At 41.6% G+C, this 288,358-nt stretch overlaps 5 protein-coding genes across 5 annotated transcripts; 2 read left to right on the top strand and 3 right to left on the bottom strand.

The window, feature by feature from the left end:
- The first annotated feature begins 41,769 nt into the window (after window positions 1-41,769).
- On the top strand, window positions 41,770-45,390 carry SFRP2 (secreted frizzled related protein 2). The gene is made up of 3 exons (XM_065405433.1): window positions 41,770-42,268; window positions 43,590-43,670; window positions 45,086-45,390. The coding sequence occupies exons 1-3, from the start codon at window positions 41,770-41,772 to the stop codon at window positions 45,388-45,390; spliced, it is 885 nt and encodes a 294-aa protein (XP_065261505.1).
- Window positions 45,391-61,204: 15,814 nt separating this feature from the next.
- Window positions 61,205-115,307, top strand: RNF175 (ring finger protein 175). The gene is given in 9 exon segments (XM_065405713.1): window positions 61,205-61,291; window positions 72,608-72,651; window positions 77,340-77,478; window positions 100,148-100,302; window positions 101,484-101,591; window positions 106,806-106,926; window positions 107,665-107,798; window positions 114,204-114,305; window positions 115,187-115,307. Coding segments are annotated over 9 exon segments (1,011 nt in total).
- A 5,935-nt stretch (window positions 115,308-121,242) lies between these two features.
- LOC135879203 (toll-like receptor 2 type-2) lies at window positions 121,243-123,594 on the bottom strand. Its single transcript, XM_065405110.1, has one exon. It carries the CDS (start codon window positions 123,592-123,594, stop codon window positions 121,243-121,245), a length of 2,352 nt encoding a protein of 783 aa, XP_065261182.1.
- Window positions 123,595-134,978: 11,384 nt separating this feature from the next.
- Window positions 134,979-137,366, bottom strand: LOC135879253 (toll-like receptor 2 type-2). Its single transcript, XM_065405171.1, has one exon. It carries the CDS (start codon window positions 137,364-137,366, stop codon window positions 134,979-134,981), a length of 2,388 nt encoding a protein of 795 aa, XP_065261243.1.
- A 28,814-nt stretch (window positions 137,367-166,180) lies between these two features.
- TMEM131L (transmembrane 131 like) lies at window positions 166,181-287,966 on the bottom strand. Its single transcript, XM_065404730.1, has 35 exons — window positions 287,820-287,966; window positions 286,926-286,996; window positions 278,635-278,678; window positions 229,837-229,905; window positions 228,262-228,385; window positions 226,999-227,115; window positions 224,380-224,490; window positions 216,119-216,196; window positions 214,510-214,663; window positions 211,761-211,819; window positions 211,301-211,409; window positions 208,934-209,039; window positions 207,814-207,967; window positions 206,796-206,966; window positions 206,154-206,220; window positions 205,345-205,462; window positions 204,419-204,560; window positions 203,043-203,152; window positions 201,044-201,116; window positions 199,075-199,220; window positions 198,016-198,158; window positions 197,114-197,300; window positions 196,068-196,253; window positions 193,614-193,763; window positions 192,074-192,693; window positions 185,823-185,977; window positions 184,278-184,402; window positions 178,306-178,439; window positions 176,936-177,121; window positions 174,114-174,192; window positions 172,391-172,476; window positions 170,781-170,901; window positions 169,810-169,898; window positions 168,128-168,270; window positions 166,181-166,584 (listed from the first exon to the last, which is right to left on the bottom strand). The coding sequence occupies exons 1-35, from the start codon at window positions 287,941-287,943 to the stop codon at window positions 166,306-166,308; spliced, it is 4,830 nt and encodes a 1,609-aa protein (XP_065260802.1). The 5' UTR covers window positions 287,944-287,966; the 3' UTR covers window positions 166,181-166,305.
- Window positions 287,967-288,358: the final 392 nt, after the last annotated feature.

Raw genomic sequence — 288,358 nt, 5'->3', positions numbered from 1 at the left:
ATAATTAGCACAGAGACCATCATGAGATACTTAAGATTTACAGTAATATCAATCAATGCAGCAAAAGTGTTGTGACAAAGTTCCTCCTCTATCTTGGTGGGTCCTGCGCTTATTGGAGGATTTTCTTGCCTCAGAGATTCACCATGTGGGTTGGGGAACAGCCCCGAGACCTTCCCCTCTGGAAGAACCCACAGTCCAGGTCAATTGGGAGGTTTGGGGTGAACCCGGGCCCGCCCTCTACTCCGGGTTCCAGCCCAGGACCCGGTGGACTGCAGCTGTCTATAGTGCCTCCTGTAACAGCTGCATGACAGCTACAACTCCCTGGGCTACTTCCCCATGGCCTCCTCCAAACACCTTCCTTATTCTCACCACAGGACCTTCCTCCTGGTGTCTGATAACGCTTGTGCTCCTCAGTCCTCCAGCAGCACACCCTCTCCCTCTCCCTCTCTCTCTCCCTCTCACTCTCAGCTCCTTGCGCCTCTTGCTCCCAGCTCCTCATACTCGCACCACAAACTGAAGTGAGCTCCTTTTTAAAACCCAGGTGCCCTGATTAGTCTGCCTTAATTGATTCTAGCAGCTTCTTCTTAATTGGCTCCAGGTGTCCTAATTAGCCTGCCTGCCTTAACTGGTTCTAGCAGGTTCCTGATTACTCTAGTGCAGCCCCTGCTCTGGTCACTCAGGGAACAGAAAACTACTCATCCAGTGACCAGTATATTTGCCCTCTACCAGATTCCTGTACCCCACTGGTCTGGGTCTGTCACAGTGTGTTATCACAAGATATTGTGAAATTTGCTATAAATCACAGTACATATCACATGGTGACTGTGCAGTTATTGTGTGTTGCGACTGTATCTCTCCAGCTCTTCTAGGGCTGATCCAAACCCAATTATATCAATAGAAGGACTTCCATTTACTTCAGTGAGATTTGCGTCAAGTCCTTAGTATTTAATTTTCAAGCTAGATGTTGACTTCCCCACTGACATTTCTTTGCTACAGTCTATAAGTTCTTTAAGGAGAAATAAACAAGTTATGTTATCACGGAAATCATTTGCACTCATTGCTTTTTCTGCTTCTCAGTGGTTATGAGCTTCACATTTGTATCCTTTGTAAGGCATCTCTGGGAATAAGACAAATAAGAATTCTGATTGTATTAGTTACAAAGGATTACTGTGACCAGGAATACTTTATGAACAGCATATGACTGAGCAAAATGTATGTCCAAGGTAATTCAATAAGAGAATACTCTTCCACCAGCTAACTATGGATTATAGAACTCATATCAGTAATAATGTCCATAAAAGCTGTCTTACATAAAATGTGCAAATAGAAGGTGCCTCCTAAAATTTAAGATATATGAATCCTGTGACTTGTTTTTTGGATGTGGTAAGGTTCAAATATGCCTTTGGATGCAGCTGGCACAGCATCAGAAGTCTTCTCATCTGGGCCCTCCTTTTCTTTCACCTTGCCTAGTCCTTACTGCATTGCCAATTTCCACATAAACCTGCCACTATCTTCCTTGATCGATGGAGAATGTTCCACTAAGTAGCCTGCATTTTTAACACTTGTTCTTCATTGTTAGTTTCCATCTGGTACTTGTAGAGTCAGTCAGCTTATTTGATATCTTGCTTTCCAGACTATCTTTGTCTGATGATGTATGTGAGTCAGTGATGGCTTCCCAGATCATTTCACTACTCAAGGACTCGCTATTGTAAAGTGTCTAACATTAACTCCATATTTCCTAGACCTGCAGAAATGTACCCAAATGTACTCAATTTCCCCTTCTCGGGAGCTCTATGCAATTTTATGCATTGTTTGGTGTGAAAATGTTTTGCTAAACCTGACAAGCTGTTCTTCGTTTAAATAAGTGAGAGTGTGTGCACTCTCTTGTTCTTGTGAGGAGAGCTCTCAGGAAGAGAAAGGGGAAGTGAGACAAAATGTTAAGAAAGGGATGAAAGCCCCCAGGGAGAAAGGATGGGGTGAACCCTCTGGGAAGAAGGAACTATAAGAAAAAAGGGATATCAATCTCCATCAGAAGAAGAGAACAGAGCGGACAAGCCCCTGCAGAAGAAATGGATTGGCATTGCTTGAACCTATTCCTCTCCACACAGAAACCCAGACAAACAAAAAGTAAAACCCTCCCTCAGGGAAAGCCAAATAAAAGTGATGTTTCTTGCACTGCACCCAAGAGATGGCCAGACACAGGCTCAGTGAGGCTCCCAGAGAATGTGAGTTCCAGCGTCCAGGATTTTCCACTGAAAACATCCTGCTACCAACCCTCATAGATTTAGTCTTGAGGAGTGACAGACCTTCCAAGCCAATTCTAACTGCTGTAACTTTTGCAATAAGGTCTCCCATTACAATGACATATTTGACACCTTTGCCAGGAGCACTTAACAATATGCCAAAGAAAGAGTTAGTGCATGGTATTGAAAAAGCAGACCTGCTAAGGAGCCTCACTAGAAATTCAATTCTTAGCAAACCTGAACTGGTAGGTTCCCAGTCCAACATAGATTTGGATTGTTGTCTCATGGGAGAAGGTAAGATCTGCTCCTTTGTTGTGCTTGTCATCACTGCTTTCTAAGAAGATCACATGGTTTTCCATCATTAAATCTGGACTCAGCAGCATCTGGGCACCTGCTGTCAGTAATGTTCAAGACATCTGTGTTGTAAATGGTCATTTCTTTTGGCACTTGGACCACTTTGAAGACAGTTTCTTCCCCTGACTATTATATAAATGAGTATTCTATTTTTGTCTTGTCTCAATTAGCAGCATGCCAGAAAGTCAGCTCACAACATGGGGCTTTTACCAGGTCTTATCATTACTAAAATGAAGGGCCAAATTCTGCTTCTGTGGTGAGGAGCCCAAAAGAGAGGTGCAGTCTCTCTGGGCTCTACAGCCATGGAACTTCGCAGACCACAAATAGAAACACACACCTTCCATCATCAGACAAATGCATAACCCCTTCCCAGGGGAGGAAAGATGTGGCATTTGGTCACTGTGGAATGACATCAAGGAAAGTATTCAGATTTCTCCCTAGCTAAACAACAGTCCCCTTTATGGAAACCATAAAGGCTCTGTATGAGTCCAAATCAGCAGTCAGCTAGGGATAGTAGAAGCACCGATAGTGCGAAAGAAGAGTAACAGGATACGGGAAAGAGGCCTCCCCTTGCAAAATAATCATGTATTTTTATGTATAAAGAAAGAGAGACACGCCCCAGTCCTATCTAGCTTCCCTGGCTGGTGGAGAGACCCTCCAGGAGAGTTAATGAAACTATAGAACTGGAGCAACTCACACAGCCACAAGAGGAAAGTGTATCTTCCAGAAAGAAGTCAAGACTGGATGCCCTTGAGGAAGATATGCTTTAGCCAGCCACAAGTTTCGGGGCTCAGTACAGAAGGTAACTGAATGAAATTCTTTGGTCTGAGTTATACAGCAAGACTAGATGGTTCCTTCTGGGCTTAAACTCTATGAATGGGAAGAGAAGGGACCAGGATTTGCATAAATGTATTTAGGGCTCAGAGAGCTCATTTAGATGAGCTCTGCAACTTCTGCTCATAGGGAAGATGCTATTCCAGTTGGCACCTCCCTAACCATCAGGCCAGCCACTCCCAGGACAGGGCAGTCCTGTCACAGGCAGTTTACATGGCAATCACTGGGTATGGCATCCTACACAGCCACTTAATCTGGGCCCAGGATTTGGTGCTAACATACTGCATGTTCTTTTAACATGAACTCATTTCTACAATTAGATTTGTGCTTTTCATGTTGAGGAAACTTACCATTGCGAAGGGATTGTTTTGTCCCTTAAAAGTTATACTTCATTTAATTGTTTTTCTTGTTGGTTTTACCTCCCAATTTGGGGTTAGCATTTACATAATCTGAGTTTGAGGCTGAGGTTCTTGTTGCTGTTGGACAGTCAAAATATTTTGTTATGTAGGAGCAGTTTTCTTTTGTTGCCATCATCCTGAGAATCTATTTTCAGTATTGTATCCTTTATCCAAATCACCTTTTTCTGGCTAAAGGAGCTTCTGATGAACATACTGAATTGATCTAATATATCATCTAACTTCCAAGTCTATATCTTGCAAGATACTTTTGATTAATAGCTTGAAATAATCTTGGACTTGTATTGCCCACTCTTCTGAGCCAACTGAATGACTTGTGTCTGGCTAAAACTTCTCCCTTTGATATTTCACAGAGACCAGCATGCTGAAGAGCTATTCTTCCCTGACTTTTATATCCATACTCCTTCCTTTAAACACATTGTGTTTTTGTTTAATGCAGGGCTCCATGTCCAGAGCTTTGCAGATGGAATGCATAATTGAACTTTACATTCAACTCTTGAGAAACACACCATAAAATTAATATTTAAGCCATATTCCTATACAAATGTACAAAGAAAGGAAGCAAAATAACACAAAGAACATTTTTTCCAAAGCAATGTCTGGCCTATCTATATAATACTCTCCAGCCATTACAGCAGGAAGATGGAAGACTTAATATTAGTAAAAAGTGACTTTTAATTCACAGACAACACTGTCCTGCACTGATCTGCCTGGGTCAGTCTTGTAGACTAGAGACCAGACAGGATGGGGGCAGAGGGAGAGACAGAAAGAGAAACAGTGTGCAATAACACCAGAAATCCTGTAATGCCTCCTGCCCCTGGTATGTACAACTGCAATAATGGGTAATATTCCCTTTCTAAGCAGAACAAATGACTGTTAGATATGAAACCACATTGCAAGTGGGACCACGGGGGGGCCATAGGTTCCCCACATGGTAGTAGCCATAGGGTCCTGCATGCATGTGAAATGCCCAGGATGGAAGATTGAGGGTAACACCTGGAGCGGCGCTATCCTGCACTGAACTCGCAGATGCTAAAACAAAAGAATGGTTGCAAGTCATATTCAAGAGAGACTCAATCAAAGGGAAAAGAACAAGGAGTTTAGCAACTAACAATCAACAGCTTTGGTCAGGTATACCCGTTGGTCAACATGGATATATGTTGGTCAATCAACAGCTTTGGTCAGGTATACATGGTCCTTCCCCTATGTGAAGGGGTGAACTAGAATGACCTCTCAAGGTCCCTTTTAGTCCTATATTTCTATGATTCTTTGGATTTTATAGCCATGATATTGAGAATTGAATTTGAATCTAAACCTTATTTGTCTTAAGAAGTTTGAGCCTTAAAGTTTCGAGCTGGGCCCAAATCCATATTTTCCCAAGTTTTTCAGTTTTTTAGATCTGGGGGTTTCCATTTGTACCCATATCTACTCATCTATGCATGTTAGATCTTTAGAAACATTTCATCAAATGACATCTGGTGGCTCATCTTGATACCTAACACTGTCCAAAAATGTCTCGAACTGTATTGCACAAATCATGTCCTGGGGGCTGCATGTGACCAGATTCTGCAAAATTTAAGCTTTCATTTTTTAAAAATTAGGCTTCTAGTATTTATGATTGCAAAGAAACAAAGGAACAAACCCAAACCTGATATTCATCATATGAACAGATGCAGTGCTGTCTTCCTGATTCTACAGATGTACAGCCTGAAATGACAGATTTGAGAGAAATTTCCATTGCCTCCATTCATCTAAATGTGATGTTAGCGCTGATGTCCAACGATGGTGATTTAAATAACATGGTAAATTATTTTACCGCTAATAATTTTAGCATAAATGTCCAACTAATGTGCACACACATCATCTCTAGGTATCATAGTGGTTAGCAATGGGAAAGACCTTGGCAATAGATAAATCTATGATATTGCATCCAAAGCTCATACGCTTATTTTTCATGATTTGATATGTATAAAGAGCTCATGAAGGGCAGTGATTTAGCCCACATGACCCCAGGAAGGTTGTAGAAGTAAGAACAACAGCCACAACATCACTGAGACATAAATCTTTCCCACATATGTATTAGTGTATTACTCAATGGTACTCACTTCGTTTTGCATTATCACCAAGTGAGGCAATCATTAAGACACCTTACCATTCTTAACTTTGACCACTGTAGAAGCACCATCTGTTGTGATGTCAGTAAGTTTACACAAACACAAATCCATAAAGCCACATGTGCCAGTAGACTCTTTTGTTTAACCTTGAATTGAAGACACCCTCCCAAGATGTACTACTCACTACCCTCCTATTTAAATCCCTTCTAAAGAACCTCAGTGCCAAAAATAAGAGAGTCTGCTATTTTATCACTATTTTGATTTTATTTGGTACTGAAAAAACATACCACGATGCACTCGTATCTTTAACTAAGGACTGGTTTACACTGAAGCTGTAAGTCGACCTAAGTTATGCTACTTCAGTCATGTAAATTCGACTTACAGCACTGTCAATTTACAGTGCTGTCTACACTGCACTGTGTTGACCATAGATGCTCTCCCATCGACTTACCTTATGCTTCTCAGGGAGCTGGAGTACAGAGCGCTCTCCCATCAACTTAGCGGGTCTTCACCAGACCCACTAAATCAATACCGCTGCATCAATTGCCACAGTGCTGATTTAGGCATAAGTATAGACAAGCCCTAAGTAAAAGCAAAAGCATATTGCTGTTACCCTTGTTTTATTTATTTATTGTTGTTCTCCTAGTCCCTGCTGGCCACCACTACTTGTAAACTTGGGGCCTTATCCTGCTAGCCAATCCTTACGGTTGGATCCCTGCACTCATACAGAATCTCACTGACGTCAAGGGAGCGTCTCCCCACAAACACAAAAACCTGTACAGATCCACCTGGAGGATTAGGGATGCAGACTGTAATCTCTTTAGGCCAAAGCGTGTGTCTTTTCTATGTCTCTGATGAAGTTCCTGGCATGCATTTTGGCATTATTAAACAAACAATAAATAATTTTCTAACATAATTGAGGAGTGGGCAATTGTATTGTGGAATTACCTACATCTGTGTTTCAAAATTTGGCTTCACCACCAGCACATGAGTGAAAACAGTGAGTTAAGAAGTGATATATATTTGCCAAGGTTGAGAAAGGAAAAGAAGACCCAAACCAATGGTAACCTGATCCTGTCCCCACTGAGGTAATGGCAAAACTACTACTGACTTTGGTGGAAGCGGAATTGGGACCCAAATGAGCTACCGATGATTAATGAGAGGAGATCTTAGCTATTATTTCTAAAGGCCCAGGCTCTTACAGCTATGTAAAATTTATTTCAAGAAATGGAAGATAGGCAAGGGGAGGGGCACCAAATTTTATACCACCCATAGTGATCACCAAACTGCCCTCAGATGCAGGGTTGCTTCACTCAAGCCTGTTGAGACTTTATTTAAGGAATTTCATTTGCTTTTAGGGAAGAGGTACATAAGAATTGGACTTCACCCTGAAATCAGATTTTACTCCTGTATTGGCAGATATTGGTGTCGGGAGCATATATGTGCAGTAGCCAGGCTCTACTTCAGCTTGTAAAATCTTTTTGTGTGGGGTAGTGAATTGCCCAGTATTTTTCATGTTAGAATAAATTAACTTAAGTATGCATGGAAGGTAGGGGTACATATGACTCAAATGAAAAGTAAGGCTAAAAATAGCACTACACCAATTGCTTTGTTCATACTCAGGAAAAGGAAACCTGGTTGGGGGGGCTGGAAGGGAAGAAATATATTTAACAGCTGTCTCAACATAATGTCAGATTTATTCAAGATTTCTAAAATAGTCTTTGACAAGCCTTGACTTAGTGTGTAGGGCTGGAAATGGTATGAGAGTGAACTATTTCTCATGATTTATAAGAGACCACTGTGACTAGTTTGAAAAACCTGCATACAAGTGCAATAAATTAAAACAGAAGCCTACATAAGACATTCGACTTGTAGACAAAAGGTTTACTGCATTCTTCTGTCTGAACCCCCAGTGTGATTTGCAAAGGGAAATCAGATTCAAGATATTTTGTTAGCAAAATACGAATGGCCTAATATTGTAGTAGCTGAAGTAAATTTTAAAGGGTTTAGCACATTTTTTTTTAATTAAAAACTACATACATGGAGCCATGTCATAATGTTTCCAATGGCATTTTATTTGGATTCTGTGTCAAAAGTTGTAGTACGTGTTTTCATTGATTCATCAAAAATAGGTGATTTCTTTATTTTATTTATTGAAAAACTTGGGCCCCTAAAGCAAGATCTAAGCCATTACAACTTTGAAAGCACAGAGCATGCATGTGCAGAAGAGTGGAAAATGAGACCATGTGTATTTGATCAAAAGTGGTGGACGGGCTGGCCTTTCTTTTAGCTTTAGAAGATAATTACACAAATTTTCATGTAAAATTTTCACATTACCTAATTCATCAACAGACCAGAATTCATCAACCATAATGTACCACAAAGAAAACATTCCAGCCATCATCAGTGAAAGCAACTGGAAAGTGAAAATCCTGCAGCAAAAGATATATTTATTTTGCAGGGTATTACTTATATAGATAGCAGAGAAGTCAGATACTGATCTTCCTTCATCTATAATTTTCCATTTCCTTTCATAAGGTTATTTTCTCACATTCCATTGTAGAATCCGACAAATGACTGAATCTAGATTAACTCACAATCCCTCAGAGATTCACAGACTGGAGAGGAAGTTGAGCGACTCCAGCTTCTGAAACCACCTTCCGTGGATTTAAGACAAATTTGCATGGATAATCCACACCAAGAAGACTGCTTCTAGGCCATTGAGTGTAAAATGAATGTTTACATTATTGCATAAGTTGATTACTCATAAAGTTATTAATGCTGGTGTATATTCTCCAGAGTGCACACATTCTAAACCTCCTCACCCAAACACACCCATATTAAATCTTATGGAGAGGAAGATTCCTGTTCAGAACCTACATTAATTCTGTCCTGCTGTTTTAGTTTACTTAATTAATTTTTTATAGTTTGGTAACAAATTATCCATAACTTCTACCTTACCCCACATAAACTAAACAAAATATCAGACCAGTGTTCGAGAACACGTAATTCTTTAGGTACTGCACCTTTCCCCCATATTTGCCATTAACTAACATTAAACAGCCTCTATCTGAACCCACTTACAAATCCATTGAAATCAGTGGCATTTCACCAGTGTAAAATTGCTATATCGATTACAATCAGAGCCAACGTCTTTTTAGTCTGCTGAAATTGCTAAATATTACTCTGAAATGATGGACCAATTATCTCAGTTATGCATTCTTCCTGGTTTGGATGAGGATAATAAGTCTTGATCTCATAAATTATTCCAACACATATGGTACTTGCAGTGAGAATTTTATATTATAGCAGCAGAATGGTGAAACTCAGATTTACAGTAACTGAACAGATGGATTACAGAAGTCTGGGATGGCCTTGCAATGGAAAAGCTGATGAATTACAGGAGAAACACATGCCAGTTATTTAACCTACTGGTTGCCTTTCATTAATTACTAGAACAACGAACAAAAAGTTAAAAGAAAAGAAAACCCAAACAAACAGAAATGTGGTCATCTTTTATATACCATACTAACTGTAGAACTTCCTTTAGCAATTTTATGACATGTGGTTCACCAGTATTCAAAATGATATTTCATTATTTGTGATTATACAGTAACTTCTCACTTAAAGTCGTCCCGGTTAACATTGTTTCGTTATTACGTTGCTGCTCAATTAGGGAACATGCTCGTTTAAAGTTGTGAAATGCTCCCTTCTAACGTCCACTGCTTGCAGGAAGAGCAGCCTGTTGCAGCTAGCTGGTGGGGGGCTTGTAACCAGGGTGGACCGTCAGCCCCCCTATCAGCTCCCCACTCCCCTAAGTTCCCTGTGCTGCAGCCGGCCAGGAGGCTATCAATTGCTGGCAGTTCAGCTGTCCCTCCCCCCACTGCCATGTGCTGCTCCTGCCCTCTGCCTTGGAGCTGCTCCCAGAGACTCCTGCTTGCTGGGCAGGGAAGGGGGGGGGAGCTAATGTCAGGGTGTCCCCCTGCTCCTGCACCCCACTTACCCCTTCTCCATATAGACCAGGGAGGGACACGGACAGAGAGACAGAGTGAGCTTGGGGCAGCAGCTGCTGTCTCAACTTCCTGATCCACTTAAAAAGACAATGCACTTAAGAGTGGGTCAGCTTACTTAAAGGGGCAGTGGGGATCTCTCTCTCCCACACACAAGGTGTGTGTCTGTCTCTGTCTGCTATGCTATCTCCCCTCCCTCCTGTTCGTGCTGCCTTGATGAGAGGCTACATTAACAACATGTTAACCCTTGAGGGCTCAGCTGAGTGCTAGTTCATCATTTAGCAGCAAGGCATTCAGTGGGAAATATCCCTCCCTCTTCCACCCTCTAACTTCACCACCTCAACCAAGCTTCACAATCATCATAACTGTGAACAGTATTAAATTGTTTGTTTAAAATGTATACTGTGTGTATATCTATATAATATATAGTTTTTTGTCTGGTGAAAAAAATTTCCCTGGAACCTAACCCCCCCTATTTTCATTAATTCTTATGGGGAAATTGGATTTGCTTAACATTGTTTCGCTTAAAGTCGCATTTTTCAGGAACATAACTACAACGTTAAGCGAGGAGTTACTGTATTGTCAAAATGGCTTTTATGTTTTGTGTCCCAGATGTCCACTGTCCTCTGGTCTTTCTGATCTTATATTTGTCTGCATGCCTTTGCATTCAGAATTAAAACAAATATAATTAAAAAATAAAACAGTCACACTGAGACGAGATCTCCCTACTGTGATAAGCAGTGTATTTTTTTCTGTAGCTGTCTAAACCCAGGGCAAAAAATAAGGCCTTCATAAATTCCTATATTTAACCTTTCCTCTTTATACATCTGCCCGCACACACACACTTTGCCATGAATTTCAAGGAAAATTCCAGTGATTCATTGTAGCGACTCAGGCTTATCTTTAAACCAATGGCAGCATATCTCCAAAAGGCACCATGCTCTGAAAGAGGGGAGGGAGTGGGCTGGGGATCATGCATATGAATAGGCACACCACATGTTTGGCCCAAGATCTCCAAGGTTGGGGACTGGATTCAACACAGCTGGAAGGTTTCATCTCCGCTGAAACCCGATATACCTCATCCCTCAAGTGGGTGAAACTGCAGGATTTTTTCTATGGTTTAAAAGCCATATTTTTATTAGAGGAATCAAATTTCTGAAAACTGTGGTATCCTCCCAGTATTTTCAGGGTCAAATTCTGCTCTAATGTATACTGGTATAAATCTAGAATAACACCATTCATTTCATTTCATTTTTATTACCCTGTACTCCTATGTAACAACAGTGGATAAACATAATCAGAGGCATCTACAGTTTGTGCATCTTAGAACTGTAATCGGTATAAAAGATGAGTCTGATATTGGTTACCCTCCTTGCATTTCTTCTCTGTTTCCTTTGAAGTATTTGTAACTCAATTAATTCTGAAGGAAATATCTCATAATATTTATAGCATATTTTCTATTTTGAGGGTTCAGAATTCCTCCTCTGTGTTTATACATCACTTTTGTATCAAATCCTGACCTCTCTCTATTTGCAGACCCTTTCTGATTACAGAATGGCAAAGTGACTCATAGAAAATTGGAATTCCAATGAAAAGACCATTTCATATTTCATCATGTTATTGTTTTGAGACAGGCAGTTTTTAAATGTGGATTGCTTTATTGTTACCAGAGGATGCTCAGTGCTCCATTCTGTGTGCCCTCTGAGTCAGACTCCATGTAACTCATTATATTCAAAAACCTCAAAAACCACAGTACATGATGTTACTCAAGAATGGTGACACTAGATTTTTCTGATACCCAGTTTCTCCTGAGATACTGTTGGCTCTATCTGTGTCATGAACCCATCTTCCACAAAGATCTCTGTGGCCTTAAAAGCTTAAGCCTAGAACATTTTTATTTACTTCATCCCCCTTTATTCGTTGTAATATTTCAGTTAACATTTCTGGGCTGACAGCTTTTGACAATAATATGAGAGAGAGGTATTCTAGGAAATACATTACACTCTGCCCATATATGCATATACCCAAGCTTGATTCCTTTTATCCAGGTACTTTCATATTTGGAACTAACAGCTCCAAGAGGATCAAATGATGGTTTAACACCAGCAATTAAGAATGTATAATGCTGAAGCCATTCTCTAAAGCATCATATTTGAGGATGCCCAGACATACATTTTCAAGAGTGGCAACTGATTAAGAGTGCCCAACTTGAGATGCCTTGAGCTTGATTTGCAGAGCGCTTGATTTTAAGAGATATCTGCAACTCCCATTGACTGCAGTGGAGCTGTGGGTTCTGAGCTCTTCTGAGAAATCAGGTCCATGGTAGTTGCCCATACAAAACACTGAAGCACCCAAAATCATTGGCCACTTTGGAAAATTTAGCTATTTGGGTTCCCTTGAAATCAGTTCTGCATAGGCTTGCAGGAGGGGTTCCCTCAAGCAAGCAGAAGGACCGCACTAGCTCTCCCAGATGGGAGAAGCAATTTAAATTATTTACTTTTTTAAACTAAAATACCACAAAAACAAAACATAATTGTGATTTTTTCTAACTCCATCAGAAAGGTTTCACCTTTGTGGTGAACTCAAGAGTGAGCAGAATGGTAATATTCATAGGCTGCAAAGGAAATAATGGATACATTACTTTTCTCACCGTCTACAGTACTAATGTTATCAGTGTTACCAATGGCTCCCAAGGGTCTCAACATGAAGTATATCAAATTCTCAGTCTGATTCAAACATACATCATTACTCCTAAAGTGTCAACTGCTATGGGGGCTTTTGTTAGGGCCTCAGGATCCATCCATTGCTTGTGAACTATCAAAAGAAAGGAAAGACAAAAACAAATTTAGAAGGAAAGAACCGTATATAATCAGGATTTAAACTGCACTCCTGTGTTGATGCCACTGGGTATTTAAATTGCATGCTCTGGGGTTTCCTGCTAGTTCCCTGAATTTTGAGAAGGTTCCTTATGTTTCATATTCACCCATCAGAAGCCCATGAAACCCACCTTCTATTTTGTAGCAAAAGGAGCAAACATAATCAGAAGAGGTGCCAAACATGCTCGGACGTTCTATCCCTTCCTGCTTATATTCACATCACCAAAACAATCTGATCTGGCTCAGGCTGACAGCAGGGTTTGAAATCCAGGCTTTCAGTACTAAAAGCATAAGTGTCACAGCTTGTGCTAAATAACTAAGGGGCTGTTACATGTTGGGGTTATGTGCACTACGGGGTTGCGATTTCTTAAGAGCATGAACGTGTTGCACATGAATTGGTCCATGCAGACCCTGCTGGAGTGCATGAAATCATACCTAATACACTTCAATGTAGTGCTCTTTGAAACTAGGGAACCTTTAGGGTACGTCTACATAGGGATAAAAGACTCATGGCACAGCCGCGGCTGGCCTGGGCCAGCTGACTTGGACTCGTGGGCCCAGGCTGCGGAGCTAAAAATTGTTGTGCTGGAATCTGAGCTCTGGGACTCTCCACCCTCACAGAATCCCAGAACTCGGGCTCCAGCCCAAGCCTGAACGTCTACACAGCAAATTTTCAGTCCTGGAGCCCAAACCAACTGACTTGGGCCAGCTGTGGGTTTTTTTTATCCCTGTGTAAACATATCCTTAGTGAGCACTGGTAGGGTCTACGTGGACAAATTAATGTGCAACACATTAGTCCCACATTCATAGTGTGCATTACTCCACTGTGTAGACAAGTCCCAAGACCCTCAGCTGAAAACTTTAGCAAATTCATAAATCTTTTATGTGGATCAACTACTAAATGGAGACAAAGATCAATTCTCTCCTAGTATGGATTACATGAACAAGACTGAAGATCTCACATGATCAACCACCTGGGGAGGAGCAACTGAACTCACAGATTTTGCACAAAGAAGTTTATGGGCCAGATCCTCAACCAATGGTGAACTGGTATCACTCCATTGATTCCAGTGGAGCTACAACAGTTTTATACTAGTTGAGGATCCAGTCTATGTATTAATAATAATGCATTACACTTAGATAGTGTTTCCATCCAAACATCTCAAAGTGCTTTACAAATATTAGTGAATTTAGCCTAATAACATCCCACTGAGATAAGCATGTAATGGTATCTTATTTTAATAAATAAGGAAACTGGTATACAGAGAGAGAAAGAGATTTGTTCAGAGTCACACAAGAAGCCTATAGCAGAGATGGGAATAGAAGCCAGATTTCTTGACTCCCAGTCCTGTGTCTTAAATCACAAAGCCATCCTTCCCCTTTCCCAGAACAAAGCAAGAGAAAGGAATTCTACACAAGCATTAAACCACCAAGGAAAAATAACTGGCTTTCTATAGAATCAAGTCAGTGAGGTCTTTTTGCTTAAAGCACAGTAGGACCGTGCTAGAAAGGAAACTTGAGAAATTGGTCAATACAGTTCCTTCTTCTTGATCAGGTAGTCAAGGAGGATTGTCCTAATAAAGAGCATTACTATGCATGTTCATATTGTAAGTTAAATATTATCTACAAATAGGTCAAAGGTGCTTATCTGGTTTCACATCTCCTTAGAGGAGCAGAGTTCCAGAAAAAAAAATCTCATACAAGCACCCCAAAATTAAACAGACAGATTTTGAAAATATGGGTATAGGAACAGTCAAATACTGCACAGCATCGTGGAATTAAAACTGGTACCTGGTGCATATATTCTAAATGCACAACCAGCATGTAATGACGTAGGCCATCTAGGAAGGATTAAGGATTAGTTATCATTTCAATCCAATGAAAGAATATCTATATTTTTCTTTTAGACATGTAATTCTCAGGAGAATAGTGCTTGCCAACATTCTGAAAAAATAATCTTTCAGAATTCCTGCAAGCTCACTGTGTTATGATTTCATCTCATGAAATATGACACCTTAACATTAAACCTCATAAAACTAAATCCTACTGGATCTCTTCCAGGTTCAGAGAATAAGCAGATATATTGGTGATGCTTAGAACAGTAAAACTTGGCCCACCGTTACATGCCATCTTCCCATTTACAAGGGGCCACAGGTCTGCAGGCAGCTAATTCACTTTATTACAAAATATTTACATATAATGAATTTCTCACATAACTGATCTAACAAATACTTCAAGAAATAAGAACACTTCACAAGGCTGTAGTGGAGATCTATTTCTATTGATATTCCTTCCCCCACCCCCAAAAAAATTAAATATGTGCAGAGCTGTCCTGCTTCTTAGTTTGCGGGAATTAATTTGGTTGTGCCTGGATTTCAGGTAATCGGGAAAGACGATACAAAAGGTTATTAATCTAACCATTTAGAACTACTGCTAGCTACATTCAGTGAGACCATACATCTTTTTTTAAATCTGATTACTTCTGCTATACAGACTGAAAAGTAAGACAGATTACATTCAGTCTTGTCATTTCTGTCCAGGGTGAATGATGAGGGTATCATGGTACACAGTATAGGCACAAGCACATTGTGCAACACAAACATGATACAAAAGCTATCTTCAAGTCATTCCAATCGGAGATTATTAGTAGTGTTCACTGCATGCAGCACATAGTCTAAATGTAAATAATATTCTATTAGAAATACCCCCCCACACGCACACACACACACATATATATATAATTGTATTGTAGCCCTAGAATCTGGACCGGCTCTGGCACATCTTAGTGTGAGATACGCAGCTATAGATACAGAAGTGCACACATCGCACATTCCTGAATTCTTTCAGATCAGTTAGTGAGCTAATTCCATCTCAGACAAACCACAAGATAACTGAGAGACAAAGTGGGTGAGATAATATCTTTTAGTGGCCCAGCTTCTGTTGGTGAGAGAGACAGGCTTTCAAACTTACACAGAGCTCTTCTTCAGTTCCGTGTAAGCTCAAAAGCTTGTCTCTCTCACCAACAGAAGTTGGGCCATTAAAAGACATTACCTCACCCACCTTATCTCTCTAATATCCTGGGACCAACATGGCTACAACAACACTGTATACACAAGATAATCTTCAATTTTGAGGCACAATCTGTTCAAGCACGAGGCAACACTAATGTTAACAGATACTGCGCTTCATCATATTCAGAAGTCTCTTAAGGTTCCTTTCCAATGTTTCTACTTTGATCAGAGCAGAACATGGAAGAATGCAAAAGTCTTGAATTTTGCTTCTTATTACCTGGTGGGGGCAATAATTTTGTAAAATGTACACTGCTCTTGGCAGAACACACACAAAAAGATCCTAAAGAGCAGACATGTACGATATAAGAGGCAACAGATAAGGCACACAGTGGGTGATCAATGCAAAAAGGGAAAGGGGGTTCCTGGGACCCATGAATAAGGGCAACTTCACTGGAATAGATATAAAGGGAAAACTCCCTAGTAGTGAGATCAGTTAGATAATGGGACTGCAGGGCCAAGAGAAACAAAACAGCCAAACAAACAGATCTTCAGCCCACCTTCTGAGCTCAGTCCTCAGACCCTTCCGGGCTATCTTTAAGGCCTTCCCTGCTCTATCAGAGCACTGACTCCCAGGCTGCTTCCCTAGAGTCCCTCTGGCAGTCTACCTCTCGCTGAACTCTCCTGCTCTGCACCCCTACTCCCAGGCTCTGCAGAGTTCTCTCTTTTTTTCTTTTAGGTAAGCACTGCCTCCCAGGGCTTTCTCCTTGGAGGCCCTTCTTCCTAGCAGGTTCCCACTGTTTCTGCTCCCTGGGGACTGTGGCAGCTTCTCCCAGAGACTGCTCTGCTTCTCGCAGACCCTATCTCATGGGCCTCACACAGGGGCCTAACCTGCTTCTTGAAGTTCTTCCCATAACTGGTAGTTAATTATGGTACACTGGGGCTCCATGAATAGGACTGGCTGGCCCAAGACTCCTGGCTGCTAAAGGGGCAGGCTGCCCTGTTATACTTATGTTTCAGTGTTGTCTATCTTTTCAGCCTGAGCACCTTCATTTCATGTAAGTGTATAATTTATTAGTCAGTAAACACTACACATGTGTGTGTAAACCAAGGTACCAATGTTTTCCAATCTGTTTATATCACAAAGCTAAACAATGTAATTTCCCAATTCACTTGTTAAAGTAAATATTAATCCTAACCCAACAATAACACTAGTTAATACAACTTTATTCAGTGGGAAGACAATGATTTACAATCCTATGTAAACCTCATGTGCCCTTAAGCTGTGGTTTGCAAAGTGTTCTGCATCTGAGGAATGTGAGCAAAGTGGAGAATTATATAGCCACCATCTTTTACACATAAATACATTTCATTTTTCATACGGCGAGAGCCCATCAAGACTGCACCGTGCATTGACTGGGGATGTGGGTTATTGAAAAGCAATGCACCACACTTCCTGCCCTAGGAACTAATATACCGCCAACCAGCCCAGGAAAGCAAGTGTAATTTAGACCTTAACATGATGGTACAAATCACTTTCACATTTCATCCTGAAGCATTTTCATATGACAAACAACTGTATTTAAACCTCAGAATAAAGGATAACAACACACTCTTAACTCTAGCCGTGTGCTGCCATTCCAGCTTATTGCAAGTTGATCTTGCAAGAAATAAGCTAAAGTGGAGACAGGAGAAAAACATATGATGCTTGCACTTTTTATAGATTACATCTGGGAAATACATAGGTCATCAAAGAAAGTCTTAGGTCAGCTCCCCAGCTGTGAATGTCTGTGGATATGTGCTCACACTCCCAGAGCAAGGGCTTCCAACGTAATCGTTCTGCTCTCTGAAATTTGTACATGCTGGCTTGACATGTCAGAAGTACAAGGGAAACACTTAAAATAAAATAGAGAAAGTCACATTGGAAAGTTCATGACAACTACCTTAGAAACTAAAGAGTTTCTGGAAGCACAAGTTTATCCTTTCACAGTACATCTGTCGGGATCACCTTCTGAAAACCTTGTCAAGGTTTATTGATCTTATTAGCTTCTGCAATTCTTTCCCCCTTTCCTAGGCCTTGATACTACATGCATTTATGTATTTGAATAAAGTTAGACACATGAGCTAACACACTCTCCATTAGTAGAAAGCTCATTAGTGAAATCCTGGCCCTACTTAGGTCAATGGGAGTCTTTCCTATTGACTTTAATGGGGCCAGGATTTCACCCAGTTTTTCTAGCAGGGCTGTGACATATAGGATGTTACAGCTGTGTCACTTTTATGAAGAGAAAAGCTGACACTGCTTCAGGATTAAGAATTGCACACATCCTATTATTTTGTTACACTATTTTATCCATCCCACACCCCAACCTGCTTGTTTGTTTTAACCATTGTATCTTATCTTTTAGACTGTAAGCTCTGCAGCACAAGGTTGTCATTTTCAATGTTAGTAGAGTGCCTAGCACAACAGGGCCACAATCTGATTGGCCTTTAGGCACTACCAAAATATAATTGTTTAAAAAAAAATTATGGTAACTGTCCATCTTGAAAGACGATGGTGTAAGTACCAAAGCAGTTCTGTTACTGTGTGTCACCCTCCAGCAATTCTCAAGTGACAGTCCTTGCCACAGATGGGCATAAGGCGCAGGGCCAGAAGATGAAGCCAGGGCACTACTAGTGTTTGATGCCTACTTGTCTTCTTTAGACTGATAGCTTGTGATGAATTCAGATTAACTAACACAAAGCTGCTATGAGCACTGCACCACGGGCAAAAATAAGTTATCTTTGCAGGTGTTTGACTTTGCTTTTTGCTCTTAGACATGCATCTGATCTTGTATGGGACATGTACATCCTCGGTGCTAGCTGAGAAAGCATGATGAAACAGCAGAGAAAAGAACATACCAGAGTGTTGGTGCCAAAATATTTCCTTGTTTGACACCACTGTGGGTTTCAAAGCGGTCAGATTCATCACCATCACACTGGACTGTAGCCTTCATGCCATCATGGAAGGATCAAATCAGACTGAGGAGGATTGGTGGGCAATCAATTCTCTCTTTTGCAACTGTAAAAGACCCTTTCTGCTGAGCAGGTCAAAAGCCTTTGTAAGCTTTATGAAAGCCATGTAGAGAGGTTTCCTTTTCTTTTCTTGAATTGCTTTAATGCAAAGATCATCTCAATAGTTTACCTACCAGCATGGAAGCCACATTGACTCTGGATATACATGTTCAGTAAGGACTTGCAGTCTGTTGAGAAAGACCCGTGCAAATGTCTTGCCAGCAACACTAAGAAGAGAGATTCACCTGTAGTTGTTGCAATCACTTCAATCGCCTTTATTTTTATGCAATGTTATGATGATGGCATCCTTCATGTCTTGCAGTATCCCTCCTTCCCTCCACCAGGCAAGCAAAACGTTGTGCAGATGTTTAAGCACAACCTGTGCTCCTTGTCCCATCTTTTCCTGTGCCTTTCCTTGTTGTATGGAGGGGACTGCCTTTTCAAACTCATTTTTAGATGGTTCTATAAATAAGGGAGGTTGTGAAATCTCCGTCATTGGGGGGTTTTAAAATCAGGTTAGAGAAACACCTGTCAGGAATAGTGTAGTTAGGTATTATATTGTCCTGTGTTGAGTACAGGGGACTGGACTAGATGACCTACTGAGGTCCCTTGTATCAAGCTCTTTAGTATTCAGGAGCCTGGGAATTATATTTAGGGCTGCTTCAGAAAGAGTGGCTTTGCATGAACAGAGTTTGTGGCAGTGTTCCACCCAGCATTGTATCTGTTTGCTTCTGTCAGTGATGATATCTCCATTAAGAGATTTGACTGGGGCAGTCTTTACTGAAGGGTCAATTGTTTTCTTGAGTCCATGATACATACCTCTTAGATATCCATGTCCAAAGGACATTTATATCATCTCTTACAGATTGAGCTACTATGATTGAGTACATTGCCTTGCTGTTTGTTGCAACATGTTCTTGGCTTCTCTGAGGTTAGCACACCCAGGAAAGGAGTTCATATTGTACTGGAGGTGTTGTCACTTCAGTAACTGAAAGCATTTCCTCAGAGTATGATCTAAACCAGTCTTTATCTCATACAGTCTTTTACTAAAAACTAAGGTTGATGCTATATGGATATTCATTCTGAGTGTGTTCCATGCTGCATCAGCATTCAAGGGAAGTTGCAATCGATGACATATGGGGGGGGGGGCTATTTATAGTGAATTGGAGACATCTTCCTTGGTCTTTTGTGCTGTTGATGTCAATGTGTGGACAAGAGCTTTGTTTGGTACGATGGAATTTATGTGGTAAAAGCTTTATTTTGCATCATACAAGCATGTAGTCTGTGTCACAGTCTGCGCTGTTGAAAACTGGAAGTATGGAGAATCTCTTTTAGGTGCTTTTTATCCAGTTGGTGCCACTGTCCAGACATGGGATGTTTCCATGAGCACCTTAGAAGCAGTTGTTGGTAATCCACAGTCCTTGTTGGGTGCAGAGCTCTATTAGTCTTTGCCCATTGTCATTCATTTTTCTCACTTTATGGTGGCTAATGCTTAGCAGCCACATCTCGTGATCTTGGCTGACTCTAGCATTGGAGTCCCCCAGTAGACAGATTTCAGAGTAGCAGCCGTGTTAGTCTGTATCCGCAAAAATAACAGGAGTACTTGTGGCACCTTAGAGACTAACAAATTTATTAGAGCATAAGCTTTCGTGGGCTACAACCCAGAGTAACTGTCCAAATGTTAGTTTACATATGAGACTGTCAGGTTGCTGATAGAACAAGTCCTTCTCTTCAGAGAAGGAGGAAAGTGTTGGGGTACATGTACTGATGATGTTGGCAAAACTACCTGTGATAGATATTCTTAGTAATATAGAATCATAGAAATGTAGGACTGGAAGGGACCTCAGCTGCCTGCACTGAGGCAGGACTAAGTATTATCTAGACCATCCCTGACAGGTGTTCCTCTAACTTGTTCTTAAAAACCTCCAGTGATGGAGATTTCACAACCTCCCTAGGTAATTTGTTCCAGTGCTTAACTACCCTGGCAGTTACAAAGCGTTTCCTAACATCTAACCTAAATCTCCCTTTGGGCAATTTAAGCCCATTACGTCTTATCCTAGCCTCAGTGAATAAGGAGAACAATTTATCACCCTCCTCCTTATAACAATCTTTTGCATACTTGAATACTATTATCATGTCCCCCCCTCATTCTTCTCTTCTCGAGACTAAACAAACTTAATTTTTTCAATCTTTCTTCATAGGTAATGTTTTATAGACTTTGAATCAGTTTTGTTGCTCTCCTCTGGACTTTCTCCAATTTGTCCACATCTTTCCTGGTGTAGTGCCCAGAACTGGACACAGTATTCCAGTTAAGACCTTATCAGTGCTGAGTAGTGTAGAAGAATTACTTCTTGTGTCTTGATTACAACACTCCTGATAATACATCCCAGATTTATGTTCACTTTTTTGCAAAAATATTATATTGTTGACTCATATTTAGTTTGTGATTTACTATAACACCCAGATTCTTTCTGCAGTACTCCTTCTCAGGCAGTCATTTCCCATTTTGTATTTGTGTAACTGATTATTCCTTTTTAAGTGGAGTACTTTGTATTTGTCCTTCTTGAACATTATCCTATTTATTTCAGACCATTTCTCTAGTTTGTCAAGATCATTTTGAATTCTAATTCTGTCCTCCAAACCACTTGCAACCCTCCCAGCTTGATATTGTTCACAAACTTTATCAGTGTACTTTCTATGCCATTATCCAAATCATTTATGAAGATATTGAATAGAACTGGACCCAGGACAGATTCCTGCAGGACGTAATTTGACGCGCCCTTCCAGCTTCACAGTGAGCCATTAATAACTACTGTTTTCCAATCAGTTGTGCACCCACCTTATACTTTATACATACATTCTGATGTTACAGTGGGACATTTGACCTTGGATGCTAATGAGTTTTTGACTGCATAACCCACTCTGTTTTCATGGCAGTCTTGTTTTCTTCTTCCATGCCAGAAAAACATATAATGCTTCTTGTATAGAGAGTCTGTGTCATCAGTCTGTTTCAGAGAGAGCAGCTACATTGATTTCAGAGTTCTCCAGCTCTCTGTCAATGATGGCAGCTTTCTAGGATCACTGACTTTCTGTAGATCATGACACAGCAGTGCACATTGTCCTCACATTCCAACAAGAAAGTTTGAAAAGGGTGACCATTATACCCAAATCCTTGACCTATACACCTAGGCAGAAAAAATAAGGAGGGATAGGCTTGCCTTAAGACCCAATTCCCCCTCTAGGTGGTACTGACTTGGCCCAAAGGGTTGAATATCAAGACATTTGGAAGCCAGCACAGTTGCAGGACATGCCAATTGCTTGACATTATGTCCGCAGCAGATTTGGTTCAACCAAACCTTTGTTCAGCCAAGAACTAGCTGCCAGGCAGCTGTGCCAGATGGAGTAACTCATTGTGGATATTGTTTTTTATTCCAGTGAATATCTGGCAGGTTGTACTGGGTTATGTGGTACCAGTAGCAGGCCTTACATGCCTGACCTGACTTGAATGTTAAATAATAAATAATCATAATAAAGACTGAATTTTCCCAGAACTAGGCTTTAGGTTGGGGAAATGTTGAGAGAAATTCTCCATTTGGGGTGGGAAGAGGAAATTTTCTGTGTGACTGATGTACAGAAGCACTTTGAAGCTGCTTAGGATTTGAGAATGTTAAAATGAATCCCAGGAGAGGAGATTAGCAGGCAAAGGTAAGTGAGGCAATCAAAGTTGCATGATAAATAAATGTATCACGACACTAAAATTAACCACATGGCTATGACTTCCATATGTTGCACATGGGCACACACACACACACACACACATATGCACATGTTGTGAGAATATCTTATATGGGAATACATTATATTTCAAAGCAGTTTCATCTTGAGATGCTGTAAAGTAGCTCTTCTCTATCAAGATGAAGATTCTAGAATGTTATCTTCATGACAGACATGGAGAAGTTAGGTAAAAAATAGCTAATATTTTTGCTGGAAGGTTACTGTTATTCTTAGAATTCATAATAACACACAATAATCAAAAACAGAGAGAGAGAGAGAGAGAGAGAATATGCAGGTTGCTCTCAAAGTCAGAGAGGCACAACTCACCCCAAGCTGTTCTAGGCTGATGGCTGCTACATCGCACACTTTACTACTGAGGCCACTAGCCTACAAACAGACCCAGGAAATCGTCTGACTCTTAAAGTGATACCATGAAATTCCAAAACAGACCTCAATATACCACATAGAAGAGAAGCTTATAACTTAGTTCCAGAACAGGAAGGAATAAGAAAATGGAGATAATGAAACTGCTCAGACATTTGAACTTATTCTTCGTTCTGCTGATGAATGAATGTTGAGTGACTAGCTTTGTTGCCAGGCTTATTTTTTTCAGTGATTTTTTTTATTGAACTTTCCATAGGCTGGTGATATAATGTCATCCTAAAACCTTTCACCCAGATAAGGCCATGCCAGCTTCCTCAAAAGTGGTCGCATTCTCTGGATTGTTTATCTACATGGGGGGGGGGGGGTGTCACAGATTTACAGTCTCTGTGGTATGCAAAACACAAAATATTTTTAATTGCTGATTTAAGCACAGTTTTTCCAAACTGATGCTTGCTAAAGGTGACCTAATTCAAACGTGACTGGACCAAGTTGCCTGTCTCCATTGTAGGCCTTGCACCTGATTTGTCTGAAGACCTTGGAGGGAAGTGCTACCAAGTGGAGTAAGTGAAGTTCACAAACCATAAGAATCAAAGGTAAGGTTGAGAAGCCTCACCTTTTATCAGCAATCCACCTAAGGGAAGACTGATGTTCCAGAATCTCCAAGATCTTGCCACCTTGAGGAGAGGAAGCCTTTGACCAGTCCCCCTGCACCAGATAAAGGTCTGCTAGTGAGAAGTGGTTTGCCAGCAGAACATCGCCATCTGTCTCCTTGTCCGCGGTTCCACTCCTACTCTGTGAAACCCCAGAGAATGAGAGAGCTGAAGAGTCTGTGAGCCCCTGTTATCTTAAGTATCTTATTTTTCCTTTTTCCATTTTTATTAGCTGGAAGATGTCCCAGTCCTTTTTATATTCTTTAATTTTGGGTATGAAAGGTAAAGCATGGTTGCGAGCAAATGTGTGTGTGTGTATGAGCACCCATAAAGTCCACACAGGGAAGGCACCAGAAAGATAGTTCCCCAAGTTTTACAGCCCCAAATATTGTCTATTCAGTACAGTGTGTCCTGTGTTCTAAAAGTCCTGAGAGATTTGAGATTGTCATCTGAAGTTTCTGGTAAATAAGAGTTGTCAAACTTCTGCTTATCAAGACTGTTCTGTAGAAGTCTGTATTTTAATATCTCTGTTTGAGAAAAGTAGAAGGAGTGGTCAACCACCGCAGAGAAACTGAAATCTAAGAAGGAAAGATTTATAAGTGTCTCTGAGGCTCTGGTTCAGACATTAGATAATAGTTTGGTTTTAGTATTAAGATCCTTAACAATTCAATTCAAGTTATAGATATGATTGACTTTAGTAAGATTCAAACATTGGGATTTATATTTAAATGGACAGCCATCTTTTTGGACTTCTTGGAATTTATAAGGAATGATTCTTTTTGGCATAAATTTGATGATTTAATTCTAATCCAATATTGAGACTGATTTGTTTATTTGACCTCGATGTGATATTAATTTTATAGTTGCTTTATTTTGAGTTTAGTTTAGTAACTTAGCTTTGGTGGTATGTTTTCTTGGTTTTGTTTGTTTATGTGTTTTAATGAAATTTATAAAATGATACTGGGTTGCATTTCTTTCAACAAGCCACCTGGGTCCAGAACCATTAAGGACCTAAGAGGATAACAGTCAACCTGAAAGCCTGATCAGCTCCCTCTAATTAGTCTTTGGTTCTCAGAATATATTTCTAGATCTCACATACACACAGTGTGTATACTAGACAATTCAAGGGCAGAGTAACTTTAAAATTCAGTGCTCTTGAAATGTGCAGACTGACACCTTTGGAAATTAAAGTCCTCTGTTTATCCACAGAATAGGTACAACACTAGGCCACCTCTACAGATGAGAGAGAAGCATAATCATCCTGGCCACTTAATCTTTGCCCTCTCTGTAAGACTGCTAACCATGGTGGTGCCAGCTAGCGGCAATCATATTGATATTTTTTGTGATGTGATGGCATCCATCCATTAATTTGGAACACCAGTTCATTTGAGACAGGATACCAAAAGCAAGAAATAATATCATCTGTATGTAATTTCAATGGCTTCAGATTTAGAACTACTGAAATTCTCTTTTCTTGAAGATTTGGGATCAAGTCCTGATCCTATTGAAGTCAATGGAAGTATTGTCATTATTGACATGAATGGGAGCAAGATTGGGCCATAAAGTGGGGAATCATAGAACTGGAAGGGACCTTGAGAGGTCATCTAGTCCAGTCCCCTGCACTCAAGTCAGGACTAAGTATTATCTAGACCATCCCTGACAGATGTTTGTCCAACCTGCTTTTAAAAATCCCCAATGATGGAGATTCCACAATATAGAAAACAATATAGCTTAGAGCGCTGGATGCATAAAGGTCTTTTTTTTTTTTTTGTGGCAATTTTAAAAAAAATCTTCAAACTTTGAGATTAGGAATAAAGCCAGAACAATCAGAAAGTCAGATTAAAAAACACAGAAGCAAATGGAAAGAAAGAAAACATGATCTACCAAGACAGTGGGATACCGCATCTAGCCTGGCCCAGGATTAAGACTCCTCAGAAGAGGAGGCAAATCATTGTTTGTATGATGCCCTCTGCTACAGAACACCTTGCCATAGTAAATTACAGTGAGCATGTTCAGGTTGAATGTAAAGTCTTCCCCTATAGCTGGAGTGGCAGCAGCCCACAGGACCAACCCATAATCATGAACAAGTAAAAGGCAAGAAGAGAAGAAAGATGATCTTGTGGTTAGGGCACTAGACTGGGCCTCAGGAGATCTGGGATCTGTTTCCAGCTCTGCCATAGTCTTTTCATATGACTTTGGGCAAGACGTTTAATTTCTTGGAATCAAATTTTGTTTGCAAATTAAATCAATGGCAAAACTCCCCTGAAGTTCAATGGGCCAGGATTTCACCCTTTGTGCATCCATTCCCCAGCCACAAAATGGGGACCACAATATTTCTTTCTCCCACTCTTTGTCAATCTTGTCTATTTAGATTACAAACTCTTCAGGACAGGGACTACTGTGACGGGTTGGATCACAGAAACCCCCTTGGGAGCTGCCACCTAATGTACCATGACTACTTCTATTCCTGTTTTCCCTGCCAGCTCAGGGCTCCAGCATCCTATCTTGCTGAGCCAGACACTCCCGTCTGCTCCAACACAGACCCAGGGTCTGAATTACTTGCCCCAAAGCTGCAAGTTTACCTGAAAACAGCTCACAGAAGTGTGTTTGTCTTTAGCACTCAGATGCCCAACTCCCAATGGGGTCTAAACCCAAATAAAACCGTTTTACCCTGTATAAGCTTTATACAGGGTAAACTCATGAATTGTTCGCCCTCTATAACCCTGATAAAGAGATATGCACAGTTGTTTGCTCCCCCAGGTATTAATACATACTCTGAGTTAATTAATAGATAAAAAGTGATTTTATTAAATACAGAAAATAGGATTTAAGTGGTTCCAAGTAGTAACAGACAGAACAAAGTAAGTCACCAAACAAAATAAAATAAAATGTGCAAATCTATGTCTAATCAAACTGAATACAGATAATCTCACCCTCAGAGATGCTTCAGTAAGCTTTTTCTCAGACTGGACACCTTCCAGGCCTGGGCACAATTCTTTCCCCTGGTACAGCTCTTGTTGCAACTCAGGTGATAGCTAGGGGATTCTTCATGATGGCTCCTCCACCGCCTTGTTCTCTTCCACCCCTTTATATATCTTTTGCATAAGGCGGGAACCCTTTGTCCCTCTGGGTTTCCACCCCTCCCCCCCACTGGAAAAGCACCAGGTTAAAGATGGATTCCAGGTCAGGTGACATGATCACATGTCACTGCAAGACTTCATTACCCACTTGCCAGCACACACATATACAGGAAGACTAACAGGTAAACACAGCCATCTGCAGACAATGGTCCTGGTTAATGGGAGTCATCAAGATTCCAAACCACTATTAATGGCCCACACTTTGCATAATTACAATAGGCCCTCAGAGTTATATTTCATATTTCTAGTTTTAGATACAAGAGTGGTACGTTTATACAAATAGGATGATCACACTCAGTAGATTATAAGCTTTGTAATGATACCTTACAAGAGACCTTTTGCATGAAGCATATTCCAGTTACATTATATTCACTTCTTATGTTTTTATAAAACCATATAGACTGCACAACGTCACAACTACCTCTTACTATGTGTTTGTACAGCACCCATTATAATGGGGCCTCAATCTAGGCTCTGGCCTCTAGCTGCAGACATCATAAAAAGAAGAAATAATAAGGAAAAATAAACACTATACGGAGGAGGGAGAAAGGAAGGTACATTAAATCATTAATATACTAGGAACTGGATGGGAGGTGGGAATGTAAGATGATAGCCCTTTCAAGCATGCGCTCTGCTAACTTTAATTGTTGTCCAGCACTTAGATTAGACAGCTATAATGGGAGTACTAATCACAAACAGGAATACTGCATTAGGCAGAAATCCACACCATGGCAGGAACTGCAGCCAAATATAGATATACCACAGATAAATGAAAAAGATCACAACTGACAAAAACATTGAAGTGCAAATAAATGTAGATTTTATAAAAATCTATGTCCAACTGTTTTCATGTATCATTAAACATAGACTGTGGAAAAATCATAAAGTGTAATGTGACATTAAATATAAATTACTTGAAATAAAACAATGATAGTCCTGACAGTAATAAACGAAACTAGTACAATTTGTTTAAAGGTAGCAAATAAAGGGAAATTGTTGTCTCCGGTGTGGTCTTTCACATCACAATAAAAATCTTATTTTGTGCCATTTGAAAATGATCAAAGTTCTTCTGAGCCTATGCAGCACAAAATGTTCCTGAGCACAGAAATGCTTCTGTTATGTTGAAAACCAATCAAACTAGTCCTAAGGATTCAATCCCAAAAGCTTGTCTTCCTAGAGAAGATAAGGAATGCCAAAGTAATCTGAACAGCAGTAAAGTACACTGAAAATCAATAGCTGATCTCACTGGCTGTAGCAAAAAATTACATTATGTGCACAAGCGCCACCAAGAGGTTCTTCCTTTATATTTCATTCATCGCTTTTTTCCATTTCCAAAGCACATTGGTACTAACTGGGGGCACTGTTTAGCACTCCACACCCAAATATCACTACAGTATTCAATTAACAGCACTGTAAATATACAATAAAAACTAGAAATTAGAATATTTTCATTTAAAGCAAAAAAATATTTCAATGTGATTTTTAATTTTGCACAACTGGACTATAAAATATTGTGATCACACACACACACCTCATTGTCCAGCTTTAACCTTGGTTAAATTCCCCTCTTATCAGCCACCAAAGCCCAGCCAGCAATAATCTTACAATTAGAAAACAAAATTCTGCCTTCAGTTAGAAATTGTGCAATCCCCTTTTCTTCAACGGGCTAGAGATTTTTTTCAGAAGCTATACTATAAACAAAGCATGAGTGTGAGTTTCACATTTTAATACATGCAACACACTTCCATTGATGTTCCTGTCAGTGCTAGATGTAATTTTTAATGGTAAAGAAGCATTTTCTGTCACCAGGAGAGGGCCATTTTTGAGGCCTATCAGCCTCAACATAGCCACGTTATAGGTTGTATTCAATGAACTTGTTAAATGTGCTTTAACATCTGGAAAGTTACCACTTTTTTAACCTTGTGCAATGGCAGCTGACCAACCTGTATTTTTCTTTCTATTCGGGTTGCTAATCTGGAGACATAGGTGGTTCTTGAAAAGCCTACCTCACTTTTCCCAGATTCTATCAGCCCAACCACATTTACCAGAGGGTTAGGAACATTGGACCTAATTTTCATCTCATTTATGAGAGTAGAAATCATTCCACTGTAGTCAATGGAGTTACAGTGTTTAAGGGATCTCAGAATCAGTCCCATTATGTTTTTCTTTTGACTAGCACAACTTTCCATTTCTGTGGTTTTCTTATTATTTGGTGGGATTCGCATTTATTAGGTATGGCTGCGTTTCGACGGGTGCTATTGTTCATGCAGATTGATCTGTCTTCTGCAGTATTTTTCTCTTGACGGAAGGATACTTTCCCTCTTCAAGCACTATGGCTCTCTCAAGCCTTAAGAAAAAACACATTGAATAAGCCAATAAAATAGTTTAAAAGATGTATGCCTTCCTTTGCATACATTACATATTCCAGAGTTTGGCAGGATTAAAGAAAAAAAAACATGTGCATAATTTAAATACATTTCTTTCAGAATTTAAAATTAAAATTTTAATCAGAATTCAAACTAAGGTAATGAATTTGAAGCAAACTACATTTCAGACCCCATAATTACATTTTAGTGAGATGACTCAATTCTGCAGATGAGTAGAGCAAAGTATGATTTATTTTTCCCCACTGCAACATAACATTAAAATCCAGCAAACTATCCAAAAGGGTCCATTGCCTTTATGGCCATTAAATCAAAAAGACGACAATCAAGTAAGCATAATTTTCACAGAAGCAGAGCTTAGTGCCCATAAGATTCATCAAGGCATTGCTGCTTACCTACACACAGTATCTCTTGTAGACATTGGTATTGCAGTTTTGACTAGCTTTTGTTTAGATTTGAGACTATATCATTTATTTATTTTTAAGTGAACCATCAAATTTAAATCTATTTGGTTTTAAAATGATTTAGCCGGAGTTTGAAGAACTACACCTGCCAATAGGCGGATTTCCTAATTTTACAAAGGCTTTTCTCTTGCCTGTTGCTGTTTGAAAGAGCCACACAAACAAAAAGGCAAACTGACTGATTGACTATATGAGGGAATATATTATTTGGCTGGTCCTGCTTGAGCAGGGGGTTGGACTAGATGACCTCCTGAGATCCCTTCCAACCCTAATATTCTATGATTCTGTGAATAATGGAACAGCCTATACTACAAGCACAGTAAAATGAACAAAGTAGGCTTGGCAAGATGGTTGATTGGTTGGTCAAATAATCTCAATTGATCCTATTACTTGACCATGTATTGACAAATATTCCAGCAAGAACGTCCTGACGTAGGTGGTGGGCTGTCTTTCTGATTGCATTATGCAGACCCAGATTAAAGAACTATGGGGCCCTGTGCACTAAGGAAATTGGGGCTCCCCACCTTCCTTAAAGCGCCTCCACCCCATACATACCCCACTCCAGAATGCCTCTCTATCCCCACCCTATACACAGACACCGGAATGCCCCGCCCGTCCATATATATCCCTACAACTCTCTACCAGACCCATTTATCCTGACAGCTCCCACACATGTCCCAGCGGCCCTGACATCCATCCTGCTCCCCACAGCACCAACACATCAACCCCACTGGCCAAACCCCCCAGCAACCCTCACTTACATGCAATTCCTCACCCCACAGCAACTCAAACTCTCAGTACCTTGCCCATTGCCCCTGGAGCCTTCCTGGCCACTTACTGGCACTCTCCTGCCCCCCCGGTTCAGTGCTCCACTCCCATCCTGGGCTAGGGCAGTTCCTCCCAATCCCGGTCATCCAGATCTGGTCTCTCCCATTGCCTGTCCCACACTCACCCGGCCCTGCACCGCTCAGATTTGGCCTGGCCACCCCTCCGTCAGGACGGGGAGGTGACCAGGACTAATTTGAGTGAGTGGTGTTGTGATCTGACAAACAGGGTCACAGTGCCACTCGGTTTTGGTTTTCTTTTGTTTTCCAAAGGTCAACCCTCCTATCCCCGTGATAGGAGCCATGTGCAAGTGCACCGTTGCATATTGGTTAATCTGGGCATGGCATTATTCTTTCAATATTTAGAAATTCATTTAATTGTTTCACATTTTTGAGTTAAAATAACTCAGTTAAGTAACTGGCTTTTTGTAATTAGGCATAAGTATCTATCTAAAGCTAACCCTACTGGAGACCATAAAGCAGTGGCTCCCAAACTATGGGTTGCGACCCCAAGTGGGGTCATGCCATCAGCAGATGGGGTCACAGCAATCCCTAGTGTGAAGGATGCCATTTTTGTTCTACACAGCGTAACCTCGTAACCTTGCTCTTCAAAAATGGCATCTTCCATGCTGTCTGGGTCCTGGGAGGAAATGATCAATTAAAATAGGGTCATGTGGGGGGGAAAATTGGGAAATGCTGCCATGGAGTCTTACTGTTCTTTGTTACTGTAGTTACTATTCTAATAAACTAGTGCTTTAAAATATTTGGCCATATTTGACCAGTCAAATGCCCAATCCTGGCACAAAGTTAAAAAAACCTAGCAATTTTTTTTTCTTTACTCTCTTTTAATTATTTTAATTTTTGGTGCTACTTGTAACAATAATAGGGACAGCGTTCGCCAACAGAAGGGTGGGTTTTAAGTTGATGGTGTTCCTTTAATATATTTGAGAATGTCCTAATTGCTTGAACCACTCTTCTTTCTTTTTGCCTTATGCTTCTAACTGATTTCAGTCTCTTCAGACAGACTTTTCATTTTCCCCTCTTGTTACATGTTGATCGGTTCTTTTCCATTTCTTTGACCCCCATGTTAGGGACCAGGTTACTGGATAGCTCCTTACATCAAGGCACTGAGACTCTATATTGAGGTACCACCCATAAATGTGAGTTTTATTGACCCTGGTTACACTATGCACATATCCTTAGCCTTCAATACCCAGCCCAACTAGCTGGACCCAGCCCAGGGCATATGCACTGGGAAAAGAGACCAAGCCTCTTGACCCCACTGGGAAAAGAGAACACGCATCTAGCTACTTCAGAGACTATTTCAGTCAAAGGCAGATGCAAACCTGGGCTTCCAACACAGCTCAAATTGAAAAACATTGAAAGACCTGCTTTTTATAACCAGAAATTAACAATTTTACAATGATGCCCTAACAAAAAAATAGAGATTGATGTATTGTGGCCATTTAAAGAATAATTTAGTGTTAAGAGGAGAAATACATATTTTTCCCAGCAGTGCTGACTAAAGAATATCTCCCTAAAATACACAACAGTCATCTAGGCATTGAAAAAATGTAAGCAAAAGACAGAGCAAATTTTGTTCTGGCATGATATGGCTGCTCAGATAAAAGACATTATAGCTCCTTGTGATCACTTTTGAAAAGCATAAACAAACAGACCCAAGGCAGGATTATGAATTCCTAGAGAGACGATGGCAAAGGCTAGGAGAGGATTTATTTAATTCGACAATAAAACCTATTTCTCAAGCCCTGAGAATAGCTATGTAACAGGTGTTACACACATACAGTGGCGAAGTGCAATAGAAAGCTGACTAATTAATATGCAAATTCAGATGATATTTTAAAGCAAAATCTCAGATCAGTTCAGGTCAGCAGTTGATCTGACAATAGCTCACAGTGCATTATGGGTGGTATTTTTAAAAGTGCTCAGCCTTGGCCTCACTCTGCTCCCATGTAAATCAATGTGAATTTCAGTGAGAACAGACTTAGGCCAACACTGAGTGCATTTGAAAATCCCACCCTATATTTCACCATGAGCAAGATCCTTCATTGAGGGGAGGAACAATGGAAAAGACTTAATTTCCCCTGAGCTTTTGAATCTTCAGAGAGACTCCTGAGCATAAGGAGCCTTTTACTAAACCTTCTCGATGCTTAACTGAACTAAAAGAAAGACTAGGAGTCATTGTTTTTTATTATTTAATATAGAGTGGTGCCTAGATTTCTCAGTCAAGTTTGGAGCCTCTTTGGGGTAGGCCTTGTACAAACAATAGTGGGAGACTGTCACTGTGCCTATAAACTTAAAGATGATTCACCAAGTGAGATGGACAAACGAGAGGAGGGAACAATGGTGGGAAATTCATGCAGTTACTGAGGTAGCTCCCGAACAACTTGATGGTTCCTGAAGAATTACAATAAAATAGTAGGACTGGGCATACAATAGCTATGAATATTTCCTATACCTACTACAGAAGACCCATCAAACAAACAAAAAAAACCACACTGATAGGCAGTGAGGATGAGTAGCGTTATGAGTTCCTCACCTCTTTATGTCACCATGTATTAAGTGTGTTCAAGGCAGTAAATTTGTATTAGTAAAAATGTGCAAAAAGTAAATGAATATAGTTGATATTATTTATTACAGTATGTTTCAGCAAACTGCTACCCATTTTTTGCCTGTTAGTACACATAATGCACACACTATTATAGCCTTCAGTCCTCCTTTCCTTGTTCATTCCTCAACCCACAGATGGTTTTTCAATCCCTAAAAAAGTTAGTGGTGGTGTTTCTTTGACAATCTGAGATTATATAAAATTTGGGTATGGGGGAATAGGGAGAGAAATGGTTTTATAGAGATTGCTAGTACACAGACCCACTATAATAGTCAGTGTGTTCTATTGCTGCCTCTTAATCTGGACCTCTGTACCCGAAGATCAATTTTTCAGTCCCTTTATTCTCGCTCTCCACTCTCAAGTCTTAAAGTGATTTAAACACTTTACTGCCTTAAGGATTTAAGACATTTTAACAGCATACATTGCCTTATGATCTAAAGTGGCTTAAATGCTTATGCTACTTTAAGGATTTCATGTGGCTTAACTATGTATGCCATTTTATGAATTTATGGAAGCTTAAAAGCTTATGCTTCCTTTTAAAAACAATAATAAAGTGGCTTAAAAGATTATGACATTTTAAGGATGTTTTCTTCTTTTTCCTCCTGCTTGTCTTTAAAAAAAAAAATCTAGGAAATGAAAAGAAAAAATATGCTAATGTAACAGTAAGGTTGTACATTTAAAATAAAAATCACTAAAGTGCAAAAGCTAAGAGTCCTAAAACAGCATAAACTTATCCACACTGAGGATTTTTCTATTCCTCATTTTGTTTGATAAATAATAATGTGACCTTTTTTCCATTACTATTTATTTCATAAAATATTCAGAATATACTGCAAAACTGAAAATGCTACTGTAGGAGGCCATTTCCTGATTATTGTTATTTGAAACATGCAACCTTTGAATTATATCATCATACTAGACAGATCAATCCATCGATCAATAAATCGATTGATTTGGGTTTGCTTTGACAAAATACTTTCAAATTAACTCACTGCATTTTGGGAGCCAGAGCAGCACAGTGGGCCCACTTTTTATGCTGAGCATGTCCTCGGGATTTACACTCAAAAGATTTTCCTGGAGAAACTCAAATTCCATCTGTTGCCTCTACCACAAATCGCCTTTATTATATTGACTTTACTCTCTTGACGCTCTTATCGGGTGGCAATAAATTCCCACTAGAGTGGAACACCAACTTAGCCAGTGACCCCAGACAAACAATAGAGCAGGTCCTTGCAGACACTCTCAACTGATTTCTGAGCTGCTCGCTCTCTCTTTCTCGATTGCTTCGTTTGTGCCAGGTTTTATTCAAGAGTTCCGACTGTGTGCAATTAGGAGATTCTTCATTTAAAGGGACCTCATGGGGGCTGCAACAGATCAGTGGAGCAATAAATTACTGGGGCTTCAGAAGCAGAAGGAGACTGGAAGGCAAGGGGGTGGGGTGGGGTGGGGTGGGGTGGGAGGTGAAAGGGTAAATTCAATCGCCTGGAATCTCAGAATCTGACTCCAAGGTAAAGAAATTACTAGCCTTGTAAATCTCAGCACTTGGGTAATGATAGGTATAACAGAAGCTGCAAAATATACAAATTAACTTTGGGATGCTGGAACCAAGAGGTGTACGGTGGAATAATCGGCATCCTCATAAAAACAATAGGAAAAGAAATGCCAGCCATTTACTACCATTATGTTGGAGTTTGAGCAGAAAAACCAAACGACCCGCATTTTTACAAAGCAGTTGTTCTAATGTCCCTGGGAGGACTTCTTCGTCCCTTTGACTGCGCACGTTTACAAATCAGAGCAGCCAATAAAGGCGCGCCCCAGGAAGCTGGAAGGAGCATATGCTTGGAGCAAAGTCTATGAGATGCTGAACTGGTGCTCGCGTTAACAAAGTTAAAAGAGCATTCCTGGCGAAGATGAAAATAAGCCAAAGCCTGCAAAATGGACACACGAGGAGGCTCTACTCTTTCGTTTCTGGCTTCTGTAGTAAATTACAATGTTATCCCCTTTTAAAGAAACATGATGTGAAATGGGGTTTAAACAGAGTTCAAGCGAATTGATATACATCTGAACCTTTTAACGAGGAACCAAGCTGCCACATAAATACACTAGCATAATATCACCAATCAATGATAAGGTGATTGTTCGCTACGTGCACTTTTTCAGGGCTACCTTGCCCTGGGATGGATATTCGCCAAGGCTCGTTGTTTGCACATGGAGATCGTCCTTTAGCTTTGTTCACGCTCAGGATTGTGGCAGGCTCTAGACAACTGCCTCTCGTTGAGAGGAACACAAAGGACCCACCCTTTCTGTAAGGCTGCGCTATTTCCACGCAGCGTTGGAAGAGAGAAATTCCCTCCCCCTGTAATAAAGGGTTAAATCAAAGCTTGCTTGGCGAGTCAAAGAAGGACTTAGATTTACTCGAGTATGAAGTGGGGTCTAACGTTTTAAGTACGTGGGAAAATGCAGCCAAGGGCCATAAATATCTCATTAGTTTCATTTCCAATTAACCGTGAAACAGCAGCTGTTTATTGGAGTGAACGCGTGCAGCAGGGAGATCCTAGTGCTGAGTCCCCTCGGGCTATGGATGAGACTGGAGAGCAGGAAGAGTTTGTCTGACACGCACACCACTGGCTGTAGCTAGAGCAGTTACTTCACTTCCCCTTCTAGCACCTTGTTCCCTTCCTCTTGATGCCCTCTCCGCTCTCCTCCTCCACTTCAGAATCACTTCCCGTTCACTGCACCAGCCCCCTCTCTCCCTCCTTCACGCTATACCGCTAGTAATTAACTCCTCACTGCATTTCCCCCGCCCCTCATTCACATCCAAATATAGCACTCCTGAGAAAGCAAATCAAGGCAGGGAGCTGGTGGCAAGAGCATGTGAGGCTTTTGAAAGACTCTGACAGCAGCCTTTCCACCCCTTCTGCCAATAGATGCCTTTGGTGTAAATGGACCAAAGAAGGATTTTTAATACAAAGTGTTTATGTGGCTAATAAATTATCTGGAAAGTGGTTGAAATTGAGATACCTCCCACCCAAAAAAAGCTGTACTCAAAAGTGTGTGTAAATTTTGCTTTTTCATTCTCTACAAATCCAGTAAACTCAGCCTCTCGGGAATAGGCAAACACGACTCCGTTAATCTACTATTCCACAGTTTGGGAACATGAGTTTTGCCATTGACTTCAGAAGCAAACTAATCTTCCACTCTAGGAACAACAAATCCAGCTTTTAAAACAGAATGAAATCTCAAACCACACACTCAAGAGCTCATCACAAATCTGGACTCGGCCCATTTCTGTACAATTTGACATGTGGCACATTCACATTCCTTTTATGGGCGTGCAGCTTTTACAGCTCTTCCTTGAGCTTTTGAATTTCTTTACAGAGATATTCAGAAATTCTGTTTTTCTTAGGGAAAAAATACTATTAACATTGGGGGAAATGTATTGCATCAAGGCTGCAGCCATTTAGCTTCACTCCAAATTACCTTAAACACAATTTTGGTAACACCTCCTTGCCAAAAATACCTTACAGTTTAATCACACAATTGCAGTGATGCATTTATAGCCACAGACCTAAATTTTCAAAAGTGACTAAGAATTTGGGGTGCCCAAATTGAGACCCCCTTAAAGGGGCCTAATTTTCAGAAAGTGCTGAATACCTGCCTTCTGAAAATCAGGCCCCTTTAATAGGTCTCAGGGCACTCAAGATCACTAGTCACTTTTGCAGATGTAGGCCTCCGTGTTTTATTTGAAGGTATCCGCTTTATTTAAACAAATGCATTGCCAACGCTCTGGTGTGAACTGTGTAGACAAAATTTAACACAATAATGTGTTGTTAGTTTCTTTGTAGTCTACAAAGTAATAAATACAAAGACACAATCAACTAGAACACTAGTTGGAAAGTTATATCACTACTGTTGTTTTTCACAAACCTGTAATGCCTTCCAGAGTTATGCTAAAGTCTTGCATGCTAATCCAGGTGGTGCATGTCAGTAGTGTGTTTAAGCTATAAAATGTATGCACTGACAGTCCTGGAACATAACTTCACTTAGGAAGGGTTGAAACACAATACCAATTTTAAACAGTTAGAGTCTCATTCCAAATCCAATCCTGTTCTTAACCCAAATCATTTCATGAAAATCAACCAGAGCCAGACCGATTAAGAAGAGGTTGAGAAGTCTCTTCACCAGAAGCTGTAATTCAATATGTCAAACTTCCTAGGTATCTCTGCAAAAAGGACAAGCATCTCAGAGAGCAGGCCCCCGTGACTTAACTCCTAGTCAGTCTATTTCTAAATAAATTTCTCATTCTCCTAGACTATTTTAAACAACAACCTCTTGCTCTTTGTCTCTCTCTCTCTCTCTCTCTCTCACACACACACACACACACACACACCTGTAAAACTGATCTTGCAATTTGTGTGCCACTCAGAGAGAATATTTCATATCAAAATATCTTGACCCAGAGCTAATTCACGAGTTTCCAGTTTCAGCAAGCTTTCTGGTGTGCAAGAGTAATGATAGAGAATACAGACATTCAAGCCTGCAGTTTAGGAAAGTAATACCAGAGTTTACAATCACAAGGACCAACCCTCAACCTTTCGATCTAAAGCACCCCAACATTTTCTATTAAAAGGATCAGCATGAGGAACATAAATATTGCTTGGTGCTGGGGGTTTTAAAATGTCATCTCACATTTACAGGAGACTGGTTCTCCAAGTCTGGTTTTAAAATGCTATTCTATTATCAAATCTCATCTAAAGTCAAGGCTCTAATCCTTGAAAAGCACAGTATGGTCCCCATCCTTCCCCTATTGAAGAGAATGGCAAAAATCTTATTGACTTCAATGATTGGAGGATCTTCTCCTACAATTTTATCCTCTTTGTTAGGAAACAGCTCCTCCTCTTGACCTACAGACAGTCTGAGCTTCATTCCCCACTGTCTTGCAAATGACTGATTACACAGCCTGCACCTATGAAAAGAGTGCATATGAGAGGAGAATTATGGTTTGGTCATGTTTCAGATCCACTTTGCACAAGTGTAAATGACAACCCAAGATGGAAGGCAGTGGCAAATGAAGCCCTCTAAATTATAAAACTACACAAAGTAATCAGAGGTCAGTAGTGCTAGTCAAATGTAGTGTTAGACCCTACTCTCCCAGTGAACTCACTATGCGTTTTGCTATTTACTCCAGTGGGAGCAGGACAGGGCCCTGAAATTACATATCTTGTGGAAACAAAACAATCTGAAATATCTTATATTGCTCTCTAAGAGACTAGACAAAAAGCCTTCAATTCAGATACCACAATTAGTCTGAAGAACGCATTGCCACACAGAATACTATTGAGGTCAAAAGCTTAGTAGATTTCAAAAAAAGGATAGATATTAATATCGATAACAAGAATATCTAGAGTTATAGAATAGCTTTTTTAAAGAAAGCATTTCAGAAAGGATATAACCCTTCATGTTACAGGATATAAACCAATAAGGGGGTGAGGAAGAAACTTTCCCTGTTATCATTCCATAACTTCCTATTGTGAGGTTTCTTGCACCTTCCTCTGACAGGATTGGTGTGGCCACATTCAGAGACTGGCCACTGGACTAGATGGACCACAGGTCTGACCCAGTATGGCAACTCCCATATTCTGCAGGGGGGATACAATAGTGAGACACTCTAGGAGTATGGCCCAGCCTGCAGTCCCTGAGCACCCAGAACTCCCAGTGACTTCTACAAATTGACTGATGCATTGGAAAATCTGTTTTATCAAGTCCCTGGTCAGATAATGTATACAAAAGGTGACTTCTTGGTTCATGTTCAGTTACACGGTGATGAATGCACAATGGTATAATACACCCTTACAGATATTCTACTTGCACTCTGCTTAACAAAACGTGAACAAAGAAAATGACCCCCAAGATTTCTGAAACCTCAGTCAGCTAGCTAAATGTAGATGCATTACAAGATATATTCGTAATTTGCCACCATCATGATTTCCAAGTCAAGCGTCTAATACCACATCTATAAGGAGATATTTAACGGTACCTTAAAATAGCAATGTTGTCATAAATAATTTTATTAAATCTCAGAGATTTGCAATTGCAAATAACAAAGAAGCTGTGTTGTGAATGATATCCCAATGCCTCCGCCATTGGTTTTTGCCCTTGTAAATCAATGCAATATCCAATCCCGTAAGTATGTTTCTAGATGAAGACAGATGGTTAGAAAGCGATATACATACATTTTGTTCTCCCTATAGAACAATTCATTGTTTACCCTCGGCAAAGTTTTTAGAGATACTATTTCAAAGACAATCTAATTCTTGCAACTGGGCAAAAGACTGAGGTCCCAGTTTCTCATTGATGAAATACAACAGTGAGGTGGGGACAGCACAAAAGGGGGTGAACCTCCAGGCTTGATTCTGAAGTCAATGGCAAAATCCTCACTAACTGTAATGTGCCCTCTCTCCGCTGAAAGGGGAAGTAGGGTACTCTCTCCCAGTTCCCCTTACTGGTCGCTGGTGAGTGCAAACTGTACAGCGTGATTAGAGGGCAGCGGTTGAAAGGAGGTCTGAAATTGTAAGCATTCTCTCCCAGTTTTGAACTATGTATTTCCAGACTCAGATTGCTCCCTCTGCATTAATTAGAAGAAAGATTCAGTAATGAAAAACCTCCTTTAGAGTATGGATCAGTTACATAGACATATGACAGCCTAGTAGGGCAAGTAGCTCAGATTCAAAGAGGCCTCCCTATCGGGAAGGTAAAAGTCCTGTTATCATATACCTCAGACTAGGATGTGTGGTGGGGGAGACAGCCTTCTTTGTCAAAGTCTCCTTGCTGTAAAAGACAGGCACTAAACCCCAACCCGGCTTAATCTCTAAAGCACATTTTGTGTGGCACCACGCCACCTCACCTTCTTCCCACTCAACACTTCTATCTGCATGTCATGCAATGAACAGAACTGATCTCCCATGCTTGGAGGTGAGAAGGCAAGGGGAGCTCATGAAGTCACAGCATCAGCAGCAAAAAATTTCCTATGGTTTCACTTGGGTGAGAAGAAAAGGATGCAACTAAAACAGAAACAGGTTACAGAAACCTTGAAAGGAGAGAACCACCCGCCATGCAGTACTTTATCACACCACCAGGGGCACTGCTCCTGGTGTCTAGCTCAGAACTAAGCTGCACTATTACATCCATTTTTAGGGGAACACCGCATTGTACAATTATTTCCCCCGTTTGATCACTAAGTATTCACAGATTCCCATCGTTCATCTCATTTGTTTTCTTCTGTACTTTCTCTTGAAAAGGGGTTGATTTTTCTTACTATATGGTGGGAACGGGTATAATTAATTTAATTTTGTCTTTTCCCCCCCTGAATCCTGGCAACTATTGAGCCACATTTTTATTTTTATTTTAATTGTGTAATATTTGCGCATTAGATTGGATGGGGTAGAGAGGCTTTGGGCGCTTATAAATGTGTAAGTTTGAGCAATAAATAATTACTATAAGGCAAAAAAAATAACATGCAAAAGTCTTTTCTGTGATACTAATGAATAAAGATTGATCCCTGCTATTAAAAGAAGATTGAAATCCTATGGAGTCAGTTAATGCAGTACAGTCAAACTGCTGACCTAGCAGCAGTTTTTACCCACTTCGCTATGAGAATTGGAGACAGGTTAACCATTAATTAGTCTCTGAGCGTTTTTCATTGTGATTTTTATACTCCATATACACAATTAAAGCTGATTTTTTTTCTTTATTGAAACAAGCATCAGGGGAAAAAATCCTTAAGATGTGTGTGTGTGTGTGTGTACTAATCACCAAACGGACTACTTAAAATAAGGTCCAGGGGAAGTAAAGACTGTGAAATAGCTACACTTCGGTGCAGTGCTGCGAATCCAGTTCTAATGCCAGTTTAAAAAAAAAATACCCCTCTTGCAACAAATTCGAAGGAATTAGAAACAGGTCAGAGGTGAAGAGACTCAGCTGGGGTCAAACTCACAGAAAACAAACAAGTCTCTCCTGATGCGTTCCGCTGGAGAAGGAAGCACCAGCCCAGCCTGGTAACTGACTAAAGAAGACTAGTAGGAAACAGACCAGCATCTTCAATGGAAGGGGAAGAGGAAGGGTTCTATTTGCAATAGCTTTATTAACTGCAAAGCTCACCTTTAAAACTAAGCCACAACCTTAAAGCAGCTCTCTCTATTTGCCTGAACAATGAGCTCCTAAGTCTTTTGTGCTCTTTGTTCAGAGGTTTTTTTTTTTTAAACATGCATTGTAACATTTCTTTTAAGGATTGCCTGCCAAAAGCGAATCCCCTAAGGAAAACCAGACCAAGAAAGTAGTGACCAATCCTTTTCTGATTATTGTCAGAAGGCTCCTCCCAGCCCCTTCAATTTGCATAAAAAAATCCAGAAAACTCTTGTTTGCCCAGCATCTTGATCAGTTTGTCCACCCCTGTCTAACAGTCAGAGCCTGAGCCTCCTGGAAAGCTGCATGTAGCCTAAGGGGAGCTGAGAGATTCTCTCTCTGGGCTACAGCCTGTTTTCTGCCTTTGTAAGAAACTGGAAGCCTCGCTGGGGCGTTTTTTTTCACCCCCGTTTTAGAGTGTGAGTCACCAACCATGTACCAGGGATACTGGTCTCTGTTCTTGATCTTTATCGCCTCCCACTGCATAGGGTCCGTCAAAGGGCTCTTTCTTTTTGGCCAGCCCGAGTTCTCATACAAGAGGTCCAACTGCAAACCTATCCCCGCCTCCCTGTTGTTGTGCCGCGGTATCGAGTACCCAAACATGAGGCTGCCCAATCTGCTGGGGCATGAAACTATCCAGGAGGTTCTGGAGCAGGCTGGAGCCTGGATCCCTCTAGTTCAGAAGCAGTGCCACCCGGACACCAGAAAGTTCCTGTGCTCGCTCTTTGCACCCGTCTGCATTGATGACCTGGATGAGACCATTCAGCCTTGCCATTCGCTCTGTGAGCAGGTGAAGGACAGTTGCGCCCCAGTTATGTCTGCCTTCGGCTTCCCCTGGCCTGATATGCTGGATTGCAGCCGCTTCCCCCAGGACAACGACCTATGCATCCCCCCGGCTAGCAGCGACCACGTCCTCCCTACCCCCAGAGAAGGTAAGAATGATTCTGCTGCAGCTTCCTGCGATCTTGGGCATTATTATTTCAATGAAGGGTTAATGGATTTCCCTGCATATTGTAATGGCTCAAGAACCATAACATCCCCTATACTCTGCAACACATGCCAGGGGCTATGGAGTCATCTGGGTTGCAGTTGTAGGTCCTATGGGAGAGGGAATATTAACTTTTAAAGCAGCCGAAAATGAATTGTTTCCTGCTGTGAACAGGTTTTAAACAGTGACCAAAGTTAAGAACTACAGAAGGTTGTTTTACACCTTTATTTACCATGTTAGTTTGTTGTAGGGTTGCTAAAGAGAGCGCGCTAGATAATGGAACTGAAAAAATGCCAACATTTTTGATTGATCAGCAAAGCATGGACGTGAAAAGTCCATGAATCGACAGTTATTACGAATGAAGAAAGCCTCTTCCATTGGTACCCGCTTTTTATGTGGGGGCTGGTTTTAATTAGCTGGAGAAGATCATGCAAAAGGAGAATTTCGCTAGTTATAAAAGGGGTGGGCGGGTGAGAGGGAGTTGCTATAGAAAGGGAACCTCGTGCGCTTGATACTCTTTCACAAAACCCCCCAGTGTGCCTGCCTTGATTTTTGTTCCTCGTGGGAGGGAAAGGGGACTCCTTCATCCTTTTCAGGGGATTCAACAGGAACTTCTTTTCAAGCCCCTGCTTCATTCTAGGCAGATCTTAAATCAATTGCAAAGTTGCTTAGCAATCTTTTCTGACATGATGCAGCGTGACTTTCCAATCCTCTTGAGGTTAGATGGGTAATTCACTGGAAATGTTTTGCATTTTTCGAACATTTTCCCAACCCAAGCGATAAACAAATCAACGCGGTAGAAATGCTTTTATTCCTATCGCTTTTAGTGGGAACTTTGGTGGTTTTGTAATTTTACTTTGATGCCCTGGCTCTTTGCTGCTGTGCATTTCACAAATCTTCCTCTCCTTTTTGAAAAAGGAAGGACTTTGACCGGAACGTGAGCTATATTATTACCATAGCTGAAAGAATACGCACACTTCACAGCTCATTCCTGTTTTAATGAAAATCCCTCTTTTCTTAGAATTAAAAAAATCAAAACAGTTCGTTTAGAGAGGTTATGTTAACGAAGCAATCTCTGTGTGATCAGTTCTGGTGTCATCTAGGAAATGAAAGGTAAGTCAGAACTTAGTTAAAGGCAGCTGTGAGAATTCTATAAAGGGCACATACCAGTTGGTAGAAAATCTCAATTCGCTTCAATGTTCCCAAACGCCACCTGCTGTTCTTTTTTAACCAAACCTGCTGAAAGCTGCTTCTTACATTTCCAGCACCAAAGGTCTGTGATGCCTGCAAAAACAAGAACGAAGATGACAACGACATCGTGGAAAACCTTTGCAAAAATGACTTTGGTAAGTGGAAAAAGCCCCCTGGTTAGAATTCCAGGACTGGGGTCCGCTCCTGTATTGATCAGGTTAAACTCAGGCAATGGGATTTCTGCCAGAGTAAGGACTACAGTCAGGATTTAGCCTCGTCTGCAATTCAAACGAAACTCAGTCCTTCCAAGATACTGTGTCAGAAGGCTTCCATCATGCAAATCTTAGTCCTCAGAGTGAAAAAAAGTGTTTTTAAGTCCTAGCAAAGTCAGATTTCTGTTTGCAATTTCCTCCTCATCTCAAAAACCAACTAAATTGCCAACAATAAAGCTGTCTAGATGTTTAATATTCGTTTATATAGTGGACTCGGGCAAGTGGAGTAGTACAATGAACAAGAGCAATCTGTAGTCCAAAATTCTGTCCAGGGGGAAAAGTGGAGGAAGGATTTCATATAGGGGTGCAGAAGAGAGATCCAAAACCCAGTCCCAAACATTTGTAAAGACTTTCGTTGCAGATTATTAATGAGCCTCTACATACGATTTAACAGAGAAGGTGGTGTGTGGAGACTTCTGTATATATACAAAACATGAAAATTCTGGGTTAGGACAGGAAAGCCCCTTTAACAGGGAGAACTGGGAACTGTACAAACTGGAACATGCTTATTTCAAGAGACTATTATAATAGGTCAATATTTATAGTTGCAGGTGGAGTGTACTGTAAACCTCTAAAGTAATTCAAATGTGTCCTCAGAAACAAAGCCATTATGAGGACAATGTATTCATATAGCCTGTATTTATCCTAGCTTTGGACTGGCAAACAATGCCTGAGGTATTCAGATAAAACGTTTTAGAGCTAAACATGTTGTGTAAGTCCTTAAAGAGCCTTGTATTTCCCTCTCCTAGTTATTTTATCAATTCAAATGCAGCTGTTAGAATAGATCACATGGAAGGAGAACTGACCTTTCAAACAGCAATACATGTGAAATATCATTTCCTTACAGGTTTACCTAAAAATCCTCTCCAGACTAATAAATTAAGTTTAAAGTTTTTAACCACAGAAAAGATCAGATTTCAAATTAGATTTAGATTCTTCCCCCTCCCTCCTTTTCAAATTCTAGGGTTTCAGTAAGAATGTCTAGTGCTGGGTTAAAAACTAGTGCATATTTAATGTACAAAATGTGCCCTCTCTGTGTTTGCAAAGGTTAGGAAAACTAGAGAAAAGATGCATTTAGAAAAGAAGAAGAAGAAAAAAAATCTTAAGGTTGATTCAAACTGAGATGACTTGCATGCACTTAGTGGCTTTAGAAAATGAGCCACCTGCTGCCCATTCTGTCAGCCCCTGACAGTTTAATTAGCAATAGAAGACCTCCCTCCCCAGGTCCCCTTTATGTGCACTAATGAGGGAAAAAATCTCTCAATCTCTCTCATCCCACTTCTCCCTCTCCCTATTAGCCCTGAAGATAAAAGTGAAGGAGATCACATACATCAATGGGGACACCAAGATCACCCCTGAAACAAAGAGCAAAACCATCTACAAGCTGAATGGGGTGACGGAAAGGGATCTGAGGAAGACAGTGCTCTGGCTCAAAGGTGGCCTGCAGTGTACCTGTGATGAGATGAATGACATAAATGCACCCTATTTAGTGATGGGACAAAGGCAGGCCGGGGAGCTGGTGATCACCTCCGTGAAGCGGTGGCAGAAAGGACAGCGGGCGTTCAAACGATTCTCCCGCAGCATCCGCAAACTGCAATGCTAATCACTTCTACTCTAGTCACTTTCACCCTAGTCACTTACACCAGCTGCCCCAGTTCTGAGCTCTTCAAGCCTCTTGCACCTTCTTGTTTCAGCCTTTCTGAACCACAAGATATAGCAGGCATGGGAGACGATGGCTGTTTGTTTAAAATGAAGAGGAGGGGGAAACCCTCCCCTTCAAATTTTGTAAATATATTAAAACTGTAATAAAAATCATGAATATTTTTGTGAAGTATTAAAATATCTTGCTTAAAGCTAGTTTGTTTGTGTTTGGTTTGGTTTGGTTTTTGCATAAGTGCAAATGTGACATTGGTCTCAATTTTTCTTTTTCCTTCACGTTGGGAAAGTTGATCAATTGATATCACCACCTTTCTCTATACACGCATGTGTGTTTGTGTTTCTTTCTGATACACTCAGAAATGGCAACAAACATTTCCCCATTTTGTTGGCCTTGTAAATGGGATCTGATTTTGTCCATGTATGAAATGACATGCCATCTATTTTAACGCTATAGAGGAGACCATTACAACTGCTACATGAGGTACATATGCATCAATAAAAGTAAGTTAACCATGTGCACATTGTATTTTCTACAAATCTGACCCCCCCCCCCAAAAAAGTTTTGTAGACTGATCTGAATACAGCTTTTAACTTTTTTAAACTTTGCAAATTTAATCATTTGTAGCCTAACTGTAATATACCTAATGACTAACCTGAGTTATAAAATATTGCTTTAACCAACCTTGTAAATATTCCAGATAAACATTATATTCTTGTATATAAACTTTACATCACAGTTTATCAATTGTCTTCCTTTGGGGGCAGGAGGGGAGAGTTATTTCAATGAGTTTTGAAAATGAGAGAATTGAGAATCACCACCACAAACAGGTTTTTGTTATAATACAGCAAAACTTGCACCAAAGTCCCCAACTCCAATAAGTGAGAGAGAGAGAGAGCCCAATCCTGTGATTGGATCCATGTGGGTGGACTCTTACTTGAATTAATAGGACTCCACATAAACTTAAAGATCCACCCATATCGGTTCTAAGATGTTTCTGTAGGACTTTTAAACGCCATTCTAAGATTAGCAGGGTTTTTTGCTGCTCCTTTGGGTGGCCACTTATGGTTTCACCATGTCTCCTAGGAAGACTTTGCTATCTTGCTTTTTTTTTTTTTTTAATGTATTTTTTTATTTCCCCCCCCCCCCCAAAATGACAAAAAGAACAAAAAAATGACAAAAAGAACAAAAAAGGAAAGGAAAGAGGGTAGGGAGGGGAAAGGAAAGTAGCATCTCAGGTCTGGTCTACACTACAGACTTATACTGATATAACTACATCCTTCAGGGTTGTGAAAAATCCACACCCCGAGGAACGTAGTTATACCAACTTACATCCCCCCCCGCCCCCCCCAGACAGCACTATGTTACTGGGAGAGCTTCTCCCACTGACATAGTTAAACCACCTCCCCAAGAGGTGATAGCTAAGCCAAAGGGAAGAGAGCTCTCCCGTCGGTGTAGAGCATCTTCATTAAAATGCTACAGCAGCATAGCTGTGCTGATGCAGCATTTTAAGTGTTGACTTGCCCTCAGCTTCCACCCACTAAGAATTAGTCAAAGATTTCCAAAAATTCAAAACAACTCTCTTCAAATTTGTCCGAGGGGAAGACTTCGCACTTTATCGATATAGAGTTACAATGGCTTATCTATTTTTAAATGATTGGAATAAGGTTCATTTTCATACACATACAATTGAAAGAAAGAAGTATAAAAGGAACCGAAAGGCCTATGTGAAAATCCCTGTTAGTGCAGAATAATTAAGGTTCTTTGTTTTGGGGTTTTATTTTATTTAAAATTTCCCAGGAATGTGTCAGTTTTTATTACTAAAATTTAAAAAAAAGAGTGAAAATTGGTGCAAAAAATTAACTTCATGGTTTTCTTGGGTAAATATCAGGATTAATACTGGGGGCTTTGTCCGGCAGGAGAAGCAGACCAAGCTCTGTGACCTGGGTCTTCTCTCTGGGTGCATGTTTTAACCCTCTCTCAGGCAGCGCTGAAGGGCCCAGATATTCACAGGGGCTATCCCTGGAGCCAGTACTCATGGGGGCAGCGATAGGAGAGGGCTAGGAAATACCCGGTGGGGTGCTTGATACTTGCGGGGCAGAGTGAAGGGGTTCTTGGTGGGGCAGGAGGCCAGTACTCACTGGACAGGGGGGTGACGGGTGCCCATACTTACAGGGTGCAACTGTTGCTGTACTGATTGGCAATGGTCTCGATGTTGCCACTCTGCATCACCATGATGTAGCAGTTGAGGAAGTTCAGGTCCATGCCAACCACCAACATGGCAGTTTCTGGTGCCTTCCGCTCCCTGCAGACCTGTCATAGCAGTGGTTGAGCAGTCTTGACTTCTGGGACCTGGTATCCTGCCAGTCTCACTGCCCCACTGCAGAGCAACAGCCACCCACCAGCAGTTACCCTGTTCGGTGCAGCCCCACTCTGCTGTCTGGCAGGGACTCTACATGGAGGGACCCTCTCCCCACCAGAGTCTGGACCAATACCCTGCTCTGGAAGGAGAGAGAACTACTTGGTATGTGCCATCTCTCATTTCAGGGCAGGGAGTCAGGTGGGGGGAGCGGGGGGAAAAAAATCAGTAAAAACAAATAATGGGTTTTGTAAAACCCAAGACATTTTCAGTAAAAACCAAAACCAAAGGGCCTTAGAAATAATTAAAATGGTAAAATAACAAACAAAAAGCTGGTACTTCTATTTCATATATATTTTTATATACTAATATTTTTATTTAGGCAAGAAATAGCAACAAACATAATAGGATTTTTAAAAACAAAACATCACTGGGGTTACCTAAGAGCTTAACTAGGAGACTATCTTAGCACCCATTCTTCCAAACAGTTACAGAGGGATGTGATTAAACGGTCATATTTTATCATATATATCTTTAAATAATATAAATGGGCCTATTCCTCAAAGCTGCTGAACACCCAGTACTCCTATTGACTGCAGTGAGAATATTAGACTCTCAGGATCAGTCCCGGTCTTTTATTACTGACACAGAACAACATGCATATACCACACAATAATCAGTTTTTCAATGTGAAAACGAGAAAAGCAGCCCCATTACTTTCATGCATTCAGAATGATTTTTTCCTTGCAGCATACAAGATTAAACCTTTTACTGTCTATTGCATAGAGCTGGTTTTGAACAGGATAAGATCCTGGGGCCCCATCCTGCATTCCTTGCATACTCAATACTTCCATTGAAGTCAACAATGCAGGACTAGCCCTTCACAGGAATATCTGCAGACAAACTTAAAAAGTAAGTGGCTCATACATTGCAGAAATTTTCTTACAGCTTTTCCTCTGAACATTTAGGGCTTCTCATGAAATAGGTCGGATCCTTTCTGTGCCTGACATTATTACTTGAGTACCAACAATGGACTCAGCATTGTACAAACCCAACAATAAGCAGATGCCACACAGCTCTATCTATCCTTCACAACACATGATAGGACCACTGTCACTAACTTGATCCAGTGCTTAGACCAGATCAGCTCATGGATGAAGAACAGCTGGCTGAAGTGGATCAAGGTTGAAATTATGCTGATTGGCAGAGGAAAGCACTTAGAGAAGTTTGCAGCCATGGTTCAGTCTCCATTGAGTGAAGATGCACAACCACAACTAATCAATTCAGTCCACAGTTTAGGAGTACTCCTTGTTTTCCTCACTGATACTAAGCTCTCATGTAATAGCCATAAGATTGTCCCCATCATGTTCCCCCTTTGAAAACAACAGCTTTGACTTCAATGGGAGCACAAGCGAGCACCAAGTCACTTGCCCAGGGTCACATTGACATCAGTGGGATTACTGTCACGAGTAAAGTATGTAGGATTTAGACTAGTGTCAAGAATAGCACTCAGGTCATTTAATTCCTATTTATTTCCCTGATTTAACTATGTTCCTTGCCATTTTAATGGCAACATGTTACTATAACAATCATTCACTTCACCAAAAAAGGAATGGTTTAGTCAGTGTTTGTATTATAAAACCTATTATCAGGGGTGTATAACCCAGCTATTGAAAATCCAGGTCAGTTGAAAATTTGCATTATAAAAGGTCTCAACCTGGGAACAATCTTCTCCAGATGTTATAAAAAAAAATCCGATCTATTTCATGATTTTTACATTTTAGGAAATCATTTTGTCTATAACTGGAAGTCTTTGGTTATGTCAGGTAAAAAGAGATTCAGGTAAGTAGCTAAAGGCCATGCAGATCTATAACTTCTGATCAGCATTGAATCATATACATTTGTTTAGAATTAGCTTTCTCATCTGATTTGTTAGGTTTCTAACTTAGATAACAGGGTTATTTGCAAACAGAATAAAATAGGGATTCACTTTCATATGTTTTAAGGGGAAAAGTAATTTTCTAGACACTCTTGTTCTCTTCTAATTAAAAAGAATATTGTTAGGTAGTCAAGTACAGAGATCCCATTGTTAGTGCTTCCATAAAATATTTGTAAAATACCAGTTGACTACAATGGACTAATTTATGGAAAATAATAATACTTGACATTTATTAAACAGTTTTCATCCAAGTTTCTCAAAGTGCTTTACAATCGCCCTAATTTTATTGATCAGGAAAATCAGGTCCAGATGGGTTAAATAACTTGCTCAAAGTCACACAGCAGCCATTTACAGAGTTCTGAAAAGAATCAAATCTCTTGCCTCCAATTTCTGTGCTCTAACCACTAGACCATAGCAATCTGAATGGCTCATGGTAGTACATCAATGTTGCAATTGTATCATTTGGAAACATAATAGTGACTAATGTTCTCTCTAGATTATTTTTTCCTGTGTGTGAAAAAATGAGTGCCCAAACTCAAGTTTAAAACTTATCAGCAAAGTCTCTTACAATCTCATTCTCTTCCTTCCTTATTGGATATCCTCTAATTCCACCTACTCTTTCCATTTCACTCATTCCTGCTCTTTCTCCCCCCCCCCCATTCCTCATTTATTCCATACCCCTATATTCACTATTGCCTCCTCTCCAACACTCACTCATTCCTTTCCCCTCACCACATATCCTCTCCCTCATTCTCACAGTCTTTGTACAAAAAAGAAAGAACATGCACACCAATTCTACACGTTCCAAAAAACCAAAAAGATACTTGAACAATTCAAAACTACCTAAACATCATCTCTCCCGCTCTCTGTTTTCTCTTGTACTGTCTATCATCAGAAAGTAATGGGCTTCTCCTCTGCAAGTGGCTGGGCTGCAGGGGGGTGTGGTTAGAGAGAGAGAGAGAGAGGCTGGGGGAATGGGAAATTGGAACTGAGCCCTTTTGTCTACTCTGGATTTGCCAGTACAGCGATAATGGTATAAACTGCCCCATTGGAAGTACAGCTTATACCAGCAAAAGAAAGTGCTTTTGCTAGTATAGTTTATACTGGTTCCCCAAAACATTTTTACAGGTATAAGTGCTTCCAAACGAGGGCTTTTGCTGGTATAGAAATGTTGTAAAAATAAAATAAAGTAATCACACCCCTAACCAACAGTGCTATTCTGGCAAAAGTTTCCTGTGTAGACCTGCCCTAAGTGTTCTTGAGGTGGGCAGGGTCATCGTTGCCAGAGCTCCAGGGGAGGCAGATGGTGCTGTTTGAGGCTCTGATAGCATTAATATGGGCTGGATTTTTTCCTTCTGGTAGCTCTGATGTTACAATATTACATAAGCACACCCAAACTGCAACCTTTTCATATTGAACAGAATAATCCCATTTGCCCCTAAGCAGACAAATATTATTAGTGACAATGCTACTGTATTTTACTCTAGGTCATAAGGATGTGTATGTTACATTAAAGCAGGAATATGAATATGGTAATGAACCGCTAAACTTGATGGTAGAAAAAAAAAGTATTATACTCGGTTATCTAAATTTTTAGCATTAAAAAAACATCCCAATTTCCCTCAAAGCCAAAGGAAAGATAACAGTGAATTTCAAAGGAAGTTTGGATCAGTACCTAAAATACCAACATAAATCCTGGGGCAAAGATAAGGTTGGCTGGGTGCTCGTCTGGTCATGGAGAATGTTTCCATTTAATAATCCATGGCTCAGAACTGTGTTTTAAAATTAAAGACTGGAAATCGCAACCAGTTTTTGCAGGGTTTTATTTTGTTTTCACAGATGTGCTTAATGGTGCACTTTCTCTTGAATGAACAGCTTTAACTCACAGGCTCCAGAGACCGCGGGGCCAAAGGGCCATTGTCCTCCATTTTTAAAAACCTGAACACGTTCATGGCTGGGAGGGAGCAGGACACAGCCTGGCTGGTACCCGCGTCCCACTCTGCATTGTGCCACATGCCGGGCCCTCACCTGCTAGCTGCCAAATTCGCAGAGGCTCTTCTTGGTGCCAGTGGGTCCGGGAAGCAGGACAGTCGGCTTGCCAGCAGGGAGGATAAAGTAAGGAGTAGGGTGGAGGAGGCAGGGGCTCCGGGAAGATAAGTCTGGTGGAGGGGGTGCTTCCTCCAGGGCTCTGGGAGTGAGACGTTTTGGTTGCTTGGCCCTCCCTCTTTTGCAGTCCTTCTGGTGCCCACGCTTTAACAACATTTTGTTTTTGCAATATCACCATAAAGATGCATTTGAAGCCTTTAACTACATTGTGTGTTTTAGAATCCTAAATATATCCCTAATTATTCAGGGGAAAGTAATTACATAAACAAGGTATTTCAAATATCAAGGTACATATAGCATACTGAATGACTAAGGCCAGCTCTACGAGTTGTGCTGCTCTAGACAAACCAGCAAAATGTTGCTCTTACCAGCTTACAGTCATCCACACAAAGAGTTACTGAACATTTTGCTGTTCTAGATGCCTGCATGATACAGCCAGCCCTTTTGGTAACATTCAGAAGTACATGAGACTTCCATATCCAAAAACGTTTGGTTAAGAATAGCTTGGCTGTGTGACAAACTTGTAATCCTTTAGCAATGGAAAAAATTGACCCAATGGTGCCCTCGGTAGTGGAATAAACAACAGAAAGGTTTATTGCAACATCACATGAAAAAAAAAATTGGCTCTCAACAAAATACAATGGTTGGCTACCATTCCTGACCTATTTGTATAACCAATCTAATATGAAATTCCTCTCCACCCCCAGCAAAAACCACAGAACTACCCCCCCCCCAATCCACGTATATAATGAATAGCTCAAGAGAAAAAAAAATGAAAAACCACTGCCCAGGACCTGAAGAGGAGCGCTGTGTAAGCTTGTCTCTCTCACCAACAGAAGTTGGTCCAATAAAATATATTACCTCACCCACCTTGTCTCTCTAATATCCTGGGACTAACACCACAATATCAACTCTGCAAACAAGACAAAAAAAGGCAAAGGGAATGTTTTAATTTAATTTTTCTGTGGGGGCAGAAGAGGGGAGCTATACACACACACACGTACATATTGGACCCCATCCTGCAAAACCACCATGCATCCTCTGCAACATACACAGACAATTACAGTGTAACATCCCTCACACACTTCGTTTTATACCTCCCTCCTTACAGCCCCACTGTTGCACTCTTTTCTGACCCACCAAGTCCATGCTGCATCCAGTCACCCTAAAGCCCCACACTGCAAACCTTCAGCCATCCTGCTCATTTCTCTTTGGGGGAATAGGATGGCAGCGAGACCACAACTTGCTTGAAAGTTCTGGGGCATGGAAGGAGCTGTTTGTTGTCCCACTGAGGCCTCCAGGCATGGCAGCACAATTCCTTTCTGCATTCTTATAGAGTAGAAGCAAACAGTATGGCAAGCCCTTGTTCCTGTTGCTTGTTTCTGCCACCTGGTAGCATCACATTGACTATACTAGCTTTGTGTGCATGAGTGATGTTGCCCTCTACTGGCAACGCCACAGAAAGGATAAGAGATCTATTGCTAGCAGAGCAACAGGAGTTCTCTCCTAGTTCAAGTGGTAGAGGCTTTTGTTCTTAGAGCTGAAGGATCATATTCTGCCAAAGGAAGAGTGAGAATGATGCCACAGGCCAGCGGCACTCATCTACGATGGGGGGGGATCCAACTTCAAGTCCCTGTTCCAATAACTAGTGGAACAGCTTCAACAGGAGAAACTGAAACTCACCTTAGGCCAGTGCAGTAGCCAGGGTACTCTCCTGGGAAATGGGAGACCTGGGTACAAATCCCTGCTCCACATCTGGCAGGGGGGAACTGAACCCCGGTCTCCTGCATCCTGGCTGAGTGCTCTAACTACTGGGTAAAAGAGCAGCACCTACTCCTCAGTTAGGGGAAAGGGTTAGGCACTCCAGGGGTTGGGGGTGGGTGGGTGGGTGGGTGGGGGGGGTTCATGGCTGTGAATCTCAAGCAGAGGGAGACACCTAGTTCCAGTCCAGAGTTAGGCACTTAAGTGTCTTTGAGGTCATGACTTAGGCCAAACATCCCTCCTTTGCATTACCTATTGGCTAGCATAGGCGGCTCCTGGCTCAGCATGCTCGTGTTTGTGGATCCCATTCTTAGGCTTCTAACTCTCCTCATGCATTGTATAGGGAGCCTCAGCGCCTAACTTCCACTAGGAAGCAGGGTGCCAAAATATTAGGCATTGCAACACTGAGACTAAGGGTATTTCTACACTACCCACCGGATTGGTGGGCAGCGATCGATCCCCGAGTGCTCTCCCGTCAACTAGGGTTACCATACGTCCGGGTTTTCCCCGGACATGTCCGGCTTTTCGGCAATCAAACCCCCGTCCGGGGGGAATTGCCAAAAAGCCGAACATGTCCGGGAAAATGCCGGCCGGGCACTTCCCCTCCCGCGGCTGCTCTGCTCCTCCCCTGACTCTTCGGCTCTGTTTAAGAGCCGAGCTGCCCGAGCGCTATGGGCTTCAGGCAGCCCCCTTGCCTCCGGACCCCAGCCGCCGGCTGGGCACTTCCCCTCCCGGGCTCCGGCGGCGCAGGGTCCGGAGGCATGGGGGCTGCCCGAAACCGGTAGCGCTCGGGCAGCTCGGCTCTTAAACAGAGCCGAAGAGTCAGGGGAGGAGCAGAGCCTCCGGCCGCGGCGGCTCTGCTCCTCCCCTGACTCTTCGGCTCTGTTTAAGAGCCGAGCGCTACGGGCTTCGGGCAGCCCCCATGCCTCCAGACCCTGCGCCGCCGGAGCCCGGGAGGGGAAGTGCCCGGCCGGGGGCGCAGGGTCCGGAGGCATGGGGGCTGCCCGAAGCCCGAGCGCTACCGGCTTCACGGTTTGCCGGGCAGCCTCCAGACCCTGCGCCCCCGGCTGGGCGCTTCCCCTCCCGGGCTCCAGCTGCGCTGGGGAAGCGCCGGCCGGGGGCGCAGGGTCTGGGGGCTGCCCGGCAAACCGTGAAGCCGGTAGCGCTCGGGCAGCCCTTTTCGCGTGGCTGGGAGTGGGAGGGAGGAGGGGGCGGAGTTAGGGCGGGGCTGGGGTGGAGTTGGGGCGGGGCTGGGGGTGGGAAATGGGCGGGGCCAGGGCCCCGTGGAGGGTCCTCTTTTTTTATTTGTTAAATATGGTAACCCTACATCAACTCATAGACTCATAGACTTTAAGGTCAGAAGGGACCATTATGGTCATCTAGTCTGACCTCCCGCATGATGCAGGCCACAAAAGCTGACCCCCCCACTTTCCCTTAACTCAGCTGCTGAAGTCTCCAGATCGTGATTTAAAGACTTCAAGTCGCAGAGAATCCTCCAGCTTGCGACCCCTGCCCTATGCTGCGGAGGAAGGCGAAAAACCTCCAGGGCCTCTGCCAATCTACCCTGGAGGAAAATTCCTTCCCGACCCCAAATATGGCGATCAGTAGAACCCCGAGCATACAGGCAAGATTCTCCAGCCAGACCCTCATTTTACCAGCGATGGCACGTTATTGCCTAATTGACTAAGATCACTAATCCCATCAAACCATTCCCTCCATAAACTTATCTAGCCTAATCTTGAAGCCAGAGAGGTCTTTCGCCCCCACCGTTTCCCTCGGAAGGCTGTTCCAAAATTTCACCCCTCTGACGGTTAGAAACCTTCGTCTAATTTCAAGCCTAAACTTCCCCATGGCCAGTTTATATCCATTTGTTCTCGTGTCCACATTAGTACTGAGCTGAAATAATTCCTCTCCCTCCCTGCTATTTATCCCTCTGATATATTTAAATAGAGCAATCATATCCCCCCTCAGCCTTCTTTTGGTTAGGCTAAACAAACCGAGCTCCTCGAGTCTCCTTTCATAGGAAAGGTTTTCCATTCCTCGGATCATCCTAGTGGCCCTTCTCTGTACCCGTTCCAGTTTGAGTTCATCCTTTTTAAACATAAGAGACCAGAACTGCACACAGTACTCCAAATGAGGTCTCACCAGCGCCTTGTATAACTCCTGTACTCCACTGCCACGAGAGGTACAGGCAGAGTCAACGGGGGGGCGGCAGCAGTCAACTCACCGCAGTGAAGACACCACGGTAAGTCGATCTAAGTACATTGACTTCAGCTACTCTATTCACGTAGCTGAAGTTGCGTAACTTAGATCAATCCCCTCCCTTCCCCCTAGTGTAGACCAGGCCTCGGTCTCCTTTGTGGATCTAGGCCCAGGAGCCTAAGTCCCATTTTCAAAAGTGACTTTGGCCACATTTTACCCATTAACCCCAGTTTACAGAGTGACTAACCAAGGCACAGAGTAGTTAAGTACATGATTAAGGTCAAAAAGCAAGTCTGTCACAGAGCCTGGAGGAAGCTCTGAGCAATTAGACAAACAATTCTAACCACTAGACAAACTTATTAATAAAAACAAAAAAGCTGGAAGAAGAGAAGCTCCTGGTACAATAAACTCTAAAAAACAATTATTGTACACATAAAAGTTAAAGTTATAATGCACAACTGCACATCCAAAAACCTTACTGTATTAACAACACTTTTTAAAAACTGAGATGATTCAGGTATCACAAAACAACATTAATCTTTTTGGGGTCATGTACAACCCACATTTTGGTGCAAAAAACATTGGAGTATGTTCTGACACAGACTATGGCTCATTAATGCAGAATGAGGGTAAGGTGGAAACAACATAACTGAAATCCAACACAATTCTTTGGCTATGTAGGGGTTAAATTCTGAAGTCAAAACACAAAAGTCAGAAAACTCATAGTTAAGCATTAAACCTCCCATACTGAGCCACTATGGGGTGCCACTTTAATGTTCTCCAACACCTGTTATACTCAGGTAGGAGAAGATTAATCCTTCACTGACAATTTCCTTGCTTTTGTGAGTTTGCTTCGGATACTTAACATTATCTAAAAGGCTTTTTTGTTATGTGAATTTTGAACCATATGTGAGGATAAACCACATTTGGCTATATGGTTATGTAGGTGCTCTGTTGGATGTAGAACTTGCATCACAAGGCACACACACCATGTTAACAGAACTATCAATCACTTCAATTTACTTTAAGGCACAAAAGTTAATTTATTTAATGAAGTTAGTCCTGACAAATTGTGTTTCTCTATTTAAGATAAAACTTGTTTAAAACATATTGCTCAAGATGAGATGGTAAAAAAAAGTTTTGATTTGTAGATCTTCATGGATCTAGAGGAACCAGACATTCAGACAAAGCATGAAGATAAAAGATTATTTAAAAGCCAGGGATTTTTTTTTTTAACGGAAGAGCACAATTTTGATAAAACTTGGCAGCCTTACTCAGCATGTCTGTTCCCTTCACATACTGAATATCCTAATGTAGGGTCAGTTTCCAATACCTTAGCTCACTTTGAGTTATCCTTTACCCTGCAATTATCCCAGTGAAATCAATGGAGCTTTTTAAAGTAAGGGGGAAATTTTCAAGAGCAGGTATATGACATAAGAGCAGGGGCGGGTCTATGTTTTTTGCCGCCCCAAGCACGGCAGTCAGGCAGCCTTCGGCAGCGTGCCTGCGGACGGTCTGTGGTCACGCAGATTCGGCGGCGTTTCTGCAGGTGATCTGCCGGTCCCACGTCTTCGGCGTACCCGCTGCCGAATTGCCGCAGGAACCGTGGGACCTCCCGCACGACTTCCCGCAGGCATGCCACCGGAGGCTGCCTGACTGCACCCTCACAGCGACCGGCAAGCTGCCCCCACGGCTTGCCACCCCAGGCACGCGCTTGCTGCGCTGGTGCCTGGAGCCGCCTCTGCATGGGAGCCTAAGTCTCACTTTTAAGAGACCTGGGTTCAAAGTTTTAAAAGGTATTTAGGCATTGGGTAAAGCAATGTTGCAAAGCCGAAGGGCCAGATTTTTCTAAAAAGATATTTAGGTGGCTAAAGATGCAGATAGGCACTTGGGATTTTTAAAAACACCTAACTTTATCATTGGGAATTAGGCACCTGTGGGATTTTCAAAATCCCCCAAGGCACCTATCTGCATCTTTAGGTGCCTAAATACTCTTAAAAATCTGGACCGTGTCATCTAAATCACTTTTGAAAATAGGACTTAGGCTCCTGATTCAATTAGAACATTTTGAAAATGTTATCCTAAAGGTATTACTCAAGTTGGATAACAGAATCTGTCTCAAAGACTTAATTTTTTTTTAGGTCATTTGCTAATCATCTCATAAAGATTCACACATGCAGTAGTCTGTGTGAGATGCAAAATAAGCTGCCCTGTGTATATCTTTTTTGTGGACACTTGTCAGGCAACTTGGATAATTTTTAAATTATGTTTTAATTTTTAAATTATTATTGTCCCTTTTCGACCCAACCAGCTAGTCAAAGTTCAGGGCCCTGAGCATGTTCCAGCTGGTAGAGGAAATTGACAGAGTCTGGTATTTTCTTTGATGCAATCTTGGTTGTGGTTTTTCTTTGTTTGTTACAAGGAATGTACGAAATGCTGTGTCTTTCAGGCTTCCACAATTTTTTTTGTCCCAACACTTAAGCGAATGAAAGCAGTCGTAAGAAATATTTAGTTTCAGTCTCCACAATAAAATGTAGCAGAAATTATACAGTGATATGTTGATTTTTAACATTTTTAACTGTGGTAGTTAGTTGGCAGATAGAAAGAAGGAGGGATGGAAAAACCCCAAGAAGCACTGGGTTTCACAATAGAAGGTGCAAGGTGAAGAGGAAACTGTTTTTCTACTTAAATAAAATTCTTATTGTGAGGAGCATGGGAAAATATCTGCATTATTAATTATTATTATTATATGTACCTCTGTCTAGATTAGTGGTTCTCAAACTTTTTTTTTCCATGGACCACTTGAAAATTGCTGAGGGTCTCGGCAGACCACTTAATGATCTTTCCAATTGTTGTTTGTACCGTTAGCTAACTATTGTAAAGTGCTTTGGATAAAAGCACTATATAAAAAAAACTCTTATAATTAATTTTCTTTGTTCTACAAATAAAAGCACAACTCATATTTTAATATCAGTAGTCTTACTTTTCTAATACGATGGATGTGCCCACTCTCCCCCGCCGCGGCAGCCCCTGAGCTGGGGCTGCAAAGGAGGGGGGGTCTCTCCCTCTCTCCCCCGCAGTAGCAGCCCCCGAGCTGGGAAGAAGGGGGGGGGTATCTCCCTCGCCACAGCAGCCACAAAGCTGAATCTGGGAAGGAGGGCCATCCCTCCCCGGCAGCCACAGCCCTGGAGCTGGGGAAAGTCGCCTTTCTCTGGCTGCCTCACCCCTGCACATCCCAAATTCCCCCCACCCCCTCTTCTCACCCCACTGCCCCCTCCCACCTACCTCCTATTCCCCTCAAGGCCACCACCTCACCTTACATGTGCGTCTTCTCCAGGGTCCTGGCACCTAATTAGTGGAGCCATGCCTGCACAGATTCACTAATTAGGTGGGTGGCCCTTCATTCTCTCGTCTGTGGCTGCCCAGGCGCGCACCTTAGAGTAGTGGTTCCCAAACTTTAACAACCTGTGAACCCCTTTCAATAAAATGTCAAGTCTTGCGAACCCCCTCCTACAAATGAATATTTCCAGGGATTTTCTCCTTTGCCTGAGTATAAATTATAAAAGCAGTGATCTTGGAAATAACATTTGTTTTTATGACATGCTTATTACACACGATTTATTATTAATTATTATTTATCATTACAATATTTTTATTACATGATGAAAACGGCAACACTTTTCCAAGATCTCACTTTCGTAGCTTGTATCACTTTGAATAAGCCTGTTATAAGATAAGGCTCCTATGTTTCATCAAGGAGTATCAGATGTGAAACAACAGGAAGGTATTTAAGACATGAACTCAGAGTTCCTCCTACACAAGCATTCAGGTCTTGAGCAGTCCAGGCAAACAACACACATTACAACAAAGCTTAAACTTGTTTGTCATAATAATTTTAAAAACAATACTAGCTGCCTATTTAATTTTAAAAACAGCAAAACATATCCACCTCCCTTTCCATTTCTTATAAGGAGTCTTGAAGTTTAAATCTCCTCAGTGTGATAAAGCAAGCATATCTGATCTGCTTAACTCTTGGAAGTCCAGGGTCTCCCGGCTGCTGGCCCCGGGCTGCCCAGGGTCCCTAGGGACAGCTCTGTCTGCCATTAGGGAATTCCCCCCCCCCCCCCCCGAGAACCCCCTGTAACATTTCACAAACCCCAGTTTGGGAACCACTGCCTTAGAGGGAACTATCCGCGGACCACCTGAATGGAGCTTGCAGACCACTGGTCGTCCGCGGACCACAGTTTGAGAACCTTTGGTCTAGATGATTCCTATCACAATGTCTGCTATACAGGGGCAAAGAATTAACCTAGTGCTGGAGGGTTATCCATCTGCAGGAAGGCAGACAATAGTTGTAGATAGCCTAGTCACTTGATATGTAGCCAAAAATACAGGTGTCCAGACTTATTATTGTTTTGTCCAAGTCCAAGGCGGGCACAACCAGCGTAGGACAGAGCCAGGGCCCTAGCAGGGACAATGGAGATTACCAGTCAAAGGTTATTGATTTGTTAATGACTGATCCACTATAACAAACACAGAGGACTGGAGAATAGAAAAATCTCAGTGGAAGGACAGATAGAGACAAAGGTATTAGAATCTGCTGTTAAAAGGGAGATTCTCTCTAGCAAGAAGTGACCAGACTGGACCAGAACCAGATGATAATACTGAGCAAGAAAAGAGAAGGTGCAGAAGGATTCTGAACTTGTTGGAAGGATACAGACTAAGACCCAAAGGGCTCTAATGACAGATAAGGAAACTGAGCCAGGGTCTTGTGTTCAAGTATTAGACAGTTTTCCATACACCTGTAACTCTTGTGCTTTGTCTATAAGTAAAGTGTGTGTGGTTTAGAAATTCTTCGCAAAATTTGTGTCCCCCTTGCTTTAACTGCCACATAGTCCTTGAAGAGTTAAATGATAAACCAGAGAACTCACAAGGATGAACCTCTGGAGAGGTTATGTGTGAGCTACTGGAGAGTCTTGGAGGGTCAGCGCTGGTTTTGGCGCTTAGGATAGCTGGGTTGTAGGGCCTTACCTCCCAAGAAGGGGTACCAGCATTGATGTCTGTATCCCAGGAGTATGTCTGAAAGGCCAGATATAGAGACAGTATCCGGACCCTGCTCAGACCCAGTAAGTTTAGAAAGTATGTGGGATCCAAAGGCAGGGTCCCATATAGGTAGCTCAGAGAGGGTTGTAACACATTTTAAAATACATAAAAAATATAAATCTCAGTATTACAGTCCTCTTGGCTGGATCCCCTGCTGACGATATTTGAGCTGGAAATCCTGACTGCCTGCATGTCTCTTTCTCTCACACTCATTCTCTCGTCCCTTTTTCCTGAGAATTGCAATCTAGAAGATCTAGAACTGCTGCATTCAGTTTTTGACACCTTGTTCCATGACGGACATTGGAGAATCAGAAAACATCAAGAAAAAGACACCAACCTTTACTGGAGTCTTTGCTAAGGAGCGGGAAGCTTTCCATGTCAGTAGAGATTTAGTGTGGGATTTTCAAGTGCTCACTGCTGACCTAAATTTTCTCCCATTGAAATCAGCGGTAAAACTCCATTGACTTCAATGGGAGCAAAGGTAGACCAAAACTGAGCACCTTCAAATAACTGACCTTTGAACACTAGGATTATTTAATTTGGAAATGTCATAAGAGAGGTACGGTATATAAAATAATTAATGTCGCAAGTAGGTCAAGTTGGCCTCTCCTGCTTGCCCTACCCCATAATACAACCAGTAAGCATTCCATGAAATTAGCAGGCAAACATTTACAATAGATGCATAAAAATGATTTCATGTAACATATTACTGAACTACTGAAGTTACCACTGTAAGATATTACTGATGCAACTATTTGATTAAATAATTAAAGATAAATTAATAAAGATTAAATAAAGCAAAAGGCACTTGTCTGTGAACAAAAATAGCATCAGAGGTTATACTAGCTAGAAAAACAATGACTGCTACAGTTTCAAGGCATAAGAGTAGGATAATCAAAAACTATCAGGGTTGGAAGGGACCTCAGGAGGTCATCTAGTCCAACCCCCTGCTCAAAGCAGGACCAATCCCCAACTAAATCATCCCAGCCAGGGCTTCGTCAAGCCTGACCTTAAAAACCTCTAAGGAAGGAGATTCCACCACCTCCCTAGGTAACTCTGTGACAGCGTACCCCATAAGGCTTTTATGGGGGGGTGTTTATAAATGTATGTATGATATAACTGGAATATGTTTTGTGCTGCCTGTACCATGTAACATATCTCCGTAAAGGTTATGGTCTACTATATCTATTCATCCTATTTGTACATATATATCATTTTCTACTTGAGGTTAAGAATATGGGCTGTATGCTTGCTTGGTTTCTAAGTAAGCTTTGTGAGGCATTTGGTCAGCTTCTTTAGGAAGGAATTCGCCAGGTTAAGTACCTGATCAGGAAACACTTGGGGAACAATGCATCTTGGAATGCTCCAATCCACATAAGAAGTCTTCCTGTAGACATGCAAGCTACCATGTGGACAATGGCTTCGGCCTGTAAAGACTGAGTCATGCAGGGGCATGTGACTTGCCCAGGTGACTCCAGAACTCCATCTTGGAGCTGGACTTTGCATAGGAGGGGGCTCTCCACCCACAAGAGAGAGTCTATTTAAACCCGTGGGAGACCCCTCCATTTTGTCTTCAGCTGGCTAAGGAAGGAGCCTCTCCACCCCCCCAGGATACTTGAAGGGAACTGGAACAAACGACAGTAACTACAGGGGGTGTGAGTGATTGCTGGACCCAGGCTAAAAGGAGATTAGCCTGTAAAAGGGAGCATTCTGGAACTGGTGAGGAACTTATCTGTATTTAGTTTGATTAGACATAGATTTGCGGATTTTATTTTATTTTACTTGGTGACTTACTTTGTTCTGCCTGTTACCACTTGGAACCACTTAAATCCTATTTTCTGTATTTAATAAAATCACTTTTTATTTAGTAATTTACTCAGAGTATGTATTAATACCTGGGGGAGCAAACAACTGTGCATATCTCTCTATCAGTGTTATAGAGGGCGAACAATTTATGAGTTTACTCTGCATAAGCTTTATGCAGGGTAAAACGGATTTATCTGGGTTTAAACCCCATTGGGAGTTGGGCGTCTGAGTGCTAAAGACAAGCACACTTCTGGGAGCTGTTTTCGGGTAAACTTGCAGCTCTGGGACAAGTGATTCAGACCCTGGGTCTGTGTTGGAGCAGACGAGAGTGTCTGGCTCAGCAAGACAGGGTGCTGGAGGCCTGAGCTGGCAGGGAAAACAGGAGCAGAGGTAGTCTTTGCACATCAGGTGGCAGCTCCCAAGGGGGTTTCTGTGATCCAACCCGTCACAAACACATTCCAGTGCTTCCCCATCCTCCTAGTGAAAAAGTTTTTCCTAATATCCAACCTAAACCTCCCCCACAGCAACTTGAGACCATTACTCCTTATCATCTGGTACCACTGAGAACTGTCTAGATCCATCCTCTTTGGAACCCCCTTTCAGATAGTTGAAAGCAGCTATCAAATCCTCCCTCATTCTTCTCTTCTGCAGACTAAACAATCCCAGTTCCTTTAGCCTTTCCTCATAAGTCATGTGCTCCAGCCCCCTAATCATTTTTGTTACCCTCCGCTGGACTCTTTCCAATTTTTCCACATCCTTCCTGTAGCGTGGGGCTCAAAACTGGACACAGTACTCCAGATGAGGCCTCACCAACACCGAACAGAGGGAAATGATCACGTCCCTCGATCTGCTGGCAATGCCCCTACTTATACAGCCCAAAATGCCGTTAGCTTTCTTGGCAACAAGGGCACACTGTTGAGTCACATCCAGCTTCTCGTCCACTGCAACCCCTAGGTCCTTTTCTGCAGAACTGCTGCCTAGCCAGTCGGTCCCTAGTCTGTAGCAGTGCATGGGATTCTTCCGTCCTAAGTGCAGGACTCTGCATTTGTCCTTGTTGAACCTCATCAGATTTCTTTTGGCCCAATCCTCTAATTTGTCTAGGTCCCTCTGTATCCTATCCCTACCCTCCAGCATATCTACCACTCCTCCCAGTTTAGTGTCATCTGCAAACTTGAAGTGTGGACTGCATCCTCAGCATCAGATGCATGGAGTGGAAAATACAGTAGGAAGATACATATACACACACCCTTGGTTATCATGGAATAAGGTACCATATTAAAAAAAGAACAAAAATTGTTGCTTGCATTGTTTGCATTGTGCTAGCCCATTAATTAGTTCTAAAAAGTTAGAAATCATGAAATTGAGATATGAATATGCCAATTATTGAATTTCAATTTGGATAAAGATACGAACACAACGTTTACTGAATTTGATACATATAAACATTATTGGAATAAGATTCTATAAAAGTAATAGAGCTATGAAGTTAATGTTAACTCTTATCTCTTCTAACTCACAAGTATTAGACAATCATCATATGATTATAATGGCGATCACAGGACACCAATCTTGTGAAAATTAAGTTCACAGCATCACACAGGAATCCAAACAACAATTTAACCAATATATTAGATAATCTGCAAAACAATTAATCTGCATAAGATAATACTACCAAGTAATAAATCAAATTGTAGCTTTAAATCTGAACCTCAAATCAGCTATTTAGTTACTAAGCCTCTGATATGGGGTAGCAGCCAGATGATTATAAACTCTTTTCAGGTTACAATTTAGTTACGGTTACAGGGTTAAACAATGTACTCTCATTTAGTCCTCCAACTGGCCAGATTAACCATTATTTGTCGCTACACTAGGCATATGCACCCTGCTGGTTGCTACTCTCCAGTGCCAAGTCATCTATTTCCCTGTTACTGCTAGGCAGCGGCTGCTCCATTCACACTCCAGACAGCTTCCTTTCAAGTGAGCATTACAAGCTCAACAACAGACTTCATTGTTGGAATTTCTATTTACACCACTATTTTTTGTTACTGAGACTGTGAAAGGAAACAACAAAAGATGGAGAGTAGATGGACTGCTAACACGCTAGACTAGAAGTCATCAACCCACAGTTCTTTGAAGTTATCTGCATGTAAACATAGAAAATATACAGATATGTGAAATAACTTGGTGGTCTTAGTTCAGTTCCCAGTAGACACGTGTGTCTATACCACAAAAATCATCATCACAAGCGGCAATAACTGGCAACCTTGCCCTATGCTTACAAAGACTTGCAGTGTATTTATTCGCCCAATTCCTATAGATTCTAATGGGATTTGGCTGGATAAATCCCCATGTAACTCTGAAAATGCAGGGACTTGTGGGCAGTCTCAGCACAAAGGTGAAAAATTAAACAAACATTAAGATGGAATGTGATCCCTTCAGGCTAAAGGTAAAATACCTTGGCAGGTCATTGTAAGGGAAGCTCACACTATTGCTGCTGTGTTGGACCTATTTCTAGGGTTGAAATTCACCTCTATGCAGAAGGTCAGTGCCAGGCTTATGCACCCTACGGATACAGACCCCAATTCAGGAAAGCACTTAAGCATGTTTAATTTTGAGCACGAGTTTAAATCCCATTGATTTCAATGGCATTCAAGCATGTGCTTAAGTGCTTTGTTGCATAGGGATGAAGTTAAGCACATATTTAAATGTTTTACTGGACTGGGGCCTTAAATGGGATTTAGGTGGTTCATAGACCTTTACATGGGTAAATTAGAGGACTTCAGTTTCCAGATTTTAGCTCAGCCCCTTTCATGAGCTCTATACACTTAGTTTATTTTGTCAATTACTTGTATCTATTATTAACCTTTGACTCGCACATGCCATTTTAATGCCAACCCGTGGGTTTATTCACATGAGTAAAATTACACCTGTGTAAGTCTGAGCAGGAGTGAGGCCATATATACTAAAGTGATAAGCGCTATCTAAAACACTAAGCTAAACAGAGATATACAGCTCAGCCTCCGTGAACCCTGCCCCACTCACAAACTTATCTACTACTCTATACTGCAGCTCCGCCAAAGGCACACACTCCTATCTTCACTGCTACTCTTCCACTTGAACCCATATCCCTGGTGCTACTGCACCCTTCCTTTCCCTTCCCAGTGCTTCCCTGCTGCGTTCCTCCTTTTGGCTCTCATTCCACCCGATTCCCGCATCACCAGGCTCCCACGACCTCTTATTCTAATGACCACTTCCCATGAGTTATTGCTCCACATTTCAGCCCATCCCCTGCTCCGTCTATCCTATCTTCTTCACTCCATCCATAGTTGATATGGGGCATTCTCAGATTCTCATGATCTCCTACCTGTATGCTGCATTTTCACAAACTTTTGGTCTTATTCAAAATGGCTCCCCATCTCCCAATACCTTCCACAGGGTGAGGCTATATTGCCTCAGATCAGACAGACACTAGTTCCCTACAGGGCCGGCTCTGGCTTTTTGGCCGCCCCAAGCAAAAAAAAAAAAACAAACCTGTGGGGCGCGGCCGGAGCCCGGGTGCAGGGGGACCAGCTGGGGGGGGGGGGGGGGGAGCGGGCAGGAGAGAGAGAGAAGGGGGCGGCCAGGGCTACAGCAGGGGCGCTGCCACACGGCCCCTCCCGCTGCGCCGCCGCCTGCCGCGAGGGCTCCGCTCCGGTCGGCAGGGAGGGAAGGAAGAGGACTGCCCTGCAGGGCGCTCTGGTTCTCCGCGCTGCCACCCCCGACAGGGCGGCCGGAACGGGGGGGGGGGGGGGGGGGGGGGAAAGTGCAGCCGTGCCGCCCTAGGATTGGGCAGAATGCTGCCTCCAACAATCTGCCGCCCCAAGCACCAGGTTGCTCAGCTGGTGCCTGGAGCCGATCCTGGTTCCCTAAGGCCTTGCTGGTGGAAGTAAACTTGCCCCTAAAGAAGATGCCTATTTCCCATCATTTTCAGTGGGACATAAGCCACGGGGCTGCCATCAGCTATGGCACTGTACAAAAACAGAACAAAAAGATAGTCCCTGCCCCAGTTAATTATTCATCAAGTGCTTTGAGATCCTTGGACAAGAATATGTGCAGATTATTACTGAACATATTTATTACTGTACCAGATGGGATGTCAGTTCAGCCATTCAGCTTGTTACCCAGTCCACACCCCTGTCATTTCCCCCCATTTGTTTAAAAAGTGATCGAAGAGGAAATGGTTAGGGCAAAATATAGTTTTTGCCTTGTACATTTCTACTTTATTTAGTGGTAAATTCTGCAGTCCCCCCTGTCTGATATGGGACATTGTGATATTTGTACTGGAGAAGTACATCCAGTGGTCAGTAAAAGTAAATCACTAATACTTAAAAAAGTCACCAATACTACTGAAGAAACAGTAAACTGACTGGGGACAAGGCAGAGCACTGCGTAACTGGAAAGCTTGTCTCTCTCACCAACAGAAGTTGGTCTAATAAAACATAATTACGTCAGCTACGTTCTCTCTCATTCAGAACACTAAGTTACTGGAAAAATCCTCCACTCCAAGTATTATGCACATGTTCATGAAGAATGAAAAGCTAACAGTAGCAACACCAACACACGTTTGTTTTAAAATACAGTGTGTTTGTCTCTTGTATAACTATTTTGGCAAAAACATAACCACAACAAACACACACAAAGTGGAGGGGAGATGATAACCTTCTCCAATAGGTCATTTTTCAGTTAAAGCATATATTTGCACCCACCAATGTTACAGCACATACCTGTTTGCATGCACTAAACTGGCCTTCCTATGCCAAAGACATCTGTAGTCAAACTACATCATGAAAAGGCCTTTACCCAAATGTGCATATGCAGACCGCACTGCAACACACGCCATCAGTTACCCAGCTTGTGCATGCAGGTTGTGCTGCTAGGTTATCTGTTACCCGCCTGCACACTATGGGGACCTCTCCTGGCCCCGCAAACAGGGGCGATCAAGGCCAAATTTAGGCCCTGATTCAAGCTAAGAGGGGGCTCGACCAAGGGAGGCTCAAGGCCTTCCAGCCATTTCTGAAAACGGGACCCCCAACGCGGCTGCCACTTCCCGTGAGTCAGCCCTGCCCTCCCACAGCTGCCAGAACCCCTCTCCCGGTGCCACCGGGCTCCTAATCAGCGCTGGCACCCAGCCCCCTGCCTGGCACCCAGCCCGCCCGGCCGCTCCCGGCGCAGCTGCTCAGGGGCGGCTGCGGCTCCGCACTAGAGCGCCGGGGGGGGGCAGGGCCATGGGCCTGGCCGCGGCGCAGCTCCGGGGGCTCCAGGCCCGGCACGAACAGGTAACGGCGGCGCTGCAGCAGCCGCGCCCCCTCCGCGAAGGCGATGCGGGGTGGGAGCCGGAGGGCTAGACCCCGAGCCCGCCCCCATAGAAGTCAATGGGGACAGCTCAGAGCCAGGTTTTTCAACGGCGTCGTTGATTGTGGCGCCGGGAGGACGTTGTATACATGGGGGTGGAGCGGAGGGGAAGGTGTGTTATTGGGAGGAGGGTTTGTATCAGCTGCGGGTGGGGGTTGTGTAGCGTGGAGGGGGTGCTGTTTTAGCATGTTCGGGGGGTCATTTGAGGGGGGATCATAACATGGGGAAGTTGTACGAATATGGAGGAAGATATTGGTTCTTAGGGGTTTGTATCAATTCACTGTAATTTCATTGTTATTATTAATCCCACTTCATTAAAAATTTCAAAGTTGTGTAAAGAGAAACGGAACTCTGCCAGAGAGATTTGACTCAGTGTCTTTTTGCAGTAGCGATTATTTGTCAGTTTCCGCTGCCTGACCTTAAATGTAAGCCAGATCTGCAACCCGTTCTTATCTTGAGTAGTACTTACTCGCCCAAATAATATTGCAGGTTTTACGCTATAGCTTCTACTTACATCTGGGCCCCAAATCACAACCCTTGTCTAAACAAAAATCAGAAGCAAGAAGCAAAAACTACAGCGTAAGAAGAAAACCCATGAATAATTCCTTATGCTTCAGGGGTATCACAAACTGATGAGTTGAGTGAGGGAGATTTTAACAACTGCAGGTTACGGGTTTGATCCTGAAAGCCTTTACTAACATGTAGAAAGGTTTGCCAAATCAAGCCTGTTCTTTCCACTAGTATCTTCCATCCCAACATCTCAAAATTCTTTACAAAACAGTAATTAATTAATGGGATACTAGATAATGTTTTCACCTCTCTTAGCCAGAAGGCCAAGAAGCGAGAATGTCTCATTTAAGCACATACACCCAGGGGAGAGACTTAAAATGTGCTCAAAACAAATCCCAAATATAGGAATTTTCCTTACCCCTGCTTGAGGGAACACTTAGCTTTTGGGTTTGTGGACTGCCAGCCCATGCAGCAGGACTTTCTGGCTCTCCCCCCAAAGAGTATGTACATATATATGTACACACACTGTAAAAAATTGAAGAGGCCCTTAGAACAGTGGCATTAGGTCTCCATACACGACAACTTATATTAATTATAAGTATTATTAATTTGTATCTTGGTAGCATCCAAAGGCCCCAATCAGGAGCAAGGATCGTTTGTGCTGGGTGCTATACAAGTGCATAAGAATACATGGTGCCTGCCCCAAGGGCCTTACAGTCAAATTTAAGACAAGATACACAATAAACAGGTGCTGAAAAATGGGAACAAAATTGTATAGTGTAAACTTAGACCAATATGATAATTATCGCAGAAGGTGCAGATAGCCATGTCTTTATTGAAGAGTGTGATAAAGAGAAAAAACAAACCTGTTAGTCACCCAAACAAAAGATGAGTCCAGGAAATAAGAATTGTACACCACAGTATCTACTTGTCTACACCCATATTTCCAGTCTGTATATTTTGCCACAGTGTAATTAGCTGGTCAAAAAACAAATATGGGATTTACCTGTGGTTGTGTTTCATAGTCATGTAAAATTACACATTGGAAATACCTTTTAGGTAATCTAGTCCATCCCTCTGTCAACAAAGAATATTTTCCTGTAGTCTGTTTTCCAGTGCTGTACATTTTTAAAATGGAGGATATTGCTTTACACTTCATTAGGGAGCACTTTTCACCTGACAGACACTCTGAACTTGAGTTTTTTGCTGCGTAAATAACTTCTAGTCTTTACCCTATCTGTCAAAGCTGCTGATGGCAAACAGCAACTTTTGAAAGGTAATCAATATAGTAAGGATTTTACATATAGAGAAGATTTTTTTGTTTTTCTCTCTCATCATTCTTCATTACTAAGGAAATATGCATGAAAAGAGGTGAATTTGACTGTAATTCCAGTGGCAGAGCTCTTTATACAATGTTATGCTGAGGATGCTTTCTATATTGATTAATTAAAGTCTACAGCCATCTAAAAACAGACAAGTTTTTTTTTTTTTTTTTAAATCTTGACCTACTGGCTTGGGTTAAAAGTGTCCCAATATTACTCCCAAATTTCTTCCCCTTCCACCTGTTGGTGCACACATACATACAGAGAGCATGGTTCAATACCATCAAATGGGTTACTGTTTTTCAAGTTTAAATTAATTTATTTTTAGTTCAAGCACTTTGCTTTCTAAATAGATCAGTCCAACAGACAGAAGGTGTAAGTATTTGTGATCTTGAGGAAAATGACCTGGTGACTCCTGATTACATTACAACCTTTTGGTAGAGTGACAGCAAAACCAAGACTGACTAGTATTACAGGAAATGTTTTAACAAGTCCCTGCCCCAGCCCTGAGCTCCCTCCCGCACCTAAATTCCCTCCGGGAGTCAGCGCCCCAAACCCCTCTCCCATGCCCCAACTCACTGCCCCAGCCCTGAGAACCCCCTTGCGGCGGGAGCCGGAGCCAGGGCCGTGTGCCCCCAACCCGCAGCTTGCAGCTGGGGCTGGAGCTGGGCTGTGTGTCCCCGTGGCTTGTAGAGGAGGCTGGAGCCAGGCAGTGTGCCCCCCTTACTGCTTCCTAGGGCTATGCATCTCTCTCCCACATGGTTCAGGTGGGGACTGTGGCTTCCCCTCCCCCACGTGTCCCGATATTTTACTCTTGTGATCTGGTCACCCTAAGTACTTCCCCTCCCACGCCTCCCCTTACTCCAATGTAGCTCCAGCCACAGAGAAGAGAGCAGGAGCTACTTGCTTGATACTCCCTCCTGCAAACAAGTGGTGGTCAGGAGATGGGATGGGGCAGAGAGTGGGAAGAGCTTTGGTTCCATGGCAGTTAGATGCCCAAGGGGATTGAGAGTTGCAATTCCTCCTGTGGGTTGGTGCAGCTATATGCCACCCCTTTATTCAGGGTAGATTAAAAAGTTACAATCTAGCCCTAGATTCTCCCTTGTGCTGGCATTTTGCTTTAAGTCCTACTGTTAGGATTCCTATAGCAAACAGCACCCTAGAAATACCTCTAAATAAATAAAATGAATGTAAAACGTATGCACATGAGTAGTCCCACTGTAGTCAATATGTTCTCAGGAAAGGGCCGGCTCCAGGCACCAGCTTAACAAGTTTCAGAGTAGCAGCCGTGTTAGTCTGTATCCGCAAAAAGAACAGGAGTACTTGTGGCACCTTAGAGACTAACAAATTTATTAGAGCATAAGCTTTCGTGGGCTACAACCCACTGCATCCGAAGAAGTGGGTTGTAGCCCACGAAAGCTTATGCTCTAATAAAACAGCTTAACAAGCAGGTGCTTGGGGCGGCCAAGGGAGAGGGGCGGCATGTGCGGCAATTCGGGAGCGGCAGGTCCCTCACTCCCTCTAGGAGCGAAGGACCTGCCGCCTAACTGCCGCCGCCGATCGCAGCTTTCGCCCCCCCCCCCCCCCAAATTGCTGCCGCCGGTCGCAATTGCAATCGCGGCTTTTTTTTTTTTTTTTGCTTGGGGCGGCAGAAATGCTGGAGCCGGCCCTGTCTCAGGATTTGGTCCAAATGTATTAACAGGATTATATATATATATATATATATAAAATAACTGGTTGGGAAATGGCAAGACTGTTTTGTGAAAATTTTCAAAAAATAATTTTCTGGATTTTTTTTTGAAATTTTTTTTAAACTTGTGGGTTTTAATGGAAAACCAGAAAAATAGAAATCCATTTTTAGTATTTTCCCTTCCTCTATCTTTCCCTTCTCTATATCCCCCTTTTTTCACTTGCCACTGAAAAAGGGGAATGCATTTTCAGTTTTGATTTTAAAAAGAAATTGCAGGTTTTCGTTTGTTTCTAATTTTAAAAATCAGAATATTTTGAAGAAAAACAAATTTTCATGTACACATTTCATCTTCAGAACTAGCCTACTTTAAGTTTTAAAAAGTTTTGTATTAAATATTTCAACCAGTTCTAATATGCAGTATCTAGACACTTCACTCTCTGGGCTTGATCCATCAGCCCTTACTTATGTGAACGATGCTATAGCTCTATGGGACTTCAATAGGACAAATCATACCAGCAGCAACTGCAGAATTAGGCTTTATATTTGTAAGTCACTCTAGAGTATACTTAGCTTTAAACTCAACCTGATAATTTTTTTACGCAATTGCTATATTTTATCCCCAGGGATTTAAGGAGAAAGTTAAAGGACATTATATTTTATGATAAATTCATCATCTTAATGTACCATCCTAGAACAAGCACAACAAAAATTCCAACTTATATAAATTTTGCTTTTGGTCTTTCATTCAGTTTTGGGACCTTGATCTTGCTCAAACTGAAATTAATGGCAGAATTCCTCACCTATTTCTGGGGGAATGAGATGGAGTCCATAGTTTACTTGAGGGAAACTGTGGCATATGAATCTGAGTTAAATATGTCTTACCATTGGTACAGGGGGAAGGGGACTTTGAGAAGGAAACCCTCCTGATTATTGTACATTGTCAAGCTGTAATATTAGTTTTATGTCTGTTTCAGGGAGATGCGTTAAGATTGTCATTGTTCCTAGAGGAACAATGGAAGTAAGTGAGTTTGCATATTAGCAGTAGATTTTATACATTGGTTTTCATTATAGCAGTTCTAGAAATTGGCAGAGCTGTTATCCCAAATATTTGTTTTTAGATTTAGAAAGTCTAGTCTTTTTTCCTTAATTTTCTATATTAAGCATAAAGATCACTTACATTTCCTCTAACATTTATTCATGGCAGAAAAGTTAGAAAATACTGCTCAAGAACTTTTTATTCTACACATTAAATCAACTCGACAGCAAAACAAAATAATTAGCATTTCTATTACTAATTAAAGTATAAAGTATAAAGTGTTTTTTTAACCAATTAAAAAAAACAAAAACAAAAACAACCCAGTAGGGCTAAGATACAGAGAGTGGGATCATGTTACGTGACCATTTCATCTTTTTCCCTCCATCACAGTAGATTTTAATTTACCCTCATATATAAGCTGTATGCATCCCCACTCCAGCTATTTTTAGAAGGCCATCATTCCAGCATGCTCCATGTGAAACAGAATGAGCATCTTCCTCTGTCATTATATCATGTAAATTATCCAGCAGGCGGCACTCTAAGAGCAGTGCACTTTATTTCTGGGAGGAAGATGCTAAGTGCATCACATTTGCTGGCCACTTTAAAATATTTATAGCAAGTGTGGTGTGAATAAAATAGCAGAAGTGATTCTTTTATTATATCAGAACATACACATTTCATGTGTGTCAGAAACATATACATAAACATTCTCCCCATCTGCAATTCAAAGTGTGGTCTGACCATGAGTCATTCAGCTAAATTCTGCAATGCTGTTTGACAAGTACTTCTCATATCTCTTCTATAGCTCTCATATCATCTTTGTTAAAGTGATATACTGCATTCTATATTGAAGTCTAGAAGGGTGTTTTGATTTTGGGGATTGCCAGAAAAATCTTTCAGGTAGGTTTATATATATTATATTTATATATAGGTTTATATATTTTATTTATGATTAGATAGCCTTTTTACTTTGTGGAAAACAATGTTATTAAGGGATATATTTCAAATGTGCATTTGGGGGTATTGTGTAGAATAAGCTTAACAGGGACACTTTGATAAAGCTGCATTTCTGAGAAGGAAGAAGTGACTAAGATGGGTAGCTATACTGCACTCATCTGTGATGTTGGCACAGGCCAAATAGTCATTGCTTTTTGAACGGAAGAGTCAGTATGAAAAGTAATAGGGGAGAAGTGGTACATCCTGATCCTTTCCCTCCCAACCGCTACTTCTGTTTTAAACTAGGAAAGAGGCAGCTAGCATCTCTTTTTCTGAGAAGCAGAGCCACAACATTAAGATCTGGATCCAAACTTCCTCAACATTCAAAGTATTGTTGGATCCAGGGCTTTGGTCTGACACATTACAGAGAAGTACTAGCAGTGAAGAGTAGATTTCCATTCAATTCAGGGGTCAAATATGGATCCAGATGAGACTAGCGCTGGGGTTCAAGCTGCAGATCAAAGCAGGGCTAGAGTTCAGGTTCAGTCTTGACAATCCCAAAATTTCACAAAATGTTGGTCCCAAATTTATGGTAGGATCATTTTTTAGTTGTCAAGATTTCCACCTTTGGGCTTTAATCATGAGAGTGACTGGTTTGGGATCCAAAACAGAAAATAGGTCCTTTCTTCCTCCCAGGCTCTGGGATTCAGCCCTTAGCATTTGTTATATAGCACTTTCTAGCTTCACAAATTTTTACAAGCATTAACTAGTTAACCCTCACAGTGACCATGTAAGGAAGGTAAATAACTGAGCTCATCCTCATTTTACAGTCAGGGAAACAGAGGCAGAGAATTTAAGGCTCCTTCCAGTTTTGTTTCTGACCTGGAACCAAAATGCCAGGGTGAGTTCAGATGTGACAACTGGAATTCTACCCTCTTGCAAACACATCAAAAATTGAAAGAGAATTTGTCTCTGTGGCTTCAGTTGTGACCTCTCTGTGTTTAGAGTGGGATCAACAGAAATTAGAGAGGAGAAGGACCTATTAGAGCATCTAGTCTATCGCCATGCCAGTGCAGGATGGTTTTCTCTTGTTTTAGTAAGTCTAGTTCTAAACAACCCAAGCACTGGAGCATCTACCATTTGCCTAGGAAGAATTTAATTAATATTAGTGTCATGAAGTTTTTCCTGGTAATCATGCTAAATTTTCTATATTTTAATTTTATCCCACTATGCCCCCAGGTACCATTTCTCTCCCTCTCTGATGTGCATAAGGGACAAGTTGATTATTATGACATTTCCTCTTCTCCCCTTGCCTCCATTAGCCATTGCATAGGTAAACTGAACAGCATTTGGCTTGTACTTAAAGTCAGTCCAACCCCCTAATAATTTGTGTTCCTTTTCTCTGAACGCCTTTCAATTTGTCAATATTTTTCTGTTATTGAGGCACCCAGATAGAAACCTGTATTCCAGGCAGGGCTGCAGTTATACAGATGGTGTAATTCCCTTCCAGCTCTGTGATTTGATAGTTTCATATACAGTAACTCATCACTTAAAGTCGTCCCGGTTAACATTGTTTCGTTGTTACGTTGCTTATCAAAAAGTAGATCCTAGCCCCGCCCCAACTCCACCCCTTCCCCAAAGTCCCCGCCCCAACTCCGCCCCCTCCCCTGAGCGCCCCGCATTCCCCCTCCTCCCTCCCAGCCGCGAAACAGCTGCCCGAGGGCTACTGGCTTCACGGTTTGCCGGGCAGCCCCCAGACCTCCAGACCCTGCCCCCGGCCGGGCGCTTCCCCAGTGCAGCCGGAGCCCGGGAGGGGAAGCGCCCGGCTGGGGGTGCAGGGTCTGGAGGTCTGGGGGCTGCCTGGCAAACCGTGAAGCCGGTAGCGCTCGGGCAGCTCGGCTCTTCAGCTACACAGAGCTGAGGTGTCTGGGGGGAGCAGCAGCAGCCGCCACAGGGGAATCCGCCTGCAGCTCGCAGCCTGCGGGAGCCGCAAGGTAAGCAGGGGACTGGGGCAGGGATGCCGGCAAAGCTATTTTCCCGGACATGTTCGGCTTTTTGGCAATTCCCCCCGGACGGGGATTTGAGGACCAAAAAGCCGGACATGTCCGGGAAAAAACAGACGTATGGTAACCCTACCTAACTGCCCCCCAGGACTCCACCCCCTACCTAAGCCTCCCTGCTCTTTGTCCCCTGACTGCCCCCTCCTGAGACCTTCCCCCCATCCTAACTGGCCCCCTAGGACCCTATCCCCTACCTGTCCCCTGACTGCCCCCTCCTGAGACCTTCCCCCCATCCTAACTGGCCCCCTAGGACCCTACCCCCTACCTGTCCTCTGACTGCCCCAACCCTTATCCACACCCCCACCCCCACCCCCAGACAGACACTAGGGACTCCCACGCCCCATCCAACCACTCCCCACCCCCTGACAGCCCCCCCCCGGACTCCCGACCCATCTAAACCCCTCTGCTCCCTTCCCCTGACTGCCCCCTCCTGAGACCCCCCCCACCCTAACTGCCCCCCTAGGACCCTACCCCCTACCTGTACCCTGACTGCCCAAAACCTTACACCCCCCAACCCCCAGACAGCCCCTCCCCGAACTCCCGACCCATCCAACCCTCCCCCTGCTCCCTGTCTCTTGACTGCCCCCTCCAGAGCCTCCCTGCCCCTTCTCCGACCCCCTGCCCCCCTTACCGTGCCGCTCAGAACAGCGTGTCGGGCTCCATGCGCAGCCCGACACGCTGCCGCGCTCCCCCACGGAGCGCATAGCCCGGTTCCCGCCCTTGCAGAGTGCTGCGGAGCGGAGCGCTGGGCAGGGGGAGGAGCCCCAGACTGCCGGAGGCCCGTTGTGAACGGCCGGCCGGCTGCGAATGCAGGGAGGGGGAGAGAGGGAGAGAGAGGAGGGGAGTGATCTCAGCTGCAGGGGAGGGGAGGGGGAAGCAGAGGAGGGGCTCTCTCTGGCTGCCGGACCCCATGCAAGTGGCACCATCCGGCCGGCACCATGTCAGCCACGCGCACTCTGCATGGGGGGGGGGAAGTCCGGACATTTACAAATTCCCCCCGGACACTATTTTTTACTGAGAAAAGCCGGACATGTCTGGGGGAATCTGGACGAATGGTAACCCTAAGTGTACTTAAAGGGGAAATGCACATCGCTCTCTCTCACACACAGGGTGTGTGTCTTTGTCTGCAATGCTCTCTCCCTCCCTCCATTCCTACTGCCTTGTAAAGTGTGAGAGTTAACCCTTGAGGGCTCAGCCAATTGCTAGTTCATCATTTACCAGTAAGGCATTCCCAGGGAAATATCCCACCCTCTGACTCCTCCATCTCAACCAAGCTTCACAATAATCATCATCACTGTGTACCAGTATTAAATTGTTTGTTTAAAACTTATACTGTGTGACTATAATATAGTCTTTTGTCTGGTGAAAAAAATTTCCCTGGAACCTAACCCCCTCATTTACATTAATTCTTATGGGGAAATTGGATTTGCTTAACATCGTTTCGCCTAAAGTCGCATTTTTCAGGAACATAACTACAACGTTAAGTGAGGAGTTACTGTACAGTGACCAAAACTGCAGTGGCATATTGCATTGCAAACTAACACCTAATTTACTAGCTCACTATCTTCTTCAGGTCTGTCTGGGCATTTCCAGCTATCCTCCTTCCAGCTTCTCATTGTCAAAAAAAAGTATGGACTAGTGTGTACATTTTAATTGTATGCATTTTCTTTTCAGACTTCAGCATCAGAAGAGGCATGCAAAGCATGGCCATGGATCTATGCATATGGAGATGGTTCTTATTCTCATTGCAACCTTGGTAGTGGCACAGATTGTACTGGTTCAATGGAAGCAAAGGCACTGCAGCTCATACAATGTAAGTAACCAGTCAAAAGATTGCTGTTTTAGAGCCATAGCATCTCAAAACATCAGTTCTTTCTCATGCAAAGATTGTAAGTCAAGACTTCTCTTGAGGACTTAAGTTCAGAATGGCACTGCTGTGAATGGATGGAGAAAATGAGCCATCATTCTTGTTCTCAAGAAGAGTAGCTTTTATCATTCCATGAGGAAAAAAGCAACTCTAATTTGATTTCCTCTATATACGAATTGGTGCTGAACTCAGTCCTTGGTGGGTTAAAAAAAAAACAGTAGGAAAAAAAATTAGAGCACGTCCCTCGGAAACTCAAACGTCTGATTGGGAATCTGGGAGTTGGCTATGAATTTCTCAAGGGGGTATGTCACATCTCTTTCTCTTCCCCTTCCACACCTAACCGAAGGGATGATGTAGAGAAGGATCCAAAGAGAGTCTGAAGCCTTGATTGAGCAAGGTGCTTCTGCACATGACTAACTCTGAAGGAAGGATGGTCCAGTGATTAGGGCACTAGCCTGGGACTCAGGATACCTGGACTCCACCACAGATTGCTGTGTGTCCTTGGGCAATTCGCTTAGGCCCAGATCCTCAATCAGTGGAAGTTAGGAGCCTAAATATCTTTGAGGATCTGGACCTCAGGCTCTCTATGCTTCAGTTCCCCAACTGTGAAAATAGACACAATACCCTACCTCCCGAGTGTATGGGAGTGTAACTGCATTAAAGATTGTGAAGTGCTCACATACTATGGAAATGGGGGCCCTGAGACAGAACTTTAAGCATGTGAGCAAGTCCACTGAAGCCAATGAGTCTCTTGTAAGTAGCTCTTTCTCACTGGGAATTTGTCCTTGGAAATGAATGATCCAGGCCAAAGCCCTTGTTAGTTTGTATACTGATATCTTGAGTTTTGGTGCCAAGGAGTCAGTGCACATCAGTAACCACTTCCTAAATCTTCCTTGACCTCTTTCCAACAACTTACCCATCTTGGAGAGATTTTAAATTTAGTATGTTGAAAATCCCCTAGTTTTCCCTCTCTTCTTGTATTGGTTGAGGGAGGATAGAATCACAGTTTTATATGATTTACAGTCATTGTGTTGTGACAGAAAAATATAGAAAGAGGCTGATTCACCACTGCCTTACTTCAACCTCATGCTGGAGTTATTCTGTTGATTTCAGTGGAATTACAATGGCAAAAACTGGAATAGTGAAGTTGTGAATTAGTCCCTAAAAGTACACCTTACAAAATAAGGAACTGTAATAAAAACTTTTAATAATGGAAGGGGCTGTCAAAATGAAAAGCCTTTAATGGGATTGCAATGGGTGTAAGCCAGTGATGAATTTGGCTCCATGTCAATAAGAACTCCACAACTCTGAGCATTCATACCAATATTGTCTGTTGAAATCAGTTTCTCAGAGGTAGAGAAACTGCTGTCCCACCACCAGTACAAACACACAGCTGAATACTAAATATATACGGAGTTGTTGAGCTTTTATAATGGCCCCTCTTGGCATGTGCAAATATCTGATAGTGCTAAGAAACATACATTTTGAGTTATCCTTTCATTACTCTCCCTTACAATACTGTAAAGCTATTCATTGGTGCTGGATCACTCTGTCAGTGTCCAAAAATGCCAGTAGTATACTAGCTCTTGTCCTATGCCTTGTGTTGCTTACTAGGATCTACTTTTTGAAACTTTAGCCTCAACCAGTAGTTAATCACATTTTAAAAACTCTATCTGGTTGGTAGGTGATGATTTTAGTGGACCTAATACTCATTCATATGATCTATCTTATATCCACCTTATAGAGGACCCACTTCAGCTACAAGCATTAATCAGGTTTTAATAAGGGGGGGTTGGTTTTTTTAAATGTACAACAACAGGGGTGGGCAAACTACGGCCCGCAAGCTGGATCCAGCCCATCAGAGCTTTGGATCCAGCCCACGGGATTGCCAGCCCCATGGCGGAGCGGGATTAAGGCAGGCTTCCTGCCTGCCCTGGCCCCGTGCCACTCCCGGAAGCAGCTGGCAACACATCCCTGTGGCCCCAGGCACTGCCCCCCGCAGCTCCCATTGGCTGGAAATGGGGAACCATGGCCAATGGGAGCTTCAGGGGAGGTAGAATCATAGAATATGATAGGTACCTACAGGCGAGGGCAGTGCTCAGAGCCCTCTGCCCTCCCGCCCTCCCCCAGAGGCCGCAGGGACGTAGTGCCGGCCACTTCCGGGAGCGGCGCGGGGCCAGGGCAGGCAGGGAGCCTGCCTTAGCCCCGCTGCATGCCACTGTCACCCCGGAGCCGCTCAGGGTAAGCAGCGCTGGGCCGGAACCCACACCCTGAACCCCTCCTGCATCCTGCACCCCAACCCCCTGCCACACCCCGCAACCCCAACCCCCTGCCCTGAGCCCTCCGCACCCCCTTCTGCACCCCATCCCCCTGCCATGAGCCCCCAACCCCCTGCCCTGAGCCCCCTGCCACACCCCTCCTGCACCCCAACCCCCTGCTCTGGGCCCCCTGCCCTGAGCCCCTGCCGCACCCCTCCTGCACCCCAACCCCCTGCCCTGAGCCCCCTGCCGCACCCCTCCTGCACCCCAATCCCCTGCCCTCAGCCCCCTCCCGCACTCCGCACCCCCTCCTGCACCCCTGCCCTCAGCCCCCTCTTATACACCAACCCTTTGCCCTGAGCCTATTTAAGTGATGAATCACAGTCCTGTGGCAATGGCCAGATCTTCAAATCCAGTAATAATGGAAACGCAGTGAAAAGAAGCAGAATCTCTGTCTATAGAAACCGTCATACCAGAAGTTGAAGCTAATTTTGGACTTGGTTGTGGCAGTTCTGCTTTATGCTCTGCTTAGCTGAGAAAATAATTTAGTTTCGCATCCGTGCGCATCTATTTTTACAAGACTGTTAATGTTACTTGTACTGAGTCTCAAACAGCGGATAGTGCAGAGCATTAATTCCACATTAGATAACTTCAGAGAATTTTTCATTAATATATCTTGTAGTTTGTGAAAAAAATAGCTCTACACCCATATGGCAAGTCCGGGCATATATTACCTAATTTTTAAATTGGCCTCCTCAGTGGCACAGTTGCTAACTTTCACGTGGTAAATAAACACCCCGACTTACACAATAAACCAAAAATCAAGCTAATCCCATTTCAAAACAAGGCCAAAACAAGCCAGTCCCTAAGAACCCCAACCCTCTATGTGACTAGATCCCCCTGGCATGCAGTCTGGGACTATGGTGGACCCGCTGTGCACCCCTGGCTCTCTTCTCCCTTGCCCCTGCTTGCTGGGATCCGATAAAAAAAAAAAGCAACAAACTACAACAAGCTACAAGTCAAAAACTAGCCAACAAGCAACTCACAAGCCAATTAAGCCAAAAACAAGCCCAATTTCTGCATTTTTTTCCCACGGGGTAGGCATGTCTGATCACTGGCCACATAAACATCCTGTTTAGGATATTTCTGTGAATCACAGGGAATCTGTGAACTAACTTGAACACAACATTTTAAAATGCTTGTGCATTAGACAACTACAGAAAGAAACAAGAGATGTCATTCACACCACTGGTAAACCCTTTTAGTCTCATCACCTTAAAGAATTCACTTCCTCTTTAACGATAACTTTGCAACAATATTGAAATCCATTCGATCACTCTAAATTTATACCAGTGTAATGGGTAACAGAATCTGAGCCACTTTATGAGGCATAATAATATCCGGGACAAGGATCAGGACATAAAAGTTTACTGACTAGCTAGATTCTTACACAAAATAATCTGAATGTAGCATCTGAAACCAATCAGCACTGATTTATCAACTCAGATCAGAACACTTTCATTTAGAAACAGAGGCTTTGAATGCACTTGCATTAATTACTTGATTAACTTGACTAACACACAGGGAACTGCACATTTGGAGTTAAAAACAAAACAAAACCTATCACAAAACTAAATACAGGCAGGTTTAGGCCTCTGCATCACTACCTGATATAAATATAGTCAGGTGAGAGTTATGATGGTTATAGGGTGTGCTCATACTGATATCACTGTAATCTCACCAAATCAGTGAGATTTAACTAAATCCTAGTTTAAAAAAAACCCAAAACCCAACACATTAAAAAGAGAAAACCGCTCTCTACTCTTGTTGCTCATGTACTTGCTTGCTACCCAGCTTTTGATCATCCAACTTGTATCTGAGTAGTTTACTCATACTTTGTGTGTGTGTCAGATTCTATGTACAAATGCGAGAGAATTAAATATTTTTGTTTCTGATGCTGCTGACTAAATGCTAACTTCTTAGGGAGTATGAGCGATGGGGAGGGGGTCAGATAAAGAAGCAAGCCACACAACCCTCCCCAGTAGAATAACTGTATAGTTGAGGCTTGGAATTTTAGTCTGCTGACAAAAAGCAGGTGGTTGTAATCGGGGGGAAGAGTGGAAACTGCCTTCTTCTGTGTTCCCTTTCCCTAGGAGATTAGGGAACCAGATTATCATCACATGTGGCTTGGTTTGGCATAACCATTTGGCACCACGGTGCCTCTGGTACAAAGGCACTCTTATTCCTAGTGGTATGAAGGCTCTGATGGAAGGCTGTTCTAAGTCTTCTTATTCCCTCCAAGGTGCCTCCAAATGCTTTCTGTCTCCTTTATTCTGAGCTGGATATGTATGTCCTCTGCGGGATGCCTGTTTGACTGACTCATTAATGAGATCTTTGCATGACTGTAGTAGGTAGGAGTCAGACAAAGAGTTGAGGGGGATTGACAATCTACCAGTTGTTTGGTAAACTTGGGGGAAAATAGGCTACAGGCAGGGCCGGCTTTAGGCCGATTCCACCGATTCCCCTGAATTGGGCCTGTGACGTTGTGCAGTCTATATGGTTTTATAAAAATATAAGTGAATATAATGTAACTGGGATATGCTTCATGCAAAAGGTCTCTTGTAAGGTATCATTACAAAGCTCATAATCTACTGAGTGTGATCATCCTATTTGTAGAAATGTACCACTCTTGTATCTAAAACTAGAAATATAAAACATAACTCTGAGGGCCTATTGTAATTATGTAAAGTGTGGGCCATTAAGGATGGTTTGGAATCTTGATGACTCCCATTGTCTGCAGATGGCTGTATTTACCTGTGAGTCTTCCTGTATATGTGTGTGCTGGCAAGTGAGTAATGAAGTCTTGCAGTGACCTGTGATCATGTCACCTGAACTGGAATCCATCTTTAACCTGGTGCTTTTCCAGTGAGGGGGGGTGGAAACCCAGAGGGACAAAGGGTTCCCGCCTTACGCAAAAGATATATGTAAAGGGGTGGAAGAGAACAGAGAGGGAGAGGAGCCATCATGGAGAATCCCCTAGCTAACACCTAAGCTGGAACAAGAGCTGTACCAGGGGAAAGAATTGTGCCCAGGCCTGGAAGGTGTCCAGTCTGAGAAAAACTTACTGAAGCATCTCTGAGGGTGAGATTATCTGTATTTAGTTTGATTAGGCATAGATTTGCGCATTTTATTTTATTTTGCTTGTGACTTACTTTGTTCTGTCTGTTACTACTTGGAACTACTTAAATCCTACTGTCTGTATTTAATAAAATCACTTTTTATTTAGTAACTTACTCAGAGTATGTATTGATACCTGGGGGAGCAAACAACTGTGCATATCTCTCTATCAGTGTTATAGAGGGCGAACAATTTATGAGTTTACTCTGCATAAGCTTTATGCAGGGTAAAACGGATTTATCTGGGTTTGGACCCCATTGGGAGTTGGGCATCTGAGTGCTGGAGACAAGCACACTCCTGTGAGCTGTTTTTGGGTAAACTTACAGCTTTAGGACAAGTGATTCAGACCCTGAGTCTTTGTTAGAGCAGACTGGAGTGTCTGGCTCAGCAAGACAGGGTGCTGGAGTCCTGAGCTGGCAGGGAAAACAGAAGCAGGGGTAGTCTTTGCACATTGGGTGGCAGCTCCCAAGGGGGTTTCTGTGATCCAACCCGTCACAGGGCCCCGCCCCTAAGAGGGCCCCGCGCAGATCGGGCTGCTTGAAGCAAAGCTCTGTGGCTCTCCCGGAAGCAGCAGCTGTTGCTGCTAGGCAACGAGAGATGCTGACCGGCAGGGGGCTGAGGCAGAGGCAGCAGCGGCTGTTGCAGGTCAGGAGTGAGGAGGGAGGGAGAAGGCACATGTGCTTTGCAGCCTTCCCCTCCCCTCTCCCCGGCACTCACCTGGAGGAGACACCTAGGGGGCTTCCGGTCCGGTGGGAGACAGGAATCTCTGCAGTGGACCTCACTCACCTTAGCAGCTGCTGGGGTTTCGGTCAGTGAGTGTTTGACCCCGTGATTCCCCATAGGTGTGTAATATTGGGTTGGTTTTGTGGTTTTCGGTGGTGCTGCTGTTTGAGGGTGAGTTTGTGCCTGCCTGTGTCTGTTTCAAAACTAAACTCGGGATCATGTAACCCAGGAAGAAAGCCCCGAGCCAGAACTTAGTGCTGTGAATTCCAGGTGAGAGAGAGAGGGAGGTTTGGAGGAGGAAATCAAATACATCAAGAGGGGAGAATGCGAAAGGTCTGCAACACGGCAGGCTGAGACTTTTATCTCTCCCCCCTCCCCCGAGAGAGGGGAAACTGAGGCACGGAGTGATCTGATTCCCCTCCCCAAATTATTTTGCAAAGGAGTGGGACGGGGGCTCCTATCCAAACCAGTTCCCTTCCCATCAACTCTGCTTCCCCTGCTGCAAGACCACTGTAGGGGCTGAATATTTCCATTAAACTCTGGCTCCTTCATTTGCCCTGCAACAATAAAATAGACCGGCTTTGGGGGGGGAGGAATATCACCCCCCCAAAGCTGTGTGGACATTAAGTTTTTTTTGGGGGGGGGGGCACGATAATATTCCGGATCGCTCAAACACCCAGCTCAGCTTTCTAGCTGTCGGGGACTTTTAACCCAGACAGCACCGTTCGTTGTCTGACCGCAGAGAGAGACAGGCAACACCAGCAAGGTCCAATACAAGCTCTTTATTGAGGAGTGCACACAACAATAGAGAGCGGCCCGTCTCCACTGAGAACCAGCCCCGATTACAATAACTAGTAAGGTTATATAGACAGTTCCATCGCGTCATAGTTAAAACAACCCAACCCCCCTTTATTAGTTAGAAAGCTTCTAATATTCATGCATATCTATCTTCTTTGACACTACAAACAATTCGTGATGCCTCAGCAACTTCTTATGAGCTTTGTTGTCATGCACCAGAAACTAGGAGAAAGGAGGGAGTTAAGAACAGATGAAGAACAGAAACAGGGAGTGGAGACTGCAAGTTTCCATATGTCCAAACAAACTGTTCCTAGCACTTCTGGTACAAGAATGCGGCCCTCCCCTTATCTCATTCTTTGAAGCCCAAGCAAGCATGTACTCATGTTTCACAGAGAGACAGGAATGGCCCAGCAACTACTATTAGCCTAACTTTGGCTAAGCTGGCCAAACAATGTTCTATACTCCATATTTTTGGGCCTAACAATCCCCCCTTTGTCCCTGGAGTGCCTTGGAGGGACTCCTGGGACAACTAGCTGCTATGAGTGGTGAGCTTGGAGTTGATTACTTTTGGACAGAACACAGCTTGGTGCCCATCCAACATCCAACCTTTACCATAACATACAGAGCTAGCAGGCCGCATATAATTACAACGGCGCTTCGGAGTACATTATGGAGCCAACCACCTATGTTTGGAATCCAATTGAACAGGTTACTCCACCAGGATTTAACCCGCTCCCCTCCATGGTCCTTTGCTACTTGTATGAGGTGGTTTGCTTTGTTCCAGGTGGCATTATAAACATTAGGAACATATACGCAGCATTCTTGCCCAATTAGTGCACATGTTTCTTCCTGAGAGGCCAGTAAGATATCTAGACCCAAGCGGTTCTGGAGAACCATCTGCCTTAGTTTTCTCTGTGCGGTTGCCAAGTCCACCAGGGCATTGGCGGTAGTCTAATTTCCCAGATGTCTCGGTGAATTACCCAATCCCACATGCATCCTCCCCATGGACCCGGCAGGATTCGGTATGTGGGAGCCCACACCCCCCCAACCGGTCCGTATGCTTGGAAGGAGCATTGAGAACGTCCGCACTTCCACCCAGAAAGTCTCCAAGTATGTCTCCATGGCCACAGATCAGATGGTACTCCTGATGTGTCTGTAAGGGCAGTGGGCCAAGCCTGAACATGCTAGATCCCACTGCAATGCCTTCCCAGCCTCAGTGATATTCAATACCATCTCTGTCAGCAACTTCTGGGTCATAGAACTAAGGGCGGAGATAACATGTAACTCACCAATTCCAGCCTGTACCTGGGTTAGCTGTGCCCCAGAAATAAGGCTTGTGGCCTTCTTTAGTTGCCCCAATTTCTTATCATGTTTTTGGTTCTTAAAAATATTTCAAACTGCTGCTGTACTATTGGCCCTATCCCATAGGGATCCGGTCAAGTCTCTCTTCTTTCTAGAGGAAATAACCCAAGCCCTCTGTTGTGCTAATCTAATAGCAGCCCCTTTTGAACAATTTGGGTATGTAGAGGTGATCTGGAAACTGAATAAGGGCAATAAAAATTTAACAGTCCCTAGTGTAGTGTTAATTGGCAGAGAGAAAGGAGGGTCAGGACAAAACTGGGAGGAAAGATCAAACCAGTATCTTAGATGCCTATATACAAATGCGAGAAGTATGGGTAATAAGCAGGAAGAACTGGAAGTGCTAATAAATAAATACAACTATGACATTGTTGGCATCACTGAAACTTGGTGGGATAATACACATGATTGGAATGTTGGTGTGGATGGATACAGCTTGCTCAGGAAGGATAGACAGGGGAAAAAGGGAGGAGGTGTTGCCTTATATATTAAAAATGTACACACTTGGACTGAGGTAGAGATGGACATAGGAGATGGAAGTGTTGAGAGTCTCTGGGTTAGGCTAAAAGGGGTAAAAAACAAGGGTGATGTCATGCTAGGAGTCTACTACAGGCCACCTAACCAGGTGGAAGAGGTGGATGAGGCTTTTTTTAAACAACTAACAAAATCATCCAAAGCCCAAGATTTGGTGGTGATGGGGGACTTCAACTATCCAGATATATGTTGGGAAAATAACACAGCGGGGCACAGACTATCCAACAAATTCTTGGACTGCATTGCAGACAACTTTTTATTTCAGAAGGTTGAAAAAGCTACTAGGGGGGAAGCTGTTCTAGACTTGATTTTAACAAATAGGGAGGAACTCGTTGAGAATTTGAAAGTAGAAGGCAGCTTGGGTGAAAGTGATCATGAAATCATAGAGTTTGCGATTCTAAGGAAGGGTAGAAGGGAGAACAGCAAAATAGAGACAATGGATTTCAGGAAGGCGGATTTTGGTAAGCTCAGAGAGCTGATAGGTAAGGTCCCATGGGAATCAAGACTGAGGGGAAAAACAACTGAGGAGAGTTGGCAGTTTTTCAAAGGGACACTATTAAGGGCCCAAAAGCAAGCTATTCCGCTGGTTAGGAAAGATAGAAAATGTGGCAAAAGACCTCCTTGGCTTAACCACGAGATCTTGCATGATCTAAAAAATAAAAAGGAGTCATATAAAAAATGGAAACTAGGACAGATTACAAAGGATGAATATAGGCAAACAACACAGGAATGCAGGGGCAAGATTAGAAAGGCAAAGGCACAAAATGAGCTCAAACTAGCTACAGGAATAAAGGGAAACAAGAAGACTTTTTATCAATACATTAGAAGCAAGAGGAAGACCAAAGACAGGGTAGGCCCACTGCTTAGTGAAGAGGGAGAAACAGTAACAGGAAACTTGGAAATGGCAGAGATACTTAATGGCTTCTTTGTTTCGGTCTTCACCGAGAAGTCTGAAGGAATGCCTAACATAGTGAATGCTAATGGGAAGGGGGTAGGTTTAGCAGATAAAATAAAAAAAGAACAAGTTAAAAATCACTTAGAAAAGTTAGATGCCTGCAAGTCACCAGGGCCTGATGAAATGCATCGTAGAATATTCAAGGAGCTAATAGAGGAGGTATCTGAGCCTCCAGCTATTATCTTTGGAAAATCATGGGAGACAGGAGAGATTCCAAAAGACTGGAAAAGGGCAAATATAGTGCCCATCTATAAAAAGGGAAATAAAAACAACCCAGGAAACTACAGACCAGTTAGTTTAACTTCTGTGCCAGGGAAGATAATGGAGCAAGTAATTAAGGAAATCATCTGCAAACACTTGGAAGGTGGTAAGGTGATAGGGAACAGCCAGCATGGATTTGTAAAGAACAAATCATGTCAAACCAATCTGATAGCTTTCTTCGATAGGATAACGAGTCTTGTGGATAAGGGAGAAGCTGTGGATGTGGTATACCTAGACTTTAGTAAGGCATTTGATACGGTCTCGCATGATATTCTTATCGATAAACTAGGCAAATACAATTTAGATGGGGCTACTATAAGGTGGGTGCATAACTGGCTGGATAACCGTACTCAGAGAGTTGTTATTAATGGTTCCCAATCCTGCTGGAAAGGCATAACGAGTGGGGTTCCGCAGGGGTCTGTTTTGGGACCGGCTCTGTTCAATATCTTCATTAACCACTTAGATATTGGCATAGAAAGTACGCTTATTAAGTTTGCGGATGATACCAAACTGGGAGGGATTGCAACTGCTTTGGAGGACAGGGTCATAATTCAAAATGATCTGGACAAATTGGAGAAATGGTCTGAGTTAAACAGGATGAAGTTTGACAAAGACAAATGCAAAGTGCTCCACTTAGGAAGAAAAAATCAGTTTCACACATACAGAATGGGAAGAGACTGCCTAGGAAGGAGTACGGCAGAAAGGGATCTAGGGGTTATAGTGGACCACAAGCTAAATATGAGTCAACAGTGTGATGCTGTTGCAAAAAAAGCAAACATGATTCTGGGATGTATTAACAGGTGTGTTGTGAGCAAGACACGAGAAGTCATTCTTCCGCTCTACTCTGCTCTGGTTAGGCCTCAGCTGGAGTATTGTGTCCAGTTCTGGGCACCGCATTTCAAGAAAGATGTGGAGAAATTGGAAAGGGTCCAGAGAAGAGCAACAAGAATGATTAAAGGTCTTGAGAACATGACCTATGAAGGAAGGCTGAAAGAATTGGGTTTGTTTAGTTTGGAAAAGAGAAGACTGAGAGGGGACATGATAGCAGTTTTCAGGTATCTAAAAGGGTGTCATAAGGAGGAGGGAGAAAACTTGTTCACCTTAGCCTCTAAGGATAGAACAAGAAGCAATGGGCTTAAACTGCAGCAAGGGAGGTCTAGGTTGGACATTAGGAAAAAGTTCCTAACTGTCAGGGTGGTTAAACACTGGAATAAATTGCCTAGGGAGGTTGTGGAATCTCCATCTCTGGAGATATTTAAGAGTAGGTTAGATAAATGTCTATCAGGGATGGTCTAGACAGTATTTGGTCCTGCCATGCGGGCAGGGGACTGGACTCGATGACCTCTCGAGGTCCCTTCCAGTCCTAGAATCTATGAATCTATGAATCACACAGTCCATTGATATCCTAATACATCTCTCTTTGGTGTAGTACTATACCACATCTGTTGGTTGAACACCTTTATGTATTTCCAGGAGGCATTGATATTAATGGCATAAGAAGGGGTGTATTGCAATAAGGTACAGGTAACATTATTAGTCACTGGAATAATTTCTATGCAGGTAAAATTTTCAGTGGTAGAACAAACTCTTTGGGTAGTCGTTTGATTATTTACTAATTGGGTGACCAAATACCAATAAGGGCCTCTCCCATTTAACACAGTGCAAATTCCAGGAACAGCCATCATATTTACTTTACTATAGAACCCATTAATTTCAATTACAAATTTTTGGGGTTCACTTGTAGTGATATCATGTATTTTTATCTTCACTGATCCATTCTTTTTTATTCAATTGTTCGCTTACATGGGATATCCTGAACCTTAAAAATATTTTTTTTCCAAACAATATTTAAATAAATCACTAAAGTGTGAAGGCCTTGGCCGTTGGTTTTATCAGATATATGGCATTGTCTGTATTTGGATGTGTTACAGGGGTAACAGTGTAATGGAGGAGATGGCAGGGGCAGTGGCAACAAGGTGCCTTTGGTACTTGTTATTTAAAATTCAATTAGGGAGGGCAATACATGCTGAAAGACTTATTCAAAACACAGGGCGCAGCCTGTAGAATAAACCCCAAAATCCAATCAAAACCACATTCCTAAGCATGGGTCCCACAAGTTTTTTCCTGCCAGTGTATAATTCTTTGTTTCTTCACCAGGGTCAGTTCTTAATGTTTTTTGTAGTCGGGAATCCCTGGACTTTGGTGGTTTCAATGGAGCAAGTGTTCCTTCTTTTCTTTTTCTGAAACAGTGTGGTTCAGCATTATACAGGGGAGAGGTTACTAGCACATCACCCTGTAATGGTTTTGCTTCTTTTAGGAAAATTTAAAGGCACAGTAGGTCTGTTAGTGGACAAGGGAGAGGTTACTAGCACTTCACCTTGTCTTTTTTTTGTTTTCCTGCTGTCCAGAAGGCACAGCAGAGTTAGAAGGAGTAATAGGCTGATCATCAGTCGGAGAGTCCTCCCGAGGTGGAGGGGTCTTTTTGCAGTGAGAAGCATGGGTCCAGGTAGGCAGTCCTTGGCACTTTACAGCAGTGTTGGTGGTTAACAGGACTTGGAAAGGGCCTTTCCAGCATGGAGTCAAAGCAGTCTTTCGTTGATGGACTTTACGTAGACTTAGTTTCCTGGTTTCAATGAATGGCAGGGCTGCTATGGTCTTTGAGTAGTGCTTCTTTACCTGTGAGAAAAGAAACCTAACACATTTTATTAATGCCTGGCAGTGTTTTGCAGATTTCATAGTTGCTTGGGCACATTCAGGCCCCCCCCCTTTTTTGGCTGTCAGCCAAGTCTTAGCTCTGGGCAGTGTTCTTGGATGGGGCCAGCGTCTTATCTTTGGACTGAGCTTGCTAGCTATTTTTTCCAGTTAACTTGTTCTGTTCTTTTTTCTTCTCCCCTTCTTGGCTTCTTTTAACCTACAAAGGAAACTTCCACTCTTTACTCATACACCTTTTTCCAACAATGAACACATACACATTGCCATTATACAGTACATTAGTCTTATTATTCAATGTATGCCATATAAACCCTTCCAGTAAAATAACTTATATGCAGAGCTTTGGAGCAACAAACCAGGACAAGCACTCCCACTTTTGAGGAGTCCACTTGGTACAACCTTTGGTGTCCAATAGCTTTTCTCCCTCCCCAGCCCTCTGGCTAGAAATCTGAGGTAGCCAGAAGGATCCCATGTGCAATATGGGGAGTGGGTTAACCTTCCATGTCCTTGCTTCCAAAGACTGTTGATATGCAAATTTTAACAACATTTTTTTTTCAATTAAAAGATCTGACCAATGAAGTTTCTTTTTTTTTTTACTTAAGCAAATGTATTAGACTTTAGTATATCACATTTTTCCTGATTTATCCAAACACTTTGTATTCCAAGTTGAATAAAACAAGTATCTGCTTTTTTATTTAACCCTTTTATTTAATTTTGAACTAGACTGTCTTATGAAAATATTAAACACAACAATTCTGGCCACAAGACAAACACCACAAGACAGGACATAGAACACAAAAATAATTCCTATTGTACCAGTAAATGCATGGTACATTGAATGCTGTTCAGCTGGCATCCGTTTTCTCTGATGATTTGAAAGATTATTTGCTTAAAATATTTTCTTTATATACACATACTCTTGTTGATTTTAGGCAAAACAGAGGAATTACCCCATATTTCCTTGTATTTGTTTTATAGGCAGCCCAGGTTTCAGTGGCTTCTACCTTATTAGTTAGATAATTTGCATTAATACAGATACTTTCTGGCTTGCTTCCAGATCCAAAGCTATCCACAGCTTAAAGATTCTTACTTTAAAAAAAAGGACACAATTAACTTTCCCAGACTTTTGATTGCCTTTTACTTTTAACTCCTGCTTTTAAACACACAGTGATCTGAAAAAGACAACACAACCTATATTGGTAGGTTTGCATATTTTTTTTTTAAATCACTTGCTTGTTTCCCAAAACGACACCCAATTAACTCAGATTTTACCATTCCAATTATTGTCCTGGGGATTTGAAATTACCATGCTTATAATTACTTACTCCTTTTCTTCCACTATGCCCTTAAAGTTTCCAACCTGTTTTCTAATCTATTTGTTGACTGCCTGCTTGGGCCCGATCCTGCTTTTTTTGCTGAACCGTCCCTTCCATGGGCACCGGCTTGTTCCACTATTAATTTAGCTAGGAGGGTGGGCTTCTCAACTAGCCCCCACCCTTCCTGGTCTCTTTCCTTAAACATTCTTACTCACAAGGCTACCCGAGTCCTTCCTCGTGAGGCTTGCCACCTGGGCAAAAACGCATGGCCCATTGGCGTTTAACTATTCAATTTTTTTTTTTTTTTTGGTGGCAAACACACTGCTGTTACAGCATATGCAAACACAAATGGTTAAATTTTGACAAGTCCCTGAAGGACCGGTACTTGCTTAGCCAGTGCTTCCTTTTCTGTCTGGAAGTCCTGTCTCAAGGCTTGCAACTTGCCCTGGGCGTAGGTTTGAGTTGCTGCCTGGTTCATGATCTATGCTCTTAATTGCTTAATTCTAGTTATCAAGTACACAACTTTTTCCTTTTCTCCAACTTCTATATTGCCCAGTCCTGCTACAACTGGGGTAGATCCACCTGACACCCTTCCCAGTCAACCGGGATGGAGAAAGGAATGCTTAACCCCTCTCCGGTTCTCAGACTTACTGCGGCTGAGAATGGGCACACTTTCATACTCACACACGTACGTCCAGACTGGCCACGTCTTTGTATAACGTCCAGAGAAGGGGGAGAGGTGGACGGGAGATTATCCTGTATACAGCTTGTCCAGAATTTCTGACTTGCTTCCACTCTTGGGAGGGCTGTTCTTTTACACCCTGGGGTCTCCTGCGGCGTCTCTTTCAGAGATTCCAGTCCAGGCCGGCTGCCTGTGGCTTCTTCACAGCGTCCCCAAACCACGCCAACTCCAGGGTCTCAAAGGCAGACTGTTGGATCTCACTGGACAGTTAAGCTTTGCAAATGTAATCTCAGCACTTGTAACTTGTATTGTCTTTGGTTTGCCTCTGTCTATATTTTTTCACAGCCAGCTGGGGCCGAAAGCAGTTTTTCTTTTGGTTTATAGTTATACCGTACAAATAAATAATCCATTTGTCCCGGTCTAAGATCAACCAGAATATCCCCGAGGGAATCCATCCTGTCAGCAGAAAAAGTTCCGCACCTTGGCCAGTCCTTAGTCGGGGACAAATGGGTAGTAAAGGAGGGCCATTGAATTTGGCATAAGTTTCTCATCTTAGATTTAGTCAAACCGGTTGTTCCAGAGATTTCCTTCCAATCTCTAAGTACCAGAGACAACGGGGCGTCCCCCGGGCATTTACTGCCAAATGGTCCCATTTAGACTGTAGGGCCTCTAACCCCTTCCCGGGGCCTCTAACCCCTTCCTGGCGATCGCTTACCTTATTCAGGGACTCGAACCCTGAAGACCTGACCTCCCCAGGGACTCGAACCCCGAAGACCTGGATCCTACTCAACGGGTAGGTGGACGTTGCTGGGTTTCTATGGGCTTCAGCTGGTTCACAGGACTCGCCTTATCGCCGACGCAGGGATCAGGTTATCGGGCAAGGCTCCTCGAAGCCAGAGGATGCGCGCTGCGTTGCTTCGGAGTCTGGTCCCGGCGAAGTCACCAAATTTGTCGGGGACTTTTAACCCAGACAGCACCGTTCGTTGTCTGACCGCAGAGAGAGATAGGCAACACCAGCAAGGTCCAATACAAGCTCTTTATTGAGGAGTGCACACAACAATTGAGAGCGGCCCGTCTCCACTGAGAACCAGCCCCGATTACAATGACTAGTAAGGTTATATAGACAGTTCCGTCGCGTCATAGTTAAAACAACCCAACCCCCCTTTATTAGTTAGAAAGCTTCTAATATTCATGCATATCTATCTTCTTTGACACTACAAACAATTCGTGATGCCTCAGCAACTTCTTATGAGCTTTGTTGTCATGCACCAGAAACTAGGAGAAAGGAGGGAGTTAAGAACAGATGAAGAACAGAAACAGAGAGTGGAGACTGCAAGTTTCCATATGTCCAAACAAACTGTTCCTAGCACTTCTGGTACAAGAATGCGCCCCCCCCCCCTTATCTCATTCTCTGAAGCCCAAGCAAGCATGTCCTCATGTTTCACAGAGAGACAGGAATGGCCCAGCAACTACTGTTAGCCTAACTTTGGCTAAGCTGGCCAAACAATGTTCTATACTCCATATTTTGGGGCCTAACATAGCCATCCAGCAGCTCTAGGGCAGGGAAGGAAGGTGCTCTTGGTGCAGAGTGGTCGCAAAACAGGGGTGAATTTAGCGGGGGGGGGGGGTCCGGTTGAAATCCCACCCGATGCAGCCACACAGAATCTCTGGCGGCGCTAGGAGAGGCCAGGAGTGGAAGTAGGTGGCCCGGGGGTGGGGGGACATTTGCCCTCAGTCCTGGGCTCTGGGATGGACTAGGCTGGGTGGGTGGTGGGTTCAGTCTAGTCTTCCAGCCTGTTGCTCTCGCTGGGGATTGTGGTTTTCATCTGGCTCCACCGAAAAGATCAAACAAGCCCAGTAGAAAAGGGGGGTGAGAGAGGTGGGAAGGGGTTTGTAAGGGGTTAAAGTGACCCATCAACGAAAGAGTAAAACCAAAGTTTGACTGGGTTTCCCCCCAGCCACCACTCCTGCAAACACTGGGCAAGGGGCAGCCCCATCCCTCACCGAGGCTATGGTGAGGGGCAGCAGGGGAGGAAGGAAGCCACATGTGATGGGTGCTGGGGGGGAGGGGACTGCCACCACCCCCTCTCTGGCCCCCAAACTCTGTCTCAGAGCCTGCACCCACCCCTCCGCACTCCCTCCCAGAGCCTGCACCCCTCCACCCATCCTGCACCCCACACCGTGCCCCAGCCCGGAGCCTGCACCCAAACTCTGTCCCACTCAGCCCTGGGCAAAGCTCTCCTTGGCTGGCTCCCAGCCCCTCTCCCAGGGTTGCAGCTGTCTGGAAGTGCTGCCTTCCATACCTTCCTCATTCACACCTCATTCATTCAACAGGTCAATTGATTACAAAGTGGGGGGAAGATCTTATTCTACTTCTAGCAAAAAGACATTTTTCTTTTACCTTAATTATACTACCTTAGGGGCCAGCTATAACATTATCAAGGTTCAATACAAAGTCATATAAAAGTTATACAAAAATGCATAATGCAGAGATTTATCTACAACTGCACTGATTGACTGCTGTGTGCAGTAATATAGTGACCCTTGGGTCTTTGAATGAGGCTTTATACTTGGGGGGGGGCGAGCGGCGAGGCGAGTGGCGAGCGGGTGGGCAAGCGGCGGGTGGGCAAAGAGGCAAGCAGTGAGCCAGCAGGGGTTCTAGGGGCAGGCATGGGGGTTTCTGGCAGGGGAGGGAGAAGGTGAAAGGAGGCAAGTGGTTGGTGGGGGACTAACTAGGAGGGATGCAGCAAGCCAGCGGGGGGGTAGGGGGTGAAGAGGGGTGTGATGGTGGGGCCGAGCGGGGAGGGGTCGGGTCCTATTTTACTGCTGTGATCTGGTCACCCTATGTGTGCCATTTCTTCCGCCCCCCCACCCCCAAACCTTCCTTTTCGGCCCACAGCTGTTTTGGCGGGGCGGCGCTGGGGAAGCAGGGTTTGTTTCCGTGGGCCGGGAGGCGCTGGGGGGTGGGGGGGAGGAGGGCACAATTTTATATTAATAAGGAAATATTTTATAAATTTTTACAAAATAAACATTATTGAAGAAAATCTGTTGTACAACTATCAAAACATGAATTATTTTCCTAATATGAAAGTGAAAATCAGCTAATTAAAATATGACGCAATGTATGTAATATATAATTTTGTTATTATTTATATAGTCATGGAAAGTAAATAATACATGGAAGAAATGAAAGGGTTCTTTTTAAGTGGCTTTTTTTTTAGTCTTCCCTGCTGGGGCCCCGTCAAAACTGTTCGAATTGGGCCCCGCACTTCCTAAAGCCGGCCCTGGCTACAGGAAGCATAAAAATCAAACCTGGAAGGAAAGGGCATCAGTGTGTCTAAAAAGAGAAAAATACCCAAATACTTACTGAATTCAAGGGACGTAGTTACAGCCTGCAGCTTCTAAAATGCGTTCTGTAGGTTTATTCAGAATTTAGAGGGCCAGCAACTGAAAGAGGAGCATGCTGGGAAAGGTTCCTATGTCAAAGGAGTGAGAGCATTTGTTGTAACAAACCAGCCAACATTCAGCTGTGGATAATTCTGGCGTGAGGGAAGAAATTGCCAGCCACCAGATGGTCAGATGTAAAATAGCCTGGGTGTGAGCCTGGAAAAAAAAATGTGGTTTTCCTGATGCTGGAATAAATCTTAGTAGTCCTCTCTGCAGTACTTCTTGTAGATGCTAGTTGGCCGAAAGAATTAGCTTCCAAATTATGGAGGTGCAGATTGAAGGAAACTATAAGAGTTTATTATCAGAGGGGTAGCCATGTTAGTCTGGATCTGTAAAAAGCAACAAAGAGTCCTGTGGCACCTTATAGACTAACAGATGTATTGGAGCATAAGCTTTCGTGGGTGAATACCAACTTCGTCAGACGCATAAGAGTTTATGAAATCCTGATTAGTTTTCTTGACAAATTAAACTTGTTGTCCAAGATTTTCAAAGTTGAGTAATGATTCTGGATCCCTCCATTTTTTTCATATCCAAGCTGAAAAATATCTTAAGAGCCTGATTTTCAGAAAGTGATCCGTTCAGTGTGCAAGTAGCAGGCCTGTTTCTCCATTCCATTACACTAGTTTTACACTGACTTGACTCCACTGAAGTCAATGTCAAACTGATGTGACAGAATGGAGAGTCAGGTCTGGAATATTCAACTGAAAAAAAGAATATAGTAAGAAAGCTTGTCAAATGATTTGACCCTCTGTCTTTTCCCAAGGGAAAATCTGACTAGCAGATACTGAGGTGCTTCTTATCATAGAGTTTGCTTATTTTTGGAAGCTATCCACTGATTAATATTTAATGTATATGAGCTGTGTTGAGAAAAATGCTTTCTTCTGGCATAATACAAAGTTTTAAAATATGTAGGACAGAAAAGGAATATTTGTCTTCAAATCATTTCAGATGCTTCTGATCATAGATGACTATATAAATATAAGTTGTCTATTCTACTAGTCATAAATCCTCTGTGGCAAGATTGCCATGTAATGAGTAATTTGGAATACAGTTGACAAATGAAGTAGTATATTTAACAAATAATTGATTTCTACCAATAAATAATGAGTCTAAACTTGAAAATATTGTCATTTTGGTTTGGTTAATATAGAAATCTCTGCCAATTTCTGGCATACAATTGAATGTAAGCATATTACATTAATATTTAAATGCCACATAGCTGAGTTATTACTGCTTTCATGCACATGTTTTAAATATTTGAATATGTCTGCATCAAAAGAAACTAGATATTTAGAAAGCCCATTGGCTTCTGTTGCCAAGTTAACAAGTTCTGATGAGATCATTCTGTCACAATAAATCTAATTATTAACAGTTATTTTCCTTATGTATGCATTTTTCACCACTTGCTTTAAGATAGAAGGAATAGCACAATAATGCTTTTTTTGCTGAATTTGTTTGTGGTATAAGTTCTTGTTTACTCATAACAGAAAAAAAAGATAATTTGAGGCAGAGTACAAATATAATCTTTAAAAAAATCATTGTGTGTTTGTGTGAATTGTTGTTCCATCTGTATAATTAGAAAATGGGAACGCTGTCTAGGACGCCAATGCTGACTTCACTTCCAGGTCTTTTTGTGCTCATTTAAAGTACAATAAAGAGAAAAACATTTTACTTTTTGGCAGCTGTCTGATTTGTCAGGAAATTCCTCTTGCTATGATATATGGATGAGGAAAATTTGGAATAATATGATCCAGATGCTAGAGTTGCCATTTACCAGCAATGCAGATGTGTTATTATATGACGTTGTCCAGCTGGTGACCCTCCAGAATTATTAATATATTGCAGATACTAGGCCTTGTATCTTTATGACATGATTTCATACTCTTATTTACTTGATATAACTTTCCTACATTTCATATGTGGCAATTACTATTAAAATTAACAGTTCGATTTGTATGGAACACAATGAAGAGTATCTTTAATAGCTTTGAAGAGATGAGTTCTTTTTAGATTGAATTTTGGTGAAGATATTACATTAAAATACTATATTCTAATCAATCTCCTTTATAGAATTAGCAAAGAAAATCTCAAAGTACAATTTTAAAATTGGTTAAGACATGAATGTTTATAACTAACCAATTAGATAACAATGATTAGCATTGAACAAATCTGGGAAAGTTGCTGCTCCTATGTAGCTGACGGTCTGATAATTTAAGAGGATGAACTGTAATTTTAGGTTCCACTTTCAGCAGTCAAAAAATAAAATGTGACCATGTTAGAACTTTAGGATCATATTCTTCCTGGCCCTTACACAGGTGCACAGTGGGAAGGGGAGGCAGCAGGAAGCCTCTTCCAACTGGCATGGCTTAGGTGAGGGCCAGTGAGAATTCCAGTCCCTGCAGTCAAAGAAAGCCAGGAACTGCTCCCCCATCTCTCGTGAGGATGAACAGTGCCCTACAGGGGGCAGGAAGGGATAGGCAGAATGCAGTGAGAAGGCACAGCCATAACTCATGCCAGCCACTAAAGAGGAGAAGGTGCTGAACTCCACAAAGGAGTACATGTAACAGTGTGTATGCTTGCTCCCCCTGCACATTGGGAAGCATTCTGTAGTCCTTTTGCCTTCTTTTGAAGTATCAGGTATTGGCTACTGCAGATCACATGTCAATCCTACACTGCATTGCGTGACATGCAGAGGTTGCATTCACCCTGTCTGGTGTTCATCGAATCACCCAGCGCACGAAAAAAACCACCTCAATGAGGGGCGTGGCTCCCAGCGCTTGGGCACTGTTTACACTGGTGCTTTACAGTGCTGCAACTTGCTGCGCTCAGGGGGGGTGTTTTTTCACACCCCTGAGCGAGAAAGTTGCAGTGCTGTTAATTGCCAGTGCAGACAAACCCTCAAATGACCCACCAGAGGCAACTGGCAGTGCATGGTATGGGAGGAGCAATATTATTTTGATAGTTGAGTAGCAGACTTTCCCACACCTTGTAGTAGGCTTTGATCTCTGCAAGTGCAGGGCTTAGGCCCAGCTGGATCAATGTCTGATCCAGAATTGCTGTGTTCCTATCTTTTACATCTATTTATTTTAAATGACCTAATCTTTTATCAAGACCTTGATAATTAAATACTAATTTTAACAAAATATTGCTTCATATTAAAGGTTTTTTTTTTTAGGGGAAAGTTTGTATTTCCCTTTTGTTTTTAAATACAAAAAGTCCCTAATTTTTCTTAGTAACAGAGGAAAGGCTCAGTTCTGCTTCCATTGGAGTCTATGGCAAAACACCGATAGATGTCAGCTGGAATAAGATTGGGCACTACATGATTTCATTTTAGGTTTAAGAGATGAGATTCCTATCCTTCCCTTCCCTCCCCCCAATAAGGAAATTGTGACCCGTCACCCTGTTATAGATAACATTTGGGGGAAGGGGATTGTTTTTTTTTAATTTATCCACATTCTAAATGAGTCTCTTCACAGTTTCTTTTATTCTCAGCAACCTTATTATAAAGCCTACCAATACAGGATTAGGAGCTGCAACTCTTAAACTTTACACACATTAAAGTCATTATAGCTTTATCTCTATCACCATCAGGTTTTCCCAGTGCCAAATTCATGGTCAATGAATAGGAGTCCTGGAGAGTGCCAACATCAGAGGGCTGACTATTCAGTGGGTTTAAAATGTTTGCATATTGTAAAGGATCTGGAATAGATATTTGATTACCACAGGCAAATTAAAAAGCAGAGATGAGCAAGTATAAATTATTAAGTTTACCAACATTAATTGAGAAAAAGATGAAAAAGTTTAATCAATTTTGTTTGTGCTGTTGAGTGAGATTTTTAGAAAGTCATTGTCAGTGTTTTATGGCAGGTTTATTTGGGACTGAATTCAATGCCATGACTCTCAGTAGAGGCTTTTAAGAGTGACTCTAAATCTTATCGGCCAAATTCTTAACTGATGTAACTCCGTTGATTTCAGAGATTTTGGCCCATGAACTTTCGTATAAGTCACTTTTAAATGTAAATTGATTTTTTTTAAATCAGTTGATTTCAGTGGCATGACATCAGCGGAGGATATGGCCTTTTGATTATGGGCCTGATTTCTGATTTATTTTACCCCAGTTTTATAACAGTGTAGCTATCCACTGAATTGGAATTATTCCTGAGCTACAGTGTTGTAAGTGAGAGAAAAATCATCATCATTAGTTATAATGCAGTAGTGCCCAAATCAATATCAGGGCCACATTGTGGTCAGTGCTGTACAAATGATGCAATATATATTTTGTAGTGGTTTGTCACTATTCTGGTTTGTCAATATACTTTAATTAAAGTAATGATGGAATACAGAACTCTAGGCTCTTAGTAGTTTAAAGTGACTTTCTGTATTTCTCTGACAGCTGGTAACTCTCCTGCAGATGTGGGTTGTTCCTTTGTATTTCACCATCAAACTTTACTGGTGGCGATTTCTGTCCATGTGGGGAATGTTCTCAGTTATTACCAGTTACATCATCTTCAGAGGTACCCGCAAACCCCTCTCAGGCAGAACACCACGGTATGTATTCTTTAGGTCCTCTTTCTTTTGAAGGACAATTGAAGATGGAGGGTGGGGATTGTTAAGGGGATACTTTGGTTGGACTTGCAGTCATTTGCTGTTCATGTGTCACAAAGTTTAATAAATTTAATAGTTGTAGATTAAGACATTTATTAATCACATTGCTACGTTTGAATAACACCTAGAGAAATCAAGCTCCTTTTATTTAGGTGCCTAAGTATGCTTTTGATTGGTGACCTTTATCAAACTTGAAATGTAAATGAGTAAGTATGAAAGTTAAAGTTAGCACCATATATGTGTATCTTAACTCCTGTATTCAGCTATGGGCCTCACCCTACAAACACTACAGTGTGGTGCTTACTACAGTGAGTAGCTCCATTTAAATTTAAATTTTTAAATTAATGGAGATATCCTATCTCCTAGAACTGGAAGGGACCTTGAAAGATCATTGAGTCCAGCCCCCTGCCTTCACTAGCAGGACCAAGTACTGATTTTGCCCCAGATCCCTAAGTGGCCCCCTCAAGGATTGAACTCACAACCCTGGGTTCAGCAGGCCAATGCTCAAACCACTGAGCTATCCCTCCCCCCAGCACTATCATTGGCCTTGGCTACACTCAGGACTTCCCAGCGAGTGTAGTCGCGCCGCCAGCGCTGCGAGAGCTCTCTCGCAGCACTGTAAGTACTCCACCTCTCCGAGGGGAATAGCTTGCAGCGCTGCGAGCGAGCGTGCAGCGTTGCAGGCTCTGATTACACTCGCGCTTTACAGCGCTGTACTCGCTGCGCTCGGGGGGGGGGGCGTTTTCACACCCCTGAGCACAGCAAGTTGCAGCGCTGTACAGCGCCAGTGTAGCCAAGGCCATTTACTTCAAAGCGACTACTCACAGCAGTAAATCCTAATGATCACTAGTCGTCTTTTGGTGGAGCAGGCCCAGGGTACCTTCTCGGCAATGTAATTTGTTAAATACGCAGGTGTGGTGATACACCCATTTCTTGTGATAAGAAAGGAGTTTCCATCCAAATGGATTTTAATCCCAGTTTAATTTTGAATATAGACAAAGACAGGACATTTTAAACTTGCATTTGTTAGAAACTGAATTTGTAAAAAGATGTAGCAGTCTAAGATATGATACAGTATGAGATTTTGGAGATCTTCAGTATGTTTCCTTTTCTCTGATCCACAGGTTGGTCTACAAGTGGTTTCTTCTTATCTATAAACTGAGTTATACAATTGGAATTGTGGGTTATTTAGCTATAATGTTTACCATGTTTGGATTTAATTTATTCTTTTGGTAGGTATCTTCAGGTAATCTTCAGATTGTGTGTCTCTTGTTACTTTCAAAATATGCTTTTATGTAGAATTTTTATAAACTTTGATGGTTGCAATGAAAACGTTCACCTGAAATCTAATCTTTTCCCCACGTCAAACAAATAACTATAGCTTAGGGCACAGGTTTACATTTTCTCTAGGTTTTTTTGCACAATTAATCTGAGACTTGATGCTTAAACTGCTTTAGTGGCTTCATATATTGTATTCCTGGATTGTAAGGGGGAAAAATAAAATTACATACCACCCCGGTGTTTGTACTTTTAACTATTTATTTTAACTGTTAAGTAAGGCCTTAAGGGACACAGGCTAAGGGACAGAAATAAAATATATAAGCATGGTGATCAGAGTGATGTTTAGCACACATCTTGTAGTTCCTCTTTATATATGGCTATGTCCAATTGCCGCTCTACTGATCTATTGTATTGTCAGGTTTTTTCCTTTTTGATTTTGACTCTTATCCCTACCCTCAGTTCTGTTCTCTTTAACCCAACTCATTCCACAAACTATTACACATCTCCCTACTGATTAATTGTTTTAAGGATATTTACAAAATTCCCCTTCCTGTGCCAAAATCCAATCAAGGTTTTAACCAAACCCACCTCTCCACCCCCAAATTCATGGAGACAACAACCGCACTCATTTTAAAGGCTCTCCTTGTGTCCCCCCTGTCAGCAAAAATTAGCAGTGCATTCTTAGGCCTCATGGGAGGCTCCCAGATCTGTGAGAGTGTACTCCTGGGGGAAGTTTCTGGCCTCCCAGGGAGTCCTGGCCTATATGGCTGCTCTTGGATTGAAAGGCTGAATTTTGCTACCTCCACAGTCCATCAATGCCAATTCAGAAGCAACTATACAAATTTATATGGAGGAATATTAGGAGTTACCTTCTCCCAAGTTCATGCGACCCCCACAGCACTTGCAGCCACTAATGGCTGGAGAACAAAAGACCCTTATTTGAGTCTCCTTCAAGGCAGTTATTGCATTATTCCCCCAATCTGTGTATGCAAATGAGTAAAGAAACAGAGTGGCTTGTTGGTCTACAGTTGCTGATAAGAACACAGTGTTTGTAGTACTGATATTTAGAAGGAAACATGAAATGAGGAGGCTATTTTGGAAAACTGCCTTCCTGTTAAAGGTAGGGGCCCGGGCAGAGACAGATGCATCATGGAGGTGAATGCCTGGCTGCGAAGATGGTGTCACCAGGAGGGCTTTGGCTTCCTAGACCACGGGATGCTATTCGAGGAAGGACTGCTAGGCAGAGATGGCATTCACCTTTCGAGGAGGGGAAAGACCCTATTTGGACACAGACTGGCTAACCTAGTGAGGAGAGCTTTAAACTAGGTTCGACGGGGACAGGTGAGCAAAGCCCACAGGTAAGTGGGGAACATGGAGACCTGGGAGATGGGTCGGAAACGAGAGGGAGTGTGGGCTATATTGGCAGAGAGAAAGGAGGGTCAGGACAAAACTGGGAGGAAAGATCAAACCAGTATCTTAGATGCCTATATACAAATGCAAGAAGTATGGGTAATAAGCAGGAAGAACTGGAAGTGCTAATAAATAAATACAACTATGACATTGTTGGCATCACTGAAACTTGGTGGGATAATACACGATTGGAATGTTGGTGTGGATGGGTACAGCTTGCTCAGGAAGGATAGACGGGAAAAAGGGAGGAGGTGTTGCCTTATATATTAAAAATGTACTCACTTGGACGGAGGTAGAGATGGACATAGGAGACGGAAGTGTTGAGAGTCTCTGGGTTAGGCTAAAAGGGGTAAAAAACAAGGGTGATGTCATGCTAGGAGTCTACTACAGGCCACCTAACCAGGTGGAAGAGGTGGATGAGGCTTTTTTTAAACAACTAACAAAATCATCCAAAGCCCAAGATTTGGTGGTGATGGGGGACTTCAGCTATCCGGTTATATGTTGGGAAAATAACACAGCGGGGCACAGACTATCCAACAAATTCTTGGACTGCATTGCAGACAACTTTTTATTTCAGAAGGTTGAAAAAGCTACTGGGGGGAAGCTGTTCTAGACTTGATTTTAACAAATAGGGAGGAACTCGTTGAGAATTTGAAAGTAATCATGAAATCATAGAGTTTGCAATTCTAAGGAAGGGTAGAAGGGAGAACAGCAAAATAGAGACAATGGATTTCAGGAAGGCAGATTTTGGTAAGCTCAGAGAGCTGATAGGTAAGGTCCCATGGGAATCAAGACTGAGGGGAAAAACAACTGAGGAGAGTTGGCAGTTTTTCAAAGAGACACTATTAAGGGCCCAAAAGCAAGCTATTCCGCTGGTTAGGAAAGATAGAAAATGTGGCAAAAGACCTCCTTGGCTTAACCACGAGATCTTGCATGATCTAAAAAATAAAAAGGAGTCATATAAAAAATGGAACCTAGGACAGATTACAAAGGATGAATATAGGCAAACAACACAGGAATGCAGGGGCAAGATTAGAAAGGCAAAGGCACAAAATGAGCTCAAACTAGCTACAGGAATAAAGGGAAACAAGAAGACTTTGTATCAATACATTAGAAGCAAGAGGAAGACCAAAGACAGGGTAGGCCCACTGCTTAGTGAAGAGGGAGAAACAGTAACAGGAAACTTGGAAATGGCAGAGATGCTTAATGACTTCTTTGTTTCAGTCTTCACCGAGAAGTCTGAAGGAATGCCTAACATAGTGAATGCTAATGGGAAGGGGGTAGGTTTAGCAGATAAAATAAAAAAAGAACAAGTTAAAAATCACTTAGAAAAGTTAGATGCCTGCAAGTCACCAGGGCCTGATGAAATGCATCCTAGAATACTCAAGGAGCTAATAGAGGAGGTATCTGAGCCTCTAGCTATTATCTTTGGAAAATCATGGGAGACAGGAGAGATTCCAGAAGACTGGAAAAGGGCAAATATAGTGCCCATCTATAAAAAGGGAAATAAAAACAACCCAGGAAACTACAGACCAGTTAGTTTAACTTCTGTGCCAGGGAAGATAATGGAGCAAGTAATTAAGGAAATCATCTGCAAACACTTGGAAGGTGGTAAGGTGATAGGGAACAGCCAGCATGGATTTGTAAAGAACAAATCATGTCAAACCAATCTGATAGCTTTCTTTGATAGGATAACGAGTCTTGTGGATAAGGGAGAAGCTGTGGATGTGGTATACCTAGACTTTAGTAAGGCATTTGATACGGTCTCGCATGATATTCTTATCGATAAACTAGGCAAATACAATTTAGATGGGGCTACTATAAGGTGGGTGCATAACTGGCTGGATAACCGTACTCAGAGAGTTATTATTAATGGTTCCCAATCCCCCTGGAAAGGCATAACGAGTGGGGTTCCGCAGGGGTCTGTTTTGGGACCGGCTCTGTTCAATATCTTCATTAACCACTTAGATATTGGCATAGAAAGTACGCTTATTAAGTTTGCAGATGATACCAAACTGGGAGGGATTGCAACTGCTTTGGAGGACAGGGTCATAATTCAAAATGATCTGGACAAATTGGAGAAATGGTCTGAGTTAAACAGGATGAAGTTTAACAAAGACAAATGCAAAGTGCTCCACTTAGGAAGATAAAATCAGTTTCACACATACAGAATGGGAAGAGACTGTCTAGGAAGGAGTACGGCAGAAAGGGATCTAGGGGTTATAGTGGACCACAAGCTAAATATGAGTCAACAGTGTGATGCTGTTGCAAAAAAAGCAAACATGATTCTGGGATGTATTAACAGGTGTGTTGTGAGCAAGACACGAGAAGTCATTCTTCCGCTCTACTCTGCTCTGGTTAGGCCTCAGCTGGAGTATTGTGTCCAGTTCTGGGCACCGCATTTCAAGAAAGATGTGGAGAAATTAGAGAGGGTCCAGAGAAGAGCAACAAGAATGATTAAAGGTCTTGAGAACATGACCTATGAAGGAAGGCTGAAAGAATTGGGTTTGTTTAGTTTGGAAAAGAGAAGACTGAGAGGGGACATGATAGCAGTTTTCAGGTATCTAAAAGGGTGTCATAAGGAGGAGGGAGAAAACTTGTTCACCTTAGCCTCTAAGGATAGAACAAGAAGCAATGGGCTTAAACTGCAGCAAGAGAGGTCTAGGTTGGACATTAGGAAAAAGTTCCTAACTGTCAGGGGGGTTAAACACTGGAATAAATTGCCTAGGGAGGTTGTGGAATCTCCATCTCTGGAGATATTTAAGAGTAGGTTAGATAAATGTCTATCAGGGATGGTCTAGACAGTATTTGGTCCTGCCATGCGTGCAGGGGACTGGACTCGATGACCTCTCGAGGTCCCTTCCAGTCCTAGAATCTATGAATCTATGAAAGAATCTATATTACATGTACTTCACAGACAGGAGTGACTGGATAGTACCCATTTAATGTTTACAGGCAGCATTGCTTTGGAGCTGTGGAAGCACTGGAGATGAGGCAAAGAAAAGCTTTGGGAGGTTGCAAAGTGTATATAATATCTGTTGTTCTTTTATGTGCGTGTACAGTATGTATGATTAGATTGTAAACTCAGCAGGACAGGGACCTGATCTATAAAGTACCTAATATACTTCTGGGTGCTGTTAATAACTAATATTGTATAAAGTAAACTACTGTAGAAGGTGACTTAACAATAAGCTTTATTAACATCATACTTAAGCTTTTGACTTAGATCACAGTATTTTCACAATTCCTGACTGTTATTTTTGTGTAGTGCTTCTGCTTTTAAGCTTCATTTACTGCAGTATAGTGAACTTTATTGTTGAGCATTTTTTCCAGGATGAGTTCTTTCAGCTAAAATAATTTAGCATTTATTTGAAAGGCATTTTACATTTTTACTAAGTATTGGGTGATTTTGTTGCTTCCTCGAAACAATAAAATGTCCGCCTAATTCATTTGTATTTTAAAGATTTTTCCCATGGAAAAAAATGCCATTTTGCATTTTCTATAATACCTTATTTAGGTCGAGTTAAGTGTCTATAAAGATAACAGAAATTGTTAGAGCATACTTTTATGAGATTAATGTTGTTCCTTATTACACCACAAATATGAAGTTGGCTTTGAAGGAAATTGAAAACAGAGTTGTAGTGAGGAAAAACAAAAGCCAGAGCTATCAGGAGTAAAAATCAGTTTGATACTTTCTCCCTATATTCTGTAGACTAGCAAACACACCCATATGCTCTTTATCTGTTTTTATACAGAATCAAGACTGAAGATTCCATGGATTTTGGTGTGATATTGCTGTTTTATGGACTCTACTATGGAGTGATGGGAAGAGACTTTGCAGAGATTTGTTCTGATTACATGGCTTCCACTATAGGCGTAAGTGCTGGTTTCATTACGTTGAATGACAGTCAGATGGACTGGCAATGAGCTCTTGAGTCTAGTTGTACCCCATGCTTCTAGAAGAAAGGTCACCCCATACTCTTTCTAGAAGTTTATCTAACCTTTCCTTAAAGACAACTTTTATTGTGCCATAGGCAAACTCTCCTACTTTCTGACTGATCTTAGTTTCAAAAGGAATTTCTTAATACAGTATTATAACCAGTGAGTATTCACTGGTCTGAGTTAGGAGACACAATCCCTATATAGCAACATAGAGGGCTGGTCCAAACAAAAAAGGCAAAAATAGGGTTTCTCTCAACCTGATTCCATATAAACAAGAGACCAAAAAAGACTCCTCATTGCCATAGGTGGGTCTGCTTCTTAGTTCTCCAAAACCCAGTGAAAGAGCCTTTAAATCTTTCCCTTTTTGCAACTCTTGTCGTCTTAATGACGCAGTTAGGGAATGTAGGTGTCCTTAGTGAAGGACAAGTCTGGGATGTTTGGCACGCTTTGCAATAGAGGCAGACACTTGTTGAAGTTCTCTTCTCTGCAAGAAGATTTTAATTCTCTCCAAACCACCTACATGTCAGGATCTATACATTCTGTCACTAGTATCTAAGACAGTTTTAGCTTCTTTCATTCCTGTCCTTAACCATTGTGGACTTATACTGAGTTATTTGTGTCTCCTTGGCCCTAATGGAAAGTGTTGTTTCCCCCACTATAAATATTCAACAGTTTTATAATGTCAGTGGGATGCCTACAAGAAATTTGTCCAATGACATCTGTGCAGTCTGTGGACAGAAAATCTTTGTGGACATAAATGAGGAAGGGATAATTGAAAATACCTACCAGCTGTCATGCAATCATGTGTATCCTTTCAATTCAATTATGAAATAATGGTTTCCTCTTTTCTTGCTGTTGCACCAAAAATAAAACGATTAGCAATAAACAGTCGGGGGGTGGGGGTGGGGAGGGGAACGGAGGTGAAGAGAAATAAATGAACACAATCAAAGAAACCACAGCACAAAAGGTAAAAATAGTGATATGGAATAAGTTGCCTGTTTGCTCACATGAGGTTTAGTAGAAGACCTAAGTTTAAGTGCTATCATGCAAAGCTTGCTTCCCAAGCTACTGAAACTCAGGTGCATCAAGTAGCTAACCCAGTGGTGGGCAACCAGGGTAAGCTGATTGCAGGCTGTGAGACATTTTACAGATGTTGACTGTCGGCAGGCACGGCCCCCCGCAGCTCCCAGTGGCCACGGTTCACCGTTCCCAGCCACTGGAAGCTGCGGGAGGCGGCAGGCCACAGGGACAAGCCTGAGATTACAAGTCTGATTGATAAAGGTAATAGTGTTTGATGTAATGTACATAGACCTTTGTAAAGCATTTGACTTGGTACTGCACAACAGTTTGATTAAAAACTAGAATGATATAAAATTAATATGGCACATATTAAATAAATTAAAAGTTGGCTAACTTAACATGTCTGAAAATGTAATTGTAAATGGGGAATCATCATTGAATGGGTGTGTTTGTAGTGGGATCCCACATGGCTCTGTTCTTGGCCCCACAATATTCAACGCTTTTATCAAAGACCTGGAAGAAAACATAAAATTATCCCTGATGAAGTTTGCAGATTGTTTGCAAATTGTGGGAGTGGTAAATAATTCGGAGAACAGGCCACTGATGCAGAGTGATCTGGATCGCTTGGTAACTTGGGTGCAAGCAAACAATATGCATTTTTAAGATGGATAAAATGTAAATATATACATCTAGGAACAAAGAAGGCAAGCCATACTTACAGGATGGGGAACTCTATCCTGCAAAACTGACTCTGAAAAAGATTTGGGGGTCATGGTGGATAGTGAGCTGAATATAAGCTCCCACTGCGAGGCTGTGGCCTAAAGGGCTAATGTGATCTTTGGATGCATAAACAGGCGAATCTCGAGCCATAAAGAGGTTATTTTACTTCTGTATTTGGCACTGGTGAGACTGCTACTGGAATACTATGTCCAGTTCTGATATCCACAATTAAAGAACAATGTTGAAAAATTGGAGAGGGTTCAGAGACAAGCTGTGAGAACAGAAAACTTGCCTTACAGTGACAGACTCAAGGGTCCATGTGTTTATCTTAACAAAGCAAAGGTTAAGGGGTGACTTGATTACTGTTTATACAAACTGGAAATAAAGGTGTAAATTTTCAACAGTGAGAGTAATTGACCCTAGGTAAATTATTCCAGTGGTTATGGTGGATATTCTATCACTGACCATTTTAAAAATCAATATTTGGGTTTTTTCTAAAAGAATTAATTTTGGGCATTTCTATGGCCTGTGGTATACAAGTCAGACTAGATGATCATAATGGTCCCTTCTGGCTTTAGAATCTATGACCATTGCCCACTTTCTATATAGCGATCCATATCTACAGTCCAATAATACCTTGACTGCGTAGCAGCAGCATTTGCATATCCTTCCCCAGAAAAAACAGTGCCATAGAACAGAGCAGCTGCAAGTTGAAGTTCGGCCATTGAGAGATGCAGTTTCACTGAGCCGGTGCTGCCATCTGATGTACCATAGGTTAAGACAGAAGGGCCTGATCCACAAGGGATTTAGTCATTGCATTGCTGAGCATCACGGTGTCTAACTTGTAGGCTCCTAGAAAAAAAAATCACAGGAACACCACTGTGATCCACAAAGCCTGAGTTAGGCACCTAGCCTCCCTATACAATGAATGGGGAGATTGGAATGTGATCCACAAAAGCCAGCACATTAGAGAGAGAGAAACCAAAAAAGAGGTGTGTGATAAGCCCTGCCCCTCTCTGAGGTTAGCTACTGCCTCTGGGCTGCAGGGAGGTGCCTGTCTCGGCTTAGTGGTCCACAAATGAAAACACATCTCTTGAAGTCAGGCAGCTTAGACACCTAAGAAGTTTCCTGCAGGAACGAGTTAGGCACCTGTCTCACACACAAAATGGAGCTGCTGCTCACCCTATAATTTTTAGCCTTATGGTTAATGCACTCATGTGGGATGTGGATAGGATGACTAGACATCCCGTTTTTAAAGGGACAGTCCCATACTTAAGCCCTCCTGCAGGTGTCCCAACTTTTTCTTAAAAATGGGCAAATTGTCCTGTATTTTCTGTCTCTCCTCCCCCACTCCCCCATCAGTACTGGTGGGTCTTGCTGCTGGTCGGATCCCTGCTCGCCAGCTGCCCGCCTACCAGTGATGAGTGGAGTAGGGTTACCATATGTCCGGATTTTCCCGGACATGTCCGGCTTTTTGGGCTCCAAATCCCCGTCCGGGGGGAAATCCCAAAAAGCCGGACATGTCCGGGAAAATCGGGACATGCGGGGCCGGCGGTGCTGGGCCGGGGGCCGGGCCGGGGGCCGGGCCGGGGCCGGGGGCCGGCGGTGCCGAGCCGGAGGCCGGGGGCCGGCGGTGCCGAGCCGGGGGCCGGGCCGGCGGTGCCGAGCCGGGGACCGGGCCGGCGGTGCCGAGCTGGGGGCCGGGGGCTGGGCCGGCGGTGCCGAGCCAGGGGCCGGGCCGGGGACCGGCAGTGCTGGGCGGGCCGGGGGTGCTCGGCCGGGGGCCCGGGGGCCGGGCCGGGGACCGGCAGTGCTGGGCGGGCCGGGGGTGCTCGGCCGGGGGCTGGCCCGGGGCCGGCTCCCCAGAGCCCGAGCCGACCCAGGCTGGAGACACCGGGGGGGCCAGACTGGGCCGCGCCTCCTCCCCCCACACCCCCCTTACCTGCTTCAGGCTTCCCGCGAATCAAATGTTCGCGGGAAGCAGGGGAGGGGGCGGAGTTGGGGCGGGGACTTTGGGGAAGGGGCGGAGTTGGGGCGGGGGCGGGGCCGGGGCCCCGTGGAGTGTCCTCCTTTTGGAGGCTCAAAATATGGTAACCCTAGAGTGGAGGGTCTGGTGGGTGTGCAAGGCTGGTGGCGGGGCTGGCCGCTCCCCCTGCTGGTCTGTCAGCATAGCCCCTGTTGCGTGCCGGCTCTCGGCTAGTAGGGCTCTGCCCCCCATTCTGTTTCTGCGCGCTGTGGTGGCTGGTGAGTGCAGGCAAGCGCCAGGCGACGGCCAGTTACGTGTCACCTCTGCTGCCCACCCATCGGCTCTTTACGTGCTTCCCCTCTCACTGTCCTCTCCCTGCTTTGCCCCTTTACCCCCTGCAGCTCCTCCATATCCCCCCCCCCGCAGGGCGCGTCCCGCTCCCAGCGCTGTGCGGAGAACCAGCCCCCCGTCGGAGCGCTGAGCTCACCAACAGCCTGGCCAGCAGGCTCCTTCCTTCCCCCACTGCCTCTGGCTGGGCTGGCACCCCGGGAAAGCTCAAGACCCTCCATCCTGGGGCGCTGGCCAGGAGGAGCTGAGCCCTGCCAAAGCCCCACACAGCGCTGGTACGGGGAATCCTCTCTGCCCCTCAGCTAAGCTCTAGAGTGGTGAGGGGAAGCGATTTTCAGCCTGTTTGCACCCCGACCCTGCAGGCTTAACATCAGCCCCCTGGGCAGGGGCCTAGCACCCTCTTCACCCACCCCCTAGTGTGAAGGGCTGCTCCGTCCCCTAGGCACCCTCCCCTGCTCAGGGCCGGCTCCAGGCACCAGCTGAGCAAGCTGGTGCTTGGGGCGGCAGATTGTTCGAGGTGGCATTCTGCCCAATCCTAGGGCACAGCCACTTTTTGTTGTTGTTGTTGTTGTTCCTCGCCGGCCGCCCTGTAGGGGGTGGCGGCGCGGAGAACCAGAGCGCTCTGCAGGGCAGTCCTCTTCCTTCCCTCCCCGCCAACTGGAGCGGAGTCCTCGCGGCAGGAGGCGGCGCAGCAGGAGGGGCCGCGTGGCAGCGCCCCTGCTGTAGCCCTGGCCGCCCCCTTCTCTCTCTCACCCGCCCGCTCCCTCCTCGCAGCCGGTCCCTGTGCACCCGCGCTCCGGCCGCGCCGTAGGTTTTTTGTTTTGGTTTGGTTTGGGTTTTTTTGGCTTGGGGAGGCCAAAAAGCCAGAGCCGGCCCTGCCCCTGCTGAGTCATCTCTCCGGCCCAGTTCCCTGAAGCCCCTGCAATCAGGTTCCCTGGGCCCTGGTGCACAATGCATCCTTAGGGCTTAACCTCTTCCTGCCCATGCTGTAGCCTGGGGACAGGCGGTGGCTGGGTTATGTCGGTGGCCAGCAACAGCCTGGAGGTGTTAGCTGCCTTTCGACACTGTGTGAGCAGGAAGGGACAAGCTGCTTCCAGCCATGGAGGGTAAGGGGGGGGGGGGAAGAGATGAGCTCTGCAAAGACACTGGCCAGGTCATCCCTCCCTCCCTCCCCCGTCCCGTGCGGCTGGAAGCAGGTCCCATCCTGCACAGTGCAAAAAGGCTGCTGCTGGCCACATTCTGGTGTGAACCCCGGCAGAAATGGGGGGGGGTGACCCTATGTTTCCCCCTCCACATGGTGCCTTGGGAAGATGCAGTACCAGGAGAGGCGGGTCTGTCCCAGGGGCCCAGCCAGGCATGGAGGGCGGAGAGTGCTGGGCAGGGAGGGACACGCCCCCGATATCAGACAGGTGGGAGGGGGCGTGTCCTCTCCCTGTGTGAACCCTAAAGCCTTAAAAATAAGAAGGTAAATAAAAAGAATCCAACTACGCAGTATTTCTTTTTAACAAGGGCTCAGTCAACTTGATGTTAATTTGAATGTTTGTACTGTGTAGTTCGGATTGATTGCCGTTGAACTCGCTTGAATAAGAGTAATTTTACCAGGTGTCCTGTATTCAGCACAGGGAAATATGGTCACCCTAGATGTGGGCGATCTAGGTTCAGTTCCCCCTCAGGCTGGGGAGGGGGCATTTGAACAGTGGTCTCCCAGCTCTCTGGAGGTCTGGGGCTGATGCGGGGCTCCTTTAATCTCTCCTGATGATGCTGTACCACTGTGGATAAAAACTTAAATAGTCATTTGGTGGATGCAGGGACAAGGAGAATAACTCTGTAGCCTGGTAGTTAAGACACCCACCTTAACCAGGGTCCAGTTCCCCCTGCTCTAGTCACTAATTGTTTATACAAAGGGGAAGAGCTTCAGCAGGAGAGATTAAGGAAGCCCCCTCCTCCCATCTGTCTATGATTAGAGCATGTTCCTGAGAGATGGGAGATCCCTGTTTAAGTTATTTCACCCCTTCTGCCTGAGGGGGAAATTGAACCTGGATCTCCCACATCCCAGGTGAGAGTTCTAACTACTGAGCTGAAAGTTAAGGTGAGCTCTAGGTTTTTGAATAGGATCTGATCCAGTAGGTGGCCTCTCAGCAGTCTACCCAATTGGGCTCTGCATGCAAATTAGATAGACAAATGTTCATCTTCCCCTGGTTCATGAATTGCTCTGGGGCTTAGGCAGGAGATAGGCATCAGTGCACATGCTCAGAGGCAGAAACTTAGGCACTGTGTTAGTTTAGTAGCCTACAGGGTTTGGTTGGAGTTTTGTGGAACTAAAACTGGGATTTAGACATGTAAACCCTAGACTTAAGGCGCCTAAGTACCAAGGGACCTGATTCTCCACTCACCTAGCCTAGTTACACTGGTGTGACTGACTTCAGGTGAGGTTACCCCCAAATTTGCATGGGTGAAAGTGGGATCAGAATCACTCAGGGAACTCAGCTCAATATATGAAAGTATGACAAGGACAGACCTTTAAAGCTGTTCTAAGGTAACTGATACCACTTCTTTTAATAGCTTAATGTAAGTAGTTTACAACTAATCAATCATTTAATCCCCTCTCCCCCAAATTAAAAAAGAAATTATAACCTACTTTACAACAACTTCATAAGGCTCCTGACTTTCCATGAATTTCAAATGCTCAACTGCACTTCTTTTTTCTTTAACAATGTCCTTAGACTCTCAAGATAATAGTTATAGACCCAAACTGGGAAATTCAAGAGTATTTTGATCTGAGGTTGTGATTCAGCCCATTCAAGAATAGGGCCAGCTACTAATAAATTTGTCTCTGGATTCCAGTTATTCCTAAATTCAAGGATGTCCAGATCCAGAATTTTGCCTTGGGCCCATATCTAATAATAATAATTAATAATAAATATAATATGAAATTGTGTGGCATGCTTTTCATCCAAGTTGGGTAAATATCATTATCCCCATTTTTAGTTGGGGAAACTGATGCAGAGAAGTTAAGTGACCTGTGTAAGTGCCTGAGATAAATAGCAATGCAATGTGCGCAATCAATAATAATTCAAATCTGTAGATAAGTTCACAGAAGCATGTATTGTTCCTTGTTTATATTTGAAAGAATCCTTAACAATATGCCTGATACAAGATTTCATGAATTTTGCATCCAAGGTTGGTGCATTGTTGGCAAAAAGCAGACTTGCCCATACTGCAACGAGAAAGTTGATTTGAAGAGGATGTTAAGTAACCCGTATCCTTTTCTTAACAAATGTGTTTTTTACTTCAATTTTTTAATTCTTTTGACTTTGCTAATTTGTGTTATAATCCAGTGGAGAGAGGTGGGAGTAAAAAATAAAAATAAATATGGCCAGTTAAAATAGCAGTAATAGCAGCAGATTTCTTTACTTCCTTCTTACTTGTTAGTAAACAAGAGTTTTCTCTCCTAGTTTCTCCAGAAGGAAGGACAGTAGCCCAAATTCTGCTGCTGCATTTGTGAAACCCCATTCAAGTTGGAGCAGAATTTGTCCTACTGACTTTTTCAACCCATTTCAATTCCCGTTGGGGGAACTGTTTACATTTTACTTTAAACATTTTTATGATAATATCATTCAAAATACTGTAATCTAGAGCAGTGATACTCAGACCTCAGTGGTCCAGGAGCCAAATTAGCAATCAACGTTACCCAAAAGAGCCACAGTAGTGTGAATGCATTATTTCATTTACTATAGTACTATTCATATTTAAACTGTTCAACAGGGGAAATATTTTGTTTATATATATTATTCTCCCAGAAAATAAGTGAATAACTTTTAGTGCAAGTTGATAACTTAATTGGTTAATAACATAGTAAAAGCATCCTGATAGTTAATAACTTAGATTGGTGAATATTAAAATACTGTGTGATTTAATTATCATGTGCTGCAAAGAGCTGCAGGAGACACATTAAAGGGCCACTTGTGGCTCAGGAGCAACAGTCTGAGTATCACTGCTGTAGAGGAACCAGAGAGCACCATGTTTGAGAACATTAAACAAGTACTTTTCTTCGCTTATTGCTGAAGGAACTGATGTCATACCAAATCTCTTTTCACCTTTAAACAATCTTGGCAGCAGATTTCCTTAACAGTAGTTTAGGTGGGAGCGTACACATGTTTTGTATGGGCAACTGTTGGATTGGCTCCGCTATCTAGTGGCCTGGCAACCAGTTGTTATAGGAATAGTCCAAGTCATTAACTATTCGCTGGGCTTAGAATAGGATATGTGATTATACCCAGAATGTAAAATGTTGGGTATTTCAATATGTAAAATACTATTTATATCCCGTAATTAATATTGTAAAAATATAATTAAGACTGACCTCTGGTGTTCTTGTTGCACTGCTCTACAAGAGCCTCAGGTGGACCTCTCTGATGTTACAGCAATACTACATTACTTGAACAGCATGAAATTAAAACATTTCCGATTTTCTCAAAGTGTGCATGGAAAGGGTCTCCTTGAAAGGAGCATTTATGACAGGACAATGTTAGTAAAAGAAATGGCTATTTTTCTCATTATGACTATTTCTGAATATTTTTTTATATTTGCTGCACTAGTAAGTATGTCAATAGCACCAACTGATTGATGTTCAAGTCAGATTACTGAAAGACGGGTAGTGTAAATAGGTAGCCACCTCTTGAGCACACTCTCCTGGCCTGGGTGGTTCTGCAGCACACTTCCTTAGTTTCCCTTTCTCCCAGGGCTCCTCAAAAATGTCACCAATTCCATGTAATTTTAAAATATCTCCCTTCTGGAGGGGGATCCACTTTAGCCTAGAGAGACATTAGTACTTCATACCAGCTTCCCCAGCAGGCCCCAGGGTTCTACAGTTTGAATAGTTCTCTCTCCTGGAGTCAGGAGTCCCCCATCCCTCCTTCTCAGAGCTGAGTTCAGTCTCTCCCATTGAATCAGGAGTCCCTAGCCCTCCTTCCTGAAGCTGGGTTATAATCCAAACAGTCCCTTTCTTCCCTACAGGAATCAGTCTCGCTCCTTACAGCACTGACCTGCAACAGCTTCTTCAGGCCAGTTGCTTCTGTTCTGCCTGACACTCCCAGCCCTACGTAGCTCAAGTGGGAGACAGTAATACTCCAGGTCCTCACTCTTCTTCAGGCTTCTCCCTTATATCTGTAGGCCTGGCCTCAGTTAGTCATGACCTCATTTATTAGTACTCATCCTCCCCATCTGGGGAGAGGAGCTAAGGCTTGTCCCAGGTAGGGCTGTGGCCTATCACCCCTTAAGGGGCCCAGCCACTCTGTGACAGGTAGCATTGGCTGATGAAATTGAGGATTGGCTCATAAAACTTAAATGCAACACTAGAGCTTGGCAAAATTTTACATGCAAAAACCTTTTTTTTTTTTTTTTTTGCTGAAAACAAATGCAGATTCAGCTCGACTGAAACAGTTCGTGAATTTGGGTCGATTTTGGCTCATTGTTTAGGTCCGAAAAAGAAAAAACATTTGCAAATGTCAAAATGTTTTATTTGTGTATTTCCAAAACAAAATATTTATATTTTTTCATTGCAGAAAGATGTTTGATTTTGAAATTTCCCTGAGTTTTATTTAGTCCAGGGGTCGGCAACCTTTCGGAAGTGGTGTGTCGAGTCTTCATTTATTCACTCTAATTTAAGGTTTCACGTTCCAGTAATATATTTTAACATTTTTAGAAGGTCTCTTTCTATAAGTCTATAATATATAACTAAACTATTGTTGTATGTAAAGTAAATAAGGTTTTTTAAATGTTTAAGAAGCTTCATTTAAAATTACATTAAAATGCAGAGGCCCCCGGACTGGTGGCCAGGACCCGGGCAGTGTGAGTGCCACTGAAAATCAGCTTGCGTGCCGCCTTCGGCATGCGTGCCATAGGTTGCCTACCCCTTATTTAGTCTGTTTTTAAATGTTGGGGGGAAAAAACCTTGAAATGAAAATGAAATTTTTTTCAACATTTCAGTTCACTGAAAATTGTGAAACAGTTTCCTTTTGGGTTGACCCAATGTGATTTCTCTTTAATTTTTCAGACCTGCCCCGACCCAAATAGTCAGTTATTCAGCCAGTGTTAACAGCATCCATTAATGTGATTATTTGGAGGATCAGCCACAGCTGTGAGGACTAACTCAAGATAATTTGTTCCCAAATGCAGCAAACATTAATCTGAGGCTATGTCTACACTGCCCCACAGTTCAGGTTACAGGAGTGTGTACCAAAATGTTATTCTGTCACTCCCCTGAGTGGATGCTGTTGGCACAAACTAAAAGGCTCCTGTTTTGCATTACGGTAGCCCTGTTTGAAGAAGACTAACTTAATATGAACTAGGAACCTTTTAATTCGTGTCCGCAGCACCCACACCAGGAAGTAACAGTGCAGCACTTTGGAGCATGCTACTATTCACAACCTGTAGTCCTGCAGAGAAGTGTAAACAAGCCCTATCTTTACCACTAGTCCTAGTAGGCACCTCTCTCACCACTGTTTTTTGCTGTATCAGTGCTCCCCTCTTTAAAGAGCTGCTTGTACTAATCTAACTCCACTGAAATCCATCATAAAATCTGCAAAATAATCTCCTCACATGTACCCCTCTCTTGATACAAGAGCGTCAGAAGTCACCGATAAGCTTTTGCTTTAGGGTGCAAGATCAGTGAAGCTGGGATCTGTTGCAGATGGAAGTGAAAGACACAGTAGGGGATGTGAAAGCAGTAAGGACTACAGGCAACTCTTCCCTTAACTTTTTATTTCCATGCTTTTCAAGTTTTTGAGTTGGTGGGGTGTGTCTTTGTTCAATCTTTACTGTCAGTAACTAACATTTTTATGTCTATTATATTATGTATTTTTTCACATTGTAATTCTCCTACCCTCAAACTGTCAAACAGGAAATGTATAGTGTAGGAAGGGTGTGACAGTCATGCACACGGGTGGGCCTTACGTTTTGATATGGCAAATTGACTTTGCTACAAGTATGTTCCACTGTAGTTGAAGACACTGCAGCCCTTTTACTTCTAAGGGCTGGTCTACACTGGGAACATACAGTGGCATAGCTACATCTCTTGGGAGTGTGAAAAATCCACACCCCGTGAAAGACGTAGCTATGCCAACCTACCCCCATTGTTCACTGTGCTAGATCAACAGATGTCAACTTAACTACCGCTTCTCAGGGAGGTGGATTACCAACAGTGACAGGAGAACCCCTCCCGTTGGCGTTGGTAGTGTCTACACAGAAGCACTATGACAGCTGTGCCACTGTAGCAGTTTAAGAGTAGACATACCCTAATAGTAAAATATTTTTTAGGTTATGGTTACACTAAAAATGCTACAGTGTCACAGCTGTGCCACTCTGGCGCAGACACCTACTGCAGCAAGAAAGGGGTTCTTCCATCACTGTAGTAAATCCACCTCTCCAAGAGGCGGTAGTTAGTTTGACGAAAAAATTCTTTCGTCAACCTCGTGGTGTCTACATGAGGCTTAGGTCGGCTTAATTACATTGCACAGGATGGGAAATTTTTCACAGTTCTGTGCGATGCAGTTAAACCAACCTAATTTTGTGAAGTAGAGCAGCCCTTAATAAGTGAGTTGTCCAGAATTAAAACAAGTGCCACTCTATGGTATCAACAATGTAAAATGCTTTCTCCCATTTAATTTCTGGATTTATGAACTTCTACAAACATAGGCCACTGCTGGTGACTTCCTCCCACCAATTCCCCAGTAAAGAAGAATGGATTTTTTTCCAGAGGTCGCCTCCCTTTATTTCCCCACACACACACTATACTCTAAGGGGCCACCTCTTAGCAACCATCTCTCCAACCAAAGAGGGGTGAAGGCAAGATCCCTAACCATAATTCTGTGTGTTAGCTATAAAAGAGGTATTATTCAAAAATTGTGTGTGATTCTCCCTTCTCAGGGACTGCCTAACGTACTGCCTCAGCAGTACCAGACTCTCAGCCCAAAAAGGAGGGACTAGAACACAGATTGTGCATGTCAGAGTGTATTCTGCAGTTCATGAGTCAGTGAAGTTGCCCCTGGAAGGGTAATTTCTCCAGGGTATGTATAACAGCTGCTGTATTCAGACTAAACATCACCTATTCTTTAAAAGTATTTATATTGAGGTTTCAAATGAAAAATATAATGAACATCACTTAAATGGATCATATTCCAGGATAAATTTGAAGTTACATGGAGCCAACTAAGGACAACTTTAAGGTTTTGATATATAACATAAGAAATGGAAGAAGAATAAACCATAAAACTTCAGCAAATAGGAAGAGCAGAGAGAGTGGAAGTTTTGCCTTTAAGAAGGAGTGGTGAAATTAATGATCCAAAACTCCAGTTTTGGGTGCAGTGCGGTGGAATTCTTCAGAGCAGCTCTTATTTCAACAGGCAGTTCCGTAACTACGAGCAGCTCAACGTATTGTGCTCATTAGCGTAAATTTCTGTTTAGTGTGTACTATTCTTTGACTCCATAATGTTTTTATGGTTATGTTCACATGTGCAAATACGAGTGTAAATAAATCTTCTTTTTTATGTTGCGCTGTCTGAGAGTTGCTTAATTGGGAGGTGTTAGGGAAGCAGATTTAGTTACAGCATGCTAAAGGATTAGTGAGAAGTGCAAGAGGACTTCCCTCACTGACCTGAATAATTATATAACAGTGAATCAACAAAACATCTTCCAAAAGAACGTGTTAAAGACCCACAGTACTAAAAAAAACTATGAGAATAGGCCCAATCCTCCTGCCATTGAAATCAATTACAGAACTTTTCTTGACTACAGTGGGAGTGAGGTTTGGGTACCTAAGCAACCTAAGAGCCTGAATCCCATTTTCAGAAGTGATTTAGGAGCCTACGACACAGTGGGATGTAGGCTATAGCTTTAAGAGGACGAATTGGAGAACTCAGAGGAGCAAGATAGTGGATTTTTTTTTCAGAGCAGCTCTTATTTCATTAGGTAGTTAGGAGTTGGGGCCTAAGTTTCTAAATCACTTTTGAAAATAGGGCTGAGGCTCCTAAGTCACTTTTGGATATGCTTCTATTGCATAGTCTATCCAGGCTCTGACACATGTGTAAGCCCAGGTATGATTGCAGCTCAGGTAGAGAGACTGGAGCTAGCTTTAATCTAGTTAACTTGAGAGCATGTGCTTCAGCATAGGCTAGCCCTGTGAATAGTTATCCAGAGTTTGAGGCAAGTTTGCATAACCTGTATTGAAGTGCACACTGCCGTGGCTTCAGCATTGCAGGATCCGATCTAGCTAGATTCAGACTAGCTTGGGTATGTGTACAGACCTGCAGTTGCACCCTGTGATTGCAGTATAAACATAGCTATAGGGACTTTTGACATTTTTATCCTGGGTCTAGACCAATTCCAATGGAAGTCAAATGGGAAGTTTTCCAATTGATTTAAATGGGAGCTAGATCAGGCCTTGAATTAACAAATTTGAGCAATAGCCAAATGTTTCCTTGGCTTACATGTTTTATAACTCTGGATTTATTTTCTTTACATTATTTTACTTTACAAAAAGTAACCAGACTACCATTTTCAACCCCCCCATGCCCCAAAAAAATCTATACCCAAAGCAAGGCCCCATAACCAAGGAAGAGTGAAGAGTAGAAGACTCAATGGAGTCCATCAATGACCTTGCATTGCCAGTCTAATAATGTGGCAGGCACTTAGGCCCAGGTTGTCAAAGGTATTCAGGTGCCCAATTCCAATTGATTTCAAAAGGAGTTAGGTACCTTAATACCTTTGAGGAGCTGGGCCTTAGATGGTATGGGTGCTAGAAAAAATATAATCTTAAGTATATAAATAAATAGGACGACTACATTTGGTTTTTAATGGTTTATATAACGAATACAGAATTGCACCAGATATTGCATGTTCTCGCACTACAGCCTTTTTATAGACACGTATGCAGAGACGACATGGACAAATCTCTAAACAATTTTCTGTCCTCAATTCCTATATTTCCTTAACACAAATTTCATTACTGTCGATTGAAATGTGGAGACAATAAATGGCCAAAACAAAACATAAAAAGATTAAAAACTATTTTCATAACACCATGTAGAAACTCCAGTGTTTTCAGCTTTCTGGGAAATTTAGGAGCCTAATCCTGCAAACGTAATGGGATCAGGCCCTTATAGTGGACTCATTACTGGCTCAGTCTTGACAGACCTTTTCTAGTATTTTAATGCTATTTTCAAATTAAACCAAAATATCTGTTGCTGACCTTCGTCAAGAGGCCATTCAAGGTAGGTCTTTGTGTTCATTATTTTCCTCAGTTTACAGAATCTTTTGGGAATTGTTTGCTCCTGAATGGGCTCCAAAAGGATCAAAATTGCTGCATCATTATGCTCATCAAAGAGACGGAAGTGCGAGAACTCCAGCTCATACTTACACCACTCGCTCTGCACAAAGTGCTCTGACAGCACAAACAGAGTTTTATGACTTTTTTCAATGGAGTCAATGATGTTGTCAATGATCCACTTCCCAGGCACAAAGTCCCGTTTATGAAGGCACAGTTTAAATGGGGGGATAGCGTTCTCAAGTTCCTGTACCATTAAGTTTTCAACCCATTCGGAGTCTCTTTCACTGTAGGAAACAAAAGCATCATAGCAGAAGTCATGATTGTGTGATTTCTTGGGTTTCCTTTTTGCTTGAAGCCAAGCCCAGGTCATTTTCATGTACCAGATCACATGAAGTTTGTAGCCCAGGATCACAATAAGCAGGATTACCAAGACCACCAGAATGCAAATTAAGGACACGGCCAAAGTTCTGTGACATTCAAACAGCGAAAGCCGAGCAGCTTTTACCTGCTGCCCTCTCACAGAGGATGGAGAGTCACAGATGTAATTCTCTGGCCAGTTAGCCAAGACATTAGCTATTCCCTCCTGATATTGAATGAAGGAGAGAAATTCACAAGAGCAGATGAAATTATTGTCACCTGCATCCAGTGTCTCCATTTTCCTAAATGATCCAAACTCTTCCTTCGAGAAACTGGTTAATTTGTTTCTGCTGATTCTCAGGGCTACTAAGTTAGGAATAAATGGAGCATCTGGCAAGGTCTTTAATTTGTTTTTTGAAACATAGAGCTCTTTGAGACGTGGTAGCTTTAATCTAAAATCATCGAGGTTATTACTACTAACATCCAAAACTTCAAGAGTTTGAGGAATGCACGTTGTTAATTTGGGTATTTGAGTGCCTGAGATATTTAAATATTTCAGGTTTTCTGGCCACTGACACAATTCTGGAATCTCACCAAAATTGTTTCGGCTAATATCTAGGTGAGTAAGGTGTTTTAGATGAGATAGACTTCGTGCCGTCATTTGTAAATCACCCAATGTATTTTGACTTAAATTGAAAGTTTGCAGCAAGGGCCATGCACCATCACAGGATGAATGTTCCAAATTTGGATCTGCAAGCAAATTTTCACTGAGATCAAGATAAAGGAGTGAGGAAAAATGTTTTGAAATGTTGCAAGGCACCAAGAAGACCTTAGTATTTACAACTGTGATTTTAGTGATGTTACCTACAAGATTTTTCAAACTGCTAAGATCTGAAAACAAATAAAATTTTTCTATAGTTAATCTCTGTATTGTCACGACTTCCATGGGGCTTTTTCTCTTTATTTTAATTGGTTCATGCCAGTGTCCCGTTCCCTGCAGTATAGAATTGTCCAGCTCCAGCTCCAACAATTGCTCAGCATGCACCAAGATGTTTAACATTTTGTCAATGCTTGCATCTGTAAACAAAACATTTTTTAACACAAATTTCTCCATGACAGAATGACTCATTGGCTCCAATAATGAAGATTCATTAGCTGTATTGAAGGCTATATGTCTCAGTTCTAAACATAGTACAGAATGTATAAAATCTTCTACCATCACCGATAACACCTGAACGTCATTTATGTTTATGATGATATGATTTATGTTAACTGTTATCAAACTCCCTGACTCATATTGCCTGAGCCTTTGACCATCAATCTCAAGTTGCTCAAGAACTGTAATTCCATCAAAGTCTTGCTTCCGTATAGCAGAGAAGGAATTGTTATTCCCCAGGTGCAGATATCTCAAATTTTTGAGATTAGAAAACAAGGGATTCTCCCCCAGTGTTGTATATAAATTACCCTGTATGTTTAGGTGCTGTAGGGAAAAAAGATGTCTAAACCAAATGGGTGACAAGTGAGTCAACTTATTATTTGATAAATCCAAATGTTCCAATTTTCCAAGGAAAATAAATGATTCCTTATCTATTGTCCAAATTTGGTTGAATTGCAGCAGCAGCACTCTCAGATTCACACCCACCAGCAGATCAGTTTCTCTGACATATTTTATGCTGTTGTAGGACAGATTTAGCCCCGTGACATCAGTTGTTAGTCCTGAAGGAATGGTGCTCAAATTCATTGAAGAACAGTCACAGAAATGAGTGGCATCACATGAAGGACACACCTGCATCGTGGCTTTTTCTTCAGAAAGATTTGCCATTATGACCATGTAGATGACCCACCCTTTCCAGAGTTGGTTAGACATGATTTTACCTAAAATTTAAAAGAGGGATAGAATAAGCATAACATGAATTATTAGTGTTAAAAAAGCCAAACTTGAAAAATAGTCTCTACTGACCTATCTTCAATAAGGTGTTATGACTAGTTATTGTTTGTAAAGCCCTTGGAACATGAAAAATATATCAAGTGTTTAAAATATTACGTCAAGAAAATCAGATTATACATAAATGTGCTAGAATGATTTTCTGTTTGGCTTTCAGTTCCTTTTTCTTTTCCTGCTGTGTTTAACTTTGGAATGAAAAACATTACATTAATTACTACCTGCACCAGTCTTTCACAGATCAGTGAATACTTTAGTCAAATATTCATAAACCTAATAATAATGTAATATTTACTAACCTAGTCCTTTTTTATGTTCAATAAATAGCTAGGTTCCAACAAACTGCTTTTTAAGAAAACACCCTCTAGTTATTCCCCCCCTCCTCCCCCCAAATCTGCAGATTTAATTTTGTGTACAAAGTTTGAGCTATAGGGTGCTTACACTTTCTGTGCACTCCAGCTCCCACTGAAGTCAATGAGAGCTGGGGACAATCAATTTCTTGTAGAAATAGCTTATTGAATACTAAAATTATTTTCAAGATATGTCACTATTTCTGCAGAGTGTTTCTTTGAAAAGAAGAAAAGGCATTGTATGTGTTGTAATCCTTTCCCTCAACCTTCAGCTAGCTTTTGACTTTTCAGCTTGTGAAGTCTTGGGCACAGGGACTGCCTTTTCCTAGGTGTCTGTGCAGAGCCTTCATTACCATATTGTATATGACAAACAAATATTTGTAAATATTGACAATGAATCCCTGAGAGGAGGGTTCAGCACTGGTTCCTACAGACCCTCAGCAGAGAGAAGGCTATGGTGACTTTATGCTGCCAGAGCCTCTTCCCCGGTGGATGTTCTGGTTAGCATCGCTGACAGCCGCTCTTCCTTGTTCATTGTCTGCCCCACTTAGCCTCTCATTTTTCAGCTTTTTTACAGGAAATGACCAGCATTGCAAAATGAGAGTGTTTGTGGGTCAGGAGTGACATGGCTTTGTGAGGCAGCTAATGTACTGCTAGCCCAGCCTACTGCAGCAGGCCCTGTCTGTAGAAAGAACACCGGTACATTCTTCGCCGTCAACGGCGTCCTTTGTTCTGCCTTCCTCAGTCCCCCCAGTGCAGATGGCTGTGCCCCCCATTCTTCTTTCCTTCTCCCCCGAGGTTTGGCAGTGGCTACGTAACAAAATACCAGCCATAGACCAAAAAGAAATTAAGATAGTGTGCTTGGAAAGAGGCTACCTCCACATGTTTTCCCATAGCCCCTGTGAGTACCACAAGAGCAGAGAAAAGGTTACCAGAGGATTAAGAAAGCGGCTGCCTAAACCGTTCTAGTCTTATGGTTATTTAAAGGGATAGAATTATCGGTGTTTGTGCATTTATTTTATATACTGAGGGAGGGTACATTTCTTCAACCCCTCCCCCACCACACCACATCCTGGCCCCACACTAGGAGACTCTCCTTGTCCATGAGGCCCCCCACCACTCTCTCACCTATTCCACCTTTTTTTCCTATTATTGCTGCCTCTCCCTAGAACTTTGGCCACAGAGTGGAAATCATGGGTGGAGAGTCCCAAACTATGACTACACCATTCACACTTCTCTAGACTCAGCTATGTTTCTGCTACAGCAATGGAAGTCATAACAGCAAAGAATACAAAGGGCAGGGGTTGGCAACCTTTCAGAAGTGGTGTGCCGAGTATTCATTTATTCACTCCGATTTAAGGTTTCGTGTGCCAATAATACATTTTAACGTTTTTAGAAGCTCTCTTTCTAGAAGTCTATAATATATAACTAAACAATTGTTGTATGTAAAGTAAATAAGGCTTTTAAAATGTTTAAGAAGTTTCATTTAAAATTAAATTAAAATGTTTAAGAAGTTTCATTTAAAATTCAATTAAAATGCGGAGTCCCCCCCCCCGAACCGGTGGCCAGGACCCGAGCAGTGTGAGTGCCACTGAAAATCAGCTCGCGTGCCGCCTTTGGCATGCGTGCCATAGGTTGCCTATCCCTGACATAGGGCCAACAAGCTGGGGGGTATCACAGGAGCCGCTTGCCCCTTTAACTTTCCCCCTGTTCTCAGCCCAGTTGTCTAGTACTGTACTTCTGGAAAAGGAGCAGGCCAGCACTGGGGCTTCCAGCTTTCCCTACCCTCTGCTCTGACTACAGGCTTATCTAAATGATATTAGGTTGCTCAGTCACTACAGTGATGGGGGGTGGGGAATAAAATTAAATAGCTGGATTACAATCAGACCCTCCATTTCATCAGCCCCAAATGTACCCAGTTTATAAAATTCAGAAAGACCACACTTTGCCTCTTAAATGGCTCAGGAAATTCAAAAGGAAACCCTGAGTAATGTGGCAAATATGGGCAGTTATTTACAGATAGAAAATTCTGGACAAAAAGTGAGGAAATGGCTAGCCACTAGGTGGTAATCTCTAGCTGACTCAGCTACACACACCATGCTCCACAGTCACCAGCACTTCTTTGGTCAGTAGCCTAAACTGAAACTTCACTTGGATGCACTGCGGAGCAAATTGCATGGAGTGGAAAGAATTCTTGAGTAACTTCTCAGATATTTGAAATAATCAAGCTTTTCTTTAACATGCATTATGCTGGGCACTTTTCCCAGTCTTCTTCTTTTGACTGTGTTACTGTGTGAAATGCCAGGGAAAATCCCATTCTCATTTGTGTTCATTTTTTGCCACCACCCTCACTTTCATATTTCTGGCTAGTAATTAAATTTAAGATCTTGACAATATTCATGGCTTTTTAAAATGGTTTTTCCCTGTCAAAGTAACAATGTTATCTTGCCCCTACACAGCATCAGTGCTTTGGAAAGAAGTCACTTTCATCCATGCCACTCTAAAAGCATTGTCAGGTAGAAATTCAGAAACAACTAGCATCAATCAAATATTTGCAGGAAGAGACACAGTAATGTCTATGCTGTAAACTTGGTATGAACTAACTTTGCAATTTTCAAGCTGTTGTACAGCTGTGTCTTCAGGGCCCCACAAGTGCTCATATCAATTAATAACTATTACAATAAAAATGAAATGTGCCAACGTTCCGCAAACTAAATATGGTACAGGAAACTATTATTAAGCTAAAGTTTAAAAATAAATGTTAACAGTTCTCTGGACCCTGAAGCACTGAGGTCAATGGACATTTTGACATTGATTTCACAGACACAGGAGCAGGTCCTAAACGGGATAGTGTAAATTGTTACTATTCAGCTAGAGCAACTACAATGAAGGTGTCTCGAGGATAACTGCTAATATACTTAATACCGTTACATTCATCAGATACAAACACGCAAAGTCCTGAACCAGTTGGATCTGACCACGATGGGCACCGCAGGAAAAACGTCAGGTAACTAAAGAGATGTCCCAGGGCGCGTCCGAGAGAGATTATTATTTCTGCCTTACCTATTCGGGTCTGTGACTCACCTGTCTTCAACACCGGGCTTCTCCGGGAGGTGATCAGAGGTCTAATAAATCAATATCTCGGAGAACAAAGAGCACCCTACAAACCACGTGCCCGTCAACCAATAAGCCAGGGCTGGAAGCTGTCAAACATGGTCCGAGGGGAGCTGCCCCAGTGAGCCCGTTTTGTGGGACCCGGCAAGGCCGGGACCAGACTCAACCCCAGGGCAGAGGCTGCTTTTCTCTTCCCCCCTCTGTCCCCGCTCGCCCCAGCACTGCACGGAGCCGCTCCTCCCGCCTGGGGGGCTGCAACCTCCGGGGACCCGGGACCCGTCTGCGGCCGCACTGGGAGCTGCCGGGTAGGTAGCGGGGGCGAGGCTATCGCGCTGGCTCCCACCGCAGCCCCGAGTCACGCTCCGCTCCTCGCCCGCCGCGAGCGCCCCAGGCGGCGATCGCCCTCGCTCCGGCTTGTCCCCGCGGGAGGGCAGCTGCAGCGGCCGAGCCGCTCGGGCGCCGCAAGGTCCGGGAAAGCCCCGCCTGCGCGCAGAGAAGCGGCCTGCCAGCTCGTGCGGGTGTGCGGCCCCGAGCGGCTTGGCTCGGACCCAGGCAGCGAGCCGGGGGCATTCGTTAGGAGGGCGGAGGAGACAGCCATGGTCCCCGGCACCTCCACCGCTCACTGCCTGCATCTTCCCTCCCTCCCTCCTCCGGGCATCTCCTCCCGCCTTCTCTAGCCCCCTCTCCCTTTTCTGACAGTCTGCAAGGCAAAGTCAACTGTGGCCAGGCACTGGTTGTCCTCCCACCCAGCCAGTCATCACTCTGCTTCCCCGCGTAGAGAGCCCCGACCCCTGCTTTTCACTGGGACTTCAGTCAGGGGAAAGGCTTCGCTTGATCTATTCCTGTCTCTCCCCTTTCACGCTCTGCTCCTCTTCACCTCCCCGGCGCAGTGATGAGCTCAGAGGGAAGGTTCTCCCAGGGACCAGTAACTGTAAAGACAGGAAACAAAGCATAGGAATAAATGGCCAGTTTTCAGAATGACAAGTAGTAAATAGTGGGGTTCCCCCAAGGATCCCTGCTAGGAATAGTGCTGTTCAGTTCAACATATTCATACATGAGCTGGGGAAAGGGATAAACAGTGAGGTGGCAGAGTTTACAAACAATACAAAATTTCTCAAGCTAGTTAAGTCCACAGCTGACTGCAAAAAGTTACAAAGGGTTCTCACAAAGCTGGGTGACTGGGCAACAAAATGGCAGATGAAATTCAATGTTAATAAATGCAGAGTAATTCAGAGTAATGCACATTGGAAAACATAGCCCCAACTGTACATATAAAATGGTGGGATCTAAATTAGTTGTTACCACTCAAGAAAGAGATCTTGGAGTCATTGTGGATAATTCTCTGAAAAGATCTGCTCATTGTGCAGCAGCAGTCAAAAAGCTAACAATGTTAAGACCCATCAGGAAAGGGATAGATAATTAGACAGTAAATATGATAATGCCATTATATAAATCCAGGGTACATGCACACCTTGAATACTGCATGCAGTTCTAGTCACCCCATCTCAAAAAAAGATAAATTAATTGGAAAAGATACAGAGAAGGGCAACAGAAATGATTACGGGTATGGAACAGCTTCCATATGAGGAGAGATTAAAAAAACTGGGACTGTTCAGCTTGGAAAAGAGACGACTAAGGGGGGATATGATAGAGGTCTATAAAATCGTGAATGGTGTGGAGAAAGTGAGTAAGTGTTATTTACTCCTTCACACAACACAAGAACCAAGGGTCACCCAATGAAATTAATAGGAAGCAGGTTTAAAACAAAGGGAAGTATTTCTTCACAAAACACACAGTCAGCCTGTGGAACTTGTTACCAGGGGATGTTGTGAAGGCCAAAAATATAATAACAGGTTTCAGAGTAGCAGCCGTGTTAGTCTGTATCCGCAAAAATAACAGGAGTACTTGTGGCACCTTAGAGACTAACAAATTTATTAGAGCATAAGCTTTCGTGGGCTACAACCCACTTCTTCGGATGCATATAGAGTGAACCATATATTGAGGAGATATATATACACACACATACAGAGAGCATGAACAGGTGGGAGTTGTCTTACCAACTCTGAGAGGCCAATTAAGTAAGAGAAAAAAAACTTTTGAAGTGATAATCAAGATGGCTCAGTACAGACAGTTTGATAAGAAGCAAGTGTGAAAATACTTACAAGGGGAGATAGATTCAATGTTTGTAATGGCTCAGCCATTCCCAATCCCTATTTAGCCCTGAGTTGATTGTGTCTAGTATAATATAATAGGGTTCAATAAAGAACTAGCCAAGAAGGTCAGGGATGCATCCCCATACTCTTGGTGTTTCTAGCCTGTTTGTCAGAAGCTGATGTAGTAAGATGAGGCCCTGAAACATAAAATCTTGTATAGGAGGCCCAGTATGAGGCCTGAGGCCTGAACTGGAGTAATAGTCAAGACATTGTTAAGCAAAGCTGGGCTGTGAGCCAGAGGCAGGTCCCTGCTCACAGAAGTTGGCAAGAAGAGGGCTACTAGAAGTACGTATTAATCACTAATAAAATGAACGTGGGCCAAGACGGCACCAGAACAGCTGAGTGCAAACACATCCCACACAGATAACAAAGAACAGGTAGACCTAGCCTAAAGACAATACAGTAGAGACAATATGATGGATAGACAATATGAAAGAACAATACGATGGATAGACAGTATGATGGATGGATAGTTTGTCCAAACCAACCTGTGCCAGGAGAAAGGCAACCCGCTAATAGAGGTGCTGTAACTTAATGCGTCAGTAGTGATGAGTAATCTGTTCTGCACCTGTGTATAAGAATAGGTCCCGGAGTGCACATCTTTGTCTGGCCTAGGGAGCAGTGGAAAGTCCTGCCACTGACTGAGCCGGTCCATTGCCAGGGAGCACATATATACTAGCAGACCCGTCGATACCTAATCCAGCGAGCTAGAGACTGTGTTTCTCTTCGACAATAAACCTGTCCCGGGTGCCTTTGTACCTTATTAGAGTCTGTGATCATTGGGGGTTCTCTCGGGGTCTGCTGTGTCAGTATCTGCGCAGAGCCGGGGCAGCACACAGAGGGAACACGCATACAGACGACTGATATCAACATTGAGCAGAGCACAGCACCACACCGGTAGCGTCTGACAACAGCTGGGAGTGGATGACAGGGGATGAAACACTTGAATGATTGCCAGGTTCTGTTAATTCCCCCTGAAGAACGTGGCATTGGCCACTGTCGGAAGAGAAGATGCTTAGTTAGATGGACCATTGGTCTGACCCAGTATTGCCATTCTTATGTTCCCTTACCACTTGCTCCCACTCCTGGTCTTTTTTCTCATCCCAATTTTCTTCCTCGCAAAGGAAATACCTTTCTAAGCATTAGATAATTAACCTGTCTAATTCATTACCCAGGGGTATAATTGATGAAGATTTTAGTTTAATAAAATTCCAGAAGGGATTAACACACATGAATGAGAGGAGCTTCTCTAGTTACACTGGCTATGCTAAAAATATCACTCCTCTGCTTCACAGCATAAGTTCATCAGCTGGAGTTACTAAAGATTTGCCCCAGTATACTTCCACAGTACCCTGCTCAGGTGAAAGTTTGATCATGATTAGCTGATATGATGGGGAACATGGATTTATCCTGGTCTACAGTGACTGCTTAATCATGTTCAACATTATGTTCATTAACAACATTGTTCACAACCACATGAAAACATGGTACATTTTAGTGTATACCAGCCCCAAGACTACTGCAGAGATCAGCAGAAACTGCGTGGTAGGATTAAAGCCCATTAACCAAATTCCTCTGAATCACCCAATTCTAAACAGACTGTGACCTATAATCCAAGACCAGGTAGTAGATGAACAGGTTCCTCTGCTCTGTGTTGTTGTTTTTTTTTGTTTTTTTTGTTTTTTTTGTTTTTTTTTATATAATTGAGAGGATGCAGCATTTTGTAATTTTGGCTGCTGGCTAATGATGGTGTCTGGGACTGATGGCTCTAAATGTACTTTGGGCTATTTCCAGATTAAAGACACTTGACTCCTCAATGGGATAACTTTGCTGGGACATGGGTACTCCAAGAAGCAGGTTGGTTTCTTTTGAAAACCCAAATCATTCTAACTGTTCAAGAGTATTTTTAAAATGCTGTTTTCCTGGTGCTCCCCCATAGTAATCTGTTACCGCTGTCTACACAGGATATCTGGAATTCCTTCTAGAAAGCTTATGTGAAGCCTGAGGTGGAGTTCCCTTCAAATCCAGGTCTCTGAATTGGGTGCAAGAGCCCATTTCTAGTCTACTTTAGAATTCTCATATCTGTTGCTTCTACAAAGGAAATTGTATGGGGAAATCCCCTCATGGATTTCCAGAGTGGAAAGATGGAACCTAAACAGGGTATCTCAAGATGTGACAAAGGCATGCTTTGAACCTAGGATGGAAGCATCACCATTTTTTGTTTAAATTGTGCATTAAAAAAATCCCCCTTACCAAACAAAACATTCCACTGCACACATAATTCTATCCCTGGGGAAAGGAGAGAAAGAACCGACCACATGTGACAGATATTAGTCATGTCCCTTAATGCACTACAGATAGAGTGGTGATGAGGGTGATATACAAGCCAATACAGAATAGAATATTTTTCAATCCTCAATTGTCTTTCTTACTGGTCACCATGTCACACAGAAGAGTGAAGATCTGAGTAGTCCCCTATATCAAAGAGGCTTAATTGCAGTTTCTCCCAGATAAATTAGTTCTTAAACCAGGGTCTGATTTTCCTCCTACAACAAACAAAATATTTCTCCTGCATTAATTGAAATTTCCAAGTCTCATTCAGTCCTAAATCCTCAAACAAGTTGGAATAATGATGTCAGATGTTAACTATGCTCAGGGCTATTCAAGTCAGAAGTGCCTTAAAGGAAATACTGCTTATTGCATCAGCAGTTCACTAGCAGGTCTGGATTAATGCAGGGGCTTTAGGGGCTGCAGTCCAGGGACCCAGGCTAAGGGGGGCCCCAGCACAGCAGGGCTCAGGCAGGCTGCCTGCATGTCATGGCCCCACGCTGCTCCCAGAAGCGGCCAGCTGCTGGCACATCTCTGCAGCCCCAGGCGGAAGTGGGGGAGGCAGCTCCATGAGCTGCCCCTGCTCCCAGTACCATTCCCGGCCAATGGGAGCTGCAAGGATGGCACTTCCGGGCACGGGCAGCACACGGAGACACAATGTCCCCCTTCCCCCGAGGGGCGTGCAGAGATATGCCAGCAGCCAGCCACTTCTGGGAGCGGCATGGGGCCATGACATGCAGCCTGCCTGAGCCCTGCTACGCCACCAGCCGGAGCATGCACCTCGCACTCCCTCCTGCACCCCAACCCCCTGTCCCAGGTCCGAATCCCCCTCCTGCACCCAAACTCCCTCGCAGAGCCCACACCCCTTACCCTGTCCTGCATCCCAACACTCTGCCACAGCCTGGAGCCCCCTCCTGCACCCAAACTTCCTCCCAGAAAGAAACTAAGAACAGCTGTTCCAAGGTAAGAAGTAGGCTATTTTGAATTAACCTAACTATATTTTATATCTTTTAAGACTGAAATGTAACCACAGAATGGCTTTCTGTTAACTAAAAGGCAAGTTTAGTATAGCGTTAATAGCCTCGATGCCATAATTGTGCTCATTTTGTTTTAAATTAGGAAAAAGACTTGTATATAGGGGCCCCAGAAAATCTAATAGCCCTGGGCCCACAGGAGAATTAATCTGGCCCTATTCACTAACTTCATGAAGACACAGAGCTTCTAATGACATGATCACAGTAGTGTAGTGTGAAAGTAGAATGAATTATATTGTAAAAATAAAATGGATTAAAGAAATGCTGTATGTACCTTTAAGCAGAAATAAGGAATGCTGAAATACAGGTGTCAGGAAAAGGAACATTTAAGGCATAAACAATGAGTCCGCTTAAGCTAATGGTGAAACATTAACTGGAGATTGGTAAAAGTTAGTAAGGAAATTAACTATGCATGTCTAGCCCAGGTAAACTTATCAGATTCTGCTTCCTTTGTTATCTTGTTAAGTTCGTGCCCTTTTATCTGTATAAATAAGATAGTTTGTGTCTTGCATGGTGCTCACATTATCTGGGTGTTATTAGCAGAGCACTGTGCTAATAAAACAGAGTGGTCTGACAAACTATGAGTCCTGAGTCTAACTTTGACACTAGTAACTTGGAAAGCCTTTGTTTTATTTGTTAACCAAACACTGTAAGAGTTGATTTATTTTTCCTTTCCTGTATTCTTAAAATGCAGTGTCACCAGTTGTCTCTCACTTCCATCCAATAAAACAAAGATATATTTTAAAATATATTTATAAATTGCATAAAATACTACATTAACAGCATATTATTAAAGTTCTGAAGTCAAGCACTTAAAAGTTAGGAGATGAGTGAGTAAAGGTTGCTTGTCAAATGAGCAACTCTTCAATATTTCTTTTCTACCTCATAATTCAAGGTGAGGCCTCGTGTCTAATTTACTGTACACCATTTAATCCCTGCACTGAATACAAAAATATTCACTTCCTCATAGGATTTTCCATGGTGCTTGTCGGCAAGGTATTTGGTGCCTTACAAACATGAATGAATTTATCTTCAACTTCTCTGGGAGATGGTACTATTGTCCCCATTTTACAAATGGGGAACTAAGGCACAGAAAGATTATGGCCAATCTTTGCAATAATGTTTACTAATTTGAGGTGCCTCAGTTATGCAAAATAAACTACAGTGGGTGAAACTCACTTTTTACAACAATGCGGTGTCTACCCATGAGGTTTGCAGTGGTGCCACTATATAGGTGGGTTACATCCGTGCAAAAAATCCCACTGTAAAAAAAACATGAATCTACTATACCTATACCTTAGTGGGGTAGGTAGAAGGAAAGAAGGGTAACATTGGGGCAGCAATAGTGGAACAGATTGGCTGGGGTACATGGGAAGAGGGAGAGGAAACCTAATAAAGATGCATACTTAACATCACCAACAAGCATTGTGTCTGTTGTTTGAATATCTTAGGGTAAGCTACTAGGGACAGGGATTGTGACTTCAGTGTTTTTACAGTGCCTATAATAACAAATAATAAACACATAGAAATAATAAAGTACACAGACCATTAAAATGTACACATAGTGATCCTGTGACCTTTGAGACTGGACACATCTCAAAGTTTTCACACCAAGTATCTGACATATTTGTCAAGTTGCTTCATTCTTAAATTGCTGGGCCACAAACAATCCTGGTGTAAATCCACTGATTCCCCTGGAGTTACATATTCTCTATTCTATTCTCTTTGAAAAGGTATTACCTGTGGGAGGATCTGGCTTCAGAGATCTTATTTTTATCTAACTGGGCAATTTCTACTTTTCCACTGCATTTTTGTTGAATGACTCTAAATAGTCTGATGGTATCTAAAACAAATAAGACGATGTAATCAATGGATCCTGTGGCATGTTTCAGCATGTTGGCTCTCTTTTTTACGAGAGAGAAAGAGAGAGAGAGAGCGCTGTAACTGCATTTGTTTTGGAATGGTTAAAAAGAGACTACAGAAGCACACCAGATTCAGTAGAATTTCTTCCCAAAAGCATTTTTAGAGACAGAGATGCTTGGGTACTTATTAACAGAAAGGTCAGAAAACCAAAGAATCTCTAAAACAGTTGGATGTTCTCAGTTGGTATCCTTCATTTAGCTAAGCTAAAATTAGTTTAGTGTGAAGTCCAAGTCAAGCCTCCACAACACTGACATAAAAGTCAGTATAACAAAATATTTCTTAACAGGAAAAAGGCTTTGCAAATGTCCTGCTTGGAAATGTAGTGTGGCTGAATTAGTGGTTCAGCCTTAAATGACATCATAGGATTTTAATGCTGTTTTCAAGTTATTCCAAAATATTTGCTGCTGATTTTCGTCAAGAGGCCATTCAAGGTAGGTCTTTGTGTTCATTATTTTCCTCAGTTTACAGAATCTTTTGGGAATTGTTTGCTCCTGAATGGGCTCCAAAAGGATCAAAATTGCTGCATCATTATGCTCATCAAAGAGACGGAAGTGCGAGAACTCCAGCTCATACTTACACCACTCGCTCTGCACAAAGTGCTCTGACAGCACAAACAGAGTTTTATGACTTTTTTCAATGGAGTCAATGATGTTGTCAATGATCCACTTTCCAGGCACAAAGTCCCGTTTATGAAGGCACAGTTTAAATGGGGGGATAGCGTTCTCAAGTTCCTGTACCATTAAGTTTTCAACCCATTCGGAGTCTCTTTCACTGTAGGAAACAAAAGCATCATAGCAGAAGTCATGATTGTGTGATTTCTTGGGTTTCCTTTTTGCTTGAAGCCAAGCCCAGGTCATTTTCATGTACCAGATCACATGAAGTTTGTAGCCCAGGATCACAATAAGCAGGATTACCAAGACCACCAGAATGCAAATTAAGGACACGGCCAAAGTTCTGTGACATTCAAACAGCGAAAGCCGAGCAGCTTTTACCTGCTGCCCTCTCACAGAGGACGGAGAGTCACAGATGTAATTCTCTGGCCAGTTAGCCAAGACATTAGCTATTCCCTCCTGATATTGAATGAAGGAGAGAAATTCACAAGAGCAGATGAAATTATTGTCACCTGCATCCAGTGTCTCCATTTTCCTAAATGATCCAAACTCTTCCTTCGAGAAACTGGTTAATTTGTTTCTGCTGATTCTCAGGGCTACTAAGTTAGGAATAAATGGAGCATCTGGCAAGGTCTTTAATTTGTTTTTTGAAACATAGAGCTCTTTGAGACGTGGTAGCTTTAATCTAAAATCATCGAGGTTATTACTACTAACATCCAAAACTTCAAGAGTTTGAGGAATGCACGTTGTTAATTTGGGTATTTGAGTGCCTGAGATATTTAAATATTTCAGGTTTTCTGGCCATTGACACGATTCTGGAATCTCACCAAAATTGTTTCGGCTAATATCTAGGTGAGTAAGGTGTTTTAGATGAGATAGACTTCGCCCTGTCATTTCTAAATCATCCAATGAATTTTGACTTAAATTGAAAGTTTGCAGCAAGGGCCATGCACCATCACAGGATGAATGTTCTAAAGTTGGATCTGCAAGCAAATTTTCACTGAGATCAAGATAAAGGAGTGAGGAAAAATGTTTTGAAATGCTGCAAGGCACCAAGAACACATTGGTATTTATAACTGTGGTTTTGGTAATGTTACCTAGAAGATTTTCCACACCACTAAGATCTGAAAACAAATAAAATTGTTCTATAGCTAATCTCTGTACTGTGATTACTTCAGTGGCGCTTTCTCCATTTACTTCAATTTGCCCATGCCATTTTCCAGTTCCCCGTAGTACAGAATCATCCACTTCCAGCTCCAACAATTGTTTAGCATGCCTCAAGATGTTTAACACTCTGATAACACTTGCATCTGTAAACAAAACATTTTTTAACACAAGTTTCTCCATGACAGAACGACTCATTGGCTCCAGTAATGAAGATTCATTAGCTGTATTGAAGGCTATATTTCTCAGTTCTACACATATTGCAGAATTTATAAGATCCTCTAACATCACTGATAACACCTGAACATCATTTATGTTTATGATGATATGATTTATGCTGTTAACTGTTGTCAAACTCCCTGACTCGTATTGCCTGAGCCTTTGACCGTCAATCTCAAGTTGCTCAAGAACTGTAATTCCATCAAAGACTTGCTTCCGTATAGCAGAAAAGGAATGGTTATTCCCCAGGTGCAGATATCTCAAATTTTTGAGATTAGAAAACAAGGGATTCTCCCCCAGTGTTGTATATAAATTACCCTGTATTTTTAGTTGCTGTAAGGAAAAAAGATGTCTAAACCAAATGGGTGACAAGTGAGTCAACTTATTATTTGATAAATCCAAATGTTCCAATTTTCCAAGGAAAATAAATGAATCCTTATCTATTGTCCTAATTTGATTGGATTGCAGCAGCAGCACTCTCAGATTCACACCCAGCTTCAGATCAGTTTCTCTGACATGGTCTATGCTGTTGTAGGACAGATTTAGCCCCGTGACATCAGTTGTTAAACCTGAAGGAATGGTGCTCAAATCCATTGAAGAACAGTCACAGAAATGAGTGGCATCCCATGAAGGACACACCTGCGTCATGGCTTTTTCTTCAGAGCGATTTGCACTTATGGCCATGTAGAAGATCCATACTCGCCAGATCTGCTTAGTGTTTGGTTTTCTTTGGTTCAACATCTTAAAAGAGAGAGCGAGAAAGAGAAATTAATATAAGGGAATTGAAATCCAGTGTAAGTTTAGTTATGAAGGAATTCACATTCTGATTTTTTTCTTGTAGTGATTTCCTGTTGTATATTTTTCTCCCATTCTGGCTGCTTTATTTTGGAAGTAGGAGAAGTCTTTGAAGTGAATTCATACTATAAATTGAATATTCATAAAATTCACAGACCTGGTCCAATTTTTTAAACAGACATACCTCTGGATGTTTGAAAATTCTGGTTTAAGTCAGGGAGGGATTTTAATAACCTTTAACTTGGTTAGAAGTTTTAACATTATCAAACAATGCTAATGGTATATTCCCAGAATTCTGAGACCCCCCCCCCCCTTCATTAACTATATGGTGCAATTACAAAAGAAAAAGTGCTTATATGTATAACATAAAACTATATATATGCTTGTCTCCCCAATGTCTGCCTCTATTTTTGTACAACGCATAACACAATGGGACCCTGATGTTGCTCAGAATGTCTAGTGTAACAGTATAAACAATAAAGGAAAGGATGAGACACATCTGTCACTCCCTGTAAATTCTGCAAAAGGCAATTTAGTTTCTTTTTTGAAGTTAGAGTCGGATATCCAAACAAACAAGTTCTTTCTGCATGTACACAATATAGGTACAAGTACTACATTACAATGCAATACATTACATTCCCCCTGCCAGAACAGCACTGTTTTTAATTCACACAGGATCTGATCCTGCTACCATTGAAGTCATTTGCCCTTGACTTCAATGGAAGTCAGAACAGGCCCACAGTTATTAAAGTTCACAAAAATATCTTATAGGAATCCTGGGTAGCCAGAGATGAAGTACTTATCTTTCTTACTGAGGCTTACAGCTTCGGTGCCAGTGTTTTGTATTGGTCTCATGCATTAGGATCCATGGAGTCTTCTCATCTGCAACATGGCAACAGAAGCTGGAAATCTTTTGGCTGATAAACAATGGAAGGACGCAGGTCTGATGCTATGCCAGCTCTCAGGCTGGCAAACACTGATCTGTCCTGCTTAGTCAAAGCTTCACGCTAACAAATTTCCAAATGTTCCTTAACTCTTTGTCCCATAAACTTCAAGTAACCATTGCACTCACTCTACAAATGCATTGCTTTTGGAATGAGTAGGATTGTTCAATATTCCCACTGCACAGCTACTCTGCACTATACCATCCCTTATAGTCAAACCTCTGCCACATTTATTTTTGTGCTAGAAAACGGATACAAAAGTTACTGTTTATTCTTGAAGTATCTTCTCTGTATGCTGCAATTCAGCAGAAGGTCTCTTCTTTTGTTTGGTCAGCTCTATTTGGTGCAACCACTGACGCAATGCTTTTGTACAAATTTTTCTTTCACAATCAGTGACTGCAGCACTGACAGGAATAATAGTTTCAGTACTTTTCTATTCCCATTCCTTCAATTTAAATCTATACTTATTTTTGGATTAGGAGTTGAGTAATTTTTGTCTTAGTTTACTCTATTGAGAATGGAGCATCTCAGCTTACATAAGGTATTTTTTTATACAGGTCCCTCTGAGTTGAAAGTGTTCTGTTCTATAAACCACTGTTTATATATAGACTATTTTACTGGGTCAAGTTGTTTAGTTGGGGGGGGGGGGGGGGGAGGAAGAGTTTTTCATTTCCCAAGACACTGTATTCAAAGACATTATCTGAAGTGGACTTTTATTATCAACAAAGATTAAGTCAATAGGCAACAGTTCTGAAAATTGGATCAAGATCCTGTATCCAAGACAGAGAATTTTAATGAAAAAGAATTTCAAGTTCTCACTGAAAAGGTGCATCTAATAAAAAGTCAGCATGGAATTTGTACTAGGAAAAAGGAAATTGTAAATTTTGCATTCATGCCACTTCTAAAGGAGAGGATGGACTAAAACTGTTTGTGCCTCACCAAACTTCCTGACCAAAAAGATGTTACACAGCTGCATAAGTGAAAAAGGTACAAGTGGTTGTTATTGTTTTTTAAACCAGACCTAAAAGAGGAATCTTTTGGATTCTAAGCACCAAACTTTTAAAATATGCTTTGCATTTTTCTGCACACAACTTTGCATGTACACTTTTCCAGGTCAACCATTTATGAGTATATGTGATAAAATTTACATATTTGGGGGCGGGGGGGAAGTTTCATGCACTAAAATTCCTCCATGTGCATGTGGCAGAATGTGTGTGCAAATATTTGTGCTCCCAAGGTTGCGCAAACAGAAGAAGCCTGGCTGAGCCTCTTCATGCAGTTTGATCCTAATATGTTAAAATTAATAATTGATAACATGGCAGCTAGACATTTTCCAAAAAATGATTTAAAAGTATTAGACCTGCTTAAATTCCCAGCTGATCACATTTTGTTCATACTTAAAGCATTTTTGCTGTGTGAAACTGATTATACAGGGGAAACAGGGAAGCTGGTTTTTCATGAAGTTCTGTCATACGCATACAGCAACAAGCTAGAAAAAAAAAGATAGAGATTTTCCCCTCTAATTCCTTTCAATTGTAGCTATGTTAGATACAATATTTTTAGACTGACAATGAAAAACAATGCAGGATTACTAGGATTTTTTTTTTTTAAACACACCCTTTAATAGCTTTTTTGTAATCAAGAGGAAAACTGCTTATCAAAGCTAGAATTAAGTTTGTAAAGCACTTTGAAAATGAAAAAGTATGAGATAAGCATTGTATTTACTACTTAATATTTTTGCTGTTTTGTTTTTCAGATTATCCACCACTCTTTCGATAAATACATTTGTGTATCATCTGGAATTGGCGAGATCTGTATCGGGGCATTTAATGAAATATTGACTCTCTCCTGACATCCAGGACCAGCCCACTATCTAATAACACATCTGTGTTACATATAGCAGTCATAGTCCCTCAATCAGGAGGGCCAAAATAAGTTACATCAGCGCTTCTGACTTCTTCTCCAACCCACCTAGATTATCTCAATCTTGTCTGGATTAAGTTGCAGCCAACTAGCCTTCATCCAAATGCCACATTCGTATAAACAATGAATTATTGGTTCCATTGTTCCGGCTGAGTCAGAGGTGATGGAGATGTACAGCAAGATGTCATCAACATACTGAATGCCTGGCAGCCCATGTTTCCTCATCAACACACTCTTCAGTCTCATATACAAGTTGAGCAGAAAGGTTGGTAGGATAGACACTATGGGATCAAGACATTACCCTTGGGGCATAAGAACAATGGTCCACAATTGTCTTTTGGGTTCTCTCTAAAAGATCAGAATGGAGTCACTCAAGAACAGCTCCATTCACCCTTACTAAGGTCCACAAGTGAGTCAATTCAATTCAAGAAACTGCTGACAGATCTAGAGAATCAGCACAAACACTTTATTTTCATCCATCAGTAGGTAGAAATCATGAGCTAACACAAGCAGCAGAGTTTCTATTTCATTCCTATAGCCCAATCAACAGAGGTCAAAGAAATCTTGGGGACTCAGACAAAAGCCACAATTGCCCTGCCGCAACCTCCTTGGTAACTTTTCCTAAAGACAGAGATTGAATCCTGGTCAATTGGTTAGACAGATTGTCAATATCTAGAGTTGGTTTCTTGGAGACTGGCCCAAATGGCATCTTTTGGAACCATCTAGCTTTAATAAAGAAACATACTCACTCTGAATGCGTATTTTTGAAAAGGAACAAAATACTTCCTCTAATTTCTAGCCAGAAGAGGCCAATGTTTAGTATTTATCAAAATGGATATGCCAGTATGTCCAGTAAGTGTATGTGCCCTTTAATCTGAAGCGACGCTCTGTCTTCCTTTTTTGTAAAGCTTAAAAAAAAAAAAAGGGAGGGGGGAGGGTACATTATATTTCTTCTTTTCAGCATAAGAGCACAAAAATAAATCCAGCCTCCGCTTGTGAAACCCTAGCTTTTCCAAGAATTTACGTCAAGCTACAAATTATTGCACACATGGCAATTTTTTCAGCAGGAAGTGAGCAGAAATACAGAAATGCAAGATAGCAAGATGTGTGGCGATATTTTTGGGGTTTGGGTTGTATTACATGTCACACGTGTGGGTGCCCAAATTTAATAAATAAATAAATAAATAAATAAATGGAGATATCCTATCTCCTAGAACTGGAAGGGACCTTGAAAGGTTATCAAATCCAGCCCCCTGCCTTCACTAGCAGGACCAGACCCCTAAGTGGCCCCCGTAAGGATTGAACTCACAATCCTGGGCTTAGCAGGCCAATGCTCAAACCACTGAGCTATTCCCCGCCCCCCCCCCTGCTTCTTTCTTCTTGCTCATTGTGGGCCCTGGCCTACCACCCATGTGCAGACTGAGTAGCATTTATTCTTAAATTGGCTCACTGCAGCAACAGGGACTAGTCATGTAAGTGCTGCACAGCATAAGCAATATCGCCAACTCTCATCATTCTATCATGAGACTTGTGATACTGATTATTTTTCTTAAAGCCCCAGCTCCTGGAATCATTTGAATACATGCGAATCTCAGTTTGTTTGTTTGTTTTTTTATTAAAGAGCAAGTTTCTAGGTCTCACCATTGTGTAGTAAAACATTACCCCTACAGGTTCAAAACACAGAAGGCAAATTAAAAGTACCAATATTTATTTGTCTTAAAAATAATGAGATTTTAAAATCTCTCTCATGATTTTTTGGAGACAGAACACTGAAGTAAATGGACCACTGGGGTCTGATCCAGTATGGCTATAGCTGTTTCTATGCAGGACACATCTTCTTCTACACTCTGCATTCATTATTGCTTCCATTGCACCACTCACTCTGGAGAGAGAGAGAAAGGGTCAGAGGTGAGAGTAAGTGGTAGAGAGGAGGGCAGATAGACCAGAGTGATCAGAGAGGGCCCTTCATCCCAAATGAGAGGTAGGAATCCTGGGGTCTCTCTCTATCCCCTGGTGAGCGTGGAGCAGCAGCAGGAAATACCCCCATACCTTGGAAGCAACAGAAATAGGCAGCTGTACTTACCCCACCAGCTTGGATATATCTGCCTGGGAGCATGGGTGCATGGACCAGGGGTAGCACTCTAGGCCAGGGAATGCTGCGCATTTCTCTTCTCCTGCCACACTCAGAGGCCTCTGGCAGGAATTCTTCAGCAAAGCAGGTTTCAGAAGCAACAATTCACAGACGTGCCTGTTCACACCTCTCAGAGCTATTTTTTTTCCTGGGTCTCTGCAAACACCATTCCAATTGCTGCTCTTGCATCACACAAGCTTTTCTTCACAGCCAGAGCTAGAAACAGCATATTTATTTAAATTTTTATTTAGCGTGTTCATAGTCATCTAGCATCTTCAGTGGCATGATGCAGTTCTTCTAGGCCACCGCTGAACCTAGTCAGCAGGCGTTCATCAACAATGTGCATCATCGTCTGTGTTGTGCCACAGCTGCACAAAGGGCTGTCATGAAGGCTCCAGAGTTACTGGTAGGCTGCAAAGAGACCTTGCCCGGTCCAGAACCTGTTCAACAGGGACCATTGGTAATGGGGCAGGTCAAAACCAGGCAGACAAATTGTGGGGTTGGCGACGAGGGACTGGTTGGGGATTCTTCTCGCCAGAGTGTTTCCACCGTAACATCCTGGCATGGTGGATGAGACCATAATGGGTGACGTGACAGCAAACATACAGCTGGTGGTTTAAAAAGGTCATTGTGCAGCAGCAGGCTTGAGTTGGCGTGTACTTTCTCCAGTCACTTGCCAGTGGCAATCTCTCGTCTGATATGAGGAGCAGCAATATTGCTCAGAACTGGGAGCCATGGGAGTGGAGTCGGATGCAGGGTGCCGGAGATGATACGCATGGCGGCATGTAACTGCGTATCCACCAATTTGATGTGTGACGATCGGCTCCATACTGGTGCGCAGTACTCCGCCACCAAATACGAGGTGGAAAGAGCTGACGTCCGCAGAGTTGGAGCACGAGCACCCAATGACGAACCTGCCAGTTTGCTAAGAAGATTGTTGCACATCTTAACTTTAGCTACTGTCTTCTTCAGGTGGGCATGGTAACTCAGTGTGCGGTCTAAGGTCACACGTAGATAGACGGGTTCTACTTCATGCTTCACCTTCTGACCATTCAGATAAATATTCAGTTCTCGGGTTGCGCTGGCGTGATGAAGATGGAACAAACTGGAGACTGTTTTTATGACGCTTGGCTGGAGGTGCCAAGTCTTACAGTAGTCAGCTAACTTTATCACGTCCTGGTTTAAGATGGCATCAAACTCGTGGAACGTCCGGGCCTGGGTACCACAACAGATGTCATCTGCATAAATGAACTTACATTACTCCATTGTTGGCAGGTCATTGATGCAAAGGTTGAATAGGGTTGGCAAAAGCACAGAGCCCTGGGGTAACCCATTGCTCTGTCATCTCCAAGCACTCGTCTTCTCCCCCATATGAACTCTGAACTGTCTATCACGGAGGAACAGTTAAACAACGCCTGTGAGCCAAGGTAGCAGGACCCGTGTTACCTTCACAAGCAGGCCAGTGTGCCACACTATCATATGCCGTTGTTAGGTTGATGAAAACAGTGCCTGTTTTCAAGTTTCCCTGGAAGCCATTTTCAACAAACGTGGTCAGCGTGAGTACTTGGTCGCATGTGCTATGGCCTCGGCGAAAGCCGGCTTGGTCAGGGCTCAAAATTCTCTCCACATCGGGTAATATGCGCTGTAGGACCAAGCGCTCCAGTGCCTTGAAGCACACCGACAATGATGATATGGGACAATAGCTTGATGCTTGACTTGGATCCTTTCCAGGCGTTAGGAGGCCAATGACTTTTGTGGTGCGCCATATCTTCGGTAGCCTCCCTTCACTGATGACCCTGGTGAAGAATTTCACAAGCCAAAGCCGAGAACGGAAGCCAAGGTTTTTCAGGAATTCTGGAGATATGTTGCCATAGCCTGCAGCTGTTCCACACTTGATGCTACCCAGTGTCTGTTCCAGCTCTGTTACAGTGAATGGTTCTGGGCAGCTTCTGATCTGGTGTAGACGTTTAAACATACCCCATTCATTCCTCACTTGTCTTCGCACCTGTTTCTCCAAAGGTGCTCTGGCCACTATAAGTAGGTGTCCGGCTACCTGGTTGGGTGTCACTGAGGGTTGGCAGAGTGCAGGTGGCTGCTGCGCTGCTCCAAGGTGTTGGAGCAGACTCCAACACTTGTGGCTGGAGCGGGTAAAGCTCATCCTCTTGGTCGTCTCCTCCCATCTGGCTCGGCAAGCAGTGTCCAATGATTCGATCAGATGGTCAGCAACATCTGGGTCACCAGATGCCTCATATTGCTCAAACAAGGCGGCGCTCTCCGTGTCGAGACAGGGGACATAGACCGGGTGACAACCACATGGGATGGCTCTGCAGGCTGCTTTGTAGATAGCACTACAGAAGCGAAGGTAGGTCTCATTTACTGAAATATGCCGGGCTGGTATTGTCACCACACTCTTCTTTATTTAAATGAAAGCTGAGAGCCTGGCATCATCACAGGCCTCCAGGAGCTGGGCCCTAAGCATATGCCATTTGGGCCAACGCCTTCACCCTGCCTGCATGGCTGTGGGTATTAAGTATTAACTACTAAAAGAGGAACAATTGTAACAAAAATAATTAATTTTCAATTTGTTTTTGTTCCACAGTCCCCATCCTGATCCAGAACTCATTTGTCACCAGCTGAACATTCCACAGTCTCTGATAAGCAGAGCTGAATTTTTAAATGCAGAGAAACAGATTCCACAATTTCTCTTCTTGGGGTTCCTGGATTGGCCCCGTCTCTCAGAGGAGAGCACAAAGCCACGTGAGCAGCAGCAGCAAACTCAGCAGTCAGCTATTCTCGCTTTCTGTGCCGGGAACCAGGACAACTTTTCCAGCCACTTACTGAAACATTCCTTTTGAAAGAACAGGCAGCTCAACAGCTGCCTTTACACAGGAGAGAACGTGTAGCTGTTTTGCATGCTACAATTCCACATTGTCTCAGAAGAGTTCCCCCTTTGACAGCCTCTGGGAAAAATCACCTAATTCTGAAGTGATTGTCTCTCAGGGGGATTCGAAACTTTCAATTTGAAGTCCCATGGAAAAGTTAATTGATAAAAAGCAAATACTCCCAGGCTCCAGTCAAAAATAAGTTAAACTCAGGTTTCAGAGTAGCAGCCGTGTTAGTCTGTATCCGCAAAAATAACAGGAGTACTTGTGGCACCTTAGAGACTAACAAATTTATTAGAGCATAAGCTTTCGTGAAGTGGGTTGTAGCCCACGAAAGCTTATGCTCTAATAAATTTGTTAGTCTCTAAGGTGCCACAAGTACTCCTGTTATTTTTAAGTTAAACTCAGTTTTCTTCCTATTGTATATTCTAACAGGCAGGATGGAATTGGTTTGTTTGTGACATAAATGCTAGGAATTGTGATTTGCTAAAGCAGCTATATAACAGTTCCCAATAATCAAATATGATAACAGGTACCCCTTTTCAAATACAGTATGGCACAAAACTCTGTCGCAGAATGCCAAATACATACAAATGACTATCAACTTAAAATTAAATCACACCAGGAAATTGGAACAACCTACTTTTAGCATTCCAGATTGCTCCACAGGCTCTCACATCATTTCACTCCAATCAGCTACACTGAATGAGTATCTCAGCACCTGACAAACATTGGATGTACAGCATAAGCAAAGGCACTCCCATTTTTATAGGAAAGTGTAGAAAGCAACCATTCCTAGCCCACTGCAAGTAATAATGCAAAATACCAAACAACTTGCCCCCTTTCTGTAGACAAAATGCACAATTGTTATGGTCAAATCACCATCATTTCCTTTGGACTGAGATCCAGGCTTTCTTCTTACCTGTGGGATCTATTTCTATAACCTGCCTTCAGTGAGTATGGTCCCATTGAAATAAGTGGGCGATATCTGGGCAAAATAACTGAGAAAGTAGTGACTACCAAGCTTCAACAACATGGGACATTAGCCAACATACTGGATGCCTCACAATCAGGATTCAGAGCAGGGCATAGCACAGAGATTGTTCTAGTGACACCAAAAGGTGAGCTCCTTATGTTGATGGACACAGGTCAGATCTTTTGCCACAGGCACTATGTAAACTAGGATATCCAGGAGGACAAAGGAAGTGTCCAAGAGTCATGTGTTAATAATATTGCCACCCATCACTGTCATATTTGAGTGCTTTCCCTGTAAAATCAATATCAAAGAGATTGCACTACAGTACTTGTATGAGGTGAATTGAAAAATACTATTTCCTTTATCATTTTTACAGTGCAAATATTTGTAATAAAAATATACTCTTTGATTTCAATTACAACACAGAATACAATATATATGAAAATGTAGAAAAACATCCAAAATATTTAATAAATTTCAATTGGTATACTATTGTTTAACAGTGCGATTAAAACTGCGATTAATCATGATTAAATTTTTTAAACGCGATTAATTTTTTTGTTAATCACATGAGTTAACTGCAATTAATTGACAGCCCTAAAAAAAGTTTTAATTCTAGCCTTTATGGTTGCAATGATAACTTTCAAGTGGAACTGATGCAGATACAATCTTATATCTTGCACCATGGAAGATAGGAACAGATTCCGTCTATTGCGGCGCGTGCCTTGCTCTAGCTCCCACTCTTGCTGGGAAGTAGCACGAAGGGAGCACTGGTGCATGCAGCAATGAATTTAGTCTCTCTGAGTTCCATTTCAGTAGCTTCACTGGCACAACAAGGTATGCAAATGTTGACAAAGCTGTGACAGTCACTCATTACAGTCTTTCCCGTCACAGCTTAAGATTTCTGATTATGGGAATGGGTGTGTATATGAATGTTTGCACAGCAATATGCCAAGCTTCCTTACAGCTACATACACATAAAAGTGGTGGAAAATCAGCTCAGGCCCCGATTCTCAAAAGTATTTAGGTACCTCATGCCCATTGATTTTAATAGAAGTTAGGGGAGCCTAAATACCTTAGAGGATTTAGTCCCTATTTCCCATGGTTAACACATTGAAAGGGAAGGGACAGGCCATGTCTGTACAAGCTGCTGTGTAGCTTGGCATTTCTCATCAATTTAATTTATTTTGGCTGGCTGCACCAGGTAAAACATAACAAATGACTGAAACCAGGAAATGCTAAAAAAAACCACGTTCATGCATGCAATGAATTTCTCTCTCTCACTGAGAATCACTGGTTAGACTAGATCTGACAGTCTTCACACAAGCAAAATGCCCATGGAGAACTATAATTGACTAAGCACATTGATAGCAAGGAAATCAGCCACAGATCCATTAATCAGGGAATTGTTTTGTAATTTAGTAACATCTCAGATTGTGTAACCACCAGTCACTCTGCCATGCCCTGTTGCTCAAATATTTGGAAGTGTCGTTGTGAATGAAGACATTGCCCCACAAGGAGGCGAGAATCTTGTGGTTTATACCTCATTTTTTTTATTATATCTGCATTTTGTTATACCAATAGAATAAAAACCAGCAGGATCTTATTAAGAGGGATAAGGCAAAGATGCCACATTTATTGTAAATATAATGATAAAGCAAAAGATAAAAGTAAACAAAGTTGTTTGACTACTTATTCCTATCACTACTTATTCCTTATACACACACACACACACACACACACACACATATATATATACACAGGGCCGGCTCCAGGCACCAGCCTGGCAAGCAGGTGCTTGGGGCAGCCACTCCGGAGAGGGGCGGCATGTCCAGCTATTCGGCGGCAATTCGGTGGACGGTCCCTCACTCCGGCTCGGAGCGAAGGACCTCCCGCCAAATTGCCGCCGCAGATCGCGATCGTGGCTTTTTTTTTTTTTTTTTTTGGCTGCTTGGGGCAGCCAAAATCCTGGAGCCGGCCCTGCATATATATATATATATATATATATATATATATATATATATATATATTTTCATTCACACAATCAGTTGCTCATGCCAAGTTACTGGCCAGGTATCTTGGTCATGAGGATGGAGCCGAGTCTGTGTCAGATGCACCTAATGCTCCTGGAGGTTGGCAGCAGAACCAGAGACTCAAAATCCTCAGTCTTGAGAGTCCATTCTTATAGGAATTAATTCCTATGTTAGTCTACGGGAGCTGTTTCATTCTGCTGTTGCTGACTCAATCAGCAGATGGCACATTCCTGGGCACATTCCTGGTGGCTCCAAACTGTCCAAAGTTTGTGTTTCTCATCCTTCCAGGTGATGGGGTGGATCCCAGTTTACCCTCCGGGGGTTGTCTGGTCATCCACTTGACACATTCTTCGGCTGATGGATACTCCCTTTCTAGGCTGGCACCTCCCTAACCATTCATGTACATCAAGCATTCATTAACATACATTCCATATCTTAACCATATTTTAATTTACTGTCTCCACCACTTTCGGGGTGTGTGCTAATTCATTTGAGACTCCCGGCCCTTTAATCACAGAGGGTGGGGGTCTGTCCTAGGAGCCGTTGCTGTTACAATGAAGTGAAAGTCACTTAAGGGCTTATAGTGTTTGTTTACATTGTATCAATTACTTCAAGAACAAAAAGTCAATTAACTTGTTTGTAAGTTTTACATAGTGATAAAGTATTCTTCACAGGACAGATACAATCAATGGTTTCTACAGACAGTAGCTTACAAGTTTTAACAGAAGACCCAAGAGATTTTTGTACTTGGTGAAACTGTTGGATTTTAAAGTGTGGGGGACAAATTATTGGGGGATCACTGTCACTTGGGGGAATCACTGTTAGTACCTTCTTTAATATCCCTACAATTTCATGTTTCAAAGAATGTAGTTAAAGGAATTTCTCTGCAATTTTGATTTTCATTGTTCACTGAAAAAGTGTCAGGACAGAGAAGACTCTTTGTGCACAAATGTTTGGATGTAGTGATGCTTGTACTTTGCACCTGGCACAAACAACACCTTTACTGATTGATTTATTTTCCTTAATAGCTTAAATTCGGCTTATGCTAACATCAGCCCTGCACCTAGCTTAGCTACTCCAGATGATGGTCCAGGGGAAGGAATCCTCCCCTTGGGCAGTTTAGCACTATAGCTCCATTGCTTTAGCATTCCCGCTTCTGTAAGGAGGAAGGAATAGGATGCAATGACCCACATAGCAATAGATCCTCCAGCCTTGCCCCATGAGTACTTTAATGCAGGGCAGCAGCATGGAGCTGAGCTCAGGGTCACACAGGGAGTGTGTATCTCTATTTAGGTGTAGTACCCAGGCAGAGTTTGCTCCTAAGTACATACTCTCCCTCCTTTAGCCTGTGTTTACAAAGGAGTATCTAGGGAGTGTGTCGGCACTGCAATGTAAGCCCAGGGTTAGTGAGCCTCAAGTCCACGGACAATGGGTTTGAAAACTGAGGGCTTGAGTGTCTAGATTCATTGGTGATCCTAGGTTACAAAATTTTGAGCCCAGGACCCACACCCAGGCTACCGTGTCCACACTGCGATGAGCAGCCCTGAGTCAAACTACCATAACCCAGGCTTCCTAGCACCCTCCTGAAATGTGGCTGCTCTAGTCCTTTGTTCATAGGTGTGGGTGTGCCCTGTGGGAAAACTTGATCATGCAGCCCAAATGTTACATCCTGCCAAGCTGTCTTTTGGGTCTGCATGCGCCTGGAAACCAGAGCCAGCAACATGGCAGAATCACCATTTGAAGAACTTCCCTTGCTTGGGCTTTCACACTCCTGTTTCTGAAAAAGAGCAGAGTTTCTATGAGACTCTGGTGGACATTTCAGCAGCTTTTTCTGACCTCCTGAATGCACCTGACAGAGGAGGACGACAATACAGACATGGCGGGTTCAAACTGGCTGATGATGTTCATGACTCTCAGTATAGACACTGATGCCCTTTACCAGCACTTCTAGAGCAGGGCCAAAAGCACAGATGAAGGTGTGTGTCTGGGGGGTTCATATCATTTTGCAGACCTGGGAGGAACAGCAGTGGGTCCAGAACTTCTGGAGCTCTGTGACCAGCTTGCCCTGACCCTCCAGTGTCATGACACATGCATGAGGGTGGCCATACAGGTTCAGAAGCAGATTGCTAAAACCATCTGGAAGCTGGCTACCCTGGACTGCTACAGTTCTGATTCTAAGCAGCAGGGCTGGCTCCAGGCACCAGCCGACCAAGCACATGCTTGGGGCGGCACCTTGTAAGGGGCGGCCAATCTTGGGGTGGCAGGGGGCACTTGGGTTTTTTTTGTTGTTTTTTTTTGTTTTGTCGGGGCGACGCTCGGGGGGTGGGTTGTTTTTGTTTTGGGGGCATGGCGTGGCGCGGCGCTGGGGGGGTGTTTTGGCAGCGCGGTGCTGGAGGGTGTTTTGGCGGCGCGGCGCTCGGGGGGGTTTCGGCGGGGCAGCGCGGCGCTGGGGGTGTGTGTTTCTGTGGCGTGGCGTTGGAGGTGGTGTTTGCACGGCGCGGCGCTGGGGGGGATGTTTCAGTGGCGCGCCACTGGGGGGGATGTTTCGGCGGGGCCATGGGCTGCTCGGGGGGGGGGGGTGTTTTGGCGGGGCCGGTGTTTCGGCGGGGCCGTGCACCGCTCGGGGGGGTGTGTTTTGGCGGGGCCACACGGCGCTGTGAGAGGGGTGTTTCGGGGGTGGCGCGGCGCTGGGGGGTGTTTCGGGGGTGGCGCAGCACTTGGGGGTGTTTCGGGGGGGCGGCACAGGGCTCGGGGGGGTGTTACGGCGGGGCGGCGCTCTTTTTTTTTTTTTGCTTGGGGCGGCAAAAAAGTTAGAGCCGGCCCTGCTAACCAGATTGGTGTTGGAAAGTCAACTGTGGACGTTTATGAGGCAATCAGGCATATGGCTTACCCCAAGGTGGTGAACATAAACAATATTCCTGAAGTAATTGCTGGCTTTGAGGAAATGGGATTTCCAGACTGGGCTGGGGCCACTGATGGGACTCTCATGCCCATAGGTTGCCCTCCTCAGAGAGCAAGGAGTACATAAACCTCAAAGGCAGACCCTTGTGGACCACAGAGGCTGATTTATGCAAGTCAGTATGGGCTGCAATTGAAAAGTTCATGATGCCAAGATTTTCTGCTGACCAGAAATCTACATTCATGGACAGGCTGAGACACTATCCCCACCAAAGAACATTGTCATAAATGTAGTTACTATCCACACTGTTATTCTGGTGGACCCCATCGATCCCAATCTTCTTTAGCTTAAGTAACCATATCCTGATCTCAGAAGGCCTGGCTAAAGAAAGTTTAATTACACTCTCAGCTGGTGTAGAATAGTGGTTGAATGTTTGTTTGACCGACTGAAATCCTGCTGGTGCTGTCTACAGACCCATTTGGATTCCAGTGTCATCAGTGCTGTCTGCACTATTGTGGCTTGCTATTCTCTTCATATCTTTGTGAAGCCAGAGGTGAGCCATTTGCCCCTGAATGGACCTATGACAGTAATGGATTGCTGAACCAGTACACCCAGCCAGAAAGTGCACCTATCACAGCTGGAGCAGAAAGATCCCGCACAACAGAAATCAGGGATGCTGTGTGGACTTGTAGGGGCAAAGAATAGTATGATTATGAATGTGTTTATACAGCAATGTTTACAGTAAATAAGATACTGCCACATCACACAACAAAACGGGGGTACTGTCATTGTCTGCAGAGAATGGTGGGGCAAATTGATTGTCAAGAATTGTTATTATGGATGCGCTGACTGCTTATGAAATGGGGGGAACTGTGGCATATACTTGATAGATTCATGTACATGTATTGAGAAATTGTGTACAGATACGACTTACCAGTTGTGCCTTACCATGTGTTTCTCTTTAGTATTTGAAATATACATTATATGATGTGATGTAGAGATGGCAATACACTTCCTTAATAAAATCAAAGCCCTTTACTTGTGAACATGGCTGTATTCCCCCCACAAAAAAACACCCCAAACCAATATTAAGTATTGCCAGGAAGGCCAGTTGCCATTAGAACATCCCAACAACAGAAATAAACCAACACTAAAACCAGTAAAAAAGTATATAAACCAAACACTGAACAGTGCAAAAAGTGCCATGAAAAAAATCCCCTAATTTTGCGTGATCCTGGTCCCCCCCCCCCCCCCATTCGCCTTTCCCTTTCTTATGCCGTTAGCACGCACTTGGCACCGGTACATGGTAGTGGAGACCTCTCAGTTCCTTTGTTTGTCCTGCTACTTCATCCCCTCACTTCAACCCCATCCCATAATACATATTAAAATATAAAATAAAATCTCATCCCAAAATACAAAACTAACATGATGCTTGTGGGACATCATGCTGATCACACTGCTAATATGTCACGTCCCTTCATCCCTGCTCCCACCTCCCTCCACACAGTTTGTCTGTGTTACTCATTTAGACCCCAGTCCTCATAGTCAGAAGTCTCACTGTCTTTTTCAAAGCCCCTGGTAGAGATACAAGGTAGCCCATCTAATTAATATATATCATATGCCAACAGAATAGCTCTGTGAATTTAAATGTTTCTTTCTCTCTGTCCCTACTAAACTTATCTATCTTAGGTACTTTATGGAGCTCATTTGGGGGGAAGGAACATTGGAAAAATTGCACATTGGAAAACATAATCCCAACTATACATATATATTAAATGATGAGGTCTAAATTAGCTATTACCTGTCAAGAAAGAGATCTTGGAGTCATTGTGGATAGTTCTCTGAAAACATCCACTCAATGTGCAGTGGCAGTCAAAAAAGCGAAAAGAATGTTGGGAATCATTAGGAAAGAGATAGACAATAAGATCGAAAATAGCATATTTCCTCTATATAAATCCATGTTATGTCCACATCTTGAATACTGAGTGCATATCTGCTCGCCCCATCTCCAAAAAGATATACTGGAATTGGAAAAGTTCAGAAAAGGCCAACAAAAATGTTTAGGGGTATGGAACAGCTCCCATGTGAGGCGAGATTAATAAGACTGGGACTTTTCAGCTTGGAAAAGAGATGAATAAGGGGGGATATGATAGAGGTTTATAAAATCATGACTGGTGTGGAGAAAATAAATAAGGAAGTGTTATTTACTCCATCTCATAACACAAGAACTAGGGGTCACCAAATGAAATTAATAGGCAGCAGGTTTAAAACAAACAAAAGGAAGTATTTCTTCACACAGTGCACAGTCATCCTGTGGAACTCGTTGCCAGTGGATATTGTGAAGGCCAAGACTATAACAGGGTTCAAAAAAGAACAAGTTAAGTTCATGGAGGATAAGTCCATCAATGGCTAGTAGCCATGATGGGTAGCAGCCATGATGGGTAGCGATGGTGTCCCGAGCCTCTGTTTGCCAGAAGCTGGGTATGGGCAACAGGGGATGAATCACTTGATTACCTGTTCTGTTCATTCCCTCTGAAGCACCTGGCACTGGCCACTGTCAAAAGACATGATAGTGGGCTAGATGGATCTTTGGTCTGACCCAGTATGCCTGTTCTTATGGACCAACTTTTTGTTCTGTGTTTGTACACCACCTAGCACAATGGGGTCCTGGTCACTAGGGCTCCTAAGCACTATAGTAGTACAAACAAGTAGTATCTGAGTGCTTCCTGATCTTTAATGTATTTATCCTCACAACACCCCTGTAAGGTGGGGAAGTGCTACTGAAATCAACAGGAGTTAGGCATGGAGACATATAGTGGGATCTTCAAAAGCCCCTATCTGTGTCTTTAGGCACCTGCCTACCTTTAAAAATCTGAGCCTAAGTGACTTACCCAAGGTCACACAAGAAGTCTGCAACAGAGGTCATGGGTCTCCCAATTCCTAGGCCAGCCTCTAACCACTCAACCAGTCTTCTTTTCTCGCAATGTGTTTGACTACAACATATTGCTCCAACAAAGTAAAAGTTGCTTTTAAATGCACAACTTACATTTAATGCCACCTAAAGGCATCAATTAGAGAAAATCAACTACATTTGTAGGAAAGCAATTTTCTGTAAGAATGCAAGTAGAGCTAGGCAATTTTTTTGCACAAATTCGGTGAATAGTTTAATCAAAAAAATGGGGGGGGGTATTGGAAATGTAAAACATTTCATTTCAACCTTTTTAAAATGAACCATTTCGACATTTCATTTCAAAATATTTTCAGAACTGCCATTTTGAATCAACATATTCAAAACATTTTGTTCAACTTGAATGATTTTTTTTTAAATTTTTGTTTTGTTGTGGTGAGAATAACAAAAACAATTCAGTTTTGGTTGGAAACAAACCAATAGTTTTTCCAGTTTAGACAGTTCAGACACCATACTGAAATAACAATTATTCATTCAGTTCTAAATGCAAAGTCATTAACACTGTCTAGAGACCTAATCATAGTGCAATCTATGGTAATACTACGGTTACCGAAGATTTTTGGCATCATCTGCCCTTTATATCAGAAAATAGATTCTATCTCTGCTTTTGTTTCAGTTAGGCTTTTCTATTGACAGCATGAACTTCTAGCAACCCACATTGCAAGTTATACTTGCACTGTATACCTAGGTCAGCACATAAATTAAACAAATACCAAGTAGTTTAACCAAGCTAACCCCTTTAACACCACGGATTTTACCTTTGAGAGCGCTTTCCCTGTAGGTCTGGTTGTCCTTCCTCCCCTCTTCTGAAAGAAGTTACTTCAAATTCCACTAGCACCCAGGTAATAAAAGTTCACCTGCTCAATTGATTATGTGAGAGGCATCGCTCTGCTTCAGTCCCACAGCTTATGTGGTTTGCTCCAAAGGAGGAGGAAGGATGGTAGACGCCAGCCCACAGTTATTTCCTGGTAGTGCCCTAATGTCCTTGTACCACTGTCATACCATTGTCTGTGTTTATTGATTTTACAAGCCTGAAATATTGTGTCACCCTTGTTAAAATCCGAACCTGTTCCAGAAAGCTTAGATAATCCAGCTAGGATGCATAGACCACGTCAACCTTATCTTTACTACAAAAAAGGTGCGTCTTCACACTGAGGTACCTCCTCTTTATAATCCATAATAGAGACCACTTGGAGAATGTTAAGAGGATAAGATAAGCTTCTCTATGAGTAACCATCAGCCAGAGAAGTTTGCTTCTTTCCTACTAATATGGAAAGCTCATTTTAAAAGTATCTTCCTTTTATACAGCAGAAAGAGTAATCAACCATATACAAAAGAGAAAGTTTTTAAAATAGGAGAAATCCATTATGGCTGAGGCCTTGATATCAAGATCATCTATCAGGACTTCTTCCAAATATCATGTGGTATGTAAAGCATTAAACATTTTTTCTCCATCTCCTAATGGTAGAGACATGTTTGTGGCAACTTTAACTGTAAAAAATAGAAACATCAGGCCAAATTCACTGCTGGCATAAGTGGATGCATTTGACATTAGTGGATTTCACCCATTTATTTTACAGGTAAATTCTATCTATCATCTATAAAAATGCATTATTCTGCTCTCTGTGTTCTTGGGGAACCAGGGTGCAGTATCCAGCCTGTCTGACTCATGAAAGACATCCTCCTACCCCCCAGTCTCTGCTTGAACCAAAACCAATCAAAAAAAAAAAAAAAAAAAAAAAAAACTTGCAGAGAGCAGTGAAGGGCAGTTGGAGACACACCTAGCCCCGTCCTGACAAGGGTGACAAGATTAAAGGCAACTCCCCTAGCCTCATCTGCATCAAATATGGGACAGGGAGGCATCTCCATTAGCATACAGAATGGAGAACAGAGAACCGCACTGAACCCTGGGACCAGAAAAGCAGGGAAGCACTGCACCATGGGGGATCTCTGCTCCAGATGTTAATGACCTACGCCTGCACACACCCAGCTCAGCAGTTATCAGACCAATTCTAGTAATGAATCCTTGATTGATATCCAGAATACTGAAGCAGCCTAATTGCAGTGAGCTCCCTGCAAGAAACATCACCCATAGCTAGGAGTGATCAGCTCCTACTGTCTAGCCTAAAGAAAAAATCATCAGTTTACCCATAAACAAATCTAGTGTTCTCCCTTGAACCATTGTATTTTCCCTATAAAAACCCCTACTCACACTCCAGTAAGTGTTCTGATGCTTGGATCCAAACTATGCATCAGTTCCACTGGGACTCCATCTTCTCCTAACTGATCGTGCCGGGGGCTCTGCCTGTCTCCAGCACTCAGGACCCTGAGCTACCACCATCACCTGGGAACCCCGACCAGTTCAAGCTTCATGGAAGTGGTGAGATCCTTCTCTTTCTCTCTCTCTGTTTTCTTTTTTACCTCAGGTATTAACCTTTAATAATGTAACTATGATGTTGGTTTAGGCTCTCCTTGTGTAGTTATCACTATTATTCAATAAATAACTTTTATGGTTAAGCTAGTTGCTTCCCTCTCTTTCTCTCTCTGTGAACTTTACTATGTTGTGCTTTTAGCTTCCCCCTTTACTCTGCAGCAACGCTTCTCTTACCTAAGCTAAAGATCCCTGTAGCACCCCAAAATACTGTGGGGTTTGCTCATCAAGTGGGTTACTACCAGTACAATTGTGACATGAAAGTGGGGATAGGAACATGCTGAACCTGTGGCATACGAGGGCGGCAGCTTGGAAGTGCTGCTCGACCCAGACTACTGAGTCCAGGGGTATATAAGGGTGGCAGCCTGGAAGTGCTGTTCGACCCAGCCTGCTCAGGCTTACTCTATTCCAGTGCGGTACCTGTGGTATATAAGGGTGGCAGCTTAAAAGTGCTGCTTGATCCAGCCCACTGAGTCCAGGGACATATAAGGGGTCAGCTTGAAAGTGCTGATTGACCCGGTCCACTCAGAGAGAGTGTGAGTGTGAGTGTGTGTGTCCAGGTCTGGGGCTGGAGGAACCCAGCCCTGGGAAATCTAGGTCCTGCAGGATAGCTCCGTTGGGAGGGGACTTGCAGAAGGGAGAAGTAGAGCTCCATATGAAAACACACATGACACAAGCAGTACATTGATAGAATTACAGAATGCCCCCCCCCCCGAGAAGAGTAACCCTAATAAATGAGCATACCCCCAAAGTAATGGGCAAATCTGGTAACAATGTTTTTAAGTTGGCCCTTTAGTCTTTATAAAGATCAAATATAGCTATAACTTTTTTTGTAACGTGTAAGAATATTAGTTACAGTACTGGTTAAAGCTATTTAGTTTCTGAAGACATTGGGCACCTGTTTCCTATTTCTGATTATAGAACTGACAGAACATTTTGTTTATTCTCTGGGGGATTCGTTAATAAACCCACACTCCTGCATATAGCTACCAACTTTATTGCATCTCCCAAAACAGATAAGAGGGGAGTGCCCTCGTGCCTGAGAGGTTGATGGGAAGAACTAATACTGAGGAGGATGGACAACTGGAAAAGGGAAGGAGATAGAAGAGGAAATGGGAATGAAGGGAGCAAGAAGATAATTTAAGACTCTTCTCTTCCATGCTCCCCTTCAAGCAAAACACTGTTCTGGTTAGTTTTTCAGATTTCTTGATCTTGGGCATAAGATGTTTTAGATACTTGTAACAAAAAACAAAACCAACAAACATGCAGCACATCAGATTTCATTTGCTTAAGTCATGCTGAAGGACACACGTTTCAGAACACAGTGGGCCTGATTCTCGTTTACACCACTCTGGCCACGTAAAGGGACCTCAGTGTAAATGAGAAACAAGCCCGGGATGTCATTGAGACTATACTGCATGGCAAAGGAGGTTCCTTTGTATTATGTATTCCCAGGGCTGCATTTAACCAACAAGAATTAATAATGATTAATACTGATACTTTACACATTTAGCAACTTTCATTTAAAGTCCTGTAAGTTCTTTTACAAACAATTATTTGGGCCTTGACAGCCTTGTGAGGAAAATATTACTCACTCTGCATTACATTTGCTTGGTGTGAATCATTAAAGTATATTCAAGGTGAACAGAAATATTTTTAAGAGCCCAAATCAATACCCTTAAAAAACTACAGATGAATACGTTTCAAATTATTTCCTTCTATACTTACCTGCCAAAAACCTGAGTGCAATGTTTAATGTTCTCCTGTAAACAGTGAGGTCACCTAAAAAAGTAAAAGCAATGCACTTCCCCCTCTATTGTGGGTGGTAGTGAGGTATTAAACTGGTACAAGAGAAACAAAGAATCTTGAATTCAACTCTTGGCAGCAAGAAAATCTTAACGCTTCATTTGAAAAACAGTGAAGGGCAAAGGCAGACATGGGCTCACCCTCCCAGGCAATCCCTCTGCTGTATTGTCTTGCTGGTTAGGACTGTAGGAGACCTCAACACTCATTTTCATATTATTATTTATTTGTATTATTATAACACCTAGGAGACATACGTTCTGCTCAAAAGTTGTGCTTGAGATCAGGGATATTCTGAGCCATAGATGAAGTGGAAGGCGTGCTTGGGCTGGCTGTGAAAGTGCACTAATCACTTTGGTATCACCAGCCATGCAGCAGGGACTCAAGGCAAGCCAATCTTGTGGTAGTGGCTTGTCTCATACCGGTCACAAGGCCCATCATCTGAAGGTGCTAATTGTTATGATAGCCAGGTTAGGGATAGAGTTGCCTTAGCAAGTACTGGAGTCTAGTAGCAGTGGAGATCTGGTGGAGAAGCTCCAGGAGGCAGTAAGAAGCAGGGGCAGAGAGTGAAGATGAACCCACAGAACTTGAGTGGTTGGGGGCTGTGCTGGCTAGCACATTAATAGCAGCGAGGGAGAGCCACAAAGGAGGCAATTCTGAAGTCATGGAGACAGGGAGAGCCCTGGCTAATTATTAGCAAAGGGTCTTCTGAAAGGGCTAGGCCTCAAGCTACAGAGCACCTTAATTGGCTGGGTATAGAGGCATGGGGACTGGAAAAGAGTCATTTGCTTCTCCATTCAGTTGAAAACCCTTTAAAGGGCTGTATGCATGATTTAAGGAATGTTAGAAGATCCATGCTCTGTAAGGAGCAGTGATCCAGTATACCAGAGAGGGGCACTCTCAACCTGCTGAGGGGCTGCAATCTGAACTGGTCAGAGACCACTAGCCATTTCCTATCATCCAGCCCTGCCATGAGGCAGCCTACAACCTCAAAAGTTGTTTAAACAGCAATTTGTTGAAAACATGGATTGTGGCCCCAAACAGTGGTGACAGACACAGGAGTAACTAACCACATGGCAGGAGAGATAGGGCAGCGATGAGATCATTCTTCAACTCACACACACAATTGATTCCTCCCAAAGCCTCCATGTGCAGTAGTGAGCCAAGCTTAATGAAGAGTAATTCACCGGGTGCGCAAATAAAAAGTTGGTAGGAGGAATATTGCAACAGTCCCTCATCTCTGATTTGAGCAGTACTGAAAAGAAGAATTTAGCCTAACTGACCATATCATACCATCTACTTGAGAAGACTGTTTGGAAGGAGATGCCATTTTTCTTCATCAGACTTTACTTTTATTTCACTCCCGAAAGGTTTCCTTGCCAATTTCAACATCTGGTTGGACTGGTTCTATTCTTTGGCATTTCCTTCTCTACTCAGAAAAACACCTTTCCTTAACAAGCCAAGTGAATTATGTGAAACCATTTATTTCAGTAAATAATGGCCAGACATCATAACAGACCCATGTATAATGTCAATTGTAAAGTGTTTCACCACTGCAGTCTGAACTGTTACATTCAGGGGAAAGTGAATGAAGTATTTCAATTGTTTGGGGACGGTGGGAGGAAGAGAAGTCTAGCGAATGTCTGTCAACCTGCACAAAGTAGTTTCTGGAAGTCAGACGAGTACAACGAGAAAGCTTCCTGTACATCTGTGCTCACACAGAAGTGGGAAACCAACCACTTCCCTTCAAAAACTGTAAACTCAATAAAAACAAAATAAAATGAAAAAAAAAAAAAAAGAAATCCAAATTTTGCCACTACTGGTTTGAGAAGCGAGTCTTGCACAGCTAGTTATTTGGCATGAACGTCTTTAATGTGCCCCCACATTCCAGAAAGTGTGGGTACAAAAACAGGGGGTGGGGCAATATCTTCTGGAGGTTTTGGAGTCTGAAATGGCAGTATACAAGAAAAGAAGGCTGCTGGAATCAGGGCTTGTTCTGCAATGGGGTTGCACCAGTTTAACTAAAGATGTGAAGTTAAACCAGTGCAAACCCCAATATGGACATTCTTATTTTGGTTTAAGAGTGGCTGTTTGCAATGTAGCTTAAGTCAATTAGGAATAGGTTCATGCTAGACCAAAATAAGCCACTTTTTGGCGCTGATTTATATATATACATATATATATACACACACACACAAATAAAAATGTATATATAAATAAAACTTTTCATTTTTTTCTTATAATAAAAGGAACAAATTCTAGAAGCCAAAGTATGGAACACATATAAAAATACCCTACACCAAAAACAAGAAAAGACAACACTATTTACATAATGTCTGGATTTCCATGTATTAACTGCAATATTTCCAGCACACAGATTTTTATGGCACATAGCAAAACAACAACAACAACAAAAGAACAGCAGAGAGTTCAATGCAAAGAGAGAGATGACAATAAGTAAGGAGCCAAGAGTGGTCACAATAAAATTCAAAAGGATGGTGGTTTTTTAAGAAGCAGAAAAAAATGAATTAAGACTGATGCCGAAGGGGAGTCAGTTCCACAGCCTAAGTCCCACTGCAGCAAAAGGGTAATTTCGGTCAACCAGGATGGTGGAGAACTTTTAAAGAGAACTACACTACAGTGATCAGGGAGTTGGAAGAGCAGTGCTAGTCAGTCTGTCACAGCAGAAGAGTCTTTGCACCATTTACTAAGCTGTGGAGCAGATACACAAAATCTCCAAAGTTGCATCATACTGCTGCTTTATAGCAATGTGACAATGAATCCTCCTCTCCTTCCTGACTTCTCAATAAAGAGGGAAAGTAGAGAGACTCACAACAGTGCTGTTCAGTGATCACTCAGTGCTTGCAAGAACTCTGCTTTATTCTATGTCCTTTTCTAACTGGCTGGGTGCAACAAGAGCTTTCACCAAACCCCTCCAGACTCTGTCTGGGTAACTCAGCACTTACAGGCCAGTTCCCACTACCACTTCGTGCCTGCCAAACGAAACTGAGTAACAGAAACGTTAAAAAACCCAGTATTAATACAACACACAATTATTAATGTTGAATCAGTCTTTGATGTGCCTGCACTGTTGCTTGGACCTGTGGGGCTCCCCTAGAACAGCAGCACTCCTGCTTTCTGGAGGCAGTAAATCCGCTTGTTCTTAACTTGTTCTTGGTGCCTGTCTGAGACCCTCCTGGGCAAAATAGCAGACTTATCTCCCTCCCTTCTGGGATTATTCCTCTATAGTTCATGTCCATCTGGGGTGACAGATGGTAACCTCTTGTGACACCACTTCCGTTTTAAACCACTGTTTCCCATCAGAGAGATGCACTGTGTCATGTTCATGAAGTGGTGGCAGCTCCCAGGACCCCAAATCACACTGAGGTTTTGTTTTCCTTTATCTGTCCCTTTACTGTCTGCAAGTCCCCAGTGGCTCTGATACCAGTTTCCAACAGTGCAGACATTCTTGTTTTCTGTTTTCTTTTGAACAAAGGGTCAGCGACAGGGGCAGAGACCAGCATTGCATGCTTTTCTTCCTTAGTTCTCTTTTCTTGTTTTGGATTCTCTGTCATGTCCACAACCACCTCCAATATGCTTCACTCTGAACTGGAGGATTTCCTTTTCTTGGCAAATTCTTATTGCTTTGTCAAGGATTAATTCGGCTCTCCCCATCATCTATTGCTGAAGTTTTTGTTTCAAATCTCAATCATGCTCTGGTCTCTTATCAGGAACTCAGACCCCCCAAATTTCAAGATTGGCTTCAGTCTTAGATCAGTCACAAACTCTTCTTTGGTTTCATCTTCTTTTTGTACTCTGTTTATAAACATCTCTCTCAGAGGTTTCATTTTTATGTGGAGTGCAGTATTCCTCAAATGTCTGTACTAGTTTTGTGGTTGGCATCCTCAGCCTGAGTTAACTGAAATCTATTATACGCTTCGAGTGCATTGGAACCAGCTATTGCAAGACCATATGCACTGAGCGATCACCCCCATACAGTACCAGGAGCAGAGTTGAAGCTCTCTGGAAATGTAAAAGACAATTCAAGAAGGTTTAAACAGCACTTCACTCTGTATGTGCAGAGGTAAGTGCCAGCTGTCTTCCTTTTCGTTGGGTTAAAAGTTATAAGGCGGATGATATTACCACTACCCTTCTCCTCTTCTAGCCAGTTAGGACGAAGTTCTCAACATGAGCTGAGTGTTGGCCACTGACTGGGCAGCAGCTTTCACAGTCATCACTCTTGAGGATGGAAACAAAAAGTCCAAACATTGGAGACAAGCTTCTGGCGCTTGAGAGGTAGGGCTGCAGGACAAGAAAAAAGCATCAGGGCAAAGTGCAAGATAATGCTTGTGGGGGAAACAGAATCTGAAAACACATACACTACATCAGAGGAAGAAGACTGAGAGAAGCCCAGTGTTCATATAGCTGGGAAATTAGACGGAAGTTTACAAATGACATGGTTTCACACACACACAAAAAACAATGCAGTTTGGGTTGCAAATGCGAAGGCATTTCACTAATCAGGGTAGTATTAGTCTTTTCCTATATGGCTCTGATGTGACCACAACTGGAGTACTATATTCAATTCTGATCAGGCTTACCAGCCTAAATAGAGACAAATGGAAAAAATTTAAAGAAGAGTAACAAAAAATATCAGGGGGATGAAGGACTGATTTAAGATGCAAGACAGAAAGAGCTAAAGATGTATAAGCTTGGCTAAAAGATGACTAATGGAGGGACATGGGAATGTGCTATAGCACTATTGGAAGGCTGAAATCACTAAGGATGGAGAGGAATTATTTAAAGTGGAACACAGTGCTGTAACGAGGAGTAATGTGGTGCAAGCAAAAAGAAATTTTAGGATGAGTATCAGGAAAAACCTCCTGACAGTGAGATGTAGCATGTGGAACAGTCTGCCAATGGAGGTCACAGAAACCTTAGGACTTTTAAAACTGTCTAAAATATATTGCACAGGAACTCCTGTTCTGTCAGGAAAATAGACTGAATTATCTAATAGGTTTTTCTAGTCTCAAACTTCTATGATTCCAGAATACATTCAAATGAAATATAGAATTAATGTGCCCCTCTGCCCCCTGCAAATTTCGATAACTTCTTCCATCCAGTGCCCTACTGAATCCACTATGAATGTGTAGTATTCAAATAATCTCTTGCTTTTACTGATGAGATTTCTCTACAATAAACTCTCTTCTCCTATTGCAAACACAAAAAATACATTTTCAAAGTGCAGGAGGTGATGATTATATTTAAAGACAACACTACAATACTTTGCACTGTGGGACTGAAATACCCACAACACGCATCTCTCGTCCAAGTGCAATAACCACATATGCATGTTCACGATAACTGGTGAACTGTGCAGACTATTCTTCGCAATTTAGTTGGTATGTGGGCACTTTCTTGTTGTTTCTATGCAGTCTTAAATACAATTTGGTATTAGCTTCATAGTGGTATGTGAAGAGCCTATTCCTACTGTCATGATTTCCTGATATGAGGCAAGAAATTACGGATAATATTGCTCAAGAGAAAAGAGATTTCCTTGTAATTAATTTGGACTTCTGATTCTTTCTTCTAACTGAAGTATAAAATCACTTGGGTATGAAGAACCAGTGGTAGGTCATCTACTCCATCCCCCATTGCAATAGGAGTGATTTAACTGGCCATGACGATGACTAGTTGAGCCTTGAATGTCTTCTGGGGGCCTGGGGGGGTGAAGATTCCTCAGTCTTTTTAGCAGCTTGTGCCGTGTTACATTTGTAGTTATTTGTAATATTTGGCCTAATATTACCAACTTCCCACAAGAACTACTACTTTTTCAGCTCTAGTTTGACTAACGAGTGTTCCATTTTTTAATAACATTCTTTTACGTATTTGTAGTTTTATATGACCTTTCAATTGTTGTCTTTAGCCAAAATATGGCCAGTTCTCAGTATCCTTTTCTTGGAGTCTTGTTTTCAAACACTGAAATTTTTGCTGCTGCCTCTTGAACCTTCTCAAATGGATTTGTTTTTTAAAATGTGCAGCGTGGTGCAGAATACATAACTCCAACTAGAACCTAAATAGGGCTGAGCAGAGAGACCAAACCATCAGTGAGGTTTCTAGCTGCAGTTCAATGTGAGTGCAAGAAGGCCATTTGCCTATAGCAGGGAGCAAAACCCTGTACTAACTGAGCAAAAATTGTATTAAAATACATGTTATAGGGATATCCAAGGAATGAAAAATCAGGCCTCCCCAATCCCATGAACATCATTAAGTTAACAGAACTGGTTGGGTATAGCAAGAGAGTGTGGCTAGGCTTTTGCTAGATTTCTCTGCTGACTGCATTTCTTGTGGTTCCGCAAGGAACGAACATGGTATAAAACAAACAGCGTTATCTGGGAGATCAGGGACTTCACTGCATTGGAACCTATCAAACCAAATGATCACTGGTATTCTTCACACATCTTGTGTACGTACTCACAATATATATCTTTCAAAATCTCCTGTCAACATGCTGTCACAGGCTACAAAGACACAGAAAGGAATGTTAATGGTGACATCTACTTCTATAGGCTTAGCATTCAATTCTGGTATACCAGCAAAACTGAATTTAGAGAGTCCTATAAGCTATTACTTCAATGCCCACAGTCAGTGGGACAGTCCAGTAAAACACACCAGAAAGAAAAGCACAGCATGTGAGGGCTGGTTACCAGTATAATAAAACCATTAAACACAAAACATGGGATTTTCAAAAGTGCTCATTATTGGCCTAGCTTTTGTCCCATTGAAATCAATGTGAGTTTTACCACTGACTTCGAAGAAAAACATTTTAAAACAAAAAAGGTGTGCTGTAGTTATCTCCTTAGATTTAGCAGAGCTTAATCAACTCCTGCCCACTTTGTGACATATCAAGGGGACAGGGAAAACTGTGTGTTGTCCATGCCTGAGGAGATGACTCTTTAGGGATGGGCTGCTGACACAGCTTGCATGAAGGATACAATCAACAAGGGGCTGGTTCCTTTCTTGGCAATCTTTTCAACTATGAAGATTCAGCCTTCATAAAACAAACCGAAGTGTTGCTGTTCTGTTAATCCTGCTTTGCAGAAAAGCATAAAATCACCCCTCAATGAAAAGTGTGCCCCAATTTAAATGTTAGTGTTTTTAAACAGAGGAAATTAAATGCACCAAAGAATGCTCATGTAACATGAAAGTAAAAATCGCACCAAAAATGCTACAGCAACATGAAGGTTAAAACACAAAATATCAGGAGGTACAAAAAAGAAAAGCTTCTCAAAGAAACACTGACTCACACATGTTGCACAAATACAATATTATCAAATTACTAGTTAGGATTTTAAGGCCTGATATACAGCCAGGCCACAGCCCAACCTCTAATTTTTGTGGGTGCAATTTTTGCATCCACAAATACCTTCTGCCTGTAGAAGCAGAACTTGGACATCTAAATATCTGCAACAGTAAGTGCAAATAGTTAGATGGCCAAATGTTACCATTTGCTGTGACTGCAATTATTTATAAGTGCAATTTTGTGCCTGCAAATTTAGAGGCCATTGCTGAAAAATCAGGCCCTACATGTAAACTTTATATGAAATATGTGCAATGCGGGTGAATATATTACTATGAGAATCTGAATTTTTTCCATCTTTTGAAAATTGTATTTTAAATTTTTAACCTTCACATGATGTTAACATAATGTTTTGTATATAATATTTATTAATTCTTAAAAAGTACTTAATACACAGATTTCTGTAAAAAAAATTTATTGTCCATATAAAAGTGCCAAAATATCCACCAACACTGTAATCTAGTTCAATAACCAGCTTAATCTAGTAATCAAAATTGCAAGCATCTTTATTCACATTTTTAAAATCAAATTCCTGTCACATGTTTCCACAGTAACCCGAGTCCCTAGAAAGTGGGAAATTTGCATTCCGGTTGGTTGTTGTAGTCCATATGTCCAAGTTCATATAGGCACGGAATGGGTTAAACCTTGGATAATACTCCTGCTTACACATAACTGCCTGGTTCTCAACATGAGCTGAGTGTTGACCGGTGGCACTGACCGGGCAGCAGCTTTCATAGACATCACTCTGAGGTGCCCAGATGGAACCAAAAAGTCCAGACATTGGAGACAAGCTTCTGGCGCTTGAGAGGTAGGGCTGTAGGACAAGAAAAAAGCATCAGGGCAAAATGTAAGCCAATATGCTGGGGGAAACAGAATCTGAAAACACATACACTACATGGGAGGAAGAAGCAGCCTGGGGAGCAGAATTGCTGAGAGAAACCTAGGGATCATATAGCCAGGAAATTATAGACAGGAGTTTACAAATGACATGGTTGCAAAAAAAGGCCAATACAGTTTTGGGTTGCACATGCAAAGGCATTTCACAAAGCAGGGCAGTATTAGCCTTCTTCTATATGGCTCTGATGTGACCACAACTGGAGTACTATATCCAGGTCTGATCAGGCTTACCAGCAAAAATATAGACAAATGGAGAAAATTTAAAGAAGAGTAACAAAGTGTATCACGGGGATGAAGGATTGATTTAAGAGACAAGACAGAAAGAACTAAAGATGTATAAGCTTGTCTAAGAGATGACTAATGGAGGGACATGGTAACATGCTATAGCACTACTGGAAGAACGGAACACACTGCTGTGAGAGTAATGGGGTGCAAGTAAAGAGAAATTTTAGAATGAATATCAGGAAAAACCTCTTGAAAGTGAGATGTATTAGCCTGTGGAACAGTCTGCCAACGGAGGTCACAGAAGCCTTAGGACTTTTAAAACCAGCTAAAACACTAAGAAATGTATTTTAGGGAAAATCCTGTTCTGTCAGGAAAATAGACTGAATTATCTAATAGGTTTTTCTAGTCTCAAACTTCTATGATTCCAGAATACATTCAAATAAAATATAGAATTAATGTCCCTCTCTGCCCCCTGTAAATTTCTATCACTTCTTCCATCCAGTGCCCTATTGAATCCACTATGAATGTGTGCTGTTGAAATCATCTCTTGCTTTTACTGATGAGATTTGTCTGTTAAACTCTCTTTTCCTATTGTAAACACAAAAAATACATTTTCAAAGTGGAAGATTTTCATCCTAGTGCAGGAGAAGGTGATTATATCTAAAGACAACACTACAACACTGAAATAAACTTGTCCCATCCCTTCCTGTTCATCTGCTACACTTTTCTCTTTGGAGACAAGCACAAAGGGCCAAAGTGAGTGCTCAGAGATTCATGCACAAATCCAGCTGAAGTCAGTTTGAGTTGCATGTATACATTGCAGAGCAAACTTTGTGGATATTACCAAGAGCACCAGGGCTGTGCATGCTACTCTACAATTTCTGATTTCCCTTTTGTGTTCATAACTTTAGAATTGTTTTCATTGTCAGCACTTCTTGCTTCTATCCTCCACTAAAACCGTTTTGTTTTTTTTGAGGGAGGGAGAGGGGTAAACAGATTATCCAAATCCAACATGCACGTTTCCATTCTCAAGGGTCTCAATACAATGTTCAAGTAAAATGACCCAACAGAAACTTAGCAAAATATTGGTGACATACTATGAATAGTGCTAACAAAATCAACATCAAACACCACAGCCTACTGGAAAGAAAGGAGGAGAGACTGAAATGTAAAGGTATCTGGCAGGCACTTCAGAGGAGCACATTAGGCCAACACGTAGTGACCGGAATACTCACTGAAGAGTTGACATAACTGGCTGGTTCCCAGGTAGGTGTCATGTTGGGTGGAGCGCTCCAGGTAGACTGACAATTGTGATCAATGAAGGCAGTATTTTGAACTTCTGCAGTACATGGGAAGCCATTGGGGTAATTCATGTTTTCTGCAGTTGAGGCGAGATGGAGAACAAAATTAAGCTTTTTGCATTATAAATTATATTAAACTTTCTGTAGGGGGGGCTGAACTGTCCCAGCATGAGAGACATTAGAACTGCTGGCTGGTTTTCACCACTCCAAGGTGACTTCCTGGCAATACAGCAATCACCTCTTTGTAACATTTACATATTTCCATGCATCTTTCAAAGCTACAATATAAACAGGATTATTGTTTCTTATTAGCTACTACTGGGGCCATTAGCCAACTGCTAGCAAGGGAAATGGGTAAAGGCTACATAAAACCTTTTATCTCTGGATCGCTGGAGCTTGAAACCCTCCATTAGCCATGGAACAGGTAGAGTGTGGACAACATTAAGGCAAAGCTTCCCCATCCTTCCCTGCCCACATGCCTCAGCCCTAAACTCCCAAGAGACTACGGCGATTCAAAATCCTGTGCTCTTGTAGCTTCATCTTTAAATATAGCCTAGCTAGTAGTGCAGTATTCCAGGTAACTGTGAACATGATTAATGTGCAAAATAAGTCACATCCTGGGGGAAAAATAGGCCACAAGAGACGTTATGTTGTACACGCTAGTATACTGAGCTCTGTCACAGGTGCACAATCTGTTGGGATTTCTACTTTGAGAAACCTGGTCTTTGCATAGCACTTTTAAGTTGCCTTCTTATTTCTTATATGCACACACAACACAATACTGTATAGCACTTGGTGTCAAAAATTTAAATTTGAGTAAATGACAACTTCTCAAAACAAACAAATACTTTTCAGGCTTTCCATTTGTAGATTTGTTTCAGCTCATTCTCCACCAATGAGTACCGACACAGTTGAGGTTTGATATTTGTGAGTGGGGTGCAGAGAAGGAATGTTAAAAAGAGCAGTCTGGGCCTGATAACTCTGCTGGAGTTACTGTAGTCACACTAGTAGAAAACTGATGTAAGTGAAATCAAAATCAGGCCTTTAGGAAGCTCTGCAAACCAGGTTTTGGGTGAGTGGGTCAAAACTCATTCAGGTTGTTCCAAGTCAGGAATTTAACTAAGGGTGTCTGAAAAACCTCATTCTAGAGAGCAGTGAGGACCATGTGGTTAGGGCACTAGAACAGGAATCAGGAGACCTGGGTTGTGTTCCTAGATCTGCCACAGATTAAATTATTTAACTCCTCTGTGCCTTAGTTCCCTAACTGGAAAACAGACATAACTGCACTTTTCTTCTCCCATCCTTTGTCTGTCTTGTCCACTTAGATCATAAGTTCTTTGGGGTAGGGACCAACTCTTGTGCGTGTTCAGCACCTCGCACAATGGGCACCTCATATTACCTGGGGTCTCTAGGCACTACTGTAATACACATACGTGATAAAAACTAATTTCTCCTAATCTATTTTACCCTAATTAAAAACATTAGCAAGCTCAGCTCTCTAATAGTCTAGTGCTACTGGTTTTAAAAGAAAAAATGATATTAATTACCTTGCTTTTCAAAGGAGGAGAGAAAAGAACATGCTTAGTGATATTTTGGAAGTTTAGCAGCACTCTTACCTTCTGGAAAAGCACTGTATTCATTCATCTCTAATGGGCAATACATGTTGGGAAACTGGCTATCACAAGTTGCATTCCAATCAATGAAGCTATTACAAACGACAAAATCAAACGACAAAAATCGTATAAAATCAAAAAACAAAAATCAAAATACTGTACAGGGTTTATGAAAATAGTTTAAAAATACTTTAAGATACTGTTAAACTATTAGATGACAATTGCCTGAAATAAGTGATTGCACTTCACACATACTAATTACATAATAGTACAGAACAGTCATTATCAGCAATGGTGTTGTGTTAAAATCAGGCTCATTCTTATACTGAGTGGGGGTGTGGAACAATTTTTATGGGGGGGAGGGGGCTGAAAGCCATTGAACCAAACTGTAAACACTGTATATGATGGGAACCACTTCAAGCCATGGGGTGCAGCACCCCCTGCCCTCCTAGTTCCAGCACTTCTGATACTGAGCATTTTTTTAATCTTTTCCCCATGAGGCGGAAGAAGAGACTAGTGGCTAAAGTACAGGACTGGTAGGAAGGTTATCTGAGTTCTGTTTCTGGATCTGCCACAAACTTCCTGTATTACTTAAGCAAGTACAAACCTTCTGGGATTCAGTTTCCCCATCTGTAAAAAAAGGAATTATAGTATGTTCCTACCACATAAGCGTTTTAGGAGGGAACTATGGCCACTGGGAGTTGCGAGCGGCTGTACCTGCGGACGCTCAGGTAAACAAAGCATCTCACGGCCTGCCAGGGGCTTACCCTGAACAAGCCGCAAACCAAGTTTGGGAACCCCTGGTCTACAGTAAGATTCTTGCTTACTAGATCTTAACATGCAACCATACCATGGAAACTGTTTAAACGGCACATGCTTAAGAATCATTGCATGATAAGCTCAGATACATTCATGCTGTTAAGGCCGTAGGCTGAAAAACACGATATCAAAAAATGAAGCAAAAAATAACTTGCCTATTGTGAACCGAAGGGGTTTCCTGGATCATGCATGGTACGTTATTCTCAAGGTTATAGTTTAAGCTATTTGTCAAACAGACTGGTTGAGCAGGCCACAAGTCTCCTGTAGGATAAAGACCTAGAAAGGCAAAGAGATCTTGATTGAAGCGTATGAAATGCAACAGTACAGAAATGAGGGATCCACCAAATCTTAGTACTATGGTGACATCTGATTCTCAGATCCACAGTAAAAAGGTTGTATGTATGAGAGATAATCCAGCCAGAGAGATCGCTTTATAGTTTTCCCAAAGGACAGTACCTATCCCTCCCTCCTATATTACTACTTGAAACCAAAAAGAAGGGTTGTCAATATAAAAAGAAACCTCACTAAAAGATTCCAAGACAGACTGTCAGGGCCAGATCCTACAGCTGATATAAACTGACTCAATGGAGGTAGGCCAATTTATACCAGATGAGGATCTGTCCCTATGAGCATATGTCACTGGGCGAAAATTCCTAGGGAAGAACTTATTGACAAATGTTTACGTTTGATGGAAATTGCTGTGCAGATGAAAACAAAATCAAACACTTTTCAATTGGGTAAAAAAAAAAAATAATAATAATATTGAAGCGGATTCTGAAATTCAACATAGCAAAAGCAAAGATTCCTACAGAAAGTACATGTGATGTTGGAATGACATCAGTGATGAGACCTGGTACTTGTATCTTTCATCATGGGAGAATGGACTAAACGAAAATGACTGTTTTCACAGCCAAATTTGAGTACTGATTACATGTTTGTGTATTAAAACTTTTCCTCAGGAAGAGGCTCTAGTTTTGAACAGAAGAGCTCGTGCTGCTAGAGCCATTAAAAATAGGAATAAACTATAAGCGCACATACTTTTTAAAGGGAAAAAGACATGAAAAAAACGAGAGAGAGAGAGAGAGAGCGCAAGCTTCAGATTTCTTCTCGGATCCACAATTCTATTCTACAATCTCTAATTTATCCCGTAATCTTTTACTCCACAATTTATTAATCCCACCAAACAAATGAACATTATTTCCATTTGAAATGCAGATAAACGAAAACAACCACATATTTAAGATCCCAAACCATCACATAATTCATTGTCCATTTTGGAGGGAGTAAGGTCAAAAAGGGCTGAGGACGTTTTCCTCAGTCATGACTGAGGAAATTAGGAGAGAAATATCTGATGGCATTAACTGTGTCTCAACTCCACTTAAGATGTAGGTTCTTTTGACCTCTCAGTCATGCTGGTACTGTTTAAATGTTACTCTACAGTCAGGGTGCTTAGCCTGTGCAAAGCAAGGCAACTGTCAGGAAAGAATACTGGAAGTGTGAAATGACACCTGAATCCTGCCTTTTTTCACTGAGAATACCATAAACAAAGTCTAGGTTATAACAAAGGAAGTCTTCTCTGAGTCCTTTTAGTTGTCAGGAAGTTTAAAAAGGCAAGTCCTCAGCAATGTAGCTCAAACTCAGCAGTCTGACAGTAAAGCCCTTGTGGGTTTATACATAAACGTAGTTAAGAAACATTATGTGTGGTACTTATGTGTACTACTGTACAAACATTAGCACCAAATCTGTTGTTGAAAAAGCAACTAACCTTTATTTTTGTCAGGATCTGCAGTTATGTCAGTGAAGTTGGTACATACGGTTTCTGGATACTGGGGGACAGTATTTATGTCTCTGCTGAATGAAGACAAAGGACTTTTTAAAATTTTGGATTATCAACATTAAAAATTCCCTAGTGATTCTTCCAGGGCCGCCCAGAGGATTCAGGGGGCCTGAGGCAAAGCAATTTCGGGGGCCCCGTCCATAAAAAAAGTTGCAATACTATAGAATACTATATTTTTGTGGGGGCCCCTGCGGGGCCCGGGGCAAATTGCCCCACTTGCCCCCCTCTCTGGGCGGCCCTGGATTCTTCTCCTAGAAAAGAAAATTCAAGGAGTTTTATAGGTTTTTTTCATGTTGAAAATTTTCTGATGGATGTCTCTAGAATGGAAGCTACTACACGGAGCGATGGAACACTAAATAATAGATGATACTGTAGGGAGCATGGAAATGGTGTCCCTTTGCTCCACAAATTAAGCTTTTCCTTTGCCTATTCTCCTTACTCTGAGCTATCGCATACCTCACAATCTCATCATTTTAGTGCTTATTATATGTGGAAAACAAATAAAATACTCATTATCTTAACTCTTTATTATCCGTATTTCAGATGATATAAAACTCATGAGCCAAATTTCATTTATCAAACATTCTGATCATCTGAAGATTTCAGATGTTCCCCAACCAATTCAGATAATCCGTTTACTTTAAGATAATATATATAACATATTCCATATATTAATGTATGTGTATTCACATATTCCACATACATCTAATTTAACTGGAACACAGACTGTACTGAGACTAAATGAGAGCATGGTTCATAGGTTCAGACTGAGATTAAGTTTGTTTGGGATGAGCTTTATCTATTAGTGATTGCTAAACATAAGAGGTCTACCCATATCTTTAAAACCAATAGGTCAGCTTTCCATATACTGTACAACAGAAATTTACTTCTCAGAATAATGTCACCTGCAGAAGTTAAGAGGAAGAAAAAGCTCTGCTCACTGGGAGCCCAACTCTTCTTTTTGGGTGTGACCTCTCTCCCGGTCTGTGACATTTTGGGCTGTACCTCTCTTCCTGCAAATATCAGAGATGGTTCCCAATTTGTTGTTGGAGTTACAGGCTTTTGACCATGGTATTTCCAAAGCTGCACTGAAATACTCCGTTATCAGTAACCCCAGGGAAAATATGTAATTGACTCTAGTAGCTGAATCCCACTTGTCTCAAACTGGGAGTGAGATGAACATCCAGGTAACTAAAACTTTAGATGCTGCACATATTATAGTAAGGGGGAGGATATGTCAGAGAAAGAAAAGGAACAATTTTCGAGTTGTCTCAGGACAGTATGATTCTCATAAAAAGAACCCCATCAACTTAAAAGTGACATATTTGTCTGACCTTTCCTTACCTAAAAATTAGCACAGAAAACTACTAGAATGGGAAGATAATAAAAATATGTATCCCATATTTCCCTTGCATATTAAGCAAGGTTCCCCTATCATTTGTGTAGGTTTTTTCAGAGAGCTACAGGGAAGAGAGAAACATTTCCAACATTAGGAAAACATGACTGTACTACCTCAAAAATTAGCAGTGAGAATCACAAGCAGGTGGTAGAACCTGAAACTGTTTTTAATTCATTTTTAAAAAACTAACAATATTTCAAGTTGATGGAGTTTCTTTAATATTTTACTGGGGTAGACTTAACAAAAATTTACCTGGTATTGCAGATGTTATGAGACAGATTTAAAGTGATGGGAGTTTCAGTTGGAAAATCATTTTGTGAAATATTCTCCCCTAAATAAAACAATGATTGTGAATCAAAAAAGATTTTGAAAACAGAAACATATACACAATACACTTACCAATGGTGTGTATGAACTTATTTCTCAGTGTGGAATGTCAGTACCAGCACTTACCATTTCAGAATGTATTTATCAAATATGCTTATTCATAAACCCCTCTGAAATCTATACAGTTGTCACGTATTATATGGATTCTCAACCTGGAGACCATGATCCCTTCTTTCTGGCTAGCTAAGAGGAGGGCCCAGACATTTTATTACTGTTGCAATATGGGCCCAGGATTTGGAAAAAGATTGAGAGCCACTATTCTACCAGAAGCAGGGGTGGCTCTAGCCTTTTTGCCACCCCAAGCACGGCAGGCAGGCTGCCTTCGGCGGCCTGCCTGCGGGAGGTCCCCGAACCCGCGGATTTGGCAACATGCCTGCAGGAGGTCCACCCGGTCCCGCGGCTTCGGCGTACCCGCCGCCGAATTGCCGCCGAATCCGCGGGACCAGTGGACCTCCCGCAGGCATGCCGCCAAAGGCTGCCTGACTGCCGCCCTCACAGGGACCGGCAGGGCGCCCCCCGCGGCTTGCCGCCCCAGGCACGTGCTTGGAGTGCTGGTGCCTGGAGCCGCCGCTGACCAGAAGAGTAAGTTCTTCTGTGGTGTAGGACTTTATGAAAAGAAAATACATTTATGCATTGTTTTTTGTGCAGTGTTCACCTCAAAAATTGTTACTACTAACATTTATAATGTTAATTATTCATTCCTACTTACTATCAAAATGACTGTGTTTGAAAAGAGTTACACTACATTATGAATATATAGGGTTGCCAACTTTCTAATCACACAAAACTGAACACCTTTGTCCTGCCCCGCCCCTTCTCCGAGGCCCTGCCCCTGATCACTCCATCCCCCCTCCCTCCATTGCTCCCTTTCTCCCACCCTCACTCACTTGCTCATTTTCACTGGGCTGGTTCAGGGGGTTGGAGTGCGGGAGGAGGTGTGGACTCCAGGGTGGGGCCAGAAATGAGGGGTTCAGGATATGGGAGGGGGCTCCAGGCTCGGGCAGAGGGTTGGTGTGTGTGTGGGGGGAGTGAGGGCTCCAGCTGGGGGTGCAGTCTCTGGTTTGGGACTGGGGATGAGAGGTTTTGGGTGCAGGGGGGACTCTGGGCTGGGGCAGGGGGTTGGAGTGCAGGAGAGGGTGAGGGCTCTGGGAGGGAGTTTGGGTGCGTAAGGGGGCTCACGGCTGGAGCTGACCGGAGCTGCCTGGGTCCCTTTTCAACCAGGTGTTCCGGTAAAAAACCAGATGCCTGGCAACCCTATGAATACATAGAAAATTATTCCAGAGATAATTCATCTCATTAGGTCAGAGGCACAGCTAATCTTTCCTGACTCTGAAGCCAGGTTTGTTGATACGTTTTTGCTCAGACACTAAATTATATTTATATTATTCAAAATAGCATTTAGAGACATGAAACCAATTTTTCCATGTCACTAGAGAACATTCAATATAAACTACTTTAAATTCTGTTCATTATTAATGCTGCAGCAAGCTACCTGTTAATAATACTATTGGTACTAAGGATTTTCACCGTTCTTTTTAATATGGCACAGCAACGAAGCATAATTGTGCCTTCTGGTGTTTGTGATGTGCTTTGGGCTTATTGCCATATACAAGTGCATGATTCTGGGGTATTCTCTGTAATTTTTTGAGCTGTCCATCCGTGCACTTTCTTAATTACCCACAAACAAAGATTCTTTTCACTTTTGCCACTTAAAGATGTAGGTCATATATATTACAACACATAACATATACATTGTTCCACATGCAACAATAATCTAAAGGTAAGGACTGAATTAAAATGTGGGCAGAGTTAGTAGCTCTCAGTTCTGCAGTCTTCCCAAAAGTGACTAATTGTACAGCTTCCTTAATTTCTGGTGTGGTACTTTTTCAGTTTGCTTTCTTATCCGCATTTCCTCTTTCCCCTTTTGCTTTTACTGTTGATGGCTCTTTTTCTCTACTGTTGGGTATAGTATCATGGCAACCTGAGTCACTAATGCATTCACCCTAAGATATTCTTGCAAAATGATTACATGTTTTAGACACATTTAATAAGTAGGAGACCATTTTTCCCCAGGAAGGAGCACAAAAGGCATACAAATTAACTGGAGGCAACTAGATGCCTTGACTAGAGTACTGGGGAGCACTGAATGAATTTTGAGGTTTTCTAATGTTTACAAGGAATTTTCTAATGCAACAAAGATCTCAGCTACTTCAGAGTGTGCACAGGTCAGATATTGGAGTCCTGGCTCATTTCTAACATACAATATTATAATGGTTATGGAACAACAAATACAGCAATTCTGCATCTTGGAGTCTTAACTCCAATGTTTGTTTTAGATTTCCTGAATAAACCAGGTGAACCATGAGTGGATGAATACAAAACCCCTTTGTGTTATATATACACACATGATGTACATTGTTTTATACAGGATGTACACTTTCAAAACTGAATGCCAGCTTAAAAAAAGTAGCTGGAAAAAAGATTTAGCAACTGGTAAAATACTTTCTGGTCCCTCACTCTGTAGAATGCTACCATGAAGACTCGATTCTATTAAGCCCTGGTATCTGGGCAGACTGCATAAGCTACACACACTCTCCTTGTAACTAAGGGTTCCATTGACTCAAACTATCCAAAAAGAAGACCTAAACTCGGCATGTACTTGTGCGTATTCTATTTCCAACACTTACTTGATGGAAGAAAATGCCGGGTAATAATCATGGGCTTTTTATCTCCATCGGAGCTGCTTGTGCTACTCCAGCTGCCCCAGCTACCACGACTGGCACGTACACTTCCTGAAGAACTTCCACAGTCCGAGCTTGAATCAGAGCAAAATTTTTCCAAACAATTCTTCTTAGACCGTTGATAAAAGCTTTCTGAAAAAAGTTGGAAAAAAAAAGAAAAGAAAGAATATTACATTTAAACTCAAAATTAAATAATTTTTTTTTGAAATGTGTTATTATATTAATCCTTTAAACCTACTGAGCAGAAACAGCAAGTATTATTTACAGATAGCATCACTGGCATGTATGGCATTTTATGGGCATACAAGATGACAAAATCCCTACCCTGGAGGAGCTTATCATCTAAGTTACACCTATAACACAATGAGAAGTGACAACAAACCATGGCCTATAGGGGCTGAGACAGGAGTAAGAAATGGGAAGTGGATACTGCTCTTTACAATAAAATTTGTGCTGCTTAATCAGATACCTTATATAAAGACCCTGGGAACATGCACATTAAAAACAAAAACAAACCTAATAAATAACTCAATAGTGAACTATGGACTTTCCCCTCCTCCTCATCTTATCGAGAATAAGAACTACCACTATATAAACTCATTTATCTGCCTAACACTCCCCCTTCTCAAAAGCTGGGAAAAACAGATAGACTTTGAGGAAAGGTAAACAGGCCCTGGATCTGTGGCCCAAGGCAGGAAACAAGGTTCAAAGTTGTTGGTTATTCACTGAAAATGCCCTACCTATACCCCACCTGAAGCTATTCTGGGGGCTGTCACTTTAACTGATCTCAATTGTGATTATATCACACAAGGAGACAGTTGATAGGTAGGCATGTCCCAAACAGTTTAATGCACTGTTGTTCCCAGGACATCAGAGACAAGGTGGGTGAGGTAATATATTTTATTGGACCAACTTCTGTTGGTGAGAGAGAGAAGCTTTCAAGCTTACACAGAGCTCTCTTTAGAAGTTGGTCCAATAAAAGATATTACCTCACGCACCTTGTCCCCCAAACAGTTTAAGGCATTACAGTTTCATGCTCTGACATGTCTTCTTACCTTGGCTAGGGAGTATTATGGATGAAATGCATTCAGCCCCTCAGAGAAGGAATACTTTTTGGAATTTCTTGGCATCTCAGCAACCATGTTGACTGGCTCCCAGAGGAGCTACATATAGCCCTCATTGGCCAGGACGGTCACATTAAGGGGCCCATGAGGGCAAGTGAAATAAAAGTCCCCAAGGGAAGTAATCAAAATATTGTGGTGTCAAAAAACTACACATTACCTTTTCCCAATGCAATCCCAATAATGATTACATACCTGTTTCTCCCTGTGTAGACAAGCTCCCAACTTTTTGGTCTGTTTTACAAGTTTCCCTTATGCCAATGTTAGTTCTTAGTTCAGGCCTTTCAAATTCCTTGCACATACGCTTCAACTCATTCTGTTCAGGAACCCTGAAATAATCACAAACCAAATGTGTTTACATTTTAACTATCATTTTTCCCCTTCCAATTACTAAACATTTTATTAGCAACTCTGTCAAGCCAAGATCTTGAGCTGGGAACAGCCTCAATACTCTTGCTCCTCAGGTTGGCTGGGACTGTGAGTGAGACAAAGGTGATAGATACCTTCAGAGCTCACACAGGACAGTGCGGGTGCAAGAATTGGCCGCATATTTCCAACAACTTGGGAGTTCACCAGAACCACCATGTGCTTCTTTACAAACATTGTCACACCTTCCTGTCACTGCCCCCTACCTCTGAAGCACAAAGTGATCCACAAAGCCATTACCCTATAGGAGTCTGCTATAGACCACCAGACCAGGGGGATGAGGTGGACGAGGCTTTCTTCTGGCAACTAGCAGAAGTTGCTAGATCGCAGGCCCTGGTTCTCATGGGAGACTTTAATCACCCTGATATCTGCTGGGAGAGCAATACAGCGGTGCACAGACAATCCAGGAAGTTTTTGGAAAGTATAGGGGACAATTTCCTGGTGCAAGTGCTGGAGGAACCAACTAGGGGCAGAGCTTTTCTTGACCTGCTGCTCACAAACAGGGAAGAATTAGTAGGGGAAGCAAAAGTGGATGGGAACCTGGGAGGCAGTGACCATGAGATGGTCGAGTTCAGGATCCTGACACAAGGAAGAAAGGAGAGCAGCAGAATACCGACCCTGGACTTCAGAAAAGCAGACTTTGACTCCCTCAGGGAACAGATGGGCAGGATCCCCTGGGAGAATAACATGAAGGGCAAAGGGGTCCAGGAGAGCTGGCTGTATTTTAAATAATCCTTATTGCAGTTGCAGGAACAAACCATCCCGATGTGTAGAAAGAATAGTAAATATGGCAGGCGACCAGCTTGGCTAAACAGTGAAATCCTTGCTGATCTTAAACGCAAAAAAGAAGCTTACAAGAAGTGGAAGATTGGACAAAGGACCAGGGAGGAGTATAAAAATATTGCTCAGGCATGCAGGAGTGAAATCAGGAAGGCCAAATCACACTTGGAGTTGCAGCTAGCAAGAGATGTTAAGAGTAACAAGAAGGGTTTCTTCAGGTATGTTAGCAACAAGAAGAAAGTCAAGGAAAGTGTGGGCCCCTTACTGAATGAGGGAGGCAACCTAGTGACCGAGGATGTGGAAAAAGCTAATGTACTCAATGATTTTTTTGCCTCTGTCTTCACGAACAAAGTCAGCTCCCAGACTGCTGCACTGGGCAGCACAGTATGGGGAGAAGGTGACCAGCCCTCTGTGGAGAAAGAAGTGGTTCGGGACTATTTAGAAAAACTGGATGTGCACAAGTCCATGGGGCCGGATGCGCTGCATCCGAGGGTGCTAAAGGAGTTGGCGGATGAGATTGCAGAGCCATTAGCCATTATTTTTGAAAACTCATGGCGATCGGGGGAGGTCCCGGATGACTGGAAAAAGGCTAATGTAGTGCCCATCTTTAAAAAAGGGAAGAAGGAGGATCCGGGGAACTACAGGCCAGTCAGCCTCACCTCAGTCCCTGGAAAAATCATGGAGCAGGTCCTCAAGGAATCAATTATGAAACACTTAGAGCAGTGTTTTTCAACCTTTTTTTGGGCAAAGGCACACTTGTTTCATGAAAAAAATCACGAGGCACACCACCATTAGAAAATGTTAAAAAATTTAACTCTGTGCCTATATTGACTATATATAAAGTAATTCTCTTGAATAGGAATCAAATAAACACAAAGAAAGTATTTTATAATTACTTTATTATGAAATAGTAAGTAAACAGAAATTTTAGTAACCAGTTCCGACATTCAAGCATGGTTTAATATTTTTTTCCCACGGCACACCAGGCAACATCTCGCGGCACACTAGTGTGCCGCGGAACAGTGGTTGAAAAACACTGACTTAGAGGAGAGGAAAGTGATCAGGAACAGTCAGCATGGATTCACCAAGGGGAAGTCGTGCCTGACTAACCTAATTGCCTTCTATGATGAGATAACTGGCTCTGTGGATGAGGGGAAAGCAGTGGATGTGTTATTCCTTGACTTTAGCAAAGCTTTTGATACGGTCTCCCACAGTATTCTTGCTGCCAAATTAAAGAAGTATGGGCTGGATGAATGGACTGTAAGGTGGATAGAAAGCTGGCTAGATCGTCGGGCTCAACGGGTAGTGATCAATGGCTCCATGTCTAGTTGGCAGCCGGTTTCGAGCGGAGTGCCCCAGGGGTCGGTCCTGGGGCCGGTTTTGTTTAATGTCTTTATTAATGATCTGGAGGATGGTGTGGACTGCACTCTCAGCAAGTTTGCAGATGACACTAAACTGGGAGGCGTGGAAGATACACTAGAGGGTAGGGATCGGATACAGAGGGACCTAGACAAATTAGAGGATTGGGCCAAAAAAAACCTGATGAGGTTCAACAAGGACAAGTGCAGAGTCCTGCACTTAGGACGGAAGAATCCCATGCACAGCTACAGACTAGGGACCGAATGGCTAAGTAGCCGTTCTGCAGAAAAGGACCTAGGGGTCACAGTGGACGAGAAGCTGGATATGAGTCAACAGTGTGCTCTTGTTGCCAAGAAGGCTAACGGCATTTTGGGCTATATAAGTAGGGGCATTGCCAGCAGATCGAGGAACGTGATCATTCCCCTTTATTCGACATTGGTGAGGCCTCATCTGGAGTACTGTGTCCAGTTTTGGGCCCCACACTACAAGAAGGATGTGGAAAAATTGGAAAGAGTCCAGCGGAGGGCAACAAAAATGATTAGGGGTCTGGAGCTTATGGATTTATGAGGAGAGGCTGAGGGAACTGGGATTGTTTAGTCTCCAGAAGAGAAGAATGAGGGGGGATTTGATAGCTGCTTTCAACTACCTGAGGGGGTTTCCAAAGAGGATGGAGCTCGGCTGTTCTCAGTGGTGGCAGATGACAGAACAAGGAGCAATGGTCTCAAGTTGCAGTGGGGGAGGTCTAGGTTGGATATTAGGAAACACTATTTCACTAGGAGGGTGGTGAAGCACTGGAATGCGTTACCTAGGGAGGTGGTGGAATCTCCTTCCTTAGAGGTTTTTAAGGCCCGGCTTGACAAAGCCCTGGCTGGGATGATTTAGTTGGGAATTGGTCCTGCTTTGAGCAGGGGGTTGGACTAGATGACCTCCTGAGGTCCCTTCCAACCCTGATATTCTATGATTCTACCCTCTCCTCCAAGTTGTTCCTCAAAACACACTTCTCCGCTGATGCCTACAAGAAAGTATAGGTTGGGGGACAGTCTGGGATACTGAAGTATTGTCACCCTTTTCTAATATATAAAAATTGTATATCTTCCAAACAATCTCTCAAATTCTCTATATTGTTTGCCTTCCTAGACTCCAATCTTGCAATCACATCCATTGAAATCGAAGTACCGTATATACTCGTTCATAAGCCGAATATTATTGGTAAAAAAGTGATGCATCAAAGAGCAGGGGTCGCTTTATAAACTGGTCTACACCAAAATTTGATGATTTTAAACTCTATGGAATCATTGAATTGAATATCTAATACACTGTCGTTTTGTTTACCTGGAGTGTCTGCAGGCATGGAGCCCCTCACCTCCCTGTGGCCGCGGTTCACCATTCCCAGCCAATGGGCGCGCCACTTTCCGCAGGTCCCATTGGCTGGGAACGGCAAACCGCGGCCACTGGGAGCTGAGGGGCTCCGTGCCTGTGAACACCCCAGGTAAACAAAATGTCCCGACCCGCCAGCGGCTGGGAGCCAGTTTTCCAACCCCTGAAATATAGGGTCAGCTTATGAAAGGATCATACAGGTTTTGCTATTTTTACTTATCCATCTTGGGGGGGTCGGCTTATAAACGAACAGACTAATGAACGAGTATATACGGTATTTCTGCAGAGCTGTAGAGTCTGCCCAGGGGGATCTGACTGCAGGATCAGGGTCTAAAATTGTTAGTTCCTTATGAAAAGGATCTAGATTTCCAGTGCACCTAAACCTGATTTGGGCTCCTGAACACTAACACAATAAATAATCATCAAAATAATAAGCAGAAGAAAACCCACAACTGATTCAGGAAATATTAATCTCTTTTCAATTCTTAGCTAGTAGGAGCCAACATTTCTTGATCTAATACATTATCAGTCAGATCCATGTTAAGAGAAGCCCAAAGCCAATCAAGTGGCAGGGCTGAATGCAGAATAGAAACACCAAATTTTTTTTATCTTTAGCATTGTGTATTTCAGGACTAGTTTGGCTAATATTGGAAATGACAAAAATTTGAGTTCTTATTTCTATGGAGAGTAGATGGCCACATTTTAATGCCTAGACAGCAATGATTGTTGAAAGGAACATAAATGAACCAGTAAGAGAAATAACAGACAAACATTTCCCTTCCATTTTTGTCTGTCTTATCTACACAGACCCTGATCCTGTGCTGAATTCTATGTATTGTGAGTAGACTGGGTTATGCAGGATTATCACAATGGTCCTTTGTGTTCTGACTTTACAATCTGTTTATATAGTTACACTACTTAAGAGACTGTTAAAGTCTATATAAATCTTTTCAGGATTGTGGCCTTAAATCTAAGCTGTTTGGGGGAGGCACTTTCTCTTATTGTATGTTTGTACATTGCCTTGCACAATGGGGCCCTGATTCCAGATGGCATCTTTAGAGTGACTGTAATACAAATAATTTAATAATGATAAACAACAACACAAAATAATAGGAAACACTTACAATTAATTGACTCTTAGAAGTTATTGAAGTAAACTTATAAAAAAAGTTTTAAAAATATTTCTCAGGATCTTTTCATATTGCTGCCTAATATTCCGATCTAACATTGCTTTAAACTTACCACAATACTTGGCTACAAGCCACAAAGAAGTCATTTAGTCAGAATGTCCCAGGTATCCCAGACTTCCTCTTTCAAACTTTAATTTTTAAATCACTACACTTTATCGGGGAAATGCTGGCTTCTTTATTTAAAAAAAAAAAAAAAAAAAATCTTCTCTTCCTCTTTATACTATATTAGAAGATAAAATTGCTTCAAACTATTAAGAGATGATCTGATTCCCATGAAATTGGAATCATTTCAAAAGATTTTTCTTTGCTGCAGACAATACATACTGGATTTTATCCACTCGAAATAGAGTGGAAAGGAAACTAACCATCTGAGTTTTAAAGCAGGCAAATTTCCAGTCTATAAGGAGAACCAATTAAATACTGACCAGGATGTAAATTCAAACCCTCATGTTTCTCCATTGCTTCTTAGTTTAAAGTCTGTCTACACAGGCGTAACGTATTTTGCAATTCTAAAATTAGCATTATTTTATTTGTTATCAGGAATATAGGTTTCTGGATGTTTTGTTCCTTTAATCTGAAGTCCTCAGCATGAAACATTTTACAGCTGAAGAATAAATCAAAGAATTAAAGTAGTGACTTCCCTATGAAAATCCTCTCATTCCCTGCAATTGAATCCTAAACGTGGCCCTGATTCTGCAAAGAGATCCATCCAGGTGACCCTTTGCAACCATGACAGGTCCCATTGTAATCAACAGGACTCCTTACAGATTGCTTTGCAGAATGGGGTGTGTACATATACACACATATTTGTGTATGTACATGGACACATGGGCACACACCCATTTTCCTGTGCAATATAGTATGGTATGTATTAATGTGACAGTTTTAGCCTTGAATTATATTATACCATACAATAACCTGCATACTGTATTATACAAAACCTAAAGAGAGACTAAAAACGCAGAAATGAAAGCATTTCCAGTTTCAACATGGTGTAATAAAACTTGTGAAATTGTCCGAGGATGCAGCACACACCTTGGAGATATATTAACATTCTTTTTCTTGTTTTTTCTAGATGTTCTATTTCTATTCCAACTTATATTTGATAAATTGCCTTCTCTTTTCTCCTGAGATCTCTTCTTCCTGTAAGCCTCTTCTTGCTGAAAAGGTAAAAACATGAACTAGTGAGATGTCTATTATCAATGAAGTAACCTTGGTAAATTCAGGTCAGTGGTTTTATCTAGGCAAAGTACATTCACAAAATGACTCTTTTAGAATTACTGGAAGATTTAGTGCCACTTTCCAAGATCACCACTTAATCTACCTACCCAAGATTCAGACCTTCATATCACCTGTAAATGTTGAGAGATAAACGTTTCTGAATCCCCAATGTGCTACCATTTTCCCCCTTTCCTTCCCTGCCCCTGAGCAAAGTTGGGAGTGCAGAGGACGACAGGGGAAATGGTATATACAATTCTTAATGGACTAAAAACTAGAAACATCTGCCTGATTTGTGATCAGCTTGTGGGAGAGTTCAGCAGCAATAAATTCTCTCTTCCCTCACCTATTGGTGGTGTCCCCTTTGTTTATCTGAAATACTATTGAAGAAATAATGGGGATAAGTAAAACAGAAAATATTAGTAAATTTAAGTTTTAATTTATATTGGACTTAAAACAAAATAGACCACCCCCAGAAACACATGAAAAGCCGCAGAACATGGCCAAAAGCCACTTATAACTGCATTAACATTTTCTCAAAACAAGAGTAGGATCCAGCAAATGTTTTCAATATGTGCGCCAGAAGTACAACATGTAATTTATTATTAAAGCTTTTCATGAAGGCATTAGATAGAGCAGGGGGCAGAATCAAAGGTTCTATCAGTGAATTTAGGAAGCCACTTAAACTCTCTGTAATGTAAATACAATACTTGTAAAGCTCTTGAAATCTTTGAACAGAAGATGCTATCTTGTAGGTTCCTGGTGATTATTACTATTTAGCAATTTGTGTAAATGAATTCATCTTTTGTCATGCTCAAATTCAGTTCCTAGCACAGAGATTAGAGTCATAGGTTCCAAGGCCAGAAGGGAATATTGGGATCATCTAGTTGGACCTCGTGTATAACACAGGCCATAGAACTTCCCCAAAATAACCAGAGTGAAAGGGGGAAGGATGATCCTTGTTTGCAAGATAGCTCTCTATTAAGGGTTGGAGGAGGGAGCTCCCGCACGACACTGCTGACAGTTGTTGCTGACACTTGGTGTTAGATTTAAGTCAGACTGTGTGAGTGTGTGTTTGTGCCTGCACTAATATTAATTGCATGGAAACAAATGTGTTTGTGATATAGCCCACATTACATATAAAGCCTACTTGGGAACTCCACCAAAACATCTTTTATCACTTTATAATCCAGTTTTAATACATAAAACTAGGACACAGAGAGTATCACAACCTGGGGGTTCTACTCATTCATCAGATGATCAGTATGTGATTTTAGGATTTATTCTTTACAGAATGTTTCTCTCTCTCTTTTATTTTAGGCATTTTAAATATGAAATGGAGAAGGATCATTTAATACAAACCTCAACTGAAGCAAGTTCCTGTTTTCCACAGCATGGTGTATCCTCCTTAGATCCTTTACTAATCTTTTTCTCAGTGGAAGGCTTTGTGTTAATCTGCTTTTTCAAAGTCTCACAGTTTTCTATTTCATTCCTGAGAGGCACTTGCTGGTTATTCCCTGGAGTGAAACAATACAAATAGTGTAACTTTGGGAAGACCATGAGGCTCCCATTCCCTTCCCCGGTCACTCCACCTTGGCCAACATTTTCAAACTTGGATGCTTCGCAAAACACTATGATTATCAATCATTTTTTTTTGTGCTGCTTATCCCAAAAAAACAAAAATCCAAAAGTTAACACTGCTGTGTAACACTTCTAAAACCAGCTGCAAGAGGCAGTTTTATATATAGCAGTACTAATATACACTTCCCCTATATACCCACCCTATTATAATCACCCTATGTCAGTTGGTTCTTTAGTCCCTATGTACAGTTAGGACCACACTGGGGACACACTCAGCTAAAACTCTCAACCAGGCTCTCATCATCTTACATCTCAATTGCTACAACATCCTTTTCTCTGGCTTTAATAAATGCAATCTAGCCTCATTCATATTTATTCAGAATGCTGCTGCAAACATCATTATCTTAGTCCTCTTTTTACAACCCTCCACTGGCTCCCTTTTCTCTATCACATCAAACATAAGCTACTTGTTTTCCTTTCAAGGCTCTTCGTGGCCTATCCCCACCCTATCTACCATCTCTCATTCACCATTGAGATGTCAGCATCCACTGCCCATTGCCCCATCAGGCCAGCCTCCATAGACAACCTGTTTACATTTTCAAACAAGCACATTGGTGCTTTCTCCCTTGCTGCCCCTCCCCACAAACACCCACAAAGCTATTGTCTACATGGGGAGTTACTCTGGAAAGGCGATGACTGATTAGCTCCATTTGTGGATGCTCTTATTCTAGAATGAGAATGCCTTATTCCAAATTATCTTAATCCATTTCTAACATGGATTAAGATAGTTCAGAATAATGCACTCTCATTCTGGAATAAGAGTGTCCACACATGGAGTTAATCTGAAATAGTAAATCTGCTTTAAATTCACATTCTGCCTTATTCCAGATTAACTTTCATATGTAGACAAGCCCTTATTCACTATCTTCCTTCAAAACCCTCCTTAAAACTCCCTCTGCTGTGATGCCTACAAAAAACTTGTCCATGGTTAGGCTGCTAGTGGGCTGAGATCACAGCCCATCATGCTGCCAATGTTGCCATTGCTTCCTTATGCTCCCCTGCCTATTTGTTGTTATCCGTATGTTGTACCATATGTAGATTGTAAGCTTTTTGAGACAGGGATCGTCTTTTGTTCTGTGTTTGTACAGCAGCTAGCACAATGGGATTCTGAGTCATGACTGGGGTTCCTAGGTGATATGGAAATACAAATAGCAAATAATAAAAACAACAGCTACAAGGAGGCACTTGGGCAAGGATTTTTGGTTGTGGAACTCTCACCTAGAAGTCAGCCAAGTTTTCCTCTCTGGCCGCTTTTAGGTAACTTAAGATCCATTTATTCTGTTTGACCTATCATCAGGCTGGTTGGATCTTTTATTTTTAATTTTAGCATTCTGCACTGATATTATTGTACAATATTTAATTGCATTATAAATGCACTGAATTCTTCAGCTGCAAAATATTAAGAAATACGGACATTTGAGATTACCCTGCGACCTAATGACCAGGCTTTTGGCTGCACTGCAAATGGCACGTATAAGGAACAGGAGTACTAAGGTCATGACTATACCACAGATCAAACCGCAGTGCTGATCTTTGGTGGGAAGGGTACGCCTGTCCCAATCTCATTCTTCTGTGCTCCTTATTAGCCAGTTTACTAGCAGTGCCTGCAGCCTCTGAGGAAGTTAACCCTCCCTCCTTTGTGAATGGCAGCATCACAGTGGCAGGGGCATGGATGAACATGGAGGGGATAGGGAAGAGTGAAGAACCATCACAAAACAAAGCAATGAGCAAGATCAGAGACCCGAGCTAAAAAAACATGTTACTAGTCTTCTAAAAAATGTGTCACTGCTTTCCAAGATATAACACACGGAGTAAAGTGTTTCCTGAAGACTTCCTGGTGCCACAAATATTCTCTATAATTAACAGTTATGCATGTTTCATATTGGTATGATTCAGATTTAATTTATAGTCCCAAACCATCTACAAATTAAACCACAGAACTTTAGACAGCCAGCAAACCCAGAAAATGCCAGGAGTCAAGAAATAATTGAAACAACGCTTGTTTGTTTCATTGTTTGCTCCTTTTGTTCTTAAAATTTTGATAATTAAGCAATCATGAGAACTCTGGAAATGTTCTATGAAGGAGTTATATTCCAAAAAGAAGATTTTAAAAGACTCAGGGCTGGTAGGTAAGAAAGAAAATCTGGGAAGAAAATCTAAGGGAAAAAGGAGTTCCGGAGAGAAGTTTCTCAAAGAAACAATATTAAAGGTGCAACAGCTGACTATCCCAATGTGAAGGACAGATAGGATCAATAGTAAGAGTCCAATATGGCTCCATCAGGAGCTCTTTCATGACCATAAAATCAAAAAGGAATTCTACAAAAATACAAATTGCTAAGGCTGAGTACAAAACAATAGCACAAGCACGTAGGGACAAAATGAGAAAGACCAAGGGACAAAATAAGTTACATCTAGCAACGGACATGAAAGGAAATAAGAAGTTCTATAAATATATTAGAAGCAAGAGAAAGACACAGGGAAATGTAGGTCCTCTACTTAGTGGGGAAGGAGAGCTAATAACAAGTGACATCAAGAAGGCTGCGGTGTTTAATGCCTGTTTTGTTTCATTATTCGCTAAAAAGGTAAACTGTGACCAGATATAATTAATATTAACAACAAGCAGGAAGGAACACAAACCAAAATAAGGAAAGAACAAGTTAAAGGATATTTAGATAAGTTAGATATATTAAAGTCAGCAGGGCCTGATGAAATTCATCATTACTTAAGGCAACTTGTTGAAGCAATCTCAGAAGTATCGGCAATTATCTTTGAGAACTCATGGAGGATGGGTGTAGTCCCAGAGGACTAGAGAAGAGCAAACATAGCACCTATCTTTATAAAGGGAAACAAGGAGGACCCGGGGAAATTACAGATCAGTCAGCCTAACTTTGATACCTGGAAAGATACTGGAACAAATTGTCAAACAACCAATTTGTAAGTACCTTGAGCAGTGGTTCTCAACCTATTTATCATTGTGGGCTGCGTGCAGCCCACAATGTGTTACCTGGGCCACGGCTCTCCTCCCCCCAACCCCTTCTAAAGACCTCTATGCCCAGTGCCTCCCGCCCAGAGACCCACTCCACAGAGTGGGGCCAGGAATGGAGCCCTGAGCAGGGGGCTGGGTGGTAGGGCAGCCAGGTGGCAGCCTGGACCCTGACCCCGCGGGGTTGACCTGACCCTGACCCCTGCCACGCGGGGCTGGGTGGCTGCCCCGGACCCCAGTTGTGCAGAACCAGCTGGCAGCCCCGACCCTGGACCCTGTGGGGCCAGGAAGCAGCCCTGACCCCAGAACCACGCTGGGCAGCCGGGAACCCAGACCCCGCTGCACACCCCGGCAGTCTTTAGCACACAGCTGGGCTGCAGCTGTGTGCTAATTGGGCTGCATGTGGCCAGAGGGTTGAGAATGGCTGACCTAGAAGATAATAGGGCTATTAGTAATAGCCAACATGGATTTGCCAATAACAAATCATGCCAAACCAACCTAATTTCTTTCTTTGACAGGGTTTCTGGCCTCATAGATGGGGGTAAAACTGTAGACATGATATATCTTTATTTCAATAAGGCTTTTGACAGTCCCATTTGACATTCTCATAAGCAAACTAGGGAAATGTGGTCTAGATGAAATTACTATAAGGTGGGTGCACAACTGGTTGAAAGACCATATTCAAAGAGTAGTTATCAATGCTTCGCTCGGGGTGTGTATCCAGTGGAGTCCCACAGGCGTCAGTCCAATACTATTCAATATTTTCATTAACGACTTGGACAATGGAGTGGAGAGTGTGCTTATAAAATCTGTAGATGACACCAAGCTGGCATTGCTAGCACTTTGGAGGACAGCATTAGAATTTAAAACAACCTTGGAGAATTGGTCAAATCAACAAGAAGAAATTCAAGAAAGACAAGTGTAAAGTACCTCTTTAGGAAAGCAAATCAAATACACAACTAATAAATGGGGAATAACTGGCTAGGCAGCAGTACTGCTGAAAAGGTTCTGGGGGTTATAGTGGACCACAAATTGAATATGAGCCACCAATGTGATGCTGTTGCATAAAAGACTAATATCATTCTGGGGTGGATTAACCGGAGTGTCATATGCAAGACATAGGAGGTGACTATCTTGCTCTACTTAGCACTGGTGAAGTCTCAGCTGGAATACTGTGACCAGTTCTGGGCACCACACTTCAGGAAAGATGTGGACAAATTGGAGAGAGTCCACAGGAGAGCATCAAAAATGACAGACGGTTTAAACAACCTGACTTATAAGGAAAGGTTAAAAAACTGGGAATGTTTAGTCTTGAGAAAAGATGACTGAGTGGGAACTTGATAACAATCATCAGATAACTTAAGGGCTGTTATAAAGAGGACTTATCAATTGTTCTCTATATCCAGTGAAGGTAGGACAAGGCAGCAAGGGAGATTGAGGTTAGATATTAGGAAAAACTTTCAAATTATCAGGATAGTTAAGCTTCCAAGGAAGATTGTGGAATCCCCATCATTGAAGGATTTTAAGAACAGGTTAAGACAAACATCTGTCAGTGATGGTCTGGTATACTTGGTCCTGCCTCAGTGCAGGGGGCCGGATGAGATGATCTCTCGAGGTCCCTTCCAGCCCTACATTTATGTGATTCTCTATTTTGTGATACTAAAAATGACTCTATAAATAATCATTTATTTTTGTTAAGAATGCAATGCCATTTACAGTAGGAAGCAGCTTGGTTTAGGTATAATGCATGATCTCTCTGAACTGTAACTGAAGATATTTTCCCATGTATTTGGTTATGTTTAAAAGTGTAATCAATGTTTTTAAATTTTATTTAGCAGCTTTGAAAATATAAAGTAGGTTAATAACAACACTGTACTTCTAGAGCATCTGAAGAATTTCAAAGCACTTTATAAATATTAATTAAATTAGTTTGTCAACATGTCTGAGATGAGTAAGTAGTAGTACTGTAAATCCATTTAACAGATGAGGGAATACTCAGGGTAACTGACTGGCTCAGGGTCAAATAGTTAGTCTGTGGCAGAGCCAGGAACAGAACCCAGATCTCCTTATTCCCAATCCAACAAAAACGGACTTATCAACTGAATATTTGGGATTCAATCAATGGATTTGCTTTTCCCACATTCTCAGTGAAAACACATGTCCACAAGAAATATTCCTTTGACTTCCTAACCAACATTTCTCCTAAGTGTTTTTGTGCCTCTTCCCCAAGGCTAGTCTCTCAATTTAAAGTCATGAGCTAAACATCTCTTGAGTCTCTGATAGAAATGGCAACTTGTGAATTCCTAATAATGTGAGAACTTCCAAATACCCTGGTGGCAGCTTCTGGCCCTTTTAGGTTACAATATTATTATAAAAGCCAGATGCCTAACTTTCAGAAGTGCTAAGCACAACTCCAAATGAAGTCAGTGGGAACGCTAGCAAGTCAGCAATCAGACCCCAGATTTTCAGTGGGCCTAAATAGTAAACAGGTGCAGCTACACCCCCCAGAGTTTAACTTTTTTTTTTTTTTTATGATTTAAATAATTTCAATATCTGACCAAGGACAAATTGTATTTTAATCATATCTATGATGAAAATATGTTTGTCTCTTAACTTTGTTTTAACCTTTATAAATATTATGGTGTGAATTTATGCACTGAAGCAACTGTGAAGTCCTAAAACTTTATCATATCCATATTATATGAAACTTGCTTTCAGTTTCAAATTTTCAGAAATACCCTTGAAGTTGCATCTTAGCCGCAGTTTTGATTTACAACACAAAGGAATTTTTCTGGCCAGATCCTCTTTCTTGCAAATCTGCATAAACATATCAAAATCAAGAGGCATGAGTAAAATATCCTCACACACAGGGTGAAATCCTATCCCCACTGAAGTGAAGGAATGTTTTGCCATTGACTTCAATGGGGCCAAGATTTTCACCCAAGAAGTCCAATAATTTCAAAATGAATTCTATAAATGGAAAGATTACCATTATTTTTCCTGGAAATGTCTTGCAATTCTGGCTGTTGCTGAGGTGAATTTGATAAGTGACTTTCGGGTAGCTTCTTAGATGTCTTCAGAGGACAGAACTCCTGTTCTTTGAGCTCAGTTATATTTTCTGAAGTTTTAAGGTTAGTTTCCTTAGGAAACATACATGCTTGAAGATCCTCCTTCAAATCACACTCTGAAGAAGTACTTTTCATGAGAACTGTATTTTTTAGTGCACTTTCTTCTTTATCCAGAAAGTTTCCTGGAAGAGTTAAATTCTTCTGCATGTTTACATTTATGCCATTTGCATATTTTAAGTGTAGCCAGTTCTCACTAATAATATCAGTGCAAATGTCCTCTTTTGGTGCTGAGATTTGGTTCTCTACAGTCTGATTCTGCTTTTCATCAGTAGTTGTAATGGCACTGCCAGTTACTGTGTTTGTTTTTTGTTTACTGTAGTAAACAGAACATTTATGTTTCTTCTGAGAGTGGCTATAGGTTGCTGGACTTCTCTTTGCAGCATTCTGGCTTCGGCTGGATGGAGTGCCTACAGAAAGGAAGCCTTTTCCTTTGCCTTTATCAGAGGTGCTACAGGAATCCATAAAGGTCTTGCAGCTGCCCCTGGATATGAAATAAAGAAATTTTAAGGTTTTTTTTAAATATATGTAAAACCATCATTAAATTATATCTTTTTAAAAAGTATTCAATGAGAGGCAGAGAGAAATATTAATGAAACATAAGAACTGGATTTCTACCTTCTTTCGGTATAAAACTCAGGAAGGGGCAATTTACCCAAAGCTATCTTCTGTCCTAATAGAAGTGAGTGCTCACAGTGTAAAGATTTCACTTAATGGCTATGGGTTAAATTCTCATCCAAGTTGCATACATGGCTCCTACTGTCTTCAAAGGCACCCACAAATGTGTTTCCAAGCCCGAGGTATGCGCATCTTGTTTGGCCACACAGGGATTTGCATTTTTAATTACATCTAGATGTCAATAATATCAATGATCCCTACACAAAGGCTCTGGGCGCCCGGATATTTAATTAAATGTTACAATTTCACTGTGATTTAAGCATGAGTTTAAGTGCTTCGACCAACTGCAATACATGCTCAAATGCTTTTCTGAATTAGAACCTAGGTTCAGAGATTAAGATTTGATGACCTACAAAGTGCTTTCCATTTCTAACTTCTGTGACTGTTAAATATGTACATGTAATTACCATCACACAGTACCAGTACCACAGCAGCTATGTAGTGTGTTTACATTACACACCTTACATTTCATTGTCTAGGTATTACTAGCAATACACAAGATTAGTTATTCTGAGTTTTGTTCATCTGTCATCTGTACAGATTAAAACACCAGAGTGCACCTGATTATGTCAGAATGCTGAAAACTCACTGAAACGAAGAAGTTTCTTGGAACAGTATCTTCCTAAAGGAGTTCACAGTAATATCATAGTACAAAGATTTAGAAAAGGCTATTCTATGTTAAACAGAGTGCAAATGAGAGCACTTCAGAAGAAGAAGAATTTTTACTTGTAGGAATCGGAGCTGATTATATCCACAGGATTGCTGTTTTGCTGCGATGAAGAACTGGGATTTGGTCTCTGCCTTGATTTCATGAATTCTGCTAAAATGTACTGTGCTTGTTGGAAGGCTATTAGAATCACACCCAATAGGGACAAACTGCAAAAGAAAACAACAGGTTTCACTACATGCATGTCTCTAGACAAATGAACAAAACAGACCAATTCCAAAGCAAGAATTGTTTTTCAGACTATGTGTTGGTAAATTCCAAACACGAAGATACCTAACATTAAATTGGAGGAATGGGGTACGGTACAAACAAAAAGTTTCTAGAAGTAAAAATTATTACTGTTTTATTTTTAAGTTCCTGGAAGCTATGATTATTTTCTGGCAAAACAATTGAACTATTAGTTTTACAACAAAAACAAAAATCAAACCTAAAAAAACAAGATAATTTGAAGACTGAAGCTAAACTGAGGACAGACATATTTCATTTTGCTTAGATATAGCAGAGATCTCAAAACAATGCAAGCTGAATAGGGCATACTGTAATAAACAATGTACTTCACATATATGGGATATGTACATGTATTTGCAGGAAGACAGACTGGATGATCTATTAGATCCCCTCTCACTCAAACTTCTATGATTCTGTGATGTTATTATTTCTTAGGCACTAATAATGCACTCACTGCTACACAAATATAAACACAGTCACTCCCCCAAGCAGCTAACAAGCTGAACTATAGACACCAATAAGACAAATTGCACTGGAGGCCCCAGAGGGGGGGGGGGGGGGGAACCCTCTCGCTCTCTCTTTTTTTTTTTTTTTTTTTTTAAATATTCTCATCCTTTCTAGAGAGGATGCTAACATAAAATTTACTAGAAATATCAACCTTCATTCTTCGGGGGTCAATGTTTGAAGTCATAAAGGATTTTTTCTGTACGGTATATTATAGCACGGGTGAATTATGGGTAATTTTTTTTTGCTTCCTCTAGAAGTAGTCTATACACTATCATCAGGAAGCAAAATATGTAAACTAATGGAAAATGGCTCTATTCCTATGTTCCTGCAGCATCTGTTAATCAGGCTTTTTCACTAAAATACTTTTAGTTTGTATACAATGCAAACAGAATTATTTTGGATTTCCAGGCCACAGAATAAGCATGCACTGACGTGTTATAGTATTACCATGACATTTACATTCACATCCTATCAATTCTGAAAACTAAGAGTGAAACTATTAGGATTTAAAGATTTGTATGAAAATGGCACCAGAAATCACCTACATTGAGAACAGTTTCTCTGTTACATTATACAATATAAAAGGTAGAATAGCGTGTGTGTGTGTGAGCGAACACACACACACACAAATTACAGACCCAGAACCTCATCTGTTGTAAATTGGCATACGTCTACTCACTTCAACAGAGGTAAGCCAATTTACACCCGCTGAGAATCTGAGACACAAAATTAGCTAATGCACATATGCTGAGACATCTTTCCACCATAGCCTCTTCAACAGAATTTCTTAACAAAAAAACACATTAAACAAGAGTATGTTTAAAAAAAAAAAAAAAAAAAAAAAAAAAAAAAGAGGGTCTGTTTATTTGTTTTAAACAATGTCACTAAAACCGATTTAAACCTACCAGAAATGCTCAGGGTAGATTATATGTCCATTGAGTTCCTTTTGGGCTGCTCAGATAGTGACAGAAACCACCCACATCTACTGCTGGGGATTTCCATGGCATGGAGGAGAGCACAGTGGTATAAACTCACTCCTGGGGCCAGGGGTGCTGGAAGAATTTGTATAGTGGGGGTGGTGAGAGCCATTGAACCAAACTGTAAACCCTGAATATGATGGAAACCACTTCAAGCCAGGGAGTGCGGCAGCACCCTCCCCGCATCCCTAGTTCCAGCACCTATGCCTGGGGCATAAACAAGGCAGGAAGGGGAAATGACTAACGCTTACTCTGCTCTAACTATCCCCAGGTGACATATGGGCCACAGGGCTCATATTCACCTGGCACAAGTTAGAACACTTGGATGCAACAGAGAATCTGTCCATAAAATGTACGACTTTACTAATAGCTTAAACAACTTTTATTTGCATCCATACTAACCATCTATATTATCTAATAAAACACTGCCATAGGTGTGCATGGCACTTTCCAGGCAGGAGAAGACATGTTCTTTGCCCAAGAAACTTAAACTTATTATAAGTCCAATCCTGCAAAGTTCTGAGCATCCTCTATGTTCAGTACCTAGGTCTTTGAAGGATTAGACCCTAATTATACACCATGACATTACACATTTCTCTAAAACTGACATTTTATATAAAGGTGGCAGCTGCTGACATGTAACTCAAAGAACCGAAAGCAACTATAAATCTTTGATAGATTGATTTTATTTTATTTTGAATTTGGGTGAGGCGTGCACGGTGCAAGAAGCAAGTATATTACCTAACAAAGAGAACTGTGAGCCTCCAGAAAGACTCTTCCCAGCTAGGTCCTGGCACCACATCTGCACACAAGGGTAACAAATGGTGAGGAAGGGTCACGTTGAGTGTGAAGTGGAACTCTACATCAGCAGCAGTCACCAAAGTAAGCTCACGGATTACCCACGAAGAAGTAAAATCAGGGGTAAACCTGTCAGCAAAATAAATGAGGCCAGTGTTATTTTTCTATAGTAAGATTTAGTTTTATTAAGATGTCATTGATTTAAAAATACTACACAATTATCATAAACAGCTTCTACTTTTCTAAGCAATGACAGCTGCTTGCTTCAAGATTGCCTCCTGCTGTCCAGTTTATGTAGGGATGTTATCATCTACCTAAGAGAAGCACTTGCCTGCCTGCTTTACAACTGTAATTGTGTTGGCATTCTCTGTGTGATACACTATAAGGTATTATTTAATTTTGATGTTTCCTCCTGGAAAAGGAGAAGGGATAATCAACATATACTAAATGAAATTCTTTGTACAGTGCTAAAATGTACAGACCTTTTCAAACAGTTGAGAATGCACTGTATTTGCTGTATGTACAAGCACAATCATACCCCTTTTTCCTTGTGTTTAAAATCTTGAGTTATACTTGCATGGACATTAGAAACAATACTTAAAATATGTATTGGTAGAAGCACCTGACTAGCTGGTACTCATGACTGTGATATGCATAGAAAATCAGCAAACAAATGATAAAACAATGAAAAAAAAAAAGCAAATATATGTTGCTCATTTGTTCAATCATTCAACTTTAATTTATTAATACTTCATAATGTAGTAATAAAAATACCGTAGTATGCTTTGTAAAAATAATTTAATTTTACTAATATGAGACTTCACTATAGTACTTGCTTTTAATGTAACATTAACGGAAAAGAGGAGAGCTTTATATGTTTATTCAAAACAGACTGAGCTTCTTCTGTGAACTAATGAGGTGAGGTTCTTCTGCAAATTCAAATTCACACTTAAGATAAACTAATTTCTCGGTTAACAATCAATGCTTACACAATGCTGATCTCTCGTGAAGAATTCTGAGCCAGGAAAAATTCCTGACAATCTAACACTTCAAACCCATATCCTTGGCAACTGTACCCATTAATCTTCATAGATGATACAGTTATAGGAAGAGGCCCAATATTCTCCACTTTGAAATTCTTTGTGATAGATAAAATTTGCTTGCTGTCTTTCAGTTCTAAAGGAAATAAAATTAGCATTTAGTAACTACACAGCACAGAGAGTAATTTTACTTTTAATATTATTTTAGAAATTACTGCTTATAGTTCACATTTTTTTAAAAAAGTTCCAAAAGTGAGAGTTAGATTTTTCATTTGATAAATTGCATTTTGCAGTAACATACTACAGAATTTGTAAGATCATCAGCCTTGTGTTGTGACAAAACAGAACCTGCATCTGTTTTACTACTGGGCTATCAAGTTTTACTTTGACAAATTCAATTTTCATTAAATGCTGTAGCAGTATTAATAATAGGAAAAAAATAACAAACAAAAAAACAAATTAATTTCTATGCTGCTGCACATTCTTTTTACTAATACCAAAATATTATCCAAAATGCTTTTTACTTAACACATGAAGTGTTCTTTATCATTACGTCTACTGTCTGCACTAATATATATGGAGGGGAGGTGATTTCTGATTTACAGGAAGGTAGTGGGGGGCATGCTTGATGGAAATGCTTTTTAAAGATGATTCCCTGACCATCTGGGTGTTTTTATTGATGTCAATAAATGTAATTTACAGAATCCATTTCAGCCATCACAGCTGATCAAGGTTATGATTTTTCCCCTTTATGCTATTTCTGTATAACACCAGCATCACTATAGTCACAAACTAAATGGAGCACAGTAATGCATTGCTACAGGATCAGAGACCTGTTTTTTGTTACTCACGTCGTCTGCAGTCCATGAGTGTAGCTTCTGGCACCTTAAATCTAAGTGACCCTCCTGCACCTGGCAGTCTTCCACCTACTTTTAATAATTCTCTGGCTCCAAAGCCTTCTACATTGACCACATCCAGAACAGTCAAGTTATTTCTGTCATAACATGAAAAACATGCAATCAGCTTTTGATACAGAAAAGATAACTCAGCAAAATCATCCCACTTCTATCACGATCTTGATGCCAGTCCATCACAGTTCCCACCTCAGCAGCTGCAGAGGTCACGCAGCAGCAGAATCAGTGTGCACATTGTGGATCAAATTCACGCCCATACAGCAGGTCAGCACAAGGCCTATGCACCACTGAAGTCCCACGTAGGCTTTCTGAGCAGAGGTGATTTTCACCCCCTGTGCAGTGCAGAGCCAAATTCCATGGAGACCTTCTCCAAGATAGTGCACACAGAGCAGCTGGGAGCCAGAGGGTCTGCCACTGGATAGCAGCTGTCTCAGCTGGTGAGAGGGGTGGGAAAAATTCCTCCCTTACCAGCACTCTCTTCCTGCAGAGATCCTAGTACACAACCTGCTATTCAGGCTGGGCTCTGGGTCCCTGGATTTAGTCCCATAAGAGCCAATGTAGTCTAATTGATCACACTACTAACATTACTTGGATTCCTAACATCAAGGAGTTAGATGAAAATCACGTTTTAGTGATAAGAGCCAAATTAATAAACCTCTTCTTCTATATACACAGGAACAAAACTGATGGGAAATCGAAGGTATTATTCTGCAATGTCAACCACTGGAACTATATGTTTTTGTGACTATATGTTACATGCTTATCATGTACAAAAAAATCACTTCAATTAGAATTCTATTTATTACAGTGTCCACTTCCACAGGACACAAGTGCAAAGTGTAGATCAGATTTTGAAAATATTTTAAAGTGAAATGGAGGTATTTAAAATGGAAATGTGGTGTATTTGTCTTTGCTGCAGTATTTGGCAAAATTATTTTCTTGAAGCTGTTTATTTATTTCTTACAAAAGCTAGGTTAAATTCAGAAGCTGGCCTACCTGATTAATATAAGGGATGCTACTCTTTTGTAGTCAACTGGTGTAAAAACTACACCAATCCTTCGGGTTTCCAATGGTTGCAAATGTAACTGAAGCACCTCAGAACTGGATTTCATGTTAGTAAGGTCCTCCTGATGTGCATCCTGCTAAACAAACATTTATTTATTTATTTGGCATAACCCATTAAAAAAAAACCCATCCCAATAAAGCAGACATTACATCGCTGCTCAGCACTGTGTAAAAACATCTCTGGGTAAGGTGCAATTACTGCCATTTAGCTTATTTATTTTATGAAAATTATTTCTTATCTGACAGCATAAACCCCATCATATAAAGCTGTTTATTTGATCAAAAGTTCACGACAGCATTTCTTTCATTATGAGGAATGTATTACTTTATTTTTTTAAATCAGATTTTACTTGCTAATATGGAAAACTATTTATTTTTATACAGTGGCTTTCATATTAAAGGAATCCCCAAACCACTTTACAAAGCAGGAAGAGTGGTAGTGCACTGACTGTATAGGAAAATGTGGCAACCATTATGCACACAGCATTGGACATTAGAACTTGATTTAATTGATGGAGGGACTGTTGGCAATTACTACAATCACTTGAGCCACTGGAAACACACCACAGAGAACTCCTTAACATCGTAACACCACCACCACCAACGCAGTAAGCCTGGAAATATTATCAAGTTTGGGTTTTTTTTTGATAGGATCATTTATTCTTTTTCACTATTTAAACAAAAACAAAACAAAACACATCCTAAAAGCTTTCTATGCCAGAACCGGGCCTCTCCTCTGACAAAGAGAACATTTAGCCACCTACAGAACTAAAAGATACATAAACAATAGTAAGGAAATGAGCTTTTAGTTTAAAGATCGCACCTGGCCAATCTTCTTTTTTTTTTTTGGTTCAAAGTGTTTTTATGATTTGTAATATTTTATAAACCAAAAGATAAAGTTACAAACTACAAGACACACAATTAACAGCCAACATTTATGAGAAGAAAAACATATGGGGCACATTTGCAACATAGCCTATAATTCTATACATGCAACTGTGTACATGTACCCAGGTGTGATTATAACAACTGGTTACATAAACACAGTAATTAAGCACATTATGACACATTCAAAATTTGTGTGTACATAATTAATGACTGGGAAAAGGACAAATTAAAATCTGCCCCCTAGCCTTATATAGAGAATTGCTGGGTGAAATTATCTGGCCTGTGTCAGGCCATAGGTCATACTTCTGGCCTTAACATCTCTAGTGAAATCCTGGCCATATTGAAGTCAATGTGAATTTTGCCACTGACTTCAGTGTGGCCAGGATTTCATGCTACAACTCTATCTGGAGTTTTAATAATAAATGCACTGTTACAGCTATGTTCTCTTTTTCAATACTTGCTTAATGACTAGGATATGAGAAATGCTCCCTCCACCCTTTCAAAAGTTACTTCTGAAGTATATGGGGAAAATCAACTCCTAAGTACAAATGGAAACTAAGGCAGAGAAGTTAAATGATTTCTCCAAGGTCTCTCAGCACATTGGGGGCCTGAGATGAGGAATCAGAAATCTAGATTTCTGGTCCCCTGTTCTAATTACTAGACCAATTCAATTTTCTTCTATTATAAAATTATCAGCCAGCTCTATAGGGCAGAACCCCACAAGTACATGATCAACATTAAAGCTAAACACAAATTTAGTATATGATTTGAACCCACAGTGCCTTTTTGAAAGCACAAAGCTTCCAATTTAAAAAAAAAAAAAAAAAAAAAAAAAGCAAACTCTGGGAAAAGATCGAATGTCAAGCATAGAATCTAACGCAAGACAAAAGAACTTATGACTGAATTACTATAAACAGCACTCCGCAGCAAATTTAAATATAATGCAGCTAGGAATATATGTTTATTTTTCTAATTTGTCAGATATTTTTTCTCTCAAAATTAGACATCTTACCCTGCGTGCATACTCCTCCATGAGCCTAAATTCAGTGGTTGTGAAATTAATAGCTTGCACATTTGTGCCAAACCTAAATAAATCAAGACAAGAATTTAAGTATTTAAACCCAGTTTGTCAAAACATCATTGCACACATTTTTGGAGAAATTACAATATTGTTATATGTTGGCACTTATTCTTAGGGCAAGAATACTTCTACCATTGCATTTTGGCAGATGTGGAATATTACGGAAACAAAGATCTGCATATTAATGGACTGCATTACAACTAAAATATAACAGGAGTACTTGTGGCACCTTAGAGACTAACAAATTTATTAGAGCATAAGCTTTCGTGGGCTACAACCCACTTCTTCGGATGCATCCGAAGAAGTGGGTTGTAGCCCACGAAAGCTTATGCTCTAATAAATTTGTTAGTCTCTAAGGTGCCACAAGTACTCCTGTTATTTTTGAGGATACAGACTAACACGGCTGCTACTCTGAAACATTACAACTAAGTTTCATGAATGTGCTGCTCACTCGGAGAACAAGGTGATGTTTGGGCAAGGTCAGATTTTTCTCCCCCCAAAGTAAAATATTATAATCAAAGATTATACAAGAATCAACAACTGAAATTCCTAAGCAAGATGTAAACACAAAAGCAGAACATCCTTGGCCACCCATATAATCTTTAGGAAACATTTCATATCAGAGCTCAGTGAAAAATTCAGAATGAATAATTTATTCAATAAATGTTGTCCCTCTTTCTGTTCATGAATTGCCCAGGAATAGATTGTGGTTTTCTCTAACTTATTTGTAATTTGCAAAAAAAAATTTGCAACTAATTTTTCCATCTGTCTTGTGAACAATTCAGTTGCAAATATTTGATATTTGTCACTCGGGCTATTTGGAAAGGACACACCAAACAGATTTTTGTTCAATGGGGATAAACACTGCTCTTAGAAGTAAGCATCTCGTGTTGAATATTTGTAAACATGAATTCAAAACTCACTTTCAATGCAATTCTGCAATATTTGCTTAAATTAAATCACTTCAGTGAACATTACTTCCAACACTTGCTAGAAAATGTGTAGAAAGTAAATACAAAAGGATGCAAATGCAAAGAACATTTGTTAAAAAATTTGAATGAATATTTGTGGACATTCTTTTCTAGAATTCACACAAATATAGTTATTAGTTTGAGTACATTTCAAAGAATTATGATGTTGAGGAAGCAATTAAATAAGGATCTGGGCCTTGACTCAGCAAGGTAACCAACTTTAAGCATGTGAGTAATCCTAATGATTATAAGAATGAGAGTGAGTAGTCAAACTAACTTAAAGTCGGTCCCTTTCTCCCATCTCTTCCCCCTCTCTCCACACAGCTTATACCAGCCAAAGAACTCATATGTCATTCAGGGAGTTGGCTTAACTATCCTGAGAAAAGAACTCATTTTGCTGATATAGGCAGCATCTTCATTTTCGGGCTTTGCCAATGCATCTATAGTAGTAAACCCTTTGAAGTGTAGACTAAAGCAGAGAGTCTTTCTGTGTAGAGCAGTTCCCATAACCCTCCTACTCCTTTGAGTGCCCCTAAACGCTCCCTCACTGAATTCAGGCTGCCTTTATTTCTCCCAGAAGGCCTAATTCTGAGTCACATGCCCCCGTCACAGACCCCTTGACTCACAGCCTTACCTCCCCAGGTGAAGGCTATGTCCCAACCCCCAGTAAAGACCAGCTCAGCCTCTGACAGGCATGTGCTTGTTGAATCCATGCCTTGGGGTTTATCATATAATAGTTGTATCCACAAAGACAGTCATATAACATACAACCAAGGTAGATTGAACGTGATGATTATACACCATCAAAAATGGGATTTAAGATTATGGGGAACCATGCCTCCAGGTAATTTATGATTTTTTAAAAAAGTTAAAACAAGTGCTGAGTAACAATGCTAAGGGACAGAAACAGATCACTAATAAGGAATATCAGTATTCTGAGATAACGTTATATTCATTACCATTTGCTGAGCAGACTCAGTGATGCTTGGGGATCAGGATAGTAAGACAGAGGCAGAAGTTGTAGCGTAACTGGGAAGGATGAGGGGTTTCTTAGCACAAAATATTTTACCTAAACAGTTTGGGGGAAAAAAGTTAGAACTACATACTTGTGTGCTAGAATTCTAAAACAAGATAAAATAATTCTGCATTGGTAATACTGGCCTCATTTTCAAAGGAGACTCAACCTGACTTCTCTTTTTGCACATTAGAATTTTACATGCACAAAACTACATGCAAAAGCTGGGCATGTGTGTACAATGTTTCTATATGCAAAAGCAAATGATAGTGCTTGAAGAACTACACATGCAAAAAGAGAGGCTATCTTGTCAAGATATATTATTTTTATTTCGACTTATTATCAGGTCACACTGGTAGACAGGAATAAAGTTTACCCAAAGAAACAGGTAAAGTGTGTAAGACACTATTCTTCCTCACTTAGAAAAATGAATGATGGGGGACTAGCTGGCTCATGCTATTACTTAATAATTTAACATACATAAATTGAATATTAAGATAATAAATAATATTTGCATATGAAGCCTTTCATCTCCATATGACAGGTTCTAACCAAGGCCAGGTTAGTAGTGACCAAATGTTGCCCAATGAGAACTGAGTTGCTGGGGCCAGTCTTGTTCCAAGGAGACATACGTCACCTGATAATCCCAATCTGGGATATTTCACAAGCACAATATTCACTCTTAAAAGATGTATGCATGGTGTGATAAAGATTAATGTGGAATTATAAACATCACTAATAGTAAAGCTCATCACAATCAGGAGCAGCCCTAGATGTTTTGCTGGCCAGCACAGAAAATGTTTTCAGGCCCCCCGAGCTCAAGCAAAACAAAACAAAACAAACAGCTAATCGGGAGGGAAGGGAAAAAAAAAAATAGTGGGACAGCAGTTCAGTGCTCCCTGAAAGCTGGTGTCCAGGGTGACTGCCCTGTTTGCCAGCCCCTAGAACCGGCCCTGATCACGGCATATCCAAACATACTGTTCCATGTTATTCATTAGTTTTATAATAAGCTACTCTACTCTAGCTGATGAACGCTTTAATAAACATTTCAGAAGGTGAGATCTACAGTATATGGCTAAATCCTCAATTTATGTTAATATATTAAACTAGATACTTCAACAATTTAAACTGGAGCCAATCAGATTATAAGAAACTGGTGTCTTGATATGTACTGGTATGGAGTTTTCCAAAAACCTTTTTCAAAACCAGTTTGAAAACAATATAAAAACATTGTGTATTAATCATGTTGAACTGGAGCCTTCATAATTTAAACTAGCTAAAAATATACAAACTTAGAAAAAGCTTGAAAATAGTTATTACCATACTATTCTTAAGTGCAGTTGCACTGAAGTTTAGTGTCAGGCCAGGCTCTGTAATCAAACGTGGCAAAAAGAAAGCAAATGACTCCTCCTCTTCAGGCTTCTTATGGTGAGCAATGCGAGTCATTCCCAAAAAATTCCTCCTGTTTAATTGGTGAAAACAGAAAGCTTTGTTAAAAGCTAAAGAAATTGATTTTAGTCTCTTGACATGAATTTTCCAGGAGCACTTCGTTATGGTAGATAACCTTTTCTTGGGGGGAAAAAAAGGCCTTTAACAAAATAATGCCCATAGGACTGTGACCCTGCATTAACAATCAATTTAAATTCATTTGTCCCTGACACCTCTGCTTTCATACCTGTAACATAAAGACTCCCTGTTTATACAGCTCCATTTTCTCATGCTGGAATGGGGCTGATGTCAATGCTTCACCAGCTTGACAAGGACTGCTCATGCACAGACACACACTTTTCCCTTCCCCATGTCCCCAATGTGTCGCATCCATTAGGCAAAGGAATAAAGAGCTTAAAACCTATTGAAAACCCATGACCCTGAAAAGACTACTGTGCAACCTGTTGACAGAGAGGATTTGTGCAGCTTCCATATTTGATCCTGTGAAACATGCTTTGTTTTCTTTCAGAGTGAAGTAGAAGTGGTGAAGTTACTACAGTCAAAAAGTTATTTACATTCAATGTTCAGGTATTTAAAACAATTATTTACACTGAGTTAAAATGGGAGATGAGGTGCTTAGCTGTTCTGAATCTCAGGACACCTAATGGGAAGACTAACTTTAGGCACCAGAGCCTGAAAGTTTTTGCTCTTATTTTCAAGTATACTAGTATAGCACAGCAAGATTTGTTTCTTATAATACAATTTGAAGTTTACTACTAGCTACTGGAATTAAGAACATGAACAGTCTTTGTACAAACCTGCAGGCTTCCCCATGTTTTATTTTCTGCCATCTTTCATAAAGCTCACTTGCAAGTTCAGAATCCACATTCCACGTAGAATGGTCCAGAGACAAACTCCCTTTCCAAAACAGATTTGCTAAAATGATAATAGATTTCCCATATTTTACTAAAATAACATTTACTACCTTTATCACTCTGTCCCATAACTTGAAGAACTGATATCAATAAAGAAAGCTATTTAAAAAAAAATAGGTACATGTGTGTGTAAATTGGAATGTGTACAACTAATTGTGCATGCTTTTGTACACTCAAGTAGGACTTTTTTTTGCTGTATCTTACATTTGGAATTTAAGGGCTATCTTTCATCACAGATTTTTAAGCAGAACTCTTAACTGATGTCAATGGGATATACGTATCATAGTTCAATATCTCTAAAATGGTGCAAAATTATGTTATAGCACCCGCTAGTAGCCAATAATCATTTCCATTTTAGCTCCCCTTTTCCAATTGCTGATAATTTTCTCAAACAAACAAATTCCATTAAAGTCAAAAATATATTTTGAAAGTTAGAACTGGTTCAAACATTTTTGAGTTCTGTGAGCAGGAATTAGAAATCTGGAATATTGTGTTTGCTACAAGTTACTAAAATCCATGCAGAGCAGCAACAATTTAAGAAATCAGGATATTCTTAAATGACGTAAAACTTACTCGTACTAATCATCTATATATTTGTACTACAAATCCAGCAACAAATAAAAAAAAATTTCTAGCTACTTTTTCTACATTACCAAACTGCTAATAGAGGCCTAAAAATAAAATAAACCTACCTGTATCAGACTTTCCCAAGTAACAGTGTATATCACAATGTGCTATGGCTTCAAAATGAAGATCCCCCTGTTGAAAAACAATGCTTGAATATCTGACAAAGCAACACTGTAAATAAAATAAATCTAGATACATTTAACCAATGAACATTACGAACTTTAATCAATCAAATGTATTCAAGAACAGTAAGCCTGAAGCATTGTGGCCCTTGTTTTGGATGGATGATACACCGCTTTATGATTCTGCATGAATAGAGGTTGGATTGAGCTCCCTTTGAAAACATGGCCCAGTAGATCCTTCCCATCCCTTTTTCTAGGATTTACTATTCCAAAAAGTCTAATACCTATTAATGAAGATTACTAGGCTCTAGAAACAGTAAGATCTAAAAAAATCAGAACCTTAATTATGCTCCTTTGTGCATACATATGATACAATCTTTAATTACATGATCATATACTATTTTTCCATTGGGTCCCTACTTCATTCAGTGCATGGGATGGACATACCAAGGGGAAGTATTTCGGTGGCATGGGCAACCATAAATCTGTCATTTCCCCACTTTTGAGCACTTGGCTTTGCAAGCTAAATAACGTTAACATAGCTTTTTGTATGTAATATACATACAAGTCAGTGGAATACAATACCTTGGACAGAGTTGAATAAATCCGTAGAGGTATCGCAAACATCACTCCTACATTTGTAGCCAAAAATACATTAGAAAATACATTTATTACAGTGTCTTTGACACTGAGCTTCAAAGAAAACACATTCCAACAGCCTGGAGGTAGAGTCAAGGGTTCAGTGAAGTTCAGAATCTAGAAGGAAACAATCAGATCAGATCATATTGGCCAAAAATTGTTTTGTTTTTTTTAATCAAAACCGCAAGAATTATTTAAGTGTACTTTTGGATAAGAATTATATACTTCTAAAGTGATATTTGCTCCTAATTGTTTTGCTTCTACTATCATGAAATTCTTAACTCCTATATACACATACGTAAAAAACATTGGTCATGAGGGTAAACTTATCAGGACACTGTAAAGTACCTTTTTAAATACAACTGCATTTGATTTTTAAAAATTCACATGCATTTGCACACCTAATTTATCTTTGCAACTATTGTGATTGCACATATGAATCCGGGATCTGAGTGCACAAATGGCCAATTCAATGTCTAGTTTGTCATTTGAGCATGCACACATCAGCTTTGTTCGTTCTAATGAAGCAATTACATACATTTTTTTGCCTAAACTTCTAAAAATAAGGCCTCTCTTTTGTAAAATCTTTAATAACTTTGCATAAAGCTCGTCCACTGACCAAAAGATTTCCAATATAGTCTATGAAGAGAGATTCACTCTTAACATGTACCAATAGCATAAGTAGCAATTGTGAGAACATTGACTATGACGGCAAAATTCTGTACTTTAATGCACACGGACAACTGCTACTGCAGCCAGAATTTACTCTAACATATACTAAAACAACCATCACACTGAATAATGGACCATAGCCTTCTGGAGCCTGATAAAGGCACACAGCACTTTGCACTAACTCCCACCAAATTCAATATGAATTGAGGACACTCAGCTCCTCAAAGAACCTGCTCAGCATCTTGAAGGACATTAAGGAAAAGACATTATAGGATTCTAAAATAAAACTTACCTTTAAAATGTTCTTAGTCTCTCTGGCTACAAAGACATCATTTAGTTCAATGCTAAAGTCAAACTTGTTTGTAAACCATATAGACCAAAATCCTGAAGTATTGTGATGTGGCTCTATGTGAAATAATGCTGCAGAAGGGTCAACGCCAAAATACCTGTAGAGAAACACAGATTAAAAACGTAAGGGTCCTTGAACATGCAAAGTAATTCACACAGACAGACAGATAAAAGTATCACTGTTGGGAAATGAGCGTTTTTAAGGACTCTGGAGGAAGAACAAATTATTTTATTGAAAATACAGTAAAAATTAGAAGACAAAGTGTAACTCTAAGAGGGATGGATAGCTAGTCATAGTACTGTCTCACAACTTTAGAGTACAATGCTGCCTAGTGCTTTCCCTGTTATAATGTGGTAGCTGTGATAACACTACTGAGTCAAGACTAGAAAAAATGTTCAATTTCCAGTTTTCCATTAGAATACTGTTCCCATAAAGTAGGAAAAAGAGATAAGTAAATTTATCTCAGATTTTAAATAAGGCCTATGTGACCTTAACTGTTTAGACTTCTTCTTACTGAATCTTGAAAGTTTATGTGTATGAAATACAAAACGATTCTATGAAATGCCACAGGGTTTTATTTTGTTGAAAGACACGGCAACAATATGCAGCAGTCTGGGCACTCGTGCTTACTACCACTAAGTGAGAAAGTTAGCTTGCTTTGACTCTACAGCATATATTTGAGCACATTTTACAGTTTCCTTACAATTCTAGCGAATGTTTAAAACAGGGGTCAGCAGCCTTTCAGAAGTGGTGTGCCGAGTCTTCATTTATTCACTCTAATTTAAGGTTTCGCGTGCCAGTAATACATTTTAACGTTTTTAGAAGGTCTCTTTCTATAAGTCTATAATATATAACTAAACTATTGTTGTATGTAAAGTAAATAAGGTTTTAAAAATGTTTAAGAAGCTTCATTTAAAATTAAATTAAAATGCAGAGCCCCCCAGACCGGTGGCCAGGACCCAGGCAGTGTGAGTGCCACTGAAAATCAGCTCGCGTGCCGCCTTTGGCACACGTGCCATAGATTGCCTACCCCTGGTTTAAAATAATCCCACCATCAACCTACCTTTCCATCACAGGATGGGAAAGACATGCTTTTAGTGTTGCGGTGCCTTCTAATGGATTCATCTTCACATCACTAGTATAATGGCTTTCATTGTCACATGATGCAGCTGTATAAATGAAAAGTAAACATATATATTTGAATAAAATCTTTGTAATAATAACGCTTTTCATGTAAGGATTTCAAAGACCCTTACAAAGAAAAGTCTGTATCAACAGCTCTACTTTACAGAGGGCAAAATCAAGGGATGTGAACGTTAATATTCTGATTTTCAGATGTGCTGAGTATCGACTTAAAAGGGATTTATGGGTGCTCAGCACTTCAGAAAATCAGACCATAAAACTGATTTGTCCAAGATCAAACAGGGAGTCAGTGGCAGAGCTCAAGTCTACCCTAGCTACTGAACCAAGCTGCTACCCTCAATAAATAAAAGCATGCCTGGGAAAATAAAAAACTCACTCTACTGCTCTACCGCCTTCTTTGCCTTCTCTTTCTTAGAAGGACGAGTCCCACACTCATTATGAAGTAAACTCTTTGAGAAAATGTATTTTGTTGTCCCCGTCACCACTCCCAAAACAAACAGACAAACAAAACAAAACACATGTTTTTATAAGAAGCAGAGGAAAGAATTTGGAAGCACTGACCAGGAGGGTGAAAGCATAACAAAAATGTGCAGGGCACTACTGAGTACAACAGTGACAAAGTTTGCATGACAACAGTGATCCGAGTCAGGGAAACTAAATAAGAATTTCAGTAATAATGCAGTAGATCAGCAGTTCTCAAACCGTGGGTCAGGATCCCAAAGTGGGTTGCGACCCTGTTTTAATGAGGTCGCCAGGGCTGGCATTAGACTTGCTGGAGCCCAGGGTCAAAGCTGAAGCCCGAGCCCCACCACCTGGGGTCAAAGCCAAACCTCAAGGGCTTCAGCCCTGAGTGGCAGGGCTCAGGCTTCAGTCCCTTCTTCCTGGGGTCGTATAGTAATTGTGGTTGTCAGAAGGGGTCATGGTGCAATGAAGTTTGAGAACCCCTGCAGTAGATCATCGACATGGTCTAGTGCAGAGGTGGGCAAACTACGACCCTCCTCCCCGGCCCCGGAGGCTAGCCCTCAGTCCCTCCCCTGCTGTTCCCCCTCCCCTGCAGCCTCAGCGTGCCGCGCCACTGACGCAATGCTCTGGGCGGCCAGGCAGCGAAGCTGAAGAGCCCGGTCTGACACGGTGCTCTGTGCTGTGCGGTGGCGACGGCGTGGCTGGCTCCAGCCGGGCGACGTGGCTGTAGCACCGCCAGCCACCGGTGCTCCAGGCAGCGTGGTAAGGGGACAGGGGGTGTTGGATAGAGGGTAGGGGAGTTCGGGGTGGTGGTCAGGGGGCAGGGGTGTGGATAGGGATCAGGGCGGTCAGAGGACGGGGAACGGGGAGGTTGAATGGTGCAGGGATCCCAGGGGGCAAGTCAGAAAGGAGAGGGGAGTTGGATGGGGCGGTGGGGGGCAGTCGGGTGGGGGTTCCGGGGGCAGTCAGGGGACAGGGTGCGGGGGTGGGGTGGATGGGGCAGGAGTCCGGGGGGGGCCATCAGAGAATGGGGGGGGTTGGATGGGGCAGGAGTCCGGGGGCGGAGGGCGGAGGGGGCGAGAAGCAGGGGGGCGAGGGGGCAGGGGCCGGGCCACACCTGGCTGTTTGGGGAGGCACAGCCTCCCCTTACCAGCCCTCCATACAATCTCCAAAACCCGATGCGCCCCTCAGGCCAAAGTTTGCCCACCCCTGGTCTATAAGAGCATGGGACTGGCTGGAAACAGCAACTTCTAAATGTTAACCCTAGCTCTTCCACAAACATGCAATTCTCTCAAACCATCCTTACAAAAACTGCCATAAAAATTTACCACCCAAGCACAAAAGTGTACTATTTAAGTAGATTTTAAATAAAAGAATCATCTAAATGATTAAAGGGAACCTAAAAGGTACATTCAATAAATGCTGACAATCTTATTAGTCACCCACTTTCCCTTCCTGTTAATATGGCCTTTACTGAATCTAAGGCCTTGGCTACACTGGCGCTGTACAGCGCTGCAACTTGTTGCACTCAGGGGTGTGAAAACGCCCCCCCCCCCCCCCCCGAGCACAGCGCTGTAAAGCGCCAGTGTAATCAGCTCCTGCAACGCTGCACGCTCGCTCGCAGCGCTGCAAGCTACTCCCCTCGGAGCGGTGGAGTACTTACAGCGCTGCGAGAGAGCTCTCGCAGCGCTGGCGGCACGACTACACTCGTGCTTCACAGCAAAGTTGCACAGACAAGTTGGTCTTGATCCTTTTCAGAGTATCTTATAAGGTAAATATGTACCTCATGTAATCATATTATATACACAAAATATACATACTGTACCTTTACAAACAATGGAAGCAACTTTTGTAAAATTTGTGGTTGAAGAAGGAAGTTGTATTGGCTCAAACTGCACAGATGATGTATCTTTTTGTGAGAAACGCTGTATGTCCTGCATTAAAATGATATATTACCAATCTCTGTAGCACTATTACCGTTATTATATTTTTAGTATTTGTTTAATTCGTCTTCATGACAAACTTAGAAGGAACCGTCGTTTATCATATCATAAATAGTTTTGTGGCTTTATTTAGGTTAATGGGCACATTAAAAATCATTATCTGAGCTGTAGCTTACAATCTACAAATTCTGTTGGACATATATACAAACTTAAATGTGTTAAATGCGTCTTAAAATAAAGAAGTGTGCTATTTGGCGACAGCAAAAAGTAAGTAGTCAAGCTAGTTAATATCCTAATTAAATTCAATACCTCCGAATATGATTGCATGAAGAACATAATTACCTGTATATGTAAAACGTTGTTCCCTGAATGCAATACATACATGTTTACTGTGGAATCATCTGTCCAAAAAAATGAACATCCAGATAAGTACCAAAGATCAAAGTACCACTGCTTTGTCAGACATTAATATGAGAAACAATATCTAACATATTCAAATGAAAATTAGGAGATAGAATTATTCTATGCGAAAATATGTCTCTTGTAAAAATTAGAAGTTAATCACACATTGGGCCTGACTCTCCTCTCATGCCATTTTATGCTGGTGTAAATCCACCTTGCCATATCTTTGGCCCTAATTACGGTGGCAAAAATCGGCTGGAAAGCTGGCATTACCACCAGCTTCTAAATCCCCAGCTGGCACACAGCCCTATCCACAGAACCAGCATAGCCTTCCTTTTTCCAGGCCATGGTAAAGTGTAGCCCATAGGGATAGGTATTTGCCAAGTAAGACAGGGGTATAAGTTAAGGCAGAACCATTACAAGGCCTGTAAAACAATAGCTTAGGTAACAAAGCATAAGGCTCAAAAGCCTTCGCATACGCAGTTATCTAGGAGTAACCCTAGATTATAAAAGACACAGGACAAAATGCAGTAATAACTAAACTGCTGACAGGTAACCACAAGATGCCAATTTATATCAGCTTGGGATATTTTAAGTTAGGTACATCAGCAGAGGTCTGACCACAAGAGTACCATGGTAATTAACAAGCTTGAGATAAATAAGCTAGTAACCTAAGGGAGAAAGGCACCCCAACATTAGTAGGGTGAGGAAATACAAATAAGGAAAAGAGGAAAAAACTCTACTGCGAATACGCATTAGGCATAGTGGCAGTGTAACACATTATAAAAGTTGCATCCCGGCCTGTGTGGGAGATGTAACTCTTTGGAGACCCCAGGGTGGTTATCACTGGCGGTGATGGTGAGTCTGATGATGAGGATGATAACAAACACTTCAGGTCCTTTTGCAAGGGACGGTGTGAGTACATGAATGCTCAGAGACACATTCTGAATTATCTCTATCCACCTTGCTGGGCTGGAGTGTTTGTAACTTTTCTCACTATGTTAATAAAACTTACAAACACAGAAGGTTCTTCCAATGTATGAATGTTGTAACCATGCACATCGGGGTTCCCAACTGAACAGTAATTTTAATAAATAGTGGGCATGATCTTGGGACAAGAACCTACCAAGTCTCAAAGTGCTAACTGTAAATTCTTAAGTAATCAAAATAATTAATCCAAAATCAATAGATCATCAAACAATAGGAAGTATGGCTGACGGAGAGGGGTGTGGCTAAAACTGCACTAAGTTACTGTAGGGGCCAAAGGAATCCCAAGTTCAGGGATTCACAAATATGCTCTAAAGCCTCCCTTGCACACACGCATACAAACACATACACCCCAAATTTGCAGGCCACAGAACACATGATCTGGCTTACTGACTTCAACAGAGTTACTCTCGATTCACATTGGTGTAGCGAGAAGAGATTCAGACTCCAAGTCTCTCTTAATTTTCTTTATGTTGATGTGCTTAAGTAACAAACATTATTATCTGAAGTTGAAAAGCTACCCACAGGACCATCAAGGCAAAAGATGTATAACTTCCCACTGCCAGCATCATAAAGGAATTATGACAGGCCTTTACCCTAGTGTATAGGGATTTATGATTTGCATTATATTGAGGAAGTGTATAGCTTTTTTAAAATGCTCTTCTATCACCTGAATCCATTAAAAAGGATGTTACAGCCATACCCCTGGACATGACAGATGTGAACATTTATCCACAAGTGTAAGAATAAATATGCTTCCACAATTCAGTGCAACAAAACACTGCTATCTCAGACGTGAGGGAAAATAGATTTACTGCGGACATATTAGCTCCACCAGTCAAATGTAAATATCACTCCAGTCAATTACCAACCCTTCCAACTACATAGCAGGCTCTGGAAGAACGATAAATGTGTTTTGCACCCAGACCTTGAAATGTGGTAAAAGTGATAATTGAATCATTTATCTGTTTTGATGAGTCATTTTTTCTTCTACCAGACAGTACAATTGGCAGAAAACTATATTTTTGTTCCAAAAAATCTAAACAATTATAAAGGTGATGGTGCGCTATAAATAATTAAAAATCAAAGATATCTCATCCCTTGGATTTGGAGAAAAATTATCTATTTACCCAACAAACGTATGATACAAAAAATTTAAGTAGATGGTTACTTCGCATGTGGAATTCTAGCCTCCAAAAATGATGATACGAAGATCCTTTGTATTATATTATTACAGTAATTTCCACTGCCTCTCTTTCTAGCTCCTGATTTCTTTGCAGGTCTAGTTCTGTTAATCTAATTCCTTGGAAATTAGAATACTACACTTTTCATCAATTGCACTTTTGCTGAAAGGTGGAAACAAAAGCAATCATCAACACCACACATTTTGTACTATTTAAACAGACACCTAAGAAAAGGATGTTTCTGTTCCATACACAAATCTTAAGGGAAAAAGTAAAGAATGTAACAAATGTAGTTTACAACTGCAGATGATTGCTACCTCTTTCATTAAGAAACACCACCACAGTAATTCTGCATTAAACACAAAATGTCAAACAGTTTCACTTCACTAATCTGGCCTTCTCATTAAACAGCAAAATAAAGAGGATGTCACTGAGATCAATATATTTTTGAATACTAGATTCTGAAGTGTATATAAAAGCAATTTCTATTAAAATTAACAGTCATGTCTTGGACTTACCTGAGGTCTCAGTTTTGTCCATTGCTACATAAACTACAAAAAGATTCTCCAGTAAGTACTGTCTGTGATCCACAAATTCCTGTTGGGAGTTTTCCATTCTTAGTACTAAGCTCATTTTTAGCAGCACTGGATCGTCAGACATAAAACAGCAACTCTGGAGTGACATAAATGAGGGGGAAAGGTGGTGGAAAAAAGGAGGGGAAATTTCATAAAATAATCTGATTTGAATAAAACATACTGAATTGATGGTCTCAGCCAATTTCTAATGGACAAATGTTCTATGTGCATCACAAAGGTACCAATCCCGGGGCAGTAATTAGAACTTTGATGGAATTCTCAGTAGAGGCAGAGGACTGCACAGGTACAGAGAGCAAATTCCACTCAAACAGGCACTTTCTGGGGGCAACGTGGGGAAGCCTTCCCTGGCAATGTTGTGCCTCTTTCTGGATAAACAGAAAGCTGCAGTCTCCAGGGCACATTCTGCAAACACTCAGTTCACACACACACACCTACACAAAAAAGTAAAACCAAAGCATAGCACAATGGGGTCCTGGTCAATGACTTGGACTCTGAGGTGCCATAGTGATACAAGTGATAAATAATAAAAAACATTAAAACGACACTAAGGATTAAGCCTCAAAAGAATCCCAATGTAACAGTAGTTTCAACTGGAAGGTCTGGCCTTAGGGACTGTAAAACATTTTCATTTGTAAAATCCTTCACTCTGAATAAGGTGTACTATAAACAGACTAGCGGAATGAATTCCAAAGGTGGGGAACCTTCAGATGTGCAACAAAGAACGTCCAAGCTCAGGGACTGAGAGAAAGAGCACTCAGCTGACCTTAAATAGTATGGTGAGGTATAAGGTAAGAAAAGCAATCTGGATCCCAGACTTCTCACAGCCTTGAGATTCCAAAAGACAGAAGTGGAAAACATCCAAAATATTTATATAAATAGTATTCTATTATTGTTTAACAGTGTGATTAATCGTGATTAATTTTTTTAATCGCTTGACAATACTTTGCAATGCCAGCTACAAAAGTGCCATGCAAACGTCTGTTCTCACTTTCAGGTGACATTGTAAATAAGAAGCGGGCAGCATTATCCCCTGTAAATGTAAACGAACTGGTTTCTCTTAGCAATTGGCTGAATAAGAAGTAGGACTGAGTGGACCTGTAGGCTCTAAAGTTTTACATGGTTTTGTTTTTGAGTGCAGTTACGTAACAAAGAAAAAAAATCTCCATTTGTAAATTGCACTTTCACGATAAAGAGATTGCACTATGGTACTTCTATGAAGTGAACTGAAAAGTACTATTTTTGTTTATTATTTTTACAGTGCAAATATTTGTAATAAAAATAATACAAAGTGAGCACTGTACACTTTGCATACTGTGTTGTAATTGAAATCAATATATTTAACAATGTAGAAAAACACCCAAAATATTGAATAAATTTCAATTAGTATTTTATTGTTTAGTAGTGCGATTAAAACTGCGATTAATTTTTTTTGAGTTAATCACATGAGTTAACTGCAATTAATTGACAGCCCTAATTTTTAAACCTAAAACCCTGGTCAGTGTTCCATTAAAATGAAATGTACATGTCATACCTTAAGTTGTTGGCACATATTGTTATGTAAACTGCATTCAAGATGAACTTGTAAGAGACTGGCATTCGTAGTTTCTGCCTAGAAAAGGAAAAATTAAGACAACAGTTCAAAGTGTTTGATTTAACAGATTATATCCAGTCAAATTTGGCCCAAAATTTACATTTTGTAAGGCCAATAAAAACTATTCCCATTACATTTCTATTGAGATTCCAAAAGATAGTGTTTTTTCTCCAAAATGTAGGCTTTTGAAAGCCAAGCTTTTACACAAAATCTAACATTTTCATTTGTTTTTAAAATCCATAAATCTAAATCACTGGTTTTAGATACATGTTTTTGTGCAATATATGCCACCCAAACATTGCATCACGGAGAACCTCCCGGTGAAAACTGACTATAAATGAATGTGAAGTTGACTTCGTTATTTTCATTGTACTAGCTACAGGAAATGCAAAAGGCAAACAAACAAATAGCGAAAAACAAATGGCAATGTTGTCAATTCTTTCAAATTCAATAAAATGTAATCCCTGACAGTAACATCAGCAAGGAGATCAGTTTAAAAAAATGGTTTTTTTTTAAATTTGACTATTATTTTAGGGTAATATGGCAGCCAACATCACTGCTCAATGAGAAACAGTATCATTTCCACTCCTACTTCCATGTCAAATTATTATTAAACATTTTATACAGTAGCAACATATGATGGACTCTTATAAATCTTAAGCTCCTACTTGATTTTCTCCTATAATGCCTTTTTTTTATATACAATAAAAGCTTCCTTCCTTGTTTTCCTGTATATTTTCTTTGAAAAACATATTTAAAAAACTGCTGGTAGGCTAAATTTGTGGTAAGATTTCCTGGATGCAGCCTTGATGTTCAGGCCTCACACCAAAACAAAGAAATAAAACAACACAAAACAGAGAAATTATTTTCTGTTGCGTCACCTTTTTATTAATTTGAAAGAAAAAAAATGAATGTGTTTATTTTGCCAGCTTATAAAATGCTCATGCAGTAGCACTGTCTAAAGCAGGGGTCGGCAACCTTTTAGAAGTGGTGTGCCGAGTCTTCATTTATTCACTCTAATTTAAGGTTTTGCGAGGCAGTAATACATTTTAACATTTTTAGAAAGTCTCTTTCTACAAGTCTATAATATATAACTAAACTATTGTGGGTATGTAGATTAAATAAGGTTTTTAAAATATTTAGGAAGCTTCATTTAAAATTAAATTAAAATGCAGAGCCCCCCGGACCGGTGGCCAGGACCCAGGCAGTGTGAGTGCCACTGAAAATCAGCTCACGTGCCGCCTTCGGCACGCGTACCATAGGTTGCCTACCCCTGGTCTAAAGCCAGACATAATGCATACAAGCTGTGTGAAATATTGTCATACATAGTTTGTCATACCAACAATCCATAATAATTCTGTGCTTCTCCTTATCAGTGATTGTCAATTATGCCAAATTACAGATGGTTTGGGGACTAATTTAAGATCACAGTCAATTTTTCATTTGTGACCTCACTCAAATTTGAATCAAGGTCTCCACAGATGCAAGAGCCAGTGTAATCTACTCAATCTTTTCCTTTAAAAAAACTGAAATAATTTGAAGTTGAAAGAGGCAGAACTGTGAAAGAAATGTTAAAAGGTGCCATACCCTAATGCATATTTTTATCTCTGATGAGCTTTTGTATAAAAACCTCACAGGAAATCCATTCCATTATTTGCTCAGGGAAGAGACATGCATTTAAAATCCTGAAAGAAATACAATCAGGAGGAGACGCTTTGAAGCCTTTTTCTACAGATAAGGTGGTGGTGGTTTTATCACACAGTAAATTCACCACATGCATAATGCTTCTTTTATAATGTGATGTGTGACTGCGTAAGAGCACAACAAAACAAAAAGTCAACATGATTTCTTTGGTATTCACTCATTTTCTATAGCAAATATTGCAGAATCCCACAAGGGGGAGTTCTAACACCTCCAAAGGATAATCACATAATTTAAAAAACAATTTTAAAAAACTCCTTTTTTAGCACAGCACTATTGAGGAATGGGAGTCTCAACCAATTCACCTCTTTTTGCAATTTCACCTTTATTTTGTCCTAATCAAATTATGCAAGTAGATCAAGCTCTTAAATCCAATATGTGCATCATGAATTAACCTTCCACAGCTATTACTGGCAGTGGAGTTTCAACAAGAAAATGGGTTTATGTGAGCAGACCACTTACAAGTCAGCTAATTGGTCTGATAAACCTTATGCAACTTAGATTTCCCTTCTGAACCTTCCTGGAAAGAACAATATTTTTTTTTCACTAGCCCATACACCACTACTTTATGCATTCTTTTCCTTTGCTTAAAGTGCTTGGTCAGTTAAGGCTCTTCAGATTTTCTCCAGATAAAGGTCAACTAAATGTAATACTCTGAGTCAAGTTTTTCTATAGCTTTGTCTGAACCACTTCTCTCTCTACTTCGAGTAAAGGCTATTCTGTCTCCTAGTCGTATACCTTTGCTTCTCAGTTTGGTCCTCACTGGTATTTTGGAGGCTTTTCATGTCATGTTTCATTTCTCATGTCTCCTCCCCCTTATGTATCAAATGTGATTTAACAACTTCTTATAGGATGAAGTTTATCCTAAACCCTTAAATCAGGGATTAGGTGATGAGGCAAGCCTTATGAAAGCCCTACATGCTTTGAGAAAATTTTATCCTTAATAAGAGTAGGATTCACAAGATGATTTATTATTGTTCCAGATTTTGGGTCCTAATGACCTGTCAACGGAGTTCTATTCCCCCAACTTTTATGGTGATTACTACATTTCTGAATTGCACTCTGTCCAGTCTAGATTTTAAATGCCTGAGATCAGGGGTTTCCTGCCTTCCTTTTGTTGCCCACAATTGCTAGGAGCGCAGTAGTCAAGTAGCCAATTTGGTGCATCAGTTAACCAATCCCAATCATAATGGTTTTGTTTTGAATGCCCTGGATGCTGTAATTTGGTATTTTAAAAGAGTGAAGCTACTAAAAAAAAAGAAAGGAAAGAAAAATTCCAAAACACAGCTGTATTTTATGTTCATCTGCTGTCTATAGGGATTTTTTTAAATGTGCAAAGGTAACTTCAGAAAAGAAAAGGGTTCTTCATTGTGCTATGACAGACAATATATATTGCCTGTCAAGCCAAGTGTCTTACGTAATTGACAGGATGCATACATCACAGAAGAGAGGACAAAATAAGGAATCTTAGAATCAGTACACTACACTTCCATGAAAAAAAGCTTCCCCACCTTCATCTTCCCTTCTTGATTGTGTAAGTATTCTGTCCTATAACACAGAAAACTGCTATGGCATATGAATCATAGCAGAATGTGAAATTATACAGTGCCTTGTTCTCATAAGAAGTAAAATGAAAAAGCAAAGACCCATAACAAAAAAAATCAAGAATGAGCCCTGTGTGACAGGAATAATGGAACCATTTTGATTCCCTTCACCTATTAACAAATCTACTGTAGCTTCTCTATATATTTTATATTGTACAAACACACACACACACACACACACAATTTCAGATCAATGGTTTTTCATCAGGATTTGCCAAAGCTGAAAGGTTCTGTGGAGATGCTTCAATTTTGACAAAATTCTGCTCTTGCCTGCTCATACCTGCCTGGCTCCTGAGCAACACACATGATGGGCTGCTGCAAAGCCCTGGGAGTCCTGGCTCCCAAACTCTTAGGCTTACAGCTCTTCAGCAGCCTGGGCTCATGGGCAGCTTGCCAGACGAGGGGCCTCCGAGTTAGGACTTCCAGTAGGACTGGGTGGAAAATGGTAATTCCCTTTCATGAAGAATTCTGAAAAACTTTTGGTTTGCTTTCTGAATTGAAAAGAAATCAAATCTTGAAATCTTCCATGAAACAGAATTACCATTCTCCATTCAGCTCTAACACACACGCATGCAAACACAAATATTAAAATCAACCTGGTCTTTAATACAGGGCCATTATACACTGGTATATTTTGGATATTCTAAGCTTCCCATCAGTTTGTAAAAATGTAACTAGAGACTATTTCATCTCATTAATTACTATGGGCAAAAGGAGCAATTATGAATGTTTGATTATATAGTTTGCTATTATGGACGTTTTGTTTTGCTCTGAATATTGTACCGAACATACAGGGATAGTAGATACAAAAAAGGGTAAAAATTGTCCTAGAAGCAAGAAGTAATTCGTTTGATGATAAAGATAATTTCCAACAAAAACCTCAGTTTACTAAAAAAGACATTTTTAATGGCAAGATTAATGGGAAAGCGGGTGGGGGGGTAGAGGGAGAGGTGTGCAGGGTGGGAATAGAGGAAGAATGCTAATTTTCAAAGGGAGAAAAGAACAGATTTGACTGAGTAAGAGTCAAAATTACTACAAATCTTCAAGTCACTTCTTGGTTCGCACCAAGTAGAGATCGTACAGAGACAGAAACCTTTAAAGAAAGAGCAAGAGCTTGGACCAACTGACCTAGTAGGTTCCCTTTCCAGCCATAAAAGTTCAAGGATTCTACTTTATGTTATTACATTCTGATAATTCATTAAAAACAAACAAAAAACCAGCCTGGTGGTTCTGAGTAATAATCATCATCAGTGAAGCGTATTTTTACCCATCCAAACAGAGAAAACATCACAGACTGTTGGCTGGACTGTTTTCAAAATATTGTTCAACCAGCACCAGAGGGGTTGTGTGGAATTTGAGTGCAATTTCCCTCTATGTCCACAACCTAGCCTAGATAGGGCCTCAATGAGACTGATTCTGTAAACATTTGCACACAGGTGTGCTTGCTGGATCAGGGTTGTACTGTTCAAACTCCCTCCCTCCCAGGAGTTTAGCTTTAATAGTAAATAAAACAATAATATACAATAAGCCTCCTCTGTGATCTTGGCTTCAACTGGGATTTTCCTCCAGGATTTCCCCTGTCTTAAATCCCTAGTTCCCTATTCCTAAAGAGCTATCACACCCCTCTTCCCCCCCCCCCACCCCACACACACAGACACTCCCTGTTTTAACCAATGTCATGTTAACCGACTGTACCTGTCACAATGATTAAGGCTATATTTTAGTCATGGGTATTTTTAGTAAAAGTCATGGACAGGTCACTGGCCGTAAACAGAAATTCACGGGCCTGTGACCTGTGCATGACTTTTATGAAAAATACCTGCCCTGACTAAAACTTGGGCGGGGTCCGCGGGTGCTTGGGGGGGAAGGGGGGAGGTCCAGGGGCGCCGCTGGTAGTGGGGGAGGTGGTGGACCGGGCCGAGGTGGTACTGGGGGGGGGGGGGGGGGTAGGAGGGTTGGCAGGGCTTCCTACCCTGCTCTGTGTCCCTGCAGCTCCTAGGCACATCCCAGAATGATGTTTGCTTTTTGGCAACAGTGTTACACTGTTCACTCGTATTTAGCTTGCGATCCACTATGACTCCCAGATAGGGTGACCAGATGTCCTGATTTTATAGGGACAGTCCCGATTATTGGGTCTTTTTCTTATATAGGGTCCTATTACCTCCCAGCCCCGTCCCGATTTTTCACACTTGCTGTCTGGTCACCCTACTCCCAGATCCCTTTATGCAGTACTCCTTTCTAGGCAGTCATTTCCCATTTTGTATGTGTGCAACTGATCATTCCTTCTTAAGTGGAGTACTTTGCATTTGTCTTTTATTGAATTGCATCCTATTTTCTTCAGACCATTTCTCCAGTTTGTCCAGATCATTTTGAATTTTAATCTTATCCCCCCAAAGCACTTGCAATCCCTCACAGCTTGGCATCATCTGCAAACTTTGTAAGTGTACTCTCTATGCCATTATCTAAATCACTGATGAAGATACTGAACAGAACTGGACCCAGAACTGATCCCTGCGGGACCCCACTCGTTATGCCCTTCCAGCTTAACTGTGAACCATTGATAACTACTCTCTGGGAATGGTTTTCCAACAGTTATGCACCCACCTTATAGTAGCTCTATCTAGGTTGTATTTCCCTCGTTTGTTTATGAGATGGTCATATGAGACGGCATCAAAAGCCTTACTAAAGTCAAGATATACCATTTCCCTCCCCCCCCACACACAAACACGGCTTGTTACCCTTCAAAGAAAGAATTAGGTTGGTTTGACACTTTGTTCTTGACAAATCCATGCTGACTGTTACTTATCATCTTATTATCTTCTAGGTGTTTGCAAATTGATTTCTTAATTATTTGCTCCATTATCTTTCCAGGTACTGAAATTAAGCTGATTGGTCTATAATTCCCCAGGTTGTCCTTATTTCCTTTTTTTATAGATGGACATCTACATAGCCTGAAATAATTCCTAAGGAAGAAGAAGCTGTAAGGCCTCAGGTTATTTTGGGACTTGTTAGAGAAGTTTAAGCTGCGTATGCTGCTTTGACTACTGTGAAATTCCAAAAAACTCCCTAAAAAATACCCACACTATGTGTAAACTGGGGGGTGGGGAGAAGGGTGCAAGATGTAATATGACAAACCCAAGACAGCATAGTGTCCAGGAGGGATAACTCAGGGGTTTGAGCATTGGCCTGCTAAACCCAGGGTTATGAGTTCAATCCTTGAGGGGGCCATTTAGGGATCTGGGGCAAAAATCAGTACTTGGTCCTGCTAGTGAAGGCAGGACTCGATGACCTTTCAAGGTCCCTTCCAGTTCTATGAGATAGGTATATCTCTATCTATTTTTTTTAGTGGACTTGGCTCACTCTATGTCTGAAGTAAGCAGAGTGAGTTGAATCCCACAGCTACCAGACCCTGCACATACATTCACTATTTAAAGTGAAACTGAGAATGGGGTGGACTCACTCCCGAAATTCAGAAGGGTCCTGCCCAAATCAGAAGACTGCAAGTCCAGAAGTAAAAGTCACAGGCACAAACAAACCACAGAAGGAAAGCCACATTTTTAAACTAGAGAAGGGCTGGGGTTCTGTGTTTTTCCATATTAAAAATACAGATTTGCTTTAAAATGTGGGATGAAGTATAGTTAATAAAAAAAAAAAAAGGCAAAACTTTATTAATGCCCAAACTGTCATGCCTCTTCCCCAGGAAGCTGCTGATCCCCTTCTCCCTTCTACCCACCTTGGCTATAGGTTTCTGCTGACTTTCCTTTTCACCTTCCTCCCTGGGAATCTCCCCTTCCCTCAATAGCTGCTGTGTCTCTTGACAGCTACTCCCATTCTCCTCTCTTTGGAAATGGATTACACTAAACCAGCAAAAGGTATTCTGATTCCAGAATAAGAGTACACCTCTACCCCGATATAACACGACCCGATATAACACGAATTCGGATATAACGCGGAAAAGCAGTGCTCCGAGGGGGCGGGGCTGCGCACCCCAGTGGATCAAAGCAAGTTCGATATAACGCGGTTTCACCTATAACGTGGTAAGATTTTTTGGCTCCCGAGGACAGCGTTATATCGAGCTAGAGGTGTATCTACACATGGGAGTTTTTCTGGAATAGCTATTCTGCTTTAAATTCACACCATTTTATTCTGGAATAACTGTCATGTGTACACAAGCTCTAAAGTAAGAGACAATGGGTCTGACCCTCAAATGCCTTGAACTCCTTCGAAGCAAATGGTGTGTGTGCGCGTGTGTGTGTATAAACGGTCACCATTCTGATACAGCAGCATTTTATTCAAACTTTGTGTAGGCACAAATGATTACACAAGATTGAAGGCAGTGGCAAATAGGCCAATAACTTTTTAAAATCTCTATGGGCTTATTTTATACATTATTAACATGCAGAAAAGGTCACAAATACAATTTTTTGAACTCTGCAGGTCACCTTTAAATTAATAACTATTCTGGGGAGCTTTCACCCCAGTTGTAGGCACCATGGTTAAAAAAGAAGTTTAATCAAGCTGTAAACAAATATATACAAAGTTAACCATATAAACAACTGTTCATGCCAATTTTTTCATTTAAACTTTACCTCCCCACCATGTTGTAATTCCTACCATAACATTACTGTGCCACTGCACAGAAACCAGAAAATGAGACTATTAAGAGAAAGTTAGATTGACCAGTAAGATTCACCCTCCTACAACGTGAAATGCAAAAATCTTAAAAACTCGAGTGATGCAAACTGAAGTCAATTTTTGAAAAAAATTAATTTGTTAGTAACACAAGTAAAGATTTTTTTAATATATGTTTTTATTTGCATACCTGAAAATAAAAATGTAAGTTCCTGTATTTCTAAGTTTACTAATGTTGTGTTTTAAAAAAAATGCATACTGTACCAGTGTTGGTGAAATCTGGATGTTTTGGATACGTGGAAGCAGTAAACAGGTATTCACTAGCTGCTTGTTAGAATCTTCTGGAGAGGTTCCCAGAGATCCCATTCCAAATACCTGTTGTAAAAACAGTACATTATTCCAACATTTGATATTTAAGTAATTATCACAAACCATGAAACTTCATTTTGCTAATAAGACTCCAAGAAATCAACTAGTTTTTAAAATTATACTTTAAAAACAAAAGGTAATGCAGCGTTTTGTGCAGAGAGTTCTACTCTAAAAAGTAACTACAGGTCCCTTTGTGCATTCATTCATTCAGACATTATGATGTATCCCTAATAAAAGGGCACCCATCAATGTAACATATAAGTGTCTCCAAACAATTTAAAACAAAAACAAATTCTCTTTCAGGCAATTTTAATAGACACATCATATATGTGGATGCTGCTGATGATTCTTGTGAACTGCACCATGATATCAGACACCTCCAGCCAACAGTTTTTCTATCAAAAAGAACGTCTGGGGAGAACACACATTTCACGCCTTCTTTACATAGAAAGAAGCAAAAGAGGGAACTTGTTTTAAAAATTCCATGTCATCTTTAAAATGTACCATGTAGGCTTTGTTGTTCACGGAGCATTGAGAAGAACGGCATGGGGAATGAGTAAATTCATACTTTTACTACTGTTATTTGGCTGAACACAGTTTTATTCAAAGCTGCGTTAACAGAGCAGTAGCACATTGCATATGATGGTTGTATCTTCACAACAGAATAAGACTTTTTAAAACAAGCTTAAAATCTGCAGAGAAATGCAGAATGGAATAAAAACATGAGGGGACCATAAAGCTGCAAGAGTTGAATTTTTCCACATCTGGGATAATCCTCTGCCCCTAATATTAAGGCAGGTTTTATTTAAAGATGATTTTGCTGATTGTGTTTCAATAAGGTATTTACTGTTTCCTTTATCCAGCCTGTACATCAACGCCAACCCATCAGCAGCCCCAAAACCTACATGAACCATATGAAGGCACATACATGAAGGCAAAATGTGCAGTTCTCCTCACCCACAGTGATGTCACAGGTAGGGCAGGGGGTTCGTTAGTCTCTTCTAAAATCTTAGCTGCACACTGAACATGTTGAGAAGTGAATTTTCAATCTCTTATATTGCTTTCTTATTCCTCATCCCCAAAACTTTTTTCAGTGAAAGAGCCACATGCTAACTTTGGAATGTATTTTGCTTACTGGTGCGAAGAGAGGTCTTTGCTTTATTTTAACGTGAAAAAGTATACTCACCCTCATTTTCCCATAACTCAAAATCACAGCAGTGGATTTTCCACAAGGAACATTTAAAAAAAATTTTTTTACATACTCACTGAAATATAAATACGGTATAGAAACATCAAATGTGTTTTATATCCTTTATGCTGTCACAGTGCATCATAACGCCTCCTGCACCACAGAAGTTATGCCTACCCTAGAGTTTGTGGCCCTGTTATAGTTAAAGCTCTTACTTTATTCTATTAAAGATGACTGCCGTAAAAATCTTTGCAGACTAGTAAAATCTTGCTGTAAGTTAGTAGCTCCGCTGAAATTTGTACATTACAACCAGGAATGAATTTGGTTTAATACATTCAGCCTCAGTGGTGAGTGAAATGACTGAGCATTTTATAAAACACCTTCCTAAAACTTGTCCACAAAAGGACAAGGTGAAATGAGATGTATGAAGAGCAACAAGTCAAATGAATGAGAAGAGAAGCTGGACATAAAAGTGAGATGATAAATCAGCATATAGTAGATTGTTCTTCTAGCTTCCCTAAAAAAAATCCCAGCCACATTTCTGAGCCTCTCCCAATGTCACACACCAATAGTGTGCATTATCAGGTATATTTTTCAAGTTAGTTGACCTACATCTCATTTTGAGATTTTTTTCCTATAGCAGTCTCAGGATGAGGGAGTGGGCAATGTGGTTCAAGTTGGTGTTATTTTTTTAAATAATGAAGGAAATGAATTTAAAAATTAATCGAAGTGCAGAAAAAAACAGCAAATATGTATCATCCCCTTTAAAATATTTTAATGTCAAATAACTCAAGAAATACGTGGTGAATTCTTCAGGTAACCAGAATAAGAGGAATCTTCAGGTCACCAGCCATCACTTACCCTTTTGTTTTATTTTTCAAGAAGCCTAAAACTGCTACAACTTACCCCTTCCACCCTGTGAGACTCCACTGCATCTATCCACAAAAGAACCCCAGCGTAGCTCGAAAACCACCTACATAAGACTCAGTAAGTCTGTTTCCTAAACACTTCTAATACATGTTACATCCCAGCATAGTGCATGCTATGCTGGCACATGGTGTAGAAGCAGCTATTTGTGGCAGGTGGACATAGACCCCAATCCTACAAACACACATGTGTTTAACTGGATTACCATGAGTAGTCCCAGTAATGATAGTAACATTAAGGGCATACATAAATGTTTGTAGGACCAGGGTCTTAGTCAACGGCAAACTTTACTCCCTTTATCCTGGTTATGTCAGGAATTCAACATATTTTCAAAGTTAGATTTTTAAGTTAATGTCTTTCGAGGTCATTTTTGAAGCACGAGTCAATTGAAAAGTTACCTGATATGAAAGTACTCCATGAGATGAGGTATTTATAAATAATGAACTTTCAATATTGCCTTCCTCTGTTGGCAGAAAGAGGACTCTGAAAGAAATTTTTCCCATTGCTGGAATCACCTAAAGAGACAACATAAAAGCCTGCTGCTCAATACAGCTAATTGCAGCTCCTTCCCTTTGACATCATCTATCATCAGACCTTTCTATATATGAATCCAGATGCATGAACCCCACAAATGCAGGGCCCCATCCCGCCAGGTACTGAGCACACTCAACTCCCAATAAAGACAAGAACTGAGAGCACTCAGCAATGTGCAATGTTGAGCCCAGAATTTTTAGGATATCAAATGGTCAGGAGGACACTTAACAGAAAGCTCTAAAAGCTTGTCCACCTACACAATACCAATGTCCAAAAACGTTTCAGCCCAACAAGCGGTTCTCTGTAGTTCAGTACACACTGTGAAGTGAACCAATGCATGAGCTATATGATGCTTAATGAACTGAGTCACAGTTAAGGTTGGGCATACAGTTTGGCAACCAAATCTGAGCCTAACTCATAAAAACAGAATCAAGTTTATGTCTGGAAAATCCTAACTCTTCCCCATTTATGTGAGCCAAGTTCAAGCTTGTTTGCTGAACCATTCATTCAGCCCTAGTCAAAATGTTGATTGGATATAAGCAAATGGGGGGGAAAAATACCAGCACACCAGAAAAGGGTGAAATCTGGGCTTTGTCAACTTGAGCACCGCAGTGTACTTTTTACATACTTCAGATGTTCTTAAGTTTCACAAAGAGAGTTTTAATTAAATAATTGTCCTGAAGTTTGTTATTTTTATAACTGCAATCCAAAATCTTTAAAAAAGTCATTGTATTGTAAATCTGCTTTATAAGGCACATGCAGGACTATACTCAAGAGATTGAGAATCCAAGGCTATAAACAGCTTCAGGCCTTTGAACTACTGAACTCCACAGAAGCACTATGGTACATACAGTAGAGTGGGATTTAACAAACTATCTTAACAATAACGAATTCTTTCCTTTCTGAGCCATCTTAAAATGAGCCTCTCTTATTGTAGGAGTTTGGATTTCCCCCCCTTATCTATCCAGGTATAAGTGAAACAAAAACGTAAGCTAGCAAACACAAGAGAAAGAATGAGTTGGGGGTAGCATGGAAAAAGAACACAGAACAAAAACTTTAAGCCAAAATAAACATGAAGCATTGGCACACCGCCACTGCATAGTTTCCAAGAGTACATCAACACTCACCCTGCTATGAACAGGAGACACATGAAAATGTCTAGTAGCTGTAAACACTGAATTCACTACAACTTCTCTATCCCTACTAGGGTTGTAAGCATACAGCATTTTAGATCTGGGCAGTCCCAGTAACCTAAGGGGAAAAAAACAAAGTATTACTGATTTTATAAACATTGGTAATTTGCAAGAAAAATCAACACAGTTTGGTGCTATTAACACATTTTGATATGTAACAATCTATCAGCTTAACAGTTTGACCCTTTACAATATAAAGAAAAATAAATGACATTGAAACATATCGGTTACACATAGCAAAAACCACATACGGTCATTAACAGTTTGTGAAACACATACATAGAGAGAGAGAGAGAGAGGGGTCAGGTTGGTTTTTTTACTTGCTGGGTACAGATTTTTTAGGAAACTAATAAATTATGTTTAAGAGAAGTAAAAGCCTTGCTTGGTCAGTTGACAAAATGATTCTTTTAGGCCATATATTTTTGGTAATAAGTTTGAAAGCTGTTTCTGATGCAGACATTCTCTGCTTCTTCTGGAACATTCCTTTAGCTCACAAGGGGATTGTGCTTTTTGGTAACTGATGGGATAAAGCTGCTAATCATTCTTTAAAAGCTTTCCTCTAGCCAAAACTTAAGCAGCACAGAAACCCTTACAGATTCTAGCAATGTATTTGTTTTTTCAGAGAGTTGATTTCTTTTAAGTAAAAAGCAACAGAGGGTCCTGTGGCACCTTTAAGACTAACAGAAGTATTGCAGCATAAGCTTTCGTGGGTGAATGCGTCTGATGAAGTGGGCATTCACCCACGAAAGCTTATGCTGCAATACTTCTGTTAGTCTTAAAGGTGCCACAGGACCCTCTGTTGCTTTTTACAGATTCAGACTAACACGGCTATCCCTCTGATACTTTCTTTTAAGTGTTATTCTTGTCCTATAACAAGCCCACTCCCAGATCTACTAAGGCAACTTATCTCATTAAGCGGCCATCCAATGGTAAGAACCCATTTGGTACAGCTACAGGAATCACCTACAAATGCTGTTTACTCAATGTTCACTGGTTTCCTGTCTACAGTCACCCATTCTCCTTTTAACATCATGTGTTCTCCTCCCGAACCCTGAAGCTACCGTTTTCACCTGACCCCCAATGATCAATGTTCCTCAAACCCAGGAAATTTACTGCTGTCACAGTGGTGAATCATATTTCTCGTGACTTGGGAGCAATGAGAGAAGAGTATCTACGTACTTTGTCTATACCACTCTTTTTTCTGACAAAATTCCCTTTGTTAACACTGGCCCAGGTACACCAGTGGGACAGGAACAGTCAGCATGCTAGCGTACAAAGATGTCAGTGTTTTCACTACGACTTGCTCTGAGCCACACTGCTAGGTACCTGGAAGGAGGAGGGCTGCTGGGAGCCTGGACCCCATGTGACGATGGCCTCAACAGGACAATGTGTAGGATCTCCCGTAGAAAGGAATGATCTGAGCTAATACTTTTTCATTCCAAACTTGCCTCAGTTTGGTAGCCCACCCATTAATTATTAATTAAAGGAGCAATAATCTAAGATACTCACTGCATTCCAAAATGCAGACCCGAGGGATGAAAATGTAAGGCCTTCCCATTAGGTATCTTTGCTGAGAAGCTGAAAAAGAAAAAAATGATGAATATTTTGTTGACATACTATTTTGAAACTGAGGCAGACTGCTACCTAAAATGCACATTTGTCTTGTTATTGGGCTAACACTGAAGTGCTCTCCTAACTTTACATCTCAAGCACACTGTTCCATGGCTTTTCATACATTCCTCTGTAGAGCTGCACTATTCACACTTTTATAAGATTTCTATGGTGTGGAATATACTGGCAATCACTGCAAGTGAAATTATGACTCAGGCTCAATTATTTCTTATGTGCAGAAGAGAATTTGGATGAAATCATCACAAGGACTGTAACACCATGCTTACATTATCCACAATTATTTCCAATAGCAAATCCTAGGTTTACAGATACTGCTTTAGCATCTCTTCTCCAAAGGTGTATTGAAGAAATAATGGAGTAACATATGTTTCAGTTGTCCCTTTACTCTTCTCTGCACTAGGGAAGTTTACAAAAAAATTCCCACCAGTTCTCACATATCTTCAGCTGCAGGTTACAGCCCTACTGTAGACAAGGATTCCAGGTCTGGACCCATTATCATCACTGTTTAAACTTTTCAACAAGATTAAACATGGTAGTGAAAACAGGTATGGACCCCAGAGCCTTGTCTACAATAGGTATGCACCCAGTGTTAAATATGTTTTAGAAAAGTTCCTTACTGTTGATGCGGCCGACTGACTACGTCTACACTCATGTAGAGTGCAGACACTGCACCCCTGCCCTCCCGCAAGCATGGTATAAATAGCAGTGTAGATGGTGCTGCTTAGGCCAATAAAAACCTTTGGGTATGTACCCTACATAGCTCTCTGCATGCGCCTCTCATGTCTACACCATTATTTTTAACAGTGTAGTATCCCACTGTGGGAAACTTTCCACACCACAGTGAAAGACTCCGGCAGACAGCCAGGAAGGTTCCAGCAGCTCCCTGTGTTGGGAATGGCAGGTGCATTCACTGCCGTGCTTAGCTACACATTACAGTGTAGCCACAGCCTGCTTTTCACTGCAGTGTGTAGCTACACATACCCTAAATGCCTAGAAAAGGCCTTTGTATCACAGCCAGTGACCAGGTTCAGCAATATAGGGCAAAAGGCAAATACTTCGCAGAGGGTGCAGCTAGAGAAAGAGTAGCATCAGTCTGAAGATATCAAATACCTGAAATGGTCCTGGAAATCATGTGATTTTAATTGTTGCAGTTTTGAAATAGGTTGGGATTAAAGATGGAAATTTGCAAATAGTATCCTCATCAGAATCAATATTTATTATTTGTATCGCAGTAGCACACAAAGTGATAGGGGACTTACTGTGTTACAAGCTGTACAAATAAACAGAAAGACACTCAGATTTCAAACAAGGTGCACCAAGTGAGTAACAAACAGTAGTAGGGAAGGAGGCGGAAGAATGGAGTTATTGATAACAATATGACATTGTTACATAGGTTTGTTAGGTCCACACCTTCATGGTTCAAGAAGTTTAATCTAAATAAATACGAGCTATCCTTGACTGCTATTCAGCCTAAACATCATTAACAGCCTTGAGAGAGGACAGTGACCTTTTTAATTAGCTCAGGAAATGGATTTTATGGCACATGGTAGGACAGTTCATTGCTCACCTATTTCAAAATGCATTCTTGTAATGTTATTCTTGAATAATTTTATATATTTATTTATTTCATATTCCAAATTGAAACAAAAAGAATCAATATTGGTAGGAAAGAGAATCAACAACATTGTTACAAGAACTCAACTTCAACTTAGTTAAACTCAAAACTACTATCATTTTTCTTGGCCCCTATATATATATATATATATATATATATTTTTTTTTTTTTTTAAAGGAAGACTAGAAAATGGCACCCACATTAGGGGGACTTAATGATTTTCTTCTTGGGAATTCTAGGACCTTGACAACTTTTCCCACAATCCCCTCTGTGGGATAGGTTCCCAAAAGCTAGTGCAACTGCAAATGTGTTCAAGAATGGACACAGGACAAAACCGCAACTGAAAAGATATGATTTGTGCAAACACATTACACCACCGGTTCTTATAGTTGTTACATGCTACCATTTCATTTAACAATTATTCAATTATCAAGAGCAGGCAAGGACCAAGTGTACAACTAGAAAAACAGAGACTGGAGGAGCAGGGAGAGGGAAATCCACTGCTCTTTATTATTCTGTTTTTTAATGGGGAAAAAAACACCATGACAAACCTCTGATGTAAATCAATCAGTTTATATCCTGAGGACTACCTGCAAAGAAAAGGGATAGAGCCTTTCTAAATGAAAATGTTTAATTCTCCACCATTTCTGGGCATTTTTTTAAAATCTTCTGGAAGCCGGCAGAGCACTTATTTCTGTTTTTGAGATGAAATACAATTTGGAAAGGCCACATCACCAGTGCCAACACTGCTCCTGACTGCTCCAGCTGCACTTCTGTCCAGACAGAGAACCCGACTATGGATGCCTCTACCTAGGTACTGGGGTGGATTTGCAGAGAGGTGTCTACCTGCAGAATCTCTCAGGAAGCATGTGGGAGAGCTACAAGAGGAGGTAACTAGGCAGAGATGCATCCAGGCACATGAGGAATTCATTGAAAATATGCGTATAGAAATCTCCAAAGCCGAGGAAGCAATCCAGCCAGAGAAGATTTCAGTAGCACCACCAAGGAAGGAGGAAATGGCTCCTTCACAGGGAGGGAGCTTGCTGCTTGGTACTTCTGGCAGCTGACAGTGCACAATGCCTGCGCCCAACCCACCATCCACACAGATTAAAAAAAAAAAGTATGCTGCCCAGGCAAAGAGGGATGAGGAATCTCTCCCAAACATGGAGGAGGAGAAACCATGTACCCCTAAGGCAATAAGGATTGTGGCCCCACTTTTAAGAGAAAACAAAGTGTGGTGGTGGTGGTTGGTGACTTCCTTCTAAGGGGGACGCAGGCATCCATCTGCCAGACTAACCTGGCATCCCGGGAAGTGTGCTGCCTGCTGGGGCCCATATCCAAGGCATTACGGAAGGCTTGCCGAGGATCATCCGGCCCTCTGACTACTCCCCCATGCTGCTCGTCCATGTGGGCACTAATGATACTGCAAGGTATGGCCCTGAGCAGATCAGAAGTGACTACTGGGCACAGGGTGTGAGGGTGAAGGAGTTGGAGGCACCGGTGATGTTCTGATCCAGCCTTCCAATCAAGGATGGGGCCCGGGCAGAGACGAACAGAACCTGGAGGTGAACCACAGCTACGCAGATGGTCTCGCCAGGTGCGCTTCTGCTTTTTTAACATGGGATGCTGTTCTGAGAAGGTCTGTTGAGTAGAGACCGGGTCCACCTATCGAAGAAGGAGTAGAGTATCTTTGGATGCAGACTGAGGAGGGCTTTAAACCAGATTCGATGGGGGCAGGAGACAAAAGCCCATGGGTAAGTCCAGAACATGGAGACCAGGGTGAAGGGTCAGAACCTGGGGGGAACACAGGCAATCATAGCAAGGACAAAGGAGGGAATATAGAGGTGAAATCTAATTAACATCTTAGCCCAGTGGTTTTCAACCTTTTTTCTTTTGCAGACCCCTAAAAAATTTCACATGGAGGTATGGCCCCTTTTGGAAATTTAACTTGTGGTCCAGGGACCCCTATCACAGAAATCTTAGACTGAAAACTTACTGAATAGAATTCAGCTATCAATGTTGCACACGTTTGGCATGGCATTTGATGCAGCATGAGAAAGGGCATTAAACTGTGGGCTTCTATGGTAACACTACTTCTGGGTTTTGACCTGTAGGTGGGAGTATTCACATACTTTTGACTGATCAGAAAAAATGAATGTCTTTTCTGGGATCTGAAACTTTATTTTCATAGTCACCTTTCGCAGACTCCTTAGACATAATCTGTGGGGTTCATGGGCCACAGGTTGAAAATCACGGTCTTAGATATCTGTATGCTAATGCAAAACATAAGGGGAATAAACAGGAAGAACTAGAAATACTAGTGAGTAATCACAATTACGACATAACTGGCATCACAGAGACTTGGTGGGATAATTCACATGATTGGAATATTGGTATAGAACAGTACAGCTTGTTCAGAATGAATAGGGGGGGGGAAGGGGGAGGTGTTTTGTGTATCAAAGATGTATACTCTTGCACTGAGGTCAAAATGGAAGTGAGAGGCAGACCTGCTGAAAGTCTCTGGGTAAGGATAAAAGGCGTAAAAAAAACCAACAACCAAAAAAAACCCCACGGGTGATGTTATGGTAGATGTCTACTATAGACCACTTGATCAGGAAGAAGAAGTGGATGAGGATTTTTTTAAACAACTAACAAAGTCATCCAAAGCACAAGACTTGGTGGCGATGGGGTACTTCAACTACTCAGACATCTGTTGGGAAAATAATACAGCAGGGCACAGATTATTCAACAAGTTCTTGGAATGCATTGGAGACAACTTTTTATTACAAAGTTGGAGAGAGCAACAAGGGGAGAGGCTATTTTAGATTTGATTCTGACAAATAAGGGCGAACTAGTTGAGAATTTAAAGGCAGCTGGGGTGAAACTGCTCATGAAATGTAAGAGTTCATGATTCTAAGAAATGGTAGGAGGGAAAACAGCAAAATAAAGATAATGGACTTCAAGAAGGCAGAATTTAGCATACAGAGTATAGGTAGGTAAGATCCTGTTGGAAGCACGTCTAAGGGAAAAAAGAACTCAGGAGAGCTGACAGTTTTTTAAAGAGATATTAAGTGCACAAGAGCAAACAATCCCAATATGTAGAAAAAAATAGGAAATATGGTAAGAGACAACCTCCTGGCTTAACGAGGAAATTTTCAATTACCTGAAACCCAAAAAAGAGATATACAAAAAATGGAAACTAGGTCAAATTACAGAGGGCAAATGTAAAAAAAACAACACAAGCATGTAGAGACAAAATTATAAAGGCCAAGGCACAAAATGAGATTTAACTAGCTAGGGACATAAAGGGTAACAAAGAAACAATTTACAAATACACTAGAAGCAAGAGAAAAACCAAGGAAGGGGTAGGCCCATTACTCAATGAGAACAGAACGGAAAATGCACCAAGGTTAGCAGTGATCAGATAACGAAGGGTATGTCACCACTACCACTTATGTCGGTATAACTTATGTCATTCAGGGGCATTAATAAGCCAACCTCCTGAGTGACATAAACTACACCGATCTAAGTGCCGATTGAACAGTGTTATGTCAGCAGGAGAGCTTCTCCTGCCAACACAGCTATTTCTGCTCATTGCGGATGGATTACGTCGACATGAGAGCTCTCTCCTGTCGGCTTAGAGAGCTACGCTAGAGAGCTTACAGCAACACATCTGCATGAGCCTAACCTAGTGAACATCAGTGTAAATAGGGCAGGATGTGAGGCTAAAACAAGAGAAAAACAAGTTAAGAATTACTGAAACAAGTTAAATGTCTTCAAGTGGGCAGGGCCTGACAAAATACGTCCTAGAATACTTAAGTAACTGGCTGAAGAGATCTCTGAGCCATTAGCGATTATCTCTGAGAACTTGTGGAGGACAGGAGAGATCCCCACGGACTGGAAAAGGGCAAATATAGTACCTGTATATATAAAAAGGGGAATAAGGACAACCTGGGGAATTACAGACCCCTCAGCTTAACTTTGGTACTCAGAAAGATAATAGAGCAAATATGAAAACAATCAATTTGCAAGCACCTAGAAGATAATAAAGTGACAAATAACAGTGAACATGGATTTGTGAAGAACAAATCATGGCAAACCAACCTAATATCCTTCTTTGACGTGGTAACAAGCCTTGTGTCTAGGAGGGAAGCAGCAAATGTGATATATCTCAACTTTAGTAAGAGTATATCTACACTACCCGCCGGATTGGCGGGCAACCATCAATCCAGCGGGGGTCAATTTATCGCGTCTAGTCTAGACGCGATAAATCAACCCCCGAGCGCTCTCCCATAGACTCCTGTATTCCACCACCACGAGAGGCGCAGGCAGAGTTGACGGGGGAGTGGCAGCAGTCGACTCACCACAGTGAAGACACCACGGTAAGTCGATCTAAGTACGTCGACTTCAGCTACGTTAGTCACGTAGCTGAAGTTGCGTAACTTAGATCGATCTCCTCCCCTTCACCCACTCCCCCGCCCTCCCCCACAGTGTAGACCAGGGCTAAGACTTTTGATACTGTCTCATATGACCTTCTCATAAGCAAATTAGGGAAATGTTGCCTAGATGAACCTACTATAAGGGGAGTGCAGAACTGGTTGGAAAACTGTACTTCGAGATTAGTTATCAATGGTTCACAATAAAGCTGGAAAGACATATTAAGCGGGGTTCCACAGGGATCTGCCCTGGGTCCGGTTCTACTCAATATCTTTATAAATGATTTGGATAATGGCACAGAGTCTACACTTATAGTTTGTGGATAATACCAAGCTGGGAGGGTTGCAAGTGCTTGGGAGGACAGGATCAGAATTCAAAATGATCTTGACAAACTGGAGAAATGGTCTGAAATAAAACAGGATGAAATTCAATAAAGACAAATGCAAAATCTAAGGAGTTGGTGGAATCTCCATCCTTAGAGGTTAGTTTGACAAAGCCCTGGCTGGGATGATTTAGTTGGTGTTGGTCCTGCTTTGAGCAGGGGATTGGACTAGGTGACCTCCTGAGGTCTCTTCCAACCCTAATATTCTATGATTCTATACTCCATTTAGGAAGGAACAATCAGTTGTACACATACGAAATGGGAAATGACTGCCTAGGAATACGAGTCAACAATGTAATACTGTTGAAAAAAAAGCAAACATCATTCTGGGATGTGTTAGCAGGAGAATTGTAAGCAACGCACAAGACCTCAACTGGAGTACTGTGTCCAATTCTGGGCACCACACTTTCGGAAAGATGTGGACAAATTGGAGAATTCTAGAGGAGAGCAAAAAAAAAAAAAAAGAATACAAATCTAGAAAACAGGACCTACAATGAAAAGATTGAAAAAATTGGGTTTGTTTAATATGGAGAGGAGAAGACTGAGGAGAAACATGACAACAGTCTTCAAGTACATAAAAGGTTATAAAGAAGAGGGTGATAAATCTTTCTCCTTATCCACTGAGGACAGGACAAGAAGCAACGGGCTTAAATTGCAGCAAGGGAGATTTAGGTTAGACATTAGGAAAAACTTCCAAACTGTAAGGGTAGTTAAGAACTAGACCAGTGGTTCTCAAATTGTGGGTCGGGGGACCCCAAAGTGTGTCAAGACCCTGTTCTAATGGGATTGCCAAGGCTGGCATTAGACTTGCTGGAGCCTGGGGATGAAGCCGAAGCCCAAGGGCTTCAGCCCTAGACAGCGGGGCTCAGGTTACAGGTCCCTCGCCTGGGACTGAAGCCCTTGGGCTTCGGCTTTGGCCCCCCCACCCAGGGCGGCGGGGCTCGGGCGGGCTCAGGCTTTGGTCCCCCCTCCTGGGGTTGTGTAATAATTTTTGTTGTCAGAAAGTTGTCGTGGAGCAATGAAGTTTGAGAACCCTTACATTAGACCAAATTACCTAGGAAGGGTGTGGAAACTCCATCATTGGAGGATTTAAAGAACAAGCTAGACAAACACTTGTCAGGGCTGGTCTATATACAAGGATTCTCGAGGCCAATTTTTTTGGTGGTGGCTGCTCTCACACTATTTCCTAAAATATTTAATTAGCTTTAAGAAAAACAAATCACTGTAATTTATTTATTGCTAGCTAGTAAGTCCATTGTGAAAAGTGATATTAACAAATGTACAAGTATCAATTTTCAGAGCAGACTTACTCAGCCCTAGCAAGCCTGGAGACAAATTAAACCCTGAATGGGGGACCAATGGAGGCAGTGGGGGGCTAGAGCCTGAAGCTGCACAGCTGGTGCCCGGGACTGGAGCCTGAAGCCCCGCAGCCAGAGCCTGCCACCCCGCCACCCCAGGGCTGAACCCCACCGCCCCTGGGAAGGTGGAGAATTCACTGGGTGCCTGCTCCTCCAACATTGTGCCCCAGGTGTCTCCAGAGGGAGACAGGGCCCAACCCCCGCTGTCAGCCCCAGCAACCAACACCAAGGCAGGGCATCCAGGAGCAACAGGGAGGGGGAGTGGCTGCTACTTTGCCCCCCGCACCCGTCTCAGCCCAGGAGGCTTAGCCGCAAGGAAAGTCCCTGGTGGCCACATTTGAGAAATGCTGGTCTATAATAATTAGTTCAGCCTAAGAGCAGATGACTGGACTAGATGGCCTATCAAGTACTACAGTTCTATTATTCCAATAAGTTTCAAGTCCAGCAGTTTTTAAAATATGACACTGAAAACTGGTAACATACATTTAAAACAAAAAACTTTGACTCAGAAATGGATTCATCTCAAATTATGCCAAAACTTCTCTTCTAGCCACAGATCACATGCTCCAAAAAGTGCACAAGGCCTTCCCCGAAAAAGTTAGGGATTGGGAGAGAGACACAAATATCAGCGGAATAATGGAAACTCTGAAACAAGAAATAGGGTTATAAATCCCACTTAACAATAAAAACAAATTAGGTTTCCAGCTACTTTAAGATCTCCAATTCCTTTGTAAAATTGGTGAATGTCATTGCATTAAGCAATTGGCTGAATGAAACGAAGCCCTACATTCAATCTGATGGCATTTCTCTGTCTTTCTGTAACACAATAGCTTTTGCACACAGCATCTAATCAGTTCCAACATTTCAGGGAATGTTCTAGGCATCGGTGGGCAGAACACATTTGATGAAAAAGGGGGACACACACAGTCCCTGGCATGGAGGTGATGAATGTGGGACAATGGTATGGGGAATGGAGACCTACAGAGCCCTGGCATGTGGCAGATGGGGTACGGAGATGGGTCATGGGGAGGCACACAGAGCCCCTGGCGTGTGGGGAAAAGAGGGGGACCCTGATATGAAGGGGGAGAAAAAAAGGAGAAAAACTTGAAAATGTGAGTTCTAAAGGCTCAAAACCAAGAAGGCAAATAAAAAGAACCCATAATGTGTTATTTTTAACATCCATAGGTGCTGGAACTAGGGTTGCTGGCATGAAGTGGTTTCCATCATATATGGGGTTTACAGTTTGGTTCAATGGCTCTCAGCACCCCCACTATACAAATTGTTCCAACACCCCATTAACATCTCATGATTTAGGGGGGTTGATGCCATGACTTTTGAATGCTTGGGGTTGTCGATACTGTGTCACAAACTCACTACTATGCTTTGCATTAGACTGTAATGTCTTTGGAACAAGGGCTCTTAGGCCTGGTCTACACTTACAAATTAGATCAACCAACCCATGTCACTCAAAACTGTGAAAAACTTCACACTCTGAGTGCTGTGGTTAGGTCAACCTAAGCCACAACGTAGACGCAGCTAGGTCAATGGACGAATTCTTCTGGCAACCTAGCTACCGCTTCTCGGAGAGGTGGATTAACTACATCCACAGAAAAAAACCCTCCACTGATGTAGGAAGTGTCTACGCTACAGCGCTACAGAGGCATACCTACTGTAGCAGCTGTAGTGTAGACATATCCTTACTTTGTGTTTGCACAGTGCCTGGCACAATGAGGCTCCAATCTCAGATGGTTCCTCTAGCAACAGCTCCTGCAGCAGGGGCCAAAGCTGTGTTATCCATGATAAACCTGCAAGAGGTGGCAACCATGTAGGACTGAATTCCACAAAACAGTTAAGTTCATGCGCAACTTTGCAGTACCATTAATACAAGCACTTTGCAGGACTGGTACCTAAACCATTAAAGGGTGGCCAATTATGTTTTTTTCCTAATTACATCAGATTTGTAATTATCAAACTCAATGTCTTGCAGCACAAACTTTAATAAACACCAGGCTTAACTATCAGTAAAATGTAAGGACATTTTCCACCTCCATAGGAAAAAATAAATATAAACACTCTTCGGAAAACTGCCAAAAATTTTAAATACCTAATTTGACAAAACCAAGAGAATTATACACAATCCTAGTGTTGAAGACCTAGAGATAGATGTTCTATAATGAATATGACAGTGACAGAAAATAGCCATCTCCTCCAGACATTTTTGTATATGCACAGACGCACAAGGTTTGTTTAAGAAGAGCACCAGAGGTAAAACATGTTTAATAACACAGTGCAACTACAAGCTCTCTCAGAAATCAACCCCCACCATCTGAAATAACAGATTATTTACTGATGGTCAGTAAATAAAAAAAAACACATGACTTTAGAAACAGCTTAAAAGTAATTTTAAATATGTTTCCTGAAATCTCTTCTTCAGAAACAGTCTTTTGTCAGCATGATTCAATTTACCCGGGGTGGAGTGATTTAAATTAAAGTTATTTAAATCACTGATTTTAATCATGATTTAAATCAGCAAGCAGGAAACCTTGATTTATATAATGAATTTTAATCTTGTTTTATATATATATATATATATATATATATATATATATATATATACACACACACACACACACACACTTTTTATTTTTACTTTCCTAACAAATGGCCAATTCTCATTTGTTGGTATAAGCTCGTACTTCTCTTGGCTAACCCGAGATGATATACTAGAACAATACACATTTATTTAAGCTATTTTTATAGATTAACATATCCTAACTCATATTCTTATTTTTATAGGGTTTTTTTGTTATGTTAGATAATGGAGCATGATTAAGGCGCTACTTAATTCGCGATATTATGGAAATTGTGGATCCCGCAATATTAGACTTCCACCACAATTCTGATTTTAATTAGTTTACTTTGCACAATCCATAATTTTGCATACATTTTGAGGTTTGCTACACACACATTTTTCCCCATTAGTACAGTAGAACCCCATTTATCCAAGCTTGTAGCGGCTGGGGCTGGGGAACAGGCTGTCAGCCTCGCACATGGCGGGGCTCCCGCTGTCAGCCCTGTGCATTAATGACTAATATAGTTGCAGCAAAAAGTCTGGTTATCAAAAAAATTAACAGGCATAACATAAAATTGAGTGTTTATGTTGTTCCAGCAAATTTTTCTTAAAGAAAAGGTCTTGTCTGGTTTTTCCAAACGATCACAATTAATAAAGGTCCATTATTACTTTTCCGCGATTTTCCATGCCTTGTCCGCAACTCAGCCACAATTATTTGACAATCATCCCGCAATTCAAGTAGGGCCTTAAGCATGTTGCATTACTTGTTTGCTAGTTTTATTAATTTTTTCCTCATGGTTTGTGCAAAGCTACAGATGGATGGAAATTAGAATTCAATTAAAAATGCACAAAAACAGCATTTTATAATTGCTTAAATAAAACCATCTGAAATGTGCTGGGATACATAAGTAAAAAAAAGGTATCAAAATATTTTTTGCAGTTAAAACTGGCTTCTACAAAGGGAAGTATTATCCATAGTTAGTGAACTGAACTGATTGTTTCTGGTCACTGTCTCCTTCGGATTGTAGAACTAGTAGATCTCATCCTCTTACACACAGTTTTAATTCATAGATTGGAAAAGGAAAACAAGCTTTTCTGTGTTTTCAACTCCCTGTTTCGCAAATCTGAATGAATTAGTCGCTGAACTGAACTATTTGAATAAACTAAAATTAAGAAAATATTCTCTCTGCACCTATAGAAGAGGCTATTGCTGTCAAAAATGGCTACTGCACTTCAACAAACTCTGGTTCCAGTGTTTAGCCAGTGATTTCCACTAGTTCAGTGGTTTGACTTTCTTTAAAACTTTGGCAGCAAACATATACTATGTGAATATTTGTTTTAAATTTAATTTAAATATTAATACATTTATAGTAAGTTTAGGCCTTAAAATATGTTGTCAATTTCAAATTTAAATTTTAAATAGATTTATTTTAAAAAAGAAAAAGTTATTTAAATTTTAAAAATCCAGTTTAAAAATATGTATTATTATTTTAAATCATTGATTTTTGTCCACCTTGCTTCTAACAGCTGTCCCCTAAAAATATAACAAATTAGAATGGGAGTAAGTAATTTTAGTTGTTTGAATAGACATACTGTTTGGGCTAAATAATAAAGAAGAGATATTCTAAAAATGTTTAGTTATCACTCTTCAGATAGTTTTAACAGATTTTCTAAACATAGCATTCTTTTTGTGTGAACAATCTGTGGGACACAAATAACTGTAGGCACAAGTAAGGTCAGTTAGATACTGAAGTAGAGGACTACATTTGCAAATCAGATACTTAGTCATCTCTATGGCTTAAATTTGACCCATTAGTCTAGACCCATCTAGCAATTTCCTCTGCAATATCTCTTTCTCGCTGCCAGCAGGCCTTGATGCAAACTCACAATGCTGGAGGCCTAGTTTCATTTTTGTCTACACAGGATGGAGTAGTTTGTTTAACTTAATCTATATATTTTTTTTTTTTTTAAAAGCAAGTGCTCATAAACTAGGAACTTCTGAGATCAAGTTTTTTTTTTTTTTTTAAGTTTCTTTTTAATTCTAAGTCTTATACTAAATCAGCTCTCTTATTTTTTCTAACCATGTCAAGAAAAATATCAGAAATTTTACAGTTTATTTTCTTATTCTAAACCAAATCCATTCAATTTAAGCAATACTTTCAATATTGCAATATTTAACCTTTTTTTTCTAAAACTCTAGCTGCTGTAGTATTGAGATTGTGTGTCAGTCTTAACTTTCACTTAAAAAAAAAAAAAAAGTTTCCAGCCCTCATGGTTGCTGAGAAAACCTTGAAACGTGAACCCTAAAGGTAGGGTTGCCAACTTTCTACTTACACAAAACCGAACACCCTTGCCCTTCCTCCTACCCCACCCCTCCTCCGAGGCCCTAACCATGCCCTGCCCCTTCTCCAAAGCCCGGCCTCCACCACTCCATCCTCCCTCCCTCTGCCGCTCGCTCTCCCCAATCTCACTCATTTTCACCAGGCTGGTTCAGAGGACTGGGATGAGGGAGGGGGTGAGGGCTCTGGCTAGGGGTGCAGGCTCCGGGCTGGGCCCAGAAATGAGGAGTTCAGAGTGTGGGAGGGGGGCAGTGGGTTGGGATACAAAAGGGGTGAAGGCTCCGGCTGGGGGTGCAGGCTCTGAGGTGGGTCCAGGGACGAGGGGTTCGGAGAATAGGAGGGGGCTCCAGGCTGAGGCAGGTGTTGGGGTGTGGGAGGAGGTACGGGCTCTGGGCTGGGAGTGCAGGTCCTGGGATGGGGCAAGAAGTGAAGGGTTCAGGGTGCGGGAGGGGGCTGGGGGTGCAGGCTCTGATGTGTGGCCAGGGTTGAGGGATTTGAAGTGCAGGAGGGGGCTCCGGGCTAGGACTGAGGGGTACGGAGTGCAAGAGGGGACACTGGGCTGGGGCAGGGAGCTGGGGCGCGGGGGGGTGTGAGGGCTCTGGCTGGGAGCGCAGACTCTGGAGTGGGGATGAAGGGTTTGGGGTGTAGGCAGGTGCTGGGCTGGGACCGAGGGGTTCAAAGTGCAGGAGGTGGTTCAGGGCTTGGGCAGGGGGTTGGGACATGGCGGGGGGGTGAGGGCTCCGGCTGAGGGTCCGGGCTCTGGGATGAGGGGGTTGGGGTTCAGGAGGGTGCTCCAGGCTGGGACTGAGGGGTTCAGAGGGCAGGAGGGGAATCTGAGCTGGGGCAGGGGGTGCAGACTCTGGGGTGGGGCTGAGAATGAGGGGCTTGGAGTATAGAAGGGTGTCCGGCAGGGACCAAGGGGTTCAGAGGGCAGGAGGGGGATCAGGAATGGAGCAGGGGTTTCGGGCGCAGCGGGAGGTGAGGGCTCCATCTGGGGGTGCGGGCTCTGAGGTGGGGCTGGGGATGAGGTGTTTGGGGTGCAGGAGAGTCCTCAGGGCGGGGATCGAGGGGTTCGGAGGGCGGGAGGGGAATCAGGGCTGGGGCAGGGGGTTGGGGCCCAGGAGGGGTTCAGGGGGCACTTATCTCAAGCAGCTCCTTGAAGCATCAGCATGTCCTCCCTCCGGCTCCTACACGGAGGTGGGGCCAGGCTGGTTCCCAGCCAATGGGAGCTGCGGGGGCAGCGGTTGAGGCAGGGGCAGCATGTGGAGCCCCCGACTGCCTACGCGAAGGAGATAAAGGGGGGACATGCAGGCTGTTTCCTGGGAGCCGCACGGCGCGGAGGCTAGCAGGGAGCCTGCCAGCCCCACTGTGCAGTGCCGCCAACCCAACAGTCAACAGCCCGGTCAGCAGTGCTGACCGGAGCCATCAGGATCGAAAACCAGACAACTGGTCACCCTACCTAAAGACTCAGAAACGAGAAGGCAAATAAAACAATCTTCAAGGTTGTTTTTTTTTAAAAATCATTGTTTTTAAACCATTGGCTGATTTGAAGGGAGAGTGACTTGATTAATGAATTTTAAATGCTTGGTGTTGGCAATACAGATAGCTCAGCCCTCTGAAATCTCAGGCCACTTAAAGTGACTGAAGCTGTTCCCCCCAAAACACTAGTTACTTTTGAAAAGTTAGTTCTGGAAAGTTATTCATGTAGGAAGTATCTTACATCAAAATATTCAAACCTGGGTACATACTATACAAACAAATATATAAATAACTTGGTCTGATTTTGAAAAATGCTGAGCACTTCCAACTCCCATTGGCTTCACTGGGAGCTACCAAGTGCTCTGTACCTCTGAAAATCAGCCTGTTTATTTAGGTTCCTAATTTTAGGCAATGAGCTTTGAAAATGCTGGCCTAGTTCTCGAGAATGTGGTACTATTAACCTGTTTCCTAAAACCAATTATAAACAAGTGAAATACTTACTGTACACAAAACATGCTTTTACAATGTCAGCATTCACTTTTCTTAGGCTAAAATTCTATGCAAGACATCCTGCTTATGGGTCTTAATACTTTGAATTTCAATAGTACCTCTTTATCCAAAGTTCACAACAAAGTGCTTTACAAAAATTAACCAAACTGCACAACATCCTTGTGAAATAGATAGGAAAATATATTCTTAAGGAAGCAGAATCATTGATCAAGTCACAGACTACATTGTACTTAATGCTGGTCTACGTGAATTTTTCTAAACCAGAATATAACACATTTCAACATTATTCAGCCCTGTTTACACTGTCCAAGAAAGCTGTGTTTCAGACAAGAGCTGTTTTTAAACCCAATTCTGACTAACATGCTTTGAACTCTAGCGTAAAAAGAGCCAAAGAATAATGACAAAATAAACATTGATTTTATCCTGGCTGCCTTTGTTAAAGGCTCTTGAACACTACAATAAACACAAGTTAACAGGAAAAAAGGTGAAAGTTAAAAAAAAAAAAAAAAGAAAACTGGCATCAAATGGAGATGAGAAGGTGACAGAGTTGAAACATCTGGTCATTACAATAAGTTTTACATAATTTTATTAGTGATTGGGGGAGGGTTGACCAAAAGTTGGGAGAGGGTTGACCAAATGTCTTTCACCAGCACAGTTTATTTAAAACTTTCCCCCACGTAGAACAGCCCATTTTTGGCAATTCAGCAGCCCTGCTTCAAGTATTTCACTTTCATGCATAAGTGCATTTTAATATTCATCTTGCACACAACAACTAGCTCCTCACTTGAAAGAATGGGGGAGGAGGTTATTGACAGGAAACACAATGGGCCTGCAAAACTCAGAGTAATAGGAAGTTACATTCTTGTTAAATATCATTACACCCAACCATTTCCTTTTTCTATCTACAGCTGCAACCAAAAATTTCACAGAAGCCATCTTAAGCTAAACCAGAACACTTCAGCAAAAAGTATTAAAAAGTTCTCTAGTAGGTATAAACCTAGTCTATTTAATTATTAACATTTATAATCTTCCTGCAGATGTTGCTTTTTGCTGTTGCTTTAAGATAATCCAGGCCTTTCAATTTCTTTTTAAAATGAAAGGGTACAGACCTGGAAACACCCATATGCAGATCTGCATGACCTTAATGGGTCATGAGAAGGCTTTACAAAGGTATCTGGTAAATATTAAAGCCTTCACAAAGTCCCCTGCCCTCTCTCTTCCCCCTGAAACTAACATAAAAAGGAACACTAACTAAAAAGGAAACTAAACAAATGACAGAAATCTAGAGCCAAGACTTACAGACTCACACTCTGACCTTAGCTTATTCCCCAAACTCTAACTTTAGCTTATTCCCTTGAGTCTAGATGTTGCATCTGAGACAGCTGGCTCCTGTCAGGGGCTCACAGAACAGTGGGTGATTTCACATACCATATGAGCTGAAATACCCAGCCACAACTGTTTGACACAGAAGTGGTGAGTTTTAGCCTGGACTTTGCATTTCCTGCCTTTTGTATATTTCAGTCAGACCTTTAAAACCACTATTTTAATTATGTTTACGCATTAGCTAATAAGAAATGCTAAGTATATCTGTACATCTCAAACGCAGTTTTTGGTTTACACAATTATGTGAAAACACAAAATGAAAACAGGAATGCAAAACTACACACAGCTATTTACTCTGTATCAGGATGAACAGAGTCTAATGTTATGTAAGCTACAGAAAAGCAAATATTGCAGTATGTTGTGCAGATGGACCCAAGCAGTGAAGCATTTCACAGTCCTACAAGACAGTGGAAACAGAGTATCAGAGGGGTAGCCATGTTAGTCTGAATCTGTAAAAAGCAACAGAGGGTCCTGTGGCACCTTTAAGACTAACAGAAGTATTGGGAGCATAAGCTTTCGTGGGTAAGAACCTCACTTCTTCAGATGCAAGTCAGATGCTTGCATCTGAAGAAGTGAGGTTCTTACCCAGGAAAGCTTATGCTCCCAATACTTCTGTTAGTCTTAAAGGTGCCACAGGACCCTCTGTTGCTGGAAACAGAGTGTCTCTATTGAAAGCTTAAGCAAACATACGGCTGTCTTTTTCCAAAATCATTTCACAAAATATTTGCTAGAGAAAAAAAAATCACCACCACAAATCCAATTTTCTCAATGCTACGGAAACTGCATTTTTATTAGAAAAATTTTATAGCTACTATAGCTTGCCTTGCTTATTAAAACTCATTCTCTTCTCCAAGAGAGGAAATTAAATACAATATTTCAAGGCATGTGCAGACTTATCAGAATTTAAAGCACATAGATAAGGTTTCTAATAGCACTCCATATTTCATATCAATAAATAGTATTTCTGTAATTGCAAATTTTCAAGTAACAAAATCTACAGAGAAAGAGTAGTACTACACTTTTGCCTATTTGTACTTTACCTGCAGCACTGCTGCAGGGTGAAATTGACTATGGTTACATAATCCTACTCAAATTCAGTCACAATAGGAGCCATGGGAAAAGTGCTGTTATGCTTGAACACAATGCTACTCTTCCTTCCTCTGCAGGTGTCAGTGTGAGATCGTAAGGAGTGCTAAAGGGGAAAGACACAAAGAAAAAAAGGGAGATAAAGCCATAAATATCAAAAAGTAGTAATCATGCTCCATGCAGCCATAAGAACATAAGAACGGCCGTACCGGGTCAGACCAAAGGTCCATCTAGCCCAGTATCCTGTCTACTGACAGTGGCCAATGCCAGGTGCCCCAGAGGGAGTGGACCTAACAGGCAATGATCAAGTGATCTCTCTCCTGCCATCCATCTCCATCCTCTGACAAACAGAGGCTAGGGACACCATTCCTTACCCATCCTGGCTAATAGCCATTAATGGACTTAATCACCATGAATTTATCCAGTTCTCTTTTAAACTCTGTTATAGTCCAAGCCTTCACAACCTCCTCAGGTAAGGAGTTCCACAAGTTGACTGTGCGCTGCGTGAAGAAGAACTTCCTTGTATTTGTTTTAAACCTGCTGCCTATTAATTTCATTTGGTGACCCCTAGTTCTTGTATTATGGGAATAAGTAAATAACTTTTCCTTATCCACTTTCTCCACATCACTCATGATTTTATATATACACCTCTATCATATCCCCCCTTAGTCTCCTCTTTTCCAAGCTGAAGAGTCCTAGCCTCTTTAATCTCTCCTCATATGGGACCCGTTCCAAACCCCTAATCATTTTAGTTGCCCTTTTCTGAACCGTTTCTAGTGCCAGTATATCTTTTTTGAGATGAGGAGACCACATCTGTACGCAGTATTCGAGATGTGGGCGTACCATCGATTTATATAAGGGCAATAATATATTCTCAGTCTTATTCTCTATCCCCTTTTTAATGATTCCTAACATCCTGTTTGCTTTTTTGACCGCCTCTGCACACTGCGTGGACATCTTCAGAGAACTATCCACGATGATTCAAAGATCTTTTTCCTGACTTGTTGTAGATAAATTAGCCCCCATCATATTGTATGTATAGTTGGGATTATTTTTTCCAATGTGCATTACTTTACATTTAGCCACATTAAATTTCATTTGCCATTTTGTTGCCCAATCACTTAGTTTTGTGAGATCTTTTTGAAGTTCATCACAGTCTGCTTTGGTCTTAACTATCTTGAGCAGTTTAGTATCATCTGCAAACTTTGTCACCTCACTGTTTACCCCTTTCTCCAGATCATTTATAAATAAGTTGAATAGGATTGGTCTGAGGACTGACCCTTGTGGAACACCACTAGTTACCCCGCTCCATTCTGAGAATTTACCATTAATTCCTACCCTTTGTTCCCAGTCTTTTAACCAGCTCTCAATCCATGAAAGGACCTTCCCTTTTATCCCATGACAGCTTAATTTACGTATGAGCCTTTGGTGAGGGACCTTGTCAAAGGCTTTCTGGAAATCTAAGTACACTATGTCCACTGGATCCCCCTTGTCCACATGTTTGTTGACCCCTTCAAAGAACTCTAAGAGATTAGTAAGACACGATTTCCCTTTACAGAAACCATGTTGACTATTGCTCAACAGTTTATGTTTTTCTATGTGCCTGACAATTTTATTCTTTACTATTGTTTCAACTAATTTGCCCGGTACTGACGTTAGACTTACTAGTCTGTAATTGCCGGGATCACCTCTAGAGCCCTTTTTAAATATTGGTGTTACATTAGCTAACTTCCAGTCATTGGGTACAGAAGCCGATTTAAAGGACAGGTTACAAACCTTAGTTAATAGTTCCGCAACTTCACATTTGAGTTCTTTCAGAACTCTTGGGTGAATGCCATCTGGTCCCGGTGACTTGTTAATGTTAAGTTTATCAATTAATTCCAAAACCTCCTCTAGTGACACTTCAATCTGTGACAGTTCCTCAGATTTGTCACCTACAAAAGCCGGCTCAGGTTTGGGAATCTCCCTAACATCCTCAGCCTTGAAGACTGAAGCAAAGAATCCATTTAGTTTCTCCGCAATGACTTTATCGTCTTTAAGCGCTCCTTTTCTATCTCGATCATCAAGGGGCCCCACTGATTGTTTAGCAGGCTTCCTGCTTCTGATGTACTTAAAAAACATTTTGTTACCACCTTTGGAGTTTTTGGCTAGCCGTTCTTCAAACTCCTCTTTGGCTTTTCTTATTACATTCTTGCACTTAATTTGGCAGCATTTATGCTCCTTTCTATTTGCCTCACTAGGATTTGACTTCCACTTTTTAAAGGAAGTCTTTTTATCTCCCACTGCTTCTTTTACATGGTTGTTAAGACACGTTGGCTCTTTTTTAGTTCTTTTACTGTGTTTCTTAATTTGGGGTATACATTGAAGTTGGGCCTCTATTATGGTGTCTTTAAAAAGCGCCCATGCAGCTTGCAGGGATTTCACTTTAGTCACTGTACTTTTTAACTTCTGTTTAACTAACCCCCTCATTTTTGCATAGTTCCCCCTTTTGAAATTAAATGCCACAGTGTTGGGCTGTTGAGATGTTCTTCCCACCACAGGGATGTTGAATGCTATTGTATTATGGTTACTATTTCCAAGCGGTCCTGTTATAGTTACCTCTTGGACCAGCTCCTGCGCACCACTCAGGACTAAATCTAGAGTTGCCTCTCCCCTTGTGGGTTCCCGTACCAGCTGCTCCATGAAGCAGTCATTTAAAGTATCGAGAAATTTTATCTCTGCATTTCGTCCTGAAGTGAAATGTTCCCAGTCAATATGGGGAGAATTGAAATCCTCCACTATTATTGGGTTCTTAATTTTGATAGCCTCTCTAATTTCCCTTAGCATTTCATCATCACTATCAGTGTCCTGGTCAGGTGGTCTATAATAGATCCCTAATGTTATATTCTTAGTAGAGCATAAAATTTCTATCCATAGAGATTCTATGGAATATGTGGATTCACTTAAGATTTTTACTTCATTTGATTCTACATTTTCTTTCACATATAGTGCCACTCCTCCCCCCTGCACGACCTGTTCTGTCCTTCCGATATATTTTGTACCCCGGAATGATTGTGTCCCATTGATTGCTCTCAGTCCACCAGGTTTCTGTGATGCCTATTATATCAATATCCTCCTTTATCACAAGGCACTCTAGTTCACCCATCTTATTATTTAAACTTCTAGCATTTGTGTACAAGCACTTTAAAAACTTGTCACTGTTTATTTGTCTGCCCTTTTCTGATGTGTTAGACTCTTTTTAATGTGAATGTTTATCATCTGATCTGGCCCTTACATTATCCTCTTCCATCCTCGGCTCCTGACTATAACCTGGAGATTCGCTATCATTAGACTCTCCCCTAAGAGAAGACTCTGTCCGATCCACATGCTCCTCTGCAGCAGTTGGCTTTCCCCCATCTCCTAGTTTAAAAACTGCTCTGCGACCTTCTTAATGTTTAGTGCCAGCAGTCTGGTTCCACTTTGGTTTAGGTGGAGCCCATCCTTCCTGTATAGGCTCCCCCCATCCCAAAAGTTTCCCCAGTTCCTAATGAATGTAAACCCCTCCTCCCTACACCATCGTCTCATCCACGCATTGAGACTCTGAAGCTCTGCCTGCCTACCTGGCCCTGCGCGTGGAACTGGAAGCATTTCTGAGAATGCCACCATAGAGGTCCTGGATTTCAGTCTCTTCCCTAGCAGCCTAAATTTGGCCTCCAGGATGTCTCTCCTACCCTACCCTATGTCATTGGTACCTACATGTACCATGACCACCGCCTCCTCCCCAGCACTACACATAAGTCTGTCTAGATGCCTCGAGAGATCCGCAACCTTCGCACCCGGCAGGCAAGTCACAATGCAGTTCTCCCGGTCATCACAAACCCAGCTATCTACGTTTCTAATGATCGAATCTCCCATTACTAACACCTGCCTTTTCCTAGCAACTGGAGTTCCCTCCCCCCTCCCTCCCCCAGAGAGGTAACCTCAGTGCGAGAGGTAACCCCAGCAACATCTGGAAGGAGAGTCCCAACTATGGGAAGGTTTCCCTCTGCTTCCGTTGACTGCTCTGCTTCCCTGGGCCTTTCATCCTCCTCAACAGCGCAGGGGCTGTCTGACCAGAGGTGGGACAATTCTACAGTGTCCCGGAAAGCCTCATCAACATACCTCTCTGCCTTCCTTAGCTCCTCCAGTTCCGCTACCCTGGCCTCCAAAGCCTGAACGTGGTCTCTGAGGGCCAGGAGCTCCTTGCACCGAATGTACACATACGCCACCCGCCCACAGGGCAGGTAATCATACATGCTGCACTCAGTGCAATAAACTGGATAACCCCCACTCTGGTCCACAACCCTCCCCTCCCCCCCACTTTACTACCATATTTTTTCAAATGGGATTGATTGTGTGTTCTTTGCTCTCTCTCTCTCAAAGTTTAGAAGTGGCTTAACCAAGCTTTTTTTTATTTTGGTACAATAACCCACTGGATTATCATGCTACAGTTAAATTAACTTACACCTGTAATCATACTAATACTACCTTATGTTGCAGTTGTGATTTTCTACAGAAATTTAAAGAGCTTTCTTTATGGGACTTTTATAGAAGTACTACAGTATTTTACAGTAAATAGTCCAATACCGATCACAGTAATATTACATTGCTTTGATCCATTACAGAATACTACATTATTTCTTTATACGTCTTTTATCAACTGTTTCCCAGCTGTGTGTGTTTTCATCTACTATATACTCCAACAAACAAGTAATGTCTATCTACTTTCAAATCAAGTATTTATTCTTTATATGCACCACACACAGCCAGCTCACTCCTCTTATTATACTTCCCAAGTACATCCCCTTTCTTTTCTATTCACAGAAAGAGGAAATCCTGAATGCTGCATGCTATGATCATTTCCACATCCTGACCCAAAGAAAGTCAACCACTTTAATGCCAGGACACTACAGAGATAAGGGACTGGGAGAATTTCTTTAGCTACATCTTTTGAAATATGTAGCTTGCGAGCCTGCTTTGTATCACTCAGCACTATGGTCATGGTATGCAAAAAGAAAATACCACAATTTAGTGCTATTCATAAGAGGAAGAAGCCCTTTTCTAGTATATTCTTGACCTATTCTAAGTGTGACTGCATTTATTATACTTTGTGAAATTCCACTGCTAAAGAATACAAATGTACAGTATGAACAAAACTTACACCACAGCAAATCAGAAATATTTGTCAAAAAATAAAATGATTGCATTAACAGGATTAGTAAAGTTATAAAGGTCAGTGCAGAAATTTGCCAAATCCTTACAAAAATATCTGGGGTCTGCTGACATCAGTATACAGCAGTGTTTCTCAAACTACTGTACTGGTGACCCCTTTCACATAGCAAGCCTCTGAGTGCGACCCCCCCCTTATAAATTAAAAACACTTGTTTATATATTTAACATTATAAATGCTGGAGGCAAAGTGGGGTTTGGGATGGAGGCTGACAGCTCGCGGCCCCCCATGTAATAACCTCGTGACCCCCAGTTTGAGAACCCCTGATATACAGTTTACACCTTGTGTAGTAGTTCACAGAGCCAATTCTTCTAAGGCACTGAATACTGCAACCCACTGCTATTAAATAAAGCAGAACCATATGAAACAAACACTGTTCCATAGAGTTGTTAACAAAATGTCTTCCATTATTTTGCTTGAAAAACTCATGTATATCATGGCTGGGCTGCCAACCCCCAGAGTTTAGCTTCCAGACAGCAACATCCTGAGTTAAGAAGCTAACATCTGTATACTTAAATAGAATAACTTCTTGCTAATATTTTTAAATTACTGTTTCTCTCATAAGTCAGCTTTGGCTGCTTTGAAATCAGTTCAGTGAAAGTACCATAATAAGGTACTGCATCAACACTTTTCCTTCTTTAGAATCTAGTAATTCCTCCTCTGTTCTGAAACAAGGAAAGCTAAGCAAATTAGCTAATTTTGCCACTGGCAAAAGATTGCTCTATAGTGTGGCTAAATATGAGATCTGGACTTGAATTTTTTCTCACATAGTGTTTTTATTCGGTTTTATTTTTTAAACATAATATCAACACCCAAATAGAGACCATGATCCTGCGTAAGAATCCAGTAGCATTTACCTCTATCCATGCAAAATCTCATTGAAATCAACGGGACCCTGGATGGGTACAGGAATTTATGCTAGTGGATCATGTTTCAGGATTGAAGTCTAAACTATTATGATGATTATTAAAATGTACCAGAGTGCTTTTTGTGCACTGCCATGTGTGTGACCTCTGTTCATGCAAACCAGTTTGGCAAGAGCCAGCAATGCACTCAACATATAGAGGGATGCCTCAAGCAACCCCTTGAGCTGATAAAGCAGCGGTGTTGTTGGGTTATAAAGGAAGCTGCATTTAGTTATCTTAAAATGGAAGACTGGTGGTTGTAAATGAGGCTCTGAGAGGGCAGTAAGAGGAGATCACAAAAGTTCAACAAGAAAAGTAGAGGGCGTGGCAAGAAGAAGTAGGAAACACAGGAATTGGCAGACTGGATTAGATCCATGCTCCATCTAGTCCAGTATCCTGGCTCTGACCAGCACTAGACAGCATAGAGAGATGCAACCACCATAACACAGCTTTTGTAATTCTTTATGATGTATGAAGAAGGTCTGAAAAGTTGTATATGTCCCCCCACCCAGCTCTCTCTTGCTGTGTGAGTGTGACTGTGTGTGTGTATATGAGACAGAAATATGAGGAATACCAAGTTTTATCTTCCTCAATTTTGGAAGGTTCAACCCCCCTCCACACTTCTCCCCCTCCCCCACCCCTACAGTTAAGGCTGAGTAAGCACCTATTTCAACACAAGATATATTCCAGTTGTTTGTAAACGGTGACATTTGTCATTCCATAGCAATTGCAGTAAAACAGTATCTTCTATTCAAAATTTAGGAAGATAACATTTACTGTGCCACAATATTTATGGGGAAATACTGGGGTAAAATTAACAACATAAGAACAACATTTAACAACATAAGAACGGCCATACAGGGTCAGACCAAAGGTCTATCTAGCCCAGTATCCTGTCTTCCGACAGTGGCCAATGCCAGGTGTCCCAGAGGGAACGAACAGAACAGGTACCTCCCCTGTTGCCCATTCCCAGCTTCTGGCAAACAGAGGCTAGGGATACCATCCCTGCCCATCCTGGCTAATAGCCATTAATGGACCTATCCTCCATGAATTTATCTAGTTCTTTTTTGAACCCTGTTATAGTCTTGGCCTTCACAATATCCTCTGGCAAAGAGTTCCGCAGGTTGACTGTGCACTGTGTGAAGAAATACTTCCTTTTGTTTGTTTTAAACCTGCTGCCTATTGATTTCATTTGGTGACCCCTAGTTCTTGTGTTATGAGAAGGAGTAAATAACACTTCCTTATTTACTTTTTCCACACCAGTCATGATTTTATAGACCTCAATCATATCCCCCCTTAGTCGTCTCTTTTCCAAGCTGAAAAGTCCCAGTCTTATTAATCTCTCCTCATATTAAATCAGTTTTTAATTATGCCAACTGGAGGTCTTTCCAGTTTGTGTGTTCTTACAATGGTAGATTAAAAATTGCAATTTTCCCTTCCAAATTTCCTAACGCTGCTAGCATTAAACAATCCCTTTGAGAATTATATCCATAGTGAATCTGTATTTTTATTGCCCCACCTATTTGTTGCAAGATATGGCCAACCACACACAATATTGATGGGATAAAAATGTGACAGGTCTTCTCACCTCCCCATTTCTCATGATCTGTTCGCTTGGCTCTCTCACCAACAAAAGCTGCCCCAGTGAAAGAGGTTTCCTCACTAGGGTGACCAGATGAGGGGAAGAAAATATCGGGACACATGGGGGGGGGGGGGGGAGTGCCCGCCGGCAGAGCCAAAAAAAAAGCCGAGTCCTGCCCCGGCTAAGGGGGGGGGGGGGGGTGCTGCCGGCGGATATCGGGACAAAATGTGTGATTTTATCGGGACGTCTGGTCACCCTATTCCTCACCCATCTTGTCTCTCTAACATCCTGGGACCAAGACGGCTAAAACAACACTGCACGCAAAATCTAGGTCAATTTGTGGGGTAAGGATGTGTGCACATCTTCTCAAAACCAAAGTCAATGCCACCAATCTAGCACTCATGACCAACACAACATCTAACCAAAGTAAGTCCTAAAAAAGGACCCAAGATGATGGTAGGGATAAGAGTGGAAAAACAGAGATAGGGCTGCCGCGCAAATTGCTGCTGACGTTGGGTAGGCAGTGCTGCGGCTGCTATCACTTAGACAGACCCCCAAGACCATCTAAATTACACTGGGGTCCTCTCCAATCCCAGAGCAGCCCCAGATCAGGAGGGCATGAAGGTGGCTTAAAGCGATGTCAGCACTGTCCCAGCCTCCCTCTCCTTAGACTGGGAGGTCTGTGGCTGCACCTCTTGGAGACACAGCACAGTATCTCAACCTTACATTGTGCTTATACTCTGGAAAATTGACACTATGAAGCACCATGTTTACTTTCTCACAGTAAACTTCCATATTAAATTTGCACAGTCTACAAGTAAAAAGAGGGCTTTTTCTAACTTTACATGAAAACTTATCAAAATCAGAAGTACATGCTCTGTTCTTTCTAGTTCATGTACTGTCACCCATAATAAAGACTGTGTTAACAATTCCACTGATGCCAGACTGCACCCTCCCAGAGTTATGCTGGCTGGGTAGCGTGAAACATTTTATTTTTGTCAGACAAGGAATCAAATCGTACTCTGAATATATATAGACCAGATCATCTGAGTAAGGACATAACTTCGCTAATCGCAACTACGCATCTGCAAAATCAGCCACAATATCTGGGTCACTTTCAGAAAGTCACATTCACAACCACATGAGCTAGAAATGCCTCCCCCCCCCCTTTAAATGGCAGCTTAAATGCTGCAGAAACTAAGGCCTTGTCTACACTGCCACTTTACAGCGCTGAAACTTTCTCGCTCAGGGGTGTGAAAAAACACCCCCCCATGGCGATGCAAGTTTCAGCGCTGTAAAGTGGCAGTGTAGACAGTGCTACAGCGCTCGGAGCACTGGGAGCTACTCCCATCGTGGGGGTGGGGTTTTTTACTACACAGCCGCCATGGTAATGTTGGTAGTGAAGACATACTCTAAGAGGTCTCCAGCAGGCCAGAAAAAATACCTGTGGCAGCGGCCTCATGCATTGTGTACAACAGGCTTGCAGCACAGGACTCAAATAAACAACACTCATACCAAGACAGAAATCAAACAAAAGCTGTTGAGGAAAAGCAATTAATGTCACAAAGTATGTAAACCATGGGTCAAAGAGTTGGTCAAGTACAGACCTGTTCCTCCTCCAGTTGCCAAGAATTAGCATTCATAGATGCCAAACAGTGATGAACAATGCATGTCCCTCCAGCAGCAGGCAAGTGGGCAAATAAAACAGGTACATTTTGTAGATTTAATACGAGGAACAAGAAAATGCACTCCAAAATATCACAAAACATATTTTCTTTCAAAGTGACATACAATGTCTATTATAGTGCCAAAATAAAAACCAAGAGGAGTTTTAAGTTTAAAAGATTGCACAATAAAATGCTAGAATGTAACTCATGATGTTACCAACCAGACTCAACATACCAGAAATGTATGTAAGCAAACATTATTTTAATCAGATAAAAAAATGTTGTAAAACAGAACTAAACTTGCCACGTGTGATTCTCCACTGCCTTGTATCTTGTGTAGTAATTTACAACAGTGCAAAATGAGTGAAAAGTGGATGTAAAACACTATAACCAGTATGAGTGGAGAATTCTAAATCTTTTTACACTCAGTTTGTATAGAGGCAAATGACTACACGAGGTGCAAGACAGTCGATAATCAGCTGCCCCTATGTCTGGTATGTACATCTCTCTCTTTTCACTCATTTAACTTTCTTTACTTTTACTCTTGTGCATCTTTTCCTGTCTTACACCATAATCTGTATTTTCCCTACACTAATTCTGTAGTGTTTTAAATTTCATTACTTTTTCTACCAACATCTTTCATTTCTCTCTTTCTTAGATTTTGTTCCCTTTTCCTTCTATTTTCATACTTTACTCCATAATTTTAATTATTTTTAATTAATTTAATTATTTTAATTAATTCTTTCCTTGTTTTCCCTCTCTGGCCTATTAACTTCTGCTTTATGTCCTTTTCCCATTCAAAATTCCATTCCATTCCAAATGGGTTCTTAGACCAACCTCATCAACATGGTATCTCAGCGGCTTCAAGTATGGAATTAAGCAACATGACTAATATCTGTCACGTGTGGTGTGTTTTCTCTCCCCCCAGAGGGAGAATTAGAATGTTTTCTTTTGGTGGGGTTTTGTTTTAAACATACATACTGTTATGTGTTTATATGAAAGAAGGCATGTTGAAGAAGTGTACCTTGTAGTTAGAGCAAAAGATGGTGAGGTTTGTGATAACTCCCACAGGAACCAAGAAAGTTCCGTCTCCTGTACAAACTTTACCCGTACGGTAGAAAGTTCCATAATGCCTGAGGAGCAGAGGTGTCAATCATAGTCTTCATCCAATAGCTGTATGGAAACTAAGAAGTGAGACCTTGAACTTGACTCAATATTCTGTGGGAAGTCAGTGTAGAGGATGGAGGACTGTCTTGATGTGCTTGTGGCAACCTGTGTTGCCGAGGAAAACCACTGCAGAGTTCTGTATTAGTTCGAGTTTCCTAAAAGCTGTTGACTTCATGTCCAGATATATTGCATTGGTATAGTCCAGCTGCGAGGTTACAAAGGTGTGTTTAACCAGTACCTGGTCATCATCCATCACCATGGGAACAGAGATGGTAGAAAGAGTTATTTGCAGATGCTTCCATGTGAGAGCTTAGTGTCAGCAAGGAATCCACAAACACTCCTAACCTACAGACTGAATAGACCAATTGTGAGTGTACGCCTTCAACCAAATGAGACTTCACTGCAGCTGCAAAATCTAAGTTCTTTCCTCTGCCCACCAATATCATCTCCATCTTGCTCAGGTTCAGCTTCAACCACCTGTTCTTCATCCATGAACCAATCTGGTTCAAGCACTGGGCATTCTTGATGGTAATGTTGTGGTCAAATGTTGTGAAGGATAGGTAGAGCTCTGTATGTCATCTGCATATTGCTTGACACTTGATTCCATGTCATCTGACCAGTTCACCTAGTGTCTGCATGAAAACATGGAAGAGGACTACAGAGAGAACTGATCCTTTTGGGACTCAACAAGTGAGGGGTCTCATGGCAAAGATTCCTATCACTACCCTTTGGATGAATCATTCCAGGAAGGACTTAAAACTTTTTAGTACATTCCCATGGACCCATGCTACCTTCTCAGGTAGAACAGCAGTATCTCATCATCAACAGTATTGAATGCTGCAGAGTTGTCCCAAAGGATGACATTATCTGTCCACAATCCATTCACAGCAAGAGATCATCCGTCAGTGCCACTAACACAGTTTCCATGTTTGAACCTTCCTGTTTCAGCCTCTCTTTTCCCCATCATCGGCACTTGAGTTTCCAACCCTCTTTCTTCATCCAGTGCAGAACAGTAGAAAACCAAGACGATCATGTGGGCAATATGGAGAAGAGGCCCTCAGGGCCAGTGTGTCGATGGGTGAGGCTAGCATACAATAGTGATGATTCACCAGGTCCTTGACTCCTTGTCCTGTTGGTGGAGTGCTGCTGTCTGTTAGCATGCTTTGGAGTTTTATGGAGACTAAGGCTTGGTCTACACTTACCCCCCAATTCGAACTAAGGTACGCAACTTCAGCTACGTGAATAACGTAGCTGAAGTTCGAAGTACCTTAGTTCGAACTTACCTCGGTCCACACGCGGCAGGCAGGCTCCCCCGTCGACGCCGCGGTTCCCCCGTCGACGCCGCGGTACTCCTCTCGTCTAGCTGGAGTACCGCAGTCGACGGCGATCACTTCCTGGTTCGACTTATCGCGTCCAGACAAGACGCGATAAGTCGAACCCAGAACTTCGATTCCCAGCCGCCGAACTAGCGGCTGGGTGTAGACATACCCCCTAAGAGTCCCCCAGGTCAAATCAGGATCATGGGTCTTGCTGCCTGGGAACTGGGAGAGCTCTGATCAATGCCTTAATGCGGTGATGGTCTGTCCAAGACAGTGGCTGGATTGCGATGCCCACAATAACAACATATAATCGGAGACCAGGTCCAGGGTGTGGCCTGGCTATGAAGGCTGGACCAAAGATGACCAGTCAGAGTCCTAGGGAAGCAAACAAAGAATGACTTGGGTGTAGGGGAGAAGGACCTTGCATCTGAAGCCTAAACATGAATCTCCAATCTGAGTGTTTCACCACCATCACTGACAAGGGATCAGCAAACTCCTTTTAGAGCCCTTTTTATTTCCGTTATCTGTAAATGAGCATAAAATCAATCTTAGCATTGGCTCTAGTTTCTACTGTTAGATGAAAAAATCTAAATGTACTCATCTTACCTGAAGCAGCTCTTTCTGGATTTGCTATTTGAAGAGAAGATGAATGAAGCTGTCTGGGTCTGTGATAAGGCAAGTAGTCAGGGGGATAGTGTGGGCTAGGACAAGGCTCATGGTGTCGTCCAAGAAAGTGCCTATGATGTAAGCTATATGGGAACATGTACTGATGAGGTCATGTACTATTTGTTGTTGATGGATCTTGCATTGATCAGCATCAATTTTAGTTCAGGTAGCCACCTTCCTCAGGCCCATACCTGTGCCGCAGATAGGTAAAATGTGTCTGGCACCCATTTTCTTATGTCTGCTCTGCTGTTTCTTTGGAGAGTTCCTCCCGGTTTGAAGTCTGATAGGTGAAGTAGTGGGTTGTATCGTAGAATGCTCTAAGTGAAGGAAAGGTGGTCTGGTTCACCAAATGCCATGGGCAAAACAGGTCTGTTGGACACCTTTTGGCACTATGCTCTGGTTGAGTCCTGGAAATGGGCAGACCTGGAGACGAGTGTTCCTGATGTAGCAGTGGGTGTGCTGGAAGCCCAGTGGCATAGCAACAAAGGAAATAATAATAATAGTATCTCTTGCATCTGAAGAAGTGAGGTTCTTACCCACGAAAGCTTATGCTCCCAATACTTCTGTTAGTCTTAAAGGTGCCACAGGACCCTCTGTTGCTTAATAATAATAGTGACTATAATACTAGGTAGGGTCAAGTCCAAAAAAAGGGCTTAAAGATCTCAATGGCATCAGACATTCATTTCCATGAAATAACTTGTCTGGTTTGTCATATCATCCATGTTGTACTTTCCTGCTTTGTGGGAGAGGAGAGAGAAAGGGAGATATATAGTACTTACTATTTAGGACTCAGCCTTATGTCCATCTTCCCTTCCCAAAACAGCTGCTTTGTTCCTCTCCAGGAAAGACCAAAGATTCTGTATGTATATATTCCATTAGTCATGTGTATTCACTGTTAATTGTTTTGCTGATCAACTGTTGAATACACACACCCTGAACAAATCTGAACAGCAAAAAAATTAAAAATATATACACATTAGTAATGTGGCACACAGAACAGGAGGTAGTTCACCTTGACACTTGGCTGCCCGGATTCCAAGAAGTTCTGTGGGACAATGAAACTGTCACTAACTATAAACTAGAGACTCGTTTCTTTCTTCTAGTTCTGCCTCTGGCACCCAGGAATGCCACCCTTCCCATTCTCTCCTTAAATAAAACCTTACAGTAACTTTATCTAGTATAAAAACAACAAGGAGTCCGGTGGCATCTTAAAGAGTAACGGATTTATTTGGGCATAAGCCTCTGCCACGTACATTGGCCAAACCCGACAGTCCCTACGTAAAAGAATAAATGGACACAAATCGGACCTCAGAAATGGTAACATACAAAAGCCAGTAGGAGAACACTTCAATCTCCCTGGACATTTTATAACAGATTTAAAAGTGGCTATACTTGAACAAAAAACCTTCAGAAACAGACTTCAAAGATTAACAGCAGAACTAAAATTCATTTGCAAATTTAACACCATTAATTTGGGCTTGAATAGGGACTCCGAGTGGCTGGCTCATTACAAAAGCAGCTTTGCCTCTCCTGGAATTGACACCTCCTCATCTATTATTGGGAATGGACTACATCCACCCTGATTGAATTGGCCCTGTCAACACTGGTTCTCCACTTGTGAGGTAACTCCCTTCGCTTCATGTGTCAGTATAACAATGCCTGCATCTGTAATTTTCACTCCATCTGAAGAAGTGAGGGTTTTTCACCCACGAAAGCTTATGCCCAAATAAATCCGTTAGTCTTTAAGGTGCCACCGGACTCCTTGTTGTTTTTGTGGATACAGACTAACACGGCTACCCTCTGATACTTTATCTAGTATGGATTCACTCTAGTATATGGAGCAATAACATTCCATCCTAACCTGCAACCTCCTTCCCATCATTTTTGGATGAAATGCTTATTTTGTGTATCATGGTAAAAAGAATAATTATGCTGGGGGATGTTGTTATATGTCCACTGCATGTATGTAATGCGCTCATGTAAACCAACTCCTTCCGCATTTAATCAAATATTCCACCCCCAGCATGTACAGTAGAATCTCACTTTGCTAATCCATGGCATACAACCCCAGATATAATACACTGCAACTTTTGCAAAACACTTTTGATTTCAATGTAATATATGCTTTTACATTCAGGGTATTATGAAACAGCCTTTTATGTACTTTTTCTATAATAAAAATGAGAAGAAAGAATTATTTATTTACTTAACAGGTTTATTCAAAGGACAGGAGATCCTCACTACTGATCCTACCAATATTTTTCATAAGATTAAAGTGAGAAATTAAGAGACAAAAGTATATATATTTTCCCAGAATAGAACTTTAAAACTTTTTTCCTTTACAAAATACTAAGTAACATAACATGGGTGAATCCTCAGAAAAATATTAATATTTGATTTGTTTTTGCATTATTATTTTTTTCTTTTTTAAAAAAAAGATGTGGATCTCGCAACAGTTATCCATACCGAGGTAAGCTTATTTATTTCTTTTGAGCACCCAAAAGTGCATTGTCCTTTTCTAAAGAGTTTATAATCCAATCTAAGGTGCCGATCCTGCAATCTGTTTGGCTGAAGGTGCATGCAACAATTTTTCAGGACTGATGCTTAAATTCTGACATGACAGCAACAAGGGAGGTCTCAAAATGATTCCCAGGAGAAACTGGGAGAGCCAAGACAACAGTTACAATAATAAGATATCAGAGTTACTAAACTATGTACACATCTTGCCTGATAGTTACGTTCTGGTTTTGTTGGGGTTGTTGTTGTTTTAATATATTTTCTCACAGTCAAGGCAGTTTGATCATTGCTTAATCACTATATTGAGCAGCACCTTCAAACCATACAGAACTTACAGCTAGGGCAGAATGTGGTGGCTTTTTAAATTAAGCAGCTTTTCCTTCAGACAGCATATAAATCCAGTGCTGTATGAGTTGCACAGGCTGCTAAATGATACTTGGATTGAGTTTAAGGAATGAAATCCTAGCTCTATGGAAGTCAATGGGAATTTTGCCAATGACTTCAATAGAGTCAAGATTTCACCTACGGTGTTTCTGACCTCTAAACTGTTTCTATGTTCCATATCCTTCTAAAAGCTATGAGGATAAGAGCCATCTACTCTGATCTACTAGATAAAACGGGCAATACAAGTTTTGCCAGTAATTCCTGCATCAAGCTAATAACTCTGGTTGAGCTAGAGCACATCTTTTAGAATGACATCTCATCTTGATATACTTTGTATACTATAAACGTAATTTTAAAAACATCGTCATTTTCAAAGCAGTGTATCATTAGCAATAATCATCAATAAAAATATGAGAGCGAGCAAGGAAATTTAGAGCAATTGGTTAGACAATAAAATCAATGGCTTTCAAACAGGTTACAATAATTTAACCTTGAACAAATTAGCTCATATAACACAATATTTTAATTCTATAATGCAGATTTGAGCAACTGTGATCTTATCTCACAATTCGATTGGACTTCAACCCTGGATTTTCAATAAATGTAAACACCACTGTTTATAAGACAAAATATGTGATGATGGTTTGCGTCTTGATTGGCAAATATAGTTGACACCCCCCACCCCCCTTAAAATATACAGCCTGGAAGGCAATGGGTGACTGACAATTTCTATGTTCCTGTTGAGCAGAATCTTGAAAATCGGGTACACTTCATTACAGGATGCTGAGTACGGGAAGAGACCCACATCTGAACACTGATCTTTCTTGCAGAGGTCATCAAGAAGGTCCAGAAGTTTCTCTTAGAGGATTTCAGCCATTCAGGTGCCCTTTTGGAACCTGCATGTTTTGCTCAAGAATTACACAATTGGAGAGGTAGAGGGAGTAAAATATAGTGGAGCCTTTAGGCTTTGGAAGGGATGAAGAGGATACTCCTCAAAAAAGAACAACAAACACAAGCCATCTGTTTCACTCTCCCTAGAGCTAAACACATCGCACTAACACTGCTGGCTCAGGGTCATACGAGTCCCAAAGTCCCTCTTCACTCCAGGTGTCCTCCCAATGGCAATGGAACGTACAGTACTACTCCTGCAGCCCTGGGCCAGGGTCCAAAATGCCAGCAATGACACCCAATTCAGTAGTACATGAGGTTTAGTTTCAGCTTGACTCATGAGGCTTGAACCAGTTTCTAATCATGCTAATAGGAAATGAGCATCTAAAGAGAGTAAAGCTCTTAAGAGTCTGTCTGAACATTCCAAACATGGAAGCAACTTAAATAAGAAAGTCTTCACCAGCATTGATAGAGACATGACCTGTTGGGTAAGAGGCAGAATTTCAGATGCCTGCATGTTCAGGGAAGGTTATAGGATTGGTCTTACAATCACAGTACCAAAGAGAATTGTGTTATGAGTTACTGGCAAAAATATAAAAAAAAAGAGAAACTTTATTACATCTTTAGAGCTCACCCTTGCAATCTGCTGTGCACCCTCCACTATGACGTTTGTAGGAGCTGAAAGGCCTCAGCACCTTCAAAATAACTCTAAAAGTCCACCACGAGGTGTTGATTTTGAAAGTTTGAGATTCATGAATGACAACTATTCCTATGGCTACTAAGTTACCTTCTCCCCTACTCAAACCAAAACAAAGAAATACATCCGCATCTTCAGGAAGCCAAGAGAGGAGGCCAAGCTGTCAGGAGCATGGAAGATAATACAGTAAATATCAGTGTTGCTAGCGATCCATGTGATTAAATGTCTATGCTCTTATATAGCTATAACATAAAGCTAGGAAATTCCCACTGCACATTCCTGAGAAGAATACATGGGTGGGGGTGGAAGGTAGTTGAGGCTCAGAAGAGGAACTGATGAATAGAGTAAAGCTGGGGTGCAGAATGACTTAACTACTTATTACCTTGCATTTTACAGTTCATGATGTTGAGGTCTGCTATCTACAACCTTAATTCAAAGTTGGGGGTGGTGGGTTGCATAGATATATGGTATAGACATACTATTATCCTTCAGCCTCTTAATGAAAACAATCAGGTCTCAGGGGAAACAAAAAAGAATGAAGAATAGCAGCAAATGAAAAATTAAACATTGAAAAAATACCAAAAAGTTGCAGCCAAGATCTTTTTTAATACTTAGCATCACTTACTCTATTTCCTCCTATACAGTACTGGAATTGTTCATGTTTCAGGAAGTCTTCCCAGACATTTTAAAATTTATCGAATTAACATTAAGACCAGACCACTTTTAATCCTTAGGCCTGCGAACGAACTGAAGTCATTTATGTGAGGTTTGGCTACTTTATCACAACTGTCACAATCCCAACATCCAAAGGAAATGTTTCCCAATCAGTCTAGCCTTAAAGCACATCAGGATATTTTCTGCATCTTCCCTTAAGCAGTATGTTGTTATGAACAAACGTATACAAGATTTTAATAAAACTTCTTTTCATTTAAAAAATCTCATGTCTTCTTCGAATATAAAAAACACAGGAAAAGTGTGAATCAGGCTGCACCCAACACAGCACAAACCACACTATCACTGTTCCAACTTTCTTCTCACAGTTTCCACTTCATTAGAACTCCTTGATGTGTGCTGTGAAATTTTATAGCTATGGACTTGACTTTTGCCTGTGGGTGGATTAGAGGTAAACAACTGAACAATGTTAATCAAGAACTCCAGCAGAACCCCTGGGCTACCCAAGAGGCTACTACAGAGGAGACCAGTCTAGATTGCTGCACTAATCCTTCAAGGAAAAACATTCTTCCCCTGTCCCCCTCTTCTTTGTTATTTATTTTTGAGAGCAAGGCTGGGCTTACTGTGGTTGGCTCTAGTCTGGAAATTCCTGTGTTCAAAACATAGTGTATTCACACTGATTGCTAATAAAAACAGAAAACAAAGGTTATTTTGTACACAAAATAATCCCCAACTTCTCTCTCTCTCTCTCTCTCGCTCTCCTACTTATATTTCCATTACTCTTCCTAAAAATTACTATGACAAAATTGTAGCCCTGCTCACATTTACAGTACATGTATAGTCAAGAATCTTAAGTACCCTGCAGTGACTGCTCTGAATTCTGCAACAAATTTAATAGGGGAAGAGTAAAGTGTAATAAGGTAAAAAAGTGAAGTTTAAAATAAAAAAAAGGTTTCACTGAATTAAACAGGAAAATACTACAAGTACAGTATTTCTTAATATCATTTTGCCACTGTCCAAGTTAGATGTGACTGCTTTGACCAAAATAATAAGCTGACCACTCAGTAGTGACTTACTATCACAGAAGAACTTTCTTTCCTAACTAGCTATGCGGCAAAGTGGATACAAATTAACATTTATCCCAGTGTAACCAGATATTTAAAAACTTAGGTTTGAATTTATAATTAAGGCTAAACTGAAAGTAGTAAACAAAAAGATGAAACAAGCACCTCACTTCGCTTTTTTGACCACACTCTATACTCAAATTACCATGGCAAATACCTAATTACTGAAACGGCTGATGCTGATACACTTTCTATACCTAGCCACCCTTGGTACAGAGACCATCCACTGGTTGACCTTCCACTTGACTGGAAGAAGTCACTGAGCCAGCCACCCAGAGGCACTTTGTTAAAGCAGGAAAGTAGGTTTTGATTTCATTTGAGTTTCCTGAAGGGGAGGAATAATATTTTCTTCATTTGGATTAAATTAGTCAACATGCAATAAGCTAACTGATATGGGGAAGCAGGAAATGCAAGCTTCCTGTTTTATGCTAATTTTATTACATAAATCAAGAGATTTCAGATAATTTTATTTTCAACTAATAAAAATCAAACTAACATGCTCTGTTTTAGTAATCTGTTGATTTCAGTTCTAATAAAACTGAGTGGGCTTCTAGACACCGGCTGAATAAATAAGTTATATTTCTCAGGTTTTTTTAAATAATTTGCCTTTAGTGGAAAACTGAAGAATCTTAATAAATGTAATGTAGCAGTGTTCATTTGTCCCTATCTGAACACAGTTAAAACCACCTAGCCCTGTAGGCACCTTTAATTTTACTGTCTCCGATCCACATTTGGATTTATGTACCAACTAATCATAATTACACTTTCTTTTAAAAGGAATCAATAAGTCATTCTAAATTAGTAATGTAAAATTAAAGCATCTGATATCAAACCATTGCATGGTTATTTATCCAAAAATCAGATGGTGGAGTTTGGGATTAACATGAGCATTTTTAATGTAGGGTTCTTATGTAATAAATAAATAAATAAATAATAATGGTAAATTACTGTATCTTTCTATGTGCCTAAACAGCCCTTAGCACATTTTAGGTTTTTATGCAACACTAACGTAATGTGCTAGGGCTATTTAGACACATAGGAAGAGAATCTCTGGATTGAACAACTTACAATACAAAAACAGCAAATAAGGATAAGGGAAAGAAAAGACAAATGATCAGAGTGATGACAGACAAATCATGTAGTAGCATTTTTTCTGTATGTTCTTTTTCAAATATAATCTATCCCCTGCTGTCCCTCTACCCAACCAATCCTATTTCCTTTGTTTAAAAATAATATATCCATTCTATTTATCATTATTGTTCCAAACAAGGTAGGTTAGGTTTAACAAGATACACATTTTGTTCCAGGGATCACAGAATTTAACATGTACAAGATGGTCTTGCACAGCATTCAAAGTGGGATAGTATACAGTCATATGGCATATTGAATTGGCACTATGTCAACTTGTCATACTGCTGTATAGAGACACTAACAGCTTGTAACACCCTGAAGGCTTTTGCTCTTGCTTTTGGAGTCAGGGCCAGAACAAATGCAGACCCAGAGAAATTGAGAAAGGATGCCCCTGATCCGTGTGCATTGAGTAGAAGGACTGTTCAGGCTCTAAGAACCATGAACTCCAGGTGGGCTGGGTCCCGGAGCACAGCCAGATGAGTCTAAGAGGGCTCAGAAACAAGCCTGAGAAAAACTGCACACAGATTGGCGCACGCGTAGGTGCGCGCACACATGGTTTCCATATGACGACAAATTGCATGGCCCACTATTCAACTTCCCTCATATCCACCAGTTACTCCAACACAAATATATCCACCTTCCTCCCTACATCAATTTTCCATTACCGAAACACAGCATCCATTCTCCGTTTCCGCCCCTCATACCATCAGTCCTCTCTTCCCTGATCTCTCCCCATGTCACATCGTTCCTCCTGATCCTCATTACCACCATCTCCTATAGTCTCCCTATTACCACCATCTCCTATAATTCTGGGGCTGAGCTGCTCTTCACAGCAGCAACAAGCACTGACAAGAGTTCTGCTGTTATTCCCCAGCCCCGTGCTCAGTACGCCCTGCCCTCAGGGCAGCTCCCCAACTCCCTCTGCATCGCTCAGATAAGACAGCAGGGCAGTGAGTGAACCCTGCGAGGAGAGAAGAGGCAGTCTCAGCCACCACCAATCCACCCACCCTGGCAGCTGGCTGAAAGGGAGGCAGGAGAGGCAGAGACCAGAGGCTAGGCATGGCTGAGTGCAGTTGCAGCACAGAAATCAGCAGGCCTCTATCTAGCCATTTATACTGTGCTCCTCAATGTAGTATCTGAGCGCCTAGGCCATGAAAACCCCATGCTCCAGGTGAGCTGAGTCTCAGAATACATAGCAGCATGAAGTCCAGTGCTAGCCTGAAGAATTCACACTCCACACAAACAAGCGGTAGAAAGGCAGGGAGAGCCTTGTCACAGTTCAGGGCCACTGCATCTGTATTCCCCTTCTATGGTCACAAAGAGCACTCACTCTTGGGCTTCCAGCTCCCCCAGCAAATCACCTCTCTTGGAAGGAGATCCGCATCTTTCCCCCTGCTCACCGTTTTTCCAGACTGCACCACCCCCAGCAAGTCAGGCCACCTAAACAGGCCTGCTTTACCTTCTCCTCAGAGGCTACAAACAGCGTAATTGCCTACAAACAGCATAATTGTTGTCAGTTACTGCAAAGCTTTTCCTAAGCAAACACCTTTATTCTTAAGGTGACAGCTTTACAGAGAATACATACAAAAACAATAAGAGAACCTACATACAGGCTAATAAGCTTACCAAGGATCACCCTTAACCCTGGTAAGCAACAGCCCTTCAAACCCCACCAAGAGTTTGTCTGTGGTTACAAGTTCATAACTGCCTTGGCTCAGAACAATCACACCTACAAATCTCTGACGAATCTCTGAGTCACTTCTTTATACAGTTTGGGCTTCTGATCTTGTCCTCACATAACAGGTGATTAACAGATAAAGGTCCCCTCCTCAGGGGGAAGCTTCAAAAGGCTGAGTACCTGCATCACCAAAGGGGGGAAATCTACATTTGCTTCCCTCAAGAGATTTCCTGGGAAACCCACTTATTTTTAAACATTCACATTGTTTCAAATCGTCCTTTGAAGCTCTTAACAACTCCCAGGGTTTACACCAGTCATGTCTTCCTATTAGAGACGTTACATACAATAATACATAAACATTTGCATTTTAATACAATGAACTCCTAAAATACTTTAAATCAATTCAATAAGGTTTGTTCAGTACACTCCAAGAAATTGCAATATCTGTCACAAGACTGACCAACTGGCATAGACTCGGACAGTGAGGGACTGGTGGTGGGAATTGAGATTGATAAGGAGAGGGCTAGAAAGACAGGTAGACTCAGGAAGAAGATGGATGAAAGATCGGGGGAGGGGGAGAATAGAGGAAATAAAAACAACAGAAAAAAGATAAAATAGTATAAAGGAGAGAGAGAGGAGACAATGAAAACAAATGAAAGAAAAAGAACACCAACATTAAGTTAGAAAACTGATTTATGCATGTATTTAAAACGCAATTCATACTGCCAGAAGAGAGCAGATTTACAGTTTAGCACATATACAGCAATATAGCTCTTGACATATTCAAGCAATAACCACAACACCCCTACCAGATAGATGAGTGTTACGTGCATTCTACAGATAGGGAAACTGAGGCACAGAGGGAGGGAACTGGCTCAAGGCTTGAGCCAACAGACAGAACCACGATTAGAGCTCAGGAGATTAACTCCTGATCCTGTGCTTGTTTCTCCAGAGTGGGCTGTCACCCAAGGGGGGTGAGGAAGTCCACTTTAAGTTGACATGAGAAAGTAAGTCTACAGACCAAGTGTGCCCTGGGATGACAGCATGCATCTTCCAGCTAATTAAAGTTCAGTGTGGTGAGAGAGGTGCATAACAGCATTTATTTTTCCAAATCAAGTACTGATTCTGCATTTTTCCCACGCTATCACAAAAGCTAAAATGCATTAGCAAGATTAATTTAGGTGACTCATCACCTGCACAGTGTTTCAGCAGAATATCAATAGAATCTAAAATGAGAGTAGGAGTTTGACAATTTTTTCAGACTATGGTGGATGGATTCATATTCCATTAACTGTAGTTCCTAGAAAGGCATGGAATTTAGATGTACAATCTGGCATACAACAAAATACAACTGGCCTGAACCAGTGTTATAACTTCTGACTTTGATTAAAAGTCTCTTAAAAATGGGTTGGCCAGATGACTCATTTGTTAGAATATAGCACTGCCATGCAATACACTTTGGGAGTAACCTCAGGTCTCTTGTTCCCCAGATCAACAGACATACCCTGTTTTTAGCAGATGAACCCTCCTGTTTGTAAATAAATTGTGCAGTACGCTATGAAATTCTAAATATAAACATATGGTAGCCTTATATGAAGCAATGGATAAAAATGCAAGGCTCTCTGGACCTGCTGGACTCAAGGGATGAAAGATAAACCAAGTCACATCAAGCAAGTTTTTCCCTAGGAAGTTGTGGAGCATTTAGACACCTATTATTAATGGACTGTTTTTCTTCTATAAACACCATATAGGTCCTTCTGTATGTCTTAACAGGAACAACATCTCCAAGACATTTTGGAGGAGGGGTGGGGAGTGGAGATTTTTATTAATTTAACATACAATGAAAACACAACAGTAAATTGTGTGGGCTAATATGAACACAAATAAAATAGTGAAAGTAAGAAGCACATTGTATGTATGGTTCTCCAGAACAATACAGTAGGATAAATAGTTTGGAAGAAGGACTGTTTTTGATACTACAGCAGTGCAATCCAAGGTAAAGTTCATCAATGACTGAATTACAACATTGGAAAGACAAAAAAGCCCTATAAAAAGAAAGAAGGACCGAGGAGATGCCAGCTTGCTCACCATAGCTACCCCCAACTTAGGAAGCCAGAAAGGTGTATGTGTGTTCTAGAAATGTAGTTGACATTCACCGCCATCTGTTTCTCCATTATTAAGATATACCAGACCTTTGCAAACCACTTTGGTAGTTTTCTTCAGTGAGCAGCAAAAGACATCATATGCCAGCAATGCCCCCCTGCTATGTACATTGGCCAAACTGGACAGTCACTACATAAAAGGATAAATGGACAAGTCAGATATCAGGAATGGCAATATACAAAAACCTGTAGGAGAACACTTCAACCTCCCTGGCCACACAATAGCAGATGTAAAGGTAGCCATCTTACAGCAAAAAAACTTCAGGACCAGACTCCAAAGAGAAACTGCTGAGCTTCAGTTCATTTGCAAATTTGACACCATCAGATCAGGATTAAACAAAGACTGTGAATGGCTAGCCAACTACAAAAGCAGTTTCTCCTCCCTTGGTGTTCACACCTCAACTGCTAGCAGAGGACCTCACCCTCCCTGATTGAACTAACCTCGTTATCTCCAGACTGATTCTTGCCTGCATATTTATACCTGCCTCTGGAAATTTCCATTACATGCATTTGACGAAGTGGGTATTCACCCACGAAAGCTTATGCTCTAATACATCTGTTAGTCTTAGGGTATGTCTACGCCCAGCCGCTAGTTCGGCGGCTGGGAATCGAAGTTCTGGGTTCGACTTATCGCGTCTTGTCTGGACGCGATAAGTCGAACCAGGAAGTGATCGCCGTCGACTGCGGTACTCCAGCTAGACGAGAGGAGTACCGCGGCGTCGACGGGGGAGCCTGCCTGCCGCGTGTGGACCGAGGTAAGTTCGAACTAAGGTACTTCGAACTTCAGCTACGTTATTCACGTAGCTGAAGTTGCGTACCTTAGTTCGAATTGGGGGGTAAGTGTAGACCAAGCCTTAGAGGTGCCACAGGACTCTCTGTTGCTTTTTACAGATCCAGACTAACATGGCTACCCCTCTGATACTCAGCAAAAGACAGTCTTCCAGTCAGCCAAACCTTGTGAGCTTTTCTACTCTATTAGCCCAAAGAAGTGAACAACAGTAAAATAAGGACACCTCCAGCTGGAGTTCCTGAGTAAATTTTACAAATTATATCCAAAATAACACTCCAGTTTAGCTTAATTTGGAGGAGTAACTCCACCAATTTTAGATTAGATCCCATTTTCCTCCACTTTGGCTCCAGGCATCTATTTAAATCTTTCTGTTCAGAGAACACATATATACACTGTTTTTGGCCATAAGGAGCCTGCAATTGCAGTGGTGTATTAGCTACTTTAAAAAGGAAAAATTAACTGATGAAATAATTTTCTGCTGCTCCCATACTATACCACAAAAGCTGGATTCATTTTGTATATGCTGGAGGCAATTTTTGATTTGCTGCAACTCCAATTAATTGACAGTAAAAAGGCTTAAGCTTAAAAAAAAATTAACAGCTGCATTTTTTATTTTGAGTAATATAAGAAAGGTTTGTTTATTTTCTGAATAATCTATATATAGAAAGAAAATTAGTTCCATGAGGCTGTTATGAAGATTTGAAGTCTGCTCAATATCTCTCCAATGCTTAAGAGTGTATCATAGGTTCCATGCCACTACCCCTTCCCCCGCAAAAAACTGGACCTTTAGGAATTAAAATATCAAGGCCAGGAGTACCTGTCCCTTTTATTTTTTTAAAATACATCACTAGCTACCCTAAACTTCTTGCCCTTCTCAATGTATTCACAGGTAATCTGAACTGGGTCTCAGCACTATAAACTTGTAATTATGGAATAGATAACTTGACTTTAGCAACACATTCATTTATAGGCTAGCATATTAATATTCAAATCAGCTAATGTGAAGCATGCCAATTTTTCATGTCTTCTTTTCAGTTTGCAATTACAATTAAATTGCATTAGTATCTGTGCATATATTAATCCCCACTACTTCATTGATTTCTCAGTTCATATGAACTATTGAGAATTTAACCCCCATCTTATTATCCCTCAGAATGGCAACTGATAAATCATCTCTTTTTCAAAATTCATTTAAAACCCTTCAAGAATACCAAACTCCTTATACTTTGCTAATATAAATGAAATCTCAATGACCAACTCCAAGAAAAATTAAGTGACAGCAGCATACAATACTACTTTGTTATTCTCTCCGTCTCTATTTATCTCTGATGCCTTTGCCAAGACTGAGGTGGTGTTACACAGATAAAGCAAAGACCAGTATAAACAAGAGTATTTTTCCTTGACAAGTGAAAGGGGTAAGAATTCTAACCACCAACGTCTTACTCTAGGCATTGAATTCTTAGGGAGTTTGGAAACAATTCAAAGTCCGTATCTTCAAGTACAGTACGTAGTCCCACTCCACGAGGTCAAATGCCCTCTCAATATCCAAGGGGAAAAGTGTAACACAAAAAAACTATTTGATTGAGATAAGTGGATCACACATGACTTTTCTTATGTTATCGGAGACTTGTCGACACAAAACAAAGATGCCTAATCGGTTTAAGTTAAAGTGGGTAAAATACCTTCTATCCTATTTGTTACTACTATAATATTGCAACAACAACAAAAAACAAAAAAACAAAAATGATCTGTTTGCAATCCTTCCCTTTCCTCTACTGTGTGCCCCTTTATGATATAAAAGTGTACAGCAACATTCCTTCTACACACATTAATCAATGAGAGAGGTAATTTTAGGGCAAACTTTTCTATAAAATCCCCAATGAAAAACTGTAAAAACAAGAAGCTTTTTCTCCTTCAAAGTCTTAAAAGACTCTGGTTTTTAAAATAAACCAATGAAAAATTTCTTCCTTTTTCCCTGTGGACTAGCCGGAGACTTTGTAATGGACATTTAGAAATTTCAATGATGTCGGTCTCTGTTTATCACTTGACTTTGCAATATCTTTGGCTACTCTATGTGCAGGTTCTAATGTGAAACAACTGGGTAATAAAAATAAATGCACTTAAATCCTCATAAGTAGACTATTCTAAAAAGCCTCTGATTCTACAAGTTGAGGTCTTTCCCTCCCCCCAAATTATAGGAGTTTGGCAGGGAAAGCCTTTATCATAGCTTGGTCTATCATGTAACCTCTTTCAATAGTTTCAACTTCACTTTCTGGTTTTTCATTTTTACCCTCAGCTAAATTAAGCCTGGCCACAAGATCCGTCACAGCTTACCGTACTCTATCTTTCTCTATTTTAGCAAATTGGGCAGTATTACAGGCATTATCTTCCCTCAATTCAGACAAGCAGTATTTACATGTCCATTTTCAGCTGTTCAAACTCTGAAGTTTCAACAGTTTGAAGAAATAACTGTCAGCACTTGTCACTGATTTTCTTCTGCTGGTAATAGCCTATGCCAAACTTGTTTTTGTTAGAGAGCTTTCCCTCCAGCTCTACAAATTCAGGAGATTTTTTTTAATAAACTTGAAATAACATAAAAGGTTATTTCTAAGTAAGTGAATCTTTTAATTTGGTTGAAGAATGTATCCAAAAAAGTATGTCCAACCATCTAACTATGCATTGTCAGCATTTCCTACATTGACCTTGATTCAGATAGCAAGAAAACACTGCCCAGGAGAATCCAAGCAATCAGGGAAGCAGGAATTGTAACCTAGGTAACTAGCAACATCTTCCTCCCCTCCCCACTACCCCCCCCACACACTCACACGCCAGGCACCTGCCAGCCCACAGAACTCCAAACAAAGCATTTCTGACTTGTCAGTGAAAAGTTCTTTCCAAAATTTATGACAAAACGGTGGTTTTGGCATTAGCCTATGTAGAAAATTGGGTACAAAGATAATAAATTATATTTATTCCTCTTATGTACACAACACAAAACACATCTCAAATGGATGTTTCTGAGATGCACATGTACAGGAAGTCAGTTAATACACTGTTAATGCCTTGGTGATCATTTTTCTAAAATTAGATTAACAAGCTCCCAAAAGAACCCATTAACCTAGCATTAGACATCGCAGACTATGTAATGCTTTGAGAAGATCTCTTTTTCTGTGTGTCCCAAGATCCAGAACTCTGTCTGCTTTCTTCAGCACTGGAGACCGCTTTGATTCACTTTCACCATTAGCTTCTGTTACACTTGCTACTTTTAGCAATGCCAAAAGAGTGCACTAATTTCCTTCCAATGCCTTGGGAGTTTCCTAGGTCTGATTGCTAAACATACATCACATTCCCAACTATGTTATATGGTATGCTACCAGTTAGCTTCTTGTTCACTGCTTTAGGAAAAGGAAACGTGGTCCCAGTATTTCAGCATACAATGTAAACTAAGTGAATGAAACGGGATCTGAAAAGAAAATAACTAGATGGAGAGGGGAATCCTCTTCTTATTACCCCAAATCAATGAGCAGTCCGGTGGCACCTTAAAGACTAACAGATTTATTTGGGCACAAGCTTTTGTGGGTAAAAAACCTTTGTGCCCAAACAAATCTGTTAGTCTTTAAGGTGCCACCGGACTCCTCGTTGTTTTTGTGGTTACAAACTAACATGGCTACCCCTCTGATACTATTCTTATTACTATATTTCTCAACTATCTTTTCTAGCCCTTATTCATAACATCCAAATAAATATTGCATACGCTAGAAAATACAAAAAACGGCTTAAAGGACACATGCAAATCGAGAGCTATATAGATCGGTTTCCTGGAGCATTCAAGTATGAAAATAGTTTAAGCATGCAGTGCATCTGACAAATTTTACTTTCACAACAAAGATCCATATTCGAGATGGATCAGCCATTAAGATATTTTAAAACAATCTGAGTAGTTAAAAATTGGTCACAGGACCTATCACAATCTCAGGAACTATTTTAATCTTTTATCAATATTTTTATTACCAGTGCCCTTTGAGCCAGTCACACAATCTACAGGGAAAAGCAAACATCAAAGGACGTTTTTTCTCCCCAAGCCCCATGTTTCTGGCAACTAATCAGAAGCACAAACACCATCTTCAGTTGATTCTGACTTCAGGTCAGCAGTGCTTAGAGATGCATTAAAAACCCTGCATGGAAAATCATACAGGCCACAGGCACAAACAGCGGGACAAAAACCTCAGTCCTTATCCAGGCAGAACTCCCACTGTTATCAATGGAAGTTTTGCCTGAGTAAAAACTGAAGGATTTTGCCCTTCTTTGGAGGGAAAAACAAGGTAAAGTTATACCTATTAAACTAAATATCTTGAGTAGCAGCCACATATTGTGACTAGGAATCACATGTAGTACATGGGCAGGAACTGTAAACAGCAACTGGTAGATGTATCAACAACTGTGCTATTTCATTTCTAATGCCAGTTTTACCATTCTCTAGGACGGGGTGGCCAACCTGAGCCTGAGAAGGAGCCAGAATTTACCAATGTACATTGCCAAAGAGCCACAGTAATATGTCAGCTGCCCCCGCATCAGCTCCACCCCCCCGCTCCCAGCGCCTCCCGCCCACCGGCAGCCCCGCCGATCAGCGCCTCCCCCTTCCTTCCCCGCACCTCCAAATCAGCTATTTTGTGGAGTGCAGAAGGCTCTGGGTGGGAGGGGGGAGGAGCGAGGTCATGGCAGGCTAAGGGGAGGGAAGGGGTGGAGTGGGGGCAGAGCCAGGGGTTGAGCAGTGAGCACCCCCCGGCACATTGGAAAGTTGGCGCCTGTAGCTCCAGCCCCGGAGCCGGTGCCTATACAAGAAGTCGCATATTAACGTCTGAAGAGCCGCATGTGGCTCCAGAGCCACACGTTGGCCACCCCTGCTCTAGGACTTTAGAGATAATAGAGATAACTGCTTTGATTCTATCCTGTGTTAGGCAGGCTCCTGACTGCATATCCTAGGCAGCTGGGCTCCTGATGGAAAAAGTTTACCTGGAGGAGGGCTGAGTTGGGGTGCAAATCACCCAACAACCCACACTCCACTAATAATTAACAAGGTAATGAAATCCTGTGTTTGCCCACATTTAATCACTGGCTGAATGAAACAAGCTTTTGTGGATAACTGCCGCTATTAATATATTGTTGCATTATATCTAAAACATTTGTTTATTTTAAGTCCTGTGATTTGTATGACTCACATGGCACAGAAAGACATGCCCACACTAATGTGTACCAAAGAACAGAACTGTTTCATTGGTAGATTTCCAAGTATTTTAATCTGGACACTTAGAGAAAACAAAATATGTGGGGGGAAAAATTGTGTAATATTTACTAGGGTTGTGGGTTTGTCATGGTGCTAAAAGTATTACCAATACCGCGACTTTCTTTTGTGTGAATGACTTTAAGAAAGCAGCGTTTCCCAGACAATGGTGGATCGCCTGCACAGTACAGAGGGAAGACCCTGGAAAGCAAGCTCACACCAGCCCAGTGAGGAGGGGAAGCCTGGGAGGAGGGCCTGGAGAGCGAGTCCACCCTGCATTCACACCATAGCAATGGCTCCTGACCTGCAAGGCTGGGCCTGGCTTCCCAGTCCTGGAGCATGCAATCGTATCATCACTCACTTAAGTTTTGCCTGGCCACCGTCCTGTCATAATGACAGAAGGGGTGACTGCACCAAATGTGTGTGGCACTGAGACCCCGTGCACCAAGTCACAACACCTGTAGCAGGGAGCTGGACCCAAACCCGTGGGACAGGAACCACCAGTGTGGGATGGGCTCACTCTTCCATTCCCTCCAGCCCCAAGGGCCTCCCCTACTCACTGGGCTGGGCTTATTCTCCAGGTCTCTTCCCTCCCACCCCCCTTCACGGGGCCTCTCCTCCTCCTCAGGCGGGGAATAGAGTACCAGTGCCAGGGAATAGAGGTTGCTGCTGCAGGTGGTCAGTGCACCCTTGGTAGGGTGAGGAGGCGGCAGCAGTGGAGAAGAACACTAGCATAGTGTTTGAGTTTGTATCCTCGGTGGGTTTTTCCCTGCGTCGGTAGACAGACTACTGTGGAAGTATTTATGTATATTGCATTTAAAGAGGCATAGATAGTTGAACTTTCATATCCATGATTTTACACACCATTTCCCCTGAACCCATGACTATAACTAAATTTACCATGACCACTCCATGACTTTGCATAAAGTATGCTGTGACAAATCTGCAGCCCTAGATACTACCCAACCCTTCAAAATGGAAGGATTGACATTAAAAGAAACAGTATACCATAGTTAAGAGCTACATTTCTTAAAAACTTTATTGTTTATCTAATTTCAAGAAACTGAAAGTTCAGGAAATGTAGGAATCTATAATAACAAGGTGAGAATGTTTCTCTCCCCCACCAGTTCTTCTGTCATGCCTATCACTGTAACATCCAAGTGTTAACAACACTCACAAAGTTAGCAACACTGTGAGACTATTATAATTTACAACTGAGATTTAAGACCCATTACAAGTTCAAACAACAGACACACTATGAAAGACACAAAGTCCATTTGAAAATGTAAAAATCTTTTGTGCAAAAACTGTAAAAATCAAATACAACTAAGGTAAAAAATTAGGAAGAAAAGAGGCAAGAGAGCATTTTTCTGAGCCTGGTACATATTGTGCTTTATATCCGGCTTCACTGACTACAGTTAGTGAGTATTAACATTAATTGCTAATGATATAAGTACTGTAGCATTAATGTCATAGACATTTCAACTTTATTATAAAACACAATGTAATATGTCAGAATACTTTTATTTTTAACTTATCTATCCAGTGACACTTGAATGAGTTTTAAAGTGTATAAAGCAGTTTTATAAACTGAGATGAGCTCTAATATCTGTGGTTTAAGTTGGGTTTTGCTTACCTTTGCTCTTGTTGATGCTCTTCCACATCCTCCTCAGAATCAGCCTAATGAACAGAAAAAATACTGTGTAAGGATTTAAATATCATAACAGTGTACAGTGGAAATGTACTGTGCTTCTAATCCCACTGAAATTGACACAATCATGATTCACTAGTAAAAAGTCAGAAATTATAAAATAATTAAGAAGCTCCATTCAGTACAAAGAAATTCTACATGCTTAAGTAATTAAATAACATCTAGCCAAGATTTAGGATTTTATTGCCACTTGGCATGGTTAATCCATTATCTTTTCCAAACTTCCATCTAATGTATTTATTTCTGATTGTACAAATGCACCTATTCGGAATTTTATGCACATGTACAATTCAAATGATTAAAAGCATACAGAAAGAATTAAAGATAAACCAATATCAACATTAAAAACTCAGAAATCATAAAGATCAATCAGTTCCCCTCAAAGTATTTGTGCTCATTCAATGCATTCATTAGCCAAAGTCTGAGAAAACAGACCACAAAATACCTTGAAGGTCGACAAACTATGGCATTTGTCTGACCAAAGGCAGGGAAGCAAATTCCTAAATCTAGGACTCTCCAATGAACACAGAAGCCCACAAACATTTCTAGGGCCTATGAGCTCAAGCATCACAGGTGATCTCAACTGCTGAAATAAAACACGAGAAGAGAGATGGTCTCCAAAATATAAATTTTGGAGGCACAAATCATGACAACTTGTATTTCAAAACACTTTGACTTGCATACTGAAGTGAAATAGAGCTTTGGTTTAATATGCTTGTTGCAGGAAACCCCTTTAACCGGGCAAATAGCTGTGTTCTGAACCAGCTGACGTTTCCAAGTGGTCTTCAGGTGTAGTGCAAAATAGGGTGCAACAATCCAATTTGCATTGACAAAGTAAAGGACAACTTTAGTTAGATTAACATTTTCATGAAAAGGTCAGTCATCTTGCTAAGCACAAATGATATGAAGTTTTCTTGGTTACTGAAGCAACAGCTGAAAGTCCCACAAGATACTCAACTTGCAAACCTGAACAGCAAAAAATGGGAAAACGCCACATGATGAAAAGAAAAGCTAGAACTTTTACGACCAGCTGTTTCCCCATTCTACCTCTAACCCAGGATGAACCTCTGATTCAAGCTCCAATTTTGGCTAGACACTGGAGAAGGGATTAACTATCATCGAGGTCCAATAAAATGGAAACTCAGAGCTGTGGGGCAACAAAGCCCACCCAGCTTCACAAACCTACTGAGCAGTGTAGCAGAAAATAATCGCTGAAGAGATGTGCAGCTGCTCAGTATTAGCCAGGGGCCTACGAAAAGAGGAAAAAGACAAGCACTCGGATACAATTCTGTCTATCTTTGCCAGTGTCAGTAAATGCATCAATACATCATTGGTAATAGCACTAAAAGCATCGGATAGATTTTTTTTTTTAAAGGCAGCACAGACAGCTAATCATTGTCCATCCCAGAAGCAGATCGTCAACCAATGAGACAAGTGCAGTCTTCATACCATATCCAGGCCTGCAACAAGACTGACAGCAATTAAGAAAATCTGAGGACTTCAAAACCTTTTCATAAACTTTCCTTTAAAAGGGAGGCTAGAAATTCACAACCTCATCAGAGGGTTCTTCAGCATCAGCATAACAAGAGATGTTAGCATCTGAAACTCCTGAAGAGGGGTTGACAGTCTCCTCTGATAAATGAGCTAGCATCTTCCCCCACTAGACTTAACCAAGTAGGAAGGAGATAAATCCAGTTTCCCAGTGTTCCCTATGCATTTCAGAACCTCCAAGAGACTTCAAATTTTAATCCCCCCAAAATAGCTAAGTCACAACAAAGGCTGGTAATCCAGTCTGATTCTAAGTGGTATTATCCACAGCCTTTAACAAGCGTGAAAACCTAAAATCTGATTCCGTGTTGTCTCATTCTATATCCCCAGGCTCTCCACCATTCTTTAACAGTTCTACTGCTCAGGACTTCACATTTGTTATGGTGGTGGCATAACACTTCAAACATTCATGACTTGGAACATGCCTTCTAGCTCTAACATTATCTTCCTTCTTCTAGCTGCCAAAGGCTATCAGCAGGGTGGATAAAAATCAATGATTTTTTTAAAAATCAGTTTTTAATCGTATTTTTTTGATAAAATGCTTTTTGAGGAAAAAATAGCTAAAGATAGTTTTAATTAAGATACATTATAGCTCAAATATATCTCATCATGGAATAGGGTTTATAAATTCTAATTCTATAGTATGAGACAATATATTTATGTAATGTTTAAGGAAAGTTTTGTAAATGAGTTCCAATAGTTCAAGGATTAGGGACCCAATCTTATGGGGCTTCTGTATAGATTATTTAGGTTAATCTTTCTATCTACCCAATGGGACTCAGTGCTCAGTCTAGAACAGGGGTCGGCAACCTTTCAGAAGTGAAGTATCAGAGGGGTAGCCGTGTTAGTCTGAATCTGTAAAAAGCAACAGAGGGTCCTGTGGCACCTTTAAGACTAACAGAAATATTGGGAGCATAAGCTTTCGTGGGTAAGAACCTCACTTCTTCAGATGCATCTTACCCACGAAAGCTTATGCTCCCAATACTTCTGTTAGTCTTAAAGGTGCCACAGGACCCTCTGTTGCTTCTTTCAGAAGTGGTGTGCCTAGTCTTCATTTATTCACTCTAATTTAAGGTTTCGCGTACCAGTAATACATTTTAACGTTTTTAGAAGGTCTCTTTCTATAAGTCTATAATATATAACTAAACTATTGTTGTATGTAAAGTAAATAAGGTTTTTAAAATGTTTAAGAAGCTTCATTTAAAATTAAATTAAAATGCAGAGCCCCCTGGACCGGTGGCCAGGACCCGGGCAGTGTGAGTGCCACTGAAAATCAGCTTGTGTGCCGCCTTTCGCACGCGTGCCATAGGTTGCCTACCCCTGGTCTAGAAGATACCATCAGAGAGGCTTAATTTTGCAGTTCTCAAACTGTGGATTTGTGTCTCCAGAGATAACATGCTTGTTAACAGCAAAAATGTTTTTAAATAAACAATATATAGATGTGAGAAATAACAGATCTCAACCATATTGTCCCTCTGCAAATTTGTGTACAGAGTCAATCCCTTACCTCTCTCTAAAAGTGCAAAGTTTTAAAAAGTTCAATAAATAGAAGATTGTTGGGGGCAGAATAGATCTGGACAAGGAGAAGAAGTCTGGAGATAAATATGAGAAGGGAGGGACAGGCAGTAGAAACCAAAGTGAAACTGTTTGAGCAGCATATTCCAGAAGTCTTGAGGTCTTTCTGAGTGTAGTCTTCATTGATTTGAGATCTACCATACCATTCTCTCACTAGAAGGGAAAACCTATCATGGCAGCAGGCCGTAAAAGCGACCCAGTTTGGGAAAAAGAACCATTCAAGAAATATGTGTTTGCTGATGATGTTTTAAAGAAAGTCACACCAGGGAACTGGTGGAAGTCACTTAAGCACTTTGATTCAGAGACTGTTGAAGTGATAATCTCACTTTTAACAGCAGTAGCTTCTTCTGCCGGTGTAGAAAGAATTATTTTCTTCCTATGGACTAATTCATTCCAAACTGAGAAATCGTTTGGGACCTGAAAAAGCAGGAAAGCTTGGTTTTCTTTTCCAGATTATGAGCAAACAGGAAAATGAAAGTGAAGACGACTGAGTTAGCTGCAGAAGCCAATATTTTAAGTTTCTCATGTTGACCTGGCTGACATAGTCGATTTAATTTTTTTTTTAATATTTCATTTAACTATTTTAGTTAAAAACCATTTTAACAAAAACAAACCTGATTTTAAAAACTTGAATGTTTAACTAAATTCAAAAATGTATATGCTTGTTTTGTTAAAATATTATGTTTGCTGTTGAAGAAAAAAATCCAGAATAAATAATGTTGTTGTTTTAGTTAAATAAAACAATTTAAATGTCTGTCTGGTGATGTTCTCCTCCTAATACAGCATGGCAAGAAAATCTTCCAAATATTAATGATTAACCTGTTGAATTGGAGATAGTTCACCTCCCAATGACTTCATAAATATCTGCTTCATTTACCTTTGGTAAATGAAATAACCAAACAATCATTCATTTTCTGATATAGCTGTAAAACTAATATGAAAAGTTTTCAAAATAAATCACTTTAAAAATGTATAGTGTGTACCTTCCAAAAATGAAACCTACATCTCTCTCTTAGTTGTGAAGAATATGTATTAAGATTATAACAACCAACAAGAATGCACATTTATGTAAAAATCCATGATTAAATCAAGTCTTCCTGACTAGTGATTTAAATCAAATCCACCCTGGCTCTCAGTATATCATCATTATCTGGGAGGAACATGCAGGGAATGAGCGTAACTAGACACACTTCATTGACAATCTAGGATAAAAAGATAGCCTGGTAGGACAATATGTTATCTAGGGGGTTGCCAGTCTGAACAGCCATTTCCCGACAGCCATCTGCAATCTAACTTGTTCTGGAGGTAGACCAACAAATAAGAGGTGTCCTGACCTCACAATGGAGGTGGCAATGGTATTGTCCATGACAAGAGTGTAATCTCTTCCCTCCAAAACTCATTCAAAATCAAGATCCAGTGTATACACAGCTGTGTGTATTAGGCTAGAAAGCACATGGGGGAGTCCCATATTTGGCAGGGTACCCATGAGATTCTGAGCTAACACTGGATAGTTTCTGTATTATCTGTATAAACAATCAGTCAACCACTCCAACACTGCATTAAGAGGCATATAGTACAGTAGAACCTCAAGAGTTAGGAACACTAGAGTTACGAACTGACCGGTCAACCACTCACCTCATTTGGAACTGGAAGTATGCAGTCTGGCAGCAGCAGACACACACACACAAAAGCAAATACAGTACTGTGTTAAATGTAAACTACTAAAAAAATGAAGGGAAAGTTTAAAAAAAGATTTGATAAGGTAAGGAAACTGTTTCTGTGCTTGTTTCATTTAAATTAAGATGGTTAAAAGCAGCATTTTTTCTTCTGCATAGTAAAGTTTCAAAACTGTATTAAGTCAATGTCAGTTGTAAACTTTTTAAACAACAACCATAACGTTTTTTTCAGATTTACGAACACTTTAGAGTTATGAACAACCTCCATTCCCAAGGTGATCGTAATTCTGAGGTTCTACTGTAATTCTCAACCAAGGACTTCAAGGGTAGCCTGCACATCCTCACAAGCCCCTCTGACTCAGATTGAGCTCTCTTAGGGTCCACCTACATTGCAAAACAAAAAAAAATTAAATCCCACAGCAGCGAGTCTCAGAACCTGGGTCAACTGATTCAGGCTCATGCTGTGGAGCTAAAAATAGCGGTGTAGACATTCCCGCTCAGGCTGGAGCTTAGGCTCTGAATCCCAGCCCAGGTGGGAACATCTACACTGCTATTTTCAGCCCCATAGCTCAAACCCCACAAGCCAGAGTCAGTTGACCTGGTGTCTGAGACTCACTGTCGCAATTTTTTTAACAATGTAAACATAACCTAAGTTGAATACAGCTTTAAAGCAGAAGACCTTATACGTTCAATCTGTGCTTTAACTGACTTATCTGGGCTAATGACATACTGCAATGTCACCCAGCCAAGTCTCAGTTACACATGTAGCACCAAAAGCTTCATCAGCCCTCAAATGAGAGATGGCAATTAACCTTATTAGCCACAGACACTACATTAAACAACATGAAGTGAAGTTAGGACCCTACCATCTGGCACCCTGTGCGCCAAAAATAATATTCATCATCATCATCATCATCCCAGACCTAACCAGGCCACTGATATTAAACAACTAGTACCACTCTGCCCCTGAGAGTCTCACCCTACCTAATCTCCCTCACTTGTACTTTAATTGGCTATAAAAATGTATGATTATTGCATTCCCTTTTATTCCAGTTTATTCCAGCACCCTGAAAATGCTCTGTGTAATTTAATATCACTGTTTGTGGAAATCTGCTAATGCTTGTAAACAGAGCCAAATCCACACTAGCAGCATCTTTTACAGAACATCCTGCTGGTCTATTATACTTAATTTATGTCCACAAATGTGACAGAATATAAACTCCCCCACAATTTTAAAGTAATTTAAGATATATATGCCACAGACACCACAAAGGAAAAGTTCAGTGCAAACTAACAGTGCTTGATGACTTAATTGCTGGCATCTTCAATGTTTATAGCCATAACCAGGATTTATTTTTAAATTGAAAAAAATATATGAACTCCCTCTCTGAATCTATGGTGGCTAAGAGGGTTATTTTTGTCCTGGGGATTTCCAAGTCACTCTTCCCATCATAAAATTCCCTTTAGTAACAATGTACTGAGTCTGCTTTACAGAGTGCCAATTGTTAATTACCATACTATTGCTTTTTGGATTCTGACAGAAACAAAATATACTTTGACCTTAACAACTACAATGGTGATCTGTTGATACTTTTTCAAAAAGTGCCTGCCAACAAAAACAAGTTGTTTTAGAGTCCCTGATCCCTTTTTTGTGTGTGTGTGTACAGATATAAAGAAAGTCAGATTCCCCCTCCTTAATCCACCCCCCAAAAAATCATGTGCTTGTTTTTTATTTTAGAAAAATCAGAACTGTATTTCCTTTTTCATTGGAGGACTCAAGAGCCTGTGTGCATATCTGGAGCTTTTTCAGTCCATAATTGAGAGGATTTAAGTGCTGAGTCCTTTACAAAGAAACTTTTCTCTCAAGTGTTTTAGTTAAATAGACATTAACAAATTACAAACGAACAAACCCACAGAATTATAAAGAGTCTAAATAAAAGCCACATCTGCTCTAATCAAGTTCCCCTTCTTGGTACTTGTGAAGTCAACATTCCACTAGTTTTCCATTCATCCATAGTCTTTCAGGATAAACAGGACCAATATTTTTAATGTTACAAACAGGTAGGATTAAAACAAAACAAAACAAAACCACCTTGTTTTCTTGTGATGTACAAAGAAGGCCTGAAAGCAAGGCATGTGTCCAGTTCTCCCGTCCCTTTCCTTCCACACACTTGGAGGTCACCTTACAGAGAAACTAAGAAACTAAAGAAACCAAGAGAACGGTGCTGCCCAAGTCAGATTCAGAAAGCGAATGATTTCAAAACAAAAACAAATATAAACCCCACGTGAGATGTCAGTATTGGCAATTGCTGCAAGTTATTATTTATGGAGGGCTGTCAGTATGATGGATACTGAACCAACAAGAAGTAGATAGCTATTACGCTTCAAACACAAACTATGGCTCAGTCTCAAATACTGTGTAGATTGTGCATGAGGAGAAGTCATCACTGACAGGCTTACTGGATCAAATGTTTTTAAAGGTTGAAAGGAGAGAAGTGAGTCCAAGCATAGGGGGCAGCATTGAAGAAAATGTGAGGGAAGTTGGGAGGGGCTTACGAGGAGCAAAAACAATGGGAGGGGAAAGCAGGCAGAAATGGTTAGAAGAGTTTGAACTTGATATAGCTCAGGTAGGCAAGAGGAAGCAAGAAGAAGCTAAGAAGGGACTGTAAAACAATTACAAGCATGTAAGTGTTTTGTGTAGTTTCTTTCTTTCTAACTTGACTTCTTTCTTTTGAGTCTCACAGCTCTGCAAAACGAAATCAAGGCGGGACTTGATTGCTGAATGGGATATTGAGCTTTTTAACCTTTAATACTCCAACTCAAATCCTGCCCACCTCAGCACATGCTTAAAGCTACCATTTGATGGATCTTTTGTGGAATATGTAAAATAAGATGGTTGTGCGAAGCCACAATCCACATCAGAAAACCATCACCATAATTAGCAACATTGTTGGATACCTCAGCAAAAAAAAAAAAAAAAAAAAAAAAAAAAAAAAAAAAAAAAGGACTGACATACCTCTTCTGTCACTCTTAGAGCTCATCACACCAAAACTGAATGGAGGTAGAGCAACACTGTAATAGACTCTCCTTTACCAAAGGGATCACAGGCTGCTTGATATCACTTTATTTCTCTCAGAGTTACAATGTAATCTTAAAATGTGAGCACTGTTGGCTGCTGCAACCCTGGCAAGGTACAGTCCCAACCCCAAACACACACCCTGCCCCTGAACCTGAAGCCATTATGACTCATGGTATCACGTGGGGGACTTGTGCACTGTTGCCAGGTGTGGTGGCCACACAGTTTGTTTGCAAGGCAAACTGACATTAGTAGCGGTCACTGCTGCTGGGGGCTGGCTGTCCAAGCTGCATCTGCTCCTCCCTCTATACACCCTCAGTGCTGTCACCATATCTCCTCACCTGAGTGGGCATCAGCAGTTCCCCTTCTTCAGCTTGCCACAGCTCCACCACGCTGGGGATTGGGTCAATAGCTAAACAAGCCAAACAAAACAACACACACTAAAATAACTAATCACAGTTTAAATGCACGAGAAAGCTCTAACAGCAGCATTTCATGTTTCTCTTTTCCCCAATGCTGAAAAAAAAGTGTCCATATTAAAAGCAGCACAGACTGGTGACATCTAAAGTGGGCAGGCAAAACTGGCACATAAAGGTGCCTTCTGAGCCAATTTGTAGCAGCGGGTAAAGATCATAATTCTGCTCTCCATGGGGTGTCTGACTCCAAACAGGGGGTGGTTAATGCCTACCCTGAGGAGCCTCTACTGATTAAAAAGGAGGGTCTCTTTTCCCTGCAATGTCAGCGTGTGTGCAGCATGGTATAGCTGGGGGAGCGAGCCACAAGGATGTGGGGTTAGGAAGGGGGAAATTCATGGCTTATTTCGCTGTAACGCTGGCTCGCAGTTTGTTACAAGGTTGCAACTGCTTCTAGCATTAAAAGATGGGCCAAACCCGAGGACTCCAGCCACAACAGCAGAGCCAGAAACAATGCTGCAGGAAGCGGAGTCCTCCTCATTCTTCTCCCCTCTGTTTCGGGGCTGGGAACCATTACAGCCAACACAAAGCTGGGGGCTGTGCTCGAATCGCATGCACAAAAGGATGGAGAGAAAGGGAATGGCTTTGCAATCAAAATCGATCATGCTGGTCGGTGCTCGAGCAGGGCTTTCGCCTTTACTTTGCCCATGCACAACCCCTCTGCTCTCCTCCACCACCTTATTTACAAGCAGCAACCCCCTTCCCCCCCCATCTGCGAATTCCACCAGCCCCTTTCCCTTACGCTGATTTACCAGCGCTTACCTTGGCCCTGCGCTTCTCCCGGGCGAAAGCAGGGTAAGAGGACCTGGAAGACGCCTAGCAAGAGGTTCATGGCCGTGGCTGCGCGGCAGTAGCTGCCTTGCTGCGGATAGCGCAGCCCCGCCATGCTGGTGCTCTGCTACTGCGTGCTGCTCCGAGACTGTGGGCTGCAGGCTGCCGCTGCAGCCGCCGCCTCGCTCTGCTCTGCGCGTGTGTGCCACAGAGATAGGGAGGGCTGGGCGCTGCGCGGCCCGGGGTGGAACATTGACAATGAGACTGCAGCCTGCACGCGGGGCCCCGCCCGGCTGCCGCCGCCGCTCTTGCAGAGCACATGGCAGAGGGGCCAGCCAGAGCTTGGGAGACGGGAGGGGCGCTTCGGGGGGGAAGAAGGTAAATCTTCAGCCAACACTGGCCCAAATCCTGCTCGCCTTACTTCGGCTCGCTGACTTCAGCAGAAGCCGTGCCCGAGTCAGGAGAGCAGTATGGGGCCTATTGTCTCAAGCTAGGGGAAATACAGTTTCTCAACCCTGCTCTCCATGGGG

Source organism: Emys orbicularis, chromosome 5 (assembly GCF_028017835.1).
Source record: "Emys orbicularis isolate rEmyOrb1 chromosome 5, rEmyOrb1.hap1, whole genome shotgun sequence".
Taxonomy (NCBI): domain Eukaryota; kingdom Metazoa; phylum Chordata; order Testudines; family Emydidae; genus Emys; species Emys orbicularis.
Note: the sequence above shows the minus strand (reverse complement) of the source record. Positions and strands in the feature narration are given on the sequence as shown.

Coding starts and splice junctions, on each gene's coding strand:
- SFRP2 (XM_065405433.1), top strand. CDS start 41,770: ATGTACCAGGGATACTGGTCTCTGTTCTTGATCTTTATCGCCTCCCAC. Junction 42,269..43,589: donor CCTCCCTACCCCCAGAGAAG/GTAAGAATGATT, acceptor TTACATTTCCAG/CACCAAAGGTCTGTGATGCC. Junction 43,671..45,085: donor CCTTTGCAAAAATGACTTTG/GTAAGTGGAAAA, acceptor TCTCCCTATTAG/CCCTGAAGATAAAAGTGAAG.
- LOC135879203 (XM_065405110.1), bottom strand. CDS start 123,594: ATGTCTAACCAACTCTGGAAAGGGTGGGTCATCTACATGGTCATAATG.
- LOC135879253 (XM_065405171.1), bottom strand. CDS start 137,366: ATGTTGAACCAAAGAAAACCAAACACTAAGCAGATCTGGCGAGTATGG.
- TMEM131L (XM_065404730.1), bottom strand. CDS start 287,943: ATGGCGGGGCTGCGCTATCCGCAGCAAGGCAGCTACTGCCGCGCAGCC. Junction 201,117..203,042: donor CTGAGTCTGCTCAGCAAATG/GTAATGAATATA, acceptor TGATTTATTTAG/GTTTGGCACAAATGTGCAAG. Junction 193,764..196,067: donor CTCACAGTTCTCTTTGTTAG/GTAATATACTTG, acceptor TTTCTTTTGCAG/TTTGTCCCTATTGGGTGTGA.